We start from the raw sequence: 210,317 nt of genomic DNA, 5'->3' as shown, positions 1-210,317 counted from the left end.
TTAAATAAAAACATGTTTACATTTTGGGGGACTAGATTACCTGACTTCTGTGCCACCACTCTGGGATCTGGAGGTGTATGTGGAATATCTACTCAAGCCTGTTCATCTTGCTGTCAGAATATTTAAATTCTCTGGGCCTGGATGAATTTCTCATTCACTTTGAAAACTGCTGATTCTTGCTTTGCTGTGGCACCAGAGAAGCTCAGAAGGATCAAAGCCTCCCTGGAATCAGGTGACAGAAATGCAGCGAGTGCTACAGTGCCCTCATCTAATAGGATCAAATGAGTAAGGGTTACACAAGCTACAAATATGACACAAGTGCTACACAAGCCTGAGGGATACTCCTAACCTCTAAAAACATTGAGAGAAAACAGTGCTAGATCTGAGAGGAGATTTTCTGCCAAACTAAAGCAGAAAATCTGATCTTAAATTCATCCAGTCTCAGTGTTAGGCTCAGAAGGCAGCAGCCACGCAGCACCTGTGACATGTCAGCCCTGTGTGTTGACAGCCACACAACCCAACCCCAGTACCTGCTTTGGGGCATTTGTAAAGAGCTTCTCTCTGACCCAAGCACAACTCCCTCCAAAATGTGACTTTTCCAGCAGAGGTGTTGCTGCTCTCAGGGCCAGCATCCAAATTCCACATAAAGATTTGTGCTTTTCTGTGAACAGTAGCACTGGGAACATTAACTTTGGTTGCTTCACAAATAAATGGACCAAGGTAACTACAGGAGTAGGAACTCCAGATAATATTCTCAGTAAGATTTTATAGTGAACTGTTTTATAAGCTTCCTGTTTCTTCTCACTTACAATGAAGACACACAGGAGTCCTGCCCAATTTATACCCTCTTGGAGGGCTAAAACTGCACTCACCACAACAGTCCCCATTTCTAACCCACGTGACGATGTCAGTCCAGCCCCAATCCAACCAATGAATAGCTGTTACACAAGCAATGAACCTTTGCTGCTGTTAAAGCTGCAACAAAACGTCTGTTGCTGAGTTTTACACAGTATTTACAGAATGTCAGTGCTGCTTTATCTCAAATTCAGCAGGCTTGGATCCAAAGGCCCCACACTTCTGAGACAGAAGATGCCAACAGAAGTGAAATTACCTGTGATCTGGAGACTGTGCAGAAATGAACATTACTCCAGCTTGAACCAAAACTGGAAATCCAGGAACACAGAACATTTTTCTAAAACAGTTTAATAAAAAAATTGTGAAGTTTCTTGAAAAATTGGAGAAACCCAAAGCATACCGTGTGTGTCACCTGTCTCAGTCACAAAGAAACACAATTGTCAAAAAGATATTTAAGTTTAATACAAATTTTATACAAAGAAAATGTGAAAAAATACTTCCATATGCTAAAAGCAATTATGCTTCACAAATAAGGCCAGCTAGGCTAGTTTTGACACAACTGCAATTAATGAATATCCTGTTCTTGCCTTTTTTCTTCTAATACTTTTTTTCCCTCTAATCTGGGGACTAGCTGGAGACTGTACAAACTGCATTCTTATATAGACAATGGGAGAAATCAACATGACTAAAATGTACAACAGAATGTACTGGAATGATATCATACAATTAATTTTCTCATATACATACATCACCTTTGCTTTGTTCAATGCTTTCGTTTTACACAACATACAAAATGGGACTACAGTCTCAGTGTAACAGACAGATCTGCAGGGGGTACTTCCTCTCATACTGTACTGCTTCATGCTTACATAAAAACATAAATTCCATCATATAAATAATACATGCTCTGGCCCAGCATCAAAAGTCCTTTGCCCATGTTTCCCCATTCGTGTTTTTCTCCACACCTGGTTCTTGTTCAAAGTCCTTCGGGAGGATTTTTTAAAAATTAGAAAACTGTGAAGCACAGGAACAAATTTTACTTTCCTCAATCTTTGAATTCAGTGATCAGAACTCGTGCCACAAACAGCTGCTATTACACTTTCCAACTTTTCTGATCTTAGAGAGAACGAAATTTAAATTAATTTTAACCTGTAAACAGCATTTATATTGTTGTCAGTCTGATCATTGTGAAAAACAATGTAAATCTCTATGTGTTTCAGGTCCAGAGATGGGAAATGTCATAATTTGCCTGATGCAATGAAATGAAAACAGATATCCTTCATCACTTGGTTGTTCAAAGAAATTCTACAGGAGTTTCAAAGTGCAGAAATTTTTTTCAATCCCAATGCAAAGACAGTTGTTGTTCAGATTATCAGAATTATATTATTTGATGCATAACTGCAGTTTCCCAAGGCCAGTTTTCAGCATTAGGTTGTGATAAGGCTGTTTTGAACCTTCCTTTTCCAACTTCAAACAAGCTTTATAAGTTAAAGTCAATACAAATATAAAAAGGAGCTGGTACTCTAATGACATCCACAAATTGTACATTATTTACAAAAGAAGCATAGATTTAATATGGATCTTACCTGTCCTCAGCTTTTCTAAGCCAGCACTAATGCTTTTCATTAATGTAGTGTAATTAATGCTTTGTACACATACACAAAGCTAAAGTCTGAACCTCTGAGGTTAATCCATAGAACTGTGTTTATTTCTCACATTTCTACTAGATTTATTTATTCCAACAATTGTATGGACTTCTTGTTAGCAGTTAGACTCTTCGTACTTGGACTGGCATTGTGGTCTGACCATACTGAACTCCAGTTCTCATTGCCACTGTCCCAGCAGAAGGACTTACCACTACAGGAATGGTCTGTGGATTAAAACCAAGAGAAACAGATTGTTATGTTAAAGGTCACATGAACATGACCACAGAAATAGAGATTTATTTTCCAGGGGAAATCCAGAGCAAGTTCCAATTTTGTGCAAGAACTAATACCTTTATTACCATTTTATTACCTCATTCCAGGGGAGAAAGTAGTGTATTAACTTCCCTATAGCCAAGTTTTCCTGTGTTCTTGTTACTGGTATAGAATTATAGGGACAGGAGGTGCTACAGGGACTGTACCCACTGTCTGTGCTTGGAGAGTGAGGGTTTCAGAATTACATCCAGTTATGTTTTTTCTTCAAACTAACACATGGGAAGAGGAAAAAGGGCTAAGAAAATCCTTTGTCATTTGAAAAAGTTTTGACAAATCAAACTGGAGTACAAAAATACCCTTGTTTATAAGTATATTCTTGTTACACATTACTTAAATCTTTTTCCCCAAAAGGAACTATTTCCCCCATGCATTCAGTCTACACAGAAGAGAACAAAGAACATCTATCTGAACAAAAAAAGTACTTAAGTTAACTTTTGCACAAATCAATAGCAAAAACATCAGCATTACTGGGAACTGTCTTACACACCCTGTAAAAATATTAATATAGAATAAACTTTTCACTTCCATCATACAGATCATGATTTATACATCTCGACAAATGGAGTTTCAGGACATTTCTATAGGTGGTAATTGATTCTACAGATGCAGAGACAAAGGCACAAGAACGTTAAACAATCTGGTCAAGGTCACATCACTCTGGAAGATCTGTAAAAGGATTTATTGAACCTTAAGTCTGTATCATAACCTTCCTCCAAAAACGTGAGAAAGTCTAGAAATGTCTCTACCATACAAACTGCAAGTATGTTCCGATACAATTCCAGTGATGCACAAAAGGTGATCAGACAAACGCATCCATTTCAGTTCACAACATCTTGTGGAAGAAACAGGGAGTGAGACTTTGAGGAACCTGAAAGGGATGCACAGATCTTCCCCCAGTGGTAGTGTGACATTCCAAAGAGAACATGGAAGAAGAAATACAAGTTCAGTGAAGCCCAATGTTTCCCCACACTGATTCAAGAAACCACACGAGTGTCTCAATGGTATTCCACAAAGACAGAGTCTGTGCCTTCCAGAAGCCTACTCATTCCATTCCCTGGAATGCAAAGATGATAGATTTATATTTTTACATTATTTTAACTGCAGGAAGAATCAAAACCAAACATGGAACAAATTTTCTAAATAAATTCAAGATTACTGCCATTTTGTAATGATTTCAGATGTGTATACAGGGTTCAATGGAAATGGTACCCAGAAGATACAGCAGAAGTTGTTCGGAGGAAGGAATTCCTAGTTGGACACAAAGTGCAAACTGAACCCTAAAAAAGCCATTATGCAAGTCACTGTCAGTACTAGAGGTGGGGAAATTAGGGATGCCACAGTCGCCTTTTAAATATACACTTACACACATGAAAATAATTAAGTTTCAGTTCTTAGCGCGATCGGAATATGGAATGTGCGAGACTCCTTAAATGTGTTAAGATCATTCCCTGAGAGGTAAATTTTCCACCTCTGCCAGTTTTACACATATGTACATTTTGCATACATATTAAACATGCACTAAGGTTTAAAATCATTTAAATTGCACGTGCAGTCATTAGAATACAGAGGTGTCTGTAGCTGTGCAAGACTAATGCAAATGTGTACAAAGTTATAAACATGCACAAATGAAGTTGGAAACCTTTCAGATCTTCCAATTCTGCTTTACATAACTCAATACCTTTGTGTTACAGAAAACCAGTGAAGGTAACTGCCATTTTTCTGATTACACAAAACCACCTTAGGTTCTTACAGCCTCACAGCTATTCACAAAAAAAGCCTAATGTCTTCAGTGTCTGGTAATGGGTTTTAAAATACGTATAAAACCTTGTTGTTAATGGTAAATCAGTCCAAGCAACTCAGGGCCAATGCTGCAAAGGTGCACAGTGCTCTCAGTTGAGACCAAGTGAGTGGAGGTAAATTGCTGTGAGGAATGTGGGATGTCATCCCCACTAAGAGCACGATCCCCACTAAGTTTGTGTAGAATATGGTGGCTGTGAAACACTCTGTATTCGTGCTTGTGGTGTATTCACTGACACACACACGGGTGTGTTCTGCAGCTGGTGGGGGTGTGCACAAGGAGAGAAAGACACAGGAACTTGTACAGCACATCAGGCCTCACAGTCACAGTGTGGTTAAGGTACACTGTTAAACAGTACACAGTTACTGTTAAGTCAGAAATGAAGTTACCCCCATATGGGCTCCCTGTGGAATCCCCCCGAGGCAGCACCTGTGCCACGGCCAGGGCAGTGCCAGCTCAAGTGCTACACTGACTGACGTGAGCACTGCAGAGCACAAACAGCTGAAATAATGGGCTATTGTGGTGAATCAAATACAAAAATTCAAACTCACTTCTGTCCCCTCTCCTGCAACTGACACTAAGGAATTTGAGTGTCCTTGGTTGAGACATAGATGGAAAAAGCCAGGTCTAATTCCAATGCCGTTTCTCCTAAGTTTGTAATGCTAATGTGCAAGACTGCATGAGAGAGACACTGCTGACAAATGCATATTCTCTTTTACATGTACTGAGATGTCACAGGAAAATCAAGCATAGCTCAGAAATAATTAAATCTCTTTAGGATACCATAGACAAAAACATATTTAAAAGATAATTAAAATGAATTCTATATATTTACATTGATGTTGTGGTCAAGTATATACATGAAATGGATCAATTATGTGAAATAGCATCTGCCTGTCCTCAGTGCCTTCACTAGACTTTATCTTTTCTGGATCCTGGCAATCATGAAAGGAATGAAGGGGTGGAATGTTGCACAGCAAAATAAGACATTTTGCACTGCAAGTTGAGCCTATACCAGTGAATTCATCTCTTGATAGAACAGCAGACGAGACAACCCCCCAGAGATACTGAGCAATTTTAATGCCAGGAACAGCACTGCTGCAGACTTTAAATTATGATTATGTACTTACAATTGTGGGTTGAGTAGCTGGAATATAGGTGGTGATCTGTGCTACCTGGACCAGATTTATAGGCTGGCTGCTTGTCACACCTGTTGCTATCTGCAGAGACAGCACAGGCAACCTCAGTAGAAGCCTCAGCTTGTACATCAATTCCACCTGGTTGTAGTTATTATGATATGAAATTTATGTTTGATGTTTTCTTTGTGTTAAAAATCTGCATCTTAGTGAATTCACAGGTTACTTCTTTGTTAAAGAAACAAAATTCAAATTATGAATATGATCAATGTATACAGCATGATGTTTCAGGTAGAACATCTATGTGAAAGCAATTTCAGCTTTGCATAACTGAAAAATTCCCTGGCAAGTTTAGGTCTCACATTCCCTATTTCCCTGGTACTACAAAGCTTGTGCTGCCGTAACAACGCAAATGAACATCAACTGAATGAGCCAGAGTTTAACCAACTTCATCAAAACATTCAAGTGGAACAGCACATCCTTTTCCCCCTCTTCAAATCTGTTTCCCCAAGTTACTCCCTTAGATGACATGTCAAGCCCAGAGATCTAACACCAGACAGTAGCAAAAGTGTCAAGAAATGAACACAGCTCTCTAGATTACTATGCTTCCCAATTCTACAGGACTATCTCAATGAGACATCATGCTGGAATCACAATACTACAAAATTAGTTTGCTTTTAATATTTTAAAATACAACTTATGTGGAGGATCATGTGTAAGGGTTTGAAGGATTAGCCCACCCACCCCACCCCCACTAAAATTTTTCATTTAACAAATCTTGCAAGGGCAGAAAAAAAATGATGCCGAAATTGCTAATAGTCAAGCCCTACCTATAAAGCAGAATCTTCTCTATAAACATTTTCTATATATGCAATGTTAAGTCCCTTTTATTAGAGCATTTGCTCATCCTTGCCTACTGAATACTATCAGAGTAGATGCTATGGAGGATTTCAAAACTGCTCCGTTAACCGTAGATCCAGGTGAACTGTTGTATCAGTGTTATGGAACATTGTGGTACCCTAATGACAGTCTGTGGTGATAAAGTAACTTGATTTGAATGCAGGTCTTGAGCTTGGCCTCTGAACCCCCAGGCAAGAAGGGCTTGGAAGTGCTGCAGTCAGTATTGCTTATCAGAAGGCAACTTGTATCGAAAGATCCAGACCAGAAGCTACACTGATGGGTCCTGGAGAGAGAGAGAGAAAGAGGTCCAGTCCCCTTTGGCTGGAAGGATGAGTCAAGCCAACACAAGGTTTTACTGGAATAAGTGAAGGGGAAAGGGTGTTCCCAGAGGACAAAAGGAGGTTATTTTTTGACAAGATGAAGAATAAAAACCACAACTCTCTATCGCTCCCCAAAACATACACTTTGAATGCAAATGCTCATAAATTCCTGGCTTATCCAGGGAAGCCTTCAGGGGAAGGTTTCAGAGAAATCTTACACAGTATTTCTGTTCGAAGTGATGATACTCACTGTAACACTGTCTTTGCTTTTATCAGCTGAACCTTCCTTTTCCTTAGGGGTGCTGGCCGTTTCTGTGGGTGTAGACTGGACACTCGAACTGGGCTGGGATGATTTGTTTAGTGTTTCTGTGCTAATTTCAGTATCTGTTTCTTGCTGTGTTGCAGTAGCTAAAATAGAGGAAAAAAGAGAAAGTAGACACTACTCATGTGAGCCAGTCCAGTCCCTCCTCACAGGCGCATCTGCACCCCTGCACATGAAGAGCTGAATCACTGTGTGCCCACCCACCCCAACCCCCTCAGGTGTGAAACAGGCAGCCCAGAGCACCAATACCTGACTGTGTGCAGGACTTCATGTGCTCAGGCCAGTGTGCTTGTTGGCAGGGGTAGTCACAGTAGCTGGTATTCCAACAGCAATAAAAGATGGCCTCTTTCTTGCAGTTAGCACACCACTGCTTCTTCTTAGTTTCATCCACTGCTTGTTGCTTTTCCAGTTCCAGCTGCTTCTTCACCTCAGCAATCAAACGATCTCGTTCCTGTTCCAGACTCTGACGCATTTCAGCCATTGTCAGTTCTATTCAAAATGCAGAGAGAAATGGGTTTGCAATTTCCACCCCACAAGGTGCAAACCAGTAATACTCATGAATTTAAAGATAACATGAAATTACAACTAATAGTCAAAGTACTCCTGAGTTTGGGCATCTCTGTTTCTTACCTACTCAACAAATGCAAGACTTCCTCTCTTATTCTGGCACCAAGATTTTTACCCTAACCATTACCTTCCATTTGTTTAACACTTTAGTTCTACATGTCCCACAAAGGACCAGAATTCAGCATAATCACAAAAAGGACATATGCAGCTGTTAACATACTGTCTTTACAAGCCCGAACTTTTGTTCTGCTCCAATATTCAGAAAATACAGACAATTGTATTTCTTCTCTTGTCTCACATGTTTATTATGTCTTGGTCTCTTTACAAAAAAAATGTGAAAGTTCCAAGAGGGACGCCAACAATGCTGTAAAAACTCATGATTACGTGAATAAAGCTGTAAATCTGAGCCTTACTTCATGATTGCTGTGAGAGCCACCCACTATTGATGCAGTTATAAACTGATATCTCAGTCCCTGGGAGACTCCAAGTGAAAGAGCTTGATAGACTCTTTGAAAAAATGGGCAAACACAAATAAAGCATTCCAGCCACCTTGACTTGGAATGAATCTTCGAGTCTTCTGAAAAACTCTGAAGTTGACACACTTTCCAAACACTGTTAAAGGTGTTTACTTAAATCAGTAGCTTAAGACTGGGGGCAAAGTGTTTAAAGAATTTTTCTTTTATTTCTGAGCACAGAGGCATTCAGCTCTGTGAACAGCAGATGTGTTGTTGCCATACCCAAATGACTCTGAAGAATGTTATCACTGGACTGCAGCAGTGGAAAAACTGGTTTACCCTGATTTGAAAGAGCAAATTGTTACTAATGAACCAGAGACACAAGTCTGAATATGGAGTTATTCAGCCCTTAATACACTTCCTGATTTGCTCTGCAAAAAGCAAAGTCTGAAAGTGGATGAGACAGCCTAAGGCTGTTTGGACTGTGTGTAGCTTAAAGGAGACTTGGCCACGCAACTGCAACCACCTTCCCACAGTCAGAGCATTAAAAAAGATAAGAATAATCACATTTTAATTATGGTTTCATTTCCTGCCAATATGGCTGAGTGTAGAAATGAAAAGTCTACCTCCTAGAAGGACTATTCTTTTACCTGTTTAAGGTAGCATTTTGACCCCATTTCACTGATAGTCTGGCACCAAGACTGAGTCAGGGTTGCCTATTCACTTTAAATAAGGAAATAAAGTCTATACACTAACAGTTGATCTGAATGAAAATGCCAGCTACAATCAGTAAATTGGCTGTATTACCAAAACCTGGTTCATATAAGAATTAGTACAAAATAATCAGCATAAACTATCTCATGAAGAGGATTACCCAGTGATGCATAAAATAAAGAGCCATTCTGCACATCAAAAGCTCACCCTTAGTTTGTCTCAGAGGGCTGAACACCTGTTCCTTCTCATGCATAGATAAAGTAACTTTGTGCTCAGATTCCAAAGGTGTGCACTAACATCAGCACAGCACGCTGGACAATGTTTTCTGTTCTGACAATTTGTAGCATCATGTGATGAAGGTAAAACATCTACAAGCGTTTCCATTGTCTGTGTAGGACAAAACCTGACACACTGTTTTGGACTATCATTTCCATACCTAGGTTATGCTTCATTTCTGAGAGTTCCTGTTGATGTAGCCATTGGAGCTTTTCTATCTCAATCCTCAGACGCCGAATCTAAATATTAAACATTTAATAGTAATAATAAATAGGGTGTATAATTACAGAATACAAAAAAACATGCCCACAGCAATGGGCCTGTTCATCACTTATATCAAGGCTCCTTCATATTAAACACTACAACAAGACCATAGTAAGCCCCAAACCAAAGTCTGAAGTATTCTAAATATTTGTCTGCTAGATTTGCTTATCATAAAGAGCACAGAATTGTCTGGAAATAAAAAGAACTTCCATTAAACTTGCTCTTGCTTCCTCTGAAACTGTCAAGTTTTAAATTTCTGACTGGAATCAAAAACATAATCCTTGGTGCTGTTTGCAGTTATTAGTATGATAATTAATTTATTTTATATTTAACTAGATGAGGCTTAGAAAAGCAAGTTTGTCATTCAGTGTGGGTTGGGAATAAAAGTATCATTGCTCAAAATTTTGACATCCTTATTTTGGTTAAAACAGGTAAACAAATCATCACAAAATCTGAGACTAACCTCAGCTATTGTACTGCCAGTAGTATTTTTTGAAAGATCATTATATATTTCAGTCATGGTTCCTTTGATGGCATCCATCATCTGAAAGATAAAAGAAAAAAATAATTACTTGACATATATTTTTAATAATTCCCACTTTCACTTCCTTTCAACCACTCTAATGTGAACTTATATTGCTATCAACAATATAATATCTATATACATATGTATATATTTATCTGGGTTTACTTTTAGAGGACTTTGTAGAAAGTAAAACAAATACTTTTGATCAGGACTCTAATTTTTAAGTTTTTTTAAGTTCCTAGTGAACTGCTTGACCTTCTACTTTTCCAAGAAATTGCTACTGATATAATTTACAAATAAAAAATATATAATCATGAGTTTGGGGAAGAAAGGCAATGCAAAAATACATAGTATTCACACTGAGGTTTTTTAATTTGAAATCTAAGACTATGTGGAAAACCAATGTCCCTTCTCTCACTGTCACTATCATGAGACAAGTACTACACCACCCCTTCTCTTTAACATCTCAGAGTCTGTTTTAATGCATGGAGACACACCTATGACAAGTTACCACCCAATGAAGTTCTACAGTGTTTTAAAAGAAAAGTACAATTTGTGTATGTTTTACTGGACACAGATGACAAAATATTGTTTGCTGTAAATATGATGCTGGGGGAATATCTACCCCTGTAGGAGAAAACAAAGAAAATGCTCCACACCACAATGTAACATAAATAAGAAGCAGCAGGACATGAGAAGGAAGGGGTCTGAAGTGTCTGAGCAGCTGAAGCCCATCACACACACATTCTCACACTGTCTTGGAATGGCAGCATTAAGCCAGGTCTAAAACTGTGGTTCTACTCTCACCAAAATCTAGCTGTTCCTACCTAGTGGGAAGAATTTGCAACATATGACAACACAAAAATAAAGTTATTTCAGAATTAGTTCGCTTCAAAATCAAATTGCAAGGAATCCTTGCTCAAAAACTTACTTTGCTGGTGTATTTAGCAATATCTGCAGCCACATCAGCTGATGCTGTTGCAATTGGCAGGTCTGTGCTAAGTGAGGAAGAAAGTGTACTTGCAGATCCAGAACTGGTAACCATAGAAATAGGCTGAGTGCTCGTGACTAAGGTTATAGTGGATGTGGAAGTGCTCTGGGTGATCTCTTTTTGCTGCACAGCTGAAAAAAGAGAACATTGAGTGGATCAATCACATAAGCAATTATGAAAATAAACAGGCAAACTTCTGACTTCAGTATCTAATTTAACTGTGTGCATGTAACCACTTCAGACTTGCATGACTTATACAATGGTGCCATCTAATGATTAATTATACAGTGCCCAGCCACTGAACTTGCACCTAATTGTAAGGCTTAAAGGTAATGAAGCAAATGTAACTTTGAAATTTATTATTTCAGACTGGCCAGTGCAAAAGTCTCCCTCAGTTCTGTATTCCTCCCATCCTGGGACTTTTCTATCCCACTGCCTTTGAAGTCCCTTCCTAATATCTCAATCTGGAGAACTTCCAACTAATATCACACATATAAGTTAGACTAACATTTTCATTTGTCATAACTTTGAAACATATTATTGAATTACTTTTCTTTTTTTGCTTTGAAATAAGACTTAATGAGCCACCCCTGAAGGAATCCTACTTTACTAATACTTTCTGTGTTATTCCCATTCTTTTGGTATTAATGCTACTAACTATTATTAGAGTTGCAACAGGTTTAATACACAGATATTCAGATCAACATTAGCCTTTCACTGGCTGCAGATCAAGGAATGCAACACTAATTAACTCATTAAAGCAAAGAAGTTATTCATGGTGTTAAACAGGATAGGAAACATTTTCTCATTTTTGGTCAATATTTCAAACAATTGTAAACAGTGAATAATTTTTTTTAAAACAGAGTAAAAATCAAAAAATGCAAATACTTTTGCCTTTTCATCTCTAATGACTTACCTGCCTCAGTATTTTAAAAGTTTGGTGTTTTTTTAGAACAAGACTTTTAAAGTTATTTTTACGGATTCATATTAAACAAGATGCCTCCATTGCCAGTATACTAAAAAATGGAATTATTGAAATAAAAAACTTATTCATATTTATCTCTATGTATTATATTTTTGTTCACGTCAAGTCAGTATATAAGAAATCTATACTTTTATAGCTTTCATTTGACAGATTTCTAGTCTATAATATTTAAGATGGAACATTGCTATGATGTGCTTAATAAGTAAACAATATTGATAAAATAAACTCATGGGCTAAACTTTAAGTTTTCATATTATTATGGTGTGAATTAAAGTATGATTCTATTAAAATAAGGCTTCACCAAGTTTCGCATTTGTTTTTCCTCACTAAATATTTCTGTATCAAATTTGTGCAGTCTGCAAGTAGAAAGATATCCCTTCCTCAACTCTGCTTAAATAAGGGACACAAAAGCAGTCTAGGACCAGAGAAATGAGCCTCTGATGAACGTCTGCATGTGAGCCATTACCTAAACCTCTCTTCTCTATGGAATCACCAGGGTGCCAGTGGTTTTAGCAGAGGGGAGAAGGTCTATTCATCAGGCACAGCAGTAAACATTTCAGTTTATTAACTTGAAATTAAAATGAAGCTAATTTACATAAAGCTGCTGTTCTGTAAAGTGAAGCAACAGCAGCTCAGGCTTGTGTTACCCTGTGCCTGCTAATGGTGAAACCTCCAGCAAAGGGATGGTAAGAAAACAGTTGTGAAAACATTCTAAAATGCCAGGGCTGTTTGTTCAGTAAACTGCCACCAAAGTTTTGTTAAACAACAGGGATTTCAAAGACAAACAGAGCCTGGGTAATTTCAATGTTGTCAAATTATACTCTGAAAAACCGTTCAGATCAGCTTCTTGTCAGGTAAAACTGGAAGCAATTTGTACACTGAGTGGTAAACATGCAAGTGGAATAGTTAATGGTTTTATTCTATAGTTCAAAATATAATTCAGTTTGGTCTACAAAATCTTTGATGGCTAAGAACAGCAAAAATATTTACACAGACACACACAGTTTTTTTGTCATTACAATAAGAAGACACGACTCTAAATACATTCCAGAAAGAGCAGGTATGATGAGTAAGTTGCTGTATCTTAAAGCTACTTATCAGAGTAGAACCACACTGAGATTTTGTTTATATGGAAGAAGTCCTGGCTGGGCAGCCTTGGAGCACTGAGATCACTGCTGGGGAATTACTGGCACCACAGGCATATTGAGTTAGAAATTGTGTACCTTTAACTGCTTGTCTTGTCTGGTATCTTGTCCCTTGGGAGGACTGAGGCTGCTGTGACTGAGACTGCTGGCTGTGCTGCTGCTGTTGCTGTCTCTGTACCTTCTGCATGTGCCATTTCTGAGAGGATGTCTGGAATTTATTTGAAGAATTCCACACCACCCGCTGCACAGCAGGGGCAGTCTCCTTGGGCAGCAGCGGCCTCTGCTTTTTCACAGGGCTCCCTGTGGCTGCAGATGGAGCACTGGCAGTGGAAGCAGCACTGGTGGTTGCTGTCACACCAGCTGGGGGGGTCTGAGCTGCAGAACGGGTGAGCACTGGAGTTTCTGGTAGAGGCTGAGTGCTTGCACTGGAGGAAGGTGGAGTTTTACCTACAACTAAACAAACATAAAATTTCACAACAGTTTTTCACCAACACATCTCATTCATAATTCTCCATCTAATTTTTGGAAGACCTTCCAATCTTCTTTGAATTATTTTCCTCAAAAGTAACTGATACTCTACAAGTCATTTCAGTCTAGTTGAAGTTGGTGACAATTCAGATGCATCAATAACGAAGCAAAACAAAACAAAAGTACAAAGCCCAGAAAAATCAGCCTGAACTCCCTCAGAATTTATGAGAGGTTAGCACTTGTCAGGATGTTTCTGCATTACCATTTACACCTGTCATCCCAATTTCTATCAGGAGAAAAATGCATTCTAAGCTATCAATGACTGAACAGTGAGTGAAAGAATAGCACATTAAAAATTTTCTAAACAACAGTGAACTGGCATTGAGAACCAAATGCAGATGACACCAAGTTGGGCGAGAGTGTTGATCTGCTTGAGGGTAGAAAGGCACTGCAGAGAGATCTTGACAGACTGGACTGAAGGGCAACAGAGCTGGGGAAGGGTCTAGAAAACAAGCAGCTGAGACAACTGGGGTTGTTTAGTTGTTTAGTCTGGAGAAGTCAGGGGGACCTTGCTGCTCTAAAACTACCTGCCGTGTCTCAAGCGAAAGGATGAGAGGAAATGGCCTTAAGAATCCCCAAAATTACAATTCTGTTTTCATTTTATAAGCTTATTTCCGGATTCTCTAACAATAAACACTTATCCATTAAATTGTGTTTTAAAATTCAAAATCCAGGGGCATTAAGTAGTCTTCTAAAGTACACTTAGTTAATGGATTTAAAATAATGTTTTCTATAACATGACTGAGCCAACACACTATAAAATATCCACAAGAAAATAAAGATATGAGTAAAATATTTTTCAATCTAACCATTCAAATCTGTTTTTCTGTTTGGTTTTGTCAAAAGGCTAACATGCAAAACAAGCTTAGCCAAAGCACATTACTCATTAACTGAGATTGCTTTCCTCTTTTAGCAACACAGAAACATGGGACAATATCCCAGAGACAACACGTGACTTAACTGTTCTTTTCATTATCACTGAGAGTGTTTACATTGGTTTGAATGAGATCTTATGCAATTCGTATGTTTGGTAAGTTCCAACTTCTTCTGTATCTGCAACTTTGGGAGATCAATGGAAATGTAAAGATTCAACTGAAAGACCAAACCACTCCAAAAAAACCCTCTACATTTGTCACAGAGCACACATTAGATATTCATAGTTCTACTCTGCTGAAAGAAAATAATGGAATAGATTTTGTTTAAACCAGAAACTACAATGGGTATTGAAAACTTTTTTCATAGTTACAAAGAATGAAAAGTCATTCCTAAAAATTGCTGTAGTACAGATTTTTATCTTAATGCAAAAATAAAGGTAACAATTCTGTCTGGTAACAGCCCTTCAGAACAGAAGGAAAAAAATGAAGGAAAAGATTTCATCCTACCATCTTGTTTGGGAGAAGGTTCTTTAGATTCTTTCTTGTTTTTCCTTCCTTCACGAGGACAATGATCATCTCCTAAATCGATGACAAGTTCACTCTCAGAATCAGAGTCCAGGCCCAGATGCACAGTTGGAGAGTCCGTTTCATCTTTACCTTTCAGCTTCTCTTTTGCAGGATGCTGTAAACTTTTCCCCTTTTCAGAAAAGTCTTTTTCAGTGTCTGAAACAGACTTTTCCTTGATCAATTCTTCTGTTTTCTCTACTTCTGGGCTTGTGCTTTTAAGTTCCTCCTTGTCTTCATTCTGTGCTGGGGGCTTCGGTTTTTTTTTCAAGCTTGATTCTTTGTCACTTCTTGTACCTTCCTTGTCATCACCATCTTCTTGGTCATTCTTTGATTTCTGATCCTCATCACTATATTCACTGTCACTTGTGTCAGATTTTTCAGAATCTTCAGAGTCACTGTGTTCTACTGCAGTATAAACAGCTTCAGAGATTTCATTTATTCCTAATTGTGGGGAGGAAAATACATTCCATGCTGACATCCAACTGAGTGAAATTACCAGAAAAAACTCCTCTATATACTGGAACAAAGTGTACACATACCATTACCTTAACTGTCAGTCCTTAAGCTACAAACACTATCTCAGAACAAGAGTATATAGGAAATAACTTCTACATACTCCAATTAATCCTTTTATTTCATTCAATGGCCCTCCTTTCCCTGCTTTTTTCCACACCTGCAAGCTCTTTTGTTCAACTAAGGACCCAATGCTGGCAAACACAACAAGGAATTATTTTTATCCACAAGAAACCACTTTAAAATCACTAATACTATTTAGCTGATGACAATTACTTACATCCTAATTTGTGCAACTGACAGAACTTGGGTACAAAGTCTCAAATTTTGATTTACAAAGCAAATAGTAAGATTATCTGTCATCCCACATCAGAATGGTACAAAAACAGATTAAAAGGTGAAAGTTTTTTGACAAAAATTTGGAACATCAGGTCTCACTGTTTTAAAGTAAACTAGTTCAGTGCATTCTACTTGCCTCAAAGAGTTCAAACATCCTCTACTCCTAACACACAAAATATTTAAGGTTTTACTAGTCAAAAACTTACTTAAACCTCCAATTCAGAACTTCCACAAGTGTATCCTTGAGACGTCCACTGTGTTCTTGAGGGACACTTACCCAGTTGTGCTTTACAACTCTCTATTGTCTTGTCCAGGTTCAGCTGGAACCTGCTGCGGATCTGCCGCTTTGGCGAGATGAGCTGCACTGGAGTGCTCTGCTGCTGCACCGACTCACTCAGCTCCTTCAGATCCATCTCAGCTTTGCTACGGTCTAGGAAAAGGAACAGAATCTCAGAAAAATATTTTACAAAAGGAACAGAGATCATTTATTTCACTTCTTTTACAATTGTGGGCTAAATAATAGTTCTAAAATGACTTTACTACAAACTCCCTCTCGGACACAACATATTTCACACATAAAACGTGTGCAATCAATTGTGTGGACATTTTCTCCACCAATGTGAAACCACCATTCAGGTCTGTAAGCTTCTGACAGCACCTCTACGAAGCTACTGCTGGTATTTACTGCTGCTAGCAGTGTTTTCACAGAGAAAATTAAACAGAAACAAAAATCCTTATAGTCAGCATTTAAAATCCAAAAGTTAAGTCATGAGAATACATATAAAAATGTGGATTGTTACACTGGAGATGTTAATAAATTCAAAATAAAATAATGAAGTTTTCAATATATGTCAGCAAAATCTTGAGTTTTCATCTACATGTAGTGACTTTTCCCTCTGTCTGCAAAGAGCACACACACTACAGGAATAAAGCTAAAACTGTCTTAGCAACTAAGTTTCACATTTTTGCTTCAATTTTTCCATTTCAGAGACTGTATTTCTGTGGCACAGTCCTACCCTTTACTCTTTGCCAAGAGTGCTGACACTCCATCAGCGCTCAGGGCACTAAACCAGCTGGAGTTAGCTGGTGGAAGAGGAAGGGCACATGAAGAAAGGGGAAGGGATGGAGAGGAGAATTATATTTGGCCAGTTTAACTCCATGCACTGGCCCATGGTAGTATTAAAAGAGCCAGTGCTATATGCTGGGAAAGGTCAGAGGCTGTGGAGAAAACAAAAGGTAACACAGGCACAATGTGCATTTGTGCTTTGTTTAAAGTTTTGTTCCAGGTACTGTGCCTTATTTTACTTTAAATAGATATATATATTTACAAGACATATTCTGTTGATGTACAACTCAGAGAGAAGTAAAATAAATTCAAAGGGCTGAGCCAGTGATTCCTCTGACCAGACACCCCTCTGTAAGTTTGAATTGCAGGATCTGAGTCCTCCTACTACTCTACTCAATACACAAAGTCTCTTTGTTTCTGGGAGTTTCACTTCTGTTTTTGCAGAGAGAAACCCCGTTCATATTATGCAGGACAATGAGTCACAATAAGTTATATCACAGAATCACAGAACAATCCACATCTGGCATAGCTGACACAAATGAAGAAGATTTGCCATTTTCATTCCTATCACCGAAGAGTATATTTAGCAAAGGAAATTGCCCAAAGCTGGAAAAATGATACTCAACTTGAAAGCCTTCAAGCAGTTCTTTTATGGTATTACTCATGGACCATAACACTGGATTCCACACTATTTACTCAAAATGTTCTATGCTTCAGCTGATGTCTCCCATCTGGGGCTCAAACAACTGCAGCACTACAGATTTTTAGTGTTTTTCCAAATGCAAAGCCACCTCAGGTGAGATGACAAACAGCTGCAGTGCAGCAGAAGAAATTAATTCTATATTATGTCCACACAAATAGATTAACATGCTGAAAAATAGCCTTGTTATCTTGTATCCACAATCAGAGTATCTGTAAGGTACTGAAGACATAATTCAGCATTTGAACTCAGGCCTTCCTGAAATAACTGGCCAATACCAAGGGAGGGAATCCTGTTTCTCTGGGTAATAACATGTGGACGTAAAGAGTAGCCAGAACTGAATCAGAATACTCACAGGAACAAAGCACAGCTGAGGAAACTGATTTACATCCATTTGGCTGTACGAACTATTTTATCAACTTAATACTTACCTATTCCATCTTTCAAAATTCCACAGTCACAAAATTTACTTCTAGGGAGTTTTAAGACTTTAAGAATTCTGCTAATTCCTTCTATCCATCTATCTCCCTAGAGAGGGATGGATGGTCAGTGAGGAGGTGATGCAAGGGAGAAGAAGCCCTAGTAAATCCTAAAGATCACAAGAAAACCTTGCCAACAATTCCCTTGAGAGACTGAGGGGAGAAGAGCAGCAAAGTTCATGTAATTACAACCTTTAGAAACTTACCTATTGTTTAGAAATGTTCACTTGGACGGTTGAGGGAAAAAAAATCATCCTTTAACTTTTACCTTTCATTAACACAAAGTAACAATAACAGAAATGTTCTTTAATAAAACAATGCAAAAACCCCCAGCAAATTTGATGAAACAATAATTACTGTGCCTCATTTAAATGTGCCTCATTTAAAGACTTTTGTTCATTTAAAGCCACACCAGCAAGTTTGTCCATATTACATTGCATTGACACCACCATAATTTGTTCAGCTGTAAGAATATTAGGTTTGCAAAGGTCAAGACTAACCAAGATTAAGATTCAGAATGCTTCCTGGAGTGGAAGTTCTTTCTTGCTTAGCAGAAATTGGCGTTGAGGCTTGAGGAGAGAAAGGTTTGGGGCTGCCTGACAAGCTCCCTGCTTGACCTGTTCTTGTTGGTGCTGTTGGAGAAGCTGAAAAAGCACAAAATTAATAAAGACAGATTGAAAACAAGAATAACTCCTAGCCATGAAAAATCTAACTCTTTTTGTATTTACTTTCACTCTCCATTCATTTTGATAATTACAACTATTTCCTACTATTTAAACAGAAGGGGTTGGTCACTTATCAAGATTATTTATTCCTTCTCAACATGACAGAGAGAACTGATGTTTCTTATCTGTGATACTGAAAGTTAAACTCATCTCTTTTCTAAAATTTCTTCTTAAACCAAGTCATAATGCAGTCTATCTTTAAACATACATGGAATAAAACTAGTGCATTACCACAGTCCTTAACCCCACTTTTTTTTTTATTTTACCTGTATTTTTCTCAATAAAGTCCATGGATTCTTCACTGGCACTAAAATGACTGGAAGTTGCTTTTTTCTCTGCATCCTGTTCAACATCAGATCCAGTGTGAACTGATGAGTTTGTGCTCATTGGTGACCGTGGCATATCTGTCAGTGAAATCCTACGGCCTGTACTACTGCTCAGCATAGACTTGCTCATCAGAATCTTGGGTGATGCTGTCATATCAAAGTTCAGTTTGATTTTCTCTTGCTTGTCTGTCTTTGCAGTTCCAGCAGTTGGGTTTGCAGGGTCTAACAACATTTGGTATTGATTGTTGGGAGTATATGGTGTCCGGAAAGGTGCGTAATTAAATACTCCAAATTTTCTACGAATGTTATCAACATAAACCTCCATTTCTTGCATTGCACTATTGAAGATGCTTTTAGTCTTTTTCACAGAAAAAGGAATTTCTTTAGACATGAGGTAGCAATTATTTATTGGAACCCAGGCCCTATATATAAAACAGAAAAATAAAAGATAACATAACTACATTTCATGCTGTGGATTGACACTGGCAAATTTTGGGCACATGCTAATTAATTTTAGCCTAATCATGAAGATATGTACACCTCAGATTATTTCAAAGAACTTTTATGACATTCCTTAAACAGGTCAGTGTTTAGTTTTGGTAAGTAAGCAAATTGCATGCCTTAGATTATCACTACCTTATTTGACTTTATCAAGTAGCACATAAAACATGAATAAATACTGGTCAAATATGACAAAATACTCCTTATTAGAATAGTTCATGTAACTGTGAGACAACCATTGCTAAACAGTCTTTCCATCTGTCGTAGTTGGTAAAAAAATATAACAAGCAGGTCAGGAAAAAAGATGCTTTACAAGCACATTCTTAAAATCATTTTATACCCCATGTCACGTTGACCAAACTCCTCAACATCAGTAAAAGTATCAGCAAGAACTATACAGAATTTATTTATCATGAAATCTGGCAGACCCTAAAACTGTGCTTCCCAAAATTCTAAGATGCCAGGAACTTTGACTTTATTTCATGGCCCTATACAGTTGTGGTTTACAGTACATGTTTTTATCACTATATGGATTCATATTTTTAAATTCATGACAAATCAACTTGTATTAATCATGACCGTCTCCACCTAAGCAGAGGGTTCCCAAGTACACAAAACTGAACAACTTTCAGAGTAAAACTGGCATTTTCAACACAGGTTGAAAATGTTATGTTTAGACAACATAAACAACTTTATTGGCTTCTTCAACCTGTAAGAACTACTATTCTCCACAGCACAGCACCAGACACAGGAATTAACTTGCATACTCACCAGATTTTGTATGTACTAATCTTACAAACACAGCTCACATTCTACAGATATCATGTAAGGAAAACTGTCTATGTTATATTATTATGTAGTTTGTTACAGTCCAGGTTCAAAAGACAGGATCCAAAAACTCTTAAGCATACAAAACTACAACAGGAATTCTTTAAGTACAGCCAAAGACATCCTTTGGTTAAATTCCCACCTGTCATGTTGGCCAAAGAAACGGGCATCGACTTGCCCATCTTTATCCCTCAGTGCTTTAGCAGGCCAGAATGGAAAGCCTTTGAGTTTAGCCCAGACCAAAGGGTGGGGATTGCTCTAGAGGAAGAGGCAAAATACACAGTAAGAAAAGGCAAGCAGTACTACCTTCAAATCAGATAATAAACGTATTTTTTAATTGTATACATTATTACATTCAATAAAGATCCAACACACTCAAGGCACTTGCCAAGTATAAAATTCCATTTTACTATATACATATAAATCCTGAGAGGACAAATGATACAATTGTATAAAAAACACCCGAGACACAAAACCTTACATGCCTCAACTAAACTAATTGCAATTGCACTTCTTTATTCGTTTAGTTTTGATTAGTCCCCTCCAAATGTGTAGGATGACATAAGTTAGGCTAGGGCCAATCTTTGAAATGCTCTTTATTTTCACTCAAGTCTGTGTCTTGGCAGAGCATGAGACACTGAAGTGTCCTTGAATTAGGTTAAGCACTGCTTAGCAACAACCAATACATCAGTGTTGTCAACATTATTCTCATACTAAATCCAAAACAGGATTGTTTCAGCCACTAAGAAGGAAATGAACTCTATCCCAGCCGAAACCAGGACCATCCAAGAACTTCATGGATTATACACTTCTGCTGAAGAATCTTAACTTCTCAAGTTTGGTGTAGTATTAAACAGAAAACAGACAACCTATCGATAGGTCATGAAAGAAAAATCAAGTGTAAATTCTCAGTTGCACACCTGCAGAGAGACATTCCCATTTCAGAAATCCTCCCTGAGTGTTGGTACTACGTGCAAGCACACATGACACAGGAGCAATTATCTCATATTTGAGGACAAACAACTTGAGCACTGAACTGGTTGCTGACATCCTTTACAGTTATTTCCTACTGAACCAATTCTTTTGCAAAAACATCTTTATACAGTCTGACTCCACAAAGAACATCCTATAGCAGCACAAGCTATCTGGTAAATTACAGCAGCATTCCTCAACTCAGTAACCACCACAGGTTTAAAACAAAGATAGGATAAGAGACCAGTGAAATGAGAACTGCTAGTTTAATGCAGTAGCCAGACTACCATAACCCTTGACTTACACAAGGCTCACAAAACCAATTTTCTCGTTTTTGGCAAGCAGCTAAATAACATTCCGGACATACTTCAATTTCATTCATCTGAAAAGACAAAAGCAAAGTTATTGAAGAGATTAAAGAAGAGTCCAAAGTGTGATCAGTATTGTTAGCCTGTCTGGTTTGCTAGCACAATTTATCCACAAATTTGTGGTCATAAATCAACATTTCCAAGGTGCCCAAGGAGGCCAATGGCACCTGGCTGGTATCAGCAGTATTGTGGCCAGCAGGACCAGGCAGTGACTGTTCCCCTGTACTGGGCACTGCTGAGGCATCTCGATCCTGTCTTTGTGCAGAATCCACATACTCACTTTTTTCTCTTCCCTCCCCTCCCTGGAAATTATAATTATAAATAGTGAATATCCTCATGAAAGACACATTAGCCAAACATCATTCTGTAGACCACGGATAAGAAAGCCAATAAAAATTACAGTTCTGCAACACACACATTAAAAAGCGTATTTTATTTCACTCATGGATACATGAAATGGAACACTTGAAAAATACAGAACAATTAAGTTAATTGGGGCACTCATACCTCATGCTCACAGATTTTGATGATGACTTTTGCTGTCTGTGTCAATTTGTGATTTCCTGAGGAAACAATAAAATGCTTTAACCAAGAGAATTGTTATGCAACAATTATGATAAAATCAACAGTTTTCAGATTGAAAAGTTAGTGATAAAAACAAAAGAGAACATCTAAAAGATGATGTAGAAACCTGTCTGCAAACTACATGCTTACAAAAGCAGGATATCAGCACTTTTCTTCTCAACTCTAACACTGTAATTATCTTTAAATGCTCCTTTTTGAAGCCTACTGCAGCCCTCCCACCACCAATGCTACTGCAGCCCTCCCACCACCAATGCACTGAAAGAGTCCTCATATTCAGTGAGGAATGTACTGTGTGATCTGCTCAATTAGGTCTCAGTTAAGTGCTGCACAATGCAAAATGCTACAGCAACTTGGGGGTTGGCACTATGTGATCTTTAAGGTCCATTCCAATCCAAACCATTCAATGATTTCATGAACTCAAACAATTCTGTGATTTTAACTTAAGTAAAGTTTTTTTTCTAAGGTGGAATGAGCACGTGACAGCACAGGCTGTCTTTAGCCCTACAGTCAGTTGTCACACACACACGAAAAAAATCTGTTATGTTTAGGCATTATGGTAATTACCAGGAAGATACTTTCAGCATTTGCCATCATAGAAACCTACAAACTCCTTCATGACTTTAACTATTTCAAAGTTTCTTAGTTGAGGACATAAGTACATATCAATACTTACCCCCATTGTAAATAATGCAGTTGTGCAAAATCCATTTGGCATCAGCCAAAAATGCTTCAGTGCAACCGTACATTTTCTTTTTAACATTCTGTAAAGAAGAAATTGAGAATGTATCAGGAAATAGAAACAAGAAAAAAGTGACAGCTTCTTCCTCAAGGTTGTTTCCTATCAGTCAGACAATTAATAAAACTGACCCCTCTTAAGTGTTCAAGGCCAGGTTGGATGGGGCTTGAAGAACCTGGTTTAGTGGAAGGTGTCCCTGCCCACAGGAGGGGGTTGGAATTAAATGATCCTTAAAGTCCCTTCCAATCCAAACCATTCTGTTATTCTGTAACACCTATTTACTGCAAGACTTATGATCCTAAATACTTAAGAATCTCTCAAATTCAGTGTGTCTTCTGACTGCCCTGAAAATCTATTACCTATTTAAACTACCCTTAAATAGTGAATTATTTAGATCAACATCTTCAACATTTCAAAAAAAGCCCTGTTAAATTTCCTGACACATCAAATTCCATCTGATGTTTCTGCAGGAAAGTGAGTCTGTGGTTTCTCTACTGACATATTATCACTCCATAGCAGTTTTATTTTTTAATTCTTACAAGACCCAGAAAAATGACTGGTCATAGTACACTAGACAGATTGTTTAATATTCCAGTCTACCCACTAGGTAAAGCAATTTGATTAGATAAAATTAGTCCCATGGTTTTGTTACACCTTTATACCACAGACACCAGCCTCCACTGCAAGGATACGGAGAATGAAAACGTGTCTGTCTTCCCAAGGTGCTGACAGAACAAAGCTCTGCAATGATTCACTCTTCATTAAGCAGTAGAGAATGGAGAATTTCTTCATTATATGATACTTCTAATTTATTATTGAACTGACAACGAAAATCCCATTATCCACCTCTTGACTGTTTCTGTTTTATTCTACACATCAGGTGCAGTGGAAATTACAGTATTTGTTGAACAATCAGTAAAATGAGTCTGGAATAACCCCTGGATATACATCAAATGGTCCCAGACTAATGAACCAGTGATCCATAAACAGCTTGCAAACATGATGACCAAATGAAAACCCTGCTTAAAGAAGTGGAGACCATTCCTGGAATTAGATGAATTTAACAGAAGGAAGTCAGCAGTGTAAGCTTGTCTTTTTCACACTGTTTTTCCTGAGCATTTGTCACTAGTTCAGACAAAACAGTGAACTTGTTTAGGTGGCAAGTGATTGTTTTAAACTATCTGAATTGACTTCTATAATAACAAAAAAACCCCATCAAAATAATTGCAAGCAGCTTCTCTGCCCTGCCATCAAATACTTCAGAGCTCTTACAGATGGAAATCAAATTCAAGGAACCTTCCTCTGTTAAGTGTCATACAAACCTTCTCTAATGTACAAAGGTCCATTGGATGAAAGATATATTCTGCATAATCTGGGTGTTGATCCAGCGAAACTGGCTTTTGAAATGGCTCTGTCTGTCAGGGGAAATAATAAACCACACTGCTTACTAATACTGAACAGTTTCATCAATGACACAATACTCATTTTTCTAACACTGCTTCCAACTGTGTTATCAGAGAAAATTCTTCAAAGGTAATTATAAAGTGTTGTGAGGAAGTAAATTATTAGAAAACAATAGGAATTAAAAGGTCCCATTTGACTGGTTTTTCATATGCTGGACATAATGAATTGCAAAAATCAGGAGTTTCATTAAATGTACTGTTGTGATTTACAGTCAGGGTTTTTTTGTGTAGAGTATTAGATGAGGCTCAACAGAGCATTTTTACCAGAAGAAAGACACTAAATTTCCAATTCACAAGATCCACAAATACTTTTTCCTGACTCTCATTAGAATCACAACTTTCAAAACAATCACAGCTTGATAATGCAAACACAGTTGAACTTCTATCAGAGGGACTCCACACTGTATCTGCCAATATGGAGGGACTGAAATTCATGGACCAAAACCAGTTAAAGTTCTTGATACCAACACAACAGGTTATTAGTAAAATGCCTGAAGGGCAAAACATCTCAATGACATTGATTACACATGAGCTTTCTAACCACATTTTCAAAACACTTTGTGAATTTAATACAAACAAACACTGACACTGCTACTGAAAAGCTGCACTTAAAGCTTCCAAGGGCTCCATCTGACAGTATTTACCACTCCAGAGTGAAAGGATTCAAAGAGCCAAAATCTGTCAGTACCCAAGGGTAAGAAATTGCCACTATTGTTCTGCTAAAATCCTTGTCATAGAGAAAAAGAGACGCAGAGAGCCCATGACTCTGCACATATGGTTTTTCCAACATACCCTATGGTTACTGTAACACTGCAGGCACAGAGACACCCTCTCTGCTCCTCTAACTTACGTACTGAGAGCAAGAGGAGTTAAGACAACCCTTGGTAACTCATCACATCACATTTTGATTAACTGTTATCTTCACACATGTGAAAACCAGGCACAGCCTGCAGGGCAGAGAACAAGTGGCCAGAATTGTTCAAACTTAGAAGCAAGAATGAGTGACTGGAATAGCTGAAATTTTGAGGCATGGTGATTTTGAGGAGTCTAAGGCAGAGACAACCTGGAGGAAAGCCAATTTTACCTCCACAATAAATATTAAAAGAACAGCAGCCTCGAAATGCATGAAATTAATGGCTGGTTTCCACACACCGAGGAAAACTTAAGTATTTCAGAAGTGTATGATACAACTGATTTCTGTGGCAAGAACCATTTCTACTGACAGATAGCAGCTATGTTTTCAACAGGTATAATCAGTAATACAACAGGGCCTGGGCCCAAGGGTCCTTTCCATATAACTGTATTGGGAATAGATCATGTCTCCTCGTTTCCCTTGTATCTCAGAAATACCCCTGTCCACTTTCAGAGAGTGAAACCATGTTCCACTGGAAAACCAAACTGTATTTTCACTATATCTACTGAAAATACATCCAGAAGTTAAATCAAGAAACTACATCTTAAATGCACTCCAAAGCAGTCTCTAGAACCTCAGCTGCTCTGCCTGTGCAGGACAGGTGGCAGGCAGCACAGAAGCTCTCCCAGACAAACTGATAAACCAGGTTCATCATTCAGTAAAGGAAGCAAAATCCAGGATTATGACAAACATTTGATCCAAGTATTTAAAGAAAAAATAACAAACATTTCCTTACCCCTGGCTGTTTCATTTTCTGTAGTGCAAACTTCAGTAGATATGATAGCTGTTCAATGGTGAGCATTGTCATTGCTTTACTCTGTGTTTCGATGCATTCTGCGACTGTGATTTTCTACAAGTTCAGATTAAAAAAACATTTAGTCAGCAAACATTTCTAGGTAAATCCTTCTCCACTGAAACATTCTAGTACTCACATGGAACATAATAGCTGTTTTGTAAGTTAAAAAAACCCCTTTCTGATGATGCAGTGTAGGTACTTCAGATGTTTGTTTTACTTGGTTTTTGTTCTTGGTATGTTCATTAAGAAAAAAAAGAAAAAAGAACAGAAAATTATCCATCATCTTCACACAAAGTGAATGTGTGAATACATAAAATTCCCAAATACAATGTGGGTTCACAGCAATGTGAACAAGTGAGAAGGCTCTAATACAATAAGTGATCAAAGTGATCAAAGAAAAACACGTAATAAACAAATTTGCTTTCATTACAGATAACTGGATGCTAAGTATTCTCTTCCCAGAAACCTTTGGAGAGGAACAATTAACTTCTTCCTCAGCCCCACCAAAAAAACCAGTAATAAAATACCCACTTGTTTATGTAGACCCCACAGTACCCCTTTTTTGGCACTGATGAAAAACTGATCAGCCCTCTAGGAGAAGCACAAGTTACAGTAGTGGAAAACTGCAGAATGTTTTCAGAATCAGTGGTGCCTGATGAAGAGATCACTCTTTGAAATGGTGCTTTTCTAAAGCTGGAAACACGAAGGAAGTTGAAGACTCATGGTAAAAAGGCAAACACAACCCAGGCACACCCACAGGACAAGTGGTGAAGCAGAGCCATGGATGGCTCCTCTTCTGTACAGACTTTTCTGGTACCTTTACCAAGAGGCAATATAGGAATAAGCCAGAAACATTTCAGAACACAGAAACAGCTGCTTAAATCTCAAAAAACAAGAAAGAAATCCACTCCTTATATCAAACTAACCTCACATTCTGGGCAAAACCAATCCCCCTCTGGTTCGGCTGTCAGTTTCAGACACTTAGCATGATAAACCCGAGGACAGAGTTCACAGCAGAGGACTTGGCCTTCCCGATGACAAACCCAGCAATAGAAATCATTCCGTCCATCCTGTGGTACAACATCAACAGGGTCTGTGGTGAGTGGCTGCTTCATATAGTAAAACGGACCATGTCTTAGTTCTGACTGAAATGTAGGCAAGAAAAACAGGTTTGGTTTCAAAACAAATTTGCATTTTTTCAAATCATAATATTCATAATATATAAGCAAACAGCAATTTACAGAGTTTGATTAACATATATGCAAGCACAGTATCTTAGTCATTGCACAAAATCATTCATAAAGAAGTTTACTTCTGATTCAGGTGTCAAATCACAGTTTGCACTCAAGACCAGAAATAAATTTTTGTGGCAAGTGAGGGCATCGAGTGCAAGACATGCAATCCAACAAGAGACAGCAAACACTTTTAGCTTCAAGAAAGAAGTATTGCTATAGAAGCTATTAGGTCTTCTAAACTCAGAATTCCATGGGGTTGTGCAAGCTCAATACTGAGATATTTAGTGGTGGCTAAATCTGGGACAACTGAAGAAGTTAGTCCTGAAACAAGGAGTAGAACACCATGCAAATCTGAGCTAGTTTGCAGCAGTTCACAGCTTTGCACCATGAAGCAAGCCAGGGCCAATTCTGATTAATAAGGCAAACTGTAGAGAAGGAGGACGAAGGAGCAAATTCACATCCTGAGGAGCCACCTCTGCTACAGGAGCAGGAACACTGGAACAGATTTCATTCATCATCTAAATGCGTATCAAAAGTTAAGACTCACAATCTCCATTGGTTTGCCTGAACTAGAAAACAGTGTTAACTTTGTAACCTGCATGAACTGTTCTTCCACCTGAGCCCGACAGCTCAAAGACGACACAGCTGATGCCAAAACACAAGAAGTGAAGAGTCTGGGATGGCTTAGGTGGGTCCACAGATACCTGAAGTTTGTTACATCAGCTTTGAAGAGCTGCTAACAATTTATTGAGAAATTTCACATTAATTTCTCTCAGTTTTGGTGGGTTTCATTTTGTATTCTACAGATGATAAAGTTTGAAAAGACACTTTGTTCCCACCACAGAAATGGGCAAACTGGTATTTCTGTACTTTCTCTATATAGACATTTAATCCTATAATAGGACGAGACTTTCAGAAGGACGGGTCTATGAGATCTTGTGGAATAAGTGGGACAGCACAAGGGTTTAATTCCATTTCAAACATATTGCTACTACAATCATTCAAACAGATACAAAGGCATAAGGAAACCCAGAGTGAGGAAGAGAAAGTTGTAATTTCCAGTGCAGAAACATGTTTTGTTTGCAGCTTTTATGCACCACAGTTGTGAGACCGAAATCACAATCTTGTATACATGGAGATGAAGCCATGTGGCATTTCCTCCACTGCAGATAAAGGAAATTACCACAAGAATTTAATACATATTCTGATTTTGAAGTGGATATAAGTAGTATAGCTACACTTTGTAAGATTCAAAAATTCAGCTTTAAGAAAAACATAAAATCTGTGAAACTATTCCACAGAAATCAGCTCATAACATCCAAACTGAAGAGAAGTCCATTTTGCTGAAGCATGAGAAGAATCAATTTTCTGTTCAAGGATGCTTATTATATCATTTTTACATCTATCACCTTATTTTGCCTAAGTGAAGTTTAAGAAACAAAACAAAAAAAAAGGTTTAGAAATTCAAATGAAACCGAAAGAACAAAACTAAAGGACTTAAAATGACTGATTCAACTGCATCAAAGGACCTTTTCACTTGTAATCAGAGTAATGTTTTAAGAGTCAAATTTTAACAGTTGTTAAAGTTCAAGCTCAAATAGGTGGTAGTTTGCTTTAAAGTGTTTATTAAAGTTATTAAGACCCATAGAATGACATAGAAAACTGAAGAAAAAAGCAACAGTATTGCAGTGCTGTTTTGGAAAGAAAAAGATCACTATTTATATTCAGTTTAAATTAATATTGAAGCTAGTAGTAAAACCAGCTGACAACCTCAATTACATTGTATCTGACCAATAAAGCATCAAAAGTTCCTGATTTTTAAGCTGTCTTAGCTACATTCTACAATTCTGTAAATCTTTGCCTGTATTTCAGCACTTTAAATACCTGTGAAGACATTTCAGGGCATCTACAACATGTGATACAAAGCACCAGGCAACTATAACTTCAGTAATTGTATCTTGAGATACTAAAATATTACTAAGCACTTTATAATGCAGAATATTAAGTCAGAGGTTTCCAAGGATGTTGTCATGTCTCATAACAGATTTATCAGCCAATCAGAACCACAGCTATCAGCTACATTATACTTTAAATTTAACCTGAGAGCAAAACCAGCTCCTGTGTGCTTAACTCAGTCTGCTCAGCAGTGAAAGAATACCTAACAACTCCTGCTACCACATAGAACAGAATTTGCACCTACTTTAGACACAACAATCTTCAGGCCCACTTCAAATTTGACATGCAAGACAATATTAAAAACAACTTGTGAAAGCTAAACAAAACCACACAGATTATATTTTCTTGCTGACTAGGAGGAAACACAGCAAAATAAGCAAGTATGATTGGTTTTCTTCATTAGATACACAACTTTATTCTATCCTGTACATTTCAGCTCTGAGATACCTGGAAAACAGAAAAGGATTTACTGAGGGGAATGTATCAAGTTCAACAACTGCAACTGTGTTTTTACATATATTTTTAAATGCAGGAAGAAAAAGTGGAAATTAATACCCTAGAATTCAATGCCACTGTTTGTAAAATTCTCTCTACACTGCGCGGTTGGAAGCTCAGACTTCAGTGGGGCAACATCCCCCCCGAAAACATCCAGGATGTGGAGGAATAAATCCAGCCTGTAGTGAAGCTCAGCAAAAGCCAAACTGACCCCAGTGCACTACTGTAAGCACATCTCCACATGCTACTGTCAGACTTCCCAGTTACCCTGAAAGAAGATAAGGTATTGATACTGGTTTTTAAGGCCTGATTTATCCCTTTGTTCCAGGACAACTGCAGGAATTTCATTTTCTCTCTTCACCTGTGCAACTGCACCAGGATAACATCTAATGTGGATGCTGTCATGCCAGGGGAAGGTGCTTTAAATGCTCACAACTTAATCCCATGTTTATGTGATCCTGGCAAAAAAACCCACAGCAACACACAAGAGCACTTTGAAAAACACACAGGTATGTCATTATTACATGAGATGTGAAGTAATTTCAGTAAGGCTGACGACTGCTTTAATTGCCTCTGAGATGATGCAGATGCTTTACAGCATTTGTTATTCAATACAATTCATGTAGTTCTTTCATAAGCATCATACAATGAAGCAGAAACTGTCAAAGTCTTCCAGAATCAAGTTCTTTCACAAACAACAACAAATTCTATCAATTCAGTGTACAGAAGACACTAAATATAAGGTTACAAAAGTCAGTGTGACCCATTGATTTAACCAGTTGCTGGGAGTGTACATTGTCCAGAGGTTTTAAGGATGGGGAGGGAACCTGCAGAGTACCAAAGATGGAGCTGAATTCTGTTTAAAAGGGGCAGTAGAACACGACTGAAAGCAGATGAGGAACTTCCACTGACATTATGAGATCTTTCTCATCTAGGATATCACACCTATCATGCATTTCCTTTTAATGGTTTTAATTTATAACGGCTGTTGTTGTTTCTGTTATTGTTTTTACATTTCTTCATAATAATCCTGTTCAAAATGACATTTATTGATTACACATCTCATTAGCTTAATTAAATAAATAACCAGGACACAGGTGGTCTTTCTCAACCCATGTAAAACTATAATAAAAGAGCATTCAAATCCAAATGATAATGCCAACTCCTACCCCTACTGCAGTCAAAAATTAATATCCACTTCTTAGGAGTATAGAAATGGAGCTTCCTAAAGAAAAGTGAGCTCCTGATCAGCTGTCTCTTCATCCTTTACTATTTCATATTCTAGCATAACAAAACCATGACTTCTCTTACCTGCTCTTTATTATTACTGTTCAATAGACCAGGTTTCTTTTTCTTTTTTATAGGACTTGTTGATGCATCTTGTGGTGAGTGGCCATTAGAGGAATGTGGAGGGCTGGGAAATTTCCTTTTTTGTGCTGTGCGTTCAGCAGAGCCAGGATCTGCAACACACACAAACAACAGGGTTGAGGAGTGCAGATTGATGCAAAACATTCCAGCAAGGTCATGGTTAGTCATTCACACTGCTCGAAGATTTTAAATTCATCTTTTTAAAGTAAGAACATTTGCAACTTCATTGTCAGAGAACAAAATTTAAGTGATTCCTAATGAATATGAAATGCTCAGCTCAATTACAAAAAACTTTCTGACATTTTTCAAAAGAAACAGGTATGCAATCAGCTGTAAAGGACAATCACAGAACAGAGACATGATGTTGACAAAACATAAGTGAAAGTTCATCAGAGTTGGTTTAACATATTTCTTTTTTCCTTAAGTTTTTAGTGCATGCAATAAAACGGAATTATAGATAAAACCTTAAGGGTCAGAAGTCATGAATATTACAAAGAAACAACTGAACCATCCCCAAATTATATAACTGCACAGTAAAACAAAAAACCCCATATAACAGTGGGTTTGGCTACTTTCTACACAATTCTACAGCAAATCTGGAGCTATATGGTGACTTCTAACTGACCAAAAGCTTGGCAGTGTGTGTCAAGATAATCCTTAAGAAAACTATAAATAAATATGAAAAACATATTAACATATAGATGGAAGAATATATAACTGAGAGAGGGAAAATAAATGTAGGAGTATTTGCCCATCCCGAGTTTTATGAATCTAGAACAGCTTCACAAGGCTAACAACACGAGTAATTTCAACAATTTTAGGAAAAGTGTCTGCCACTAGTTCTGTAGGCACAGCTACTTCAGCAGTGCTGTCCAGCAGAAATGCAGTGTCAGCTCCCAGAGAAACTTTCATGTTGACTGAAGTTTTGGCAAAACTTAGTTAGTCTGGTTTAAATAAACAAACAAAACTTCTCATGTTTTGAGTTCTGACACTAAGACTACATGACTTTTCCTCCTTCCCACAAAACCCTCCCCTTTCACACTCACAGGGAGCATTCAGGACAAGTTATCTCCTGACAGGCCTAGGCTGGATTCAATCAATACAATGTGTCTGAGGCCATTACTGTTACTTGGTGTGTCTTGATTGAATCAAATCCGCCTGCCACTCCATTTAGCCCCAAATTCAGATTCATTTGACAACACAGAATAATGCCAAGTAAGGTATGTCACCTATAGGTGTGAAAAGTACAGTGTCTGCTTCCTCCCCTTCTTAAGCAATTATGACAATAAAAATCCTAACACAGAGCAAATCTGCTGAGGAGACTCCGTGGGTTTGTCAGTTTAGCTGATGATGCACAGAAGGTGGCAGAAGAACTCCTTGGGCTGGGATAAGCTTCATGTATCCCAAGGGAGCTGTGCCAATCCAGCTATCCTGGAACAAACACTGCAGCACCAGTGTCAGCTAAACCAAAGCCCACAACTAAACCAAAGCAATCGAACCTAAAACCAAAGAAGCTCTGAGTTCTGTTTTCCATGAAAGTAGAACAGAGCTTATTTAGTGTGGGAACTGTTTGCACTCAGTGATCTGCAAAAACAGCATCATACCATATTTTGTCTCATCTTGCCATCACCACATTAGGTCTTTGTTTCTTTATTATAATTTGCAGTTCTCAATAGTCTTTCCACACATTACTAAAGACAGTCATAAGAAAACCACTTTTACTGTGAAGTGCTGGTTATGCCTCACTCCTTGTTTTCCCAGTGCAGGGAGATGTGAGAATTGTCTCTCTTTACAGCAACAACATCCCCAAAGGACTTGTAAGGATCTCTGAGCCCGAGTTTCTCACCAGCAAGTAAAACCATCACTGTAACTTCCTCAAGAGAATTCAGCTTTTATTTCCAGACTGTACCAACAGAGGCACAGCTTAAACCAGGAGGGTAAAAGGACAGCAAAGTTTTATGCTCTTTGGCTTCCATTTCTCACTTCCAGGCACAAAATTGCCACCAGTGGAATCCACACCAGTTTCCTTTCAGCTCCTCAGCCTCAGATTGTGGGGATTCCAAAGGAGCTGACTGTGACACAGCACACTGTGACTCAGCTTTAAGTAAGAAAAATAAAAATCAGCTGTGAAGTTCCTGCCCCTCATAATGTAATATTTTTCACTTCTAAATGCTGTTTTTTCTTAAATTAATTGATTCAGAGACAGGAAAAGGGTTAAACTATTAGCTAAACCAGAACTGAATTACAATTCAGTCACAGACAAATTCAAACTACACTTCAGCAAAAAAGGTGCTGATTCAACACCAACCCTATGAAATGATCACACAAGATACTTGGTTAAGTGATTTCAAAATCTACTTCAATTAATGTCGTTTTCCTCCATGGTTTGAGACGCTTGAGCATACAAGGGATTTGCAAATAAACTAATGCTGGCTCTTAGACAACATACAAAAACTGACCTGAAATACACTTCCTTTTTTTCCAGCTGGCAAGTCATTGAAATGCACAGGGATTTCCTTGAGGCAATGTAAGATGTAAGCAGAAAAATTAAGGAATAGACAGGAAAACAGCAATGCACAGGTATTTTCTTTCAGATTTAGTTGTGTGAGTGGAATAGGGCAGTGTCTTTAACTATCACAGTATGTTGCCAATTTACCAATCTGTGAGGGACCCAATAATAGAAACAACCTTTTCATACAGTTTAAGCAACAAAAGACTGGTAGCACCTAAATTGTTTGAGCTATAGCTTCCCATTCATAATGCAACTTAATGCTCAAGTTGCATTTTGTATGAATTTCTTTCAAATGGGAGCACAACTCCTGCTTCTCCCTGTCTGGCTTTTCCAGCTGTGGGCAGAGTTTGTGGCTGAGCTGAGAACCAGATCAAAAAACTGATCCCTATTAAAATAACCTTTGGGGAGAAAAGTTATTTTTTAATCTGGATCATTCCTCCAGTGTTGTGTTACTTAATCAAAGTGAAACAAATCTGAGAGGATAAAACAGAAGACACCAAATTTAAACTCTGCAGTAACTTGGTGACTCAGCTACTTCAGAGGTGGATTCAAGTTTCTATACCAAAAAGGAACAGCAATAATTTGTGTGATCTCTTCTATGACAAGCAAATATTTTTTAAAAGTGTTTAACGAGCAAGAATGGTCTCACTTTAGGAAGCATGTCACCATGCCAGCTTGATCAATGGAAGCAGGTGCCAACTCAGACAATGTGTAAAAGTAGGATGTTATTTTCCTTGCTTTTCCTGAGATACTCAAATGTAATTCTTCTTGAAAACAAGCAACATCAACATTCCTTACTGTAAGAACACACCATAAACTGCTCAGTACCCAAGACAAATTGATAGTGATGTCTCTTGTTTCATTCTTTCCATACATCTTTTTTGTTGCTTTTTTTAATTTAAAAACTTAAGCTAAATGCAATCAAAGTAACTCCAGACTAAAACCATAATGGAATCGTTCTACATATGTATTTCTAGGCATCTGTTACATTTGCATTAGTTTCTCTACCAATAAGGCCTTAATGAGAACTCAAATCCACTCCTAAGTTAAGGCTTCACAGACCCCTTTGCAAATACAAAGAGGGAACAAAGTGTTTCTCTGGAACTGTTGTCTGTTCATCCAGGAAGCAAAATGGTTTGGGAAACTAACATGGCCTAAATAAAAAAAAACCAAACAAACCTTAAAAGTTATTTTCAGCTAGATGAGCACAGCAACAAGTCCCAAAGTTGATAGTTGCAAGAATAAAGCAAATAAAGGAAAAGGATGGAAATGTGGCTGATGTGAAAGAGGATGTCAGTGTGGCAGGTCTGACTTGGATCAGAACATATTGCCTTAGTGTTGTATCCTCAATGCAATGGATTGCAGGCCAAATGAGAAAAGACTGAGCAAATCAGAATTACAATACACCATGATTGTAAAATTCAAAAAGTTAGGCAAACAAAACAAAAGCCTCCTGAAAAAGTGTGGAAATTGCAGGATAAAAGCTTTTTGTATTAGCAAAAGAATTATCATTTTTTCAGATAGGGTGGATGTGAAGAAAATTTTTGCATTTCAAAATAAAGTACAATCAAAAAATTGCCTTACCTACATCAAGTTTACTATACTTTCCTGAACAGTATTAGTTATTCAAATTTTGTACTTAATTTTCTTATATTTTAGACACAAATTCTATGAAAAATTACCTCTTTACTACTTGTAGAACTGAACTTTCCTGTTCTAGAAATTTTCAGAAAGTGAGAAGAGGTAAACCCAGAAACACATTGGTTTAAACAACAGTAACAAAACAAAATAAACAAAATAACAACAACAAAAATTTAAAATGCTTTTCAGTATTATTCGTGATAAAGTCATGCTGGGTTTCCAGAAGCCAGGAACAGCAATGTATTTCTTCAGTGGAACCATTATTTCAATCTCTCAGGCGACATCAGTAAACTGAGACTTAGTTACACCAATGAGTTTTCTATTATGTAAGGAGGTTTTTGATGTCTCAGTGTAAGTGGGTCAAATATGCAAAATTCTGAATCATGTTTCCAGCTAGAAGTGCAGACAACAGTTCCTTGCAAATCAGACACTCAGCACAAGTGTCACTTAAACAGCCAGCCCAAGGCTTCTCATGTTAACCCTAATTCCCAGTGCCAGATTATGCCTTTTATTATGACACAAAGAGTTCTGCCAACATTTGGTGAACCAAATCAAGGAATTAAATTCGATGAAATAACAAAAGAATAAAAATTTAATGAATGCAGTTTCATGAAGAATTCATTTGATGGCTAAGGGAAACAGCTGGCTTAGCTTAAAAAAGAAGGCAGTGTGAAAGGAGGTACAAGAAAACAAAGGTGACTGAAGGCTCCTTAAGCTGCCATTACCCCACAGAAATGTGTAACCTGTGTCTTTAGAAGGAACAAGAACAAAACCAGAAGACTGACTTCCACCTAGACTGTCACTTCTTTCTTCTTTCCTCCTCCTCAAAACCTCTGAACACCTGTACTTTAAAATGGTATGGGGAGAAATCAATGAAGAAACCTGCAAGGGAACAGCAATACTAATTCTAGTCCAATTTGACAGAAGAGGTTTCAATTAATAACTGATATGAATTCCAGAGCTGTGAAACCTTCCAGTTAAATTTATTATCCTGAAGAGTTGTTAATAGATTTATGATTTTTCAAATCAAATACCTATAATAGTATAGCAAGGTTAATTTATCTTCAAAACACTTAAAATCATGGATAAATCTGTCAGAATTTACACTCCACTTTGAGCCATTTCAACCCTCTGCCAGAACTCTGAAACATGATGCAACTGCAATCAACCACTAAAGCCCTGTTTACATTCCAGAAACTTCAGCTGATGTAATTAACTCAATCCAGTTGCTTAATGTAATAAATAACAGAGGTCAGCCATGGTTGTGTAAATTCTGACGAACTCCTCCTATGTTACAGTTTTACACAAAGTACAAAAAGACACTGTTACTTGTTTCTTCAATGTAGGGCTTTGGAAGAAAAAGAAACACTTCCCAACAGCTGGCAAGGCAAGAGCTGTACGGTGTGGCCGAGGGGAATTGCTGCCCCGAGGCGCTCCTGAGGACCCCGCGCTAATTCCTGACAACCAAGGGCTCTGCATTACAGACAAAGGCCGGGGCTGCCGCCTCTGCACTGGAGGAGTCTCAGACTTTGTTCCACTTTGCAGTAAGAATCTCCATCTCTGTGTGATTAAATACTTGATATCACCCAAAAAAAGTTGATACACGATGTATATACTACGATGAAACTGTTGCAAAATATATAATACAATCAGGGATTCCATTTAATTAGTAATTTTGTATTTTACTCATAATGGCTGAACATTTCACCCCTGAGAGGAGCCCCCACAACCAAAGCCTTCAACACAAACCTGCAGCAGTGCAAAAGCTGTAAAAGTCAGAACTCCCACCATATCAAGCAGTATTTGATTTTATGCCAAGCTAAGACCATGACCAGCTGTCCCTGTTGGGCCAGGCTGCTCCCAGCCATGTCCAACATCTGTTCAACTCCCCAACAGTCTGGTTCAGGGAGATAAATAGGTAGAAAACTACCTCTACACCCAAGTCCTTAACTGGCAGAGAAGAGGACTGGCTAAGAGCCAGCACAGATGTAAAGGAAATGCATGACTGATGATGGGAAGAAGAAAGTTTAAAAGCTCCTTCTGACTGGGCACTAAGCAGGGAATGGTTCCAGTACCAGGCTGAAATGCATGAAAACAACCTACATGGAAGTCAAAACCCAGTGGAAAGTTCATTCTGTCCAAAGAGAACAAGTACAAGTGAAGACAGAATTGCACCAAACAATTAAGTTTGTTATGCTGCTCTGGAACCACAACCTGGAAATGCTTAGGCATTTATCCAGAAACCTTGCAAGCTCCATCTTGAAATATTTAGTAAACAAGGTTAAAAAGTAGTCCTTAGGGCTGGAACAGAAACATAATAAGATGTTTCTGTTGGACATGTTAATGTATCATATGCAGAGGACAAAATATAATAATCTAATCCATGGCCTTTCTTCTTCATTGACCAGCAATCCTCTGTTGACTCCATTTTATGTTTCTGGACTCTCTGCATTCTCTTTAAGCTGTCATTTCCCATTTCCAGTTCTCAATTACCTTGGGCCTTCTTGTTCTCATCAAGAGCAGTGCATTTTAAAACCTTGTTTTTAGCAAAACTGAACATGCACAGTTTATAAACATCTAAATTGTAACTGCTACACTAACTCTACTCCTCTTTCCCACCTCAACAGCTTATCTGTACCCATAACTTTTTGCAGACAGGCACTTTTGTGTAATATTGGGGTTAATTAGCTCGTGATTCAGGCAAAACTGGTACTACAAAAAATGATTAATTTTTTGCTAAATCAGCTGCTGATGCAGCTGATTGTGCAACAGCAGAAGCCCAAGAAGAGCAGAGGAATGCAGATGGAGATAAACACAGGGCTGCACAGCCCTGATCCCAGCTATGGAGTCACTCTTACATTATAATGTATTAAGTGTAAGCAATGGTTTTAAGCTCTGATTTCATTACAGCCTGACCCCATCTAAATGCTTCCTAACAAAGCTCTGTACCCCCTGCACTCAACTGGTGTATTCCTGCCTTCTCTCAAGCCAGTTCTGGCAGCCTACCAGGCTGTTTCAGCACACTAAGCCAGCAGAAAACTGTTCAGGTTTTATGGTTCAATCAGTTTCCTGCCACCTTAGGCATGGAAGGAAGTGGACAAAACTGCTGCATTGAGCAGTTTGACCAGCTTAGGCTGCTTTGAAACCACCACAGTTACTTAGACCAATTCAAAGGCTGTGTTAACACCCGTGCTGTAGATTAAACAACGCATGGGTTTAGTTTAGCTTAAACTGAACTGGAATTGATTTATACCAATTAAACTGCTTGTACCAAAACAACAATGTTCATGAAGAGGCTGCATCAGGCTAATTGGTTTTAAAGCAATTAAATTTATTTTCCTACAATGTTCTTCAGAGACAGCCTGACATGAGCTGTACAAACTGCAGCAGGGCAAGTCAGGTTACAGACCTGCAGCACATCCGCTTCTCTAGGCCAAGTGTGAAGTGACACAATAACATGGATTGATCTCCTGCACAGGTTTCTCACACCATCAAAAGAACCAAACAAAGCCCAAAGAGCTGTGTGCTCCCCTTCAGGTTTGTCTATATAGGGTCAACTTCCTCATCTACATCCTTTCTAAAACACACAAAGCAGAACTCTGCACAGGATAATGCTACAAGTCGAGACAGTGCTGCCACTGTCCCACCAGTTCAGAGCTTTTCTCTGGTTTTAATGCCTAACACAGAGTACAGTAAGTTTTAAAATTCTGGATTGTAACTTTCTGCTGCAGAAACACCACACTGGACTAACAGAGAAATTTGCCTAAATCATATAACAGGAATCCACAAAGATTCATTGTAAAAGGCCTGTAATGTGGCCAGCTCTTGGAGATGACATTTATGGTTCTTTTATTTTCTGTGAAAAACTGCATATTCAACTATTATAAAGTTCTACCACTAATTCACAGGTTAGGCTGGGCACACCACATAGAGAGATGGCTTACAGGCAAATCTCAAGATTTCTTTGCAACCCACATTGTTCAATGAAAAAAATTACAAACCTGTAAGTGCCTGGGGTGGGTGGTTGTTATTCCTGTCCTTAGAATGGTGCTGGCAGGGGTTTTATCAAGATTCATGTCCAATTCAACACACCAACCAAATCAAATCAGTATCTTATTATTATTCTTCACATAATTCAAACTGTTAAGTTTTATCTCTACTACGGTGAGGTACAAAGGCCATTCAGATCATTCCCACTGGTATTTAAAACACTAAGATTTCTATGCACAGACTGGTGATTCCACACAATGGCAGGCTGGGTCACCCTAAACCAGCATGGTGTGAGACTGGCTTTGTCTTCAGCTGGTTCAGGGCTTGTATAAACAGTAAACAGTATAAAAACATGAGCCTATTTCTGCGATGTTAAATCCCTCCGAATAGACCAATTTTAACTGATCAGAGCAAGAGAAGCTGGAAGATCACGTGGCTGAGACGGTTGGGAGATGAAAGACTGACCCTTCCAATAACCATGAGATAATATTAAGTCAGCTCACTGTCCTAGGAAACTTCATCTTAACCCTACAGAAAAAAAAAAGTAAAAAAGGAAATGGCATCTTTGCATCTTTTTGTATGGCCCATAAACCTGTTTCTGGGCAAAGTAAAGCAACAGAACTAAAATGCAGACATCTACATGGGCAGGTATTAGACTCGTAAGTGACTTTTAGACATTGATTATGTCAGAGTCACATAAGTAATAGTTTAACTCACTTGATGCATGTGAAATTCTTATTAGCACTAATAAGTGGGCTGAAGTCTTTCTAAAGAGAAATGAAGATGAGATTTCATGGGCAGCTAAATGCATTTAATAACCCCCATTGTCTCTTATACCAAGTTCTTACATTATCAAACTCTTTCACAAACAAACCGGTCACTACAACAGCAGAAAAATGTTTCAGTTGAGTATAAAGTTCAAGTGGGTGGGATGTGACAAGCACCACAAAGGAAGTAAGTGGTGTGAGTGCAGAGCTGGGAGCTTACCCCACTCAGCAGCAATCATTAAAGCAACTGAAATATTTACTTTCTGCTGACCTAGAAAATTGAAATATAGAGAGAAGTAAACACCAAAAGCAGTTTAATAATGGAGATTGATGTGCAATAGCAGGAGAGAATAGAGAAAAGGCCAGGGAGAAGGGACAAATGGAAGAAGTGATTCTATTATTCTGAGGTGCCAGATCACATGTACCATCTCATATAACCATACCATGAGAACTGAAACAAGAAAATGTACTGTCTCTTAGTGCAAGTAAAACCTGAATTCAATCTTATAACCACGCTATCTACCCAAGCTACCTCATTTAAAAACACAGCAAAGCAGATGATGTGTGCCATGCTTTCAAGACAATTCCATCTGCACGTTCAGAGTAACTCAACTTAGGACCCTTGTTGTAGAAATGTGAAGAGTAAGTGGGTATGCACTAGAATTTTAAAAGGATGGTAGTACCTACTGCTGCTATTTTACAGAAATGGCATTCAGGTAAACTCAGCTGCAAAGTCAATTGCAAGTACAAAAGGAGATGGACAGGCACCTGGCAGTCAATTATAATGAACTGGAGTAAATTCCGTGTGAGTTTCTGATTGAAGGACTTTTCTGTTCCCCCACTCCAAATGACAATGGGAATATTTACAGTCATAGATGTGGTTACACATTTAGCTTTCTTTATACTGAGAGATAACATCATTTGCCTGTAATAACTTGTTCAAAGGAAAAGGTCCAGAAACCAGAAGGACAGAAACTCTCAGACACCTGCAATTCCACCAAGTTTAATTCATGTCATGAATGGATACACGTTGATGAAACACAGACTGCTCAGGGGACAAATTTCTGTGCAAACAGAAATGCCACTGTGATTCTTTATTCTTAGAAAAAATAGGATTCATTACTGTAGGAAATATTACCTTATTAGTTTTGTTGCTGCTACTACTATTTTCTCCTACATTGCCAATCTAAAATTACTTTAAAGGAAGCCATAATAAGTGAGATAATACATCAGGTTGATTTTTTTTTACAATTTACCCTTAGTTATTCATAAACACTGAAATATGTGTGTGTAGGTTTGATGTGTAACGAAAACGAAACAAGAATTAAAACACTTTCTAACATACAATAGTCATTGTAAAAAATACAATGAAATCTTGAGCCTTCACTCAAGAGAAACTTCATGGTAAATGACACAATTTCTGTATCCTGTTTACAAATAGTTGTGTTGTAGAACCAAAATGAAATACTCCTCTTACTCACCTTTGGATCGAGTGGAGATGTCCATCCCCTCCACCACCTCCTGCTCTGCCTTTATTTCCTCTTCAGCCAAGCTGCAGGATTCAAAAAAGTGAATTAGAATACTTGGAGATCACATTGTTTTCATGTCTAACTCCTATCCATGAAGTAACATTGTCAAACACAACTATACTAAAATTGCTGATGAAATGAAAAGCCTGATGTTTGCCAGGGTATACATTGATCAAAACATGTTGAGAAACAATCCAGGTACACAAACATACTGAAAGTTACCCATCACAGAAGTAACATTCTCATACTAATGACAGTCTCGTAAGAAGTACTGAAGATTATGGCAGTGTGTGCATAAGTTGTATGTGTGTGACAGAGAAACAGGAATTCTGTTCCTTGGAGCTTCTAACCTAAAATAAACCCCGTGGACAGATGCCTGCCAACATTTAAATGCTCATCAACGTTCGTGAGCAGATCAGCTGAGGTAACAGACTTACTAACACAGCACAACCTGCAAAATTAGAAGGTAAAATGCAATTTTAAAAAGTATCAAATAAATCACTTTAAACAAGACTACATAACAGAAAACTGAATATTTATAATTTATTGGCAATACAATTCCACCAACTATTAACCATAATAAAGAGTAAACAGTATAGAGCTGTTACTTTCAATCTTACATAGTCAGTTTTCATTTGCTGTAGGAAGGATTAAACTTTTACAAACTACCTCTGACATTCTGATATTTTCTACTTTCATAGTGGTGCCACACAAGAAAGCAACTCAATGAATTTGACTAATTAAGTCACTTTGGGGAAAGAGGAAGGGAGAGGAAAATTGAATGGGAATGAACATTGATCTACACATCAGTTTTGGAGATCTGACTATCAGAACAGAAAGGTAAAAGAAAACATACAATGATGCAAACCCAAATGCAAAATGACAGACAAATGAGGCTCTGGTGCCTCAGGAAGGTATCACAGTGTCCACTAGAGCACAACAGCCACAGGGGGTGTAGATACTCTCCTCTACAGTGACAATTTACTGCTCAGGCTGTTCATGGTTGCTGCTGGTACCTGGTTACACTGATATGGCAGATTATCAGTTTCTGCTGCTGTGGAGTGGACTGGGGTTCCATTCACCCACCTCGGGTCTAGGGACAGAGGCCAAGAGGACAGATAGAGACCTTTCCTTTAGCCGCTGTGTATAAACCTGCCTGAGAGAGATCATCAGAGTTCGGAAACAACAGTGAGGACTTGGTTACATTTATACCAGAGAATCTCTTCAGCCTGACAAACAGTTTATATTAGCAGGAGCTTTGTTAGGGGTATAAGTTAAAAGAGATTCCTAAACAAAGTAAAACTTCACAGCAGCAGGACTTTTTATTCTGGTATTTGACAAAACTACTTTTAATTAACCAGCAGCTACTGGGGGGTTGGGTTGCAAGTCCTTTCACACTTCTAAACAATACAGTTATGTCAGCAAAAATTTTAAATACAAATTAACCAAGCTCAGTGTATGGAAAACCCAAAGCTGAGAAGATCCATGAATTCCATAAATCCTTATTCTCTACTTGCCACTTGTATAGAGAAATAATTTACAAATTAAGCTCTTTAAAGTCACAAAACACTGAAGGGAAGTTCTGCTGAACCAGCAGCCACCTTCCATCTCATGGACTATTCTGATCATTTCAGGAGCAAGGAGAGGCACCCACATGACCAGAATTAGGGTAAATGTGTAGCACAGTTGACTGTAGCACGATACTTCTCAGATTTATTTGGCATGGGCAGATTAAATGCATAACACAGCTGACCACACTGCAATGCTCTCCCATTTACTGTGCATGGGCAGATCAATTATCCTGCGCATTTGTTACACCCTTTCCCAGGGGCCTCCAGCAAAGAGGAGCTGGCAATGGGCTACACACACCAACACATCTTATGCACCATTTGCCTCTGCCCGTTCTCCTAAGCAATGGGAAGAGATGGGCTCATGGGATGGGCTCATTGTTCTGTTCCAGTGTTGCATCAGGTTTTTTTTCTTTCCCTCCCTCTTTATAAAATCCTATTTCAATATCACCAAACTGTATCAAAACTCCTATTTTTAAAATATCATGTATAATGATCAATAATAAATACAGGCAGCGTAATCAAACACAAGAATTCTGTCAAGAGTAAAGTAATCTCGCAGTGCACATTATCTGGTTTTAAAATACAGATCCAGTTTCAGACACAGACTGGGACATACAAGTCTTTACAAAACTCAGTCTGAAGACTTTCGATCATTTTACACATGCTGCTACTAAAAGAAATGGTTTCCCCAATCCTTAACTCCATGTTCCAGAAATCCCATCCATTTTAACAGGATCAGTCCTGTGATGTAGGTCACTGTGCAGCTGGACACGCAGAAAATGGGAGAGCCACACATGGGGATGGGGGGAAAGGGCAACATCCTTTTAGCAGCAGCTGACATTTGAGCTACATTAAAGCAATCATATTATTCCAGACTCATTCAAACCCATCAAATGCATTTTGTTCAAATCACAACCTCAGAGGAACATGATACAACAACAAAGATGCAGTACTTGTTCCAAGTCAGTATTAAAATACACAGAGTTATGCATGAGCCAACAGTGTGCCCAGGTGGCCAAGAAGGCCAATGGGATCCTGTCCTGGATCAAAAATAGCGTGGCCAGCAGGCCCAGGGCAGTGACCCCTTCCCCTGTACTCTGCCTTGGGGAGGCCACACCTTGAGTGTTGTGTTCAGTTCTGGGCCCCTCAGTTCAGGAAAGAGATTGAGGGGCTGGAGTGGGGCCAGAGAAGAGCAACGAGGCTGGAGAAGGGACTGGAACACAAGTGCTGTGGGGCTGTGGGAAGAGGCTGAGGGAGCTGGGGGTGTTCAGCCTGGAGAAGAGGAGGCTCAGAGGTGATCTCAGCACTGTCTAGAACTACCTGAAGGGAAGTTCTGGCCAGGTGGGGGTTGGTCTCTTCTCCCAGGCACTCAGCAATAGGACAAGGGGGCACGATGGGCTCAAGCTCTGCCAGGGGAAACTAAAGGTGGAGATCAGAAAAAAATTCTTTGCAGAGAGAGTGCTCAGGCATTGGAATGGGCTGCCCAGAGAGGGGGTGGATTCCCCATCCCTGGAGGTTTTTAAACTGAGACTGGACGTGGCACTGAGTGCCATGATCCGGTAAAGGGACTGGAGTTGGACCAAGGGTTGGACTTGATGATCTCGGAGGTCTTTTTAAACCCAATCGATTCTATGATTCTGTGATCCTGGATGAGAACCGGGAGTGATGGATCAATACAGCAACACCAGAACAGGAACTGCTCCTACTTCCCTGACCAAAGTACCAGGGGACCTTACAGGCTGACTGAGGATGTTCTGTGCCCTGGGCCCAATCCCAGTCCTACAGAGGGTTACAGGGCACGACTCCTGTGTATTAGTTACAACACAGGAGGGGTTTTCAGCTCTAAATCTGTCTCTCCCCAGATAATGAGCTTAATCTAGGAAACTGAGCCAGTTTCCTCCATCCCCATTTTGAGTGTTCTTTCAATAGATCTACAGACAGAAGGATTCTTCATAAACAGTTCCAAGATGAACAAAGTATCGTATCACATCTCTGATACAATGAATCACAGAATGATACACTGGTTTGGGTTGGAAGGGACCCTGAAGATCACCTGGTTCCAATTCCCTTGCCATGGTCAGGGATGCAAACATCACATAAAAGATGCCTGCAACAGACTTCCAGAGCTTTGAAGTACAGATCAACACTTAAAGCACTCGCCACTTGAGTGCCCATTTTCCTTAGGAACGGAGGAGCACATTCCCTGCACACACATGTGCACCCTGTGCACAACCCACAGCTCACTCCAAATCCAGCAATTACCTACTGCACCATGAAAACTGAGCCTCAGAGGAACAGATGCACCTCCATATCCTCTGCCATAATTAATCTTTTAAGGGCACAAGCAATTAAGTATATAAGAAAATCACTGATACTGTTCTGACAAAAAATTATTGGGGAGGAACACTAAGTGAATGTTTTAGACATAACTATAAAAGATATTTCACATTCACAGCTCTTCAAAAGCCTCTCCCAGTGTTTTATTTGCTGTAATGTAGAATGACTTGCACAACATGACATGGTGGCAGCGAGGACTGTGGTGGTCATACTGGAGACTCAAGTTTGTAAATACATTGTAACAATTCACAATAAGTTTACAGTAACTTTCCTAAAGCTGATACATCTTTTCACCTTTGCACCTTATAAAGCATAAACTTCTAAATGCAGAAGTTTCATTAAGCAAAAGATTTCCAATTAAATAATTCCAGAAAAGCAGGTCCTGAATCAGAGGTACCTTACTATTATCCACAACAAAATAAAAGGAAAATTAAGAGCAGCAGCAAAATAACTATGAACAAACATGTAGTTCTATGGAAACAAGAACTGTGTGATCAAGCAGACTATTCTAGAGAGTTTTATTTTGAGAATTCATTTTTGCAGGGCTGAGAGCAGTTATTTCAGCATTACTGCCATGCAAGTATGAATGGGATGCTCTGAGGCTGCAAACCAGAAATGATACTGAAATTCACTCAATTAAGTACCCAGATGAATACAATAAACACCTTATGACATTCTGACAGCTACTCAATTCCTCATTAAGGTGAATGAACACAAGGAAACATGTTTTAAGAACACATCTGAAATTTAAGCTTTGCCAGTTTCACTGTCAATTGAACAGAACATCAATAAATCATTTAAAACTTCCCTACACATATTGACAAAACTTACCACAACAAAAGAAAAAAAAAGAGAAGAAATTGTTTTCTAGAATGTTAAACTAATTTGTTTCATACAAATTAGTTTAACATGTCTGAATGAGGATAGAAGAGGTGGAGGTTATTCCTTTGGGGAGAGTTGGGCACATAAAGAAAAAAAAATAAGGATTGCAAACATACAAGGTTTATTGATACTTAGGTAAAAAAAGAACTTAGCTGCTTAATTTTTCAATATGTTCTCTGCCAAACTGAAGAGAGAGTGTTTTTTTTAAATATAAAATTCAGTTTTTCAAATTTCACACCACTATATAAAATACTGACTTTTCTGTTTAGGAAAAATCATTCCTTTACTAACAGTGGTACTTACCTGGAAAAATATCCATGTACAAGAATATTCAAAGCTGCTCTAACCTATATTAACTACAAAGAGCAATTAAAAGTTGCAGATGAACTACTGCACCTTGACATTTAACCAAGAAAAACTGACAGATATGGAAAACCATTCGAAACAGCTAATGCCCACAGACACAATCTAGACCCACATCAGGGAATAACACATTAACTCCACATCAAGACCTATATATTTATGGAAGTATTTTTTCCTTTTAATTAACAGAAAACACAACAAAAAAAAGGACTATAAGCACTAAAACTGAATTCCATCCTTAAGATAATTCCTGCCTGTATCACATCTGTGAGCAGCAATTCTAAATAATGATTTCAAAAAAAAAAACCAACCCTGCATTCAATAAAAATGTGACAAAAAAATATTAGCATGCCATTGCTGAATAAATAGCAGCTTTGTATAAGCACTCACCTATAACAGTCTCTTACTCATCGGTAGCTATGCTATTTATGCAGGCTCCTAAAATGGCGTCTGCCAGCACTGCACTGCCTCGCTGCTGGACTGGAGCTAAAATGGGAGCACTTTGTTCAGTACCAGGAGCTCCTGTTTACACAGCAGGGCAATATTCAGAGCGAGCATCTAAATATCAGAAATGGTAAAGAACGACAAAAGGACACCTGACATCCGAATGTTTAACTAAAAAGGCACAAGAGAGGGAGATTTGTGAAGTCACAGGTTACTAAGGAAATCACTCAATTTTAGCTTCACCCTCCAGTTTGAGCACCTCGTGGTTTACATTTCCTTTTGGAGAATTCCCTGCAAAATGCCCCATTTGGATTAAGCAAATAGCATTTTGGATTAAGCAATTAACATACACAAAAGGCTTGTTTGCCTATCTATGCACAGCAATGTTTAAGGAGTTACCTCTGATAACAAGCAAATAAATCTATTTTTCATTTAAAGAACATTTAGGTTCTTTTTAAAACCTTACTCCTATTCAGTGTCCATTCAAAATAGCTTCACAAAAGAGAAAAATCAGGGGAGGGAGGGAGATCCTCAGCTTCATACAGTCATCTTTAAGCCTATAAACTTATACAACTGAGGCCCAAGCAAGGCAACCAAGCAGCTACAAATTTCAGACACTAAAAATATAATTTGAGAACAAACATGTTTGAAAGTAAAGGGTTATGTTGGCTAAATTAAGACTGTTGACATCCTGTTACAGCATGGTTTTAATCTCACAGTGTGAAGCACAGATGCTGTGACAATGGGTGGTAAAGGGTTAACATCAGAATGACAGACAACTATCAAATAAATGAAACTCAGTTCCTATGAAGCTACTGCTAAATTAGACTTTAACCCATGAATACAAGGCGTGTTTATTAAAGAATATATTTAAAATACTTTCTGAATACAACTTAAAGGGCCAAGCTTGATGGCCTACTAGGATGGTTTCCAGCCTATAGACCCCTCCAAGCCAGTGCAGGACCACTAAGGTGTTTGCAGACAATAACCAAGTAAATCAAACCAGGTCTAACAAGCTTAAATTCACTCTAATGGGATTCACGTGCCCAGGGGAAAAACACTGGGGATCCACAAATAACAACATTTGAAAATGGCTGGCCACTACATTCTACATCAGCAAAGGTTATGTTCAAATTTCAAGATATTTAGGAAATCCAAATTAATACCCTGAATTCCATACAGAGAAGAGGAGAGCTTTTACTGAGATTTATCACCCTTTAACCAATTATGCTGGAGTGGTACCATTACTATGGAAAACTGACCATGACCTATCACTTTTCAGCTACTGGATCCACACACAGCCAGTAGCTGAAAAGTGATACAGTACAACATGCTTGAAAACAAAGCAAAAAGGAAAACAAATAGAACAAAACAACACCAAAAACTCAAGCAAAAAAGGTATCACGAAATGGAAGACAGCTCAGGAAGACAAACCAACTGAAGTTTGTGGACAGTGATCTAAAGGGCCACATTTGTAATGTAATCTCCCTCTTGGTGATTTTTGAGCATGAAGTTCCTTTTATTTCATGCTTCCTTAACAGCCATGTAGGGTTTCTGCTACATTTCAGTACTCCTACCTAATGTGAGGGGGGGTGAATGTCACATTTGGAGTGGTTTATGCTCTGCATTTTTTTCATTCCCAGTATGTTAAGTAGTGTCATTTGTTTAAAGAAATTACTCAGCTTTTCCCTAGCACTATTTAGCTTCCAACTAAAACAGTTTGCCTGCAAAGAATGAAAAAGGCATGTAAGCTTTTAAAAAGCTACTGTTTTCACCATGATTTATAATCCTGATCACTCCTTTGTTTTCCCCCCACTGCATTCTTTGTCCAGTTAATTACAAAAGTAACCGGATGTTGGCACTAAATAATAATGGCTAATCATATTCATCCTGGCAATTCAAATTACTCTTTAGCAGCCAGAAAACTTACAGTGCAATTATACGATTAACTTCTAGTTATTTTAGAATAATGGCCATTTGCTACAAGCTGAATAAACCTCAGCTACATTGCTGCATACATGCCCTGTCTCATTGTGATATTAACAAGACCCAGTCCAGGAAAATCTTGGGGAGGAAGCGTAAGTGCTTTTCCCCCTGTGTCTGTCCCTTAAACAAAACCCCACATTCCATCTGTCCTGAGCAGGAAAAAAAAGTAGAGTGAAATCTAGGAAAGTGAGTGATAACATCATACCTTGACAAAGCACCAAAAAAATATATGAAATTCTTCAGCTTGGCTGAATTTGCTTTACTTAGATGGAACAAAGATGGTAGAAATTTCCAGAAGGCCTTTCTCAGTCTTGCCACTGCAGTTGTCAATCTCTGCCCTGCCTGCAGCAGCAATTGGCTCCGGCGCTGGCGGCGCGGTGCGATTGGGCTGAGCTGAGACGGCGCTGCTGCTGCCCCTACCTTGCCTCAGACATCTTGCTGCAATGCAGACATTTGTTTTTTGTGAACTATAAAAGAATTGTATTTGAGTGATTAAAAATAGTGAACTTTAACAGACTCAGGATGCCACGTTTCGTTACACGCACGAGGGCGGCTCACACAAATGTGCTTCACTGTCAGCAGCGTGTCTGGAGGTGCAGATTTGAAACAGATCCTGGTTTAACAAAACCTGGGGGAGCCATTTTAATACCAGCTCTCTGATTGCAGAACACTTACTGCTGCTTCCTCATATTAAACAAACATTCTGTTGTTGTCTCTTCAGGACTGAAAGTAAACTGCTAATGTGTATAAACTACAATTAGAAAAAAATTTGTGCAAACATAATTTCTGGGTATTTTAAGCAACTGGAGAACAAAAACCAGAATAACCTCCTAGCTGTGTCAGCACTTTTGTGTATGCTGAAAAATGCATTAAAACTGCACACAAAAATGTTATCCCATGAAATTCAGTGGTACCCAGCAGTGTTTCAGGTTGCAAACTGAACAAGACATTTTTATAATCTAATCCTGGGGGATGGAGACGAGGAGGGGGGGCTGGGGGAGGGGGGCAGATGTTAATCAAAGTAAGATACTCACACTGGTAAACAACTAACCAGAGGTAAATTGCTGTGTTACAGAATGTTATCAAATACATGGCGAGGGTCTAGGAAAGTTAGAAAGTACTGTGGCTCAGTGCAGTCCTTTGCAAAGCGAGCCTGGCTCTCAGCTCTTCCCTAAAATCATGGATGTGTGTAGACTGTTAAAACAAGTGCTAAAATCACATTAAAAGCACAAAAGAGCATCCTTCCTCTGCTTTTGTAAGAGCCCTGGTGACCACTGACAAACAGCTTGCTCAAACAAGCATGCAAGCGCTACAATTAAAATCTTCATAAAGGGCACAAAATGTTCTAAATTAGTTATAAATCGAGCAAGTTTCTCTGAGATTACACTTTGTATTGTATCAGAAACATATGCTCATTAAGCATTATTTACTTCATAAGGTCACTTCATTGCTGAGCACTAACACTTTCATCACACCCAAAAAGCCCAAAGAACAGCAAAAATGCACCTCACCCTGCAAACATGGTAATTAATGATCTATGAACAAACAGCAAGTAGAATATTTTTCACTGGCCAGAGGTAAACAGGAAGTAAAAGCTTCAAAATTTAGAGACAAATTATTAAAAAAACAGTGCATTCAAACTGGACAGTTTACATGTACAAGTCCCTTAAAATGGACGCTAAGGAAATCTGATTTTTTTTATATGACTAACCACTTAACGTTACTTCATCTCCTGCACTGACTGACCCAGTAAAAACAAAATGTTTGGAAAACTATTAAAAATGTTCAGAGAGTAGCATGCTGCTTACTTACCAACTGTTCAGGCACCCCTCTCATTTTTCCAGTTAAGAAGATACAACAGGCTGGCAGATTTGGGAATTGATCAAAAAGGAATTTCTTGAAACAATTACGTAGCATTAAACCAAAAGTTAAAAAAAAAGGGAAAAAAGACCAAGAAAGGAGGACAACATGTACTACTGTCATGAACCACACATGATTTTATATCTTCTGGACCCCACAACACAGAACTGTGGCTGACACAATGTAAAACAAAAAGGCACAGATAAAAGGTACATTAGTTTATTTCAACTATGTAAAACAAGAAAGCTAACAGTTCAAAAGCATTTTCCATAAAGCATCAGATTTGAAAACAGATGCACTGCTGCATTTTACTGAGCAGCACCCCATTCCCAAAACCTGCAGCATAAAAACTCCCTTTTAAAGGAACAAAATATTAACCATACATTGTCCCTCTGAAAGAGAAACGCGTTGTATTAATCACCCCTGCAAGGAAAAAGGTTCAATAATCATTTTAAGTCAAGATAAGCTGCATAAAAAACATGATGCAACAGCACACCACCACCTAGGCCCAATATCTACAATCTGCCATTAGCACTTTTTGCTGATGTCTAGGTTTTTAAAAATCCCGTATTTTCTCAGAGATAACTTATCTTAGCTGGTCCATTCACTGTTTAGAAAGGTAAACTTGCCTGTTCTTCTGTCTGCCATTATCCCTGCTTGGCTCCCTGTAGGGCAGTTAAATGCATCTGCTCCCTAAGCTTCCATTTTCTCTCCAGCAGGCATGTGACACAGGACAATAGTGCTGGCAAAGTGCTCAGGCACACACAGCTCCTCTGGAACACCAGCATCTTGATAAACTCTAAAAGCACCATCCTCCTGTGAAGAGCCAGGTATGCCCAGGCTTTGCCAGGCTGTAAAATAAAGCTGTGGCTAATGGCTACTAACCATGTGACCCAAGAAAGCAAAAATTTAAACAGCTCCAACTCAACATAAGTGCCTGTGGTGTGAGTTTTGCACGAGAAATCACAGAGAACCACGCTCTCAACCCACAACTCACAGGCCTCCGAGAAAAAGCAAGGTAAAAAGCAAGGCTTACCTCTGTGGATGCATTGTTAACACAGTGTTATGTCAATACTTATAAAACATGGAGGACAGGCTCTCAGTGCTCGGGCAGGGAGGGCTTGGCACTGGCGCTGGGTGAGCGCTGTGCGATGAGAGCCGCGCGCACATTGGCCGCGCCGGCGGCGCCCGATGTAAGGCGGCACCGGATTGGCCGCCACACTTCCTGAGCGATTATCTTTGTGCGGCTCGGGCAGCAGAGCCATCCCGAGCGCGGCCAGGCCCGAAGGCCCGGCCGGACCCTCCGCCTGCCCGGCCCGGCCCCGCATCGGCCTCGCCGTGCCCTCCCTGAGCGCCTCTGGGCTGTGCTAAACGTGCAGCAGGCAGAGTTCGCCCAGGTCGCGGGAAGCTGTTCTTTTGTTTGGTCGTGTGGGAGAAAGGGAGGCCACAGAGAGAGAGAGAGCAGAACTTAACGAAAGTGAGCACAGCAGGGACTGAAATTAATGTCTCAGAATTCAGAGAAGGCTTCTCCTGTTCCAGAGTTTAAATATATTATCATGTACTGCTGCAACTATAGACCTGCACTGTGATTTCTTTAGATAAGCCGAGCCTTAGCAGGAGAGCGAGCCTTAACCAGGAAACATGTCTCCCCCCAAAGCTGCTATGGAAGAGCAGTGGCTTTATCAGAGGGTGCTGCCACTGGGTGAGTGCCCTCCCTGTGTGTAAAACACTGCAAAGCCAAAACCAAAACAGGAGTGTCACTACAGAGGCAAAGCCAAAATGTGAGTGTGCCCCCAAAGCCAAAGTGTGTGTGTACCCCTAGAGATAAAGCCAAAATGTGAGTGTCCCCCCAGAGCCAAACCCAAACTGTGAGTGTGCCCCCAAAGCCAAAGTGTGTGTCCCCCCCAGGACAAATCCAAACTGTGAGTGTCCCCCCAGACTCAAACTGTGTGTCCCCCCCAGGACAACCCAAACTGTGTGTCCCCCCAAACTGTGTGTGTTCCCCCAAACCCAAGCTAAGTGTCCCCCCAGGACAAACCCAAGCTGAGTGTGCCCCAGGGAGCAGCTCTGCCCGCCCCAGCTCGGCCCGGGCTGTTGCTCGGGAATGGTTCCCCAGGAGCGGCTCCAACCGCAGCTTCCTGCCCGTTAACCCTGTAGGACTTGGTGCTTTTTAGGGTTCCACACAGGCCCTGAAAGCGCAGGGATTTCCCTGAGTGGCGACCTGTCTGTCTGTCTGCCCCCGCGAAAGCTCCTGTGCAGCGTTTCAGATGATTTTGCTTTACCTTTTTATCTCCTGCTAAAACGCTGCGAGTGAAACAGAATGAGGAAACTGGCGTGCAAGCCACCGGTTTGATCTTGGGCCAGTTCCCAAGCTTTTGAGTCAAAAATGCGATTCTGTTCTCTTCCCTAATGCAGTGAAAGTGGGAGGATTTATCACCGTGCCAGGAGGGAAGAAAGTGATAAACCCAGGTGAAGATTAAAAGGTTAAATCTTTAGAAAGGGCCCAACAAGCCTTCACATTATTGCTCAAAATTTTGCATCTGTATTATCATTCTATAGCCATGAACAGATTACAGTGGAAACCACAGAGGAAAAGGTGATTCTGAAGCATATTGCTTATCACCAAAGGATTATTTATTAAACACAAAACAAAAGTGAAGTTGTAGAAGAAGCTTAATATTGAAACAATAAGTATTAAATAATGAGCTAAAATAACCAAAGCAAAATAAACATTATGCCAACACAGCATGCAGGATTGTGCAAAACCGACTATAGAAAACCCTGGTCCATAAATCTACAAGATTGCAAACAGAATATGCACTTCACTGTACCTTTACTCCAGTGCTAAAGATCCCAGAAATAATCACCACAAATAAAACTAGTGCCCTCCCTTACCTCCACAGAGCATCTTTCATGATATAACTAGTTTACCACACAAACCTCTCTGCTTGAGAGCCGACATGACTCACCACTGTGCCACTCAGTAAAATTAATCATCCTGCCCTGCTTTGTCCCACAGTGCATTCAGATTATTTCTTGAGATAGCATTGTCACAGGGAAACTGCCAAACCAGCCTGTCCCTGTGCTTACAGCTTTTGTGTTTCTGCATTTTAGGCTGCAACGGCGGATTAACAGCCCAGAGTATAAATTATCATCTCATAAGTGATTCTGGAGTCCCTGCTGGAAGCATTTTCTCTTTTTAGATTTGGCAACGTTTTTCAGGGCAAGGAGCAGGAAGCCTCGTGGATTACACTGGCCGTTTGTTCTGAGTTAGGAATGTAGCAGAAACAGGGGAGAGTGCTGTTATAAAAGGAATAGCACAGCCCACTACAGCAGCAGGAACACACTGGAAATTCATGACATTCAGTGCACACTTGCATTGGTTTTAACAGTTCAAACCCTTCAAGATATGTTTCTTTTTAATTGCACACCTAAAGACCTGTGCTGCTCAGAGATATTACCCCCAACACACAAAACTCCACATCTGATTTCTTCTGGCAGTAATTGTGAGGATTGTCATCATTAACATTTATGCTCATTGTTGGACTGCTCTATTCTAACGTTATTCTGTTAAAAAAATAAAAAAAATCTAATCCCTATGAAGTGCAGAACAAGAACAAAACTAAATAAACAGAATTTGTCAGAGCTTTGTGCTAACCCAGACCCGACTCCGGGAATGCTGTAATGCTGATGGTGCCTGGGAACGCTGCCAAGCTGACACACTTGGGCCTATCAGACAGAATGAGCACACAGAGGAGAGGCAGCAGCAGCCTTAGGAAAGGCCTAAGGTCTCTTTATCCTCTTGATTCAAGGAAATGGTGGCCTGAATGCAAAAAAAAATTTACAAACCTTCAGTCACAGCAAGAGAAAAACACTAGAAAGCACATCAGACACACAGAGCATGTGTATCCAGCCACTCTGCTACTTCACTAAAACACATAAAAGAATTCTGTCAGGAATCAAAGGGGGAGCTTGAAATTCTCTTTATTCTCTTGTCCACACACTAATTTTGCAGCAGGAGGTCCAAGTCGGGTATAAGGACCCAGAGGTACCTCTGGAAAATACAGATCTTTGTTAAGTCCCCACGATTGCATGTCCTGCTGCAGCCTGACCAGTTCTTTTACGTAGGGGTAGTGATTTTTTTTTTTTGAGAAGGAAGGGAAAGAAAGGTAAAGGAAACAGAAAAGACAGAGAGGGGAAGGTAAAAGCTTTATTAAAGCAGAAGAGAGGGTGGAGATTAGCTTAGCTTGTATTTGTCCTTTTCTATGCCTTGGACATGTTAAGGGAAAACAGGGCTGTGAGGCAGGGATAAAAAAAGGCTAAACAGAGACACCAAAGGAAAGATGGAAAGCAGAAATTCAGTCAAAAGGAAATTAAAAGACAGCAATGTGAGAAGAACAACCCACTATATTTAGAGTTCTTTGCAAAGAGCTCTGTCCCCTGTGCAGCATTTCCAGAAAGCACACATATATGAAGCACCAGTGTTGTAAAGGATATACTAAATAATAAATACTGATAGCCTCCAGATTAAACAAATATCAGTAAGGAAGAGGTCTGGTGTTATGGCAGAAATGAGGGGGGTGTACCCCTCCCTAGAGGAGGTGAATCATCCCTGAAAGAGGGAACAGAAGGAGATCAACAAAAGATGGAGCATTTTGAACAGATACACAAAAGGAAATGGGAAATGTCATATTTTCCAAAGATAAAAATAAATAAATAAAAATAGGGAGGGAAAGCTGCACTAAAGGCTCATAGTTTAGTCATGAATTTCCAAGTCATTGACTGATAATCCTAATTTCTAGAGGAAGAACATGAAACATTGTGATTCAGAGTCTTCCAAGAGCTTTTTTCTACTTTTCCACTTTTATCCTGAATCTGATAAAGTATCAGTAACAGCTTAAAGACTGGAAGGCTGTTGCCTACTACAGAATCCAACAATAAATGTCTATAAAGACAGCTCCTGAATTTTTAAAAGTCAGCTGCATGGTAAAATTAGTGACCTGCCAAAGAAGGTTGGTAGTTCTGTAAATTATCAGAAACTACTGGAGAAGGTGTTAATGCCCATCAGGGAGCTGATTTACCCTTGAGCTTAAAAGGCTTCATGGCCACATGGATGCACTGGCCCTTCTGAACAACAGCCTTGAGTGCTTGTGGTTGACATTGCTTGTTCTGGATTACAACAGTCACTCATTGTCTGCAGCTTAAAAGCTGGTTTGGTTGTAATACAGATTGAATACCTGGTACATTATGAAAGTTTCTCTGGACAGCCATTTTTAGTGGGCTGTGTGATTGCCTCATGTAGGTTTCCTTCTAAAGGAAATCTCCATTCATGTTCAATCTTCTGCCAAAAATACCTAGGAAAAGAAAAAGAAAGAAAAGCATCTTTGAGCCCTTTCACAGCTGTAGCTTTTTAAAAGAGGTTCTGCAGCCTGTGTTATCCTACAGCATAAGCCCTTATATTTCATCGCTTTTACTCCCACTTTAAACCCGTCTCTCCACAGTTAAACAGCTGGGCTGTTGTTATCCTGTATAAAATAGGATTTTTATTATTATATATCTAAATTATATGTACTGTATTAAAGGCCTAACAGATACAATTTCTTTCATATTTCAAATGCAGGCAAATACTTTTTCAGTTACCCAGAAAGCAGCTGGGAGGCACATGCAGAGAGTCTGCACATCAGGCCCAAAGGACACCCACCATGCAGGTGACCAGCACCTGTGTAGCAAGTGGATATATCTGCTCTGTGATAGCACAAGTCCAGTCACCACACATGGAAGCTCTGTGGCCATGGAAGTGTAAACAAGGTACAGAATCCTGCGAGAAGTCTGTGCTTCACCAAGGGATTCTAATGCCCAAGTGTGAGACATCCTGTATATAGCACTTATTCTGGCATAGGGTCCTTCCCAAGGAAACAAGAGAGAGTCACTGCTGTTAGGGAGGAATTATTTAGGACTAGATCTGGATAATGCTAAACTCTAATCCTACTACTCTGATTTCTTTTTCTCTTTCAACATTTCCCACATTAGGGTTAACAATAATCAGATACATGACTCTTTTTCTTGTTTTGGTTTGTTGTTGCTGTTTGATGGGGTTTTTTAATAGAATCTGATTATCTTCCAGAAGGCTCCCCCAGCTAAAGGTCATACCAAATATGTGAAGTGATGGAGTTACAGAAATAAAGTTGTGCATGTGTGTAAAAATAAAGTTATTACAGTACTATTTCCTCTGATAGGTTTATATCTTATCACAACCCACTGCAGATCCAGAGTATGCCACTCTCACTTTCAATCTCTTTCATGCCCCTCCACACACAAAATTTGTAGTTTGGCTTCAGCTTTAAGGCTATACATATTCACACCTTTCTCCTCCTTATCTGCTATTCCACCTGCTATTTTATCTCATTTTTGTGGTTTGCCTCTCACCAGCAAGAGCTCCTTTCTTTTTCCACCACAAGGTTGCAGTACAATCACTTTCAAAAAGGCTTCACCCACAGTTTCACCATTTTTTTTCTCTTTTACTTTTTTTCCTTTTCTTTTTCAGTCATACCTACTGGCTCAAGCGTGTCACCCTTCCTTCCAGCCACAGTCACACCTATAGCAGAACTGCCTGTATGGTGACTCTAAGAACAGGATCAGTAAATCAAAGATCTACTGTATTAACTTTAACCAGGAAAGGCTCCAATTGTCAGTACTCCACAACGTTGCTGCACTAACAGTCGTAGGAGCACGACTGAGAGCAGACACGAGCAGCTGCAGATAATTTAAACAGTCATTACCACTACAAGAAGTTTCTGTGAAACTACGTGATCAAGCGCTGCATCCATATTTTCATCAGATTTGTGTTATTAACTAGGTTTTCTTACTGCCCCAATGACACTGCAGATCTGTCCTTGTTTCTTCCATCTTCTGAAAGGACAGAAACAAAAAAAGCTTTTGAAAGACAATCATGTCCCTGAAAAGAAGCAACACATTTTCCAGCTGTGGCCTTGCCTTCCAAAGCCAGGTGAGAGCCTTGCCTGTAATTAGCACATATCACTCACATTAGGTAATATTTGCATAAACTGTTGAATTAATTTTAGCACCTTTACAGATTGCTATTTTCCATGCACTGTTGGGCTTACAGCCGATGTTTACGAAGTTCCCCTTATCAGGTGACAGAATTGAGGACACTCCTGAGCTAATGCCACTGTAAAGTTGTTTCCAACAGTTGTTTTACTTTGCTTGCTGTAAAGAAATTTACACTCACATCTGAAAGGGCAGAGCAAATTTTGGAAGAGCAGAACAAATCAGGCTATATTTATCCTACTTGCCATTAACAAAATCATATCCAAGTGGTAAGTACAAAAGTAAATCTTAACAAAGTTTGCAGATTAGTCACACAGTTATTACATGAACTTCAATACTTCTTTCAAGGCCACAATATCCTCATATGACATTACAGTGGTCAGATACCACAGGTAGGGGAAGCAAAAGTGAATCTCTGTGCAACATTTCAACCACACAAACAGTAACAGAACAAAGTACAGATGAATAAATACATTTCTGTGCCAAAGGTACTATAGATCAAAAAAGAATTCAAACACAATTGTCCATTTATCCTTTTATAATGCATTATTCTGACTTCTTGTATAATAGCCTTGCTTAATCCTGGCTTTTGAAGATATGTTGGAATATAACACTCCAGGCACTGCCATGCAAACTGAAAACAAGTCGTGATGTTCCTCTGCATTTAAGAATGTCTTTAGTAATTCAGGAATACCAAGGTGTCTGGCAGAGGAAAAAAAATAATTCTCAAATATTTCTTGAGCAACTCTGTGCAACAATCATTCACACAGGGAGCATCAAATCAGTAATGCCACTCTCCTGTTAGGGTCTCTCTTTATCTCTCAGCTGACTTTGTCTTAAAATCACCCAGATTCCAGTCTGCAACTTGCACATTTTTAATCTCTTCTGTGCTTTCAGGTAAGTGCTTATTCTTCCAAGTGATGCAAGAATGTTTTGAGTAAACAACCAATCCTGGGCATTGGCACTGTGCAAACTTTTAGCACAGCAGAAAAACATTATGGACAAAAAAAAAAAAGAAAAACAAAGAGAAATATTTGCTTGTTGTTATAATTCTGATTCATGGTGCATTTCTCTTTACATGGTGGCAGAAAAAGTACTTCAAACACAAAAGGAAAAAACTGTATCAACAATTCCAACTTTAGGATGCAAATCAAAATAATTTTCATGACCTAAATAAAGCTTGGAAACCTGACATACAGACAAACACTAATTCAGAAAAATGAAGGATGTACTTTCTAAACTTCAAATTTATCAAACTACAGACACTACCTGCACATGTATTTTGAGTTCAACTCCAGAATAAGGCCTTAGAATTTAATAAAGCAAAATGGTTAAATTTTATGTAAGACTTCATTGCCATTGAAATGGATATTATTATGTTTATTATTAATCCCGTTCCCATACACATATTCCCACTTCTTCCACTGCAGTGGCATTAGGATTTGTAGAACTTTGCAGTGAGACTGTGCACTTTGCTCAGTCAGTAGAAGAGAAGGTGGAGCGGTGGGGTTGGACTGCAGCCACAAACAGGAGAGGGAGGGAGGGAGGAAGGGAAGGACATTCCCTCCTTTCAACAGCTGGGCCAGTTTGCTCAATTCCAATTGTCCATCCTCCCGCTTTTTCCCAAAGTCACTGCTACAAAAAGAAAATCATAGATATTGTCCTGTTCCTGGACTTTCTGTGTTTTGACTTCTCAATGCTTCTCACTCCTCTTCAGTGTTTCAGGTAATTAGTTCTTTGCATTCCTATAAGCAAAACAAACCTTTTAGCACTTGGCCTGCTCTTTTTTTTTCTCTGTGGGAGTCTATATTAAACCCAAACGAAAACCATAAAACACAATCCCCACAGTATATTCGCAGCAAACACTTGGGTTTATTTACATGTGTATGCATTTGTTTAGGAAAACTTAGATCTTGATGGACAGATAGCATAGAATACCGCTGGCAAATTTCAAATTCCACCCCAAATATTATATAGACTTTTTTTCTAATGGAAAAATAATGAACAAAGGGACTGTACAACAAACAAATGCTGTGCTGTGGTCTTAAAAACTAAGCAACCCTAAGGCAGAGCTCTCAGCAGAAACCTGAAATGCAGCTGTCTGTGTATATTAAAAACCTGCCCTGTGTAACTCTTGCATAATAATTAAAAATTCTCTGTAACAGTGACTTCATTTGCAAACGTCTGTAAAGCAAATACCGTAACAGGCAATTTTAAAATAGTAATTCTTTTAAAGGTAAGATTGTTCATTCCTGCTTGTTCCTAGTTTGTTTTTTTTTTCATTGAAAAAAGTTACCTACATCCATTTTTACATTATTTTGTTCTTCATGTTAAAAGATTATTCAAGTTTACTTAACTGTCAAGCATTTAAATATTTCTGTTTTGTGTAGTTTTTATAAGCACTTGAAAACAATGTAAATTATTTAAAGGGAAAACAAGTTCTAGTGCAGAACAACCAACTTTGCTATGTAACAAATTTCAGACCTGCAAGTTGTTCCATGTTTGTTGTCAAAGGACTGTTTCTACCATTTGAGCCCTGGACTAAAGATTTCTTTAGCTTTGTTTCTAGTGTTTCTGAACTGTTTTCCACCTCCTTCTGCATATAATGTATTGAACTGGGATCCTGATCTTGACTTGGATGTTTCTGTATGATAAATATTTAAAAATAAACTTCTTTATGCACACATAACGAGGGCATTTTTACATAATGACATTTTACCCAGATATTTAATAAATAATTAAAAATTATCTATTTCTATTCAAATCCAATTTTATATTTTATCTTCCAATAAAATACCCTTATTGCATCAAATGACCAAAAGCCGCTTTCCCTACTTTTTGCATGGAAAGGAATGGTAATAATTCCACAAATTTGGTGGCTTTCTCCTCGCAGAGTCGCGAAATTGGGTGGGATCGTAGCACCCCATAGCGGTCATTTGTGAGATATTACACTGCCACCCAAGAAGCCACTTTTTAGCGAGGTCACCATGTCCGAGGGTTTGGTGGGAAAGAGAAGCTTCTTAGGGCATGATCCTTATTCATCCACATCAAATGCCTCCCGTGGAAATTTAATTCTGTTAAGAAAACAAGCAGATGTAAAGCATTTGAAATCATTGCTGAGTCTCAGTCCAGAGGTGTTTTTGCCTGGTAAGTTGCAGTTAAATATCAAGCGTTATGCAAGTAAACCTTTGTCGACATGGGTAAAAAGCCCTCGGAGGCTCCTTCTCTGCAGTGCAGGGGCACCCAGACCCGCTCCCTGCTAATGGGGTGGGCATCCCACACAGGCTGCCAGCTGAGGGGGCACAAAGGCTCCCGGAGCCAGGCCCGGATGACACCCTGCATGTCCCCAAGCCCTTTGTTAGGCAAAGGGTGGCCACCTATTCCTGGCTCTTGCCTGGGGCTCCAGATGTTTTCTGCCATCCTTGGCACAACCTGGTGTTTTGCATACCCAGATACCTGCACTGGGGGTGTTTCTCAGCAGGTACAGGGAAAGGCTCTCCTTACACACACACACTCTTAACAAAAAAGGAGGTAATTAAGCATCACAAACAAGGTAACCTGCTAGGATTGCTAGAACCAAACCACAGCCTATTTTAACGCAATTCCTGTCTGTGCTAGCAGGCCAAGGCTACATCTCTGAAAATACATTAGAAATCACACAAAGCTCCATTCTAATGAAGGAAACTGTTGTAAATATGAATTAATCATGTGTGAAGGGCCAAAGAAGAGTGCCTTAAAGTTTTCCCTCCTCACCAAAGCAATGCAAAAGAGCCGTCTATCTCCCTCTGTTCCTGTTAATACTACATTAAGTGCTTTTGCTCGGAGTTACACGAGGAATTTACACTGGAAGCATTTGAGGATGGTCAGGAGGGGAAGCAGCAGCTGCTGCTGAAGGGCTGTGCGTGCGCCGCGCACCTGCAGTACCGCGCTGTGCCGCGAGGCGGCAGCACCGCAGCGGGGGCGTCCCGGTCGGGGTTTGGGGAACCTCCGAGGCGGAGTTTGGGGTCGGGGGAGCTTGGGGAGGGGATTGGATGGCGTGTTGGAGCTTTGGGGCAGGGCTGGATGGGCCTGGCGGCTGGTCAAGAGTTCTGAGTTACGGCTGGAAAGCTCCGAGAGTCTTCGCGCAGTGGTTTGTTCGCATCCTCCTGGCGGCTCAGGATTTTCGGGAGATGCGTGTAAAGGTCCGCAGGTACCAGCCTACGATTCTTCGTGGCAATGCGTGGTCGTTCCCTGATATTCCAGGGTTAATTCCTGAAGAGAGCGTACAAGAAAGATAGAGAGAGATATTTAAAACAGCATGAGTGACAAGACAAGGGGGGAACGTTTTAAATTGAAAAAGAATAGTTTTAGATTAGATATTAAGAAGAAATTCTTTACTATGAGGGTAATGAGGCACAGGTTGCCCAGAGCAGCTGTGGCTGCCCCATCCCTGGAAGTGTCCATGGCCAGGCTGGATGGGGCTTGGAGCAGCGTGGGCTAGTGGAAGGTGTCCCTGCCCACGGCAGGATGGATTGAGAAGAGCTTTAAGGTCCCTTCCAACACAAACCATTCCAGAATTCTATGATTCTATAAATGCAATTTAGAAAGAGATATATATCATTACTGTAGGCTGTTAAAGCCAGGCTAAAAAATTCTGCAAGTGCTACAAACCTGTTCAAGTCAGCCCAAATCAGCTCTGCTCAGCAGTGCTATCAGTCACACATGGGTGGGAACTGCTCTGATCTGTTTGTCAGCCAGCACTTCTTGATGGAAGTTTAGCAAATCTGTCACCAATCTAATGTGCACAGGCAAGGTTAATGAGAATGTACAAGTCAGAAATACACCTTTCACTCATCCTTTTTAGGGGCACAATAGGAAGACACTTGAACTTCCCATGGGAGACAGACAGATAGGTTAGACTAAGAAGCCTTTAGTGGCTGATTTTCCAGGAACTTTGAGTCCACATTTTGGACATTCCTGTGCTTTGCCCGTTGTTCAACTAGTGCACAAGAAGATGATCCACTCCTTGTAATATCGGTACAGGAATCTCCATCTGTTAATATTGGTGCCTGCTGTGCCACCTGTGTGGTGGTACCCTGCTGCCTACTCTTTTCCCTGAAACAGGAAACTTCAGGAGGCTCTAGACAGGCTGGATTGCAGCCAGGCTATCAGGAGTGAAAGACTGCTACAGGCCAGGCTGCTGCTAACCAGTCTCTCACAGAGTGAGTGAAGGTTGTATCCAACCTCAAAGCAATGCAATTCCAATGCTATTGGTAGTGCTTTCACTCACTTCTGATTTCTAACAGTGATGCTCCCATAGTACCAAAGAATATAAAAATCCTTAATATAAAAGGATTTCCTTGTCTCAGGAATTTTAAGGTAAGTGCATTTACATTTTCATCTTAATTCAGTGAAAGCTGCAGCATATTCCTAGTTCCAGCTCCATTACAATCCTTTCCAGTAACTATCATTGCAGTCTGCTGATACCAGCAAAGTTGTCTTGCACTGCTGCGAAAATTTAAATTCTCCTAAGGCTGCTTTAAACTGGAGTTGAAGAAGCAGCTTCTAATCCACATAAAGCTTTAATCTTTCTTCCATCTATCTGTCTTTCCTTTTCCCCAATTGCAAATCCTGGGGTAGCACTAATTGAGCCTTACTGAAGTTGATTTCTCAGCTTTGTAATTTGGACGGTTCTCCCACTTCCTCTTCCGTAGCCTCAGTCACTTGACAACCACCCACTGAGGATAATAAGTTGGTGCCTTGTAGCTTTTAAATGATAATGCCTCATCACACACAAATATATATGTATGTATCATACTTTGTGTTACACAGACAAGACTTGGCAGTACACGTTGGTGAGATATTCCCCTAATCACCAGAAGAAACTTGGTTTCTATTGTTTGGAGATGGAGACAGTTTTCTATCGGATCTATTTGATTTGATGACTTCAGTTTGATTACATGTGTCTGGTGTCTTCAGCTCCAGCCATGACAATCTAAACCCCAAGCACAGTATCTTTCTGTTTTAACAGATGCAGGTAAGATTACAGTCATCTGAAGGAAAGCCAAGCAAGATACAGGTATGAACAGTGACAGGGTGAAAATGGGAGACAAATAATGAACAATTATTCTCAGTAGTTAGAAGAGTTAACCACGTTGGAACACTTCCTTGTGTAGGAGATTCTGCTGATAACAGGGTTCTGCTAAAGATGTTCATGGATCTTCTGTTACCTTTTAACATTTGCTGTCGTTGGGTGCATCTCTGCAACAAACAGATAAACTTTACATTTCATTTTAAATGAGATGCTGTTAAATTTATGTATATGCTTTTTTTTCTTTAGCATGATGGTGGGGTTTTGTCTCTTTTGTTTTGCTTCCCTCAAAGCAAAGGAAAGGTCCTAATACATCACTAACCATCATGCACTACAAGGTTAAAATTTTGAAGCATTAAATACAACAGTTAATTTTTGGTTACTAGACAGGTAGGGGCATCATCATATAGTCACCTGCAACATCTTCCATAAAAGATTGTTTTTATTCTGGTTCAATATTATTCTACTATTTGATGTTCTCTCTCAAACCCTCAGATAAACAGCTTAACACTCAGCACTCTCAGTCTTTATCTGCCTACAACATGGGTAACATTTAATGAGCTTCCAGAAATTGTGGGCCATTATTCAACTGAAACCAGATAGGTAGGTGAAAGAGTAATGTAGACCCCTCAAACAAAGCTACCAGTACCTAAATTCAGAGACTCCTCTTACAACAGCACTGTTGTTATTATTGGGTAATGCTCAATGGAGCAATAGTATATGAAAGAGCACTGATATATTTCCAGTCATTCCAGAGGGTTCATCTCACTGTCTTTCCAAAAGTGTCAATAGCATTGAGTTGGGTGACTAAAAAGCCATCAAAAAACCCAAGTATCCTTCATGCTTTACCAAGTGGGTGAGCTAGTTTACACTGATGGGCTTCCACTGGGCATAAAGGTGGTTCTGTCAGAATGAACGGCACAAAAGTCCCTCCAGGTGCAATTTCAGTGTGACAGGTACAGTTCTTAGCCCAAATTCCTCTCTATAGCTTGTCACCTCATTTGTGCATCCTCATGTACTTTCAGAATGCAGGGATTTATAATGGAAACATTAAGGGTAACATTAATAGATTACATGTAGAAACATGTGTGAAAGCACCAGAAGAAATTACAAGAAAGGAAGGGACAAATGAATGGTGTGACTTGACAGCAACAGCAGGTCACTGAGATCATGGCCAGAGCCCTGAAACACAGACTGGGAAAACACAGGACAACCTAAAATTAAAGACAGACTATTCACAGAACAGGAGACAAAGGGACAGGCGGTCAATCAACAGCATTGCTCAATGACTCATGGACCTGGGTCCCGGAAGGGAACAAAAGGCAGTTCCAAAGTGAGCATGTGATCACCCAGCAAAAAGAACCCAGGAAACCTGATGACTCCAAAATTGGAATCCTTTGTCCTCTGTTGAACCACAAGTAATCCTGGTTGGACTAGCTAGACATACACATCTTAGTCCTTGTTAAAACACAGGTATGGAAAAAAGGTATGAAAGACTGACTGTATGAAATCTGTAGGGGAATAAGCATGAGTGACTGAACTCAGTTTTGTTTAGAATGAAATCACCTTCTCCTTTTATACAGTCTCACATGTAGTTTTGCTATATTCATTTTACATCAGCAGCTGCTGACAGCTGATTGTTTAAAAAATGTCAATAGAACCTAATAGTGTGTGCTTACAGAAGAATGCCAAAGGAGACAGAGCTATTTAGGGAAGTGAGGACACAGCAAGCTTGAAATGGCTTGTCTTCTTGAGGCAATACTTTTTCCCCCTTTTGCCCAAAGGAAGGGACATTGCACACTCACAATTTCTGCTGTTACACCAGTAATTGCTTATTTCATGGTTCACAAAGAAGAAATAACTGTTAAAATAAGTTGGTTTCTCAAAACTAGCCCGGAGTATGAAATTACAGGAAATTGTCCTAAACATTTTTGTACAGTGACACATGCACAGATGTGCTAATACAAGCACCCTGAACAAAGGGAGAGCCAGGAAAAGGAGTATTTCTGTTTACCTGGACATGAGGCTTTGAAACCTGATTTCAAATACAAAACATAAACTGCAGCACTTAAAGCCCTGCAGATTTCATGGCTTCTCAGACTGCTACTGCGTGTTTTACAATGAAAGGAAAGAAAAAAGCCAGAATTATTTGTAATAGTCGTTGTTATTGTTATTACCAACAGCAGTAGTTTAAAGTCCTGGGAATTTGGTACCACTGACCTATTCTTTTCCTGTGTAGCCAGTGGTTATTCTGCCAAACACAAAGGATAAACTACTGCACTATCATTTATTAAGAAGTTATTTGCTAAAAGAAATTCCAAAGGAAAATACTATTTTTATAGGACAAAAGGTCTGACAGGGATGTAGTGGTATAGGACTTACAATAGCACATTACTTACAGTGTCAAGTCATAGCACCTATCTTTGTGGTTTCCCCAGCTGAAAGATATGAATTCTATCACTGCAAATATTAGCTTTAAGGGAAAGAAAAAGAAAAAGAAGAAAAAAAAAGAGTTCAAGATAAGCTGATAGTGTTATGAGTATTGTTGCTATGAAATTTTTGTTTTCAGAGACACAAAATGGGTAGTATCAAGGCCATAACATGTCACCTACCCATGTCCCTTCAAACTTTCAAAAGTAAATCCTGTCCAGACCAGAAAGTTTCTGCTGTTGAACGTGTCTCATGGTTACAAATGACAGCTGCCACCATTCTCTTACAATGGGAAGCCCTTGCCTTCTTGTTAGAGAGTGTCATTTGCCTCAAAGAAACAAACGAGGCAATGAGACTCACTTAATGCTCTAAAATTAAAATATAGGCTGATTATTGCCTTGAAAATAATCCTTAGAAGGTCTCTTGGTTTGCTTGTTGTGTTTCCTGCTCCCAGTCTCTCCCCAAATCTTGTTTGCTCTCACTCCAGACTAATAGAATGAGTCTAGTTTGCTAAATGGATTGTACTCTTATTTCAGCCATAGTCATGCATTACACACCAACCAAGTGCTTTAGTGCTGGAGGAACTCAAAACAAGCACAGGATGGCCTCAGACCTAAGTAAGATGCTACAGTGGTGGCCAGGAATGTCTTTAGTCAGATTTGAAACTAAGCAAAATTGTGTGGCTGTGAGTAAAGATGAGCTACAGAGGCAGAACTGGTGCACAGTGCTGGGTTCTGCAGAACAGGTTTGGGTACTCCAGGTTCATTCTACACCAGTGACTGGGGAGAAAGCCTTCCCAAACCCATGATACAGTGTTTGTAGCCCAGCAGACTGAGGGCATGAACTGTTTATTGGCACTCATGTATTCCAAAGAATTCTCTTTCAGAGTCAGCATCAAGCACAATTATACACTATGGAATACACAATGAACTTCTAACTATCTAGTTACTGTCCTTCTAAACCTGCAGGTGCCTGTCTGGCTGTCTCTGCTGCAAGAGAAGAGAATGAGGAAAGGGAGATGCAGGATAGAGCTGTGGGGAGTGCCCAGGAGAAAAGGGAACGCTGGTATAACAGAGGTGTGGACAGAAACCACTGCTTGTTGGCAGCAGGAATAATTGTCGAGACTTTCCAGCACTCTGACGCAAAAAAAACAGAGGGCACTTTGCTGTCTCTCCAGCAGACTCTGTCCTTGGCAGTCTCCTGCTTTGCAAGTGTAGGCTCACCAGTCCATTGCCAAAGGAGCTGGAGAATTGTGGAACATTACCTAAAACATCCTAGTAATGCACAACCACAGCATGTAGTGTGACATGATTTCCTGCTAAAAGGAGAAAATGCCTAGGTTTGAATTGAGGGACATGTGGACAGAGATGTGAGCACTTGGTCCCAGGAGATGTCCTGCTTTAAATTCTTAGCACAAATTCAGCATTGTCAAAACACCAAAGCTATTCTAGCAGTGCTGTTGCTGTAGCTGCAATGGTCAGGGGCACAAAATACACCAGATTTGCAGGGATAAACAGTCGCTTATTACGCCAACAGCTGCAAGTGAAAACATGGAAGAGCTATGGACATGTGTGATTTCTTCCACAAGGCCTTGCTAACTCTTTTAGAGAGCATCTTGAATTTCAGAACTCGTTGAAATACAGTATTTATATTTATGCTTATTGTGTACTTTTTTACTCACCGTCTTCTCACTTTTCTTCCCTGATTTAGTCTTTGATTCTCTTAAAGCTTCTACTGCTTTGTCCCAGATCCTTTTTCTCTCTCTCTTACTTATATCCCTGCTAACCATCCCCAGGCTAGGGATTGCCCCAATGCCTCCTTCTGATGTTTCCTCAAACTTCATTTTCCTCTTCTTCAGTTTTACTCTTCTTCCACTCTAATAAATACCAAACCACCACTCTGGTTCAGTTTTCTCCACCTTTGACTCACCTTTAGTTTCTTTCACTTCTGTGATCTTTTTCTCGTGTGTGGAATATTTCTTCCATGAAAAAAATGTAAGAATGTGAGGTTTTCTTCTTCCCTTTAACTGTACCCCTGCCTAAATTTCCGTCTTTATTTTCTCTCTCTTTTGTCTCAAATGTATCAATTTTTCCTCTTTCTCTTCAATTCCTGCTGTGCTCTATCCCAATCCCTGTTCTTGATTCTGCTCCTTAGTCTTTCCCAATTGTTTGGCTTCTCCCTAGTAACAATATTTTTTTCCATCTCAAATATTTGATTCCCTTGCCTTTCCAGCTATAGCAGCATTTTCCTTGCTCCCTGAGCACACTATTTACAAATCCTGTGCCAGTTCATGTCATACACTCCAATCCTCTCCTTTTGCATTATGGATTTCCCATGTTGGCTTCTTGTGCAGCATCTGTTCACACAGCTTCTAAACCACCCACTATTATCCATCCCCACGGTTAAACATCTTGTCCAGGGTCTTGTTATTTTAAATCTTCCTATGACACCATTCCTTTGTATGGTTTGAACAAATACAATCCTTTGGGCTGAGCTGAGCAAATGCTGAACTATCGAACAAAAATGGCATTAATAAACAACCAGTTCAGAAAATATTAAAAATCATTGTTACCAATTGATTAATAGTGTATTTTCCCCTCAGCATCATGTTAAATTCTTTCTTCTTAGTATCAAAAAGCATATAGGGGAAACTGAAGGAGTTTCAGAAATGCACAACATATTCAAACTATGGTATCAGCATAAAAAGAGATTGGAAAATCTGATGTTATGTAATTTGGAGGATTATAATACCATAAGACATGATATTAGAGAGAAATAAAAAGCACTGAATAATAAATAAATAAAGTGAAGTAAAGCCTTGGGTACCTGGTAACCCTGACAGTGTAAGAACTAGTGGATCTTAAATTAAGAAAGAGGATGTTTAGAACATTATTTACACAACTCATAATTAGCATGTGAAACACATTGCTCTAAGGTACAAAAACCCAATGAACTTTAATGGATTCTAAAACAGAGGCGGCATTTTTGCACAACAAAAAGATGTGGCTACTTTCAGGGCACTTCTGTAAATTCCCTCTTTCAGGGAACAAGTGACCAAGTGACTGAAGGTGGGACAGACCTTCCCTTCACAAGATAATCAATAAAGACTCTTGTGGGGCTTTAAGGTGATGCTTGTGAAGGGGCTTATACTGACAGAAGCAGGAATGTCAATGGATGCAATACTGGACAGACACAGTGCTAACCTTCCTCTGTTTTTATATGAAACATTTTATTACTCCTTTGAAATGAGCAGTTCTTAAGATGAATGTGACACGCGAAAGGTCTGCAGGCTTGTGTGTCACATTAGTGAGGAACTGGGTAACCCTTCACCACAGGACACAAAGTGAAGTTTATTCACTGTGGGCAAGTCAGTCACAGCAATAAGGCAAAACAAGGCATATGAGACTGAATCAAAACTGGATGCAGGAAGCTTCATTTCCCTACTGAGCCATTCCCTGCATCATGCAGTTCAGCATCAGGTGCCAAGAATAAGCAACTGGGGGGAAAACTGTCACTGTCACAGCTCTGACATCAAAATAAGTGCTCCAAGGACAGCTCAACTGCACACATATATTATCCTTGACAAATGTGCATTCAGTCTATTCTCAATCTCCATGGAAAAAAGTATTAACATTTTTACAACATACCCAGAGGGTCTAGCTAAACACTTTTTTTCACTGCCAACATTTTTATTTTATGCTTGACTTCAGTGGTTTTAGTCAAAGACTAAAGTTTTCAGGCCCATGACTCCTCAGCTGGCTTCCTGTTCCTATAACAACTTCTCATCTTTTTCAAAAATCACCATCATATCTCTGCAGTTGCCTCTGTTTTAGATTGATCCAACTTGATCCTTCCAATTTTTTAAAACTCTCTATTCTCTATATTCTTGACATGATCCAGCTGAGGTTAGCCCTGGGCTAGCATAGTGCTTCAGCTGAACAACACTAACAACAGAAAAGAGCATATTTAAAATGTCAGAGCTCCAAGGCAGGTTTTAATGGCACTTCAGCCACTCTGCCCTTCCAGTTTGATGGTGATCCACTGAAACAGCAGCATTTGTTTTTTTAACAACAAGTTATGCGGTTAACTAACAGAAATCTTGTGTAATCAGTGTTTCCAAAGTCTGCTTATGAAAATACCCTGTGGTATCTTGCTGCAAATCAAAGTCAGCATGTGGTGATAGATGACACTTCTTACTTCTCCTCTGGTGGACCAATGGGCTTGGCTGACTTTTTGGCAGCTCTATTCTAGCTGTTAATCATCTAGATGCCAACGAGTTTATTTATTTCAGTGTTTTCCAGGAATTTGCATCAAACGAGTTTGATGTCAAGTGTAATTTCTCATCTCTTTCTTTGCCTCTTGCCCCATTTTATGCATAGATACTGTGCTTGCCTATTTCTGATCTTATGAAATTTCCGCCCTTCAAGTTCTTCAGGGTGAGCACTAACATTCCTGAGATTGCTTCAGTCTCTTCTCATCATTGGAGATAAGTGAGATGAAGTAATAATAAAGAGACAAAATACCTTATTCCAATCTGTGTAAGGAAATGGAAGTTCCTGTATATGGAGGGAGGAAGAGAGAGCTCCATGATCAAGTTGCTAGAGGACTGATATGAAAAATGAAGAATTAGCCTGAAAAAAAATATTGTGAGGCCATGCTGATAAATTCATTTTCTTTATATCTATAAAATGTCCCATATGTGCCAATGAACATATTTTAACATTTATTGTTCTGTCTCTATTGTCAGAAACCAGATGAGTAACCATCATCGAAGCACAAATTATAGTTGTAATTTCTACTTGCTATAAAATGAGTGTTTTATTTTATGAGGATGAAGTTTCTCTCTGCGTAGGGAGAGTTACCACTTGAGATCCACTCATCAAAGCCCTTCAGTGTTCAGTGGTTTGTCAAGTTACCAGTAGCTTACATTACATGTACAGCATTCATACCATTAGTACAATTCACAAAGGCTCTAAGGAGGGGCTGACACAAAGGTGATCCCCGAAAAACGACTGACGAGGCAAATGGAAAGTTCAGGGGGTTTTTCCAGACTTATGAGTACACTCATAGGGAGGAACCCATATGAATTTTGTGATGAATGTATACTTTTATTGCATGAATACTCAACTTTGGATCATACTGGGAAGAGATATTAATTTATACTGACTCAAAAAACATCCCTTCCTGAGTGATGCATCATTGTATGTGAAATCCTGGATTCCAGGTATGCAATTAAATGCTCTGCTTTTCTAAGCATCTCATCAGCCTTCTGGATAAATGGCCTGAATTGCATAAGTGCAATGTCTTAAAACCCATGAGTTAATATAGGGTTACTAGGAAGTTTACATGACCACTGGTATGACTTACCTGCCTCACTCACCTAAGGTGAATTATAATTGGTTTGAACATAAGGAGAGGCCTAAAGTTTCCCTATAAATGCTGCCACACAGCCAGAGCTTGAAGTTTTATCATATAGGTCTACAGTTGCTCACAGAAATACAAAGTCCAAGGCACAGAGGAACAAAGCAGCATGGCTGGTAAGTTAAAAAAAAAAAAGTCTCTTTGTTTGTATGGAATGGGAAAGTGATTAATGTACCATGTGTTAGCTTTCTCTGTGGGGTTCTGTTTTATAAAGGGCTCTGAATTGTTGGAGTACACTACATTTTCAGATTATGCATAGGTTGTTTCAGTATTTTTCTTTCCTGAATTTTCCAAAATACACAAACAAGCAAAAGAAGATAATACATCTATTACCATACTGGAGTTAAATATTATAAATACTATAAAACTGCAAATGGAGCAGAAAAAGTTATTACAAGCTGCAAACTCTCTTTTAGCATGAAATTTAACAAATCGGAGTGTAAGTCAGATATGAATGAATTTTCTGTTAATGGGAATAGTTATGCAAAGAACAGACTACGGGTTAGATTTCCTGATGTAGATCCAGAGTCAGCAATGCCCTTTTAACTATTTGTTAAAATTACAGTGAAAGACAAAGGCACTTTAAAATACAAACAAGGCAGGCAGAAGTCCAGCAGTGAAGTCTTAGGAGAGATCTTAAATCAATATCCTTTAGTAAGGTTGGCCATGTGCTCCCTTAGGCCTGACCTGCTGGGACCTCTGCAAAAATGTATGGAATCATAGAATAGTTTGAGTTGGAAGGGACCTTTTAAAAGCCATTTATTCCACCCCTCCTGCCATGAGCAGGGACATCTGCAAGCAGATCAGGTTGCTGTGTTGGCTTTATGTGACACAGGTCTAGAAAGCTTGGGAAATAAATAAAAAGCAACCATCCAGAGAGCAGAGAACTGAGCGCAGAACTGACATGCATTTGCTTTCCCCTTATGCAGTTTCAGAGAGCCACAGTCACCCCATTCTCACCGTTTTAGAACTGATTGCATGAACTCTTAGGACACAAGTGTTTGTCCATATACTATTATTTTCAATAATTCATGTTATTGTCCTGACCCTGTGCCAGCATCCCTCCACAGCCTCTGCTCTTTGCCTGGCCTGATGGTGCTTAGTTAATGATTATCTCAGTGCAGCTGCTGGGTGTGATACCATCCACATGTGTCTGCTTAAAAGCAGAACGTAGGCTGAGAGGCAGGTGGGCCCATACTATGGGCATAAGGTTATTGATTCCCTCATAAATCTCCACTGAGCAAAGCTTAAATAAATGGCAAAACAGATTTTGATGTGTGAAGCTGAAGTAATGGTCTGAGGAAAAAATCTTTTAAATAAAAGAATACAGTAAAGTGGACAGTTAAAACCTTTATATACAGTAATGGGGAAAAAAACCCCACAAACCAATTGTTTCTGTATTGTAACACTTCCTTTTAAGCAATGATTTGCCAATAACTTAGCCAGAACATTTTAGCAAGGTGATCTCTAAAAGCTTCCTCTTAAAATTTCAGACAGCAATCTGTCCTTCTTAATGACAATTTCTTGTCATGTGAAATGCAAGAAGCAACAGCAGCATTTAACAAATAAAATGGTGTTTGCTGATCATGGTCAGCACTGGCTTGTGAAATGCCCTGGGTCCCAGAAAGAGCCAAGCCCAAGTTCAGCTGGAGATGTCAAAAGTGCATAGGAATGTTCCTCATGTCATGCACAATTTTTACATAGAAGGCTGTGAGGGTTTGTGTGCAGGTGTGTGTGCTCCCAGCTATTTTCACTCTTTCTCTTTCTCCCTACTCCTCCCACACCCTGACACATATTCTGCAGACAGACACATTTTTTTTTCCCCAGAAAATTTTTATGCATCTGTGGGCCAATCTCTAATGAACTTGCTTTAATAGAAGCCAGAAGCCTGTGCATTAAAAAAAAGGGAAAAGCACCTAAAAAAATCCTAAAAATTTGATAGCAAGATTTTTTTAAGGATTTTGATAGTCTGCAGCACCACTACTGCTATTAAGGATTTAATGATTTATTTCAGTCTCACACTCTAAGTAATTATCTCAGCTTCTGTCTGTCACTTTTAAGCTTCAGTGTCATTACAATTAAGACATGAGTTACACCTGCAAGCATCTTGTTTGTGCATTAGCATTAAGAGCATCTACCCACAGAATGGGACAACATGCTGGATTCTCAGAAAAAATGAGCAGAGCAGGGTAGTGATGGGAACCTGAAAAGAGATGTTCTTTGATGATGAATGTGCAGCAGTAGCTGGAAGTTAAAACTTCCAAATAATGTCTTTATTCCATTCCAGTGGAAGAGATGTGTGCATAAGTGGAAGAGGGAGGGAAATACATTTAAATATAATAGACTATAAATAACAGGTGGTGTGTTACTATGTGGGAGCTGTCAGGGAAACCCAGCATAGGTTCACCCCAGTCTATGCACTTCCAGTTTGGTTTATTGCTGTGTCCTGGTCCTGTGGTAGTTTGTGAGGTTCACATATTAGTGCATGTCACCACTATGTTACTGTCAGTCCCCCTTCTGGAACAAGCTATCTCAGCTAGAATGAGAACTTCAGGAACAACCAGGAACCTCAGGAAGGCTTCAGGCTGCAGGAGGCTACAAAGTGTCTCTGCTATTTAGGGCATTTTGAGTGGAAGATAAAGACAAAAAGTAAGAAGTATGTCTTGGACAACATAGAAGAGATCTCAGCCAAATACTTTTTCATATGGACTGACCAGTGTGCATCAGGGGGCTCTGGTCCTGGAGAGTGCTGATGTGAGTCACTGCACACCACTGCTCCAGGGGCCCAGGGCTCTCCCTGGTGTGGGTAACAAATACAGTACATCTGTAGAAAACCACTTGACTTCTTGAGTCTAGGATAGCAGGAGTGGGCTTTGCTGATGAAATCCCTTGCTTGATTATTCAATGACAACAAGAGACAGAATAGCCTAAACTTCATAGGGTACTGAATCAGAGAATCATGGAATCACTCAGATTGGGAAAGACCTGTAAAATCATTGAGTCCACTAAGGCGGTCCCAGTGAGTCAGAGCTCTGTGGTTATAGTGTGGTGCTCCAGGGGTATGTTAAGGAAGATTTCTGCTCTGAAAGAATAAAGGAGCAGATTGACTATTCCAGGGACTAATTTCCCATCCTGAACAAGGGCACAGTTAATAATAGGTGACATTTAATAGAATTTAAGTGTCACTGTGGATTCACACAGAGTTGGTATGAAAGAAAACAACAATTCAAAGAGGGAGAGAAAGTAATACTGACAGGAATTAACCTGTTACAAAATCCATCCTTCACTGATCAGTGATCACATTCATAGTTCTAAATATTAATTTCTTTAACTGTTACTGGAGTGAGGGAAGAAATCAAGGTAGTACTGTAAAAGGATGATATGACTGAATGGGTTTGAAAGAGTTGATTCTGATATAACTTATTCTGGGTACATGAAACAAAATATGAAGATGGCTTGCAGCTTCCATTTTCTGAGGTCCAAAGGAATCTTCTCTTGCTAATCTACAGTTTCAAGCATTTACAATCCTTACATTTACAGCCACTGCACAAAGGCTGCAAACACTTCTTGCTGTACAGGAACCTGCCTGGGTCAGATGCATTCTGCTTGATGAGTGTTCTGACTACTGTTAATATTTCTCATTAATTCAACCCTCATTCTCAACCTTTGCCCATAATCTTTAATTCAAAGGTCTGGTATGTATCATTCACCTGTTTTACAAACAAAGCACAACACAGGCCTGCAAGGCAACTTAGCCCAAGCTGGGAATAAACAGCAAAGGCTGATGCAACACCCACAACTTGTTCTTCCTGACATACTCTCTGCCAGCATAAATGGGCTGTTGGGGTTTTCCTTTCAACATAACTAACCTTTCTATCAAAGAAAAACGTTTTGCTGTGTATCCAAGGATAGGCTGAAATCTTAAATTTATTCTGATTATTGTTTAAGAGTATTTAAACATATGGGTAGGAGAGTGTATCTTAACATCATGGAACTCAAATCAAATTCTAAGATATTTTAAAAAATAATTAAAGTCTTATCACTTTAAAATCACAACTGGGCTTTGCAAGAGATAAAACTATGGTCCCTTTTAAGATTAAAAACAATTAATAAACAGGGATTTAAAGCAGCAGTCTGAATTATAGCCAGTTATATACTGGTTTTTCTACTAAAACTTTTTTATAAGAAACATGTTCCATTTCTAGAATTTCCAAAAATGATCCAAACCTAAAAATAGAACAAGCTATTTCTATAATTTCAAAATTATAAAAGAAAGAAAAGCAACTAGATGCTTAATTTCTTATAGCTTTAAATACATTAAAACATTCTTAACAAATGGCTAGACTGTTAGGAATAAATATTGTCCAACCTTCAGATGTTAAGTTGCAAGGAAACAAGATCAGGGTGTGAGGATTGAGAGAGTGAAAAACGAGTAAAAAATGAATCCTCAATCCCCACTGGTCAGATCACAGCTGGGGGCAAAGGCTCCACCCTCACAGGAAATATTGGAAACAAACTTTAAAGAAGTAAAAGGCATCAGCCACTCCTTGAGCCAACAGAAGCAGAGGAGGCCATTCCGAGGAAAGCTCCAGAAGCTGCTTATAGAGGACGTTTTGATCAGATATGGGCCAAGGTGAGCAAGGGGGAAGCCCCTTCTGTGATGCTGTTTGTTGTTTTCTTACATTTATACATCAGGTTCATCTCTGTAATGGACACTGAAAGATCACTATTTCTCTAGGGAGTTTTGATACAAGAAATAGAAGGAAGAGCAAATTGTACCATCAGGAGTTAGAAGATGAATTTTCACAGGAATTGCATTTTTTTCCAGTTATTGTGTGCAAGGAAAAAGTGAGCTTATCAGAATGGGAGTTGGGATAACAGGTATATTAACTGATATAAAAATGTTGTATTTTGCAAGTAGGAAGGGAAAGTCTGCAGCTACTTGAAGTTGTCAGACAAGTAACAAAACTGACAGAAAGAAGCAAAGCAGAACTTCAAGAACGTATCATTGCAAAACTGAGGAAAACTGCAATGACAAGGTTGAAAAGTAGTTAAGACAGACAGGATACAAAAATTTAGGGGATTTTTTTTTGATTGGTGGTTGGTTTGTTGCAGTAGTGGGGGATTTTTTGCTCACATGGTAATACTTATACATATGCAAACTGACCAGTTTATTATAAATGGTCCTATGTTGCTTTTCTAACTCCTGCCTTTCTAAAGGCAAATCCCTCTGAGCCCACAGCTGGTTCTGCAATAGATGTGTTTCTGAAGATTTTGTTTTTAAGTAGGTATGTCCCTGGAATAATCAAACTATGTGCTGCTTGCATCAATACTATAAGAAACATGTTCCTGCCCATTTGAACTGTGACTACATTGCTAAGACTACTAATGTAGTAATTTCAAGGCTTGTCTAAACTTGATAAACTTATGATCCTACTTTAAAAACTCTTTACACTAGTAAGTCTGGTTGCACATGGGCTAATGGCACAGCGTAACTATGTTCCATTATTAAGGACCCCACTCTTTCCTATTCTCCCTCTTTACAGGGAGAGAGGGAATGGAGAATAATAAAAATAAAGAAGAATATGAATAAATAATAAAAGTAAGGAAGAATAATAAAAATATTTTTAAAAGTACACAGTGTACTTAGGGAAAAAATAAATCTTATTCTCCTGTCCTTCTGCACTTCATTTAAACTATTGATCTGCTAGAGATTCCTCCATAGGCTCTGATGATTTCACAGCCAGACCAATGTCAGGTGTTTATTCTTTGGCCTCTGAAGCCATAGTTCACATGCAAAAGCTTCTACAACATATATTAGTAGTCTTCTTTTTCCAAATCTGCCACCTCTCTCTCTGCCAAATGACAGCCCAGTGTCCATCAACACATTCCTATCAGGTGCTTCCAACGGCAGCAGCTGTGTGAGATGTAAAAGGAGCTGGAGATCATGTCATGGTTTAGAATACACAAGTGTTTCTCAGCTCAGCCAGGTTTCCTTATTTCTCATTCAGAGGCAGCAAGGCTGTGCCTCTGTCAGTATAACACTGTATCAGAATGGATGACATCTTGATAGTATTAGCTGAGTTCAGCCAGATTTTATCCAAGTCACTCGCAAATATTCAATTCTCTCATGTTTCTCTCCTCTTGCTGATTTTTCTTTAGCACCAGATATACTACTCCTTCTTTATTTAATTAATTAGATAATCTCTAACAACCTAAGCAAAGTAGAGTCTCTTCAAGAAAAAATTGCACACATATAAATTTCTTCTGGTTTTGATGGAAACTTTACCTGGGTACCAATTACCTGTAGAAAGTAATAAGCAGTTCTTCAGAGTGTGTTTGTGCTCCTTCCTCTTTGGATGGACCTTCAAATTTTCCTGTTCTTCTTACTTTTTCGTAGCTGCAACGCAGCCAAGTATCAGCTGGCACCTGAAAGAAAATGCAAGAGAACACCACACAAATAAATTTTCTAGCGACGAACTGATTGTGAGGAGAGGACAGGCCTTCACTCTCACCTTCAATGGAATGGAACAGCCTGAGCAAAACTTAGTATTCATTGCAGAAACAGGTATGGTTCCCAGCTTCCTTCACCGAGATAATAATGCTGCCTCAGGACATTCTTTTGGCCTGATACACACTACAGAGCCAGTGTGTTGGTTCACATAGTCATGGATCTGTTTGAGGTGTTTGTTGTATTGCTTCTATCTCAGTGAGCAGTCACAGCTTTCTTCAGTTTGCAATACAGGGCACAAATTCATCTGAGGGGAGGGTTACATCCCCACTGAGTTTGTTGATGATTAAATCTCTATTTCAGGAAAGTGAGAGGGAAAAAATGTTGTTTGTTTTCCTTAAAAGGTCCAAAACCTTCAAAGGCAGCAAAGACTCTGGCCACATTTGGTATCTCCAGCACAGCAAGCACAGAGAGCTGGAGTGCAGTTCTACAGTCCTCCAGTTCCAGCTCCATGAGCATCTCCATTTCCAGCCCACATAACGCTGTCATCGGACGGTACAAGCTGAGTGTTCAAAGCACTGCAAGGGATAGCTCTGCAACAGCAAACCTTGGCACTTTCGTTTTGCTTTTTAACCCCTGGTCTTCAGGTATGAACATGACGAATTTCCCCTGAAAGAACAAAGTGTTTTGTAGTTTCATTAATATTTGCAGCTTCTCCATTTGATTTATACTATAACACAGGGGCTAAACATTGACCAGATAATGTACTCATAACCAAAAAAAACCCCAAAAATGGTTTAACAGTTTCTTAGAACTTCTGGTACATAAAATCAGCTCCATATCATGTACTTACTGGACAGCTCCTTGCCCTAAAAGTTTAAGTTCTGCTTGTGACAGAGCTTGTCTATTTCTGCACAAGTTTAGAATGCTGTGTCTGGCCTCTGCAGAGTCAAGGAAAGAGTCGTATTTACCATCCTCTCACAGATTTGACAGTGCCCTACCTCTGTCTTCCCTCAGACACCACCCATCTTTTTATCTGTTGTAGAAAATGAGGAGTTTCATGATCTCTTTATAATAGCAAGAACAGCAAAGAGTAAATATCTGCAAGCATTCTTATAAATGAAGACCAAGACTCCTGAAGTTTTGTTTTATTTTGCCTGCTGTGCTTGTACATATCCCTGTTTTGGTTTTTCAGGTGATGATGTGTACTTGCCTAGCCAGGCTGAGTGTGAGGAGTATGTGCTAGAAGAATTTGGCATCATTTTTGCGGGCAATAAAAATCACATCAGCAGCTTTGGATGGAACTTTGGCCAGGTAAATGAAGCACTGAAGCTCCAGACATTGTTTTGTGTTCTGTCTGGGTCATTTGCATTTTCAAGCTCATCGCACCCATCTCCAAAGAGCAGGAGTCTGGTGCTGAAATCAGAACTTGTGCCAAGCCCTGTTACACTGATTAATGGGAGGATTTGCAATTGATTAGTCAGTGTTCTGCCTTGGGGGTGCAGCCAGCAGAAACCTCTGTCTGTTTACTAAGACATCAGGTAGCCTTACAGTAGTAAAATACTGTAACAGTGCTGAGAGGTAAAGTCTTGGCCTAAAGCCCACAGATTCCAAGCTCTGCGAGTTCTGATCTTCAGAGTTTATTGTGGCCACATTTCTATATGGTAATTCCTGGCTGAGGTGCAGCACTTCATTTTGTGATTAAAAAAAACCCCAAACATTCAATGCTTATATATGGCTCTCTGCATCCTGATTTTTAGCAGAATCATCTATGTTTTCAAAGAACTAATTTGTTTCTGTAACATAGTTTCAAGGGGATATCCTCAGTATTTGCCTCTCCATAATGGATCGAAGCTTATACTATCGTCAGGATCCTGTCACTGATGTATCTCACCGAAATGACCCCAAATACGTGGGCCGTGTTCTCAGTGCAATGGTAAGGAACATGTTCAAAAAGTCCAAACTAATAACTCTCCACCTAAAGTAGTTAGTGAAATTAGAATTTTAGGCCACTGTCTTTATTCACCAGACAATATGGGTGGTGAAATATGGGACAGAGAAACACCGAGGTGCTCATATGCTCTGAGCCTGCTGGGGTGTTTCTGATACTTATCACTTTGATGTCCAGTAGTAAAGACTAAAGTATAAGACATGGCTGGTATGTTGAGGGACCAGTTCCTTGGAGCTCTTTAGTCCAGCTGCCCATCTGAAGTGGAAGTATGGTGGTACTAGACCAGCTCAGTTACAGATTTGACAGAATGCTTTGAAAATCTCCAAGGAATGTTTCTTGGCCTCTGTGGGTGACTAGTCCAGAGCTGTACTACCCTCTTGGTGAGGAATTCTTCCCTTATGCCAAATATTGTTTTCCCAAGCTACAACTTTCTGCTGTTGCTTCTTGTTGTATAACAGAGAAATGTTAGTAAGAACACACATTTAGTGAGTTCCATTCAAATAGTTGTAGGCTATTATTATATTGCCCCATCCCCTTAGCCAGACTGAACTAGCCCTGTGCTCTCAACTTCTCCCTGTAGATTGTGTGTTTCAGGTCCCTTGACTACCTTGGTAGCCCTCCCTCCAGTGTCTCAACATCCCCTTGAACTCAGGGACCTGAAAGGAGAGACGGGATTCCTGGCACAGCCTTGTTAGGGATAATTAAAAGGGCGTTAACAGCTTCCCTGAACCTCCTGGTGACACTTTTCCCAGTGTAGCCTAGCATGGGCTTTCCCTTTATGATGAGGGAGCACTGTTGGCTCAAATTCAACACGGCATTTACTGTAACTCCCAGGCCCCTTTCTCAGGCTGTAAACTCTTAATTTATCTCATCATAAGTTTAGTGAATTTCTTTTCAGGTCAATGCCAATGATGACCAAGGGGTGGTGCTAGGAAACTGGAGTGGAAATTACGAGGGTGGGAAAAATCCAACCAGCTGGACTGGAAGTGGTGAAATCCTGCAAAGCTGGAAGAAATCAGGATTCAAACCTGTTAGATATGGACAATGCTGGGTTTTTGCAGCAGTACTGACTACAGGTATGTTTTATGTCACACACTTACCTGACATTGCACAGATTCTAATAAGGACTAATACTTCCTATATGGAATTCTCTCAAGGCATTACTATGCTATATGAAACTCCCAGAAGTATTGCTTTCTGACTGTGGCTTTCTGTTTACTCTTTAGTGCTTCGATGTCTGGGGATTCCCACTCGTACAATTACAAACTTCAGCTCTGCCCATGATGCAGATGGAAATCTGCGTGTGGATGAGTTTTATGATGCTTCTGGAAATCATTTGGAGAAGGGAGCTGACAGCATATGGTAAGGCTCAATATTTAATAGTAGGGCTTATCAATGCCTACAGTGTCTTCAGCAAAGAGCAGAAGCAGTCCCTCACTTTTTGTCTTGTTTACTCCCCTTGTTGTTTTGGAGTCATTCTGAATACAAGTGATGTGTGTAACTGCAGCTTTGTGCCAGAAGGAAACCAGCAAAAACTAAGGAAGTGCCTGTGCTCAAAACTTTTAGAGAACAGGCTTGAGATATTTTGTATAACTTTACAAATTTGTTTTCTGCCCTTGAACATTTATGTCTATTTCACAGTGCAATTTCCATTAATATAATCAGGGCCAGAGTGGAAGTGGTGAGTCTCAGATAAGAGAACCTGTCCAAATTGAGGCATTTCATCCATTTAACTAAGGTGGCTGATTAAAGTATGTGAATGGGAATTCATAAAGACATTTTAGTAGTTTACTTTGTTCATTCTTGCATGTAGGAATTTCCATGTCTGGAATGAAAGCTGGTTTACACGCAGTGACTTGGGCCCCTCATACAGTGGATGGCAAGTTCTGGATGCAACTCCCCAAGAAGAAAGTGGAGGTACACAAATTTTATTTCAGGAATAATGTTGAAAAATTACAAAGTCATCTCTAAAGAAAGCAAAAAGAAAAAAAAATCATTATGAAAGTAATTTGTCATCCTGCTCAGAAATGGTTGCAGAAGAGAATTCTCATCTATTGAATTAGAAAAGCTTCAGATCATCTGTGGATGCCAAGAAAAAAACCAGATTTCTAGGAACAGTTTTTTACAGTAATTCCTGTATTACTGATGTAGGTATCAAAAGCTACTGAAAATGAAGGGATAATATAAAATAAATCAAGTGTACATTCAGAATGAACACAAGATACATTGAGGACTGGCCCGGTATGAGGGTCTGTGTGGATGAAAGGGCTTGAGTGGGGCACCAGCACTGGACAATTCTGGAGTCAGTGATAAATCTCTGCCTAGTAACCTGATTACTGTCAAAAGGTTTATCATGTCTAAATTATTTTTTCTTAATGCTGCAGGAATTTATCAGTGTGGTCCTGCCTCAAGAAATGCCATCAAAGAAGGAGAAGTAGATCTGGAGTACGACTGTCCATTCGTGTTTGCAGAAGTGAATGCAGACTGTATGTACTGGAATTATGACTCAGCAACTGGAAAGAAAACATTAATATTCTCTAAGGCTACTGAAATTGGCGAATCCATCAGTACAAAGGCAGTCGGTAGAGATGACCGTGTAGATGTCACCAGGGATTATAAATATGAAGAAGGTAAATAAACACTGGTTCTTCTGTTTACACAGCTGCTTCATCATCCCCTAAAGCATATAAACTTTGGGTCAGGAGGCTCTTAGTGGGCAATTTTGTGTATCCATAAGGTAGGAGCAAAACTTATACTCAGTTTATTCAGTACTAACAAAAGGGAAGAGAAGGTAAAGAGTAGAAAATACTGCCTTGCCCGTTCTGATATGAACCTGCTTTATGAGGCTTCAATAAGGCAATCCAAGTAGCTCCAAAAAGCAGTCACTGTTCCATCTGCCTGTTGCTGCTGTGCACTCCCTGCTTCTGCTTGATGAGAATTAGGCCACAGCCCAGTTATTTGTCTGCAGGATGAAAGGCTGTTACAGAAACCTCAGCTACATCAGCACTTTGATCCAGGAAAAGCAATTCATTCAAAGAGTCAAAAATCTGGTCAGCTTGTCAGACTCTTGGGTCTGATGGTGCTGATGTGGGGTCATGAACTATCCCTCTTTGCCTTTGTCCATGCACAGTTTTTCTTTCCTTGTTAAACAGTCATTACCTCAATCCCTGAGTCTTCTCACCTCCCTTCTGTTTTCTCCCCTCCTGTGGAAATGGGGAATGTGGTTCTGGGTGGGTGTTGTTTGGCTGCCAGCCAGAGTCAACCCACCACACAGTGCCATCAGCATTCCCTGAATTTGGGGCCTTCTCTGTATTAGCAAATAAGAATTCACATTTCTAAATGTTACAGCCATAACAAGGGATAGAAATGGGTAAAGTGAGAAACATTGGACTTGTGTTCCAAAAAAATGCTACTGGAGGGACAGTGACATTATTGACATTCTGGAAATTAGGTGTGGCTGTGAAAAGCAGAGGGTCTGTTTGTAAGCTACTATGTTCTAGTAGCTTGTTTTTAGCAGCCATAAGTGATGAAGGTGAAGGATAATTTTCATGGTTCTCTCTGACAGGATCTAAAAAAGAAAGAGACACTTTTAAAAAAGCACGTAAGAAGCTGGGACTTGAGGATAAATTTGATCCTACAGCTCCAACACCAAAGGAAATTGAGCAGAAGCCTGACATCTCAGGGAAATTCAAGGTGGCTGGCTCTCTAGAAGTTGGCAAAGATCTCAACCTACTTCTGGTTCTTGAGAATTTACAGTCTGATGCTAAGACTGTTCATGTAAATATGACTGCATGGAGCACTCTATATACTAGAAGACCAATTCGTGAGATCTGGAAGGACTCCATATCTGTCACTCTGTCTCCTAAAGAAGGTAATTTTTCAAATAATTTCAAATCAAAATTGTTTTATCACTTTCACACTGTCATGTCCCTAAGTACTTTTCATATTTTGGAAAATGTCTCTCAGGAGTGAAAAGAAGGCAGTGAAAAGAAGGCAGTGAGTAATCATGAAGTGTCATCTAACAAAATCTGCATTTGGAAAAAAAGGTTAAGGACAACATAAATTAAAATCAAGTCAACCTAAATGTGTTCTGGTCAGTTATGAGGGGCCTTACTGATGTTAACAGGACATGGCTAAGAGCAGAAACAAGGAACACAATCCATTAACATATTAGAATGGAATTACAGTGTGAGGAATAGAAACAGGTGAAATAGCCCACTAAGGTCCACAGAAAAGAAAGTCCGTATAGAAGAATTGTGAAGTAAAATACCTCAGCTTTTTATGTTTTTAGATGGAATTGGATAACCCTATGGAATAAGTTTTCTATTTAAATATGAGTATTGTTGGAAAGATGAAATTAAGTTACCCTTAGGAGCTTGGGGTAATAGTTATATCAGCATCTCTAAAGTTAACTGAAAGATCATTGAATCACAACTGATACGATCTTGTATTAATCTTATTAGCTCACTAGTGACAAGCAGAAATAACACTTCATTTGTTTAATATGTGATTTAACTTCTGGAATTGGGATAATTGGCTTCCTCTACACTATCAGGAATAGAACTCCGGCTGAAGACAGAGTTTACATGCCTAGAGACACTGCAGTCATGCAGGCACCTTGTGCTCACACAGGCTGTGTGAGCTGAATTTAGTCAGCTGGGAGGTTCTGATTTGATGGCAGGGACTATCTCTCTAGAGCAAACTGACAGATTTGCATGAACTGAGTTTGGCAGTGATGGCTGGAGGCCCTCTTAGTCCTAGAAAAAGCATAAAAGGGGAATACTGATGTTAGGTATGAAAATCCATGGGCTTATAAAAGTGTGTATCAAATCCTTTTTTATTTTCCTCCCAGAAAAACAATTTCCCATTAAGATAAAGTATAATGAATACCAGCAGCAGCTAACTACAGACAAAACAATCCAAGTCACAGCTGTATGTCATGTGGAAGGTGGGATTCAAGTCCTTGTGAAGAGAAACATCGCCCTGGACAATCCTGACATCCATGTACAGGTAAATTGCTGTCCCTTTGCTATGACTGCAGTGGCACAGGAAAGGGAAAATGAGCTCTTAGAAGCACATTCTTCCCTGAAAGAGATATTTGCTCACAGTCTGCCATGGTTTATCACAGCATCTCATGGTATCTCCTCTTCTGATGCCTGAGGAGGCTTGGATAGAACAGCACACTGAGAACCTGCCCTTACAAGCATCTTTCTTGCACAGGTACTCGGTGAAGCAAAAGTGAATAAGGAAGTGGATGTGGAAGTGGTATTTACCAACCCCATTGATACAGAAGTGATGGACTGTGTGCTGCAGGTCGAAGGCTGTGACCTGCTCACAGGAATCCTTGAGTTACGGTAAGTACGAGAAATGCCTCCTTCCTGCTATTAGAGATACGTGAGCAAGAACGTAGGTATGGATGACTTGGAACTAACTGTGGGATGAGACATCCTTTTCTTCTTGCTGTAACTTGGGAGGCCAGACAGTGTAACTTCTCGTAAGGAAGCACACAAGGATGAACAAGCTCTTCATCTCAGCCAGGCTCTGGCTCCATAGTTTGGGAAGACAAATAATTGCTGTCATAATTGGACAGAACTTGTTTTCCTGCCTATCTAGCAGGACAGCACAGTTCCAGTCTTACCCAAATTTTTGCTGAACCTGTCTATAGCCCAGACAGGTTGAACCTTCTTGTTCTGATCAAAGGGCCAACAATAGGGTACATGAATGTTTCTGTCCATGCTTACCCAAATTACGGCATATATTTTAACCAGGACTTTTTTTTTTCACTTTATTAAATGTACTGTAGGTGCCAATCTGGGTGTTCAGTCTCCTGAACTGTGTTTATATCAAACCTGTGAAAAGCAGATGCATCAGTATCCCAGCTTTGGGAACAAAAATTAACAGTTTAGACACATGTTGTGATCCCAAATGGTGGGACTTTTGAAAAGCACAACCCCAAGTCTGCTCCACACTTAGCTATTCCAGACACAGGAGAGCACAGTTTGAGGATAGGTTTTAAACAACTGACTTAACCATGACAGGCAGCTACTCTTTAGATGACTGAATTTACTTTATTAAGGCCTGGACCTTGAACACAGCTGAAGTCCATGAGGCAGGCAGGAAGAGAATAGGAAAAATGGTGCATATCACAATAAAAGGCTGGGTTGGGGTTTTTAATTAAAAAAATATATAAATTCGCAAACAAGAACTACAGGCACACTAATTTTCAAGCTCTGCTTTCAGAACTCTACAAAATAATTATCTTAGGAGATTAATAAACAGAGTCAAGAAACTATGTGACAATGTTGAGATAGTGATTGAGAAGACTGGAATAAAACAGGTTCCTTTTGCTATAAACCCCAGGTTCCTATTTTTATGCTTTGGTGATTTTATATCTTATCCTACCATTTTCCCTTCAGCATTTTATAACTTAAACAGAAAGGTTAAATTTTCAGACTGTCCCTTATTTTGTGCAAATATAAAATTGCACACAGATTTCAACATATCCTCACAAATGCAGTTATTTCTGGAAAATACCTGGGATATGGGAGCATGCTCTTTAACAGAATACGCAAACACAAACATACACAGAAGCTTAACATTGCCATTTGCACATGACCTATTAGGAATGGCCCATCCCATAATTTATGTTCTCCTGAGGGAATTTAGCAGCCTCATGTTGTCTATCCCATGCAACTTTATCCTCCGGCAAGACAAGGCAGTATGAGAGGCTAAAGGAAAAATGTAAACAAGAGCTTCCAAGAATTACAAAATACACCAGTGTATGACATTTTAACTTCTATTCAGAATTTCCTACTTTGCAAACACTGAGGTTTTCTTGGGGCTATAATCTATTCTAATTCAGGATTAGAATTATTCTTCATGGTCTCAGATTATACTGTTTCAATAACTCAGTGATGTGTGTTACACCCTCTGTTCTGGATGAAGTCTTCTCTCATGTGATATTATTATGTCCCCTTTTGTGGGCTTATCTGGGTCACTGCATGATGAATTTGTGAGAGACCTTAATGCATAATTTCAGTATTTAAATACTTACCAGATAGCCAAGTCCTGTGTGGCCTCTCCATGGCCATCTTACATTCAACTGACTGGAATTCTTACTGAAGTGAAGAAATTCAAGAATTATGCATAAGCCTATTTTCAGCTTATATTTTTCCTTTTTTTCTCTTTTTTTTTAGCATACCACCATTGAAAGCCAAAGAGAAATCCAGTACCAAGTTTAAACTCATCCCTTCTGAGGCGGGTCCCAAACATCTACTGGTTAATTTCTTCTGTGATAAATTTGCAGATATCAAGACTTTTAAAGTGGTAAATGTGATTAACTAACATGAAGATATACGAGGAGTGGTCTGTGTGTGTATAAACGGAACAAAATGTGATAAGAAATCTTGGATAGAAAACAATGAGATAATTAGCCAAACAAATCCTCACTTCCTTTGATAACTGGTCATCAACATCATATCATTGCAATATTTTTCACTGTAATTTCAAATAAACTGAGGAATGGTTGATTCTTTATTTACTGTTGTGAGTGTCCATATTATTAAAAGGAACTTTTTACGTTCTATTCAGAGACTGTTGGAGTTTTGTCTGACTTTCTTTGTAAATAATTCCTCCTGGCTCCAGATGTCTCTGCACAAACATTCATAAACTCATTTGTACATATTGAAAGCCTCATACAGTGGACTTCCAAAGCAGTGTTCCTCCTTACTGCAGCTGTGGTACCAGAACCAAGTGAGGATGAGTTGCCCAATTTATGTCATTTAGCTTTGTTTTCTTTGCTACAGACACTTTTAGTTTCTTTCTTTTTTTTTTTTTTTTAGGTAAATCACAGTGACCAAATGAGACATAGGAAATGTTCAACAGGAATTTGGGTGGTGTCCAATTTGACAACCATTTGACAAACACATTGGGATAATTGCCCAGCTCAACACACATATTTTAGCATGCTGATATTTTGCACTTGCTGGAAGTCTTCTTTGGGAATCAAAGGGAGAGTAATCTTAAGTCTAAGAGTTTTTTAACTGGAGAAGAGTTTTCTTCAGTATAGGTTATGTGTCAGGAAGTCATCTTTTAGAGTTCAGGTTTAGTAAAACTAACCTAAGCCCTCTATGGAAGGATTGGCATGGACCAAATGATGGGTTCCAGGAGCAAGTGAACCAGGTGTAGCCCAGTGGGAGACTTGGTTTATTGCCAATAAGCGCACAAAAGTAAATCAATCTCTGACTGAAAATGATCTGTGTAGATGAAGTGGATGGAAAGCCAAGCTACTGCTTTACTACATGTCAGACTGTTGGACCAGGAAGCAGCAGAACCTCAGCAAAGTGCCCTGAGCCAGCTCTGTGCCCCAGCTTCCACCACACATTACAGGGTACCTGTGACTCATCACAGAGACTCCTCACTGTAGAGGAGCCCAAGCTCAGATTGGCTATGAAGTTAACCTGTGCTTGTAGCCTGCAAAATTGCTTTAGAAGGGCACCTGCAGCCACTCTAGTTTCCTGCTGCCAGTCACGTGATATCAGTACGAGACCACACTGGACACAGGATGAGCTACAGAGAGGCTGTGCAAGTAGCCCACAGTGGTACCTGCTCTCTCTTCCTGATGTTCCTCAGAGCCAAGAGCTCTCATCATGTAAATCAGATTCATAGAATGGCTTGGGTTGGAAGGGACCTCAAAGACAAACTAGTTCCAACCCCCTGCCATAAGCAGGGACACCTCCCACTAGATCTGATTGCTCCAAGCCCCATCCAACATGGCCTTGAACACTTCCAGAGATGGGGAAGCCACAGCTTCTTTGAGCAACCTGTGCCAGTGTCTCAGCACCCCTCAGCACCCTTACAGTAAAAGAATTCTTCCTAATATCTGATCTAAACCTACTCTCTTTCAGTTTGAAGTCATCCCCCTTTGTCCTGTCACTCCAGGCCCTTGTAAATAGCCTCTCTCCAGCTTTCTTTTTGGCTCCCTTCAGGTACTGGAAGGATGTAATTAGGTCGCCCCAAAGTCTTCTTCTCAAGGCTGAACAGTCTCAATTCTCTCAGCCTTTTCTCAAAGGAGAGGTGCTCCATCCCTCTAATCATCTGTGTGGCCTCTTCTGGGCTACTGTAACCACTGTAGAAGTTCAAGCAGAACAACCTTGGATTTAGAATGACACTTAGTGACTTCTTTTTACATCTCTGTTGTGAGAAAACACGCAGGCTGTGCTAAAGTCAAGTGAATTGCACCAACAGAAACCAGAGAAGCCTTTAAATCAAACCTCTGGGGGAGTTAAAAGGAAGGCAACACCCTTTCCCTGCAACACTTCACATGCACACGAAGTTAATGTGTCAAATTAAAAGTGTGACAACTTGAATACAGACTCACAGAAAACATTCTGCAACTTTGTGGAAGTTATACTGTTCTCCTCTTTCTAGAATAAAGTCGAAACAACACAAGTGTAAAGTGCAATTTGGTTACCGTGGGTGTACAAACAGTAGGCAAAATTATTGGGGCAATGAATGAAATCATCAAGAGTTTGTTTTTCTCTGAAGGTTTGCAAACTGAGCTGCAATTTCAAGACCCTGATAAGAGGAAAAAGGAGGAACAAAGTATTTTGAACCATTTTGGATGATGGGCGGGCAGAACTGAGGTAGGAAAACACCTTGACAATATTCAGTCATTAGTCACTTAGGAACCATGACTGCAGCATTCCAAAGGGATTGCAACAGCAGCTGCTGGTGCTTTGCTGCGGTGAAGGCGTCGAGCAGCAGGTGCTGGTTTGGGATGTAGGCCAGTCTGAGAGAGGTTCTGGTGGCTTGGGGAACAGGGCTGTGGGCGTGCCTTGCATAGGCTAAGGAGGTGGTTGCAGCCAAGACAGAAAAAGTGTTCTGAGACTTAATTATGTATATGAGTAGCAAGGAAGAAGAAAGGAAATAGTCAAGTGCCAGTGGGAGCAATGTGTAACGTCTGAGGCAATCACTGTAAGTACCGAACGCCTGAACTTAAGAACTGGTCGATGCGGTTTGTCACTAGGGCTGTGTGTGAAGACCGGGGAACATCAGAGGCTTGTGGCTCTTATGGTTTCCAAGGAATATGAATTAAGGAAAAGAGAAAAAGACCAACTAAAGTAGCTTTGAAGAGCAATCAAACCCATTTGAGGTGATTCCTGGACAGCCTGAACATCCTGGAAACTTCCAAGAGACGGAAGCGCCGCAGAATTACAATGTAAGTGGAGATACACCGTGCCAGATATACTGGTGCCTAATGGGAAAAGTTTGAGTGTTTTTCTCTTGGGATAAGGCTACCATGACTGTCATATTAGTAAGTACTCTCTTAGTCTTTGTGGTGTGAAAACAAAGATTCTGAAAAAGGTGCAAGAAGACAAATTTCTTGTAAAATCAACCTTAGAAACAGCTGTTTGAACTTAACTTCTGCTTTCTCAATTGGTTTTTCTTTGTTTGTAACTTGAAACTCAGACTCATTTATTTTGAAGTCTTCACTGAGTGCTAAAACATTACCAGTGGAGCTGCAGAATCTTAAGCGGATAATCCTCCTCAAAACAATGCCACTATTACCTGTACTTTTTTAAGTGATAGTACAAAACCAAAAAGAAATTTATTAATGGTTGTTAAAATAGACAGGCTTAGAGGTTGTGCTGATAAAAACTACTCACATTTAATATGTTTGAAATAAAACTTTTGGGAAATAGTAGTATGGAGTTAACAGGTGAACAGACATTAGTTTCTAGTGGGAGTTAATAATTTCATATAAGTCAGAGGGTGTTGGATATAATGTGAGACCAAAAAAAACACTCTGTAAAACCAAGTCACAGCTATTGGACAGAGCCAGAAATGATAGTAACCAACATGGAAATTAAGTCATCAGGAAATGCTCCTTTTTCCTTCAGATGGCTTTTACGTCCCACCACGCTCCCCATTTCCTCACCCTTAAAGAGAACTTATTCATGGCACACCCATTATCTTTGTAGGAAGTTCTTGTCTTGGGATTCAAGAGCATGCATTTCCTCTGAGTAAATAATTTTGGTATCTCCTCCCATAATTACACCCACATTGAGTAGGAACTTTGGCATTAGACATCCCTATATTATAGGAACCAGTTAATTCGTTTGACAAGTCTACAGGTATTAATAACAACTTCTAAGCACCTCTCCCTTCTGTCAAATTTCAGCTGACAGCACAAAAAGATTGCTGGGTTTTTTCTTTTTATGATTGATGTGACTTGGACAACCTTGAAGAACAAAGCAGAAGTTGTATGCAATTCTCATAAGCTGAGGGAATGGCAGGTGAGTTCTGCAAGTCATTTGCTTCCCTTCGGCAGGTACTTTACTCAGGACTGTTTCCTCAGGATACATGCCCTGTAGGTATCTGCTCCGATTTCTTATCTGAAGGAAAATTTGTATCGTAATTTGTTCTTGCACTTCATTTTCAAAGTCTTATTGTTGTTATTGTTAAAACCTGTTTGAGAATAGTTTTTGAGCTAAAGAGACAATATTGGGGACAGGGAGGAGAAAAGAGATTCCCACTACTTCAAAATGTACCATTTTTAAATGCTATTTCAGAGATAAGTTATGCTTTTTCTTAAAAAACCCTGTGTAAACCATCCTAATGGAGCTGTGAGCATGGAGCCTATAGAGAATTCAAATACACATTAAAACCCTATGAAAGGAAAACAGTAATGACAATATCTCTGCTTTTGAAAATTTAAAATAAAGATAATTATTGAACTGGGCAATTGCAAAGCAGGGTTCTCTCTCAACTAATGATGAAGCAAACATTTTCAAATGAGTTTCTAAGATGTTGCTTTGCAGGGAAAGCAGCAGCTAACTGCAGTTCACTGTTGTTCCAGATACTTATGCTAAAGATTCTCCTTTTCAGCCCATCAGTGCTTACTCATGTTATTTCTTTGTGGTCTCAAACTACAAAAATGGAAATTATTTTTCATCAAATTTAATTCTGTCAGGTTTTTGCCTAAGTTGGTATTTACTTTTACCTCTTCTTCACAGATTAGATGTGAATTATAGATTAATATGCAGCTATATGATCTCAGGTTTGACTTAGTATTTCATTGCTAAGCTTTATGGCATAGATGGACCTGGAAGCTTGTTTGAAGATCCCTACAACAACAGTGCATAACTCTTAATCCATACTTTCCATCCTATTCTTTTTGTCATTATTGCTGTTTTCTTTTGATTTCTCTTTAAAATGGTGGTGGTTGTGTCCCCTATTCTGTCCCTGCTCCCTCCATTCCCAACCTCACTGCATTTATGACACTGACATTAATAAAAGTGACTTGGAGGAACATTCACCAAGATACTTGCCCAGAGCATTTGCCAAAACTTGCAACACAATCTTCCAGGTGTGCTTTGTGAGGTCTCCTAGGGCAGATACAAACAGAGAAAGTGCTTCTCAGCACTCCCAAAGACAGTGTAACTGCTCAGGTTTGAGCATGGCAACAAAATGTGAGCTATAGAAGGAAAAACAATCTTTTAAGGAAGATCATACACATATTTGCTTACCAAAAAGGTAGTTTAGCATTTAAGGTAGCAAGAACCACTTTATGGGTTTTAAACCACAAACCATAATAACAGCACATGTGCAGGAGGACGTGATACTGGAGAACTCCAAGCACACTGCAAGTCATCAGAATTCCTCTAGGACATTAAGCTAGAGCCTACCAGAACAGGAATTCCAGTGGTTTAGTTGTCAACTTTGAACAGAGTGAACAGAGCTAGATTCAGACAGAGTGATTTCTTTATCAAAAGCTCCAGTGTGTCTTCAAATACCTCTTGTTCATCCATCTCTCATTATGCATTTTTCCTTTGCATCCAGGTCAAATGGCCTCAGGATCTAAGCAGGAAAAGCAAATTTTTCCTAATTGCCGTTCCTGGAATCCTAAAAATACACATGTTTAAAATGTAGAGGGGTTACAGGCCACTTTATTTGGTGTTGATAATGAAACTATACCAATTTGCCCCTGTAAATTTTTTTTAAGTCCAGTAGTAAAACAATAACAAGCACTGTATAAGAAGTATGTAAGTCCTTGATGTATAAGAGCACTGTAACAGAACCAAGGAAAAGTTTCTATCATTGACCACAAGACTTAATTTAATGGCTCATCTGCCTTTTAGTTGTTCTTCCTCCCATAAAACATAATTGTCCTTAGCAAGCTCATTATGCAACTAAGCAGCCAATGGCTTCTTTCCATGCTGGCTGTTTCTTCATGCCTTTTGTTTTACAGATCTGACCCCAACACACATCAGCTGGCAGCCTTCAGTGAATGCAGCCAACCACCACACCGACAGATATGCCAACACCGAGCTGACTGTGAGGCGAGGACAAGCCTTCAGCATCACCCTGTATTTCAACAGGCCAAAGCAGAATGGGGAGAGCCTAGCATTTGTCACTGAAATAGGTAACACCCCTTTAGCTCAATCCACGCTGCCATAAAATTGTAAGCTTTATTCTTGGGAGTTCTCTCCTTATTCTATTTAGAAATGCAATTCTTCTTTGTGTATTCTTTAATGCTTTTAATGCTTGTAACTTTAATGTTCGCCCCCCCCCAATATGCTCAGTTTCAAGTGTGAGGTTAATACTGAAATCACTCTCTGGAATGGAAACCAATCAGTCCTTCTTCCTGGCAGGACCCTACCCCTCGGAATCCCATCGCACCAGGGCTGTGTTTAACCTCTCTGAGGCCGGGCCAAGTGGCTGGAGCGCTGCCCCAGGACCCAGCGAGGCTGGATCCATGAACTTTGTAATCTCCAGCCCAGCCAATGCTGTCATTGGACGATACAATCTCACCCTCCAGGTAACCTCAGGGAACAAGATCTTCTCCAGATTCCTGGGGCAGTTTGTGTTACTCTTCAACCCGTGGTGCCCAGGTAGGTGTCAATGCCTTTGCTCTTGAACACAACTGACCTTGTTGCTTCATATCTGCACACAAAGCTGCCCCTTAAAGCTGTCTCTCTTTGGCTCACCAGTGTCTGCAATCTCAGTGCTCAGAGACCTGGTTTTACTACGTTAAAAAGCTGCTACCACCACCACCTTTTTATCCTAATGAAATGTATTATATGGGGTTCCATCACAGGCTCTTTATTCGGAACTGAGCAGATCACTTTTTCAGTAGACAAGGGCTGACAGGCTTTTTTAAGTGCAGGCACTTCTCAGAACTTAAAGCAAGGATAGAGCAACATCCTTGACTTGCACCTAAATCAAAGCAAGGCTGCAAAGACAATAGCTCAACTAACTTCATAAAAACGGAGAGGGCTAAATGTGAAGAAGACTGACAATTCACAGAATCATAGAATGGTTTGTGTTGAAAGGGACCATAAAGACCATCTCATTTCAACTCCCCTGCCATGGGCACAGATGATACCCACTAGACCAGGTTGTGCAGGGCCCTATCCAACCTGGCCTTGAACACTTCCAGGAATGGGGCAGCCACAGCTTCTCTGGGCAACCTGTGTGAGTGCCTTACCACCCTCACAGTAAAGAATTTCTTCCTAATCTCTAATCTAAGTATCTCCTTTTTTAGTTTATAACCATTCTTCCTTGTTCTGTGACTCTCTACCCATGTGAAAGGTTGCAGTTTCTCATTTTTATAAGCCCCCTTTAAGTACAGGAAGGCCACAATGAGGTCTCCTCAGAGCCTTCTCTTCTCCAGGCTGAACACCCCCACATGTCTCAGCCTGACTCCATAACAGATTTTGCAAATATGCCACAGTCTAGAAACACTGATTAGCCTTAAAACATGATACTCCAGAGTTAAGAAAGCTCCTAACCATTCCAGTGAATAAACAGCTTATAAAAGAAAAGTAACCACAATCATCCACAATTTTCTTGTGACCATATATTAGTCAAGGGCCACTAAGAAATATGTTAGAAGCCAGGATGAAAAGATCTGCTAATTAGCTCAGCAAGTCCTGGAAGTCGGAAATAATTACAGAAGTATGTTCAGGAAACTCAAGACTGTCTCTGCATAGATAGACCTAAGGGAAAAAACCTCCCCAGAACCCCCTGAAAGATCATTTGTGTGTAACTTGTAATTGATGGAAACCACTCTGCAGGGACAGCAATATTTGACAGCTCCTGAACTGGAACACCAGTGGTGCTTCTGAGACCAGACAAACTCTTCTCAGAAGAAAACTGAGAAAAATTAAGTTGGGCCATTACTATTTAAAACTAATGACCCTGCAGAAGAGCCCTTCAGGTTTACCAGATGATGCAATGACTACTGACAGATAAAAGGGAGTATCCTTAAAGGAGGATGCTGCTGAATAAGTTCTATAGAGTGGAAAAGCTCCCTGATCCTGAAAAACAGGAACAAATTCAGTTTGAGTGTATGTTACCATTCTGTAAGTGTCATAGCAGAAAGGAAATAGAAGATTTATTTTCTCATCTAAGGATAAATGACAGATCTGGCCTGTACATACAATTCCAGATGTGAGATTTTTCTTTAAACAGGAATTAATTCATCAACTGTAATATCAGTAAAGAACCACTTACAAGAAAACAGTCAGGATGAGACAGGAAAGGAAAAGCACTGGATTGGAGAAGAGCTACTAATGGATCCTTAAGTGCTATTGGAAAAAACAGTCTGATCAAATAGTTCATCACTGACTTTGACAAGCTGACATTAAGCAGGATTGTCCTTGCACAGATGGGCTGGGATGACACAGGGAAATAACTGGGTGACCTTAGAGACTGGAGTAGGTGAGAAGGAATAAGATATAGTAACATAAAATAAAAGATCACACGTTTAGGGAGAAATAACAATAATTTCAACGGCAGATTTATCATCTGGATATCATGAAGAATGTGAAAACTCTTGTTAATCAATGAATGAGGACCAAAGTGAAGTGGCCTTGAAAAAGTCAAATGGAATACTAAACTGTATAAGAGAAAACAGTTCAAAGTTAAATATTAATGCCATTTTATGAGGTGATGAGATCTCATTTGGAATTCTCTTATAGTTAATTTATCCTGAACAAGAATTATGAATTAGAACATGTTCATGGACCAGAAAAAAAATCTAGTTTAGCAAGCCGGAAAAGTTTATTGCCTTTGGAAGAAGAGGCACAGAACTCAGGAGTAGTACAAGGATGTCATGTCCTCACTCTCTACAACTCCGTGACAGGAGAGTGGAGCCAGGTGGGGTTCAGGCTCTGCCCCCAGGGAATAAGTGACAGGACAAGAGGAAAGAGCCTCAAGTAGTGCTAGGGGAGGTTTAGATCAGATATTCAGAAGAATTTATTCACTGACAGGATGATCAAGCACTGGAACAGGTTGCCTGGAGAAGTGGTGGAATCACCATCCCTGGAAGTGATTAAAAACCATGTGGCTGTGGCTCCTGGGGACATGGTTTAGTGCTGAACATGACAGTGCTGTGTTACTGGCTGGATTCATGATCTTAAAGGTCTTTTCCAAACTTAACGATTCCAATCAACTTATTAATTTAGTAATGTATTTGTTTCAAATATGTGAATAACACAAAAGCGATGCTTTAACGTTAATAAAGTCTCTTAAGGAAATTTCAAGAGAAATCTGAGGTACTTTCAAGCCAGCCCCTAGGAATGATGTGCTATATTCTTATGCCATTGAAGAGACATACAGTTAACTACCAGAATAAACAGTGATAATCATGAACTAAATGACTGATCATACTCTGATCCATAGCTCACAAGTGAACACTTCAATTGTAAAGCTTTAAGGGACAAAATGATAGATATGTTTGAGAATTTTGTAGAATGTCTCTTTTTCCCTAAATGTCTGATATTTGCCAATTGTTTCTGTGGCAAAGATTATATGAAGAAATTACTAAAAGTGCATCTATGTTAGAAAGTGTAGTTACATATGGCTTAAAAACAATCAGTAGGAATTTCCATCTTGCCTGTTTCCCGCTGTGTCAGGATAAACTAATTTCAGAGAGTACAGAATACCTAACAACTTTGTATTTTTGTATTAAAAGAAATGAATTTAATAAAGGATTAGGTCAATAGTCACCCGTCTTTCTCCAACTGTCAAAAAGAGAACTCTTGTGGCTGATGAAAGTTTTTTTCTCCTGGCGTGCTGAGTAACAGAACAGAAGGGGATGTTACAATTTAGTCATGATTGGAAAGAAGAGATTTGTTGTGGTGTGTTACGGGGTTTTTCTTCCTCCTTTTAAACTAATGTTAATTTTGTCCCTAGTTATTAGTAGTAATAGGGTTATTATAAAAAAGATAAGTATACTTACTCAAAGATCAGGGTCCAGAACATTACAATTGAGAACATACAAAACTTAGAAAAGGATGTCCTTCAAGTGACTACAGAATGACATTCAGATTACCCAGAAGCATAAACTCACAGGGCTAGAAGGATCCTAGAAAGTTATCTAGTCCCACACCATCCTTAGGGCAGATCCACTTCAGCACTTAGGAAATTCCTGACAGGTCTTGAATTCCTTCTTAATGATCAGCTATTAGGGAAGCTCCAGTGCCTGCCCTGGAAAATCCCTCCAATAAAACACCAGCCTTTCTATTAAAAGTTTTTCCTATTAACAAATTTTTCCTTACGTTTCAGCATATAATTTCTCATTCTACATATGACAGACCTCAAGAATAGGTTTCTTTTCTCACTGCTCCATCCTGTTCACAAGAATTTCTGGAATTGATTACCATGCTTGCCCCATTTCTCATCCTCATTTTTTTCCTACCTTAAATAATCCTACCTTAAAAAATTAATAAATTAGGTTTTCAGGATTGCTCAGCATTCTCAGTGCTGCTCCCACTCTTTCCAACTGTTCCACACCTGGAAACACAGGTCTCCAGGCCCAAGCTACCCCAAAAGCTTAGGAATAAAAACCGATGATATAATTTTTTAAAAAGTGTGGGCAGCAACCACAAAAATAGATCTATATCATGATATAATTTTAAAAATAAATCATAATCTTTTTATTTGCAGGAAGGGAAGGATGGGAAGTTCCTATAGGAAGGTAAAGAAGTTGACTAAATAAAATAGAAAAGCTGATATTTTTTTGCATGTATTTCCTGAAATCCTAAAGCTTTCAGAAAATATTTTTAGACATTATGGAATTAAACGCAGACATAATCAGATATTGCTACTCAAAGAGTGATCAAAACAACCTAAGCCTCTGTGGGAAGCCAATGCTTTCACAGCAGCTCCACACTGTGCCATAGACTTGGAAAACCAATGAGGAACAATGGAATCCAAGTGAATGGTTGAGCAGGTTTTCTTAATAACATTCTTAATAGCACTGTGAATCAGGCAAGTAAAGACCTTAATTTAGGAATATTGGAACAAGACGAACACAACTGGAAAACAAAAAAATGCTATTTGTGTGGTTCTTTTAAATGTCTCTTCTAACTACCCTGAAAGGACAGAAAAAAAATCTGTAAGCCTGGGCTTTTCTCACAAAAGCTATCCTAAAAGTAGGCGGGAAAAGTTTAGTAATGTAATATGGATCATTTTGCTCCCTGTCCCCCCAGGACATACACACTAACAGACATTATCACTGAGCAGTACATGTTCATGGAGCTATAACAATGAGTTTTGCAAATAGTAGTTTTCCCCTTGCTAAACCAAGCCAGTGTTTCTGAAAGGCTGTTAGTATTGTCAGCTTTAAGCCTGCCCAACTTGGTTTTCAGGTGATGATGTCTACATAGCCAATGAAAACGAGAGGCAAGAATATGTTCTAAATGAAAATGGAATTATCTTTGTGGGCAATGCAAGGTACATTGAAGCAAGAGCATGGTATTATGGACAGGTAAGCCATAAAAAATCATTTGGACTCTCATTCTGCCTCCAACAGCACTTTTATCATTATTTGCCTTTCCAAAAGGCCTGTTTATAAGAAAACTGAACAACCCTTTGTAGCCTTACTTTGCTCCCAGTGTTCCTCACTGTCCCTATCACCTTTGGGCTGGAATATCTCAGAAAGAAGGAACACCAGTAGGATCTCCTTTAATTCTGCCTGTGAAACAATCCATTTTCTTAAAAATTTGTCTTATCTGATCACAGTTTCAAGACCTTCTAAACATCTGTCTCACCATGCTTGATCTGAGCCTGTACTACCGTCAGGACCCAGCCATGGATGTGTCCCGAAGAGGAGATCCCAAATATGTGGGCAGAGTTATCAGTTCTATGGTAAGAAATGGACAACTTAACACAAATCCAACACTGAGCAGAAAACATCAATTTTATCAGTCAGACTCAGCCACTTGCATTTTAAGCAATATAATTAACTAGACAGAGTGCATAACACAGCACTCATTTTGTGCCTTCTGTCCACTGGCCTATTTTTAGATCAATGGAAATGATAATGACAACGGAGTTCTCCTGGGAAAGTGGCAAGGAAGTTTCCATTCTCATGAGAATCCATCCAGATGGGATGGCAGTGTGGTGATCCTCAAGAAGTGGCGTCAGGACAACTACAGGCCTGTTCAGTATGGGCAGTGCTGGGTGTTTGCAGGTGTGATGTGCACAGGTGAGCTCTGAGAACAGAGGGCTGGGGTGGAATGAAGGCACTGGTGACCTCTGGTTTAATCAAAACTATGAAGCAACAAACTCTGCAAGAGGAACAGCTCTATGCAGACTGCAAATACTGAAAAATCACAAAATATTTAGACACATAACTTTGTTTTTCAGGTATTTGTTATCATGGAACTGTGTGGGGTTTGTCATATTTGTTGCTCGTTTGTGTTTTTTATAAAATATATTTCAGTTCTGAGGTGTTTGGGGATTCCAACTCGTTTGGTTTCAAATTTTAACTCTGCTCATGACGTGGACAGAAACCTGAGTATCGATAAGTACTACGACAGCTCTGGAAGGAGTCTTAATATCAGCAAGGATTCCACATGGTAAATAGAATTTCTTGCATCTCACTAATAACTAGGGAGGGGATTTAGGAGTCTTAAAAACATGAACAGCAATGGTATAAAAGCAACTGAGTGGACAAAATGTAATACATAACTATCTAAATTAATACTGTAGACATCCATTTGGGGGGGTAGGGGAAAGCAACAAACTTCATGGTTTTCTCCCTCCCTGCCCTGAAGTCTACATCTCAAAATCAGATAATAAATCTGCCCTTTGAAAGAGGTAGTGCTCTAAAAACATTGTGTCTCAGTTTGGGGAACCTTTAAAAACCAAAATTCATTACTTCTTTCAAAGTGGAAGTTTGTATGACTTTCTATTATTGTGCTTTTTAGACATTGTTCTTTGTCTCCAGGGATTATCATGTCTGGAATGAAAGCTGGTTTGTTCGCCCAGACCTGGGAAGATCATACAATGGATGGCAGGTTTTAGATGCAACTCCACAAGAACAAAGCAAAGGTAACACTATAAGTTCTCTGAGTGACTTAACAGTGCTTCACCAAACTGAGCACAGCTAGTAAAGTCTGACCTTTTATTTTTATTTTTTTCCCATTTTAGGAATTTTTCAGTGTGGCCCTGCATCTGTCATAGCCATCAAAGAAGGTGATGTACACTTGGATTACGACACCTTATTTGTGTACACGGAGGTGAACGCCGATTGCAACAGATGGATTGTGTACAACGATGGGACTAAGAAAAGAGTTTATTGCGATACTGAAATAATTGGCAGGTTCATCAGCACCAAAGCCGTGGGCAGCAATTCCCGTGTGGATGTCACCGCTAACTACAAATATCCAGAAGGTAAAGGAATTATCACAAATTATCTCCTTGTTATCACAACTATTTCCTACTTGGTGCTGGGAAGTAGCATAGGTAACCTACTTTGTGTGAACATATCTCCCTTTCCTTCAGAAGATTTTTTGCTAGTGTTCTTAGACTGCTTTCCTAATACAATGGGTATTATATTTCTGGTTTTATGCATTTTACAGTTTCCTTATTAAGGCACAATACAAAATATACATTAATCCCTTACATAGAAGTATAAAATTTAGCACATACAGAAAACAGGGCTATAAAATATGTTTTACTACCCAAGGCAGACAAACCCTCAGGGTGTCATACCAAAATATCCTAAAATCAAGTCCATTGTGTATCATGAACTAAGCACAGGTCTGTAGTATGGGAAGCTACAGGTCACTAAGTACCAGGGTTAGACATTTCATATAAAAGTTTGCTTTGTGTTTGTTACTCAGTTCTTTAAAAAAAAAAAAAGAAAATGTATTTCACTTGTTTTAAAGTTTGCCATTTGGAATCACTTGCCTTATTTCAGTACTTCACAATATTTTAGTACAACTGTATTTAATACAGAGGCTGGTTGTCAATTGATCAGCAAAGTAACACTTATTACACTACTGCAAGTTCTGACTTGAGAAAAAGCATTCTTGCTTCTTAGACAAATACAAATGCATCACATTTCATTTTAGTGATTTACTCACCTTATAACAGTGTATTTATTACTTCTCTGTGAAAAAACTGAACAGGGCTTAGTGAAGATGTGGGGAACTTTTAGGTATTGTATATTTCTGACTGACGCAGAGCTGATTCCCTGTATCACTCTGAAAGCCTTTACACAGAGAAGGTGAATTTGCAAAAAAAGCACAATTTTACTTGGTTCTCTCCTTCCACCAGGTTCTTCTGATGAAAGGCGAGTTTATAGAAAGGCCTTGGCTAAGATATTTGGAACAAGCGTTGTGGAAGGACGCACAGAATCTTCAGGTGGAAGACCTTCAGAGACAGTCAGAAACCCTGGCATTGCTGGGAAATTCAAGCTGGCTGAACCTCCAGTGTTTGGCAAAGACATTAACCTCATCTTAGTCCTCAACAACCTCTCCTCTGACCGCAAGACCGTGAAGGTGGACATGAGTGCATCAACCATCCTATACACAAGGAGAACAGTGGCAGAGATCCTGAAGGCAGCCACTTCTGTGGAACTTGGTCCTAAGCAAGGTAGCTTTTCATGTACCCAAGGAGCCAGTCTAGCCCTCTTCCTAGCCACAGGAAGGTAACTGGAAGGAAGAAGCATCTGTATCATATCAGTCTTGTAGTGCATCTACTTCTTCTACGTCTTCATAGCATTGTTTATGATTACATTTTACATGATTTTTTTCCTCTGAAAACTTTCACTAGTTCAAGCATGAATGGAAATTTACATAGAAGGCTACACTTATGTTATAGCTCCAGAAGCAACACTTACACATATGTATGTGTGTTGTGGGATCTATACATATATACATGTGCATGTGTGCGTGTCTGAGTGGTGATTATTACACATATATAGGAGCATGTTACTCTATCAATTAATAAAAAGTCTGATGCATGCTTTCAGGCATTCAACAGGCAACAGTTTAAAAGAAATCAGCTAGGACAAAGCTTAAAAGACAAACTGTCTCTCTTTTAAAGGGCCAAGGCTACTGAAATTATTATAGAGATCTTTTTCATCCCCAGGGACTACAAAGATAAGCATTTTTCCCATACACAGCAGAAAAGTTGTAGGACTACAAAGAACAGCTGACCAGGTCACTTGAAAAGGATCTCTGTGAGACTTGACCCAAACTTTCTTCTTGACTGAGGTAAAAAAAGAGCATATAAGGAGGGAATAGATAAAAATGGTTATACCTCTACTAGTAAGAAATACAAAGGGTCAGGAATCCAGTGAAATACAGCTGAGCTGACTCCCTCAGTTTCAGCCAAAATCCTCTATTCAAAACTGTAAGGGTCAAATGAGTTGAAGTAGAAAATGATCACCAGAAAAGGGAAATACACAACCAATCTCACAAGAAGGAAATATAAACAGACTCCAGCTGTCTTATCTTTTTTTCACTTCAATAATTAATGCCCCCCCCCCCCCCCCGCTAAGTCTCTTTAGCTTTCTTTGAAAATGTAATGGTTCCTAAATACATGTCTGAATTCCAGGGAAGCATATCCGGGTAAAGATCCCTTATTCTTACTATGGAAAATACCTGACTACTGACAAAAGGATCCAGGTTACTGCTTTGTGTGAGGTCATGCGCATGCACGGGCTGAAGCTGCTGGTGGAGAAGACAATCATTTTAGAGGACACAAACATCATCATTAAGGTAAACAATTCTCTCCATGATGTCCCAAACAGACACAAAAGAGTTTTTCTGGAGCTCAGATCATAAAGTGAGAATTTGGGGATAGGTGAATTAATTTAGGCTGCCATTTCAGACCTTGCTCGAAAATTCTGCCTGCTTAAATTGAGAAAGCAAGGATGTGAGAGGCCAGTTTTGAACATTGACCTGAATCTGCCCTGTGTTCCTCAGAACAGCTCTGTTGCTTTCTTTCTTTCTCAGTCACATGCCACTGCTTTAAGTTCACAGCACTTGTTTACATTTCACGTGTCCTAGTTATTGGCAAGTGCTTGTGTTGCCTTTAAACAACTTTGCCCACTCTCAAAATACAAATTTAAACTCTTAATTCTAATAATTGCTAGTGCCAATTCATATTGATTTAGCACTTTATTACTAATCAATGATGTGCCAAAAAAAAAGAAAAGCCACTCAGCAAACCAAAGATCAGACAGGTTTCATTGGATGCGCCTGTGGAGTCAGGGCTCTATTCCACTGAAATTATGCACAAAATCTTGCAGACAGCGTGACAGCACTATTTAACTAAGCCAAATCCAGCTTCAAACATTAGGAAAGCTGTCAGCTAAATTGTCACAGCTCGACTGAATTCTGACAGCAGAAGAGTGTAAAACAGTGAATGATCAGAAATGTGCCTTTGTCCTTCAGCTTCCTCGGAGGATTGTGGTGAACAAAGCTGTGACTCTGGAGATCTCCTACGCCAACCCCCTCCCAGAGCCCGTGAGCCGCTGTGTCCTGCTGGTGACTCTGATGAATCAACAGGTCAAGATAAAGTAAGTGAAAGCTGCAGCATTTACTCAGTGTTTCCAACGTGACCAACAGCATGTCTGACTTCACAAAAAGGAAAAAAAATCATGCTTGAATTGTCTTTTTCATATTTTCTGTTTACGAAAACAAAAGTGACACCAAATGTATATTGAGATATTATGATCTCTTAATCACGTATTGTTTGTTCCAATTAGGAACATCTTTAACAACTGAAAACTGTGAATGTGAAACCCTTTTGTCTCTCTGAAGTTTACTCTACAGCTTGGCTTTGTGTTTCTATTTTTATATACAATCCCCTAATGCTCCAAAGTTAATTCTGAGTTAAGCAAACAAGTCAGATACTGCCATATCTCCCCTTGTTTGGGCCCAAGCAAGAATTGCTCTGTCCTCTTTTAACTCAGGAGAAAATCATGCCTTTCTGAAACATAAAAGCAAGTTGTTCTATTATTTTTAATTTTGCTCTGGACTCTGCTGCTTTAAGGATTAACTCAGTGTTGAGCAGTTCATATTTCCTAAAGCTTCTTTTGTTATTATAAAACAGCATGACTTGGTGTGGCTGGAATTACTTGGACACAATATTCCATAAAAATATGGAAAATATTATTCCAGTTGAAGACTAAGCCTGTTTAGGCCAAAAGGAGGTACAAAACAAAGCACAATGGCCATCAGAATAATCATATTATTGCCAAAATGGAGGTGAACTGAGCAGGCACTGGCCAGATCTTTGACATCAGAGTTTTCCTGTTCTGACTTTGTGTTGATTGTCCAAATTTGCATCAGCCCTAATGTGAAAGTGTGACATAGCACTTCTCATTTTCATAAGTCTTTTCAAGAGTAAATGAAGATGGCACTGTTCTTTCTCATTTCTTAGTCTACACAAAGCCTCACAACTTAAGTAATTCTCAGAACCCAAGGCTGGGACTGAAGTCTGCCCTTGCTCTCACGCAGTCTTCCTTCTTTGGAATCTCATCAAAGACAATGCAAAACTGAATTAATTGATTTTTCCCTCCCTTTTCTTTTTCAGTCTGGCACGACTGGCACCGAGGGAAAGATCAAAAATTTATTTTGAATTCACACCCCGGAGGAGTGGGCCCTTACAGCTGCAAGTAGACTTCTCTTGTGACAAATTTTCACACATTAAGGGATTTGTAACCATTGCAGTAGCACCTTCATAATGTGATGGAATCCAGCTCCTATTTCAGCAGTAACAAGGCAAGACATTCTCCTCTGAATGGGAAAAGTGATGACAGAAAGAAACTTTCCACAAAAATTCTCTTACATTGCAATAGAATCAAGTCTCCTTCTTCCACAGTGCTTAATTTAGTCTCTAACTGCATTTCTTCTTTTTTTTCCTCTCTTGACTTCTTTGTAGAAATAGTTTCACTGTTTTATCAAATCTCATTCTGTTCAGCTCCCAGTTTTGACTTTTCCATCAGGTAATTATTACAGTCTCTTTTCAGCCTCATTCTAACTGTCAGCAATAAATAAAAATCATTCACAACTGTATTGTTTTGTAATGAATTTCACATTCCATGGGCTTATTATAAGAAGTCACAAGATTGAAGGAAGTTCTTTTTTTCTTCACTTCACAAGCCCCTAGCCTAAAAGAGTAGAACATTTCCTCCCTTGTTTACCTAATTTCTGTATTTTGAGACACAGCTCTGTGAATGGGGAGAGAAAAAGCCTCTGAAGGCTGGGAAAAATAATATTTGGGGTCCAGGACAATATTTCTGTAGCCTGTGGGCATAGGCCTGTCACAGAGTGGAGAACACATGTACATATTCAAAACAGTAACAATTCTTACATAGCCTGACAGAGTCCCAGGCAACACAAAGCACAGGGAGAGTCTTGCATTAATGAGGCCACCCAGCAACACAAGGTAACTAACACTTTTTGCCCACCAGTGTAAGGTCACTGAAGACAAGAAACACACAAAGCCTCCCCATGTGGCTCATTCACAGTGTCTAGAGACAGATGTCCCTTCTGCAGGTTCCCAATCCCAGCATTTTCAGGCACCAGGTTTCACCTGAAACACACTCTCAGGCAGCTGTGAGGATTCCCTGTTCCTGCAGCCTCTCCAGGCAATGACTGAACAGGCAAAGGAGCTGCCAGGTCACACTGCAGAGCAGGTGTGCAGCAATCACTGTGTGCAAACAGCTCTGCCAAGACAAGATTTACATTTCTTGTACAACTTGCAAAAAGGTTAGAGCAGAATTAATAAGGCCAAAATTCTGCACCACAGAGATGTCAAGAGTTATGGATATGGATATCTTTTATCTGATAGGAGATAATATTTCAGAGAGTCTGAAAAAAACACAGAAGAAATCAGAACAATAAAAATACATTTAAACTTCAGGTAATTAATTTGCCATTTTGGTTCCTGGCAATCTTGATATGAATGTGGAAACAAAACAGAAAACAGAACAACAACACCCCCCCCCCCCGCCCCCCCCGCCCAGTGCAGAAGTGTAGAGGTGAGGAAAATAACAGGTACCCCTTCTCCCTTGACACTCCTTACTCCTCACCACAGCCCACTCAAGGTTCAGAACAGTGTGCAACCTACTCTGGGGACAAATTGGCAGGGCATGTTTGCAGATAAGCTGTGACACAGGAGGAGGGAGGAGAGAGCTGAGGGAACTGCAGGAGCTGAGAGAGCGCCTGTAATTAGAGTGGGCAGGGCTCACACCAGAAGAGCAGCTCTGCAGCTTCCTCCAGGGCCCAATTCACCATGCCATGCCAAATAGCTACAGAGGAACTTTGTACATGCATTATGAACACCAAATTACAAAGAAAAATTATTATTAGAAGCAGAGGCAGCCATTAAACACTTCTCTTTACTTAAGAGAAGTCCCTGATCACAGCTGACTGCACAGCAAAGCCCTCTCTGAGCAATGTGTTCCTTCTTACAGAAGAAATGAACATTATAGGTAATCATGTCAGGAACAGTAGTAAGAATGCACAAGTCTGTGTTCCAAGAAAGAATGAATTATATGCAGTCATGTGAAAGACCTTCAGGTAGACTCGTCTTAAAAAAAAAAAAGAAGTGACAGCAACACTAATTATTACAAATCTACTTAAGATTACCCCATGTCCCACACAGCCATGCTGTACTATAGGTGTATTTGTCTATACCTGCCCTCTTTCCAAAGACCTAAACCGACATAAACCAAACCATCCAAAATTAGGTTCTTCTGTCTACTTAAGATTTTATTTCCTTCATTAGATCAGATTTGGGACATTTTCCTCTCTAAGACACCAGAATACTGATTTGTCATCTTTCCTCAATCATTCACCAGTTTTAAATAAGCATAATTGGATTCAAGATTGTGCAATTAAATCAGTCATCAGTGGATGCTCACGTAGGATATCACTACAAAAACAGTAACTACCAACCACAGGTCACACCCAGCTTGTATAAACTCCAGCCTAGGTAGCCAAGTCCAGTCCTGAGGCTTTCATCACTGGTGCTGGTGGAAGATTTAGGATGTTCTTGCACACTTTTGTATCCATAACCTGAACTACGCACAAGTGTGGAAAAGAAGAAAGAAACCTTATGGCGGGTAAGTTCATACAGCCTGATGGCTCCAGACATCATTCTTCCAATCCAGATGAGGGATATTTGCTGGGGAAACACGATAAATTACATCTAGCTGTTCTCTCAGCAACTTAGCCCTTTCTAGGTTTAATGCATTTATGGGTTATTCTATTATAATAAGTGATTTTCTTTTTTTTACTTTAATATTATGGGTCTTGAACTTACTCCCTTTTCCTCTAGCACAGAAAAGTAGAGGAAGAAAATATTTTTTTATCATATCCATGACTTACTCTGTATTCAGTGCTTCTGCACCCATCTAAACAACACTGTTGGCTAGTGACTGGGGCATCAAGCTGCCACACATGGAAGTCCCAGGCTTTAATATCAAATGATGTCTGGCCTCAGACAGGTCACTTGATGGCCTCCCTACAAAGGAGCTATGTCAGCTTGTCTATAGGGTATTGCACTTGCTCTCACTCTCCTCACTCTCAGGGTGACTGGAAAGATCTCTAGTTAGAAAGAGGTGTCATGTAACACACACATACAGAGTCTATCTACAGTTCAGCCTAAAGATGCTTTTCTGTTACAGCTTCAGCTTTCAGTCAAAGGCAAAGAGAACTCTGTGTACATGAGCAGCAATTTTAGCAGTGATCACCGATTCTGCAGCCTTTTGCTTCTGAGCTTGTTCCCAATGTCTGTACATTACATGATAGACACCCAAAGAAATTTTTAGATATTTGTCCAATTGTACACTGACAGAATTAGTGAAAATACCTTTTTCTAACAGACACTGAAAGAAAAAAATATAGGATTTAAATTGAAACCGTGAAGATCAAAACAAGGAAAAATTTGAGGTACACGTGGACAAAAGGCTGGCTTTACTTTGCTCTTGGCCCATATATAAACCAATTTTTTGCTAATCTCTTGCACATATTCATTGGAAATGCCCTTGTAAGCATGGACTTTGCAAGGCAAATCCAACTATTAATGCAGGACATTCTTAGAGTGAACCAATGCTAGTCACTGCCTTCTTTATTATTCCAACTTCTCCACACCTCCTCTTACTCTGTTGGACACCTCTGCCTGTGACATTCCCCTGTGAAAGCCTTTCATTGCTCCCCACGGAGCCTGGACATCGAACTGGCACAGTTCAGAATACACATGGGTAAAGTGTAGCAAAGCTAAAAAACTTCTTTTCAAACCCTGAGGCCCTTCAGAAACACGTTTCAAGTCACTCTTAAATTAGAGGGCTTGATGTCAGGGATGATGCTTTCTGTAGGTCCCTTTCAATTAAACATTTAAATCAGGAAAATAAAGTGATGACGCAAGTGAGACACTTTCTAGACATTTTACATCATGTCACACAAACATCACACTCCTGTCAGTGGAATTTTTGTTTCCAGATGACACATCTGAAGCAAGACCCTTGACTGAAAGGGTTTAGACATGCTCATGCTTACAGACTACAGGAAAGCCACCCTTCCTGCAGCCTCACAAACGCATGTGCACATTCACATTTCTTTCAAAAAGCTGAGAAATTATTAGAGTTACAATTTTATCAAGACTTCACAGATTATAACTCTGTGCTGCAAGCACAGCAGAAAACTCAGATCCCACACTCTCCATTCCTATAGCAGAGCCCTATGGATTTCCTCAGATAAAAACCTCTCTCCAAGTGATTCCAGGTAGTGCTAAACCAAGTCCTGTATCTTGGTTCAGAGAAATGATAGAAGTGTTGCTTACAGCACCATCAGTCTGCAAAGGGTTAACATGCTTGAGTCACAGCATCAAACTTCCTTCAAGTGAAACTCCTCTGAAATATCATACTAGGAAAGGCCACTTCTCAGACACACATTTTCATAGAGGAATCTGTATTTTTTCTGCTTTGTTTTCATTTGTTGCTGTCATTTTTAAAAAATCTATCAAGGAAGAAGAAAGGTTTAAAGCTTTTGCAACCTGTGCTTCATTGCCCCATTTTCAGCAGTGACAACCTATCATGATACAATAGAGCAACAACAGCACTACCTCAAGATATGCCACTCCTAGTCCCACCATCTGTCCTCTGCTGGTTATCTCTCTTCAACATAGTGTGAAATAACACCTAGCTTCAAGCAACAAGTCTGTAAATTAAGTGAGACACAAGATACATGAGAAGATAACGTACAAGTTCCACGACAAAGATACCAACCTTCCAGTCATCATCTGTCAGACAGTGCTCCCAGAATCAGGCTTGCACTTGCTCGTGACAGTTTTAATACCTCTTTCAATACACATATACAGCTTTCTGTGAAATAGAAATCCCCACAGAAAAAGAGCAGGAACATGAAGAATGGAACAGACTCCTCAAGCTTTAACGAAGTTTTATCTAAATACAGCAGGTTTTGTTTTTTTTTTTTAAATCAAAGATGAATTCTCTGAATGGGTGTTTTTTCTCTTTCAGAAAATTGCCTGAAGAAAAGATACTTTAACTATTCCTCTACATTGGCTTTTTTGCAATTTTTATTAACAGTGGATTTTCCTTTCTCTTAGAGCACAAAACATCAGATATATATAAGTATAATAAAATGAGACATGATGAAAACATGTACAAGCTTGAAGGAAAATGTTTTAACTGAATGTGTCTTGTGTCTTTCTAGCCCTGAAAATAACAAAAGTCAATTGGCAATCCAAACTAAATAAAGCTGCCCACCACACCTCTGATTACAGTAGCACAGAAGCAATCCTGAGGAGAGGGCAGCCCTTCAACATCTCTCTGAACATCAAAACAACAGCACAATCCTGGGACAACTTCACCTTTATTGCAAGCACAGGTAATTTCCCCCTGGGACTCACCTCATATCTGTATTATTCCAGCTCCAAAATACTGGTGTCTTACAGATCTTTGTGGTGCTTTCCTGAATCATTAAGCTTTTTCCTGTATCGTTTAGGATTCACTGTCCTTTTAGGCTCAGGAGTTCCCATTTTAAAGTTTAATCTGCAGTTTAAGGCAATACAGAGAGTTAAGGTAATAATTAATAAGGAGGTAGGTGCCATTCTTATTCTAAAAACAAGCCTGTATCTCTGCTCCTAAAGACCTACCTGGAATACTGCAATTTGTCTCTATTCTTGTCCCTGAACATATCGCAGCTCTACCTTTCACAAACCACCATTCTCACTAATCTCCTTCCCACTCTTACTTCATCCCTTTTAAAATCCCCTTGATTAACTTCATGTGTTCCCTATTACTAGAGCAGTCTACATGACCCAATTCAATCCTACCTGCATCTTCCCAAAAGTCTTCTCCAAAAAAATCCTTCAGGCAGCTACTAACTCTTCATGACATGTGTGCTACACTGTGTAGCTCATCCTGCCTATGTATTTTTGAACTGTCAGGTTTTCAGGACAACAGACTTGCCCCCTCACCTGCCTAGAATAATTATGGGTGTGCTCACCTATGGAGTGAGTTTATACTGAATAAACATTTAATGTGACAACCCACAACCTTTCAGTGTGGGTTTCACTGACCCCAAGTTTGTCACTCACAGCTGCCATTCAGAATTGCTGTCCGTGTTCTTTCTGGCAGGACCATCTCCAGCAGAATCACAGCAGACCAAGGCCATATTTTCCCTTTCTGAGGAGAGTGCCAGTGGCTGGAGTGCAGCCCAAGAGCCCAGTGAGTCTGGCTGCTTCAACTTCACAATCCTCAGCCCAGCCAACGCTGTCATCGGACGATACAAACTCAAACTCCAGATCCTTTCTGGGAACAAGGTTTCTTCAAAAGTCCTGGGCCACTTTGTGCTACTTTTCAATCCCTGGTGTCCAGGTATGCTTTGATGTATCACATCCTTCCAGTATCTCATTCTCTCCATCAGGAAATCTGGGTGTCACAGTGAAGTCTGTACCTGACAGTCTTATCTACAGAAAGTTGGGGGGTTTTGCGCAATATCAAGTTTTTGCCCCTTCTTCACTGCTTCAAGTCATCACAGACCCCAGACTTTTCCTTGTATGATAAAAGATCAGAGACAGGAAATATCCCAAATTATTTACTCTAGAATTTTTTTCTCTCTAACTCCTGCATTCAGTTGCAAACCAAGCAATACTCACCAGTAAGACACATCATGAGATTAGTGATGGGAGAGGAGCACAGTCAGTCCTCCTCAAATGAATTTCATGCTTATTTTATTCACTCTCTAAATGATTAGAGACTTGTAGCTGGGAGTCCTAAGCCTGAATGCAGGGGCAGCCTTACCTGCTCCCTAGATCTCCCTTCTATGTGAAATTTTCAAAATAATTTTCTTTCAGCCATCATGTCTCATTCTGCTCTTAGATGATGATGTCTACATGGCTAATGAGAAGGAGCGGCAGGAGTATGTCCTGAATGACAGTGGAATCATATTTCAGGGACTGGAAAAAGATATTCAGCAAGAAGCTTGGAACTATGGACAGGTAAACAGCATCAGCTCTTCAGAACTTTCAAAATAAGAACAATGGGTAAATAGGCTCTTCAGGAGAAAGAATCATTATCTCAGAGTATAAGACCTTGTTACTCCTCGCTCACTTCAGATTTTCTTGCAGATATATGTCCCACTTATCAACACATTACAGCATCATGAGGATCATTTACCCTGTCTGGCATGTGTTAAGACAGAAATAAAAGAAACAAAGCATATTTTTAGTTTTCTTTTGCCCATTACACAAACTGGTAAAATTGTACTTCATTTTTTGGCCCTTGTAAAGGGCAAAGAAAGCCATTAGGCATTCAAGGGACAGTACATCTAAATATTTACATAAATATTTACATGTTCAGTAACAGGGCAGAAGACACTAAAAGATTATCCCCAATCTACTCAATTGAAACTCCTCAATTTTTGAAAATCACTTTGGCCATCCAAGAACAACAGCTAAAAACAGAGTCAGAACTACAGCCCCCCTGTAGTCACACAACCATCCTGCAACTCGCTGGGCCAGCCAAAACTATTCCTCACCACTTCAGGCCCAGCAACTGCACCAGCAGTGGCCCAGACAGCATTCCTATTGATCCTCCTGAGCACTGTGGCTGCTTTAACACTAACAACTGAAACGAGGCCAGAGGTCCTTTCTGTCTCAGAGGTCAAGGGGCACCACATCCGTACAGGAGAGCACTTGGGCATTCTCTGGGCCCAGCACAGTGTGTCTGTGACCCTGATCCACAGCAATTATTTCTGATAGGAGGTGCAGGCAGCCTGGGAGAGCAAAGCTTTCATGACTGAAGGGTTCCTGTAGGGGCACATCAGGATGTGGGAGGGTGTGAATCCTGCTGAGCCCAACCTGCAGTGGTCTTGTCTGTTCCACCAGGACACATAATGTCTTCGTGAATGCCAGTGGCCATGGCCCCACACCATGCTCACAGACATCTTGTCTATAAAATACTACAGAGTAGAAGCCTACTGCTCATGGTTTCTTCTTGGCTCTACTTTCTTTAACAGCACAGAAAATGCCTCTATTATCAACATTATCCTATTGTGCTAGGAGTAGGAAAATAGGTGGGGAGTTTATCCTTGGGTTAATTTATGAAATTAGTCTTGGTTTGGTTTCAGTTTGAAGAGGATATCCTTGATATCTCTCTGGCTATTCTGGATCGGAGCCTGAACCATCAAGAAGACCCAGCTGTTGATGTATCCAACCGAAACAACCCTGTCTATGTGAGCAGGGTGATCAGTGCTATGGTAAAGTGATCCATCACTTACAACTGTACATGCATCTACTAACAACCCCCAATGCCTGAGTGTGAGTGCCTCAATGTTTTATAGGTGTAGATAACTAGTCTGCAAGAAAATAGCTACAAAAAAGGTAAAATGGGGATCTATTCACAAACAAAAATACCTCAAAAGTTTAATTTATTTTCCTGTCAAGAGTTTGCTCATAACTGAAGGAATGTTTCCAAGAACTTTTGGGGAACATTGAATCTCAGATGTACTTTCCTAACAGATTTTCAGTCCATTAGGTCTTTTAATTAATTTGAAAAGCCTGAAATCACTTGCTGAGTTTTTCAAACACTAAGAGAATCATGAAATATTTTGGAAAACCAGTGCTGGTATAGCTGCATCTAATGTGAAGATTCATTTCAGGGATGTTTTTTCAGTAAGGCCTTTATATACTTCTGGCAATAAATAGTTACAACTTCTCAGTTGTAACTATTTATTGTAACAACACACTCATTCTCACAAACAGATAAATGCACAGCTAGGCAGCTAAGCTTACCATTTTATAAATAATACATGAGTTTCCACTTTCCTTAGCTGAGATTTCTTCTTTATAGTTGTGATACTTTTCAGCCTTTTAGACAGCACTCACTTCAGGCAATTTCAGCTTCAACATGAAGTAAACAACTCTACTTGGATGTACAAATTTACTAAAATTATGAATATCTAAGAACTGATAAATAAAAAAGGGAACTTACTGCTTTGTGTACCACCACACAACACTTAAACAGGGCTCATATATTTGGATGAGCACAAATATATGCAACCACACATAACAGGTTTGAGTAAGTTGTAATATTATATGCACACTTGCAACAAATGCATAGTCAGAGAAAATACAAACTTCTCAAGGTTCCCCACATAAATCACTTGAGAATGTGAACAAATACTGAATACACAGTCTAAGAGTGTAATGACATACAAGGAGATGAAATCCATTGACGAAACAGAGAAAATGTAAACAGCCCCTCAGCCAGTATATTTGGGAACACTTATATTTGGGAAAACAAGGCAGTTTTCAATCATCAGACTCAACAATCTGATCTGGACTTGATTCCATTGTGTCCCTTGAGTAGACAAAATTTATTTGAGATTCAAATGCTGTGTCCCATCACCCACTCAATGAGAACAGGGTCCCTTTGCCTGGTTCCCCCCCTCTCTTTATCTGTAAATATTTTAATTCTCTCATGAGCAGGACTCTTTCAGGTTAACAGCAATGATGAAAAAGGAGTAGTGGAAGGGAAGTGGAATGGGAAGTACCGCTCAGGAACAAACCCCCTGCACTGGAGTGGAAGTGTGACCATCCTTCGGAAGTGGTACAGGGGGAGGTACAGACCTGTCCGCTATGGCCAGTGCTGGGTCTTTGCAGGAGTCACCTGCACAGGTGAGGGGATGAAGACTGAGATCAGAATATCTGCAAGGATGCTCATTAGAATTGCTGGAGTTTTAACTTTGTGACAATAGTGCTGAAGCTGTTTCAGCTTTGACAGAGGGAGAGAAGAACCTCTGCTCTCCTTGTGTGAAGGGTCTGTTTCAAACAGCCACAGGTTGCAATGCTGCATACAAATTTTGTGAGTCATCCAACAAAAATCAAAGTGGCCTGCCAGGCTGGGCTGGTGAAAAGACCAAGGTTTCCTGTTTCAAAGCTAGGATTCAAAAAAAATCCAGTCCTCTTTTAAGTCTACCTCCTCACAATGCGTTTTCCACTGCTGTGTCTTATCTACTGCTGACACAAAACCAAGTCACAATTCTGAGGACCTGTAAAGAGAGCTGCAAGTCAGGAAAGGCATTTCTTACTAGCATTTTCCATTCAGAGCTGCTCTGAGACACAAGAGGAAAATACAAAGGAAAATTGAGAGGTATATCTCAGAAAATAAGAGGAAAAAGAAGCAAGTAACAGAGGAACAAATAGAGGGACAATGGGAGACAGAACAGGATGAAGAATCAAAGATTAAAATAAATGGGTGAATCTAACTCGTGTTAAAAGGACATGAAAGCTAAGAATAACATGAGAATGGAAGTGTTTTCTAAGCAATTGTGGACAATGACTGTGACTTGCATCATATCTGGAGAAAAATTTCAGAGGATTTGTTTCCCTACTGACTGTTTTGCCAAGAAAAACAGCAAAATACTTTCTAAATGTGTGTAAAATATGTTTACAGAGCTTTTATGATATTCTATATTGCAGTACTGAGATGCTTGGGAATACCTACTCGTGTTATTACAAACTTCAACTCTGCCCATGACAGCAACATAAATCTGAGTATTGATAAGTACATTGATATTTCTGGGAAGACCCTGCACTTGAGTGAAGACAGTGTTTGGTAAATATACACAATTTTTTAAGACTTCTTCCATTAAAATTCCCACTAATTAAAAGAATTATACTCCTGAAGAAACCACACCAACCTCATGCTCCCAGTGATATAAAAACCCACACTAAAGAATCCACAGAGTGTTCACAAATTCAATAAGTAGTCAACATCATAATTTAGAAGAATTAATAAAGGAGATACTTTGTATCACTGCTATCCCACATATAATTTGAAAATATAACTACTAATTTTGTCTCTACTGTATGAAAGTTTACATTTTTCCAAAGAAAGTTGAAGAGTGATTATTTTCTTGCCCAAAAATTACATCAGATTGTCTGTCCATTCCTGGAGCAGGACACTTCCAGAAGCCCCACAGTTTTAAACACAGCTCTTCTTGTCTCAGCCTGTCCTGACTGCCACAATACTGAGAGATTACTAAAGTAAAGGCAATATGTTTAGTACAGCTGAGAAAAATTCCATCCCACCCCTTAGGAAGAACATGCTGTTTCACCTCAGAGAAGCTGTTAAAAATTGTTCTTTTGACAGACAAGCGCACACAGATTATTACACTGCACAAGTGTACTGCAGCATCAATGCCTCAGTCACCAAGCACCTGGACTGAATGGGACAATGGTGACATGAAGTAGAAAGAGACAGTGAATTAAGTACCAACAGATAGCAGAGTGCACATGAGACCTTGGCTGTTTGTTCTGGAATGTCCAGAATAGAATTCTTACTCTGCAATGAATTATTTTCCTTTTAACATTCCCTATTCATAACATCACAACATTTATCAGAGAACTGACCACAAAAATCTTGCACAGAAGAGGAAAGAGGCACTCATGAAAGGAGCCAGCAGCTGCTCTCCCCACAAAGGAGTTTTCATTCACTCACTTAGGATTATTTTTTGCATTGTATTAATCAGGTATTTAAAATTCTGCCTCCCTTACAGGAATTTCCATGTCTGGAATGAAAGCTGGTTCACTAGAAGAGATCTTGGTTCTTTTTATGATGGATGGCAGGTTCTGGATGCAACACCCCAGGAAAAAAGCAAAGGTAACGCTGTTGTAAACATAAAAAAATCCCCATAAAGAGTGTTACTCCTAAAGATTGCCACTGAAATTTCAGAACTTCTATATATTCCCTGTAGATATAACATTAATTTTGGTGCACAAGGAAAGCAATACCCAGATTAACCTCCAGTAGGCAGCTTTTCTGTCAGCCTCTGGATTGCTTACCAGCATGTAAATTCTATTTATATTTTGATTCTCTGCCTCCACAAAAGCCAGCACATCTTAAATTCACTTATCTCACCCTTGCTTCTCTGAGCTCCTGACATCAAACAGTCTCATTCCCCAATACTAAGTTTAACAAATTTAGTTTCCTGGTTCTTCTCAATGCACACAAAGCACTGTTGACTCCCATCTCTCAAATCTGGCTGTATTTCTGACCTGGCTCACATCCTCTCCTCTCCTTTCACTAGACAGCTTTGCTGACAGCCTTGCAGCCCTTGGAGGGTGAGAATATTTCACATAGCACACACCATAGGAAGCTTTAGCTCTCCCTAACAATCTCCTGAGTGATCCAACCTTTTGATAGAAAATGCACATGAATCTCTGGGCATTTGGTTACCATAATACACAGACACAGAAACAGTGCACTTTACCCAAATGTGTCTTTGGAGTGAGGATTTGTGTTCTTTTGCAAGAGGCAGTTGTTTAACTTCTTCCTCTCCAATATAGGCATATATCAGTGTGGTCCTGCCTCCACCAGAGCCATCAAAGAAGGGGATGTGAACCTGGATTATGACAGCCCATTTGTGTTTGCAGCAGTGAATGCTGACTGTGTTACTTGGATTCGCCACAGCAAGAAACGAAAAGAGAGAATTTATTCTAATACCAGGAAGATTGGAAAATTTATCAGCACCAAAGCAGTGGGCACCAACTCCCGTGTGGATGTCACTGCCAATTACAAATATCCAGAAGGTAAATTCTTTGTAACAGTTGTCTTGCCACTGATGATCAGAATTTAGGCCTTTGTTGGCCTGAGCACTGACCTTCTTTACTTCTTCTGGAGCAAAGTAACCGTGAATTTTCAAAGTCTTAGGGCTACTTCTGTAAAACACCCTGTCCCAGCTGTTTTGATGAACTGGTAAGAATATTTCTGTTATGACACACAGCAACAGCCATTCTGGAGAGCTGCCTGGGAAGAATTTCTGCAAAAGGGTTTTTTCACCCTTCTTAATTTCAAAGGAGATGACAATTGCTCCAGTTCATGCAGCACTGAGCTCTCCCATGAGTTATCTTTTTACTGCCCACAGCTTCTAAGAGGTGCCCATGAACAGCCACCTGAAGTTGACAGGCAGTTTTACCTTTCTTCATGGCCATGTTTGCTTTTGTGCCACAATTAGCATTTAGGTTAGACCTCATTTCTCCTCTTGAGTATCTTTACCCTTCTCAGCTTTCCTAAATTTCTGAGATCAGTCATGGCTCCCCTGCACTACGTCAAGTATACACAAGATCTCTGACCATGGTATCTTTCCAAGCAGGATCCTCAAAAGAAAGGCAGGTGTACAAAAAAGCACTGAAGCTGCTTGGTGTGAGCAGAACAGGAAAAAAGCCCAAAATTACAAGACCTAGAAGACGATTTTCAAGGGTACAGCCTGCACAACCCCCCAGTATCTCAGGGAAGCTGATTCTTGATGCATCTCCTGTAATTGGCCAGGACATCCTCCTTACCTTGTCACTCAGAAACTTGATCTCAGATTTCAAGACCATAAAGGTTAAATTGAAGGCTTCAGCCATTCTCTACACAAGAAGACCAAAGGCAGAGATTTTACAGCTATATAGGTCTACTAAACTTGGATCTAAAGAAGGTAATTTTAATTTTTTTACGGCTTTTATTACAGGACAAGACATAGTTTTGGTTTGTGGTCAAATCACATGGAAATAAAGAATGGCTCACGAAGTGTTTGATTTCCAAACAGTTGGAGGCCAAGACTATTCAGAGGAAGAGAAACATAAATTTTGCCCTGTCTTAAGCATTTGCTTGTGGGCACTGTCAGAAAGAATACTGAGCAGGTGACCTCTTGTTTAACCCAGCAGAGTCACTGTTAGTGCTACATGACCTTTTTTTCTAAGAGAGAACAACTAAGAGACATACACACTGGACAGTATGGAGCTATCCACAAAGACCCACCCTCAGCTCTGTCCACTATCAAACTGTACCTGATCATTCAGTGTTTTATATGAATTTAAATAGAAGTCACCCATGAGCATCATTTCTGTCTATTAGTGCTAACACCTACAAGTGTGCAATCCCAGGCTGATAATGTACATACTTCTTAAAAGACTGGTATCTTACAGACAGCAGGGACTTGGAAAAAAGAAGAGAGAGAAATTTTGTTTCCATTTCCATTCCAGCAAAAAAGATTCTGTTCAAGATCTCCTATTCTCAGTATAAAAACTCTCTGATGGATGACAGGAAGATCCTAGTGACTGCTGTGTGCCAAATCAAAAAGGGAGCCTCACTTCTGGTTGAGAAGGATATTGTACTTCAGGATCCTTTCCTCACCATCAAGGTAAAAACAAGTTCCCTCTGTGACCCTTGAGAGACATGCTAAGAAAAAGCAACTAGAATTCCTACTCCATCTACTCCTCATGGGAAGGAGTGTGGGAAGTGAAATCGTGCCTGAGGATGATTGGATCTTGTTGCTCAGGTGATAGGCCATATGACACAAGTGAAATGAAATACACCAAGGAAAAGCAAACCTTTCCATGGCATAGCTGTTCCATGGTGTTCCTGCCAGTGCTCATTAACATGGCGCTGATCAAGTTCTCAGTGTTAGGAGAGTTACAAGGCAAGCTTATCTACAGAGACAGTCAGATGGACAGAGAGAGACAGAGAAATCTAGCCTGCATTTAGTTCTTCCCTCTTGTTAAGCAAGTTTGATCAATCTCTTCCAGTTTCTTTAGGAAGACTGATTTTCACCAAAGACATCCTCACTGACCAGCTGATAATGCCTGGGGCTGTGAGATTCATTATTAATAATATTCAAGGAAGTTCTTTCACCTTATCAGGAAAAGAGTCACTTTTCACCTTCTGCAACATATTCCCAAATGATTAATGAGAATTGGAGGCCTTTTTTTTCCACTTAAGACTGACTTCTGACAAATGTTGTACAATGAATAAAACCTACAGGAAAGATCCTGCACCATGTTTGCCTGAGGACAGTCCTGTGGTTGCATAGCCCATCACATCCACATAAACGAGCCTAACTGGTTTTGGAGAGCACATTCACATGCTGTATCACACACAGGATCAAATGCTATCTGCACATCATACTGTAAACAACACAGAGGGAGTGTGGTCATTTGCAGAGTCTTCCAGAGCCTCCAGACCAGATTAGCTACCCCAAACCACTCTGTCAGTAGCATACAAGAACAGCAAGATTACACACAGGAGTAAAAAGCGTGGATTTTTGTAGGTCTGGCAATTTGTGAATACCAGGTTCTAGTGAGATTCTGTAAAAAGTCTCTGTGCTGACCCATGCAAATAACAGGGTTGGCTTATGTAGGCACCAGGATTAAAATACTTCAATTTGGTGACTAAGTTTTAAGAAGCATTTATATTTCTGTTGATTGAAACTTCCCTATAAACATACAGACAGCAATAGAGAAGTGCAATTGGGGTAGAGGACCTCTCCACTATATTAACTGGTATTACATTATATACAAAGATCACCTGATATGCCAATTCCACTTTATCTCAGTCAGAATAAGGTAGTGAATATGTTTATTTGCTAATTTGCATTTTTTTCCCTGAGACACCACACCTGTCTCACACCTCCCACATCTTTAATCCTAAACCTTTCATGTAGCCTAACTAAAGCTAATTTGAGTTAAGCTGCCTCCAGTAGTTAGCCACATATGCCAAGTTAATGCTTGTATTCTCATTGTGTTCTCACTGACAAGTGTCATATACTGTGGTATACATAACACCATACACTGACCTAGTTAAAAAGTTAGGACTAAATGGTAGGTTCTACAGTAGTTTTTTTCTTTCTCACCCACCATGGAGGCTCATTTAAGGCTGAACTCTGATGCCCAAATATATATACATGTATAAATTCCTGGACTCTTCCTCTCCAGGATATAGTAAGAGGTTAAGTGGTTTGCAATGGGAATGAAAAGAGAAAACCATGAGAAAGAGATGAGATTAATGCCATGGATGAGCAGAATATTTTCTCTCTGTAGGTCCTTGGTCCAACAGTGGTACACAAGGCTGTTAATGTGGAGGTCACATTTACCAACCCACTGTCTGATGAGGTGACAGACTGTGTACTGAGAGCTGAAGGAAGTGGCCTGCTCAAAGAGCAACTCCGAATCAAGTATGTAAATGCTTCTCACTGATAACTCATTCACTGTGGTGGGAAACCTGGAATACTAGTGTTTTTCTAAAAAAGATTCTGTCAGCCTCATGGCTTTTGTTTGCCCCAACCTTGGACAAAACATTATCACTTCAGTACTCTCCTTATACCAGCTGGAGTTTTTTATACCTCTTTTGCCAACCTTTGCATTACAGAATGCTCAGGGAGTGGAGAGATGTCTTCCTGTCTTAGATTTAGGGACTGTGAAGAATACATAGGAAGAATTTTTCAGCTGCTTGAACTTAAAAATGCATTCTCTCTTTTAGTGTGGCAAGAATGGCCCCCATGGAGACTTCAACAGTGCAATTTGAAATCATTCCCTACAGGAGTGGCACGAGGCAGCTTCAGGTGGACTTGGTTTGCATCCATTTTTCAGATATTAAGGGATTTGTAACACTTGATGTGGCTCCTGCTCAGTGATATAACCTGTGTATCAGTTCAGTTTTGCCTGTTTATGAGGCTGGTGAACTGTTCATACATTATTACGACTGGGAGCACAGAAATTAAGATTATTCACCCAAAGTAAAGTGATGTAATACGAATGGAAACTAATAAAAAGGTACTACAAACTATACTGTAAAGACAGTGTCACCTTTTTAATTCCCTAACCTGTTTTATGCACCTTCATACATACAATTACTAGTGGAAATTATTATATAATTTAAATTGAAGGAGAGGGTCAAGAGTGATGGTTTTCAGCATTAGAGCCTGTAGCAATAATAGCAGCTGTATTTCCAAGGAGCATAATTTAAAATCACTACTTTTTAATGTTCATGGAACATAATTCATAGAATGGTTTGGATTGGAAAGGACCTTAAAGCTCATCTCATTCCATCCCCCTGCCATGGGCAGGGCCACCTTCCACTAGCCCAGGTTACTCCAAGCCCTGTCCAACCTGGCCTTGGACACTTCCAGGGATGGGGCAGCCACAGCTGTTCTAGGCAACCTGTGCCAGGGCCTCACTTCCCTCACAGGGAAGGATATACAATCTAAATCTATCCTTCTTTACCTTAAGGCCGTTCCCTCTTTTCTGATCACACCATCCCCTTAGGAAAAGTCCCTCTGAAGCCTTTTTGTGAAGCCCCTTTAGGCACTGAAAGGGGCTCTAAGGTGTCCCTGAAGCCTTCTCTTCTCCAGGTATATATTAACTAAATATGTCTTATTCAGAAATAGCCAAAGTACTATCAAGTAGCTGACCTAATTAAATTCTAGAATTAAATTTATCATTTAATCTTTTTACTAGAAAAAAATACAGCAATAAGATAAGGCAGCGTTACAACAAAATTGACTGGAAAAATGAGAAGCTATTCAACGGACAATCATCTCTAATTCACAGTTTCCCTAATCAGATGATGATTTAATCATGTGATAAAGTATAAATAATGAATAATCTAGCAAGGAAATTACTAGAAATAACAGTACAAGAGCAGATAAATGAAAGACTTGACTCCTTGACTAAGGAGTAGAAAACACTAGGAGGATCTGCAATAGTAACAGGCAGGAATAGCTGTTCCTGAAAACAGGAGTGATGCAGAATATCATTAAACAGGAAATAGGTGAGCTGTTGTCTGGACTAAGACATATTTATGTACACACACAGCTCCTCAAACAGTCTTAAAATGCCCAGAGTCATTTCTGGATGAACTAAATAAGTGAATGAAACTTCTCCAAAGATAAAAGGATAAATCATTAACATCAAAAACCTGACTGAGACCAAAGCATATTGTATTTCTATCACTTATACACTGGAGTTAAGCACAATCAAATTTTCATGTATACACATTTTAAAAATTCACCTCCTCATCCAGCCTCAGTTATCACTTCCTTAGTCGGCTGTACCAGGAAAAAAAGCATTTGGATCTTGAGAGGGAGAAAAAGTATTTAACAAGGAAAGAACACTCTAGGAGATGTCTTATGGCCCCTATGCTATGGGTTCAACCCCAAATCTTGCATGGGAATATTTACAAAGGCTTTGCTACGCATAAACATGAGCAGTTTCCCAAGGAGAAAATCAGTATGTGTGGGGACCCACGTACAACGCTCTCTGGCTTTGCAGTCATAGCCCTGCTAGTCTGAATCTGTTCCAGGACTAACAGGCAGCAGCAGTGATCAGGGAGCCTCAACCAACACAGGCCATCAGTCTCTGCATTGGTCCTAATTACTTTGGCAATAGGCATTTTGATAAAATTGGAGAGGGCAAAGGTTGAGTGGTTTTACTTTATTCCAGGTCAGACACTTCTCACTTCTCTATCAGAACTGGCCAAACCTGTCTACAAGATATATTTTTGTTTTGTACTGGAACCACCTTCAAGGTTGTTACTGGCCAATGGCTGCCACCACACACTACAACCCTTTATCTGTATCTTACAAAACCAGTGTATCTGCCCTCCTGAACTATGTCAGAGAAGTTCCACCTGTTTCCATTACGCAGCTATGACAAAGCAGATAGGAAACAAAAAAGATCCCTGTTTGCAAGGGCAGGTACTTTTCACTTCCAGAAGTGCTCAGAAAGCACAGGCTGGGAAGAAAAGGCTCAGGACAATCAGAAGGATGTATGAAAATCCACATTTAGCAATCACATATCTTCATTCCACAAAGCTGCTTAAAGCAGATCATCATTGATGAGGAACACAATGAGCCACCCATATCTAAATCCCTGAGCATGTCCATTCATTCCTTGCAAAATTAACAAGCCAAAATAGCAAAGATCTGAATGTTCCTAAGAGACAATCTGACTTTTTCCACTTGACACCAAGTACTGTCCAGCAATGCAGGCCCAGAAAGAATGTTCCATGCACGCAAACTGACCCTGTGACACAGATTAAACTGAGGTCTCATTCATATTTGTTTGATTTAAAGCCAACAAAATCTTCGTAACATGTAAACTCCTATTTTATTACATCAATTACAGTATTTTGCTACCAACACGTACACTTAAAGGGGATGTGGAAGCTGGTTAAAACTAGTCAGCCCAGCGAGACTGGAATGAAGGTTGAAAAGGACACACACACATACACACAGGAATTCGGATTTCTCGAGGCAAAGGAGAGGGGAATGGGTAGCTTTGCACCTGTCAATTAAGTCTTGCAAGATCTTGGAAAGTCAAGGTGTATGATCCTCCACTAACCTCAGAGAAGGCCTTGAGGTAGTGATGGTATTTCACAAAATCTCATTAAATCTTGCAAGAATGCAGACTGTCATTACATTTAATACACAGTACAGCAAAACCATTCAAATTCCTACAGTATTCCTTCTTAAATACAATCCAAGCAATTATTTCAGACAGTGTTTGTCACGGGAGCTTGGAATGACCTCATCCTAATTATCTGTAAAGGAAGCCTGCTGTTCAAAGGGAAATCAGCTGTAAAGCCTGTGCCAAGTTCCAAGCTTTGCAACACTCCTTGGGTTTTCACAGTGTCAGCATTTTCATCTGCCCTCAACAACCACACCCAGCTCAGTTTGAGTGTGAAAATGCAGATCTGGCTACTGCCATGTATGAGAAACACATTCTTCCTGCATGAGACATAAGCCAACTGTTCAATTAAACCGATGATTATTACAGAGAAAAACATGTAAGTGCCTAAGGAAGGATTTAAATAGCTTCTGTCAAACCTACAATCTTTATACAGCCCTTGGTCAGAAGTCAGTGGGAGTTGGTGGAGTAAAATATGGCTAATTGCCAGTATTTTTCTTTATAAATACACTTTAAATGTGAGAATGCCCAGGAGGCTGACCCAGCCAGCCCTCATTCCAGTCTAATCACTGAAAAAAAATCCAGTGAGCACTGGCTGATATGACACATACTTACTATAAATTCGTCTTGAAAAACACTGAAATCAACCTCCACAGTGGTGAATGTTTCTCCCCACCATTCTCTTCTTCTGATCTTTGATTTAGGTAGTCAATGAGATTACTTCTGTTTTACAGATTAAAAAAGATTAACCAGAAATAGCCAAAGTTGGTAGTTTCAAATCACTTTGTTTTGTCACCAAAGATGCACTGCTTTACCACTTGGTCTGTTACTCTCATATACTGAATGTGGAGGGCACTGCTCACTATAAAAGACAAACCCAAAGGCACAGTGTAAGCATTTCTTGTTGCTATAAAGAAACAAGAAATTCCCCTCAAGAGGACAATTCTTATCTAATTCATGGATATGTCATTGTTAGAGTTGGAAATGCAGACACAATACAAGGGAAACTCAGATGTATATACTTTTTTGATCACTACATTCAGAAAGAGACCCAGTTATTAAAGATGTTCATGTAACAGTTTAAACTTCTCTTTTTAAAGGTAATAAACACAATAAAGATTTTCATGGATTTTAGTTTGGATCTGTAAAACAACAAGAATCCCCACCTGGACAGCCCTAGATGTACTGACAGCCTTGGTCCATTCTCACCTGATGGAATGCCAGTACAAGCATTTCAGCACTGTGTTTACTTTTTCAGAGGGCCTTTTCAGCCCATTTTAGTGTAATGAAAGACAAGGGGATGGGTAAGTAGTGCTCTGTTCACAGTTCACAAAGTGCATCCTATGTAGGAAATCTTACTTGCAGTTGCCAATTTGACCAAGAGATGGTACTGTGGGTACACACAGCCATTGCAAGGCAATGCTGATAGGATAAATACCTGCTTGTGTCTGAAACATTCTGATTTAGATCTCATAAACACGTACGTGTACTGCAGAGGTGCATTTAAGAATACTGATCATGCAGAAAGTCAGAATTTTGAGCACAATCAGTTGGTTTACAATTTGCGTACACTGAAGGAGCACAAATCACTCAATCACATGCTGTGTTGAACTCTTTACATAAAAAACAGGTTCAAGACATATACAAGAATCACACATAATTGACATTGAAAAATGCACGTCGACAATAAGTGCACAGAATTTTCTTGAAGATCTACTCAGTGTTTTTATACTTAGTGTTTTCCAATTTCTTCAAATCTGGTGACCTCCCAGGCTTCCCAATAAAAGTCAAAGCAGTCAAAGCTCACATAAGGCAGCAGCATGTCCTTGCACAAAAAAAGAGAACAATATACTAGAGTGCATTATGCAAACAATTGCCAGCAGGTCAAGAGAGGTGATCCTTTCCTTTATTCACCACTGAGAGGCCACACATGGAGTGCTGTGCCAGAGCTGGGTTCATCACTACAAGAGACATGGACAGGCTGGAGAGAGCCCAGTAAAGGGCCATAAAGATTAGGAAGGCACTGGGAACACCTCACGTATGGGGAAAGGCTGAGAGAGCTGGACCTGTTCAGCCTGGACAAGGCCCAGGGGGAAACTTGTCCAAGTATATAAATACTTGACAGGAGGGTGGAAAGAGGATGAAACCAGGCTCTTTTCAGTAGTGCCCAGGGACAGAGGCAGTGGACACAAACTGAAACACAGGAGGTTCCCTCTGAATGCCAGGAATCACTTTTTCCCTGTGAGGGTGACCAAACACTGACACAGGGTGCTCAGAGAGGTTGTGGAGTCTCCATTCTTGGAGATATTCAAAGCCATCTGGACACATTCTTGGGCTTGCTTGAGCAGGGGCTGGGCAAGATGACCTCTGAGGTCCCTTCCAACCTCAACCATTCTGTGATTCTGTGAAAGTAAATTGATACAATTAAGGCTGTGCTGTAAAAAATTAAAACAAAGAGAGTTTGCATTTAGCTTAAATGATGCATATAAGCAAGTGATTGTAAAGTCCAACATGGAAACACCAAGAAAAATACTAGGCTCACTGGGTTATATTGTATAATCAGTGTCTCAAATTATTCTTGAATTAGTGGAACATCATAGCTGTCTGCAAAACTGTTGGTGATAAACTCCATAGTGGAAGTTGTTAATTTCTGATGTCTTATTTCTTTTGAGTAATTACTTATCAATCCAGTGATGTTACAGTAACTTCTAAGAATGTATTTAGTCCAAGTCTCCAGTGCAATATTTTTAAATAGTCTCCATTATACTACACAAACTCTACTCTTTTAGTTTTGCTTTTAACATATTACCTCATTTTGAAGTGGTTTCACTTTTTTGAATTGGGCACAAGAGCACTGGATGTACTATTTTTTTTAAACCCCCTGAAGGGTTTAGAATCTAACATTTGAAGTGCATTCTGTGCATTGTTTAGAGCCATATTGAGATTAGCATTTCCTACTCTGGCATCCCCAGTGCCCAACCTCTTGAAGAAATTGCCACTAGCTGTCTCTAAATGCTTTGCATCCCGCTGTGGAATTTAACCTCATCTGTAGGGTGTCTTCAGTGTGGTCTGAGAGATAAAAGAGTCCTTGACATCTGCACATCAGGCCAGTTAGATAAGCTGGAAAGGTGGCAACATCACGTCCCACCCTGTATGAAAAAATCAAGCAAACAACTTTGCAAGAGGACAGTTTTTAAAGAAAGCTAGAGGAAGGAGCCACTGCCCACCCCAACAAGCAGGAGCTGAAGACTTTCACAGTACAGAGAAGTAGCCATGGGCCAAGGTAAGCAAAAATCACTTTGGTTAGTTCCAAGCATTTGCAAGCTGTGTGCCAGGAGAAAACAATGTTCCTGCTCTAAGACAGCATTCATGAAGCTTGTAGAAGAGCTGAGTTTACGGGGCAAGAGACAAGACAGTACTCTAAAGACTAAGGGATGGCAGACTTGCACAAAAAGGCACAGCAAACAAAAGCTGGAATTAATGTCTAAGAGGAGTCTGAGAAGCATCAAGAATTTTGAGAAGCTAAGGCAGACAGGGGAGAGTTTGGAAGCAAAGGCAAGAGAGGTATCCTCAACACAGCTCAAGGGTGGGGGAGGTAAGCCAGACTATGCAACTGAAGCAGAGAGATGACTAAATGTTTTAGCCACTGAAGCAGGGAGAGGGTGCAGGTTCCAAGCAAGATCCATGAAAAGGCCTATGAAGGAAAAGGAGCCAGACCCCACATCACTATTAGTCTTCAAGACAGCCAGGGCAGACACCTTCATCACAGAGAAGCAAATATTAGGTCAGAGCTGGCTCCATAAAGCTTGAAATGGTGCAGGGCTGTGAACTGGATCCCTTGAAGGGTTTTGAAAGCAAGACCAGAATCATTCACTGAAAACAACATGTGAAAAAAATTAATATAGGGAAAAGAAAACCAAAGCACACAATCCAGTGGGACTCCCACAGCAAACACAGAAAGGACAACCACAATGGGAGAAGGTATTGACAGGACATGTTAAATATAAGGAAAGAGTAGACCAACGAAAAGTGTAACAAGTAGTTGTGGCTTTAGCACGGAAGCAATGTATTTAGATAGCAGAGGACAATGGAACAATTTTTTCCTCTCTTCTGATGCTGGACAGAAGCACGTATGATGTGTGCAATGCATGTGAAGCAGACAGGAGGAGGAAGAGGGGAAGGAGGAGGAGAAGCTTTTCTGTTTCCTGCTGATTTGGGTATGGGATTGTCAACTAATGTGGTGCTAAGTAGGGAAACTGGTGTTTGATGGATCCCAGCGACATTGCATTTGAACCAGCAGTGAAGTTTGCACCAGTGCACTCAAGGGTGTCAGGTATAGGCAAAGGCAGCTCAATTGTCACTTGACACCCCAACAACCAAGCTCAGACTGAAGGCTCCTACAGATACTGGGCAGAAAGTCTCAAAGGCAGGAGGGGAATGTCTGAGTGGACAAAATGCTTGATCAGCTGTTTGTGGCTCAGAATGTGGCTCAGGGCCAGACTGCAGGCAGTTCCAAACTCATTCTGTATCTTCTCACACTACAGGTCCGAGCGTCAAAAACTGTGATTTCAAGATCCCAATGAACAACAATAACCACCACACAGAAGAAATCACCACTGAAAGGCTTATTGTGAGGCGGGGGCAGCCATTCACCATCACTGTGAACTTCTCAGCTCCAGTCCACAACTACCTGCAGCAGATGAAGAGGACCTCCCTCGTCGCACAGACAGGTAAGATCCAAACCTACCAGAGCTTGGGTCCTCCACAATCCTGAAGAACACAGCTCGTGGCAAAAGCTATCACCACAGCTGGACAGAGATGCCACATTTAGACATGAGACCAGTGAACTGTTCACCTAAGACACAGCAGTCTCCTGCTGCTGCAGGGACACAACCAGATCCCTTTCAGAAGAGACACTGCAGCACAGTAACCAATACAGGTTTACTACTCCATGATTTGAAAGTACTCACAAGATCTCTCCTGGCTTTTGGTTTTAGAATGTTCAAACTTAGCTGGCCTTACAGAGTGTTTTTTACTGAGACCTCTGAGAAGGGCAGCAACATTCAGCCCCAGCTTGTTTTACCAAAACGTGAACATTTGGCTGTGACTTTTGTTCTAAGACTGATTTCCAGGAGCAGCACGTCTGCACCATTCTGGCTGTTCCTGGTTTCTACAAATCTGTGAAATACACAACTCACTTTCAAATGTGGAGGCCTGAGTGCAGTACTAACTTTAGGAAGATTCTCTAGGCATTAAGCTGCTAAAGGGTTAAGACTTTCTCACAAAGAGGTCTGTGGCTCCTTGCAGTCTGCATAGATGAGGAATAAACAAAATGTCTGGAATAAACACAACCAGTTTCCTTTAACTGCAGGATCACACCCTTCCAAGGCAGATGAAATCGAGACTGAATTTCCCATCTCCAGCCTGGGAGACCAGAAGCAGTGGAGTGCAGCAGTGGAAGAACAGGACCTGTGCTTCTGGACCCTCTCTGTGACCACACCTGCCAATGCTCCCATTGGCCAGTACTCTCTGTTTCTACGTGCCTCCCAATCTTTCTACTCCCTGGGAAAATTCACCCTTCTTTTTAATCCCTGGTGCCGAGGTATGTGGTAAGAAACATAAGGGCAGGCTGGGAACAGTCACTTCCCAAAACCAGCTTTTGAGCTCTGGCACTTTGCCCCCATGGAGGTTGAGGCTGACTCACCCAGTGCTCCCTGCCACTCATGCCCTGCTCCTCACAGCACCTGAGGAGAGAGGAAGGGGCTAATAAAGCTCAAAGTTGCCTATGTCAGCATTTCTGTCCCATTCCTGGAGAACTCCACTGCCAGAGCCCTGCCCTTCTCTAAGGGAAGCATGTTTGATGAAGTGTTTCCTATAATAAACTTTTAAAGATAAGTCAAGACTGCAATTGGTCTGATCAAGGCCACTGTATCTTTCTTAGTATTAGAGAAGTTATGAGCCAGGACAGTGGAAGAGCCAGGCACTGGAGGAACTTTTTGAAGAAGGAAGCAGAGATGACAATGAAATTATTTATTCCTATGTGATTCACAATCTGTGGTGTTTTTCACGGCAGAATGACAGGGACTGCCAAAATCCCTGGAGTGCAGTGGTGTCTGCTGATGTAAGAGGTGCAAGTGACTCTGAGACCAGGAGTGCTTTCCCTCTGATGCTTTTTTCCTCCAATCTAGATGACGAAGTGTTCTTGGCTAATGAGGCACAGCGGCAGGAGTACATTTTAAACCAAGAGGGTATCATCTACTCAGGGACTGAAAATGCAGTCATAGCACAACCCTGGGACTTCAGTCAGGTAAGCAAGAGGTCCACCATATCTGTGCTCTCTTACAGCCACCAGCAGAGGAAAGGTACATACATTCTGTGTGTACAGGATGCAGATAGACTTATCCATCTCTTATCCATCCACATGCTGTGGTTCTGATGAAAGACCTTGCTCTCTGCACTCACTATCTTTGTCTAATACTGTGCAGGAGAACTGGGACCTGTGTATGAAATCACATGTGATTTTAGCTTCCTTCTCAGGATGTCCTCTGTAAAGATTTGCATTGATCTGTATCTGAGCTTTGTGCACCCTCCTTTCAACAACAGGTATAAAAGCATTTAACAGAACTTAGTAATACTGTCTCTATATTACAGGTAAAGTGAAGACAAGTAGATCTTTCGATTTCCCAAGGCCATCTGACACAGCCAGTGGTTAGAACAGGATTTTATTCCACTTTAGTGCCAGCAGATCACAAAAGTACCTCTGTGCCAACTTAGAGTGCTCCAGAAAAGCCGCAATTTCTCTCAATCAGGGGATGCAGTACTATGCTAATGCATTTTCCACCTTCAACAGAGCTGAAGGTCTGCCTTCAGTATGTTGTGCTCCCCCTCCAGTTCTCTGCCTGGAGCTCTTCTCAGCCCACTTATCAGCAGAAAGGGAGAAACAATCTGCACAGCTACAAACCTTTGCAGGGACTCAAGAGAACAAAGTTCAGGCCAATCCTGAAATGATGTGTTCTTGTTTCAGTTTGAGGAGGACATTGTTGACATCTGCTTCAGACTGCTGCGCCTGGGTGAACAGCATCAAGGACACAAGGATCTCACCCAGCGCAAGAGCCCTGTCCATGTCTGCCGTGCAGTTGCTGCCATGGTAAGGAGAGCAGACAGCAGCACTGGCCCTAGCAGGATGCATCTTCTCAATCCCAGTCCAGAAAAGCCCCCTGATCAAAGAGGAAGCCTGCCCAGGGCTTTTCCAAACAACATCTCCTGCCCATCTCCAGCCTGTCCTGATCTTCCTGCAGAAGACAAGTAGTGCTGCAGGAGTTTCTTAGCAGTGACAGTATACTTACTGAATAAATCTCAGAGGAGACTGCTGCACTTGCTCTGCTTAGCCATGACCTTCATGCTTTGCACAAAATATCCTCTTGGTTTCATCTGCCTTAGGAGTAGCTTCGTCAAACAGGATCGGCTGGACCTACCAAAAAGAGGCAATCCCTTAATACATCTTTATCTCCTCCTTCCCTGCAGCTGAACTGCAATGAGGTCAAAGGAATCCTGACACAATGTGAGGCTGGGCAATACTATAATAGGACACCTCCTTCCAAGCGGCTGGGAAACAGCCCCATGCTCCAGCAGTGGATTGCATCCAAGTTGCAGCCTGTCCACTACGGGCAGTGCTGGGTGTTTGCTGCATTCATGTGTTCAGGTACAGTGGTGCTTCAAAGACTTTTGTGCTGAGCAAAGCCTTATTTGGTCTGCAGGACCTCTATTATATGCCTAAATTTCTGGATTAACATAGATCCTGCAACATACCCTTTAATGTTTAGGTGAGAGGCAGATCTTCACTTTCCTCATCAGCACTTGGCATCATTAGCTTTCACCAAATGCACCTATGAGATCATATTTCCTGGGGGGTCAGTGACTCTTGCAAAGTCCAATCAACAGGCCTGGTGCCATTCCTAACAGGCCCAGCACCTAAAAAGGCTCTACATCTATCAGCAGAGGCACCCTTAGGGCAGGATGCACAACTGATTTCTGGCTCTCTCTTCTGCACAGTTCTGAGGTGCCTGGGAATTCCTACCAGGGTGGTCACTGGCTTTACGTGGGCTCACAACACTAAGAGCAGCCTGAGTGTGGATGAGTATTATGATGAAGATGGGACACTGCTGACACAGGACAAGCGTGCTCGTGTCTGGTAAGAAAACATGGCAGTGCCCAAGCAAGAATTTTGAGACAATACCTGGATGTAGGAAGTGATAGAGAGGGGGAAAAGGAAGAGGTAAAACACCTTCAGGGAGGTGCATAGGAGACAGCTCAGCTGAGATCCTGTCTACACGACCTGTTCCTAATAAATTGTGCAACCCAAACTGAAGAGTGCCCTATTACTAGGGCCCACAATGATGACCCAGTCCAGCTGGAGAAACTCTACCTGTATCAAAAAGAATGGTCTCTGCTCTCCTCTGAACTCTCTCAAATGAGCATTAATTGCCTGTGGTTTGTTAAAATGTTACCGTACCTCAGGGCTCATTCTTTGGTATAAGCTCGTGGTGTTGTCTCTTGCAGGACCTTCCACGTTTGGAACGAATGCTGGATGGCCCGGGCAGATCTGCTGCCGAAGTACAGTGGGTGGCAGGCACTGGATGCCACCTGCCAGGAAAAAAGCGAAGGCAAGATATCAGAGATGGGCTTGAGAAACAGCAGGGGGGAAGTGGAGTGGGGAGCAAACAAAGCAGTTCTGTATTCCTCCCTTCCCCAGCTTTCAGAGGAAGGATGCAGAAGGACAGGGACTCACCCTGTTGACTTCAGGCCTCAAATCATTATTTATCTGTTTTGTGCAGCTTGTGTAGCTTTCAAGAGCTCTATCACAGCACTTCTTCCTAATGTCTTCCTAAACCAGATACTTCACCAGTACCAGTATAGGTCTAACTTACAGATGGGTTTAGTTGGTAAAGCACCTGAATCTTAACATGGCCACATTTTCTCTTCAGGTCCATCTTTCTGTGGGCCAGCCCCTGTGCATGCCATCAAGGAAGGGGACACAGAAGTTGATTATGATGTCTGCTACTTCTTTGCTGCCATAAATGCCACGTGTCAGGTCTGGATACAGAAAGCAGATGACACCCTCAAGCCAGTTTTTGGTGGCACAAAATACACTGGTAACAACATCAGCACCAAGAGTGTTGACAGTGAACGCTGTGAGGACATCACACACAAGTACAAGTATCCTGAAGGTAACGGGTAGGCAAGTGGCTGAGCACATTCCTTGCCAGTGTTACAAGGGAAGAGTAATAGATTAGGGAACAGAGCCAAACCAGAGCACCAGAGTCATCCACTTCTCACTACCTCCTGTTCAGTGGCACAAGAACACCTAACTCTGCCTACAGAACAAAAGCAGAGGTCATAGTCTAAATTTCATTCTGCTTAATTGCATTAACCAGGTCTGTAGAAGACTGAGTGTTTCTTCACCAGACACTTCCACATCTGAAAAAACTTTTCTGATTTCTGTTATACCTCTACATTCTGTACATTCACCTCCGATTACCTCTGTAATAGATAGATAGACCTATTTCAGACTCCAGCTTTCTGAAAAAGACTATTATGCTCTCAGATATTGCCTAAATTTCTTTCTCTAAAAGCAGTTCCAGAGTCTGAGTACTGTTTCCTTCACCCAACCCTGCCATCTCATCTTAGCCTGTGGCATGTTGTCTCCTTGGCTGCACTCCATCATATGAGAACATAGCCCTGTGCCTTAGCCACAGCAACAGTTAAGAGGCCACTGACTCCTTTATTCTGACAAATGTTAGCACCAAGGCACTTTAAAAGCTATGACAATTCTTCCCAAGTAGTATCTGTCAGGTACATACAAAGAATATCCTGTCAGCTGAAACTGTCAAACTGCTCCAACCAGAAGCTCAAAAGGATATCTATGCTCTTAGAAACAGTTATCTACAGTACTGTCAGGATAAATCAATGCCATTCTCCTGCACTTGCTGCTCCACACTAGTAAACTGGAAAGAGTACTAAAATATGTGCTTCTTTTTTGTGACAGGCTCTCTCAAGGAAAAAGAAGTACTTGTCAAAGCCTACAGAAATATAAAGAAACTTGAGGCAACCACCAGCAGCAGCAAAACACAGTTTAGCTCCAGTCCTATTGGCCCCGAAGAGCCAGTTAACCTTTTCATCCAGCTCCAGTCGAACAGTACTCTGCAACTGGGACAAGACATTCCACTTTCCATTGAAGTGTTTAACCTCAGTGGTGGAGAAAAGGCTACTCACCTGGTACTCGGAGTCCAGTCTCTACACTATAATGGTGTGCCCATTACCCAACTCTGGAAGGAAGAGTTTCATTTTAACCTCCAAAGCAATGAAGGTAAGGATGGATGGGTGCACGGCTAGAAAAGTTTATCTAGTTCTCACTTCAGCAAAAATGCTCTTATCCATAAGTTTACAAAAGGTTGGCTGAATAGTTGACTGTAAGTGATAGCCCAGAGAGCTGGAAGAGTGTTCCTCACAGGAGATATTCAAGGACAATCTAGACACAATCCTGTGCCATGTGCTCTGGGATGAGCCTGTTTGGGCAGGGAGGTTGGACCAGATGACCCACTGTGGTCCCATCTACACATACTGATTCTGCAATTCTGTGAAATAAAACACTTCGGCAACAACACCTTAGAGATTTTCAATTTGCAAATCCAGTTGGGATCACTTAAGCATTTAAATGCTGTAGCTTTCAGTACAGGGTTGGGCACCAAACACTCCAAGGTGTCATGCAGAAAAAGACCAGACTGTACTTACCATCTGTTATTTCACTGCTCTATTCCAGTCAACAACCTGAAAGTCCTTGTGCCTTACTCATGGTATGGAAAAGAGTTGGGAGAGAACCACCTGCTCAGGCTGACTGCTGTGCTGAGAGACGAGGACTCCTCCTACATATACCTGGCACAGGAAGAGATCAGCATTTCTGATCCCCTTCTCACTGTTGAGGTTAGATTGAGCTATCATTCTGCTGCAGTAGGGAGAAAACAGCTTTCCTAGCCATAAGCAGCAAAACAATTCTGCTGGGTTCAGTGGCTCTCCTCATGCTGTGTTCTTACAAAGCACTGAGATGTCAGTTTGGAAAAGGTGAGTTGGGCCACTGTTTGTACAGTACTCCCACTTCTACTTTTGCTATGTCTGAGTATGAGGAAATCCTCATGACTCTTAATTCACTGACTAGTCTGGAAATTAGAGATTGCAGAAGGAAACTAGAGCAGAAGAAACTAACCTCGACTTTGCCTCTTCTGCCAACTGGCAGCTCAGGCTAACATCACTGGCACAAAACTACATATATCCCCCTTTAATCACAGAAGAATCTCTTTCCTTCTCTCAGTTTCAGCTCATTTTCTTCTTTCAACAGCTTCCAGAAAACATGGTACAGTATCAGCCAAGTACAGCAAGGATCAGGCTCCTGAACCCTCTCACTGAGCCCCTGGAGCAGTGTGTGATAGCAGTTGCAGGGCGAGGGCTAATTTACAGACAAAGGAAGTACAGGTAAGTGCAAATCTAAGGACAGCAAATGCAAAGAGTCATAATACAAGTTAAAGAAACCCGTACACAGGAAAGGCTGTCCCCAAAAATAACCAGCCAACAACATGGCAGGAAGATACTGCTTTAGCATGAAAGCCCCAGGCATTCCATCCTTTATTTACAGATAATACAGAAGATTTTCACAATACAAATGGGAAGCTAACAGAGCTTTCAACGGATGTGTAATACTTAAGTTGAAGCCAATATGGCATCTGTGAAAGCTTCAATCCCAAAGGCCTAGACAGCCAAAGGAAAACCTCCTGCCAACGAAAAGGACAAAAGAAATACTGTAAGACTTAGTCAGAAACACACATTAAATACGACAATAGTTAGAGGTCACTGAAATGAGCCATGATGTTTAGAAATTATTTGCTGTTGAGAAATCAATTACTTTTTAGTGAGCCACTTGAACATCCTTAAGTGGAGTAAAACTTCCACCCATTACCCATTGTAAGCAATAAAGACAGTCCCTGGGTACAACTGTAGTGGTGTCTTCTTCCCTTCTCTACTGAAGAACCAGGTGAATGTGACTTAGCCAAGAGTCATCCAAAAAGGGATGCTTTCCTTCCCAGGACAAACACCTCACATTTCTCTGAAGAAGCTGCTTTAGGTCAAAGTCACCTTAGATGGCTCCATGGGGAATTTTCACTCTCCTTTCCCATCTTCCGCCCAAACTACTGTCAGATGACAATTGCATTCTGATAGTTTAGGTACCTGCTAGCTTTCTTCTATTTCTTTCTTTCCTTTTTTTGGCACCACACTCCTGTCTAGCAAATACATGTTTTAGGCCCGGGGAGCTAGAAACACAAACAGGTGTGATTCCTTTAAAATCCTTTTTCACCTTTCAGGCTGGGATCTGTGCAAGCTAAAAGCACTCAAGAGCTGCAAATCCCATTCACCCCGACCCAAGTAGGGCACAGAAGACTCACTGCACAACTTACCTACCCTAAACTCCAGAACCTGAAGAGCTACAGAACTACCAACATTGCAGCTGCCTGAAGCTCAGCTTAGAACGAGTCCTGCTGTCCTGCTTACAAAAGAGTGGTTGTGATCTGTGCCCTGATCTTAGGCAAACACAGTTTAATAAAAGTTAAGTTTAAAACCATGTGTGATTTTGATTATTTATACAAATTAACTGTCTCCCATCTGCCACTATGTTCACTGTCAAGTTTTAGAACTTGAACCATACTGTGACAAAGAGGGGCTGAATGCTCAAGCAGACACTGCATTTCTCACCACACACATGTGCTGAACCCACCCCTGCTCAATCATTTTCCCTACCTGTGACAAGAAAAGGATATCCTGGAACTTTAAAGTTATGATGGATGTAGCATTTCTCTATACTCTTCTCTCCCTATAGACCCTTGACATTGATAAGGTAGAAAACAGTATTTCCTGCTGCTTTCTGAGGAAATAAAAAAGAGAAAGCTCATTTACTGCTCTCTAAGGTTAGAGAGGAAATAGCAACAATGCAGCATATTTTTAATGGTTCATTGGGCTGCTTGCAAAAGAAGCAAGTCCCTTTTCTTCTGTATATATCCTCTGTCCCCTGAAGACAGATAAAGCAACTAATGCAAATCTAGCACATTTTATTTTTCTTTGAACCCCACAGTAGTTGCAAAGTCCGAAGAATGGGGGACATTAAGATGCAGCACTGCATCATCCCAAGAATCCAAGTAAATGACAACTTCTGCAATGGCAAAGCGCAGCTTGATGGAAATGTTTTTTCAAGAGGCAGTAAAGTTCTCTCCTAGAAACATTGTTCTCATTGTTTTCCAGGCAGCTGAAGAACAGCAAGATTCACTGGAAAAGCATATGCCAGAGTCAGTGGTAGCAACACACATGGGCACAGAAGAGCTAAAGTTGACCCTGTGTGAAGTTCTTGATTTTGTTCATGTTGTGATCTACTGCATCATTTAGAAACTGCACCCAGCCTTCCTCTGATGGTGGACATACATGGCTTGTCCTGCAAAAGTGGAGGAAATTCATTAGGAAAGCCTCCTGGGTGTCTTATACCTATGCATCCAGGCAACACAATGGTACTGTGAAGTGCTGAATAACCACAGCATGAAAACAGAGCTGCTATAGCCCCCGAGAGGCTATAGAGACCCCACATCCATGTCTGCAGTCCCAAACCTTAACACAAATGTGTGTGGCAGCCACTTTCATCCCTACTATCCTTTTCTTATTCCCATCCCTCTGTAACTAGATAACATCACAATTATTCCAAATAATTCCAAAATGCCACCATTTACTGCCTAGAAAGGAGTCATCTTCGACATGAGACAGAAAGGTTTCAACCTTCATAGCAGGGAACACACACTTACAAAACTGTAGCTCATACTCACTTTGCAATCTCTAAGATTTTCTTTAATACTGAGGCCAACTTAGCAGCCTAGAAAGAAACAAAAGGCAAAAAAAGTGAGCCAAACGTGGGGAAAAATAGGGTCTCAGCAGTACTGGAAAGGAGGAGGAATGCAGGAATGCTCAATAGCCAAGAATAAGTAAAACTGCCACCAATCTTGATGCAGAATGAAGTTATCTATCACTGCCATGCCGGAAGTGTCTCCCACCCTACTGCTGGCTGGAACAGGTGAAAAATAGACTGTTTTTAAAGCATATATTAAAATGCTTTCTTTAAAAAAGGTGAGCCTATTAGAATTTGGCAACTGATTATTATGATATGAAGTTAGAAGTGACTGACTTCAGTGCTACTTGATATTAAGTAATACTTTCTTTTTCATTACAAAAATCAAGCCATTGGCCAAAGGCATGAAACCAGAACTAAGAAAAAAATCTCAGATATGAGAAGATTTGAACTTAAGTTATAATGCAAGGGACTTCTGGGTGTCATCTAGTACAACCCCCTACTCAAAGCAAGGCCCACCCCAAAGTTCAGCCAGGCTACCAGATCATTGCCCACTCAAATTTTGAGTATTGCCAAAGATGTAGATTCGATTGCTTCTTTGAGTCGCTTGTTTCAGTGCTTCAACACACTCACTGCAAGAGTTTTTAATTTGCATTTTTAATCTAGGTAACTTTATTTGAGCAAGTCTGCATTACCCAAGGAAGAAAGGACACATGCAGTGTATCAGTAGCCTTAGACCTTGCTTTTTGAGGTTCTGTCACTGGATATCTATATGGCTTATAGTTCAGAGCTAAAGCTTCAGGTGGTCATGCTCTTCCTTAGAGAGGTAAAGATGAGGAATGTATTTCTATCTGAAGGAAGCTAAGTGTCCAAGAACCAAAAGGCATCCTTCATCCATAAGAAATCAGTACTGAGGCAGTCACTAACACTCACCTCTCCCTGACAGTCACATAATCTCTCCAATTTGATTTCTCCCCATTCTCTCTACAGCCCAGTCAGCAGTCCCCCATACCGGCTGCACATACTCACATTAAGTCGCACAGCCAGTGGGTTCACAGGTGGGTACATGCTCAGTGCCAGCTCATCAACACTAGAATAGAGAAGAGGGGGACAATGCAAGAAAGGTCCTGATAGCACAACTCATGGATCCCAGTCAAAGCCTATATCCAGCCTTGAATGTAAGTCATGAACAGCAGTGCATTCAGCTGTACCCATGGGATGCTTCTCAATGACTTCTCAGACCCCTGTGTTCCCCTGTCACTGTGGAGTGAGACTTGGCCACAGCTCCACCCTAAACTGCAGTGTATGTTCCTCTCCTGACCTGCACAACTCTCAACAGCTTATGCCACAATAGTCTTCCCACCACACCTGCATCCACCACCTGCTCACAGCTCCAGTATCATAAAGGTTGTCCTGGTCTGTTCTCTAGACCTTGAGAAAGACCAGGACTGCTCTAGAGCAAAAAGCAGCACAGGGAGAGACCTGCTTACCTCGGACTGATCTCATTAGCAATGTCTGCAAGGTCATCCAGCTGAGCAATCTGCTCTGGAGACTCAGCTTTGCCATAGGCTTTCACTGCACCCAGGACCTTCTTCAGGCAAGCTTTAGAAGCCTTCATTAATCCCATGCAGGAGCTAAGCAGCTGCCGGTCAGCTTCTGACCAGTATGTGTCTCTGTTGCCCCGAAAGCCCAGCTCTTCATCTTCCATGATATCACCATAGGGATCCTGCCCTTCCACCAGTGCCTGAGAACACAGATGCACTGAAAACCCAGAGCCTGACATCAGTTCCAGCAATACCCGTGAGAAAAGGGAAAACATCATCTAGACATCATGCCAATAATTAATTGGGGAATCTCAGCTGGTTAATCCTAGAACTGGATTATGAAAACTAATCCCCCACTCTAATTCAACAGTGCAAACAGCAAGAAACTGGTGAATAATGACATCTTTACATCAATCTAAACTCCCTTCCACACACCTCATGCTAGTTCAGGATACAGCTTTATGGAAACCTTATATAAAGTGAACTAGGATTATGAGATGAGAAGCTCATTAAAATCCATGTAAAAAACAATAACCTAGGTCATATCAGAACAAATTTAAATTAAAGCTTGTATAAAACACAATCCCTCTATTCCATCACTGAACCACCAGAGAGGGTGGTTGGGCACTGGAACAGGGAAGTGATCATGGCCCTATGCCTGACAGAGCTCAAGAAGCATTTGGACAATACTCTCAGGCACATGCTGGGATTATTAGGGTTGTCCTGTACAGAGGCAGGGGTTGGACTTGATGATCCTTATGTGTCCCTTCCAACTCGGGATATTCTGTGAGTCTATTAATCCACCACTGCAAGTTCCTCTGAGACTTAGGGGCTTCCTTACATGTTCCATCTCCTCCACAGCATCCTTGACCACACCTAGACATGCAGCCAGAGCTGATGCAACTGCTGCCTGGTTATCTGCAAAAGAAAAAGGATAAAAATTGTGGCACTCCACTGTTTCAAATCAGTTTGCAACAACCTTCAGCTAGGTCTGCTGTTATTAGACCTTGAGACTGCAGGATCATAATTTTTGCAGTGCTCAGAGCTGTGCTGTTGTCATGCAAAGAATCTGGCCTGGCTTCCAAGCTAATACATTTCAAAACCAGCAAGGTTTTGGATGATAAGTGAGCCTTCGTTGTACCAGCTGGAATGCCCTTGCATAGGCTATTGGTATTCCAAGACAATATTTCCTAGTTTTCCTGCTCTGTATGTACAACACTCACCTCGTGGCAGGTTGGACACTTGCTCACAAGCCTCCCACACACCTCCAGTTGATATAAGCTGTTCCTGAGACAAGCTGAAACAAAACAGAAACACACAAAGTCAGACTCAATTACACCACTGTGCTTTTATTAACATCACTTTTTATTAACACCACTTTATTAACACCACATTTTATAAACACCACTGGTTTATACATATATATATATATATATAAACACCATATAAATTCTGCACCAAAGATAATGCACACTAATAGAAGTTTTCCTGGAAAGATGTCTCCAACCAGCTTGTCAGTAGCAGCCCATGTCTGTGTAAAGGAAGAAGTGTTGGCTCCTACTGTGCTTAATTATATTCATTGGAACAAGAAGCAGGAGACTTTTACAAAGGTCTCTCAAGATGCTTAGGTATATTATTTCTCTTTCAGAACCCATGCAAATCACAAGCCTGTATTAGAGATTGCTGAGGTAATACATAAAGAGAGGAAACCATCCATAGTGATCCAATAATTAGGTTTTATACAGGACAGTCATTGCCTGACAGCTCACCTCAAGGACAAAAACTGCCAATAGTTCAAATGCTATCCAGCAGCTTCACGTGAACCTGCTCCCAGCATCTTTCCTGGTCACAGACAGGATGAAAATCTATTGCCCATGTAGGCAAATGCATCTACCTCAGTTACTGGGACAAGAAGGTACTGTGAGAGCCTTGAGCATATTCCACCCTCCTCAGTTTAGTAGGCTCAGTTGTAAGTTCAGTTGGCTAAGAACCAGGTCAGCTGCTTTGCTGATAGGAGGCACTGGGAAGACAGCTAGAAGTGAGGGCAAGCCCACCCTTACCCTTGGAGATGCTTTTACCCTGAGGTTCTTTCACCAGGCCCTGTTTGAGCTCTCTCTCAGTTGTGCGGCAGGTTTGTCTGCATCCAATTTCACACACTCTTGACGCTGACCTGGATCCTAACTTGACTTTTCCGCCTTGACTTCAGACCCAATTCACTGTAATGGACAATCATTGGATGGTGTCTGATGCTAGTCACTCTCTCTGGACCTGACCCTGATCTTGACTTATTGGCCTGACCTTCCAGCTTGAAATCATCCCTTGGGCTTGTCTGATGATTTGACTCTCAAATGAATCTCACCACTGCTGCCCTACTCACTCAGATCCTGGGGAACTGAGCCTTTGCTCAAGAGGCTGCTGCCCCTTCCTGCTTTCAACAATGTTCTGTTTCTGCTTCCCCACTTCCCTTAGGAAGCAGTCTGCACTTGCTGCTTCCTAACAGGTATACTTGTAACTTTTTCTTCCTTTTTTTCCTGGAAAATTATCATAAAATCATAGAATCATGTGACTGAAAATTACAACCTCTCCACTGGAGCATTGAGAATTGTGTCTGTGAGCTGGATCATCCCTTCTACTACTTCAGTGGTAGCATCTCGTACCATCTTCCGAAGAGTAGTGCCTGGTTGAGATTGAGAAAGAGCAAGAAAGATGCCACAGTCAGTAATGACAGAAAGCAACAGCTGAAATGAACAGACGGACTGCTCTGTCTGTGTGGATACACTGTAAAAATGAAGCTACAGGTATTTTCAAGGAAGCAAAATACTTCCCAGTTGCAAAAGGACTCTGGACAAGGATTTCATTACTCCATAAATACCAACACTCAATCAACTATACAACTTTGCTACATTATCACGACTTCACAGATGTAAATCTGCAGTAGACAGACAAGGAGTTCACTCAAACACGTTCAAAGTCTACAGAATAACTGACAACAGGATAACCCGCTAATGAAAACTTGCTTTCCTGCAGATGTCAGATCTCATACTGGGCTCTGAAATATTCAGTTTCTTTACACAGTGGTGAAACAATCACCACCCTGTGTAGTGGTGACTGCCTTGCTGTCACTACCTCACCTTGGCCCTTGGGGAGCCAGTAATACACTGTGGCAACTGCCAGAATGGCATTTTGGACGTCTTCACTCAGCTTCCGGCAATCCTGAAAATGGAGAGGCAAAAGGATCACCTTTGGGTCACCATGAGTAGCACATGGCAGCAGTACATTTGTAAAGTCTCACATGAGTTCACTGGCTTTCAGACTGCTTTGAGAAAAGGGAAGCATAGTAATACTTCCTGCTTGAGAAACAAATTCAGCACAAGAAGATAAAATAAACAAGCTGTATGCATGATAAGCTACTTCATGATTTGGTAATAAAACATGCCCTGGTGTGGTGGTCATGCACCAGAGAGAAAGGAGTAGCTTAGGTCATTATTGTGAAGATTTTTTTTTCCTCTGCTTCAAACACAGGCATGAAAAACTACTCTCAATTAATACCGTGAATATTTCATACTCTTTGTTGGATATATGGTCTGTATTCTCCCGTATTCTGTCCCTATCAGCAACTAGCTGTAGCTGTTAAAGAATGTAAGAATACTTCTATTAAGTATGTCTCCTTAACTTAGAGAAATTAGTTCCCTGGGCACCCCTTGAATTGTGTTAATACACTCTATAATATACGGCCCAGAGCAACATCCCTTGTTTGCACTGAACCAAATTGTTTTAGTGAAGACACCCAAGAGATACCTGAAGCTTGTCATGTACACAACAATTTCACAGTCTGTGCAGGGTTTCACTCACCTCTGCAGAAGGTAGTGGAGGCCTTGAGAACGCCAGACTCAGCTTTGTAGCTTCCTGTGACGTTACTTGGAATGTCTGACCTAGAAAAAATTCAACGAGAGCAAGAGAAGAGAAAGTAGCTCAGGCAAAAGATGATGAGTGACACCTCTGATGCTACTACTTGATTACCATTACTTGCTTGCTTATCGTTAGTGCCTTCCAAGCCATATAAACACATAAACTAAATCCCACTCCAAAGTAAAACTCCCCAGTTCTATGCAAGTAGCTTGTGTCCTAGGTCTGCTTTTTTTCCATTTTTTTTACATGGCTGGTAATGATATCCACAACCCCAGTTTGCATCTTGGTCCACGACCCCTTCCCCAAGCTGTCCTGGGAGGCTTTGAGACCAACAGTTCAATATCAGCTGCTGCTTTGCCAGCACCCACACCCTGGAGTGCCAGGTGACCACTGTTCGCGTGGTCAGGTACTGCAATAGGTTGCCTAGGTTGGTGGTGGAGTCACCGGTGATCCCTGGAGGTGTTTGAGGCGCCTGGATCTGGCGCTGGGTGATGTGGTTTGGGGGCTACAGAGGCAGCGCTGGGCTGACAGCTGGGCTTGATCTTAAAGGTCTATTTCGACCTTGATGATTCCACGATTCTACGAATGGAGGGCACGTACCAAGAGCCGGCTGGAGCCCCGCCGGGATGGGAGCCCTGCCCCGCCCCGGCCCCGCCGCCCCCGCTCCCGGCCCGTACCTAGCGCGTCCCAGAAGCGCGGCGGCTCGAACGGCTCTCGGCCCTCGCCCGGTTCTCCCTCTGCAACGGCACAGACACAGCTCAGCCCGCGGGGACCCGGCTCGGCTCGGCCCGGCCCGCATCCCTCCCTGCCCGGCCCGCACCTCGCACCCGCGCCAGCACGGCCCGCAACGCTCCGCGCACGTCCCGCAGCGGCTCCCGCGCCTCCATCGCTGCGGGAGCGGCCGCCAGAGCGCCCCGCGCGTCACGTCCGCTCCCAGGGAGCGGCAGGAGCAGCGCTGTCCCGCCTCCCTCCGGCAGCCCCGCTCCCAAAGCGGCAGGATAAGCAATGTCCCGCCTCCCTCCGGCAGCCCCGCTCCTAAAGCGGCAGGATAAGCAACGTCCCGCCTCCCTCCGGCAGCCCCGCTCCCAAAGCGGCAGGATAAGCAACGTCCCGCCTCCCTCCGGCAGCCCCGCTCCCAAAGCGGCAGGATAAGCAACGTCCCGCCTCCCTCCGGCAGCCCCGTTCCCAAAGCGGCAGGATAAGCGCTGTCCCACCTCCCTCCGGCAGCCCCGCTCCCAGCGCGGCATTTTGGCGCTGTCCCGTCCTCCCGATGGCCCCACTCCCAGTAAGCAGCGGGATCGGCGGTGTCCCGCACTCCCGGCAGCCCCGCCCCGTCCCCCAAGAGGCAAGACCGGCCGCATCGAAGCGCTTTATTTGTGAGGGAAAAAGCGGAGAAGCAGCGGGGTGTGCTGGGGTGTGCGTGGCTGTGATAGGAACCGAGGGCTCGCCCTCCTCTACATCAGCCGGCGAAGGTCCTCGAAGTTGAGCATGTTGTTGGCCATGTCGGACCAGGCTGCGTGGGTCGCACCGTCCATCTCAGAGGCCAGGCTGTTGGTGCTGTCCAGAGTGTGGTTTGTGCCCCCGATGACTTCATGGCACTCAGGGCACGTACTCCTCTCCATTGCACCCCCGCATTCCCCAATCACATAGATATGTCCATTTTTGCACTTGAACCAATGGCCACGGGGACAGTCAATAGCTTGGACAATCTGCACCCGCTCAGCTTCAGAAATCCCTAGGCCTGACATAGGCAAGGAAGTGCTGATCTTCTTCATGTGAGCCTTCACTGCAGTCTCATCCTTCTCCGTAAATTTCTTTGTCCCTTCCAGGATCTTACGTGCACTGGCAATCTCTGCTGCAAGCACTGGGGAGATTGTCCTACCTCGAGTGTTGCACCTTGCCAAGAGGTTCACCAAATAAGTCAATCTCTGGATCTCAGACTGCAGGTCAGAGAGCTCCTGTTCTGTAAAACTGATGCGTTGCTTATCCAGCCACACCTGGACTTCAGCCAGCCGCTTTCTCACCCCTGGGCTGTCACTCTCAGCAATTTTGCTCATAGAAGCGGTTAGGTCTGCTAGACGGTTGTAGAAGTTAAGCTGGTTCTCAATTAATCCAATACTCTTTGTGGACAGATCAGCTTTTAGTTTATCTTCTAGCATGAGGTACCTGGAGGGTAGATTACTCTTCAGAACAGCATTCCCAGCCAGTGCAGCCTGCAGTCTTTGTCTGCTAGACTCAATTTCCTGTGCTGAGCCTTGGATTTTCCGTTTCACCTGTTCTATCTCATCCACTCGCCTTTTCACACTGGTGCCATATCTCAAATTCTTTCTGATGGGTGTCTGACACAAAGGGCATACCTTCAGCTTGACCACATCATCATCACCATCCATATAATGGTCAAGGCCTTGGGACTCAAAGATATGGCCACAATCTTCAAGCTGTACAAATCGAGCATCTGGGTCGTCCTCAAAGCCAAAAAAGATCTGAGTGAGTTCCTCATGGTCACAAACAAGGCACTTCTTTGGGCAGGGCTCTCCACACAATCCAACACAAGGATGCCCACAGCGCAGTAGCTTAGCACATGGCACATTGCAGCGAGGCCTATTGCACGGCTCGGAGCACAGATTGGTACACTGGTAGTGCTGGCACTGCCATTCACATGGCTCAGCACAAGGAACACAGCTCTCTCCACATTTCTTGTTACACTTACTGTGAATACAATAGTTCTCACATTTCAGCTGACAGGGTGGGCATTCTGTAGTACAAGGCTCCTGACAGTTGTGAGAGCAGATCAAGACGCGCTTGCATGGCATGTTGCATGCCTTGTGAAATCTTCCTTCCAAGCAAGTGTAACAGGAACCTGAGCATGCATGACCACATGCCAGTGTGACAGAACACTTAGTTTTACATTGGATAGGGATCTCACGTTGCCTCACAGCCATCCAGCATTCAACTTGCTGCTTGTGGCCACATTTCAGCATGGCTGTAACCTTTTCAGGACATCGCTTTGTGCATTCCTGCCCACAGAAATTGCTGCATGTGTGTCCACAGTTCAACTTCTTCTCGCAACTTTCTAGGCACGTAAAGTTACTCACTGGAGTAGAGCATGGCACCATCTGTGTGTGGCCACACTTGGAAATAGTTTTCTTTACCTTCACGAGACATTGTCCACAGGACACGTAACACGGCTGTGGACAGCGGTGCCCATTTGCGCAAAGCACCTTTTGACAAGGCTTCAGACACTGGTACTCTTTGTGTTCCATGTCATAGGGATGACATGCCCTTGTGCAAACATGTCCACAACTCAATCTAAACTCACAGGGACGACCACAGCCTCCTTCCGGGACTTGACTGAAGTCTGCAGCTGTAGATACCGGTGTCTTAATTTCAGGGTGGTTTTGACAGCAAAGCATCAGTGAGCGTCCAATGTGATTTTTCTCCCGAAGCGTGTGAATGATCTTGCTCCAGAGAGGAACCTTGCCAAGCATTCTCATGTTTCCAATACAATACAGCCCTTTCTTAGCTCTGGATAATGCTACACATACACGATTAGGGATCTGCAAGAACCCAATTCTCTCCTCTTTGTTGCTCCGCACCAGTGACAGCAGAATAATATCATTCTCCTCCCCCTGGTACTTATCTACTACATGAACCTTCACACCTCCAAAGATCTTTGCAGGCATGAGCTTACGCAGACAGAAAAGCTGTCCAGTGTAAGTAGTGAGAATGGTGATCTGAGAAGGTTGATAATTCTGACACAAGAAGTATTTGCACAATTCCACTACAAACTGGGCCTCATGTGGGTTCTGGTGGCTTTTCCCTTCCTGGATCACTTGCTCAGGAAAGTCATGTTCCACAAAGAAGAGGTTAGATGAGACGCCCTGAAACAAGAGAAAGGATGTGAGAAAGAGAAGTCTGGCTTCTGTTCCCCCAGACTGTTTCAATGTCCCTGATTATCCACTGAACGGAGGACTCTTAAGGAGAGGACTACAGTATGCAGTTACTGTGTACTTAGGTGATTTCTTCTTAGATTTCCATGGGTTATTAATCAGATGTGATTAATAAGCTTAAATTCCCATTTCAGCTTATTGGTAACATTTCAGTATCCTAATATGAAATCAGTTCCTGTGGATGATTTTATTCCATAACTTTTCAGAGATGTTTCTACTGTACCTTTTCAGGTTATAGAAAAGTGAACACTAAGTGTTAGTAACATTTCTCAAAGCATATTCATGGTGTGAACAATGTCTTGTTTTGGCCATGTAGGAAAAAGTAAATTACCAGTGCACGGGGCTTTGCACTTGCCTAAAACATGCCTCCTGTTACTGCAGTACAAACAAAGCAGCAAGGAGGATTGCTCTTTCACCAGAAAAACTAGGAATGCTAGGACTCCAGTAGTCATTTATCAGCTCCAGGGGTACAGAGTTGACTGCTCACCTGTTCAAAAATTCTATTTGCTTTGAGTTAGCAGGAACCTTTATTTTTTTTTTTTTTGCCTATCAACTGGAATTGCCCTGCCCATAAGAAATTATTAGTCTGCCTGCCAAAACCCAGGGACTGATTTTATCAGGAATGAATAGGTTTTGTAGATCAAACACAGATCTGCTTTTTCAAAGTGTCCATAATGGCATATTGTCTACTGCAGTAGAATTTAATTCAGTCATCACCTATGTTGGTTATTGTACCAGCTGGAAAGATTGAATTTTGATGCCTTTTGGTACCTCAAGTTTGTTTTAAGGCCAGATGGTACCACAAGGTTCTCAAAAATAGCTTCTTATAGGAGAAATGGGGTAAAGTTTTCAGGTCTCCCAAGTTGTTGTGTGTTTTGGGTGGTATATTTGTTGTTGGGTTTTGCTTTGGTTGGATTTTGGAATGGGGTTTATTTGGCTTTTTAATTTGTTTAAATAAATCATCTTCTACAAAGACTTGATCTGGATTTCAAGATATTAAAAGAGGACCTGCCACTTTCCCAGATAGCTTATTCTAGTAATTTAATCTTCAGTATTAATTTTCCCTTGTCTGACTTCAGCATTTTGCTATAATTCTCCATATTCTTCCTTCATCCAGCTAAAGAACTTTTAACTAATTAATACTGTTTTTTTGTTAAGACAGATTTACACAGGCTAATCTACTGTAATTCTCTTTCTGGAACTACCTCCAATTCTTTCTCCGAGGGTATCAGTCACTTGTGTTTCAGAGATCCAAGGCCATCAGCACAGCAGTGTAACCTTGGCTCAGACTTCTGGGAAAACAGTTACATTACGACAGAGAGCTGTGATCAAGTCTGCAGAAAAGGGCTGGGCAAGATAAGCAAGGGAAAATTAGAGACAGAGATATGATTGTTAATAGTTCAGAGATGCAAGAAAAGCACCAACATGGAGGTACATGAAATCCCAATTAGGGTGGGAAAATACAAGTCAGAAAACAGGGAGTGAGTGTTAAGGTGGAAACTCAGCATCATTAAGGAAGAAGCAAAGACTGACACTTCTGACTGATACCCAAGACAAGCATTTTAAGGCTTACAAATTGTTAAATTCTGGCTGTTTATTGTGCATGTTAGACAAAAAGTGACTGCTTTATATTTGTAAGCTGAATACATCCTGTTTGCACATGTTGTTTATTGGTAAAATGGCCAGAGAACCCAAGAAAGGAGGGTTCCAATAATCAAGTGACCTATTTTATGTTGCAGTTTCACAATATTGTGTATATGCAGCTTTCAATCTCCTACAATTCTTCTGTTCATTAATCTATTTTCTACTGTTCTTTTAAAGTCATCAGTATTGGGTCCATTTCAAGTGTCCACCATCACTAATACCAGAAGAACTACAAATTCCTTTACCTGATTCTGTATCACACCTTTCCTTGATTTGAGTATAAATTTCAGTAACTGCATTTGCTCTAAAAAATTGAAATCATTAAGCACTATATTTTACAGAAACTTAATTGGCCTGTAACAAGGGACAAAATCAATTGCTTGGATTGCTGAAAACTCACTTTTATGTTTTCATAGTTAAGGACAGAGGGATGGTTCTCCAGCTTCTGGTATATATGAGGACTGATAAGTTGGGCAATTTCAGGACGCATGCGGTGCTGAAACACAAAGCAGCTTTATCAGTCTTGAGGAAGGAACAACACATTTCCCTGTTAATATTCTGTTATTCCACTGTACAGACCGTGGCTGAATACAACACAAGGATGACTTTTCAGTAAGAGACAAGAAGGAAACACTTCCCAATCCCTGCTCTCCCCTACCCCATTGCTGATACCACCATCACCTACAGGAGTGGTAGTAGCAGAGTATCTTCAAGAAAACACTTGGTAAGGTTGTTGTACAAGAGGGCTGGTTTCAGTTCAAATCTAAGAACACTGCTATAGATTACAAGAGCCAGCACTTTACCCTAACTACTACTAGGTTACTACTTTTAGGTAGTTTTAATACAGGATTGCTGGAGGTTGAATTAACTTTCCCAAGCACTAACATAGATGATTATAGAAATGTAGCTATAAATATCAGGATGCAGCCTGAGAAGAATTGTGCTGTCACTGTCCAAAGTTTTGGAAGTTTCAGATGCCACAATAAGCCATGTTCTATGCACTAAAACATACGTGAACTATAGTGCTGTGAGTAATTAGAAATATACTGGAACACTGTGGCAGTTTGACATCTCCTACCACTCCTCTCAGAAATTAAATAGTACATTCTTTTCTTTTAGGCTTCTCTTAGAGTAGAAGTATAAATGCAAGTGTATTAAAAACTTAAAACAACCTAAATGCAAATGCAATGGGGTTTTTTTACAGCTCTTCCTTACTTGGTATTTCAGACAGACAAAGGGGAAATCCACTTTGATCAGCCGTTCAAAGAGAGAGATTTCCAGATTGAAATTCTTGGCCAGGTCATACACGTTAGCACTAGGCTGCAACTGAAAGAGAAGGGAGAGGAGGTCCACATTTAAGCACTTTCCCTATGTGTTAGTATGATTTTTTTCACTCATCTCCTTTTCTGTCACTGGTCCCCCACTGAAAAAACAGAATTGGATTCTTGCAGAAGTGCTCAATATCAAAGTTAGATACAGTCACAATTGAAGCCCATATAAAATTGTATCAGTTAAACTAAAACACCAATTCCACAGGAGCTCTACTCCAAACTACAGGAGACAGGACCTGTGAAAATTGGGGAGCAAGAAGTCTTGGCAACCTATCACTCATGGTGTTTGGTTTAAAGATTCTAGTTCATTTGCACTGTAGTTAGAGGCATTAATCATGAAAAAGTTACCTGCTGGTGATCTCCAATGAGGATGAGGTGCTGGCAAGCTTTACTCAGAGTAGTAATGGTATGAGCCTCAAGCACCTCTGCTGCCTCTTCTACAATGACAATTCGTGACTCTATTTTTTGCAAGATCTGACGGTATTTGGCAGCACCTGAGCAAGGACAGAAGATAAACATTAGTAGAATATAATTATATGTAAGCAGTATGACAAGAGTTTTCAGGGAGAGGAATAGGCTGTGTCCCAGAAAAGACTGAGGTTCTTCCCAAGATCCCCCATTTTTAAGACTTAGCTTTTTGAATTTTAAAACAGCATCATACCAGGGATGGCTTCTATATGAAGGGAAGGCAGGTGGGAATTAGTCCTATGCCTGCATTGACTCTTTTTCAATGCTTTCTTCAGACGTAAGATACACTTAATACATTGATCTACACACATAAATAAACCTTAAATCGTCTCTCCAAAGGGACGTACTACAATGACCTTAACACTATCATCACCAGAAGGTGAGGATAGCAGTGCAGATATTATCTGTGCCTTACTCAGGCACAAGTGGTGCATTTCTATTCCAGGAATGCTGCTCAAGACGGGGGGAGCAAAAGAGTGCACAGAAACTGCTCATGTCCCTAATTGACAACTCTCACAACAGCCACATTTGCAAAGGGCCAGTGCAGAGCCTGACCCAGGCAGTGAAGCAGCATATGATGCCAATCTTTTGGCAACAAGGTTCTTCAACCATTACTGAAGCAGTGCAATACTGGTTTGCTTCCCAACTGCTCTGCACCTGTAGTTGTCATCCCCACAATTCTGGCCTTCTTGAGAATGCAGAGATCTTCCTGAAGCTTCAGTTCTTTCAGCCTTTCTGCTGCTGCCTGATACTCCTGCTCATGCTGCAGAATCCTCCGTCGAATAAAACCCTGATAAGTCTGCAGCCAAAGCCTGAGAAGAAAGAGCCATTATCACACAGAGCAAGGAAAGCAGGATGGTGACCCAGAACTTCTGAATGGATTCAGTTCAAAACTTCCCTCATGTCTTTTGGGCAACATATTATTACTATCTGTACTTAGTACTGAACACACACACACACACATACACACACACACACACACACAGAGCAGAGGGGATGACATCACTGCCCATGCAGTACAGGGAAGGTAAGAACAAGCATGTTCAGACAAGGAGCTGAACAGATATAGACAGAAACACTGTAGCTTGACAAAGAGTTTGCAAATTGGAATGATCCTAGGAAACAGTTGCCTGACAGAACCTGCAAAACAGCTCGGTCACCTGTAAAGCCTCCAGCGGGAGTTCAGGTCAAGTTGCCACAGATCCTGAATAGCCTTGGCCTCTAACTCTGACATTGCATCCTGTTTATGGAGCTCAGCCTTCATTCTCTGCTTCATTTTCCTCTTCTGGCCAGCTGTTACCTGCAGAAAAAACGAAAAGCTTTCCAATAAGCAGTTATAGCAGAAAGACTCTTCTGTATTAGCATCCCTACGTTATTCTTTGCACAGTCAAGCAGAGCCAGAGCATGCTAATGCAGGCAGTTACCTCCCACTGCATAGTCTCCTCTTGAGGTGTTCCGTCTTCCTGGTCCTCCAGCTTCATAGCCAACATTGTGCTGGCTAGTCTACGAACAGCTCTTTGATCTTCCTCCTTCCTTCTCCGAGGCTTTGCTACCCTCTCATCCTCAATCATTCTCTCAGCTTCAATCAGGTCAGCCAGCTGTGTGATCTCCAAAAGCTCCTCTTCTACTTCACTTTCCCACTCTTCCTCTCTCTCCTCCTGACCACCTGTGAGAATCACCAGTCACATGCAGTGAGCCACAGCCACTCTAGCAGAATCACAGTGCAGCAGTCACTATGTGGAAATTAGGGTTAATCTTTCCATGTCCTTACAGTAACACCTTGTTCTGTGCCTGTTAAGTAGCAGTGTCTCTTCTGGCACACATACATTGCTTAGGCAAACACACCTGTAGAGAGGGTGGGGATGGGGTGGGTGTCTTTTGGGTTTGTTTGATTTTTGGTTTTTTACCTGGAGTTTCAGCCCATATATTCTCTGCAACGCTCTGGGTGAAGACAGATACACCAAGGCCCAGCCACTCCAGAATCGCTGAGTGCTGTGAACCACTATAGTAAAACTCCATGTCATCCTAATAAGGAAAGTCAAATCAGCCAGGCCTCTTGCACTTGAGAGTCTTAGGATGATGCCAAAGCAGCTTCGTGCAGCAGCAGGCAACTAGACCAAGTACCCCTGAGAGACCCTTCAGAGCTAGAAAGTCTGAGCAGGCCCAGATCTTCAAAAAAGCATCCCTTCTCCCCTTCAGTTTACAAGGCTTTCACTTGGGCACTTGTATTTGTATGCTGATACAGATCACTTAGAATCTGCACAGTTTAAACAAGCAAAATTTAAAGCCCTTGTTTGCCCTGCCTCGTCTAGACTACTGTGATTTAGAACAGCTTGCTATTTGCTCTCTCACTTTCCTGGTAGCCAAGTGATGTTAAAAGGGCATGCACTTGGGTAACCTCAGACTCAGCAGAAAGGATAGTAAGCATACTCTAGGACTGCTTGACTCAGAAGAAAGGGACCTCTCTTACCAGACCCTTCATCAGACTGGCCCAGTGTTGGCGGTCAATGAAGGGTTCCAGGTAGCGCTCATGCAGAACTCCATAGGTGGTGCATTCCAGCTTCTTCGCTCCTTCATGGAGCGCCTGCTCAGCCTGTGCCATCCCACTGGTTATCTACCCAGAAGAAAGAGAAGGGAGGGAGTGTCACACTCAGAGAAACAAAGTTCAGAAAACACAAGACAAGGAATTGAGAGAAGAATTAAGTGGCTGACTTCAGTGTAACACAAGGTGAAAAAGACCAGGTGTGGAGGAGGTTTAGTTATCTCCTCCAATGCACAGGCAACCCAGTCCCATCATCTCCAGTGAGGTCTGCACATACATTCCCATAGGCTCTGCAGAGGTGCCCTGGCAAGTCATGTTTGAAGTCAAACTTCTTCCTCAGCTCTTTCAGGGTGAATTGCTGCAGGATCTCACTGCTGCTCCTGCCCCCAACACGCACTATCCCATCTTTTTGGAATGAGTGTATTCCTGTGAATGAAAGAGAAACAATAGTACTAAAGGGGCAAGCTCTGTTTTCTGCAGTAGGACAAGGGGTAGTAAATGCTATAGTGGATTGGTCTGAGCATTTTTTTACTTTATACCAATGAGGCTAGAGTCACTAAAAAAATATAAACAAATCAAAAGGGCAGGTTATCATGCCATAACATGAGCAGACTAAGAGTTGTAGTATAATTTCCAATTACAGCTTCTAATAACAGGTTGCCCAGAGAAGCTGTGGATGCCCAATCCCTGGAAGTGTTCAAGGCCAGGCTGGATGGAACTTGGAGCAACCTGGTCTAGTGGACCTGCCTATGGCAGGAGGATTGGAAGTAGATGATCTTTAAGGTCCTTCCAAACCAAACTATTCTATGATTCACCTGAATCACCATCCCATTTGCAGGTACTCTTACCTTCCAAGAACTGATCCAGTGCATGGTTAGTGTAGCAGACTATAAGGATGGGATACGTCTGGAGAGTGCTTTGCCAAACCTGCTCATTAGTCAAAAGAGCTTGAACAATCTTCAAACCCACATAAGTCTTCCCTGCAAAACAAGCTCAGAATGAGAAAAGGGTAATCCACCCCTTGAATCACAAAAATTGTCAAAAATTGATAAAAGACTTCCTTCTAGGCTATCAAGAGAAATGACCACAGGAGTAACTAGCTTACAAAACACAGAGAAAGCACTGACTTTCTGATCTGTAGTTGAGCAAGGCCACACTCTGCAAGACTGTTGTTTTTGGCATAATACACCGGATATGGACACAGGGTTTCCTCTGCCACTGCATCCCCCATCCTGCTCTGATAATGGCTTCATACATGACATTTGGCTGCACATGAAACATTCACATGCTAGTGGAATACAAGTACTGGTGCTTGTTGAATTCAGTTACCATTTAAAAGAATTATAGTTAAACTTGTAATACTCTATTCACACATCGATCCATGGCTGAACACTGACAATGCTCTAGTATGCTGTGAAGACAAATAGAGTGTTGCACAGCAAGAACCACCATGTTCTCAAAGGTGATTGACAATTTTTTCAGCCCATTACACAAGCAGAGGCAACAGTGCAATTGGTGTCTGCTTGCATCCAAGTGAGCAATAAGCAAGATCAGATACAAGTATTGGAGCATATTAACTGTCTCCACAGCTCACACTAACTGGGCCACTCAAATATTGATTAGGCACTGGACTAAAGCTGTGGAGACAGTACAGATGACTTTCTCTGAAGTCAATCTCCCTAAATGGGGGAATCAAGAACTCTTTAAATTACAGAGACTTTAAGTGAATATTTCTCACCAGTCCCAGGAGGTCCTTGGATAATAGCCAGCTCCTTGGTGAGTGCAAGATACAATGCCTGCACCTGAGACTTATCTAATTTCAAGGCTTTCACTGAATGCCATTGCTTGGGGTCTAGAATGTGGACTCTTCTCAAACTATCAGGGCACATCTCTTCATCTGATGTCTTCATCAAGGGGGCTAAGTTATAGGCAGTATATTGTGTCAGGTATGCTGGCTTCTTCACCCGTGCATCACATTCCACAATGTACTTCTGGAATGGGATATCTTCTTCCTGCATTTCCTGCAACCCCTCTAACACATGTCGATAGGCCTCAAAGTAGGCAGTTGTCTCTACCATGAGGAAGGAGTCTGAGGGTCGAACCTCTGGCAGCAGTGCCTGGCTCCGTGCATCAAAACACAGCTCCACAAACCCATTGGCAAGATCTTCAGCAGAACGGTTAGAAACAGTACCAAAAAGGAATGTTTGAAAGTGATCTTTGGACATGCAGACCAGGGATCCATATAGCAAGCGTTTAGAATTCTTCCACTGTACAAACTTCAATGGTTTTATGTCAAACTGGACCTTGTATACAATGCCAGTTGAGGCACAACGTGGGGCAATAATGTGTGTGTCAAAATAAATCCTGATATCATCAAATTTTTTCTTTCTCAAACCTCTGTCCTCAAAGTTCTGCAAAAGCTCCATGATACCTTCCCTTAAAGGCCTCACAAAGTCTTCTCTCAAAAGCCGGAAATGGGTGTCAAGATAAATGTTGGTGCTCTCATATCTTCCAGAAACAATGTTGAGACGTAGAAAGGGTTTCTCATTACTGTGTACCTCATTATGGGTTGGATAAATGCTCATGGTACGATAGTTTTCTTCTTGACCATCAATCTGAGGCTGCATAAATGTACAGTTATCAGCCCTCAGTGTGCCTTCACGTCTCTTCTCCTGCAGGTGCTTCATGAGCATCTGGACTTTATTGAGATTCTTCTCTGTCTCTTCTGTGATGTCCACACCAGAAGCTCTCAGGGCATTTATGGATGCTGGCAAGACTGTCAAGAGAACAGAGATTTTCTGCACAGAGCTGGCTGGGAAAGTACTGATCAGGTCCTGAAGAAGTGAAATGATGTTGCTAATATGCACAGGGTACTCCTGCCGTACAGCAGGAACTACTTCTGTTGCCATGTCAGACACATACTGTGGCAGACAGACCTTGAGAAAGTTGGACTCCCTCACCACTCCAAGCAGCTGTTGGATACTCTGTCTATCCATTCGGGAACTGCATGCTTTTCGAAGCACCTGGCAAATGAGTTGAAGGAAACTGGGTTTTATAGCTGTTTGGGAAAGAAGTTCCTTTAAACCCGAACTGGAAGCAAGCGTGATGACAACTTCTGAAGGATCTTTCTCAAGGAGACTTTCTAGGAATTTATAACCAATCCTTTTAGCTTGCCGAGGCTGCTCACTGAGGTGGGCACCACCTGGGGTAGCATTCTGGGAGAAATGAGGATTCTCATGACGCTGCATTCTTCTTCTGTTGCCTTCATTTTCCCACGCATTCCCCAGCTCTTTAGCTCCTTCCTGAGCTTTTCTGTCTTGGTACCTCCTTCCTCTGCCTTCATTTTCTTGCTCATTCCAGGGTCCTCTGGTCCTCTCATGTGCTTGTCCATCCTGGTACCTCCTTCCTCTGCCTTCATTTTCTTGCTCATTCCAGGGTCCTCTGGTCCTCTCATGTGCTTGTCCATCCTGGTACCTCCTTCCCCTGCTTTCATTTTCTTGCTCATTACAGGCTCCTCTGGTCCTCTCATGTGCTTGTCCACCTTGACATCTCATTCTTCTTCCCTCAGTCTCCTGTTTAGCACAGAATCCTGTGCCTTCACTGGTGGCCTGTTCACCTTGGATTCTTAGTTGATACTTGTTTGATTGAGGAACCTTTGAAATACTACCACCAAATCTCTCCTCTCTTTTCCCAAGTAGAAGATTATCATTACTGTCTTCGTGTCTTTCCCCTAACTGAACTGCCTGGCCTGGTACATTATTTGTTCTGTTTCTGCCTCTTCCTTTAAAGACAGTGCTTGAATGAAATACATGTCCTTAAAAAAAAAGACAAAAAAAAAAAAGCCAGGTATAAACCAACCACATTAAACTGCCTCCCAACACAGATGCATAAGCATATTGACCTGACAGCCAGTATATTTTGAACACTTAGTATCAAGTTAAAAAACTATTATATTTGCACACAGACTCTTGGATTGTTGTCTCCTCTGTACCCCTTTTTCTAACTGCTCATGGGAGTGCTATGCCCAGAGTTCACTTGAGCTGTGAAGGCACTAAAAAATGAAACCCCTTTTCCCAGAACCGAAAGCAGAATTAGGAAGGGCCAAAGATCAAGATTTCTGCACAGGACAGCATTTCCTCGGGCGTTAGGCATCATTAAAATAATGACAGAGGAAGCAGCAGCTGACTTGAACTGACTGTATACAGTACATTTAAAACATGAAGCTTGCGGACAAAGCCCAGCCTCTGAGAGTAGCGGGAAGCACATCCCATAGATCTTTGTCAGGCTCCCCAGAGAATCCTCCGGGAAGCACTGAATGATAACACAGGTTGCTGCGACACATCACTACATCGTGTCCGCAAATAAGCCCCGGGGGGCGAACAAGGAAAGGCTGAAATTCAGCCTCGAGGGAAGATTTCGCCGTACCAAGGAGAGGGCAGCGCAACCCCCTGCACCAACACCACCCCCAGCCCTCCTGCCCTGCCGACCCTCACCTCTCGCCCCATCTCGGGCCCGCCGAGCGCCAGGCTCCCTGCTGGGACCCTCCATGGCCAGCGGGGGGGCTCCTCGGGGCCCGTCCCGGCTCTGCGGGGCAGGGCAGCCTCGGCTGTTCGCCCCGAGCACGGGCAGTGCTGCTGCGCTCCCTCACAGTCCAGCAACCGCCTCGGACCCCGGCGAAGTTTCCCCTCCCACACCCGCAAAGTTTCGCTTTCCACTTCCCCGCAAGCCCCGCCCGTAGCCTCGCCCGCTGCCGGCCCGAGCACGGAGTGTCTGCTGCTCCCCTTGGCTTCCGCGGGGCGGGCAGGGAAGGGTGAGAGAAAAAGGAGACGGGAAAGGAAGGGAAGCACAGCCCACTCCCCTCCCACCCTCAGAGCCGCCGCTTTCGCTTTTCTTTCCCAGCGCAGCGGAGCGAAGCGGAGAATCTGCGGCTCTGCCCGCCCACACGGCCCCAAGCCCGACCCCTAAACCCAGCCCCAAGCCCAGCCCCAAAACACAGCCCAAAGCCCGGCCCCGGCCTCAAACCCAACTCCAAAACCCAGCCCCAAACCCCATCGCTAAGCCCAGTCCCATCCCTAAACCCGGCCCAGCCCGGCCCCGCGCACGCGTGTCGCGGGCGTTCCGCACTGCCCCGGCCATGCTGCACGACTTGGACCTGGTGGGCACCATCGCCGAGGACGACCCGGGTCCCGAGGAGCCCGAATCTGACGACTCCGAGGATGAGGAGGTGGGGCCGGGCGGGCTCGGGGGCGGCAGGCACGGGCCGGCCCGGCCCGGCTGTGCCGCTCACGGGTGTTGCCGCAGGGGCTGTGCCGGGCTCCGGGCCCCGGGCGGCGAGGCCGCAGGAGCGGCCACTTCAGCGCCGGATTCCAGTTCGGGGAGGCGGAGGCCGGCGGGGAGGACGCTTGGGCGGACGCGCTGCGGCAGCTCCGCAGCAAGGTAAGGCCTGGGGGGCCGGCATGGAGCTGGTTGCCAGAGCACACAGCGCGCAGTGCTCCTCTTACAGCTCCTCTCTGTGCTTTTCTGCTTAGAGAGCAGCAACGACGCTGGATGAGAAGATTGAGAAAGTGAGACAGAAAAGGAAGCTCCAGGTCAGGGTCTTTCTCGTTACTGAAAAGGCTGGTATGTGTTTGGCCGTTCCCTCCCGAGGTACGGGCCGCAAAAGCATCCTGAGGCACAGAGCTCAAGGTGCAGCTCATCCCTTTGGCTGGGTTTGCAGCCACACGTGGTGTGTTGCTAAACTGGTAAGGATGCAGAATTGTTAATATGCAAAAAGCCATGGGTCTGTGAGTAGGCTCATAATACAAGTCACCGTCCCTGGAGGTGTTTGGGAAAAGACTGGACTTAGTGCCATGGTCTAGTTGACATGTTGGTGTTCCATCTTAGGTTGGACTCGATCATCTCTGAGGTCATTTCCAACTGAAACGATTCTCTGATTCTGTGATTCTGTAACAACAAACACAAGCTCACAAAGGATTGAAGTTTCTTTTTTATCCCTTCATTTTAAAGCTTTTCTTTTTTTTTAAATCTTCTTTTAGGAAAGAGAAGCTAAACAAGCAAAACTAAAAGATGAGGATGGAGAGGCTGAGGATAATCAAACCACTAACAGGGAATGTGAGGATTTTAGTAGGGATGATGAAGATGTGGAGTCTGAGTATTCATTGGATGATGAAAGTATCTTCACAAAAGCAGGTATTAGCAGTACACAGATAGATGGTCAGGAGCAAGAATCTGACAGACTGCAGAAAAGTCTGTAGTGAAGCTTTGCTGGGAGTGGGCAAGAACCTTTCATATTTTGTTGTAGTCCTTCTGCAAAGTTCCTTCTGATTTTAATCAATTTTATTTTGAATGGTAGCTGTAGTGCTTCAATTGAACTCATCCTTGAGGAAGGATAATTTTTTGACAATTTTACTCCATTGTGTGCCTCTGCTTGTTTCTGAGGCTTCTCAATAGCTCTGAGCAAAAAGTATGAGGTTAAGATAGTCACAATATCTTGTTATGTGTTTAGCTGTGCTTGCTAATCTCTGTCACATTTCTCTTTCTCTGCAGATAAGGTCAAAGTGAAGGAACGGAGAAAATCGAAAAAGGGGCAAGCAGTAAGTGTTGGACATGAGTCAAATTTCCCCAGCATTTCTTGTGGGGGAATTTGCTTTGGTTAACAAACTGTAGCCAAAAAAACAGCCCAGAGCCCTTTGATAATATGTTGTATTGCTGCCTGTGTTGTTTCATTTTTGTTGGTGTTCCTGTTTCTAGGAAGCAGAGAGCTTTTTTGAAGATGCGTCTCAGTATGATGATAACTTGTCATTCCAGGACATGAATCTTTCACGACCTTTACTAAAGGTATTTACTTTATTTATTATATATGTTACTCTGAAGAGTGTTGTGTAGCTTTCCTCCACCAATTTGAACTTTCTCTTCTCCTTACAACTGCTCTGAAAAGGAAATTATGTGGAAACTATTATTTGCAATGTGCTAATATTGTCTTGAGTGAGTCTTGTCATGGAATCACAGAATGGTTGAGGTTGGAAGGGACCTTGGATGTCACATTGTCCAAGCCCTTGCTGAAGCAGAGCTACCTAGAGCTGCTGCCCAGCATCGTGTCCAGATGGCTTTGAATTTCTCCAAGGGTGGAGACTGCAAGCTCTCTCAGCACTCTCTGCCAATGCTTAGTCACCCTCAAGGTGAAAAGGTGATTCCTGGTATTCAGAGGGAACTTCTGTGTTTCAGTTTGTGCCCATGGCCTCTGGTCCTGTCCCTGGGCACTACTGAAAAGAGCTTGGTTTTGTCCTCTTTCCACCCTCCCATCAGGTATTTATATCTGTTGACAAGTCTCCCCCTGAGTTCTCTCTTCTCCAGGCTGAACAGTCCCAGCTCTCTCAGCTTTTCCCCATATGTGAGGTGCTCCCTGGCCCTTCATAACCTTCATAGCCCTTTGCTGGTCTCTCTCTCCAGTATGTCCATGTCTCTTGTACTCAGAAGCCCAGGGTTAGACACAGTACTCCAGGTGTGGTCATACCAAAGACAGAGTTTAATTGCTGTATCTCCTTTGTAGGCAATCACAGCTCTTGGCTTCAAGCAACCAACCCCAATTCAGAAGGCTTGTATCCCTGTGGGTCTTCTGGGAAAGGATATTTGTGCCTGTGCTGCCACTGGGACAGGTAGGGGCTTGAGCAGGGTACCAGAACCATGGAGAATCAGCTATTCACAATAATCGTTAATTATTTTATTTTTTTTCTTTAGGTAAAACAGCTGCCTTCATCTTGCCTGTCCTTGAGCGCCTGATTTACAAACCTCGTCAGGCTCCAATAACACGTGTACTGGTTCTTGTGCCAACACGAGAACTGGGTATTCAGGTGCACTCTGTCACAAAACAGCTGGCACAGTTCAGTAGTGTCACAACTTGCCTTGCAGTAGGTGAGTATTAAGTTGTTTGTGTGAACTGTACAGCTCACTGTAAACCACTACAGGGAACTGGGAATTCTGTGTAGTAAAACTGGAGGCTGTACAGTTATTATGCTTCTAGTAGGTACACTGTGGTTTAAAATCTTACTTTCCAGCACTGTGCTGCACTTTGTTGGTTTCTGAGGAAGAACATATGGGGTCACTTCTATTTGTGAATGTGGTTTAATCTGAGTTGTTTCCTATTCCTCGGGTGATTTGCATCCCTGTACTCTGCTGCAGTCGCTCACTGGGTCACCAGTCTGTGTTCACTCTCTTTCAGGTGGCCTAGATGTGAAGACTCAGGAAGCAGCTCTGCGCTCTGGGCCAGACATTCTTATTGCCACTCCTGGGCGACTGATTGATCATCTCCACAACTGCCCTTCTTTCCACCTCAGCAGTGTTGAAGTGCTGATTTTGGATGAAGCAGACAGGTAGGGTCAGCAGAACAGCAAGGACAAACACGGGAGTTTCCTGCTTTCCTTCTCCCATGCTGTCCTTGTTCCCCTGCCTTAAGTAATATTGCTTAGCTATGACCAGTGAAACTGCCTTACCTTGCTGTTTTTTTGCTGTGTAGAATGCTGGATGAATACTTTGAGGAACAGATGAAAGAAATCATCAGGTTGTGCTCCCACCACCGTCAGACAATGCTTTTCTCAGCCACAATGACAGAGGAGGTAAGACAAGCTGCTGAGAAGTGTATTGAGGCAGGAAGTTGAATGGAGATTGTCTGGTCTTTTATCAGAAATCATGTGGACTTTTTTCCTTAATCTGTTTTTGTAGGTGAAGGATTTGGCTTCTGTTTCCCTGAAAAATCCCGTCCGAATTTTTGTGAACAGCAACACAGATGTTGCACCTTTCCTGCGGCAGGAATTTATCCGGATCAGGCCCAACCGAGAGGGGGACCGTGAAGCCATTGTAACAGGTGAGTGATGAGCAAAGACAAGCTGGAGCCAGTGATTGACTGTGAAGCAGGATTCTTAGAGGATTTTCTTTTAGCTCTACTGACACGAACGTTCCGAGATCACGTGATGCTTTTCACCCAGACCAAGAAGCAGGCTCACCGTATGCACATCCTGCTGGGACTGATGGGTCTGCGGGTTGGGGAGCTGCATGGGAACCTCTCTCAGGCACAGCGACTGGAATCACTCAGGTATTAGCAGGCTTAGTTGACAGTCCTAGGCTAAAAAGACAATCAAAGTTGGAAGTTTTAGGTGGAAGCAGATTGCTACATTCATTGCTAATGCAATTGCTTTCTCTGCTCAGGCGCTTTAAGGATGAGCAGATTGATATCCTGGTAGCTACAGATGTGGCTGCACGTGGACTTGATATTGAAGGTGTGAAAACAGTGAGTATTTGCACTGCTGAGGTTTTTAATGAGGTCTTTATTGTTGTTTCCCTACTAACACTGTTTGTGTTACAGGTTATCAACTTTACCATGCCCAACACCACCAAACACTATGTCCATCGTGTGGGTCGGACAGCCAGAGCTGGCAAGGCTGGACGTTCAGTCTCCCTTGTGGGTGAGGAAGAGCGCAAGATGCTGAAGGATATTGTCAAGAGTGCTAAAACACCAGTGAAAGCCAGAATTCTCCCCCAAGGTACACACCTCACTGAGGTAAAAAGCAGGAGAGCAGTACACAGGGAATATCATGGTACAGAGAGGACACTAAAAGAGATGCTGAAAAACAAGGTGCACTCCACATGAGCTGCCTCTGATGTTCACACGGTATTGTTTTTAGATGTCATATTAAAATTTCGAGAGAAGATTGAGAATCTAGAGAAAGATATCTATGCAGTTCTGTGCTTGGAGCGTGAGGAACGTGAGATGCAGCAGTCAGAGGCCCAGGTAAGCATTTTTTTTAGGATTTTGCTTTCCTAGAATTAAGTGTACATATAGTCCATAATGAGGTTACCCTAAAAGTACCTAACTTGCCTACTTTAGATAAGGGAAGAGAGATATATTTTTTAGCCACCATGAGCTCACTGCTTGCCTGAATTATCTCAGATCAATAAGGCAAAGAAACAGCTGGAGACAGGAAAAAAGGAGGCTGGGAGTGAGAGTTTGGAGCGGAGCTGGTTCCAGACCCGGGAGGAGAGGAAGAAGGAGAAATGTGAGTCATGACACTGCTGCCATATTAAATTCTATAGCTGCAACTGGCCTCTGCTCTCTGCTTTAGGAAGTTCTTAATTCTGTTTTTCTTTCTCCAGTGGCTAAAGCCCTGCAGGAATTTGACCTAGCATTACGAGGGAAAAAGAAAAGAAAGAAATTTATGCAGGACACACAGAAAAAATCCCAAATGACTGTGAGTACATTTATGGTCAAGTGGGGCGCTGGGTGGACTATCATAGTTTTCCCTTAGCAAAACCTCACAACACTGCAAACTTACATTTTAACATCTTTCAGCCAGAGGAAAGGTCACAGTTTGAAATCTTGAAATCTCAAATGTATGCTGAGCGTCTGGCAAAGAGGAATCGCCGAGCAAAGAGAGCCAGAGCCTTGCCAGAAGAGGAACCAGCAGCAGCACCAGCAGGTAGAGATTTTTGTTTTACAGCTGACTTACGTTCTGACACTTACTTTGCTAGAAATAGGTAAATTAAACTAGTTTGTGTAGGGGGAGGCCCTGATCTCTGAAAGAATGGCCACCAGTGCTGGCCAGGGCTCATGTTAGCAGAGAGCAGTCATTGCTTTTCCTCATGGTTAGGCTAATTGTTGTGGTCAATGGTACTGGGAAGATGCTGTGGCCTTCCATTTACAACCAGTGTTCTGTTGTCTCTGTTAGGTCCTAAGAAGAAGAAAAAAGTGTCTGTGTTTGATGAGGAGCTGACCAACACAAGCAGAAAGGCCCTGAAGCAGTACCGTGCCGGGTAAGGTCTTAGTTGTGCTCCCCTAGTCCAGGCTTTAGTAGATGAGATTTCTGCATCTCTGAAATTTTTCAGGGATACTTTGATAGTAGGGGAAAACATGAGCAGGGTTCTTTTGAGAAGTACCTGTGCTTGATGTAATTCTGTGACTCGTCTTACCTTTCCTCCCACCCCTCTCTCAAAAGCCCATCATTTGAAGATCGAAAACGCTTGGGTATGACCCAACGTAGGAAAGGGGGAAACTTCAAATCCAAGTCCAGGTATGGCTCCCTTTACTTTCTTATTCAAGTTTGGGTTTCTTTTTCCTTGCTTTCTTTTTCCTCTCATTGTGATTGTTTAAAGGCCCTTTCTGAAAGTTTTGTTGGTTCTAGAATACCTTACTCTCCTACTGCAGGTCTGGGGACACTCAAGCACCTTGCCTTTAATATCATATTCCTAGGCCTCTACTTGGGAAAATACTTTGCCTAGAAAATGCTCAGTGCTGTTCCTTATCTGTCATTCAGAGTAGGGCTGGAATGGAATGTCATTTCATTTATCTTCTCTTTCAGGTACAAGAGAAAGTAAGGACTGTTGGCAATTACCAGAGGGGTAATTTCAGACACACTCTGAAATTTCTTTGTACTGCAAGGAGACAACTTCAGTAAAATTGAAGTTTTTCTTCAAGTTCTGGAATAGCTTTGGGATGTTTGTCTATACTTGGTTGAAGACCCTGTGTGAAAACATCTGTAGCAGCCCATGCAATAAAGAATTATTTTTGTTTTAAGAGGTTTACTCTGTTTAATGGGATAGCTAGAGCACCTGGGGCCTGGGCTCTGTTACACCTGTTAAATCTTCCTTGGAATTTTTACCACCTTCACTATCCCAACCTTTTTCTTCCCCATCAGCCTCACTAAATTACATTTCTATGCTTTAATTTCTACAAGGAACACAGACCAACTGTTTATTTCTGAGCTGTCTATACAAATTGAGCTTTTTGCCTCAAACTTGCTCTTCTGGGATGACTCAACTGCAGTAGTAAAAAGTAAAAGCTACACTCCTGAAATAAACAGACCAGTACAACAGTGACTCCAAGTATTGGGTTTTCCAACTTTATTAAAAAGGGCAAAATTGACAAGCAGCAAATATAAAATATACATAACAAAGGTTTGAGAGGTGGTACTGCTGGATGTATCCCCTTACTTGGGTCTTCTCACAGTTCACAGGTATGTTATAGACTAATCTCAGGGCCTTGGTGGACGCATGCCAGGTGGAGGGGGTCCTGGGAATAAAGGAAAGAGTTGAAGAGGAAAGAAGCAACAAGACTAAATGAAAAAGACATTTTCCCCATGCTCAGCGTAGCCTTAGAACCCCTTTTTTCAGCACCAAAGCACTTACTGACAATTAGCAGAGCTAGAGATGGAATGAATCACCTTTCAAACTTTGTATTACAGCTTCTTAGAGGTTCCAGGCAGGATAACCTTCACTCACCTCTCATTCCTGGGGGTGGTGGTCTCATTCCTGGTGGGGGCATTCCCATAGGAGCACCTCGGCCAGGTGGCATTCCCATTGGTGGGCCCATTGGTGGTCTCATGCCTGGAGGAGGTCCCATCATTCCTTAACCCCAAGAAAAACCAAGCATGTAAATCCAGCTGAATATTCAAGGCACTTACTGGATATCAGGATATCCTCCATAATAACAGTTCTTCATCAGATTAGGGTAATTACCTCTTTATCACACATTTTGCCATAAAACCTAAGCTCCTTGCTATCCCACTCTGCACAGTGATTTTTACCTGGAGGAGGGGCTCCTCTGCTCATGGGTGGGGGAGGACCCCCACGCCCTGGTGTGTATTGAGTTGGAGCTCCTGCAATACTGGCAGTGGCTGCTGCAGCAGCAGCTGCAACTGTTCCACGCCCCTGGGGTGTCATCACCTGCAGACAAAATAAACAGTCTCATAGAAACACCACAACATCTGTTTTATATTAATAACTAAAAAATAAGCAACATTGAAATTGCCCTTTGGAAAATTACACCAGTCTCCTCTTAACATATCAAATAATGGCACAAGCCTGTAATACAATTCAACAGATACCACTTGAATTATGTGCAAAAAGATGCACTTGTCAACCCTCTTCTATCATATAAAACAGAGTTCCCAGGGCAACCTGGTACCAAAAAGCCTCCCTAGGCTCAAACTTCATGGTAACAAACTAAGAATACAGTTCTTCCACTGCACCAATTTCATGCACTACACTGGTACCAAAATAGAAGCCACAGTGTCTCACCTGTTGGGATGGTCCTCCCACTCCTCTGACAGGGCCAGCTAATCCTGCTGGAGCCTGTGGCATGGGAGCACCAGCTGGAACTCCCCTCCCTGCTGCTCTTCCAACTCCAGGTCCTCCAGCAGCTCCAGCAAGGGGTACCCGGGCAATTCCAGTCTGAAAACAGAGCACCCCAAAAGAAAGATTTTTGAAAACAAAATTTCTCAGATCCTAGGGATGCCCACAGCCCTCCTGTATCCAATAGATGTCCAAGCCCACAAAGGAATTAGAGCTTCCTGAAGTGAAATTTGTTGGACCTAGTCACAACAGCATCTGGAAGTCTAGAACAGCAGTCCTGCTGCCAGGAACCACAATTATAAGATGTCCCTTCCCTTTTTCCTTAGTTCTGTGCTCATTCTTACATCTTTTGGAGGTGGTCCTTCAACCGTCATGGAGACCAGGTTTTCCCCCCGCAGCAACACAAGACCAAGGACTCGTTTCTCTTCCCGCTCTGGCTGTTTTGAATTTTTAGGTCTGGTGAGAAGAAAACATTGCAAAACATAAGAAAAAAAAAGAATGAATGCTGTTCCTTGATTTACAGTAGAATATATATAAGAATATATACTCTCCTGAGAGGAGAACCCACCATAAAAATCACATTTTTATGTACCTCAAGCTAAGTACACAGAGAAGTCCAAACTGTTACAAAGTAGCACCACAGAGAGGTATACTTTGGTTATTAGGAAAGAATTGAAACAAAGTGAACTAAGTGCCCCTTTAAGTTAGAAGTTTGGAAATTTGACAAGTAAGACTAAACGCATCAGTGTTTCAGCAGGGGATGCCCCGGGGGCCGGGCTGCGGGCACTTCCCGTAGCTCACTTGATCTTGCGGAACTCGTCGCAGTCGCACAGGATGAGGTTCATGTGCTTGTCGAAGGCCTTGAACGTGCCGATGAAGACGCGGCCGTCCTGCAGGATGCACCGCATGCGGTAGTCGATGTGCTGCAGCATCTTGCTGCTCTTTCCTACCGTCTGCAAAGACACCGCGGGTTACGCGCGGGCCGGGGCGGAGCGGGGCACCCGCATCCCCATCCCCATCCCCGCGGGGGCTCACCATGGCTGCGGTTTTCCGTGCTCCCTCCCGCCGCCGTTGCTCCTCTCGCCTACCTCCCTCGCTCCCGACACACGGCGGAAGCTCCGACGCCCCACCGTCGCGACTTCCTCCCGCCCGGCGGGGGCCCCGCCCGTTCCGGCGCGCCGCGAACGCGCTTCCCGGGGCGGGACGGATCCGACGGGGCGGGGGCTGCGCGGAGCTCCGCGGCCCCGCTCTCGGGGCGGAGGGAGCCGAGCGCGGCCGCGCCGCCGCCCCAGAGCCCCGCGCCGGCCCTGCATGAGCCGCGGCACGGCCGGTCCCGGCGCTCGCAGCCGCTGCCACAGGCGGGGCGCGGTGGGCACGGGGAGCTGCCGTGAGCCCTCCCGCGGCGGCCCCGGAGGCGGAGGAGGGACAAGGGACACTCGGTTAGAGGAACTGATGAGGCTGCCGACGGGGGGGTCCGCTGGGGTGGCGGGTCGTGCCGCTGCGGGCGGGCAGGCGGGCTCGGGTCTCCATGTTCTCCCCGTTCTCTCTATTCTCCCTGTTCTCCGTGGTCTCCATGGCAGCGCGGCGGGCACATGACGCGCCCATGGGCGGTGCCGGTGCCGGCAGCGCCTCGCCGGGGCGGCCGGAGCGCGGAGCGGCCGCTGGCGGGGGCGGGATGCGGGTGCGGGTGGGATGGGGATGGGATGGGGATGCGGGTGCGGATGGGGAGCCGCAACCGTCGGTGCCGCGCCTCAGACCGCGGGTCTGCCGCCTTCCCAGCCCCTGCAGCCTCCACCGCCCTGCCCACACTCCGGCCGTGGGTCTCCCGCCCGTCCCCGCAGCTCCGGTTACCCCCGGAGGGCGAGTCGGCCGCTCCCTCGGGGCCTGAGGCACAGCACGGACAGCGCTTGGCAGAAAAAAAACTTGCTCAGCACCTTAAATCGAGTTTTGGCCCGAGCTTCAGGAGTAGCTGACTTGCTGTCAGCTTTCAGCTCACATGACTGATTAAAAATAATGTAAAAAAGCAGTTCTCTTTTTGCACCATGCTATCAGTTTCTGTCTTTGCCAAGAGGTGGCCTGTGTCAAGCTGTGTTGGAATGAGCATGACCAGAGCATGTAGGCTTAAGTGTTTTACAGGCAGAGTGCAGCCAGGGAAGGCCTTTGGAGGAGTGTTCCCGAAATGGAATCAGAGCCCTTTGGTTACTCTGGTGAAGGATGTTTCTTACTGCTTGTTACATGAGGTGGCATTGAAAACTGTGTGGCCCTTGGGTTGGACTCTGCTGCCTACTACCCTTTCATGCTGCTTGGCCAAGAAGGTGCCTTCTCTGCACACCTGTCCTAAGTTAGTCCCTCTGCCAACGTCACTTCCACCTTTTCCTTGGCCTGTTGACACCATCTGGTGACTTTCTGAGATCTCACTGGGGTGTCTTGTTGCATCTACAAGTTTCAGAAGCTGCAGCTATTCACTTGTTGACTGTGGGTTTCTACCAGGCAGCTTTTCTTTTTCAGGGAATGTTCTTTCATCCTCCTCATTTTCATTCTGTGTGCAGCACACTTTGTTCTCTATCTGTAATGAAAAGAAGATTGAATTTGTGAATAGGGAAATTCTGCTTAAAATACTCCAGTTGTTTTAGCTTGCAGCTTCTCAGAAGTCTCCTGAATAGTGTGTTTTGAGTGGTTGTGCTGATTTCTTGCCCTGCAGCTACCCCTGCACCACTGCTTTGTATGACAGAGCTCACTCTGCAGAAGCAGAGTGAATTCATTTTGATGGATTTCAGCTTGACTGCTGTCTCCCTATATAAAACTGTGGGAATTGTTTACATGCTGTTATGAAGGATGTGCTGTGAGAGACCCATAAGTAACTGATCATCACAATTATGCAAAATCACAGCCTGTGCTTCTTCACAAGAGATTCTGAAGTCATTTTATCAGCTCTTTGGCTATTGCACTGCAAAATAGCCATTGTAAAACTGAACATCTGACAGCTCTTGTCTGCAGACATGCAGTGAAATCTTTTCATAGCATGCTTTTGGCAGGCAACCTGGTGCTCAGAGGCTGACCTGAAGTACCCTTTGCATTCATAGTCCACTCTTCATTTTTCTCTTCTGGAAAGCTGCTTCTGCTGAGCCACTGATCTATGTAGGTCCTTCAGAGGACTGTTTGACCCAGAGTGTTTGAAGAGTTTTCTACCTTTTTTAATTTTTAATTCTTCCTTCTCTGGGTTCTGCTTAGCCAATTCCTTTTGGTCTTCAAATCTCTGCTGTGGTAGAGATATCTGTGGTGTCTGTTTTGTGGTGCTGCTGTGCAGTGAAACAGTCTTTAAGCTCTGTTTCTTTCACCATGTATTTGCTGTGCCTTGAATACTGATGGTAATAGGGAACATGGTTGCCAGTCATGAATGGGTGCTCATTTATGGAAGAAATTTGGGGCAGAAATAGTCTTAAATATCATGGTGATTTACTTTGAGTTGGTATGCAGCTGAGAGGCTTTTTTTTTAAGATATCAAGGTAGTGCAACACAGCTTGGTTGGTCCCTGTTTTCAGTGGTAATGATATCAGGGGAGCTGCAGGTAGAGTTCATGGCCCCTAGGAGCTCTGGGCCAGCCTCTGCAGTACTTTTTTGATGAAACAGGACATTTTTGTGGCATTTGGGCACGTTTTAGTGGTGCACTCAGCAGTGTTGGGGTTATGGTTGAACTTGATACTCTTAAGGGTATTTTCCAGCCTAAATATTCTATGATTTCTGCAGAATTTCCCACATTATCAGTGTTTCTGTTTTAATAGGCACTTCCTCTCTCTGAATGAGGCGTGGTCTTTGAATGGAAAAAGACAAGTTAGAGATTTGCAAAGCTATTACCTCTAGTAATCTGGGTGTCTTTGTTTTGGCATATGAAATACTATATTCCCTTGTACTCTTCAGTGGCACTTTGCAATGTCAGTTGCAGTGCAAATAAAAGACTGTGTACTGCAAGAGGCTGAAGGGAGAAGTGGTAATTAGATGCTAATTACTCATGGGTGTATTAGTTTAAAAAGTTGCAAATTCAGTTCTTACTACTTCAGGAAGTAATCTCTGAGCCTTGTCTCTTCACTGTGTATTTGTAGTGCCTTGAACACTGAACAGATTTAGAATTTTTCTAATTGCAAACTGGCTCACTCATGGGAGGAGTAATTAGCTATTCAGTTATTATAAGCCACTCTGGCTATTAGAGGTGGTGTGTATGTGCTTCTGAATAGGACTAAGGGTTCTCCGGCTTTCAGGTTTAGGCCATCATAGGGTTTAATTGCCTAGTGGAGAACAGTGAGTGGAAATCACACACCTTTTGGGAACTGCCTGTTTGTAGGTTTAGTACATGGAGGTGTCCTACAAATTGAGCACTTTGGGGAGTATGTACAGTGCTACTGATTGTATGCCAGTAAGTGCTGATGTATACTTAAAGATTTAGTGGAGCTATTCCTGCAAAAGACATTTGACAGTCTAAATTATTTTTATTTTATTTTATTATGTGTGTAGTTCAGGGAAAAGGAAGTAAGGAAGACTGATTCATGTTTCTGTTGGGTTCATCTGTCTTTTCGCAAGACAACAGGGTTGTGTAAGCTCTGACTTCTTCTGGCTGCTGTTGTGGAGTACATTGGTTCAGCAGGCTTTCTTGGTTCTGCCTTATCTCTTTATTACACTCTGCTTGAATGTTAGAAAATGCCTTTTTGGATCAGGAGGGACTCTCCTGACTTGCAGTGTGGTATGCTTGGAAGACTTACCCTGTCCTTAGAAATACCAGGTATTGACTGCTGACTTGTGAAGAGCCTGAAAAAAGAGACTGAAGAGGCTGGTGTGAGTAGGCTTGCTATGGATACTAACTCCAATAATAAGTGCTGAATAGGGGGCTTTAGTCTTCTAAATATGTCTGAGTTCAAAGCTTTCCCATCTTTGTGCAGATTCCTAAGTGCTTTGCTTGCAACGAGGTGTAAATCTGGTTCTGGGTTCCTTATGCTTTACTGCCTGAATTTATAGTTTGCTTTGGACAATAGAAGATGAGCTGCTTCATAATGAGTGTGAAAGGAATGAGTAGAGTCTAAATACTGATTGCAAGGGATGTGAAAATAGCACCAGCAGCTCTGTATACATTTAGGGTTAGAGCTCTCCTGAGAACATATTTGCTGCAAGTTAACATGTCTCTGTCAGAAAAGAGTAAATTGTCTGTCTTGGAATGAGAGAATAGAGCACTGATAATCAACATTTGAGAGGAAATTTGTGATAAGACATGCTCTTGGGCTTTGGAGACAGTGTTTCCATAGGACACCATCCGCTCTGTGCTTATAAATTAGCCCACCTCTGTGAGCTGTGAAGGCTTCTTTGAAACACTAATTGAATTGAACCCTCTTATGAGCAGTCTTCCTTTGTGTGACCTCCCGTTGTTCAGCCCATGGGGTGGAGGTTACTGGACAGTTTGTTCCTGTTCTCATGTACAGACAGCAGATAAGCCTGGGAAGATAATGCTTTGCTACTCCAATAAACTGACCTGACAGTACGGACACTGAGTGGTAGATGGGGCTCTGCTGATCAGTGACCCTCCTTATGAGTACCCTGACAAGCTCTCAGAACTATTCCTTGGGTGATAAGGTTGGACATAGCATTTCACATTGTTGTGTTTTAGTGTGAGGCCTTCATCTCTGCTACAGTGGATGCTTTGTCCCTATCAGGGCCAGGAAACCATAATGCTGAGCTAGTGTTTCATCTAGTGTTTTGAACCTTGGTGTCAGATTCAGAGTAACAAGTGAAATAGTTTTGAGAGAGATGCTCACTATCCTTTTTCTTAACAGGTGTGGAGGTGTATGCTATTGTAAAGGCACTTGGAGGAGTCTGGAGCAATGCCACCACCTTCAGACATTGTGAAAGTGGCTGTTGAGTGGCCAGGTGCCAATGCCCAGCTGCTGGAAATAGATCAGGTGAGACGTGGTGACCAGATGGGGGAGGAAAGGCACTACAGTGTTGATACTGGAATGTGGGAAACATAGAAATGGGCAGTATTCCTTTCTGGTTGAGAGGAATGTGGCTACTGAGGACTCTCTTTCTGTTCTAGAAAAGGCCTCTTGCATCCATCATCAAGGAGGTCTGTGATGGGTGAGTAGTTCTGTGGGATTCCTTGTGGAGAAAGCCTGTCCTGCTGACAAATCTTGCTGGGGTACTGTGGAAAGTCTCCGCTCCTTGTTAATGTGTTACTAGCACAGTCCATGCTGCCGGCTGCCAGTTTTGGCCATGGAGTGGGCTGGGGTTTAAATCATGAAGAAGCAGATCTCATGGAAAATGGGGGCCTTCTGTGTTTCTTCTACTTCTAAGTGTGTGCATATGCCCCAGGGTCATTTTTGCTGAGGATTGGCCCATTCTGCTGTTCTTCAACTGTAGGCCTCTTCAGATGTTCCACAGAGTTGATTTAAAGTAGTCTGGATTCTCATATTCCCCTCAAGAGGAAGGTGCTTTCTCTCCTCTTTGGGAGGCTCAATTTCCCCTGCTAAAGCTTTGCTTGAAAGTTCTTTTGCATCCTTCTGGTATCCATTTCCTAATTCAGAGCCAGAAGAAGGAGGAGAAAGACACTAATGTATTCTTCTTCTTCCTCTACCAGATGGTCCCTGCCAAACCCTGAATATTACACCCTGCGGTATGCTGATGGTCCCCAGCTGTACATCACAGAGCAGGTCAGTGTGAGAGGCAGCAGTTTGCTGATATCCCAGGGGGAAAGTGCAGACTGTCTTGGACTAGTGGCATGGAAAAATACTGGCACTAATCCTTGAGGGGCAACATCTCTGCTCGCGGAGAGACTCAGACTTGAATGGTGTCATTCAACAGGGGAGCCTTGCACTTCTCTCTTTGCATGCCCATAGGAGTGAGGACTCAGGGACTCAATACCAGTACCCTCAGTAGAGTTGTTTGATATAAGAACTCCATTGCTTGTGTATACAGTTGTGCACTGTAGATCCAGTTGCATTCTTTCCCCCAGTTTAAAATTTGTGTTTTCTTTCAGACTCGCTGTGACATCAAGAATGGAACTATCCTACAGCTGGCAGTCTCCCCGGTAAATGCTTCATCACTTCCTTCATCCTCAGTAGCTATCCATGGATGAAAAGCTGTTTCCTGCCTCTTGCCTTTGCTTTTTCCTTCTCTCCAAATTGCAGGGGAATGCCCCTTGTTTTGGGCCATACTGCACTATGAGGCACACACTCTTTCTTTTCCATCCTGGCTGTGGTGCTTGCCTTTCATTTGGATGCTCTGCCCTTTTACAGGACTATCTGTAAATAAATCCAGTCTACAGTTTTAGTGCATCTCCTAGATTAGGATGTTGTGAAGTACTTGGAAAATGCATTCTCAGTATGACTGCACTTAGCATGCTCAGTCAGAAAGCAACATTTCCAGTGACTTAACGCAGAAAATTAAAATAGAGGTAACTTTGATGCAGAGGGGGTGGTTCCTGCTGAATTTATGCTATTGTGACCTCGACAGTTGTGTTTTGCAGACTTGCTGCAACTTCTGTTTTTTTTAAATTCCTAAACTTTTTTTTTGCGTGTCAATGCGTAGAACTGAGAGTGAGTAGAACTGGAAGAAGTTACTTGGGCAAGAGGGAGTTGAGACGATATCATTGATCTGTGTCTTAGAGATCTTACAGAATGTGTTATGGATCTACAAAATGTGCTCGTGCTTCTCTTTGAATCTAAGACTTTTTTTTAATATTGTATATTTTTGATGATGTTGCTCCATAGTTCTATAATCCATCCCTAATCATGAAGAAGAAAAACAAGCATTTGCTCTAATACGTAAAATAGTATTTTACTCACCTCCTGCTTGGCCGTAACTTTTGCTGAGTGCAGTCTTTTTTAAGTCTATCTTAGACTTGCTGACTGCTACTACTGAATTTGTCTTTGCTGGTCTCTCTCTACCCTGGCTCTGCTCTCTCTGCCCATCCATGGGCTTCTGACAGAATGCTGATGCTGGCAGAACTCAGGCTGCAGGTAACTGGTCTGTAACTGGCATCATCCCTCTTTCCTGACAGTCTAGGGCAGCTCGCCAGCTGATGGAGAGGATCCAGTCACACAGCATGGAAGCCCGACTGGATGCCATGAAGGAACTGGCCAAACTTTCAGCAGACGTGACCTTTGCCACAGAGTTCATCAACATGGAAGGGATTACAGTGCTGACACGGCTTGTGGAGAGCGGGACCAAGCTTCTGTCCCAGTAAGTTTCCTGTGCTCCAGGACTCTGAAACAGGGGGCCTCAAATAAGGGGTTAATTTTTCTTGCTGACGTGGCATAAAGCAACTAACCTCATATCAAAGTTGAACTATTCAAAGTCTTTCTAGTCCTTTGCTAGACCTCATGAGGCAAAAGGGGACAGCTTTGGCCGGTGGAGGGTTCATCATGGAACTGCCTGGCACCAGCTGTGTCTGGCATGGGACAGCCTCAGCCTCTCTTCACAGGGGCTGCCCTGCTGTCCCCTGCTGCCAAAACCTTGCCACATAAACACAGTACCCAGATAGATGTGAAACTTAACTTCCCTCTGCAAAAACTGTAGCAATTCTTCTGTAGTAGGTATTTATAGAATCATAGAATGGTTTGGGTAGGAAGGAACCTTGAAGATCCTCCAATTCCAACAGCTTTGCCATGGGTGCTAGTATTCTTTTATTACAGTTTACACCACCTTTCTGGTTACAAATACCTAAATGCCTGATATGTCCTTCAGATTTCTTCTGTGTCCTCTCTAAAATTGGCACTATATTTGCCACTTCCTGCAGAGCAGAGTAAGTAGTTTGACAGTATTTAGTTTTACCATGGTTCCTCTTGGATTCTTCAGTGAATATCTTCTTCTCCCAGAGATCTGTTTTTCATATTAATGGCTTGTTACAGAATAGTGATGTTCAAATGACAGATTTGAAGATACCTCTCTTGAGACAAAAAAATACTAACCCAGAGTCTGATCTGGAAGTTTTCTCAAGCACATTCACAGTGAACTTTCACACAAATAATTCATTGGCTTTTCTACTGTACTTGTTAAGTTTCAAATAAAGTACTTTTAACATCTTGATAACTTACTGTCATAACATTTATAAGTCTTCTCATATATTAGCAACTAATATGTTTTTCGGCATTTTTTGCAGTTTTTACCTTTTTTCTTGTGGTTATGTATTAAATTTTCCACAATTCATGCCATGCTTTCATTTTATTTCAAGTCAGGTCCCAATACTTAGAGAAGGACAAATCATTTTTCTTCGTTTTTTGATGTTAAAACATGTTTGTTCCTTTGAGTGGCCAAGTGCTGATCCAGGTGGTTGCAAGTCTCTGTTGGCAGGACTAAGGACTTATTGTTGCTATTTTTAATCTGTCCTTGTAATAAGGAAAAAATAAAATGTTTTTCTACAATGTATTTCTACAAAACAGTAAAATTGTCTGCATAAATCCATATGCTTTATTGCTCCCCCAGGTGCCAAGTTGTAGCATGTTTTATTAGAAAGTTGTGGCATTTTTCCCTTACGCATCTTACTCAGCTTGAACAGGCATTTTTCTTGCTACCAGTTCTCTTGTAACCACATTCTTCATTTTCTCAGTTACAGTGAAATGTTGGCTTTCACCCTGACTGCCTTCTTGGAGCTCATGGACCATGGTATTGTCTCCTGGGACATGGTCTCAATAACCTTCATCAAACAGGTGAGTTTGGGTGGAGTGGGTGAGTGGATACAATTTCTTTTAATGATTTAACACAGCTTCCAGGAAGAGCAAAATGACTCTGCTTGTTCATGTGTTTGTAGATTGCAGGGTATGTGAGCCAGCCCATGGTGGATGTGTCCATCCTCCAGCGGTCCCTGGCCATCCTGGAGAGCATGGTGCTCAACAGTCAGACTCTGTACCAGAAGATTGCAGAAGAGATCACTGTGGGGCAGCTCATTTCCCATCTGCAAGTGTGAGTGTCCACCCAGCAATAATGTGACTTCTATCAATTTTATGAATACTTTTTAATTTAAAAACACCTCCTTTTCAATTTGAAACACGTAAAGATTGTGTTTTTTAAGTATTACCAATATGACACCTTACTTGAACTTTAAGATGTCTAATGGATTTAAAAAAAAAGTAAGATCCAAGAAAAATAGATTGTGTGTTCTGGAAGCACTTATGCTTATTTTTGTGATATTTTGAACATCACAAGTGAAAATATATGCTGTGTGTGATCTGGAAGGAGAAAAAGGACCCTTTATCTGAAGAAGCTCATCAGTAAAAATAAGAAGTGTGGGTTAAGCCAGATTATTGAGGTTGGAAGGCAATGCCATCAAGAGGGGTGTGCTTTCCCCTTAGTTCCATTTGCATTTGGTGGCTTCCAGTGGCGCAGGGGACAAAAATTATGTGCTCTGTGCAAGTTTCAAGCTGTATCTGTGTAACAGACTGTAGTATAACTGGTTTTTACAGAGGTAGTTCCAACACTGGAAGCAATCTGTGGTGGTGCTGTGCTGCAGTCTGCTCTGTCTGCTGGATAATGGATCAATCAGTCAGAAATTTCTGTCAGCTTTCTGCAAGCCTTATGAAGAGTTGGATATCATGAACATAGATTAGATGAGTCCTGCTTGTTTGTTGAAATGCAAGACAGCTGTAGTCAGTGTTCTCATGGTGCAGGCAAAGCAACAAGCTGTAATGTTCTGTACTGTCTGTTCTCTTACAATCCTCCCTTTGTTTCTGCAGCTCAAACCAAGAGATTCAGACATATGCCATTGCCCTGATCAATGCCCTCTTCCTGAAAGCACCTGAGGACAAGAGACAGGTTTGTTCTTGCCTTTTGACTTTAAACCTGAATAATGGTTGCTGGCTGTTTACTTTATGCCTCAGAAATCATATTGTCTGGGCAAGGTAGACCTCAGACCTTGCCAAGAACTTATGTGGCTATTTCAGTCTGGCAACGCTGGAGAAAAAGTACCATCCCATTAATAATGTGTCCTGGAGCACACATCTATATTTAGGGAACGCTCAGAAAGGATTCTGGAAGACCTTGAGAAAACAGAAAGTAATCCTCCAGACAGCATGGGAAAATTCTTTAAGAAAATTAATTTTGTATGGGAAAGGTAGGATGGGTAGAGTCCTTGGGTTTGTATGTACTTCTAAACAAGCAACACACCTCCTCCTTCCCCCCAAAAGGGGGATATTCCTACTGGCAAATGTGAGAAATGAAAGACCTGTCCTGTTCTGAGGAAAATCCCAAGATCTCAGCTATGTGCAAGATGTGCTTATGTGTGTATTGTGTAGCTTTGCTGTGTTGAGTCTTTCTTCTCTAGTGCCTTGTTTGTGCCTTATTTCTGGACTCTGAGCTAAATCCTGTCTGCTTCTCTTTGTGCCTTTTTTTGCTTTCTGCCAGCAGGACAAGCTGCTTAACCCACTAGACCTGCCCATCACTGTAAGTAACTCAAGTCTGGGGGCTGGTCATGCGGAGCTGTAGGCATGTTAGCTTTTCTCCAGTTATGCCTCCTTGTATCCCAGGGATGATGCACACTGGCTTCAGAAAGGGTATGAGCCTAGGGAGAACGGTGGGAGGACTCCTGGGAATGCACTCACACTGTGGTGGGGAAAAAATCAGTAGCAAGAGAAGCCTTGAAAGACTTACTGTGAACACAAGATTGTACAGGTGATTGTAAAAGGAAACTGGTAATTGTTCAGGTGGGTGATAAACTGACTGATAAACAGGACTGATCAGGTGAACCAATTGTAAAACTGGAAACAGTTCTTTAGCAATCTGAGTCTCCTTAAACTTACTGCAACATGAGTTTATACTCCAAATCTCAATGTCAGTTTCATATCCAGCTGTGTCTTTCTAAAGATAGAGCTGTTTGTGAATAGCAGTCACAAAACTTGGTGCTCTTAGTAGGGGCTAGAGCATGAATTCTGACTGATCTGTGACTTCTCCCTCATGGGAATTGTAATATAAGAATGATTTTTGTCCCGTGCTATCTCCATGGAAATCACCACTCTTGTTAAGAGGTTGATTTGGAACCTTCTGTATCTTGAGATTCTGCTATATTTTTCAGATTTTCTGGGTGGCACAGAGAATGTTCCATTTTTGCCAAGGATGCAGTGTCTTCAGAGGGCAAGCTCCTGTCTCAATAAATGTTACATAATTTCTAAAATTATTGGATATGCTTGAAAATAAGAAAAATCATACTCCTCCATTGGTAATTCCCCAAAGATACTAAATTTCATAGCAAACAAAATTCCAAGGGATCTTTCACTTTTTTTTTCTGAATGCAATCCACAGGGCCACATAGGGCCATGAAGTTGCTTAAGAAACTGGAGTATCTTTCATATGAATAGAGCCTGAGAGATTTGGGATTGCTCAGCCTCAAGAAGAGAAGGCTCAGGGAGGTCTTATGTCTGTAGATATCTGATGGAAGGGAATAAAGGACAACACTGACTCCTCTCAATAGTGCCTGCTGACAAGGGAAGGGGCAATGGGCACAGCTTAAACCCCAGAAAATTCCATGTGAACACACCCACATAAACACACAAAATTAGTATTAGAGTGATCAAACACTGGAACAGGTTACCCAGAGACGTTATGGAGTCTCTATCAGTGAAAATATTAAAATCCTGACTGGACGTGGTCCAGGGCAACCTGGTCTGTCTGATGTTGCTTGAACCAGGGTACTCAGACTAGGTGATCTCAGAACATCTCTTCCAGTATAAATGATCTTTGACCATGCCAGGCAGCCAAGTGAACCCTGTTGAACTCTCAGCAGAACATAGACCCATTAGCAGTGATTAGACTGTGTGTGTGCTCATGCTTCTTTCTATGCTGTTTAGAATTGTTTAATTGTCTTTGTCTTTCCCACTTTTTATCTGCTTCAGTTACCTGTTACTTCATCCCATGTACAAACTAATTTCTTCAGAGTAAGGATTCCTTGTGTCACATGAACAAATCCCAGCAGCAGGCCTTGTCCTGTTCTCAGTACTATCTCTCACAAATTGTAGTAAAAAATAATGACTCAGAGGGCAGTGTGTTATCTCTGAAAGCTCTTGTACTTCATCTAGATACTTCATAGATACCTTCCACTCAAGCTCTGACTCACTTTGGTTGTCACACAAATGCTGCTGAACTTGCAGCCATTACGGCTTGGCTGTCAATCAGTGTATCACTGTCTTGGCTTAGGAGGGTTTTGTCTGCATCAAAAATGATAATAGGTACTTGAAACAAGGTTACTGCACACATTTGACCAGACTTTTTAGTCTGTCAAGAGCAGAGTTGATAGGAGCAGTTGGAACAGTCTTGGATTGCTCAGAATGTACATCTGATTGAGTGCAATTGTCTGAGACTCCACATCTGCTCCCAGCTCTCAATCTGCACTGCACAGAAATGTGAAGAGATCTCAAACTGTCAGATCTTTTGGCCCTCTTCCAGGTAATACAATGCCCAACAGATTTTTTGTACCAAAGATTTTGCTTGTAGCAGCAAACTCGTGATAATGTTCCCTTGTGACATTAGCACTTGTGCCACTCTCCTTGCAGGTGTAATGAGATCACTGCTATGTTAGAAAGTGCATCTTCACAATTTACAAGGAAAGCACAGGTTAGGTTTTTGCAGGTGCATGTGTAATTGGTGCTGGAACTGAAGGCATCTTGCATCTGTTGTGACTGTTTGTCATCATTACTCCATGGCTGGGAAACCCTCCTCACCTGGGGAAGGAAGCCGTGCAGTAAAGAAGGAAAGTGGAAGCTTTCCTGTAAGCATGAAAATTACTACCCTGTATTTTTGTAAACTGAAATAAATGCTTCTGTAAATTGTCCTTAAACTGACTTCTGAACATCTCCTTAGGAACCGAGACAAAGGAAATGTAAATTTCAGAGCGAGAGTATTTGAGAGGGAGGAGATGTGAAACCTACATCCTCTAGCCCTTGTTATCCTGGGTGTATACCTCGGTGTAGAAAGCTGTGAAATGCTAATTGGAGGAACCCCTTGTAGATGACAGATTTTTCCTGGGCAACCCACAGTATTCTCCCTGCTGCCATATCTCCTGATATTCAAGTACCATTAGATGTTCAGCGTTAAGCTAAATTTGCTTCTCTGCTTTGACCACATTAGTGCCTTTCTCCACATTAATGTTTTGTAGGGGAGCCATCTCTGACTTGTGCCATGGTAAGAGATGACCTTTGCATCACAACCTGATGCTTGCTTTGTGGTGAGATGCCATGCTAAATTGACAGTCTGTAGTAAAAACACTTTGTTTTGTGCCAGTGCTACCTCCAATCCATAGGCTTCTTTCATTCTCTCCTTTCTGCACAATGTCGGCCTTTTTTTATATTTCACTCATGTTATTTCATCTCTAAATTCCACAACAGGAAATGGCTAATGCATTTGCCCAGAAGCACCTGAGGTCTATAATCCTGAATGTAAGTATGTCTGGAATAACACCATGCTTCCTAAAGTTCCCTTAACAGAGGTTTCATTTATGCATAGTGTAAATTCAGCTGCCCTCAGGGCACTTCCTGAAGAGTGACTCTTTCAAAGGTGAAACTGGAGCCACTTGTTCCAAAGAGAGCTATCAGGGGGCTATTTTCTGCTGGCCAGAGCATTATCATTATGCTTCTGGTGGAACATGGAGGTTAAACAGCTGAATCTTCATGTAGAGAGATGTGCATGCAGCCTGGTATATGCCTAGACCTAATACCTAAGTGTTTATTTGTATTCTCATCATTTCCACCCTATCTTTTATTTTGCAGCATGTGATTAGAGGAAACCGCCCCATTAAAACAGAAATGGCACATCAGCTGTATGTGCTACAGGTCCTGACCTTTAATCTCCTGGAAGAGAGAATGATGACCAAGATGGATCCCAATGATCAGGTCACTACTAGAGCTAAGTAAAGTCTGATAGAATAGGGTGTACAAGGGACTTTATTCCTGAGCTCCTTAGCTCTATATAATTTGCAGCAGATTGTGCATATAACTTCAAAACCACCCCTCACACTGTAGTCTCTGAGATCAGGATAAGCCCATGACTATCCTGCTGCATGCTGTGGGACTTTTATGTAAGTGGTCACTGGAAGCCATATACTCCTTTCTTGACCAGTGTGTGGTGCCAGCTGTCAAACTGATGACTCCACCTCTATGGAGGGTACATCATTTTATCCATCTCTTCACAGTATATGAGGAAACTGGGCATTTTTAAGATGTCTGTTACTGGGTTATTAGATGTATTGCTGTCTCTAGTGAGAAATCCCTTAGCATTATCCGAATGCCTAGAAATTGCCTTTAGTCAAACTTGGGGTAGTTACAGAAAGATGCACGCAAATATTTTGCATTACCCAGTGTACTGAAACTTGCAATTTTGAAATTAATTGCTATTAATGACCTCTGGCATCTCTCTATTCATGTGAGCTCTGAGGAGAGAGGTAGGACTGTGCATTATTTGAAAATGCTGCCCTACTGATTGATCATGTTGCCATTTCCCTGCCTTCTGTCCTTCAGGCACAAAGAGACATCATATTTGAGTTGAGAAGAATTGCATTCGATGCAGAGTCCGACAGCAACAGCGTCCCTGGCAGTGGAACAGAGAAACGCAAAGCCATGTACACCAAGGACTACAAGATGCTGGGATTCACTGTATGCATCTTGAGAGTGCTGACTGTAAACCATGTGCAGGCAATCTAAGCAATCTCCATTGGAGTTGTGGGCAAATAAGGAACAGAAATAGCTGTTTGCTTTACCAAACTTCTTGATCTTGAGTTTAGAAATTCAGCTACACTCAGACTCCCAGGGAAGATAATTATGACTTGCTGATTGGTTAAATGCCAGGGTTCATTAGGCACATTCTCTGGAGATATTTACTTACCATATGCCCCTGGTCTATGAAGAACTTGGAATTGGCCACTCTTCTAGAAAGTTTAGATTGCATTATCATCCAGGGTTACCTCTTGGATAGATGTGAGGGAGTGCTTAATGGACAAGCAGTTGTAAAATTCATTCAGAAAATGTTCTCACACAATTTCTTTGGGCTAATTTGTTTTGATTCTTTCTACACACTTTTCACAGAATCACATCAATCCAGCCATGGATTTTACTCAGACTCCTCCAGGGATGTTGGCATTGGACAACATGCTCTACTTGGCCAAATTTCATCAGGACACCTATATCAGGGTGAGTGAAGCTGCTGCCTTTTGCAGATGCCAATATCTCAGCAGCTCTTCTTAGTGTGTGTGGGGCCTTCTTCTTGTAGATTGTTCTGGAGAACAGCAGTCGAGAAGATAAACACGAGTGTCCCTTTGGGCGCAGTGCCATTGAACTCACCAGGATGCTTTGTGAGATCTTACAGGTTGGGGAACTCCGTAAGTACCATTTATTTCCCAGCTTTACATGTTGCTGGGCTGATGCTTCTCGAAGTAGCTTGCAGGCTGACCAGTATTCACAAGCATTTGAACCTCACCTCACTTCTGTCCTGTAGGGACAGGGGCAGCTTGTTGGTGTCCCAGTGTTGAAACAAAGTAACAAATTTGGTGTGTGTGCTCTGGTTCACCTGAAAAACTGACAGAAGCAGAAAGCTTCTACTTCCTGAAGCATCAGCAGGGTGCTGTAGAAAAAAAAATACTCTAGAAACCATCATGAACTTGAGAAAAATTTATTAGCTCTCACAGTCTCAAAACAGCATACTGAGAAAATAAACCACTGTAAGAAATTCTGCCAGAGGAAAGCGGGGAACATTGCAGGCAATTATTTTGGGGTACTAGGATGAAAAGGGCACATGAGTCACAGAGATTTGCATGGTAAAGCGTGGGATAGTTGCTGTTCCCAATAAACTGTTTATGGGGAGATCAAGTACTGAACAGTAATCTCCTGGAGTAAGTACTATTGTACACCATCAGATGTCTGTCACTGTAGTGAATTTTAGTTACCCTTAGTACTTTTTGTACAATATACTCACATGATTGTGGTTTGTTTCTTTCTGAAGCCAATGAAGGCCGGAATGACTATCACCCCATGTTTTTCACCCATGACCGTGCATTTGAGGAGCTATTTGCCATCTGTATCCAGCTGTTGAACAAGACCTGGAAGGAAATGAGAGCAACAGCAGAAGATTTTAATAAGGTCAGGGTGGAGAAGAGGTTTTTTTGTAAAATCTTTTGCAGATCAGCACAGGTTCATTCTGCCTGTACAATTCATTAACAAGTAGGGCACAGAAGGTCTGACAGGGCATTGATGTGGGCTGTAAGGGAGGATGGCCTAACTTTTATATGGTATGACCTGAGGTCATTCTTGGTTCTTCTGGATCTTCAAAGTCACTAGTACATTGATACTCCTGGCCCCAGTTATCCCATGTCAGTTCTTTGCTGCCACTGAGCTATGCCCTGGTTTACTGTTGCCATTAAGCAGCAAGAATGTGACTTGCTTTTTCCTTTCCCCACCTCTTTAGGTTATGCAGGTTGTGAGGGAACAGATCACACGGGCTCTCCCCTCTAAACCAAACTCCTTGGACCAGTTCAAGAGCAAACTTCGCAGCCTGAGCTATTCAGAGATTCTGCGGCTACGCCAGTCTGAGAGAATGAGCCAAGATGACTTCCAGTCCCCTCCTATTGTGTATGTGCCCAACAAAAACACTGCCTTCTGTGCCTGCCATTACCTGTTTTCTTCTTACTCTTCCATATTTGATTGCCAGGGAGCTGAGAGAGAAAATCCAACCAGAGATCTTGGAGCTGATAAAGCAACAGCGCCTGAACAGGCTTTGTGAGGGAAGTAGCTTTCGAAAAATTGGAAATCGCAGAAGACAAGGTAAGGGAACAGCATCTGCTGCCTTTTTCATGTGAAGAACTGTAGGATATAAGATCTAATGAATTATTCTGTCAGCAGACATGTTGCTAGAAAGAAAGGCTAGTTACCTAGGCTATCCATATCAGCCAGTAGTTTGGGGTGGCACAGATGTGCATTTCTAAGAATCCCTCATGAACAAGCTGTGCTGAGGAACTGGGGGAGCAGATGGATTGGGTGGAGAGGCTCTAATGTAGTGGCTGTAAGACTTCATGTGAATGATCTTACTCAGCTTGCTCTACCTGGTGTGTGTTCCAGAAAGGTTCTGGTATTGTCGCCTGGCTCTGAATCACAAAGTGCTCCATTATGGAGATCTGGAAGATAATGCCCAGGGTGAAGTGACCTTTGAATCTCTACAGGAAAAAAGTAAGTTCCGTTTCCAGGCTGGGCACTGTTCTGTGCTCTGCTATCTAGAGGCTGAGTGTAATCCTAGATAAAGATGAAAGAGCTGTGGCTAAGAAAACCCTGACTGAGGCAATAGCAACTTTTGGTCCTTCCCAAATTCATCCAGTCTCGGAATTGCTTGGTATTTCTTTTTTAACAGCTAACTATCAGGATGTGTTGCTGGTAATGTGTTTTGGAAAACTGCAGTAGCGAGCCAAAAAAACAAACAATGCTCAGTTGCAAAGACAAAACAAAGTTCTGTCTTTTCCTGGTTAGGATTGCTTGTTTGGGAGTTTTACTTTTTCACTGTTAGTTCCAGTTGCAGACATCAAAGCCATTGTCACAGGGAAGGATTGTCCACACATGAAGGAGAAAAGTGCACTGAAACAGAACAAGGCAAGTGCTCCATTTTTGCCTGTCGTTAGTATCTAATGCTGTAGTGTTGAAGTCTGTGAAAGCAAGAACAGGAGCAAATGGCCTCCCATGCTGCAGGTGTGTTGTTGACAACCCCATCTCCTATCTGGGCCTTGTCCTAGTATTCCTTTGTGACTGCTGGGAGCTTTGAGCATGGTGTGGTTGTGCTGTAGTCTATTCAGACTTGCTCACTGATACAGGAAAGTGTACTGAACTGCAGCAAGGCCCTCCAGCTGGCAGGTAGAACATGCTGTGATGTTTTCTTCAGCTGATGGGTAAAAGATTCTTTTCCATTCAGGAAGTGTTAGAATTGGCCTTCTCCATATTATACGATCCTGATGAGACCCTGAACTTCATTGCACCTAACAAATATGAGGTAAGAAACATAGTGGTCAAGCAGTAGAACACATAGCAGCTAACTTCAGAGATTAGAAAGGATCACGTGGTTCTCATTAAAGACTTGAAGAGGGTGCCCCCACCAGGTTCATTCTTAGAATATGTTGGCAATGCTTACTGTGAATATTTTTTGTAGTTATCTTTTTCATTTAAAAAGAAAAAAAAGAATCCCACATTAATTCCCCTTAATCTGCACTACTACTTTCTTTCCTCCTGTGATGCCTAAAATAGGTTTACTTTTCTTTTGTATGCAACAATAGAAACTCTTGGCCCTTTCCTAGAACCATGAGTCACACTTGCCTCTAGGCTTGTAACTTCAGTTGGAAGTCCTGTGGGCACAGTTTTGGGGTTGGATATGGGTTTTGTTTTCCCACCAGTGTTTCCTATTTTGCAGCTGTATAGTAGCATCTCTCATTGTTGCATGGATGGAAAGATTCAGCATAACCTCTCACTTATGCCCAGTGTTGTGAATTACCCTTTGTTTTTCACAGTACTGTATCTGGATCGATGGGCTTAACGCTCTCTTGGGGAAGGACATGTCCAGCGAGCTGACCAAGAGCGACCTGGACACGCTGCTGAGCATGGAAATGAAGCTGAGGCTCCTGGACTTGGAGAACATCCAGATCCCCGAAGCGCCGCCGCCGATCCCCAAGGAGCCGAGCAGCTACGACTTTGTGTACCACTACGGTTGAGGCACCGCGTTGGCACCGCCGGCACCGCCCGGAGCCGCTCGGGCCGTCCGGGCAGCACCGGGACCGGGACTGGCACCGCCACCCGCTGCCGCGCCGGCCCGAGGGCGCCGCCCGCCTTTTGTATCGGTTCAATAATAACCAGTAGCGCTCCGAGCCGCCGCCGCCTCCGCCTCTTTCCGCCCTGCGCGGAGCGTCACCGATGCGCGCCCGCCCCGCTCGGTCACCGTCTCATCCCCCCGCCCAGCCCGGCAACGTCACCGGCGGCCTCGCTGCCCCCGTCGATACGGGCCCGCTCGGCAGCGCGGCTTCCCCCTGCCCTGTCCCGCCGCCGCGGCCCCGCACCGCATCCCGCATCCTCCCGTCCCCGCTCTCCTCCTGCTCCCGCTCCCTCGCCGGCGCGGTGCCGGCGCGATGGCAGCGGGGGCGGGCGGCGCGGCCCTGGGGCGGGCGGCGCTGGCGGCGCCGCTGGTGCTGCTCTACTACGGCTTCTCCATCGGCATCACCTTCTACAACAAGTGGCTGATGAAGGTGCGGGGTGGCGGGGCGGGCGGCGCGCGGCAGGGGCGGCGGTGACAGCGGCGGTGACAGCGGTGTCGGTCCCGCAGAGCTTCCCGTTCCCGCTGCTCGTCACGCTGCTGCACCTGCTGCTCATCTTCGTGCTGGCGGCGCTCGCCCGTGCCCTGGCGCGGTGCCGCTCCGGGCGGCCGCGGGCAGCGCTGTCCTGGGCCGACTGTCTCCGCCGGGCCGCCCCCGCAGGTACGGACGGGGGGGCAGGGGAGGGAGAGGGGCCGGGGCGGTAAGTTTTGGGCACTACAATATGAGAAAGCTCTTGGAGAGCGTCCATTGGAGGGCCATGAGGATGGCGAAAGGTCTGGAGGGGAAGTCATGTGAGGAGCGATGAGAGTACTGAGTTTGTTCTGCCTGGAGAAGCAGAGACCGAAGGGAGACCCTTGTGGTCTTGAACATCCTCATGCAGGGAAGTGGAGAGGCAGGTACCAAGCTCTTCACTCGTGTGACTGGTGACAGGACTCGGGCAAACAGCACAGAGCTGAGTCGGGGAAGGTTTAGGTTGGATATCAGCAAAAGGCTTTTCACCTAGACGGTGGCTGAGCACTGAACAGGCTCCCCAGGGAAGTGGTTACAGTACCAAGCCTGTCTGAGTTCAAAAAGTGTTTGGACTCCGCTCTCAGACACATGATGTGACTCCTGGGGTGTGCTGCACAAGGCCAGGAGTTGGACTCTGATCCTGATGGGTCCCTTCCAACTCAGCATATTCTAAGCGGCTGCTTGGTGGTGCCTATGGCTCTCTGACTGCTTCTGGGCTTGTTGGGCTGGGCTGGTCCAGTCCCCTGGGACAAGGGGAGCCAGGGAGTGCATCCATCACTCTGGACCCTGTGTTTCCCTGCCAGGTGTGGGGCAGGTGTAGGTGCTACTTGGAGCTTTAGCTTGAGACCTGCTACTTCCATTGCTCATTACAAAGAAGTGTTAGAATAGGAAGAGGTCACACAGAACGTATCTTTCTGAAGGAGCCACTGGCACGTGAGAACAAGCAATGAGAATCTTATACAGCACTTCAGTAAGTTGTTTCTGCAAGTAGTATTTTCTCTTTAACATTGATATCAAGCCATGCATTTATGTTATTTCAGCAGCTTTCTCAGGGTGGAGCTTGATAGAGAAGTTCATCATACGTGGCACACAGAACTGTAGCTGAGACCAAGGAGTGAAGCTCCTACTCAGAGCACAGAGCTGTAACTACTTCTGCAGTTCTTTGGCTATATTTTATGTTGGCTCCCACAGAACAGCATCTGGTCTAAGATCTCTGGCAAGGTTTGCAATATCTTATATAACATGCCCCATGGTTTCTTGAAAAATGCTTTCTCCACACCTGCAGCAATATTACCTTTCTGCATAGCCTGCCCCTGGATCAGTGAAACTGTTTCCTGTGATAGGAAATACTTACAGTCAAGGGAGAATAGACTGTAACAGAAGTGGTGTGTACTGAGCATTGTTACTTCTTCAGGCTTCTTGCAGTGGCCCTCAGACTTAGCAGTTACCATGTTCTGATACATTCAGAAAAGACTTTAAGCAAGTCTGCCATGGCTTTCAGTCACAGGGAGGGCAAGAGTTATTTTTGGCTTTTTCATAGTACACTTTCAGTGAGTGCTGTGCTGAGCCCAATGCAAATCACAGGTGGCAAGACTGAGAAACATAAATAGCTGATAATATCTGGGCTATGTTCATACTGAAGAGGTAACACGAGGAAAACTTTTTTTTGCCTAGTTCTGCTCTGCTCTCTATATTTGTGGTCAAGTAGCAGGGTTTTGTGGTGGGTTTTTTTAGGTAGTGCAAGACAGTTAACTTCAGGATTTTTTCATTGATTCTTTAGCTCTGTCAACTTCCTTGGATATTGGGCTGAGTAACTGGAGCTTCCTGTACGTCACTGTCTCCCTGTGAGTACAAACACCACCTTCCCTGGGAACCTCTAGTGGGGTTTGAAAAGTGCTTTGTCAGGCTCTGTTTCTTAAATAGGTCTGCATGGAGGGTCTGTGATAGATTGGTGGTAGCAATGTAGAAGTGGGTGTTTGGTTTCTAATAGCACTTTGATGGGTAAGGACTACATTGGAGGGGACTGACGGTGTATTTTGGTCCTTACAGCTACACGATGACCAAATCTTCTGCTATTCTCTTCATCCTGCTTTTTTCACTGCTCTTCAAGCTGGAGGAAATGGTAAGGGTGCCACACAATGCTTTAGGGAGAAGGTCAGGCCCAGGGAAATAGTACATGTACAAGAAACATGTAAGTAGAGGGATAACACAATTGTGAGGATAAATCTGAAAGGAAGGAGGTGTCTGTGTGTGTTGTGTTTGCTCTCATGCAGAGGGTGACATTGCTGCTGGTGGTTCTGCTCATCGCTGGGGGACTCTTCATGTTCACCTACAAGTCCACACAGTTCAACCCACAGGGGTTCATCCTGGTGCTCTGTGCCTCTTTCCTTGGGGGCATTCGCTGGACTCTCACACAGATACTTATGCAGAAGGCAGAACTAGGTAGGTAGGGTGCTAGGAAAGGGGATGATGGTGCTGGCAATGGGGAGGGGGATAAGGAGGTGGTAGCCCTTGCTGCAGAAACAAACCCTTTCCTGTAAGGGAAGGTGTTTGAAACCTGGGTCAGAGGTTACCTGTTGATGGGTAATGACTGTGGCTTGGTGTCTGCTGCAGCACAGGTGTGGGCATCACAAAGAAGGTATATGTCTAGGAATGGTGCTAATAAAGGCTCTAGGAGCTATGTTATTCCCTGAGTTGTTGCTACCTGGTCTGTTATTGATTCTCCTCTTTCAGGGCTCCAGAATCCCATTGATATCATGTTTCACCTGCAGCCGCTCATGTTCCTGGGGCTCTTCCCACTCTTTGCGGTGTTTGAGGGTGCGTGAGTTAATTAGAGAAAGCAGGGATAGCTTTATAGAGTGGTTGGGGAGATTGCTTAGCAGTTTGGTATTTGAGATGATTCATTTAGATAAGTGAACAGCTATGAACTTTACAAAGTAGTTAGAGACCTGGAATTACCTTGTGCTGGCAGATCCTTAAAGAGTGCATAGGAATAGTAGCCTTCCACACTTGTGGAAGTAACAGCTATGAAGAGCTGGCTCCACATCCTCTTGATATTGGGATGTGAGCAGCCCACCCCATCCATCTTTGCTGAGAGGAATCCTGGGAGTTGGGAAAGATATTCTGCTACTCACTGTCTTGTTCCTAGGCCTGCCTTTGTCCATATCAGAGAAGCTCTTCCGTTTCCATGAAGCAGGAATGCTGTTCTCTCTGGTAGGGAAGCTGTTCTTGGGTGGAATTCTTGCCTTTGGTCTAGGCTTTTCTGAGTTCCTCTTGGTTTCCAGAACATCTAGCCTCACCCTTTCCATTGCTGGCATTTTTAAGGTAAGGCATGGTTCCTGTGCTAATGCTGGAAGGCAAATACTGAGTCATCCCTGTTGAGCCTTATGTGGTGGGAACTTCCCTTAGATCCTTAGAAATCATTGTTATTTTTGTTCTGCTTGCACAGGAGCTTGATGCTTTGCCTTGCAGTCTCTGCAGTGAAGGCCCTGGCAGCAAAGGGCCAGAGACTAGTGACTGTTCTATAAAAAATACCATTAATGACCAAAGTTTGTTGGGATGTGGGATAGACTAAAACATGTGGCCTTATGAGCAACAGATGGTGCAGAAGGAAGGAGGGGTAACAAGGACAAGCTTCTGCATCAGACCTGTATGTAAACAAACCACTGGTTTGAGCTACCTGGTTTGAGTAACCTAGTTTGGCACATCCTCCTTTTCTCTTAGGAGTCCAGCACACATACTTTTGAGCTGAACTTTAACATGTGAAATCTGTCTGATCCAGAAGTTGCAACATTCCTCTGTAACCAAGCTATGCAGTCAGATGACTAAAAATCCCACATGCCAGTTTGACAGATTGTTTGTTCCTAGAAACTGTTTTTAGAACTCTGTGCGCATGAAAGAATGTGCTGATGGAAATTCAGCAGCCTAGCATCTTGATCTGTGTTTGAGCTGTAAAACATCTTGGGCATATCTCCTCAGGTCCTGCCCTGCCACTTGTCATGTTTTTTGTTTCCACAGGAAATCTGCATTTTATTCCTCGCCACACATTTGCTGGGAGACCGCCTCAGTCTCTTGAACTGGCTGGGCTTTGCTGTCTGTCTGTCGGGAATCTCCCTTCATGTCATTCTCAAAGCCATGAATTCCAAAGGTGTTCGTTTTAAATCACTTTGTGTTTCTTTGTAGGCTTTCTCGTGGCTTCACTGGGAGCTGTGTCTAGTTTCAGCTCCTTGCCAGCGCCAGGTTTGGTGCATACTGCAAGTTTGTCACTAAACTGGCTGTCTGCATGCAGGTGACAAAACACTGGAGCAACACAAAGAGACCAGCTCTGACCCTGACATGGAGCTGCTGCTGCACCACACAGAACATGGGGAGGAGCAGGAAGAGGATGTTGAAACCCCACAACAATGACTGAACATGAAGCACAAAGCCCCCTGCTCTGTTCCTGCCAAACCTGCCTGACAACTAACAAAGAGGAAGGTCCAGAAGTCTCTGTGACCACCCAAAGGAGAGCCAGGGCCTAGTGAGAGAATTCCACTGCTCTGCTTCAGAGTGGATCTGTAGATGCTGCACAAGAAATGGGCAAAATCCCTCCCATAGGAACTTTGAAGACAAGCCCTGGTTCAGTGAATGTAGAATGGCCCATGAGACACAGAAATGCTACAGGAAGTCTGTTAGGGGATCCTGAAGGCTGAATACTGAGAGTGTAGACCATGAGCTGTAGAATGAGCATGGGCATGTCTAGACTGCAGGCTGAGTACTTCAGGGATGACTTTACTGTTGTTTAGGCTGTGGCTTCAAAAGAGAAGGTAGATATACCTTCTCCCCCCCTTTTTTTTTATGTTTCTACAAAGTAGGAACTTCCATGCTGGTGGGAACAGATGACTATAAAGCTATAGAGTTGTCCCAGTGAGAAGGACCCTTTGTGCCTGGTGACCTGTATGTTCGTGTGCACAGTAAGGAGAGAAATGCTGATACTTGGGACCAATTGAATCTGCCAAATGATGTTGGTTGGAGGGGTGATGGGTATTGAGTAGTTCTGGTGCTACAGGCCAAGGGGAGAGAAAGCAGTGTCACAGGAGGCCTAACTTGAGCAATAAGCTTATCAGAAAGTATTTGTGTTTTTGAGGGGGGAAATTTTTGGTTTTTAAATAAATTCTTTTTCTCATTCCCTTTTGTCTGTGCACTGTGTACCTATACTTCATCAGTCAGAGGTCATTTGTCTTCTGAGCTCCTTTCCTTTTAGAGCTACTCTGACCTTGCTACTGCATGCCAAATTATTTTTGAGGCTTGGCGCATGAAACACTTGCCCATGAACAGGATCATCAATCTCTAGAACTAGAGTTTCCTTCAACCTCTCATATTTATGCCAGCCAAGAGAGCATACTGACTTGTCTGCCTTCATGCACTGTATCCTAGGAAGGCTTTTAGTATTGTGGCTTTTGTAAGAATCTTCCCTCTTTGCCGCATTGGGTTGGATCAGTTGGTGCTTCAGCCTTGTCCAGGAAATGGGGATAGAACAGGATTTATGATGTGTCTTTTTTTCTTTCTGCTAAACATCAAGTGATGTTGGGCAGGTGGCTGATTTTTTTGCATGACAGAATTTTCGCCTCTTTGAAAGGTTTGTTCAGTGCTACCTTTTGTAGTTTTTTGAGTGGAAGTAAATTGAGAGAGCTTCCCCAAGGGAAAACTGTTATCTTTCTCCTGATAGGAGCTGGGTATTAAAGGGAACTCCTCATATTCTGTTTGAGATCTGAACCATTTTGACTAGACTGTCTCTGTAATCTTGCCTCATAGTTTCCAGATATGAACTCTTTCTTGGTCACTTTAATCAAGAGCGTGTCCTGCAAAAAAAAGCAGTTCTGAAGAAATAAACTTTTGTTATTAGTGATCATCTTTGATGAAGTTCTGGTAACTGGCTCCTGAGCAGACAGCAGGTGGTGCAGCTTCCTCATATAAAGCTACTGAACCAGCACTTCCACACTTGGCTGGCACACCAGGGTACTCTGTGCATCAAGTGGAATGCCTGGAGCTGAGAATGACTTGGTCTGTCTCTAGCTGGACTTTCCAATAGCTGGGACTTGTGATGCTTCCAGCAGGATTCAGCCTGTTTATCCTACCAGTAGGTGTGAGCCCCAAGCATGAAATACTCTGTACTTGATGTGGGGCAGTGGTGCTTTCTGCCCGTGGTCTGTGTTCAGCAATATTGCAGCTGCTCTTTGCAGTTCAGTTTCTATTCTGCTGGAGCTGAACCTTGAGCATCCTTCTACTGCATAAATCTCAGGCTGGAATTTCAGGTTCCTGTAAATCCTAAGGAAAAGGCAACTTTGTTCCCAAGCCAGAGTTTGCACCAGGTATAGTGTTTGAAGATGAAATGTGATTGTGTTTGTGAACTGTAGAGCTCTGTAGTCTGTTGCTTCCAGTCTTGTTTCCTTTTTAAGACAGAGGTGATGCCCTAGAACTCCAGCTCTGTCCTGGAGCTCTTGGAGCAAATCTTGATTGGCTGCAGTTAGCTGCACCTGATTTTGCAGGCTCAGCTAGTGCAAGCAGCAGGTTTAGTGTAGGAGATCAGTGAGCAACATAAAAGGGCTTTGGCAGGAGTCCATGTGGGAACTGGCAAGAAGGGGTAAAACTTTGAGATTCTTTGAGAAAACCTCTCTAGGCAGTTCCAGTGGGGCATGGTATGTGGCTCCTTTCTGTCCATGGCCCACCTCCCAGAACTGTCAAGGTTTGAGGGGATGGGTCCTGTGTGAATGGTCACTACCTTCCTGCTGGGGTCAATTCCTGGAAAAGGTCTGTAAGGGAAGCCTCATCTTCACACTTGCTGTAGTCCTGCCTTCAAGCTGAGTCACCCTGCACCTGGATGTGGTCTTGTTTAGAAGCTGTGCTGGGTGATCTAGGGAACATGGGAGAGTTGTTGGCAAGCTCAGGAGGGGTTGGGTGGGACTGTGCTGGTGCAGGGCAGTGCAGCAGAGTGTTAAAGCAGCAGCAGCCCTAATCAGTCTGTTGAATATTGTCTATCTCATTTGAATAGGCACTAACATTTAACAAAAGGGAAAAAGAACCGCTTGTCCACCCTCTTTCAGCTAAAGAAAACCACTCAACTGCATTGAAAACCCTGAAAATGAAAATACCCCCAAAGATGAAGGACTTGGTTGAGAAGACAGGAGTGCTGCAGAATTGTACAAAGAAAGTGGGAAAGCACAGTCCTGGAGTTCATAGTGGTGAAGTGCAGACTGTAGGCGTGAAGAAGTAGATTTGGAATCCACTGAGATAGGATGGAAGTATGGATGGGATGGTAGTGGGAACTGGAAATAGCAGGAGATCCTATTTGCCTGTGGAAATAGCCCTGGGTGGTTTTGCAGCTCTTTGGCCAGAGGTAGTCAAGGTCTCTTTGTGTTGCTGAAGCTGTGTAGGGCTGTATTAATGCAGTGGTCTTCAGACTGAAAACACTAGGTAAACCTAATTGTGTGTGCACAGGGCCGTGTCTCCTGTCTTTAAGAGGTCTCTGTACCACAGTGTAGTCTCTGTGGCTGTTTCAGAGGACTGGTGAAGCTCATCTGTCATTCAGACTATTTTCTGGAAAGCCCCGAGTCAGGGGCCGCTTTAGGGGACAGGAGAAGTCATTTTCTGTACAATCATTGTGTGGCACAGTTTGGTTCTGCCCCCCGTCCTCAAAGGAAGTGTGTGAAGGCTGAATGTTCTGGAACCATTCTGGAGCACTGCAGTGCTGGGGAGCCACCTGTGCCTGCAGAGCACAGGCAGACAAGCTCTATTGCTGTGGAGGGCACACACGTGTGTATTTGTACTGTGCCGACCTTCCCTGTCTGTGCCAGCCCACGCACTGACACACAGCCATACCCAGGAAGTGGAGGGCTGCCACTGAATATTGATGGTGTTTGAACTAATTAACCAGCGGAAGCAAAGCTGAATGAGTCTCAGAGGTGCTGCACTCCTTCCGCAAACTCTGTTCTTGCCTGTAAAACCAGGTGTTTACATGTGTGATGATTCTGCCTCTATACCCTTTCTCCTGGGAGACCTCATTATTTGAGGAACAGATGCTTGGCTTCCTGCTAAAGTTTCAATACCATAAACATCCTGAGGGCAAGGAGAAAGTGTCCCTGCAGACCCCTCTGCACTCCTCTGGTTCTCTGCCCAGCAAACAAGGTATGTAACATCAGCAAGTTACTGTGGGGAAGCCAAACTATCTCCAAAACACACAGGAGTAGCAAAGCAGAGCAGCAACACAGGGCCTGGTGCCAAGGAGTAGGGCTGCCACAAGATGTGCTTCATTTCTTGTGTCAGCTGAACATCTCTGTAGTTTTATTACATGGTTTGTGGCTAGTGCCTTGTGAGGTGGGAAGGGGAAGCTTGGGTGCAGATGGGTTGAAGGCTGGTTACCACCAGCTTGGGGCTGCAAAGGGCATTCATTTGCAGTCTTTGCTGTGGCAAATAATTGCCCCTGACTCCATACCCCTGCATCTGCACTAGGGTTCTTTTTTTTTTCATCATCGTATGCAGATTTTGATGTTTGCAGCATTGGATCTCCAGGTTTTTTCTGGAAATTGCACCTACCATTGTCTTTTCCCCATTATTGTGACACTAGCCCTGCATCAGCCGCTGTCCTCACTGCCACATCACCCCCAGAAAGGCAATGAAAGGGGAGAGGCTTGAGCAGAGAAGAGGGGAAAAGGCAGCTGGCCAAGAAGGGTGGAGGAACAGCAGAAAACACAGAATGTGAATGGTTGGAGATCACAATTGCAGAATGGTTGAGGTTGGAAGGGACCTCAGGGGTCTTGTTCAAGCCCCTGCTCAAACAGGCCCACCTAGAGCTGCTGCCCAGGAACGTGTCCAGATGGCTTTGAATTTCTCCAAAGATGATGCTCAGAGAGGTTGTGGATTCTTCTTGTGCCAGTGTTTGGTCACCCTCACAGGGAAAAAGTGATTCCTGGTGTTCAGAGGGAACCTCCTGTGTTTCAGTTTGTGCCCACTCCCTCTGGTCCTGTCCCTGAGCACTACTGAAAAGAGCTTGGTTTTGTCCTCTTTCCGCCCTCCTATCAGGTATTTATATACATGGACAAGTTTTCCCCTGAGCCTTTTCTTGTTCAGGCTGAACAGTTCCAGCTCTCTCAGCCTTTCCACATGTGTAAGGTTGCTCCCAGTGCCTTCCTAATCTTCATGGCCCTTTGCTGGACTCTCTCCAGCCTGTCCATGTCTCTTGTAGTGATGAGCCCAGCTCTAGCACAGCACTCCATGTGTGACCTCACAGCAGTGAATAAAGGAAAGGATCACCTCTCTTGACCTGCTGGCAATTGTTTGCATAATGCTCCCTGGATATTGTTGCCTTCTTTGTGGTAAGGGCATGTTTTTTGCTCATGAGAAGGTGCAGGCATGCAGCTAGAGGGCAAGAACCTGCCCAGCCATTAGACTGCAAGAGGGTTTGCTGAGGCAGAGTGCTGTGGTACAAGACCCACACTACTATCCATCTACTACTATCCACTACTATTCCATCTCATTTTGTCCTCTCAAGCTTTGCAGAACTGGGTAATTGCTCTATCTATCAGGGCTCCTTGCATTAACAGACAGTAATTGGCACCTGTGTTAAAGAGCCTGGTTTCAATTACAGCTGAATGCAGCTCAAACTCCAGAGCTGGGAGATTACATGGGGGAGGAGACAGAGTGCTCACGTTTACTCTGTCTTTCCACCAGGTGCTACTCTTTCCCCAGGGATGAAGCATTTTTTCCATTTCTTGCTTGTGCCTTGAATCTGCAAAGTGACCAGCAAGGGCTGCCTGGAAAGCATGAAGCTGTGCCTCTCAGGAGCACAGAGCAGGCATGGCTGACACAGTGCTCCACTCTGTTCTTCCTCATGTGGATGCTTCTTACAGAAGCCTCGACCACCAATCCAGACTGAAGGGTGGGATAGCAAGGTGTGGCAGAGAATTGGTCTTTGTAGATGGTGGTGTTCCCCCAGCCCCATGCAGCAGCAATCCTGGAAGCTTTCCCTGTCTCTCCCCTCAGCTGTGTCTCTCTTTGGCTTCCACTGCATCAGCACTCCCCTCTGTGCTGGGCCCAGCCCCCTCCTGCTGCCATTCATCATTTCTGATCCAATAAATTACAGCACCGTGAAAATGCACAGGGAATTGTTTTCTGTGTTTTAGAGCCATGAGCCCTTAAATTTCCATTTGTTTAGTGGGTGATGAATAGAGAGTTGTGGTTGGTGCTGGAACCATGTAGAGTGGTGGGAGAGCTCTGACTACAGGATGCCTAGTGCTCTCTCCTGCAAGCTCAGCACCAGGGGCCTCATCAGTTTGTGAGGGAACAGATGTCTGGGGTTCTCCTTTCCAAGAGAACTCCCTGGTCCAGTTCATAACAGGGGTCAAGGGAGGGGTTTGGAGAGGCTAAGTCAGAATGTTAAGTCTTTATTCCTACCCTATGGAAGAGTTTTATGTCTAGGAGGGAGTTGCTGTGTGGATTGCCAGGGCAATCCATTGTGCTGCAGGAGCAGGGCTGGGAATCTCGAGCCAGTCAGCTCCCTGAAAGACTGATTTAGGTAGTGGGTAGGATCCCTGACACCAGGAAATGGGGATAAATGGAGAAAGCTGGCACAGAGTGAGGGTAGTGGAATGGGGAGGAGAGCTGGGATGGCTGGTGGAAATCAGAGGGCTGGCTACAGGCCTATGAGGAAAGGCTGTGCTGGCAATCAACGCATGATGTGGCCTGGTGGCTTCTCAGTGGTGGAAAGAAGTCCTGCTTGATGCTGGAAGTTTGGTAGCCCTTGTAAGAGCCATTGCTAACGGCAAGGTCCAGGACTGCTGGGAACAGGCACCAGCCATCCTTGGGGAGGCTGCCCCAAGCAGCCCCAGGAGGACACAGCATATCAAAGAGGGCAGCTGCTGTCCAGTGCTGAGAATGACCCTGCTGAAGAGTGAAGTTACTTACCTCTGATCTGTAGGTGTTGCTGTGCCAGTCAGTCCCTCTTCAGCCAGTGCACTCTGCTACATCTGTGCTGCTTTTGTGTTTCTTATCCCCAGTAACCTGGAGGCTGCACCTGTACCACAATGCTTAAACTGTGGATGTGGAAGGCACATGGTGGGGGGCATGGCCATCCCTGCATAGCTTGCTTCCTTCTTTCTCTAGGTGCCTGTCTTCTTGCAAATGTAGTTTTAAGCACTTTGGACCTGTCTAATGGTTTTGACAATGGATGTAAACTTTGCTGCATGACTTGTGCCATAGCTGAGTCTAAGTCCTGCCTTAAGCAATAATAAATTCCTGATCTAAGCTGCTCTGCCTGCACTGCTGATGCATGACAGTTTTTCCCCTCTTCCCTGTCTCCTCAGACTGCAGGCCACTGGGAAGAGGCTGGGAGAGGCCTCCAGCTCTGTTCTGCTGCTCTGGGGTACAGCACAGGAGCTACTCCACTGCCCTGTCCATGCAATACTTGCATAAGTAGCAGGAGAAGGCACAGAAGGAGTTAAACAGTGCTGGAAAAATTGGTGTTTAATCCATTGCTGTCCCTTCTAGCAAACCTAGATGGAAAAATGCCTCCCTGTTGGAAATAGTGCCTCTCAAAAATGGAAATGCAGGATGGCTGGGGATTAGGGTGCCTATCGCTGGAAATGGCTTTCTTATCGTCTCTCTGAGCTGAATTGGTGGGACAGCCTCTGAAAATTGAATTGCCTTCTCTGTTTTGGTCTCTGCCATTGCATCCCTCCTGTGCTCCAGCTTTGCACCCACCTTTCCAGTCTCTGGCCTCCCTTGTCCTCATCCTCAGCAAAGCAGACGCCTCTGAGATGGTCCATGTTTGTGGAGAGGGACTGTCCCAGATGAAAGGTGGGCAAGATTCATCCTTTGGATTCTCATACATCTGGGAAGATTCATCCTTTGGATTCTCAAAGCCGGAGGATGTAGTCCCTGGCAGAACCTGGTTTAGGACAGCATGAATGAAGGTGTGAAATGATCAGAAGAGATCAGCACTGCTGTAAATGAACATTAGTGCTGAGGAGCTGGGGTCAGGGTAGGTGGGAGGCAGAGGAGAAGATGATGGTAGCTAGAATAGATCAAGGAGATACCATGTTGAGCACGTCAGAGCAGAAATAAGAGTGACTATAAGCAACCTGAGCCCTGGGTCTTTGCTGTCCCAGGTGGAGGCATCTCTCCCGCCAGCACTCAGGTTCTGTCCTGGGATGGCCAAGGTGGCTCTTTCAGTTGCTCCTTGCAGTCTCTGTTTGTTGTTTGAAACACAGCACACCACAAGCACCTGTCAGTCTGTACCCAGCTCTGTCCCCACAGAACCTGGGGGGTTCACTGCTGCCCTGGTCCAGAGCAGGTGAGGCTGAAGATATATCAAACACTTTCTCATGATGCAAACTGCAGGCCACAGCCCAGGTTTGGGTGTGCCAGTGATGGGTGTTCAGGCACAGTGCAGGGACTTGAGTGTCTTTTCTGCAATATTTGGCTTGGGGATAATGCTCTTTTCCTAAGCTGTATTCTACCAAAAATCGCCAGTGCCTGATCTCATCCTTGTCTCTGTCACAGTGGGTTTTGAGGAAGAATTTCCCAACTCTGTTAGAGTTAAGTGTGAGCCATAAGCACAAGAGGTGCTGAGTGTCCACCCGCTGATGGCTTTTCAGTGCACCAACCTGCAGTCATGGTGATGCTCCTACACACGGTTGCTGCCCTCGGTCCTTCATCTGCCAGAACACATTGAGTATGAAAGTAAAAATTATTTAGGACTAATTGGAGAGTTTTTGCTGCTCTTACAGTGCTACCATCCTTGGTTAATGGAATCTGAAGCAGAACTCTCTTTCAGAATAGCCCCTCTGCACTGAGCTGGAACACATTAAGTAATTGCTGGCTGTCAGGGCAAATCACTAGCCAAGGGCCTGGTTCCTCTTGTAGGAGTAGGCTGTGCTCAAGTTGCATGGCCTTGCTGTCTGTCCTGAGAAAGAGGAGTCCTGCCTTCTTACTAGGGTGATGTTCTTGCTCTCTGCCAAAGGACTAACTCAAACTGCTGACAAATAATAGGAAAAAGGTTACCTTTAATCATCCAAGTGCTTCCTTATGTGCTTAAAGGCAACTGTGGTTGGGTCTACCCACATCAGAGGGGTGGGGAGCCTTTATGTCTACAGAAAGGAAATTATGGCCAAAGGCATGCTATTTGAGGACCCTGTTATAGAGCTCATTCCTGGGGTGGTGTGCAGGTTTGCACATTGATCATCAGCATCTACACTTGCATGGGAGGACACACTGGTTTGTTATGTGTGACACAAGCTCAGCCTGCAATGGTGGCCTGGAAAGGAGGGACAGGAATGGGGGCAGACCAGTGGCAGTCACAGAGCAATCCTTAGTGCAATTTTGGAAAGCTTTCTTGTTGCCAGCCCTGCATGCACTGGAATGGACTGTCCAGGGAAGTGGTGGAGTCACCATCTCTGGAAGTGTTCAAGAAATGACTCAGTGGGGCACTTAGTGCTCTGATTTAGTTGATATGGTAGTGTTTGGTCAAAGGTTGGACTCAATGATCTTGGAGGTTTTCTCCAACCTTAATGATTCTGTGATTCTACACTTTTGCACAGCCTCAGTCCTGCCCCATGGCCCCATGCCTGGGGAATGGACCCATGGAGTTATCCCAGGAGTATTTTGCAAAAGGGTTGTTTCCCCAGCTCTTGATGCAGGTCCACCTGCACTTAGTGGAGGCCAGGATAGAGCTGCCTTTGTGTCCTCTGTCCATGTGAAGGGTCCCCAGCTGTGCCTGGCCTGGATGTGCAGGGTCATCACAGCCCCCTGGCTGTGGTCATGTGTTTTAACAGTTGGTCCAAATGAACTTACTATTTCATTTTGGGTTAAAGCTGATAAATCAAGGTGACTTTGGGGAGAGAAATAATTCCTTTTGCAGGATTTGCATAATCCTGGCTGGTGATATGATAATGGTGTTTGTTAAAGACAGAACACAGTGAATTAATACTGTTAAGTTGCTGCTGCAAAATGCAAAGCAGGTAATTTACTGTGGGTGCAAGGAAGAGTGTGAGTACAGCAGGCTTGGCAGTGGAAGCATCAGGCCCAGAAGACTCGTTGCCACAGGTCCAGCCAGTGTCTGGCACAGTCAGCAGCAGTCACCCTCCATTCTGCTTGGCCCTGGCTAAAGGTTGTACTCAGCTTGTGCAGGGAAGGATTACCTGTTTAGTCCCTTTTCTCACTGACTCTGTGGGGCTGGGATGTGTTTTGTCTCCTGGATCATTCCAGAAGGCCACCCATGCAGAGCCATCCCTGCTGGAGGAGGGACAGGGGAGCTGAGGGTGACGTGTCATGCTTGTTCTGAAGGGATCTCTGAGCACAGAGATGCCCTGGTAAGGAGATGGGCCCTGGCACTGGTCTTCATGCCACCTTGGCCACCCCCAGGAGCCAGAACATTCGAGGCTGTTCAGCCAGGAAGAGTTTTTCCTCCCACAGCGAAGATGAAGGTTCTGGAGTGAGTTCACCAGCCTGTGGACTGGCCAGCTCCAGCCTCAGCCTTCAGCTCTCACCTTGCTCAGTCCTGCTCAGCTGGGAGAATGGTGCTGCAGGGTGAACAAGGAGGAAGAGCTGGTGTGAGGCAGAGGTGGAGGGAGGTGCTTGGGAAAGGTGCATGGATGCCTCGTTCATTCCGTGGGCTGGCGCTGCACTTCCAGAGCCATCCTTCCTGCCAGACCCTGCTGGAATCCTAACGCACTGTTTATCTCTGCAGCTCCACAGCTCTGTGAGAGAGAGATGCTGTGCAGGAGCCAGAGCAGGATTTCAAGCTAATTGGATTCTGTGTCTCCGTGGCTTCCCATGTAGGCAGGCGACTGGGATTAGTGCAGTGTTTCTGAGGAATATAGGAGAGAAAGGATGACCTGCACAGGGATTTCCTCCTGCACAGCCCCTGCTGCCAGCTTCAGGAAAGGATTGTTTTAGACAGGCCATCAAGGTGGAAGGGCCCAAAGCAGTATGTCCCCACTCTGTCCATATTGCTTCTGCTCTTCCTAACCCTTTGAGCCAGGTGCAACCCCCCTTCCCAGGGAAGGAAACACCTCCAGAGCCTGAACCAGGGGACTGGTCTCTCGATGACTCCATGTAGGGGGAACCAGAGCGAGAAATCAAAGAACTGGTGGCTCCTGCATGTAGCCAGCCAACAGCCTGAGTTTGCTTCCCTTTCTCTCCCCAGGCCTGGGAGCAGCACACATTTGAACTTTCTCCCTTCCCCCATGCTCCTTGCTTTGTCTCAGAGCCTGTCATGGCAGGAGCAGGATTCACCTCATTAACAGAGATTTATTCCTGTATAAACATTTCATTCCTTTAATTGCAAGGCAGTCATGCTGCAGGCAGCAGTGGTAATGGCTCCGTTTGTGTGGGGTGCTGAGACACTGTGCCAGGTGTGCATGTGCCTGCAGCCAGTGCACGTGGCTGAGTGCTCACACAGTTGTGACACACCATGGTGCCCACATGTAGGAGTGTGTGCTGTGCAGTGCAGGATCAGCCAGTCTGGATAAGTGTGCAGCCCCAAGCACTTTGCTCTCAGATGCCAGAGGGTCTGTGGGGTTGTGGAATCATAGAATCCTAGAACAGCTTGGGTTAGAAGGGATCTTAAAGCGCATCTTGTTCCAACTCCTCTGCCATGGGCAGGGACACCTTCCACTAGAGCAGCTTCCTCAAAGGCCTGCCCAACCTGGCCTTGAACACTTCCAGGGATGAGGCAGCCACAGTTTTTCTGGGCAACCTGTTCCAGTTCTTCACTCCCCTCACAGGGAAGAATTTTTTCCTAATATTCAATCTAACCTTGCTGTCTATCAGTGTGAAGCCATTCCCCCTTTCCTGTCACTCCATGTGCTTGTCACAAGTCCCTCTGCAGCTCTCTTGAAACACCTTTAAGTACTGGAAGGGGCCCTAAGGCCGCCGTGGAGCCTTCTCCAGACCATGGCTCTACAGGCAGTGTAGCAGAACATTGACCAAGCTCATGTGTCAGCAGCTGTGGGAATGAAAGCAAGATGTTGGAATTCTGGGTGTCCAATGTCTGCTGTGATGAGGGGCAGCCCTTGGGCACGTGGGTTGTGGGATGGAGTCCTGGAGCAGCAAGAAAGAGACAAGGTCTCCTAAGGGCATTGCCACTTACTCCCCACTGCACTAGTGAAATGCCACCATCTCCTGAAAGCTTCCTGGCAGTCCCTTCCCAGCAATGGAGCATCTCTGTGGCCCTGCTCAGTCAGGCATTGGTACAGGGGGATGCACTCAGTCAGCAGTGCCTGCTGGGCTCTCTGTGCAGGGGTGGCAGGTACTTACCAATCTGCAACTGCGGTTTGTGGTCTCTTCTCCCACATGCTCATCCAAATGTTAATTTTATGGATGCCTTTATAAATCTTGAGGCTTTCCCCTGTCCACAGGCTACATAGATTTCATTTGTTGAGAGGTGACACTTGTGGCCTTTGGTACCAGGCTATCAATTTAATATTCTGAGAGTAGTAAAATCTTGAGATCATATTAACTCATGATTACTCTGCTTCTCCCTCCTCTAACTCTTTCTGTGCCATCTGAAATGCTAGGTTGATGAATAGGTGCCTCAGCTTCTGGCAGAGCCACAGGCATGGGACAGCAAGAGCCAGGACCAGCCTCCTGACTGGAACAGCTACGTGGTGTCCAAATTGTGAGCTGCTATTCTCCTGTTTGCCAAGAAGATGGAATTTCGTGCCCACCTCTCTGTTAGACCTGACAGACTAACCCTACCTCTGAGATCCTTCCATGTGTTCTGAGCAGGGGACACCTGCAATGCTGCCAGACATACAGCACATTGATTTGCCAGGCTGAAAGGAAAGGCTTTGCTCTGTTCACTGTGAGACAGCCTTGCTGCCTCCAAGCCTGGAAGAACATGTTTAGGTCATTCCATCAATGTAAAGGTTAAATGTTTAGCTGCAGCTATTGAAAACAAAGCAACAGCAGCACCACCACCACCAGGAAAGAATTGGGTGCCTTATCAATGTCTGGCTATAAGATCTGCATCTAAGCGCCTACCACGTACAGTGCACCAAGGTCCCCACAGGGCCCTGCCCTGTGTAGGGGATGCTGCCTCTCTGCACTTTGTCGCCTGTGAGCAGCTTTGCAACAGCTCAGCCCCACTTCACCCCAGTTGACAGCTTTGCAAAATAGATTTTCGTATTCTAATTTTTGCCTGGGAGTTTTGAAGAAGTACCTGATATGCTCTCTCTGCTGATTAAGAGGGCTTCTTTATGTTGTAGACTTGCTTTCAGCCACTCAACCTCTGTGAGCATGTCAGTGACCTACGCTAAGAGTTATTTGAATACAGGTCTTTTGTTGAGTGAATATGGACCTGGATGGAGACTTTTTTTTCCTACCTTCCACATCTCCAGGTTCAGTAAATCAGTACATGGCTCATACATTTAATTCATACTGTTTTGCATAAAAACACTTCATAATTTATATTTTAGCATCATAGAACAGGTTGTCATGAACATGGCTTGCAGCTTTCATGGTTCTATAACAAGTTGCAATATGCACATTATTAAAAGAAATACTAAAACCTCATCATAATGCAATATGTCTAACAGTCCCATAATGCCTGAATTCCCTCTTCCTGTCACATTTGTGGGTATGTCCCAGCAACAGTCCTGCTGCCAGGCTGTTGTCTCTGGAGTCTGGTCTCACCCTTTTCAGTCATGTGCCTGGAAAACCTGCAGAGTCCAAGGCAAACAACAGGAGACACAGGCAGAGGTCCTGCTCCATGTCTATTCCTCCCTGTGCCTTGTCTCTCTGTGTGCCTGTTCTTGTCACCCCTGTCTCGCCATGGGTGTTGCTCTTCCAGGCTGTTGCTGGCACAGTCAGCCTGTGATGGAGCCCTCTGGGCTTGAGCCAAGCTCCCATCTCACCCTGGCACAGGAGGAGCTCAGGGGCCTTTCCTGTTTAGGGGTGTTGTTCAGTTTATAGACCTGTCTGGAGCATCCAGAGCAGCACCAGGTGGTCAGACCACCCTTGTCCATGCCTGAGACTGATTCTGCTCTGGGCAGGAGGCAACAGCTCCTGGCAGCACCTGTGTGAGAGCTGGCAAGGGCTATGCCAAACAGGTCTTCATGCTGTGGCTGCCCCACAGTGGCAGCTGGCATCTCCTTGGGTACAGTGCCAAGTGCTGTCATTCTTGTTGCAGGGTGGTGGCATTAAGTGCTGGCCTGTGCAAACTGCTTTTCATACCCTGTGCCCCTTTCTGTCCCTCTTTGGTATTGCTGCCTCTGCTAGATGTGGGTATGATCCACTGTAATCCAACTGGCCAGCAGACTGATCCGTTGGAGGACTTCATCAAAAGCTCAATGGGGAGCAGCTGTGTGACTCTGCTGACTCCTAAACTGAGCTCTGGTGTGATGCCCTGTCCCCCCTGTTGTGCTGGACATCAGCCCAGCCACAGGCAGCAGCTGAGTGAGGTGGATCTGGGGTGCAACCAGGTCTCTGCTGGGCTGTCACTTGAGGAGCAGCAGCAGATAGATGTGGAAAGCCTTTAAATTCAGCACATGATCAATACTAAACTGATCTTCTGGAGTCTCTTATAAGATTACCCCAGCCTCATGCATCCAATTGCGAAAAAATCACTCAGCACACTAGGGAGATGTGAGAAACGCTGCAACCCCCATTTAGGATGCACAGAGCCAGAGTAAGTGACTTCACAGTTGTTTATTGCAGTAAATAATTCATCCACTTTACATTTAGTTTTATTGCTACCCCCATGCCCCCACTTCAGTTCCTTTCTCTCAGTTTCCCTCTCTTCTAAAATTCCCATGCTGGGTTGTTTCTGTTGTCATGATTCCCTACCACACACACGTGTGCTCATACACACACACACATACACACACACACACACGCGCGCGCACACATCTGTCCTGATGCAACTTTTCCAGACTGCCTTACCAGGGAGTGCTGAGCTATAGACAATGCTGTTTCTTCACTGCTCAGCTCAGTCCATGCCCAAGCCTGGCTTTGCTGCCTTGGTCTCTGCCCCAGCGCTGCTTTCACATGGTGCCAACGTGTGCAGAACTGCTTGGAATACATTAACATTGCTAATAGTATTTCTATACTAATTAGTAATGACATTTGAACAAACTCTATTACACAAATTTTCAAGCCGGCCAGATGTGGAGTGGGGGTTGCAGCTGACACAGTGGCAGTGAAGGGGTAGATGCTGCTCTGACGTGGGACCCAGCTGGGGCAGGTACATCTCACCTGGCACCTGTCTGGATGCCCTGGGCTGCCCCACAGAGCCAGAGCCAGAGGGACAAGGCAGTTGGATGGGACCTGCTGTGTGGGGTGTACAGCATCTGGGCTTGGGTGCCTGGAGGACTCTGCCCATCCTGATCACACACACCTTGCCACTGCGGACTCTGGTGGGCTTGCTGAGCCTGTCAGCTCCTATGTCAGTGCAGGGTTTTTCAGCTGCTAAAACCAGGTTGATGGTATTTCCTGCCATGGGATGAAGCTTTTCTAGTGCTGTCAGCTGAGACAAGATGGTTGTATACATCTCTGAAGCCCTTGGCACAAGCTAGCTTCTGCTTGTGGATAGTTTTGTGGAAAAGGCTGAGTACAAATTGGCACGTGTCTTTCTGAGTAGAAAATTGTTGGAGTTTGGGAAGAGCACCACACCTGCATGCTCCAGACAGTTGCTCCTGACCAGTCTGGAGAGGCTAGAATGACTCTTGGGTGAGACTTTTGCTGCTCCCTGTGAAAACCATTTTGATTGTGTCTTACAGACACCTTTCTGGGAGTGCTGTCATTTGAACAAGTGGGTGCTGTGATGTTCTGATCTCATCTCTGGTTCTGGCTACTTCTGATCACTGTGGAGGGCCAAGAGTTGAGGTCAAGGTGGCCGTGATCTGACCTGAACTGCATCTTCAGGAATGGATCCTCCTTTACAGGTGTTGCCCAGCCATCTTGACTGGCTCTTTTAACATTCCTTCCAGCAAGGCAGCGGGTGACCTTTTGGAGTGAAATGATCCCAGCATCCATCTGGTATTTTGCATGCTGTCCCCTTGGGACCTGTAAGCATAGGCCAAATCAGTTATTCTCATCCACAGCTTTGAGAGGTGCCAGCAAGATCCCACCATCTGGGAGGCAGTGGCTGCCCTGACTGTTCTGACTCCAGGACAGAGTCCTTGAAATGCCTCAGGATCATTTCTTGATGTGCTCCTCTGGAGCTCCTCCTGAACCCTGGTTTGTTGGGGGCTGGAGGACCTCAGGCCCAATCTGCTTTTCCAGTTTCTGCTGCTCTTGGCAACAAGGGTTGTTGCCCCTTCATGAGGTGAGTCCAAGGTCCCCAGTGCCTTTGGCATGCAGAGCATTACACTCCCAGCAGCTCAGGTAGGTACAGGCACATCATGGGTGATGTCCCCAGGAGTGACCTCTAAGCTGTGCAAAGTGACCTTGGCTTAAGTTTGTCCATTACATCACATCAAGAAAGCCTGGTTCCTAATAGGAAATTCTAACCAAACTGGGGAGGGTAAAGAGATGTGTGCACAGCCCTGCCAGCCCCCCATCACTCTGCTGGCTGTCAACAAGTGAAGGAGGATGGAGAGCACGGGGTGGGTGCCCAGCATTTCTGCTGTCTCTGCAGCCAGTCCTGGCAGCAGAGCACTATGGATACCCCTGCAGACCACAACTGGTGGCACTCAGCACCTTTGGAGCCATCCTCAAGGCTCTGAATTTGCTTTCCATTCAAGGTGTGTGCCTAAGCTCAACCCTGCATGCTTCCCATGGGTTTTCGCATGCTGTGCCCGTGGGGCTGCCTGCTGACAGTGCTCCTGTGCCAACAGACAGCAGCTGGGGCTGGGGCTGCACTCGGCCGCGTCAGGCTGAGCTGACAGGCCTGGTGTGAAACAAGATGAATGGGCTGAAGTTGGTGAAAATTATTCTAATTTATAATCTGCTGCTTTGTGGAGCTCCCCAATTAATTCTCTCTAGATACATAAGTAGGCCACATGTTTGCTTTGCTTCAAATGTAATAAACATTACACTCTGTCCCCTGCTTTTGGTGCTGGTTCCTGTCAGAGCATTAGTCCCTGTAGCTAATTCCTCACACCTGTCTCCCAGGCTCCTGGGACCTGGGCCGAGCATAGGGCGGAAACGCCAGGCTCCAGGAAACTTGTGGCATGGAGAGATAAATTGCTGATCAAAGGGCTAGTGTACAGTGCCTCTGAATATTTAGTCTCAGGCAAGGCAGCCCACTCCACTCAGGAGAGGGCTTTGTTCCTGACAGCTCTGCTCTGTGCAGGGAGCAGCCAAGGTGGGATGGGGTGCTGGGACCTGTGCACCCCCAGGCCACAAATAACTGGTGAAGGGTGGTGTCCATGGGGTGCAGTGCCAATGGGGAGGCTGCTCTTCAGAGCTCTGCTGAGGTCTGGGTGTCAGCACAGGGCTGCTGCAGCACTGAGGCACCAGCCTAGGGTAGGAAGAACAGCCTCTCTAGCTGATGCAGAAATGGCCCTTGCATCCATCCTCAGGGCATGGGTGCTGCTGCTCTTGCCTCCTCCTAGTGCTGCAGAGCAGGAGTTGAGCACAGCCCCTGCCATGGAGCCTGGGCAGGAGCTGCAGCCCTGTTGCCCAGAAATCCTGGAAAACCAAGAAGAGGCAGAGAGAGTCCCAGTAGGTAGCAAGGGACCTACCTGGAACATTCATGTCCCTAAAGTTCTAGGATGCCCAAGGAAAGGCCTGTACTGCCTCTGCAGCCAAGGACAGTACCAGCCAAGAGTTTGGGCACTGCTGGCCTGGGCACTGCTAGTCCTGTTGTCAGGGGGTAACAGAGGTCATGGGCAACCCCTTGTTCTTTAAAAAAAATTCTTGTGCACATGAAAAGAGAATCAGTTTTGCAATGCCTTGATGATTCCTCTCACCTCCTTCCTTACCTGCAGGGGATGGATGGTGATTCTAGATTTGCTGATAACAAAGGTGCAGAGAGGTTTGCATGCGCAAAAGCCCTGGCTGTGCTTTGGTGCTGTGTTGAGCTGTGTAGAGCTGCTTTGCTTGCTGAGGTGCCTTTAGTAGAGGGTGAGTGAATTGGGGTTGGTACTTCCACCTGGTTTGATGCAATAATGGCTTATTGATTCCTGTGCAGAAAACTGGGGGCAGCTTACTTGGCACTTTGTTTTCACCATCCCCAGAGGAAAGAGAACTTTAAATATAAGTTTAGAGTGTAGTTTAATAGTGAATTTCAGCACTGCTGCCACTAACAGCCAGGTCTTGCTCTTCTCTCTCACCTGACTTTATCTCTCACATCTCACATCTCACATCTCTGTTGGCATCTGAGTGCAAGTGTGCCTGCCTGGCCTTTGGCTCCTGGATGGTCTAGAGCCAGCAACACTTGTCAGTGGTCCAGAGCCAGCAACTCCATGTTGCTGTGAGTCTTAGGTCAGGGACTAATTCCTGGAGCCCTGGGAGGGAAGAGGTGCTGGCTTTGCACTCTGCATCCCAACATCCAGTTCTGTGCTTGCTGTAGGGCATGAGGAGCCTGGCTCAGCATCTGCCAAATGTCTGAGCACACCAGGGGACCTGCCCCTCACCGTGGGGGTGAGCATTCTCCACACTCCCATGTTCTAGGAGGAGGAGCTGTGTTCAGGACTCTCAAGGACAGAGACGCCAGCCTGGCCTTGAGGCACGTGGCCCCCCTTTTCCTGGAGCCCCAGACACAGGCACTTGTGTGCCCCATGCAGGCCTGCCAGGAAGGGGAGCCAAGCA

The 210,317-nt window shown here is 42.3% G+C and overlaps 11 protein-coding genes across 25 annotated transcripts; 7 read left to right on the top strand and 4 right to left on the bottom strand.

The window, feature by feature from the left end:
• Window positions 1-1,287: 1,287 nt before the first annotated feature.
• On the bottom strand, window positions 1,288-52,574 carry ZMYND8 (zinc finger MYND-type containing 8). 8 transcript variants are annotated; one of them, XM_071573264.1, is made up of 22 exons: window positions 52,486-52,574; window positions 41,959-42,029; window positions 31,511-31,659; window positions 27,440-27,658; window positions 26,454-26,567; window positions 24,664-24,756; window positions 23,279-23,366; window positions 22,528-22,583; window positions 21,957-22,034; window positions 20,823-20,938; window positions 19,292-19,773; window positions 18,801-18,944; window positions 16,333-16,485; window positions 15,144-15,644; window positions 13,312-13,686; window positions 11,044-11,234; window positions 10,050-10,130; window positions 9,483-9,561; window positions 7,560-7,799; window positions 7,239-7,396; window positions 5,763-5,852; window positions 1,288-2,725 (listed from the first exon to the last, which is right to left on the bottom strand). In XM_071573264.1, the coding sequence occupies exons 1-22, from the start codon at window positions 52,497-52,499 to the stop codon at window positions 2,624-2,626; spliced, it is 3,594 nt and encodes a 1,197-aa protein (XP_071429365.1). In that variant the 5' UTR covers window positions 52,500-52,574; the 3' UTR covers window positions 1,288-2,623. The 8 variants fall into 8 exon arrangements, with proteins under 8 accessions (XP_071429365.1, XP_071429358.1, XP_071429363.1 ...); XM_071573257.1 differs by lacking the exon at window positions 5,763-5,852; XM_071573262.1 differs by lacking the exon at window positions 5,763-5,852 and having other exon boundaries at window positions 27,440-27,583.
• A 19,910-nt stretch (window positions 52,575-72,484) lies between these two features.
• On the top strand, window positions 72,485-88,354 carry LOC139680161 (protein-glutamine gamma-glutamyltransferase E-like). Of its 2 annotated transcripts, none has more exons than XM_071572512.1 (13): window positions 72,485-72,554; window positions 78,839-79,006; window positions 79,294-79,536; window positions 80,085-80,203; window positions 80,697-80,825; window positions 81,739-81,916; window positions 82,067-82,202; window positions 82,654-82,757; window positions 83,225-83,470; window positions 84,406-84,711; window positions 85,693-85,850; window positions 86,061-86,194; window positions 88,037-88,354. In XM_071572512.1, the coding sequence occupies exons 1-13, from the start codon at window positions 72,548-72,550 to the stop codon at window positions 88,182-88,184; spliced, it is 2,076 nt and encodes a 691-aa protein (XP_071428613.1). In that variant the 5' UTR covers window positions 72,485-72,547; the 3' UTR covers window positions 88,185-88,354. The 2 variants fall into 2 exon arrangements, with proteins under 2 accessions (XP_071428613.1, XP_071428612.1); XM_071572511.1 differs by lacking the exon at window positions 72,485-72,554 and adding an exon at window positions 76,984-77,071.
• Window positions 88,355-90,608: 2,254 nt separating this feature from the next.
• Window positions 90,609-106,168, top strand: LOC139680417 (protein-glutamine gamma-glutamyltransferase 6-like). Its single transcript, XM_071572993.1, has 14 exons — window positions 90,609-91,059; window positions 92,023-92,137; window positions 94,093-94,266; window positions 94,496-94,735; window positions 99,500-99,618; window positions 99,873-99,998; window positions 100,158-100,338; window positions 100,576-100,711; window positions 101,083-101,186; window positions 101,286-101,528; window positions 102,417-102,734; window positions 103,701-103,864; window positions 104,543-104,667; window positions 105,687-106,168. Exons 2-14 carry the CDS (start codon window positions 92,131-92,133, stop codon window positions 105,835-105,837), a joined length of 2,088 nt encoding a protein of 695 aa, XP_071429094.1. The 5' UTR covers window positions 90,609-91,059; window positions 92,023-92,130; the 3' UTR covers window positions 105,838-106,168.
• A 1,959-nt stretch (window positions 106,169-108,127) lies between these two features.
• Window positions 108,128-122,201, top strand: LOC139680240 (protein-glutamine gamma-glutamyltransferase 6-like). The gene is made up of 13 exons (XM_071572679.1): window positions 108,128-108,222; window positions 110,834-111,007; window positions 111,760-111,999; window positions 112,504-112,622; window positions 113,753-113,881; window positions 115,124-115,301; window positions 116,106-116,241; window positions 117,185-117,288; window positions 117,975-118,217; window positions 118,781-119,107; window positions 119,655-119,812; window positions 121,488-121,621; window positions 121,927-122,201. Exons 1-13 carry the CDS (start codon window positions 108,216-108,218, stop codon window positions 122,078-122,080), a joined length of 2,103 nt encoding a protein of 700 aa, XP_071428780.1. The 5' UTR covers window positions 108,128-108,215; the 3' UTR covers window positions 122,081-122,201.
• A 5,826-nt stretch (window positions 122,202-128,027) lies between these two features.
• Window positions 128,028-137,511, top strand: EPB42 (erythrocyte membrane protein band 4.2). The gene is made up of 13 exons (XM_071572510.1): window positions 128,028-128,136; window positions 129,398-129,583; window positions 130,225-130,455; window positions 131,042-131,160; window positions 131,878-132,000; window positions 132,378-132,555; window positions 132,906-133,044; window positions 133,413-133,516; window positions 133,838-134,080; window positions 134,899-135,219; window positions 135,673-135,833; window positions 136,246-136,379; window positions 137,264-137,511. Exons 1-13 carry the CDS (start codon window positions 128,127-128,129, stop codon window positions 137,412-137,414), a joined length of 2,100 nt encoding a protein of 699 aa, XP_071428611.1. The 5' UTR covers window positions 128,028-128,126; the 3' UTR covers window positions 137,415-137,511.
• Window positions 136,493-145,276, bottom strand: CCNDBP1 (cyclin D1 binding protein 1). 4 transcript variants are annotated; one of them, XR_011699319.1, is made up of 12 exons: window positions 145,057-145,275; window positions 144,914-144,973; window positions 144,180-144,259; window positions 143,459-143,540; window positions 142,908-143,004; window positions 141,551-141,624; window positions 141,169-141,245; window positions 140,274-140,527; window positions 139,813-139,873; window positions 138,764-138,810; window positions 137,697-138,381; window positions 136,493-136,675 (listed from the first exon to the last, which is right to left on the bottom strand). XR_011699319.1 is itself a non-coding variant. In XM_071572514.1 (11 exons), the coding sequence occupies exons 1-11, from the start codon at window positions 145,121-145,123 to the stop codon at window positions 138,273-138,275; spliced, it is 1,008 nt and encodes a 335-aa protein (XP_071428615.1). In that variant the 5' UTR covers window positions 145,124-145,275; the 3' UTR covers window positions 136,493-138,272. The 4 variants fall into 4 exon arrangements, 3 of the variants coding, with proteins under 3 accessions (XP_071428615.1, XP_071428617.1, XP_071428616.1); XM_071572514.1 differs by having other exon boundaries at window positions 136,493-138,381; XM_071572516.1 differs by having other exon boundaries at window positions 136,493-138,381; window positions 145,064-145,139.
• Window positions 145,277-145,591: 315 nt separating this feature from the next.
• ZNFX1 (zinc finger NFX1-type containing 1) lies at window positions 145,592-159,016 on the bottom strand. Its single transcript, XM_071572585.1, has 13 exons — window positions 158,665-159,016; window positions 155,910-157,985; window positions 155,020-155,151; window positions 154,449-154,597; window positions 154,100-154,243; window positions 153,537-153,654; window positions 153,054-153,295; window positions 152,790-152,929; window positions 152,287-152,441; window positions 151,510-151,655; window positions 151,046-151,156; window positions 150,231-150,326; window positions 145,592-148,117 (listed from the first exon to the last, which is right to left on the bottom strand). Exons 1-13 carry the CDS (start codon window positions 158,717-158,719, stop codon window positions 145,691-145,693), a joined length of 5,991 nt encoding a protein of 1,996 aa, XP_071428686.1. The 5' UTR covers window positions 158,720-159,016; the 3' UTR covers window positions 145,592-145,690.
• Window positions 159,017-159,158: 142 nt separating this feature from the next.
• On the top strand, window positions 159,159-165,734 carry DDX27 (DEAD-box helicase 27). The gene is made up of 21 exons (XM_071572586.1): window positions 159,159-159,395; window positions 159,473-159,607; window positions 159,700-159,759; window positions 160,207-160,360; window positions 160,718-160,764; window positions 160,922-161,008; window positions 161,721-161,826; window positions 161,909-162,082; window positions 162,390-162,540; window positions 162,684-162,783; window positions 162,890-163,031; window positions 163,106-163,259; window positions 163,373-163,454; window positions 163,530-163,707; window positions 163,849-163,955; window positions 164,115-164,220; window positions 164,318-164,412; window positions 164,514-164,640; window positions 164,890-164,974; window positions 165,157-165,231; window positions 165,520-165,734. Exons 1-21 carry the CDS (start codon window positions 159,306-159,308, stop codon window positions 165,533-165,535), a joined length of 2,271 nt encoding a protein of 756 aa, XP_071428687.1. The 5' UTR covers window positions 159,159-159,305; the 3' UTR covers window positions 165,536-165,734.
• Window positions 165,735-166,037: 303 nt separating this feature from the next.
• SNRPB (small nuclear ribonucleoprotein polypeptides B and B1) lies at window positions 166,038-168,451 on the bottom strand. The gene is made up of 7 exons (XM_071573168.1): window positions 168,326-168,451; window positions 168,092-168,243; window positions 167,635-167,746; window positions 167,237-167,389; window positions 166,744-166,882; window positions 166,439-166,564; window positions 166,038-166,229 (listed from the first exon to the last, which is right to left on the bottom strand). The coding sequence occupies exons 1-7, from the start codon at window positions 168,326-168,328 to the stop codon at window positions 166,192-166,194; spliced, it is 723 nt and encodes a 240-aa protein (XP_071429269.1). The 5' UTR covers window positions 168,329-168,451; the 3' UTR covers window positions 166,038-166,191.
• A 24-nt stretch (window positions 168,452-168,475) lies between these two features.
• On the top strand, window positions 168,476-187,136 carry ELMO2 (engulfment and cell motility 2). 2 transcript variants are annotated; one of them, XM_071573162.1, is made up of 22 exons: window positions 168,476-168,729; window positions 173,107-173,232; window positions 173,367-173,407; window positions 173,907-173,979; window positions 174,306-174,356; window positions 175,329-175,510; window positions 176,877-176,976; window positions 177,078-177,229; window positions 178,000-178,078; window positions 178,670-178,705; window positions 181,639-181,689; window positions 182,020-182,142; window positions 182,767-182,901; window positions 183,331-183,435; window positions 183,515-183,623; window positions 184,244-184,380; window positions 184,706-184,869; window positions 184,949-185,061; window positions 185,356-185,463; window positions 185,795-185,877; window positions 186,194-186,271; window positions 186,783-187,136. In XM_071573162.1, the coding sequence occupies exons 2-22, from the start codon at window positions 173,155-173,157 to the stop codon at window positions 186,981-186,983; spliced, it is 2,199 nt and encodes a 732-aa protein (XP_071429263.1). In that variant the 5' UTR covers window positions 168,476-168,729; window positions 173,107-173,154; the 3' UTR covers window positions 186,984-187,136. The 2 variants fall into 2 exon arrangements, with proteins under 2 accessions (XP_071429263.1, XP_071429264.1); XM_071573163.1 differs by lacking the exon at window positions 178,670-178,705.
• Window positions 187,137-187,215: 79 nt separating this feature from the next.
• On the top strand, window positions 187,216-192,756 carry SLC35C2 (solute carrier family 35 member C2). Of its 3 annotated transcripts, none has more exons than XM_071573167.1 (9): window positions 187,216-187,511; window positions 187,589-187,739; window positions 189,370-189,433; window positions 189,639-189,711; window positions 189,863-190,031; window positions 190,323-190,406; window positions 190,738-190,802; window positions 191,607-191,738; window positions 191,878-192,756. In XM_071573167.1, the coding sequence occupies exons 1-9, from the start codon at window positions 187,395-187,397 to the stop codon at window positions 191,998-192,000; spliced, it is 978 nt and encodes a 325-aa protein (XP_071429268.1). In that variant the 5' UTR covers window positions 187,216-187,394; the 3' UTR covers window positions 192,001-192,756. The 3 variants fall into 3 exon arrangements, with proteins under 3 accessions (XP_071429268.1, XP_071429267.1, XP_071429265.1); XM_071573164.1 differs by having other exon boundaries at window positions 187,225-187,511; window positions 190,738-190,913; window positions 191,607-191,736; XM_071573166.1 differs by lacking the exon at window positions 190,323-190,406 and having other exon boundaries at window positions 187,219-187,511; window positions 190,738-190,913.
• Window positions 192,757-210,317: the final 17,561 nt, after the last annotated feature.

This window comes from Pithys albifrons, chromosome 18 (assembly GCF_047495875.1).
Source record: "Pithys albifrons albifrons isolate INPA30051 chromosome 18, PitAlb_v1, whole genome shotgun sequence".
In the NCBI taxonomy this organism is placed as follows: Eukaryota; Metazoa; Chordata; class Aves; order Passeriformes; family Thamnophilidae; genus Pithys; species Pithys albifrons.
This window is presented reverse-complemented; position numbering and strand designations above follow the sequence as displayed.

Coding starts and splice junctions, on each gene's coding strand:
- ELMO2 (XM_071573162.1), top strand. CDS start 173,155: ATGCCACCACCTTCAGACATTGTGAAAGTGGCTGTTGAGTGGCCAGGT. Junction 173,980..174,305: donor AGCTGTACATCACAGAGCAG/GTCAGTGTGAGA, acceptor GTTTTCTTTCAG/ACTCGCTGTGACATCAAGAA. Junction 182,902..183,330: donor ACAAGATGCTGGGATTCACT/GTATGCATCTTG, acceptor CACTTTTCACAG/AATCACATCAATCCAGCCAT.
- SLC35C2 (XM_071573164.1), top strand. CDS start 187,395: ATGGCAGCGGGGGCGGGCGGCGCGGCCCTGGGGCGGGCGGCGCTGGCG. Junction 189,712..189,862: donor TCTTCAAGCTGGAGGAAATG/GTAAGGGTGCCA, acceptor GCTCTCATGCAG/AGGGTGACATTGCTGCTGGT. Junction 190,914..191,606: donor CCATTGCTGGCATTTTTAAG/GTAAGGCATGGT, acceptor TTGTTTCCACAG/GAAATCTGCATTTTATTCCT.
- LOC139680161 (XM_071572511.1), top strand. Junction 79,007..79,293: donor AGTATTCATTGCAGAAACAG/GTATGGTTCCCA, acceptor TTTCCTTAAAAG/GTCCAAAACCTTCAAAGGCA. Junction 85,851..86,060: donor ATCCTGACATCCATGTACAG/GTAAATTGCTGT, acceptor TTTCTTGCACAG/GTACTCGGTGAAGCAAAAGT.
- ZMYND8 (XM_071573264.1), bottom strand. Junction 24,757..26,453: donor AGAAAATGAAACAGCCAGGG/GTAAGGAAATGT, acceptor TTCCCCTGACAG/ACAGAGCCATTTCAAAAGCC. Junction 7,397..7,559: donor GAAGTCCTGCACACAGTCAG/GTATTGGTGCTC, acceptor CCTCTATTTTAG/CTACTGCAACACAGCAAGAA.
- LOC139680417 (XM_071572993.1), top strand. Junction 99,619..99,872: donor GAGCATGGTATTATGGACAG/GTAAGCCATAAA, acceptor ATCTGATCACAG/TTTCAAGACCTTCTAAACAT. Junction 100,712..101,082: donor ATCAGCAAGGATTCCACATG/GTAAATAGAATT, acceptor CTTTGTCTCCAG/GGATTATCATGTCTGGAATG.
- ZNFX1 (XM_071572585.1), bottom strand. CDS start 158,719: ATGGAGGGTCCCAGCAGGGAGCCTGGCGCTCGGCGGGCCCGAGATGGG. Junction 157,986..158,664: donor GGCCCGAGATGGGGCGAGAG/GTGAGGGTCGGC, acceptor TTTTTTTTTAAG/GACATGTATTTCATTCAAGC. Junction 152,442..152,789: donor TCCCGCTGGAGGCTTTACAG/GTGACCGAGCTG, acceptor CTTTCTTCTCAG/GCTTTGGCTGCAGACTTATC.
- EPB42 (XM_071572510.1), top strand. Junction 130,456..131,041: donor TTTTAATCCCTGGTGCCGAG/GTATGTGGTAAG, acceptor CCTCCAATCTAG/ATGACGAAGTGTTCTTGGCT. Junction 133,517..133,837: donor CTGCCAGGAAAAAAGCGAAG/GCAAGATATCAG, acceptor TTTTCTCTTCAG/GTCCATCTTTCTGTGGGCCA.
- SNRPB (XM_071573168.1), bottom strand. Junction 166,565..166,743: donor CAGAGGAGCCCCTCCTCCAG/GTAAAAATCACT, acceptor CTTGGGGTTAAG/GAATGATGGGACCTCCTCCA. Junction 166,230..166,438: donor ACCACCCCCAGGAATGAGAG/GTGAGTGAAGGT, acceptor CTTTATTCCCAG/GACCCCCTCCACCTGGCATG.
- CCNDBP1 (XM_071572514.1), bottom strand. CDS start 145,123: ATGGAGGCGCGGGAGCCGCTGCGGGACGTGCGCGGAGCGTTGCGGGCC. Junction 140,528..141,168: donor CTGTGGAGGAGATGGAACAT/GTAAGGAAGCCC, acceptor CTGTGTTCTCAG/GCACTGGTGGAAGGGCAGGA. Junction 138,811..139,812: donor CACTGGCTGTGCGACTTAAT/GTGAGTATGTGC, acceptor GTTTCTTTCTAG/GCTGCTAAGTTGGCCTCAGT.
- LOC139680240 (XM_071572679.1), top strand. Junction 112,623..113,752: donor AAGCTTGGAACTATGGACAG/GTAAACAGCATC, acceptor GTTTGGTTTCAG/TTTGAAGAGGATATCCTTGA. Junction 115,302..116,105: donor TGCAGGAGTCACCTGCACAG/GTGAGGGGATGA, acceptor TCTATATTGCAG/TACTGAGATGCTTGGGAATA.
- DDX27 (XM_071572586.1), top strand. CDS start 159,306: ATGCTGCACGACTTGGACCTGGTGGGCACCATCGCCGAGGACGACCCG. Junction 159,396..159,472: donor ACGACTCCGAGGATGAGGAG/GTGGGGCCGGGC, acceptor GTGTTGCCGCAG/GGGCTGTGCCGGGCTCCGGG. Junction 163,708..163,848: donor AGCCAGAATTCTCCCCCAAG/GTACACACCTCA, acceptor TATTGTTTTTAG/ATGTCATATTAAAATTTCGA.